The sequence below is a fragment of the Populus nigra genome, chromosome 13 (genome assembly GCF_951802175.1).
Source record: "Populus nigra chromosome 13, ddPopNigr1.1, whole genome shotgun sequence".
Lineage (NCBI taxonomy): Eukaryota > Viridiplantae > Streptophyta > Magnoliopsida > Malpighiales > Salicaceae > Populus > Populus nigra.
The window spans coordinates 15159748-15443872 of NC_084864.1; the positions used below are offsets into that span (position 1 = coordinate 15159748).

At 33.2% G+C, this 284125-nt stretch overlaps 29 protein-coding genes and 6 long non-coding RNA genes across 53 annotated transcripts; 26 read left to right on the plus strand and 9 right to left on the minus strand.

The window, feature by feature from the left end:
* The first annotated feature begins 462 nt into the window (after positions 1 to 462).
* LOC133670402 (proline-rich protein 1-like) lies at positions 463 to 2196 on the plus strand. Its single transcript, XM_062090886.1, has 2 exons — positions 463 to 961; positions 1613 to 2196. Exons 1-2 carry the CDS (start codon positions 502 to 504, stop codon positions 1960 to 1962), a joined length of 810 nt encoding a protein of 269 aa, XP_061946870.1. The 5' UTR covers positions 463 to 501; the 3' UTR covers positions 1963 to 2196.
* A 2151-nt stretch (positions 2197 to 4347) lies between these two features.
* On the plus strand, positions 4348 to 6543 carry LOC133670629 (probable polygalacturonase). The gene is made up of 5 exons (XM_062091169.1): positions 4348 to 4650; positions 5165 to 5285; positions 5408 to 5582; positions 5687 to 5757; positions 5858 to 6543. The coding sequence occupies exons 1-5, from the start codon at positions 4348 to 4350 to the stop codon at positions 6541 to 6543; spliced, it is 1356 nt and encodes a 451-aa protein (XP_061947153.1).
* Positions 6544 to 7154: 611 nt separating this feature from the next.
* LOC133670443 (probable serine/threonine-protein kinase At1g01540) lies at positions 7155 to 9566 on the minus strand. The gene is made up of 7 exons (XM_062090940.1): positions 8883 to 9566; positions 8644 to 8745; positions 8380 to 8502; positions 8126 to 8296; positions 7895 to 8018; positions 7590 to 7799; positions 7155 to 7516 (listed from the first exon to the last, which is right to left on the minus strand). Exons 1-7 carry the CDS (start codon positions 9470 to 9472, stop codon positions 7373 to 7375), a joined length of 1464 nt encoding a protein of 487 aa, XP_061946924.1. The 5' UTR covers positions 9473 to 9566; the 3' UTR covers positions 7155 to 7372.
* A 1510-nt stretch (positions 9567 to 11076) lies between these two features.
* Positions 11077 to 15534, minus strand: LOC133670622 (glutaminyl-peptide cyclotransferase). Its single transcript, XM_062091160.1, has 11 exons — positions 15227 to 15534; positions 14551 to 14607; positions 14200 to 14235; positions 13809 to 13873; positions 13505 to 13568; positions 12950 to 13067; positions 12556 to 12653; positions 12109 to 12179; positions 11979 to 12006; positions 11711 to 11765; positions 11077 to 11455 (listed from the first exon to the last, which is right to left on the minus strand). Exons 1-11 carry the CDS (start codon positions 15458 to 15460, stop codon positions 11349 to 11351), a joined length of 933 nt encoding a protein of 310 aa, XP_061947144.1. The 5' UTR covers positions 15461 to 15534; the 3' UTR covers positions 11077 to 11348.
* A 13910-nt stretch (positions 15535 to 29444) lies between these two features.
* On the plus strand, positions 29445 to 32547 carry LOC133671404 (heat shock protein 83). The gene is made up of 4 exons (XM_062092170.1): positions 29445 to 29837; positions 29927 to 30068; positions 30423 to 30703; positions 30832 to 32547. The coding sequence occupies exons 1-4, from the start codon at positions 29700 to 29702 to the stop codon at positions 32380 to 32382; spliced, it is 2112 nt and encodes a 703-aa protein (XP_061948154.1). The 5' UTR covers positions 29445 to 29699; the 3' UTR covers positions 32383 to 32547.
* A 2279-nt stretch (positions 32548 to 34826) lies between these two features.
* Positions 34827 to 36506, minus strand: LOC133670654 (small ribosomal subunit protein eS10z-like). Its single transcript, XM_062091210.1, has 5 exons — positions 36367 to 36506; positions 36229 to 36277; positions 35422 to 35704; positions 35192 to 35318; positions 34827 to 35079 (listed from the first exon to the last, which is right to left on the minus strand). The coding sequence occupies exons 1-5, from the start codon at positions 36367 to 36369 to the stop codon at positions 34999 to 35001; spliced, it is 543 nt and encodes a 180-aa protein (XP_061947194.1). The 5' UTR covers positions 36370 to 36506; the 3' UTR covers positions 34827 to 34998.
* Positions 36507 to 39712: 3206 nt separating this feature from the next.
* Positions 39713 to 43438, minus strand: LOC133670463 (protein REVEILLE 6-like). 2 transcript variants are annotated; one of them, XM_062090964.1, is made up of 8 exons: positions 43072 to 43438; positions 42867 to 42915; positions 42100 to 42223; positions 41821 to 41997; positions 41625 to 41729; positions 40996 to 41105; positions 40816 to 40875; positions 39713 to 40267 (listed from the first exon to the last, which is right to left on the minus strand). In XM_062090964.1, the coding sequence occupies exons 1-8, from the start codon at positions 43293 to 43295 to the stop codon at positions 40184 to 40186; spliced, it is 933 nt and encodes a 310-aa protein (XP_061946948.1). In that variant the 5' UTR covers positions 43296 to 43438; the 3' UTR covers positions 39713 to 40183. The 2 variants fall into 2 exon arrangements, with proteins under 2 accessions (XP_061946948.1, XP_061946947.1); XM_062090963.1 differs by having other exon boundaries at positions 42867 to 42924.
* An 11262-nt stretch (positions 43439 to 54700) lies between these two features.
* LOC133671056 (heavy metal-associated isoprenylated plant protein 39-like) lies at positions 54701 to 55590 on the plus strand. The gene is made up of 3 exons (XM_062091674.1): positions 54701 to 54857; positions 55021 to 55096; positions 55211 to 55590. Exons 1-3 carry the CDS (start codon positions 54852 to 54854, stop codon positions 55522 to 55524), a joined length of 396 nt encoding a protein of 131 aa, XP_061947658.1. The 5' UTR covers positions 54701 to 54851; the 3' UTR covers positions 55525 to 55590.
* A 4504-nt stretch (positions 55591 to 60094) lies between these two features.
* Positions 60095 to 61010, plus strand: LOC133671064 (heavy metal-associated isoprenylated plant protein 39-like). Its single transcript, XM_062091689.1, has 3 exons — positions 60095 to 60278; positions 60442 to 60517; positions 60631 to 61010. The coding sequence occupies exons 1-3, from the start codon at positions 60273 to 60275 to the stop codon at positions 60942 to 60944; spliced, it is 396 nt and encodes a 131-aa protein (XP_061947673.1). The 5' UTR covers positions 60095 to 60272; the 3' UTR covers positions 60945 to 61010.
* A 4501-nt stretch (positions 61011 to 65511) lies between these two features.
* LOC133671709 (heavy metal-associated isoprenylated plant protein 39-like) lies at positions 65512 to 66618 on the plus strand. Of its 2 annotated transcripts, none has more exons than XM_062092552.1 (3): positions 65512 to 65663; positions 65818 to 65893; positions 66096 to 66618. In XM_062092552.1, the coding sequence occupies exons 1-3, from the start codon at positions 65649 to 65651 to the stop codon at positions 66368 to 66370; spliced, it is 366 nt and encodes a 121-aa protein (XP_061948536.1). In that variant the 5' UTR covers positions 65512 to 65648; the 3' UTR covers positions 66371 to 66618. The 2 variants fall into 2 exon arrangements, with proteins under 2 accessions (XP_061948536.1, XP_061948537.1); XM_062092553.1 differs by having other exon boundaries at positions 65523 to 65654.
* A 1403-nt stretch (positions 66619 to 68021) lies between these two features.
* LOC133670716 (heavy metal-associated isoprenylated plant protein 39-like) lies at positions 68022 to 87536 on the plus strand. Of its 2 annotated transcripts, none has more exons than XM_062091293.1 (3): positions 68022 to 68209; positions 86882 to 86957; positions 87087 to 87536. In XM_062091293.1, exons 1-3 carry the CDS (start codon positions 68198 to 68200, stop codon positions 87380 to 87382), a joined length of 384 nt encoding a protein of 127 aa, XP_061947277.1. In that variant the 5' UTR covers positions 68022 to 68197; the 3' UTR covers positions 87383 to 87536. The 2 variants fall into 2 exon arrangements, with proteins under 2 accessions (XP_061947277.1, XP_061947278.1); XM_062091294.1 differs by lacking the exon at positions 68022 to 68209 and adding an exon at positions 86603 to 86753.
* Positions 72054 to 73758, plus strand: LOC133670715 (heavy metal-associated isoprenylated plant protein 39-like). 2 transcript variants are annotated; one of them, XM_062091292.1, is made up of 4 exons: positions 72054 to 72393; positions 72712 to 72787; positions 72857 to 73074; positions 73551 to 73758. In XM_062091292.1, exons 1-4 carry the CDS (start codon positions 72388 to 72390, stop codon positions 73599 to 73601), a joined length of 351 nt encoding a protein of 116 aa, XP_061947276.1. In that variant the 5' UTR covers positions 72054 to 72387; the 3' UTR covers positions 73602 to 73758. The 2 variants fall into 2 exon arrangements, with proteins under 2 accessions (XP_061947276.1, XP_061947275.1); XM_062091291.1 differs by lacking the exon at positions 73551 to 73758 and having other exon boundaries at positions 72061 to 72393; positions 72857 to 73329.
* On the plus strand, positions 78912 to 79889 carry LOC133670718 (uncharacterized). Its single transcript, XR_009834153.1, has 3 exons — positions 78912 to 79082; positions 79251 to 79326; positions 79719 to 79889. It is a non-coding gene; the product is annotated as an uncharacterized LOC133670718 (long non-coding RNA).
* Positions 87537 to 88490: 954 nt separating the features above from the next.
* On the plus strand, positions 88491 to 90059 carry LOC133670717 (uncharacterized). Its single transcript, XR_009834152.1, has 4 exons — positions 88491 to 88768; positions 89097 to 89172; positions 89306 to 89650; positions 89785 to 90059. It is a non-coding gene; the product is annotated as an uncharacterized LOC133670717 (long non-coding RNA).
* A 5683-nt stretch (positions 90060 to 95742) lies between these two features.
* On the plus strand, positions 95743 to 96632 carry LOC133671060 (heavy metal-associated isoprenylated plant protein 39-like). Its single transcript, XM_062091684.1, has 3 exons — positions 95743 to 95899; positions 96063 to 96138; positions 96253 to 96632. The coding sequence occupies exons 1-3, from the start codon at positions 95894 to 95896 to the stop codon at positions 96564 to 96566; spliced, it is 396 nt and encodes a 131-aa protein (XP_061947668.1). The 5' UTR covers positions 95743 to 95893; the 3' UTR covers positions 96567 to 96632.
* Positions 96633 to 101135: 4503 nt separating this feature from the next.
* Positions 101136 to 102052, plus strand: LOC133671063 (heavy metal-associated isoprenylated plant protein 39-like). The gene is made up of 3 exons (XM_062091688.1): positions 101136 to 101320; positions 101484 to 101559; positions 101673 to 102052. Exons 1-3 carry the CDS (start codon positions 101315 to 101317, stop codon positions 101984 to 101986), a joined length of 396 nt encoding a protein of 131 aa, XP_061947672.1. The 5' UTR covers positions 101136 to 101314; the 3' UTR covers positions 101987 to 102052.
* Positions 102053 to 106553: 4501 nt separating this feature from the next.
* Positions 106554 to 107660, plus strand: LOC133671710 (heavy metal-associated isoprenylated plant protein 39-like). Of its 2 annotated transcripts, none has more exons than XM_062092554.1 (3): positions 106554 to 106705; positions 106860 to 106935; positions 107138 to 107660. In XM_062092554.1, the coding sequence occupies exons 1-3, from the start codon at positions 106691 to 106693 to the stop codon at positions 107410 to 107412; spliced, it is 366 nt and encodes a 121-aa protein (XP_061948538.1). In that variant the 5' UTR covers positions 106554 to 106690; the 3' UTR covers positions 107413 to 107660. The 2 variants fall into 2 exon arrangements, with proteins under 2 accessions (XP_061948538.1, XP_061948539.1); XM_062092555.1 differs by having other exon boundaries at positions 106565 to 106696.
* A 1404-nt stretch (positions 107661 to 109064) lies between these two features.
* Positions 109065 to 128578, plus strand: LOC133670767 (heavy metal-associated isoprenylated plant protein 39-like). 2 transcript variants are annotated; one of them, XM_062091379.1, is made up of 3 exons: positions 109065 to 109251; positions 127924 to 127999; positions 128129 to 128578. In XM_062091379.1, the coding sequence occupies exons 1-3, from the start codon at positions 109240 to 109242 to the stop codon at positions 128422 to 128424; spliced, it is 384 nt and encodes a 127-aa protein (XP_061947363.1). In that variant the 5' UTR covers positions 109065 to 109239; the 3' UTR covers positions 128425 to 128578. The 2 variants fall into 2 exon arrangements, with proteins under 2 accessions (XP_061947363.1, XP_061947364.1); XM_062091380.1 differs by lacking the exon at positions 109065 to 109251 and adding an exon at positions 127645 to 127795.
* Positions 113096 to 114800, plus strand: LOC133670766 (heavy metal-associated isoprenylated plant protein 39-like). Of its 2 annotated transcripts, XM_062091378.1 has the most exons (4): positions 113096 to 113435; positions 113754 to 113829; positions 113899 to 114116; positions 114593 to 114800. In XM_062091378.1, the coding sequence occupies exons 1-4, from the start codon at positions 113430 to 113432 to the stop codon at positions 114641 to 114643; spliced, it is 351 nt and encodes a 116-aa protein (XP_061947362.1). In that variant the 5' UTR covers positions 113096 to 113429; the 3' UTR covers positions 114644 to 114800. The 2 variants fall into 2 exon arrangements, with proteins under 2 accessions (XP_061947362.1, XP_061947361.1); XM_062091377.1 differs by lacking the exon at positions 114593 to 114800 and having other exon boundaries at positions 113103 to 113435; positions 113899 to 114371.
* LOC133670768 (uncharacterized) lies at positions 119954 to 120943 on the plus strand. Its single transcript, XR_009834161.1, has 3 exons — positions 119954 to 120124; positions 120293 to 120368; positions 120761 to 120943. It is a non-coding gene; the product is annotated as an uncharacterized LOC133670768 (long non-coding RNA).
* Positions 128579 to 129532: 954 nt separating the features above from the next.
* Positions 129533 to 146506, plus strand: LOC133671123 (heavy metal-associated isoprenylated plant protein 39-like). 4 transcript variants are annotated; one of them, XR_009834207.1, is made up of 5 exons: positions 129533 to 129810; positions 130139 to 130214; positions 130348 to 130533; positions 130617 to 130692; positions 130827 to 131101. XR_009834207.1 is itself a non-coding variant. In XM_062091773.1 (5 exons), exons 3-5 carry the CDS (start codon positions 130415 to 130417, stop codon positions 146367 to 146369), a joined length of 441 nt encoding a protein of 146 aa, XP_061947757.1. In that variant the 5' UTR covers positions 129533 to 129810; positions 130139 to 130214; positions 130348 to 130414; the 3' UTR covers positions 146370 to 146504. The 4 variants fall into 4 exon arrangements, 2 of the variants coding, with proteins under 2 accessions (XP_061947757.1, XP_061947758.1); XM_062091773.1 differs by lacking the exon at positions 130827 to 131101 and adding an exon at positions 146080 to 146504 and having other exon boundaries at positions 130348 to 130489; XR_009834206.1 differs by having other exon boundaries at positions 130348 to 130692.
* LOC133670511 (heavy metal-associated isoprenylated plant protein 39-like) lies at positions 134106 to 135284 on the plus strand. Its single transcript, XM_062091016.1, has 3 exons — positions 134106 to 134320; positions 134659 to 134734; positions 134808 to 135284. Exons 1-3 carry the CDS (start codon positions 134315 to 134317, stop codon positions 135119 to 135121), a joined length of 396 nt encoding a protein of 131 aa, XP_061947000.1. The 5' UTR covers positions 134106 to 134314; the 3' UTR covers positions 135122 to 135284.
* Positions 143975 to 144978, plus strand: LOC133670427 (uncharacterized). Its single transcript, XR_009834083.1, has 3 exons — positions 143975 to 144120; positions 144356 to 144431; positions 144559 to 144978. It is a non-coding gene; the product is annotated as an uncharacterized LOC133670427 (long non-coding RNA).
* Positions 146507 to 149554: 3048 nt separating the features above from the next.
* On the plus strand, positions 149555 to 150697 carry LOC133671124 (uncharacterized). Its single transcript, XR_009834208.1, has 3 exons — positions 149555 to 149841; positions 150091 to 150166; positions 150294 to 150697. It is a non-coding gene; the product is annotated as an uncharacterized LOC133671124 (long non-coding RNA).
* A 4042-nt stretch (positions 150698 to 154739) lies between these two features.
* Positions 154740 to 158091, minus strand: LOC133671057 (DUF21 domain-containing protein At5g52790). 3 transcript variants are annotated; one of them, XM_062091676.1, is made up of 13 exons: positions 157485 to 158091; positions 157309 to 157385; positions 157142 to 157225; positions 156943 to 157056; positions 156768 to 156854; positions 156524 to 156663; positions 156352 to 156439; positions 156201 to 156274; positions 155957 to 156102; positions 155618 to 155874; positions 155339 to 155385; positions 155000 to 155237; positions 154740 to 154912 (listed from the first exon to the last, which is right to left on the minus strand). In XM_062091676.1, the coding sequence occupies exons 1-13, from the start codon at positions 157663 to 157665 to the stop codon at positions 154865 to 154867; spliced, it is 1581 nt and encodes a 526-aa protein (XP_061947660.1). In that variant the 5' UTR covers positions 157666 to 158091; the 3' UTR covers positions 154740 to 154864. The 3 variants fall into 3 exon arrangements, with proteins under 3 accessions (XP_061947660.1, XP_061947659.1, XP_061947661.1); XM_062091675.1 differs by having other exon boundaries at positions 155618 to 155880; positions 157485 to 158089; XM_062091677.1 differs by lacking the exon at positions 157142 to 157225 and having other exon boundaries at positions 155618 to 155880; positions 157485 to 158089.
* A 2980-nt stretch (positions 158092 to 161071) lies between these two features.
* LOC133670966 (uncharacterized) lies at positions 161072 to 166884 on the plus strand. Its single transcript, XM_062091570.1, has 14 exons — positions 161072 to 161233; positions 161371 to 161474; positions 161959 to 162128; positions 162200 to 162346; positions 162458 to 162509; positions 162789 to 162963; positions 163184 to 163266; positions 163452 to 163664; positions 164029 to 164145; positions 164356 to 164491; positions 164961 to 165068; positions 165325 to 165390; positions 165484 to 165734; positions 166289 to 166884. Exons 1-14 carry the CDS (start codon positions 161179 to 161181, stop codon positions 166370 to 166372), a joined length of 1761 nt encoding a protein of 586 aa, XP_061947554.1. The 5' UTR covers positions 161072 to 161178; the 3' UTR covers positions 166373 to 166884.
* Positions 166885 to 167779: 895 nt separating this feature from the next.
* Positions 167780 to 170579, minus strand: LOC133671606 (E3 ubiquitin-protein ligase SINA-like 7). The gene is made up of 2 exons (XM_062092404.1): positions 170050 to 170579; positions 167780 to 168638 (listed from the first exon to the last, which is right to left on the minus strand). The coding sequence occupies exons 1-2, from the start codon at positions 170566 to 170568 to the stop codon at positions 167937 to 167939; spliced, it is 1221 nt and encodes a 406-aa protein (XP_061948388.1). The 5' UTR covers positions 170569 to 170579; the 3' UTR covers positions 167780 to 167936.
* A 1893-nt stretch (positions 170580 to 172472) lies between these two features.
* Positions 172473 to 175855, minus strand: LOC133671047 (uncharacterized). The gene is made up of 8 exons (XM_062091667.1): positions 174581 to 175855; positions 174318 to 174475; positions 174054 to 174136; positions 173844 to 173964; positions 173660 to 173752; positions 173499 to 173579; positions 173182 to 173396; positions 172473 to 172964 (listed from the first exon to the last, which is right to left on the minus strand). The coding sequence occupies exons 1-8, from the start codon at positions 175755 to 175757 to the stop codon at positions 172796 to 172798; spliced, it is 2097 nt and encodes a 698-aa protein (XP_061947651.1). The 5' UTR covers positions 175758 to 175855; the 3' UTR covers positions 172473 to 172795.
* Positions 175856 to 188650: 12795 nt separating this feature from the next.
* On the minus strand, positions 188651 to 194054 carry LOC133670544 (uncharacterized protein At3g49140-like). 5 transcript variants are annotated; one of them, XM_062091051.1, is made up of 10 exons: positions 193844 to 194053; positions 192209 to 192431; positions 191373 to 191475; positions 191199 to 191266; positions 190656 to 190805; positions 190417 to 190545; positions 189859 to 190200; positions 189613 to 189765; positions 189130 to 189225; positions 188651 to 188972 (listed from the first exon to the last, which is right to left on the minus strand). In XM_062091051.1, the coding sequence occupies exons 1-10, from the start codon at positions 193960 to 193962 to the stop codon at positions 188874 to 188876; spliced, it is 1482 nt and encodes a 493-aa protein (XP_061947035.1). In that variant the 5' UTR covers positions 193963 to 194053; the 3' UTR covers positions 188651 to 188873. The 5 variants fall into 5 exon arrangements, with proteins under 5 accessions (XP_061947035.1, XP_061947036.1, XP_061947037.1 ...); XM_062091052.1 differs by having other exon boundaries at positions 191373 to 191488; positions 193844 to 194052; XM_062091053.1 differs by having other exon boundaries at positions 191373 to 191488; positions 192209 to 192449; positions 193844 to 194052.
* Positions 194055 to 194880: 826 nt separating this feature from the next.
* LOC133670412 (pentatricopeptide repeat-containing protein At4g21190) lies at positions 194881 to 197949 on the plus strand. 2 transcript variants are annotated; one of them, XM_062090899.1, is made up of 6 exons: positions 194881 to 195024; positions 195258 to 195348; positions 195451 to 195549; positions 195760 to 195903; positions 196008 to 196220; positions 197024 to 197949. In XM_062090899.1, exons 2-6 carry the CDS (start codon positions 195262 to 195264, stop codon positions 197576 to 197578), a joined length of 1098 nt encoding a protein of 365 aa, XP_061946883.1. In that variant the 5' UTR covers positions 194881 to 195024; positions 195258 to 195261; the 3' UTR covers positions 197579 to 197949. The 2 variants fall into 2 exon arrangements, with proteins under 2 accessions (XP_061946883.1, XP_061946882.1); XM_062090898.1 differs by having other exon boundaries at positions 195261 to 195348.
* A 607-nt stretch (positions 197950 to 198556) lies between these two features.
* Positions 198557 to 204328, minus strand: LOC133671219 (dnaJ protein ERDJ2A-like). 2 transcript variants are annotated; one of them, XM_062091903.1, is made up of 11 exons: positions 204198 to 204328; positions 203851 to 204067; positions 203668 to 203763; positions 203431 to 203551; positions 203201 to 203307; positions 202878 to 203095; positions 201924 to 202101; positions 201712 to 201831; positions 200739 to 200825; positions 199941 to 200048; positions 198557 to 199591 (listed from the first exon to the last, which is right to left on the minus strand). In XM_062091903.1, exons 2-11 carry the CDS (start codon positions 204034 to 204036, stop codon positions 198761 to 198763), a joined length of 2052 nt encoding a protein of 683 aa, XP_061947887.1. In that variant the 5' UTR covers positions 204037 to 204067; positions 204198 to 204328; the 3' UTR covers positions 198557 to 198760. The 2 variants fall into 2 exon arrangements, with proteins under 2 accessions (XP_061947887.1, XP_061947888.1); XM_062091904.1 differs by lacking the exon at positions 203668 to 203763.
* A 3607-nt stretch (positions 204329 to 207935) lies between these two features.
* LOC133671557 (uncharacterized) lies at positions 207936 to 213411 on the plus strand. Its single transcript, XM_062092332.1, has 9 exons — positions 207936 to 208456; positions 209191 to 209285; positions 209664 to 209743; positions 210393 to 210434; positions 210527 to 210654; positions 211015 to 211195; positions 211377 to 211555; positions 212524 to 212730; positions 212815 to 213411. The coding sequence occupies exons 1-9, from the start codon at positions 208020 to 208022 to the stop codon at positions 213104 to 213106; spliced, it is 1641 nt and encodes a 546-aa protein (XP_061948316.1). The 5' UTR covers positions 207936 to 208019; the 3' UTR covers positions 213107 to 213411.
* Positions 213412 to 224844: 11433 nt separating this feature from the next.
* LOC133671071 (probable WRKY transcription factor 27) lies at positions 224845 to 226681 on the plus strand. The gene is made up of 3 exons (XM_062091697.1): positions 224845 to 225607; positions 225720 to 225833; positions 225936 to 226681. Exons 1-3 carry the CDS (start codon positions 224997 to 224999, stop codon positions 226447 to 226449), a joined length of 1239 nt encoding a protein of 412 aa, XP_061947681.1. The 5' UTR covers positions 224845 to 224996; the 3' UTR covers positions 226450 to 226681.
* Positions 226682 to 232083: 5402 nt separating this feature from the next.
* Positions 232084 to 234882, plus strand: LOC133670753 (probable NADH dehydrogenase [ubiquinone] 1 alpha subcomplex subunit 5, mitochondrial). Its single transcript, XM_062091348.1, has 2 exons — positions 232084 to 232512; positions 234294 to 234882. Exons 1-2 carry the CDS (start codon positions 232200 to 232202, stop codon positions 234494 to 234496), a joined length of 516 nt encoding a protein of 171 aa, XP_061947332.1. The 5' UTR covers positions 232084 to 232199; the 3' UTR covers positions 234497 to 234882.
* A 44783-nt stretch (positions 234883 to 279665) lies between these two features.
* Positions 279666 to 280691, plus strand: LOC133670380 (uncharacterized). The gene is made up of 2 exons (XR_009834068.1): positions 279666 to 279764; positions 279868 to 280691. It is a non-coding gene; the product is annotated as an uncharacterized LOC133670380 (long non-coding RNA).
* Positions 280692 to 284125: the final 3434 nt, after the last annotated feature.

Sequence of the window (284125 nt, forward strand, 5' to 3'; positions counted from 1 at the left end):
GCAAGTGGGTATTATTACTTAAGTATTTGTTGTCATATCTTTGAAATTCTTCAACATCTAAAATGCGAGACAAGAAATTTGCCCAGATTTGGAAAAAACTGGGCATCTGCCAGCGAAGTTTGATCCAAATTATGGCCATCCCAACCTGGCATAAGTTCTCTGAATTTCTCTCTGTGTATTCCTCCATTATTTTTTTGATTTTTAACATTTGTTATTAAATTCAATGGCGTCATCGTATATATGATTAATCTTCTGTTATCCATCACCTTTTTAATCATGCACGTCGTGAAGGCATTGTCTATTAATTCAACAGCCAACCTTGCATATAATATTCCTTTCACCAATGTGCAGCCAAGTTTCTCTCCAATTTATAATTTTAAATCCTAAATTAATAAAATAATTTGAGCCCTTCTTGCTATAAATACTAGCCTAATCCATTAGCAATCAACAGTCATCGTCGTATTAACATAACATTTTCTTCTGCTTACACTTTCTGCTGCCATGGCTCTAACCCATTTCTTCTGTACAGCCTCTATCCTCCTGTTATCGTTGTTGGTCATTGCCTCTGCTGCTGATTATGGCTATGAACCAAAGCCTGATACTGTTAAACCTGAAACTAGCTATTTCCCAGCACCCAAACCCAAGCCAACTTATGATACCCCTAACTCTGGCCATGATCAACCAAAAGCTTCCTATCCAGGTCATGGATATGGCCCAAAATCAAACCTTCCCAAACCAAAGCCTGACTTTAAATACAACCCTAAACCAAACGTGGATCTACCGAAGGTGACCGTCCCAAAAATACCAAACCATGGCTACCATTATATCCCTATGCCACACCACCTCCCCAAACCAAAACTAAGCCATGGCAAACCAGGTTATGAGCCCGAAAGCTTGCTGCCAATTTGCGTTGAAGGTCTTATTCTTTGTAAATCAGGTTCTAACTATATTCCCGTCGAAGGTAGTAATTTCTATCCTTTAAACTCTATGCCATGACTAATTTACATTTGTGACATTTATTAATTAGAGATCACCATTTTCTTGCTCCATGCACTCGGGGAAGTCAATTTCCGGCCCCCCAGCTTTTACTTCTTGATCAATTTTTATTAAAATCTAAAAGTGTGGGCAAAATTAGATCAACTAACTATCAATCTCAATTTCCATCAATTTTATGCATCACGTGATGAGGAAACTGACCTTTTTACTAAATGCCCTTAAAAAAACTGGCAATAAATAATGCAAAAATTTGATGGAGACTGGTGATTAGTAGTTGTTAATTATCAATATATCTTATGTCGATAGCATAGTTTTTTTTTTTTGTTTAACGTGGGTGTTCGGGTCAGTTTACACACACCTTAACTAATCCTGTAATTTAACGTGGATAACATAGTCTTAATTATAAGAGAAGTTGCCAAAACATGATGTTGACTTTTGTTATAAATACAGGGCCCAAAATAAAGATTATATTTAATAAATAATCATGTATCTTTAATATAATCATGTTTATATTTTGAAGGGAAAACATTTTTTTTGTAATAGCTAATATGTTTACATCGAATAAATCCAAAGTTTGATGGAGTTTCTGCCTAAAAAATTCTTTTCTTTGCTACAGGAGCTAAGGTAAGGATAGCATGCACGGGGGTGGACCAGAATGGGAACGAGGCAACACATTTCTCCTGCTTGACTGATGCAGCTGACGCCCATGGTTACTACTTCAAAACCTTGTTTCCTTTCGGCGGTCTTGGCCATAATTTAAAGCTTAAAGAATGCAAGGCCTACCTTGAAAACTCTCCATTGGAGACCTGCAAAATCCCAACAGATGTCAACAACGGAATTAATGGAGCCCTCCTTTCTTCTTACCACGTTCTCAGCAACAAGAACATTAAACTATATTCCATGAGGACTTTCTTCTACACCTCTGAAACCACATCAACCTCAACAACTCCACCTGGGGGTTATTAATATTATTTTTTTTCATGGCTAAATTCTTTATCATTCATCTGTTTTCTATGTTTTTTCATTAGCTTTTGGCCGGGCAATTGATTTTCATTATTCTTGTTGGTATATTTTTTTAATTATCATGTTGGATTTTGTTTATGCCTTGAGATATTGGTAATGAATCATGTCCTGTTGTTTCTCTTGTATGCAGCATGCATAAAACATGGTAATAAATCAATACTCTTTTTCATATTGAAATTCAACTCATTCAAGTCTACATCATCTGAGTTATGAGTTAATCCAATAATTAGTTACGTCGGGTTTTAGAATAGTAATTCTATAATAAAATTCATATTTAAATAAAAAAAATATAAATTTTATTTTAGATTCGATTTAGGATTTGATCAAGAATACTTTTTTAAATATTATCTAACTAAATATTTTTCATAATTTTATTAAAAAGTTTTTTAGCATTGAAACAAAAGGATTTAATTCCTTTAATTCAATTTTTTTTTGTTAACCATGACAACTGAAAAATGTAAGAAATGAAAGTCTTAAAATCAAATGGAATAAACTTAAAACCAAAGGGCCAACCAAATGTAGATTTCAAATTATATTATATTAAAAAAGAAATAAGACTAAGCAAATAGACCCCCTACCATGCATGCAATCGTGCATGGGGAGTTGAAACGCCATGCATTCTTTTCGATTCAAAGCATCTGCTTGGCATGAAGTAAGAACAGCATTTCGAGGGAGAGGGGAATCAAGAAATACAGTACATTACGCGAGGAAGAGGGGATTCTAAAACGTTAACAGATTCAGAAAGCATAAAGGAAGCGAGTGACCACACAAGATCGGCGCGGTTTTCTTCTATAAAGCACTACTTCCTAGCCCGGGTTGCAGAGCTGAAATGGATCTCAATCTATTCAGGTATAGGTGGGACGGAGACACAAGCACCAGCTACATTCTACGGTAGGCTTTCGGGCAGCTAGGTGGCCTTTCAGATCGGCCTACGCTTTCCTCTGAGGAAGTGGCTAGAGATGCACGAGGGAGTGAAAGCCTCTCTGATTGAATGCGGGTCTTGTGTTATAGGAGCCGGAGCTGCCTAGTCCTTTAGGTCAGTCAGTTAGCCCACTACGCCTCCATCAGAGACTGGATTAGAGCCGGACTGGACCTCCACTTTCGGAAAGATTACCGCGTAATGGGGACTCGCTTTTGACCTAGAAGCTGACAGATGGTGATATCTCAACTATCCATAAATGCTCCTTTTCTTTTAAAACCATCATAAATTAAATTCATGTAGTTGATTTAAGTTTTTCTCTATGGTCTCGAAATAATAAATCTGGTATCGATATCTAATTAATACATGACTAACATGTGTCAGATAAATCTGGTATAAGACGCTAATACTATTGTTTTAAATTATTCTTGAAACAATTATAAACTTTGAATAATATATTTAATAATTAAACTTTTTTAATCTGAAAGTGAAAAATTAATTTATTTCAATACACCAGTCTTATTTTGGTACCTTAAACAAGTTTAACAGAACACGTTTAATTAATTTCAAGCACTTATCCAAGAAAATCATCTCGATTTATTTATTAATTAATTAATAGTCATTATATTCAAATCCCTCTTACATATAACCTTCCTGTTTGTGCAAGAAAATTGCAATTTCACATTCTCCTTTTGAGACATGAAGTTAGAGTTGTGCCAAAAATCCAGAAAATCCCATGTAATGTGTTTCTCTCTCTCTCTCTCTCTTAATTTTTTCGCTCATAAATTCGCATTTGTAATCTTTGATTTTAATTATTATTGCGATCTTCATCTTTGATTTTCTTCTTTAACAGCTATTTTTTTTAATTAGTTTCTTTAACATTTCTGTAAAAGTGAATCAAAATCTGAACTACTCATGTTTAGTTTCCTTACATGCCACCATGGACTTAAAATTACTGATATAATTGGTATTTTTAGAAACTGCAAAAAATATTTCCATGTTAATTTCTCAAAAAAATGATCCCACGGGGAGAATATTTCATTTATCATTGATATTAATTGTTAATGCAAAACTCTATAAATTCTCCCCATTGTTTCTTACAAAAAAATTGAATTAGTCTTCTCTTTCACTTATACAATATGGAGTTATGTCCTAAATCCAGATATTATTACAAGGTACGTAGTCTGTCTCTACACATTCTCTCTGAAAAAATATTTAATTTCTACATTTTATTTTCAAGAGAAACATTCAGTTGCTCTTCATCTATAACATGTAGCATAGGATCATACTTCACAGTGGTGAACTAATGTGACGATTAATGTCTTTATAGAACATTTTTTCCTTATTATTATCTGAATATTGAAATTAATGATAGAATCTTAATTGATGATTTAAAGGTATTGGAGACAATGATCTCAATATTTTTGATATTGGGATCACTTGTTTCAACACTAGCAGGCGCAAGCACAGAGTACCATGCAATAAACTGTAGAAAGCATAGCGCAGTCTTGACAGATTTTGGAGGAGTTGGTGATGGAAAAACATCAAACACAAAGGCTTTTAAAGCAGCAATTGCCGAGCTAAGTCAGTATGCATCAGACGGTGGAGCACAACTTATTGTACCGCCAGGAAAATGGTTAACTGGGAGCTTTAACCTCAGTAGCCATTTCACTCTTTTTCTTCATAAGGACGCTGTTCTTCTTGCTTCTCAGGTATGCCTCTTGATTACCTGTTAATCTAGAGTTTGAAGAAGTAATAGTGGAGGAGCACTTTAACGTTCTTTGCAAGCAGTTTTTGAGTTGTCATGGACGGTTTTGAAACGGTTTATGTTAGTAGGCGACATCAAATCATGATTTTGAACTTTTACTTAATTAAACTTTAAACCAGATCTAACATGTTTTTAATTGTAGAATTAAGACTATGATAATGTTAGAATAGATTCGTTACATGATTGGTAGTGATTCCTACTTAAGAAGTATTTCACACCTTAGACCCTTCAATCTAAGCCCATAAACTTGGATGGAGTTTGCCCTGAAACTGAGCCTAGGAAGACTTGTTGTAGGTTTATAATAGGCTCCTGATATGGGATACTGTCATCATCAAATGAGATTGGAAACTCTTGTTCTTGGCAATTGTTTAAACTATTTTTCATCTATATGTATATATTGATTTTTTTATCTATATATTCATCGTCATTGTTGTACATTTACATGATCATATTGACAGGATGAGGCAGAATGGCCTGCTTTCCCTCCATTGCCCTCCTATGGGGTAGGTAGAGATGAACATGCTGGAAGGTTTAGTAGTCTGATTTTTGGGACACATCTAACAGATGTCGTGGTCACTGGTAATCAAATCTCTAGACCCTTATGATTTTGGCCTAATTATGAAAAATTATGCATCATTTTGATTTTTTTTTTCTTTAGCCAATTTATGTCTAATTTGGTGCCTATGGGCTGTTCTTATTAGGTAACAATGGTACAATTGATGGCCAGGGTGCAGTTTGGTGGGACAAATTCCACCAGAAAAAATTGAAACTGACGCGACCATATCTGATTGAGTTTCTGTACTCTGATCAGGTTCAAATATCCAACCTTACATTGATTAACTCTCCATCATGGAATGTTCATCCTACATATTGCAGGTTTGACCTTTTTTGATGTGCTCAGCTTTGTGTAAAAGTTATGATTAAGCACATTATTTAGCAGATTGCACGTAATTGTGGTTCTGATGTTTTGGGAAATGCAGCAATGTGTTGATCCAGTGGTTGACAATTTTGGCACCAGTTGATTCTCCCAATACAGATGGGATTAACCCAGGTTTGAATCAATTTTCTTATTTTCAGCTTTTGCTCATGCTTGGTGTGTTCAGACTTGTCCATAATCGTTTCCCTCTATTTTTTTTATATATGTTTTTCAGATTCATCCTCGAATGTTCGTATCGAAGATTCCTTTGTAGTATCAGGGGATGACTGCATTGCAGTTAAGAGTGGATGGGATGAATATGGAATCAAATTTGGAAGGCCTACGCAACACCTAGTCATAAGGTTTACCTGCATTTCTCCTGACAGTGCTACCATTGCTCTTGGAAGTGAAATGTCCGGCGGAATCCAGGACGTTAGAGCTGAAGATATCACAGCCCTCAGTACCCAATCTGGAGTTCGAATCAAGACTGCTGTAGGAAGAGGAGCTTATGTGAAGGACATTTTTGTAAGAAGAATGACCCTGAAGACAATGAAGTATGCCTTCTGGATGACAGGCTCTTACGGGTCACACCCTGATACGGGATATGATCCAAAAGCATTACCTGAGATCAAAGGAATAAGTTACAAAGATATAGTGGCTGAGAACGTAACCTATTCGGCGAGACTAGAAGGAATTGAGAACGATCCTTTTACAGGAATTTGCATTTCTAATGTAAACATAAGTTTAACCCAGAAACCTAAGGAACTGCAATGGAACTGCACTGACATTCAGGGAGTTTCAGGCAAAGTAACTCCTCAGCCATGCGCTGCGTTGCTGGAGAAAAGTATTGAATGTCCTTTCCCTGAAGATAGACTGCCAATTGAGGATGTAAAACTCCAAACTTGTTCTGCTAGTAGTTAGAATTATACTCCCGGTAATTAATGAATAAAACAAGTTGATGATCCTAGACAGGACAGGTTATGTGAACGACATTTTTGTAAGAAGAATGACCCTGAAGACAATGAACTTTGTCTTTTCGATGATAGGCTCTTATGCGTCACATGCTGACGAGGGATATGATGCAAAAGCACTGCTCGAGATCACAAGAATAAACTACAAAGATGAAGTGGATGAAAACATAACGATTCAGGGAAAACTAGGACTTGGTGAGGAAAATCCTTCTATAGGAATTTGCATTTATAATATAACAATGAGCTTGGCTAAGAAACATAACAAACCAGCATGGAACTGCACTGACATATCGGCAGTTTCAAGCAATGCGACTCCCAAATCATGTAGTGCCATGGCAAAGAAAAGCATGGAGTGTCCTTTCCCAGAAGATAAACTTCCTATTGAGAAAGGCTCCAAACTTGTTCTGCCACTAGCTAGATCATAACCCCATTAAGCCATGATGGATCTCCAAGAGAAACGAATAAAATATGTTGATCTTCCTATATAAGCATGGACAAACTGTAGAATATGTTTATAGTCCTAAATAAGAAAAATGTGTGAATCAAGTAAAAAAAGACCAATTTTTGTGCAGTTTCATTGGCTCCCTATGTTTTATTGATCAAGAATGATGAACTGAATGGAGAAAATTATTGATTTAGCTAATGTTGAGAGTAACTACAGATGAACAGAAATTTCATAGCTTGATCTGTACGGCTACTGGTAAACTAAAACTTGAAAAGAAGATGTCTAAACCTCTCAGAAGTCAGATTATCCATGATCTGTTCGGAATAAAATCTTCTTATGTCGGCAAGATTTTCTGATAGAGATTAATGTTACTCTCTTTCTCATGTGTACTGAAATCACCTACACCAAATTGGGTAACAATATGACTCTCTTGCTGTTTATATCGACAAGATGAGCCATCTCTCCTAATTCGACGATCCTGCATCATACAAACAACATAATAAATCCAATATGTTCTGAAGTCTTCAGATGGAAATGTTCTTAGTTCTTACATCATCAAGCAGTAAGTCACGAGGCTCAAGCATGTGGATCACATCCCCCATTGTAGGCCTATGTTTTATATCACGATCAACACAGCGAAGAGCAAGCAAAAGTATTCGTTTTAGTTCCTTGGATGACGGAATTTCTGGCAATTTAGGATCCACAACAAACATGATTTGCTTATTCGCAACCATAGACTTCAACCAGTCAACCAAATATACCTGCATTCAATGACCAAGTTCTATGATCAATGAAACATTTCTTTATATACCGAAAGGAAAACTAGCTCAGGTGCTTGAAGATAAGAAATCTATACCTGAGGCTGATTGTGATCTACAGGAGCCCTGGCACATATGATCTCCATGATAAGTATTCCAAAGCTGTAAACGTCACTTTTTTCACTCAGAACTCCAGTATATTCGTGTTCATGAGCTAAATAACTGCAAACACATCCTCCTTGACATGGTCAGCGCAAATTACCAAGTTCACTTGCAGTAACCAGGGCAAAATTCCTATGTCATAAGCAAGCTGATCCAGAGAAACTCACCCAGATGTTTCCATTGCAAGAGTTGTTATGTCGATCCATTGAGGGCCGAAGAGTTTAGCAATCCCAAAATCAGATATCTTGGGATTCCACTGGTGATCAAGCAGTATGTTGCTAGATTGTAGGTTCTGATGAATAAACTTTGGCTCGATATCTTCGTGAAGGTAGGCTAATCTTCAGAAGCAAAAGAACATTACATTAATGGAAGAGCAAGCAGTTAAATTAACTGAAAAGAATCAGAAGATCACACAAGATACCCTTTAGCTATTCCTTGGATGATGTTCATCCGTATAGCCCATGTTAGAGGGCTGGGTTGTTCAGGACATCCATAAAGCCATTGATGCAGATTACCATTGTCAACGTACTCGCTCACAAGAATTCTAATAGAAGGAAAAACCAAGAAAAAGAATGAGATAAATGAAATTTTATTATTGATTCTGAAGAGAAATTAATTAGCCTTGGGATGAAAAATGAAAAATTCATCTTGCGTAAAACAGTAGAGTTTCTGAAAAGAAATTTACCTGTAACCTTCTTCCATACAGTATCCAAGCAATTTGACTAAATTCTTGTGCCTGATATGCCCTATCATTTCCGCTTCTGCTATGAAGTCCTCAGCTTGACAACTGAAGATTCATTAACTCATAAGCAATTAAACAAAATTCTGATATGCACCATTTCCTTCTCTTTGGTAATCTAGCATGCATAATTTGATGCAATCAATAAGTCATCTATCTTCTAATAAAGATTCAAAATTGAGCACCTGTTACTCAGTAGCCTCTTTACAGCCACTCGGGTAGTATCCAACAGCACGCCCCGATACGCAACACTATAATCTCCACTTCCAATCATATTCATGTCAGCAAATCCATCCGTAACAACCTCAATCTCTTTCAAAGCAATCCGGTTTCCCCTCCATGCATCAGGAACCACAGAAGAGTACCTAGCAGTAGGCTCCAAATCAGCTACACCAGTACCACTCCATCGAGTTGTGAGCCCAGTGCTCACATTAGAACATTGATCAGTTAAAATCACCTGATGATGATGGTCTAACTTTTCAATGTTCATTTCAACCTCCAAAATCCGATGCGACAGAAGCCTTTTATCCTTGGATGGAATAGTGTAAGAATTCAGAAAACCTTTCATCGAAATGGGGTTCAATAAGCGCCTTAAATGGGGATTGAAAGGTTTGGATTTTCGGCGACAAAGACAGATGAAGCAAGCAGCCATGATGACTAAAAACAGAACAGTGAAGACAACAATCAAAGCAAGAATTAGAACCCATAATCTTATGCCAAAAAATGAGGTGTGCTTTGATAACTTGGTATCAATTGATGATGTGTTGGAGGACATGATTTGAGAAAGAGGTGAAGCTAAGGAGTGAAGTCCATGGAAAACTGGGGAATTTCTTGTTTTCGATATTTTTGGGGATAAGAAGAGTTTGAGATTAGCCATATGACTTTGTATTTCAATCTTTGAACATATTCATCATCAACTAACCAGCGGAATAGCGGGAAAGGCTTTACTCTAAAATAAACTTTAGTTACTTTTTTTTTTTTTTTTTTGATTTACGTGGGGTGTCCGGGCCAGCTTACACGCACCACGACTATTCCTCACGGCCCGCTGGACATCCTGCAAGCCCAGGAGCAGGTAAGGCACCGCGGGGGTGACAGGCATACACATAGAGGATCAAACCCGGGACAGGGACGAAACAAGTCACACGAATTGACCACAGCAGTTAAACCCTCATGTGCTGGATACACACGAGAGTTCGAACCAGAACACTCAGGCAGGGCAAAGCCTGCCAAAGCCTCGTGTGTATAAACTTTAGTTACTTGAAAAAACAAGTGGTAATTCTTTTTCTAGTGTGAATGTATTTCTTGAATCAATTTTTGCCTGTGATACGGATGGAGGAATGATAAAGAATTTGTTACAAGATCGAAGACCATCAAAATAGATCGAATTTTAAAATATTTAATTTTATTTTTTAATGTTTTTGTTTATTAAAAGGCTATCACAACACACTATTATTAATCTCTAATATAATTTTTTGTGTGAACCATTTCATTAAAGTCTCACTATTAAATTTTGAATGATAACAACTGATATAGATAAAAGCAACACATTAATTCATAGATATCTTTTGCTCGACGAGGAACCTCAATATCCTTTTCTATACAAGTACATCATGTTCTATATCTCTTCTAATCAAGATTATTATGCAACAAGCAACAAAATAAAATAATCATCATTGAATTTTAATACCAATTGACATAGACAATAATGAAGAATAAAAAGTTTATTATAAGTTAAAACTCTAAAAAATCAAGAATATTTTAAGTATAGAAAAACTCAAAATTTGTAATTTTATTCCTTCGTATCTCCACTTGCCAAAAAAAAACTATAATAACTTTTTATATAGAAAAAAACTAAAACACTCTAATAATATTAAATATGAATAATAAAATAGAAAAAGATTATTTTATTCAAATAGAAAAAAAAAACTAGAAAAGTATTATAATATAGAATAGAAAAAAAAACTATAAAAAATATTTATTTTTCTAAAAAAAACTCTAGCATTTGTTAGATTAAGTTCTTCAACCCAGCTAGGCTTGATACATTGAACTAGAAAACCTGTGTTTCATTGCTTGACCTTATCCGGGTTTCAAGTTGAACAAGTTTTTAATATTTATCCTGTGAAACTCAGAATAGAGTTGAAAATGTCAAGATTAAATGGAGGCACTGAATGCTTTAGCCTCCTTTACTAATTCGACAAATTCCAATTTACAGTATTGTTTCGATTTCTTTATTATTATCACGGATATAACTTTTTTATAGGTGTTCTGAATGTTGTAGAATAGCTTCTTGCTGGGAGAGAGCCCATTGTGATAGCCTGACACAGATGAGATGGAGAGTAATCGACTTCAATCGCATTCTTCAACCAGAAAAACCCACTCTGCTGCAACTATTCTACCATTTGAAAATTAATAGCTTCTTGTACAGTTATATGCACCAGCGTGTAGCTCCTTAGGTAACTCATACTGTACAGTTCAAAAACTTTACATAAACAATCCCAGGAAGCAGAAGTGTTAACAAACAGTTTGTGTGTATTTCCTGTGTGCAGCCAAACTTCATATAGGCCCTAAAGTTCCTTTTCCTTTCCAGAATCATACCATAAGTTTAAAACTATGCTCTTTGAGCACATACAACTCAGTATCAGTGTGACATGTCATGGTATTGGGGGGATGCAAAGCTGCTCAATCACTCCTGCATCAAAATGTTTCTTTATCGGTTGCAACTTGATTTCGTAGAGCTTTGGCCACAATTTTCCAGTAACTGCAAACAAATTTTGAACATGGACAATTAAACTTATATCATAAAACAAGAAGTCAGCTAAGATGGTATGATTCCTTAGCAAGGTAATGTTTGGAGAATGTTCTTACAAAACAAAGAGAATTTGTCTCATAATGTCAACTCAGCATTTGCAAAGTATGGACCACAGAAACACGTCAATGGCATTTCAAGTGAAAAAAAAATCAAAGAAAAATCATAACAGAAACATGTCTCATAATGTACAAAGAGAAAGCTTACCAAAAAGGCGGTTGTCATTGGCATCCCATGCTATGCCATTTAAAACATCAATTCCCTGGAATGCAGTGAAAAATCCAAATACATGAATTAGGAAATGAAAATACTTCTATAAACCCACAATCTATATAAGAAAAATGAAAGAGGAAGAGAAAATGACGTGAAATCCAGTTCCTTTCAAATATGTCTTCCTCTTCCATGTAGCGAGGAAACAAATGAGAGTCATTACATCACAAACTGCTTTTACAAATTACTTATGACTAACGCTTACGTGATATCCAGCTTCTATCAAGCCTTTTCTGCAAAACAGAAAAGAAAACGAATGACTCTGAAAGGAATTGCTGAAACAAATATCAGACAATAATAAACTATGCACAAGGAAAGTGAAAGAAAAACAGAACCTTAAATTTGGAAGGAGAATCCATCCAAGCACGGAACCATCTCTCTTTGAGATTCTTGCAATGCAATCAGTCTGCCAGACAGAATAAAAGGTTTAGGCAACATTTGGATGGAGAGTCTTCGCTAGCTTGCTTAGTAAAGTCTTTAGCATTTGGATAAAATGCAAATGCCTGGGCCAGGTTAAGGGGATCTAAGAGAAGGGGAAAAGTTATCTGCTATCATGTAGCTCAATCACTAAACAGAAGCCCAAAAACAGGATGATTGGGATAAAAGATACATAAGGCAAAGGATATGCATTAAAGTCATAAATGGCCTCTCTTCAGCATAGTAGTTAGTCCCTCCATAAGGGACTACTATAACCATGCCCTCACTCAAATGCCAGAGTAATTATTACTGGGAAATTCTCCAATCAGTATTGAAATGCGCATAATGAATATCTAAGAACACACCTGCCAAACATTAGCCCAAACTTCATCATTCACGAACTCTAGTTCATTGAGATAGTGTACTTCATGTCCATTATATCTGACAATTTGTTTTCCAATGACTGCATCAGAAAAGACAAAAAATCAGCAATTATGCAGAGCTTAAAGGAAAAAAAAAATGAGTTCACACATTAAAATAGGAATTAGCACCGTAATACAGGAAAAATGCAAAGCTAAAATGAGTAAAGAAACAGATCACTATTATGAGCAACTACATGAATTGAAGGCTATATGAACATTGATAATGTTAGTGGGGAAACAATTGAAAATTGTTCTAAAGAAGGATAAAAGAAAACGAACAACAAAAGACCTCATAATTTTTCAGAATCTGACACTAACTGTTTTATGCAAGAAGAACCTTTCAGTGTTTGAGGGTCAAGCTGGTATAATGCTGAAGTCCCATCACTGCCGAACAAAACTTTTCCATTGGTAGCCAGTCCCCAACCATCTTCCATCTCATGAGTGAATTCCCTGATCTGCAATAAAAATAAACTAAAATTACAAAATATCTGAAACTAGAACCTCTAATTCACCCCAAAAGGAAGGAATATCTTTAGCAATCATGCATGGAAAATGCAGAATGATAGTTTTACTACAAGGTAAAATTTGGTCTGCAGAGGAGTTTTATGAGCAGTAACTAATCACAATTGTAAAAGCAAACACAATACAAGATGGTAGGCATTCTGACAACCATATCATCTTAATAAAACTTAATAACCCATTGGAATAGCAGATGTTTTGAGAATCAAATTCAGAGCAGGAGAATCCTATCGCACAAAGATGTGGTTTGGCGATACCCAAACGACATGATACAGATCTCAAAGATTCCTATATTTACATGTGTAAAAGGACCTAACAACCTTATTGAATAAATACATTTGTATATAGTAAAAGTAATTGTTTAGGCACAAACTTTGCTTAAATCCTTTCTGTCATATATGAAGCCGGTTTTTGTCAACCAAGTTACTTGGAACAGACTGCAAAAGAAAATAAAATAGGTATATTAGCTATTTAGCATATTTTTTAATTTGACTACATATATAAAAGCAACAACTGGACAAACCAGATTAACTAACTATGCAAATAAATTAAATAGGATGCTGAACTTGTAGTTGTCATTATGAATGCAAGTGAAAATGTCAAATTTCGACACATTTTAATTCCAAATATAAATATGCTGAATCAACAAGAGAAAGAATTGCAACTGAATCACACACCTTTGCTCAAGCAGGGTTAAACCTTCCCCGAAATAAGAATCATCCATCTCCTGAAGAACCTCAACCTGTACAGAGAAACACAACTTATGGTCTAAATTAAAATATCTGGCTTGTTACAAGATTACAATTTAAAAATTGGTCATTTGTTGAACTTAAAATCACTAAAACATCTACTGACCATTCACAAAAAGAACAAAAAAAACTCGAATTTTTCGTGTTGAATTCAATCAATCGGTCCATTAACAGCTCCAATAGCTAACTTAAAACTATCACTTCTATCCTAACTTCAGGCATATATATGTTCATCAGTTTCAGTTCATAAAGAAAAGCCATGGAACGTGATTGTAGAAACATCAAACACAAATGAGAACCCAAACACTAGAGCATGTACCTTCCCAGTCTTAAGAGCTACTCTGCGAACAGATGACTGAAATGAAAAGGTAAATAAAATGATCAGTGAATTGAATGTAATATAAGTGTAATTGACAAGAAAAGCAAAAGACACTGCAAAGTACACCGCCTACTTTTGAAAAAAAAATGCATCTCACTGAAACATCAATATTGTAGACACATGTTGAAACTCAGAATCATACAATTACCAAAGGTAAATTACATAAACAACGTATGAAATGACACAGCAAAACATAAATGAAGAAGGAAAGCAAGAAAAAAAGAGAAAATCTTGAATTCCATATAAAAGAATATTACACACACTTGCAGACACTGGAATAAACAAAATTACCTTCCCATAAAGGCCAGTTGACTCATATAGTGTACCATTTCCAGCATAAAGAAGACCCTGAAATCAAGATTATTGCAAGTCAATAAGCTATTAACAAATAATAGGCAATTCATACTCAGTGAAGAAAACTCTCAATAATTTGGAATAGCTATCTGAAAATGTGTGCTTAGGGGTCTCAATCAGATTGTTGAGGAAACAACAAAAAAAAAAATTATAATGAAGCAAACGAACAAGACTGAGCTACATGAATGGCATCAACTCTTTCATGCCAAGTAAACAAATATGACAATGCTGTAAGCTAAATGAGTTGACAGTCAACAAAAACTTCTGGTAGTGTCATCATCAACTGGAATCTGAACACGAGCTGGATCCTACAAAATACCTAATTTCAGTCTAACAATGAATTAAACGAATCCTTTTGACCTCACTCAAACTGAATAACTAGTCTCCCATTTTGCTAGGTTTAGCTCTAGCATAAAGTTAAATTAAACTAAAACAAAATGAAGAGTCAAGACATTTCCAATGATAAAATTTAATTAGATTTTATAGTGTTTTATTGAGCTAAATTAGAAACAGAAACGAAGGCTGCAAGACTTGCAAAAAGATCCAAACAATTATATTAAAGACAATAAAGCCAAATCAAGCAAAAACAAAGAAAACCCAGAAAAGGATTTACCTGAGTGAAGGCACTGGGATCATGAGGGAACTCATTGAAGACTTGAATTGCATAGAGTTTAGGAACAAAACCAACACCACTCCAAATGCTCGATGAAACGCCCAACAGATAAACAACACCGAAAATCATGACCAAGGAAACAAAGACAGAAACTTTCTTGTACCTAAAACGAGTGGAAGCTGAAGATGACATAGATACATTGTTGAGTTTCTTCTTACGAGATTTAGCTGCCATGGAAGGATGGATTCACTGGGACCGGACCAGTGATGGTTGGTGAGTCAAAGCTATAACTTTAACCGCTATTGACAGATGATCCTTGTCTCTGTTGATTGGAGGATGGATAAAGTACATTTTGGTACTTGTAGTTTATTAGATATTCCATTTCGAATCCTTTCACATACAAATTCTAAATATTTAACATTTATTATTAAACCCAGTCTAGTTTAACTGGTTAAAACTATAAATTTATGTAACCTTGTGAGCATTTTAGCAAATATTATGTCATGGATCATAATATTAAGTGTGTTAGTATTAACATAGGAAGTTCTAATTTATTTAGTCATAATTATTAATAAAAATTAGTAAAATATATGTTTTTTTTATTTTTTTATCCTTAAATATATATATATATATATATATATATTTATATTATATTTCCACCTAAATATATAAAAAATATTTATTTAAAGTTCGGTTTATATATTGAAAAAATTGAAAGCTTTCAACTATAGAATTATTGTATGGAAATTTTAATAAAGGGACCAAATTGGGATATTGAAACGATATCTGAATCATAGAGTAGTTTACCCTTTGGACTTGATCAAGGGCTTGATCATATTTAAAGCCCACTAGAAGCAGATTCGAAACATGGGCCAACCAAACATTTAAGCAAATAATGGGCTGAAAAGTGTTAGGCTCTGCAGTCTGCTTTTGAGGGGAAAGAAAATTTAAGTTTTCTATGAAAACTTTTTTTTTTTTTTCCTTGTGTCCATTATAAAGAGGAAGCGGAGTTTTTTTAATTATTTGCAAGATATCTAAACCTTAATTTTTCTATAATTTTAAAATAATAAACTTAGAATCATTAATTAATTAATATATGATTGTCACTTGTTAAGTAAACTTGTTATAATTTTAAAATAATAAACTTAGAATCATTAATTAATAATGCACATGGCAACATGCTAAAAATAATCTAATCATTTAGGTGAGGCATAAATGACTGATTATTAATATGCATGGCACAAAAACCATGGTTGACAATAATTTCAAGCCACCATGGCAAACTAATGATATTTTTCTATATAAAAAACACTTGATAACATTAACAAATACTTTTTTTTTCCTTAATAGATTACTATAGATGATAAGCATTAACGATACATTTCGTTCTCTTTGAGGAAGTTCAAGGGTTGAGTGTCATACACCCAGTCACAATGCAAGGAAGGCAAATTATTTTCCTAACCAGACAAGTCATGTCATACAATCCCATCCTTGAACATTAGTTAGTCTTGTTCATATATTTTCTATCGTACAATGCCTAAACAAGAAACTAGACCAGCTTTTGAATACAATTCTTATCATGTGAAAGAATATATACTTTATCATAAAGTGTTATATAGTCATCTTTTAAAATATTATATTGTTATGAAGATCAATTTAAACAATTATGATGGCCTCAAAGATCATAAAAAAACACATACAAAATATCAAAAACATCCCAGAACTAGTGACGATAAAAAATGACATCATGTGTAAGATTTTTTCTATAGGGTATGGTATTACAACCTTGATCTTGGCTCCATCCTAGATCTTTACAATCTCTATATAAAGCTCATCACTTATTCAACATTAGTATACTAGCTAAAAAAAACACAACTGAGGTATTTATCATTACATAAAAAGAGGATAAAAGTATAATGGTATATCTCCAAAGATTTAACAAGAAAATGCTAAGCATGGAGAATTAGTTTGAACCCGTCACCACTAAAACCCTAATTAGTGGAGTCTATAACTTCTTGTTATGGGAGAGTTTGTACACTCTGCATGATAGAACTCTTATCAACATGAACAATTAATGGAGAACTATATTTGAGTAAAGGAAATACATGCTTAGTTTTTAGCAAATAGGCGGTCTAGGTTTTATCTCCTAATTTTTTATGGTATCCTCCACTGACAAGAGACTAAAATCCTTGGAACTCAAGGATTCCTGAGAATTTGAATCTAGAAAAGAGACTAAAATCATATAATGCAGCCTCACATTTTAGATCAACAACCAAATTCTGCTATAACAATATCAACACAATTCTATCAATGCTGCTAATCGGATATCCCAATTGGCTGACCACATCATACACCACATTCTCTCTTTTCTTTCAACACTAGAGATGGTTCGTCTTAGTGTCTTGTCCAAAGCATGACATCAGGTTTTCACTTCTTTTCCCATGTTTGAGTTCTCTAATTCCTTTTTCGCAAAAATTTTTGACACTAGTATTGAATTTTCTATCTTTCTCAACAAATCTTTGCTTCTACAATGCCATCAATAAAGAAGCATACCAAAATTTCAGTTTTCTTTCGCTCAAGACAAAACCAGTAATGCAGCTTGCCCTAGACGGGATGCTTAAGGGGTGATAATATCTTTTATTTTGCGTAATCAGTCCCTACCATAGAATCTATGATAACTAGTTAGGGTTTCTAGTGACCATAATACTAGGTAACCACTTCTTAAACAAGACATTTTCCCACCAAAGAACAAGATGTCAAATTATGTTCTTTGCATTTAATTTCTTAAGGTCGGTGCTATGTCGGGTGCGACAACATATATGGGACAACAACCATGATATAACACATCAATCAATAGACACCATGGTTAGCCAATGGTATTTTTCTATATGAAAAGCACTAGATAACACTAAAAAACACCATTTTTTATAACTCGAGTTGGTTTAAATCCTGAGTTGACCTGTTAAGTGTAATAACAATGGTTAAGATTAAGGCCTAAAAAGAATTGATTTTTCTATTTCTGCATGTATCTTTTTTTTTTCTATCCTAACAATCCAATTCATGTAGGACTACTAATCCTAACAGGATTAGGATGTACTAGTTTATCACTTACATTTTTACTGTGGGTTAGACCCAAATTTTTTGGAAAGTAAAAAAATAATATCTAGACCTTCAAAAACTTTTTGATATTGTCATTAAATTCGGTACAACGACTCAAACTTGAAAAGACCTAATTTGACTTTTTTATTAGCCTAGATTTTAAATTAGGAATTATCTTGATATGACTTTGTCGACTAGGTAAGTCCAAAAAAAAATCAAAGGAAAAAAAAAAGAGACCAAGTTCACCATAGTCAACCCATCATATCCGTGACCCGAGTTATGGACTCCACTAGGCTGAATTAATTTTTATTTTATTATATGATAAAAAAATTATAAAAGATAAAAAAAATACCAAAACCAATTCACAAAATTAAATCAATACTAAATGATAAAATTCAATAAAAACTTATATTAAAGTGGAATTGAAAAGAAAAAGATAAAAAAGAGCCCAATAAAAAAACAAAAGGCCACTAAAATAAGCCATGGACCGGATACTAGAAAACCTAGGTGCATAGGCTAGAGGTACGCCTCCATGGGTTGTCCCTTTCTTTTTTGAGAGAAAAAAAAAAGATATTAGATAGGTCTTTTATAACAAAAACAAAAATATTGATTTGTTCAAAGTTCAAACTCGTGACATCATACCAATCAGCATCACACATTAACTAGGTTTACTATTTATATGAATAATTAAATTGATTCCATGTCTTTTAGTTGTATTTATAATTTATTAGGAAATTTTTGTATTTTTAAAGTTTTTAGGTTGGTCACCATTATTCATAGAATAATTATTTCATCCTTTGTTTTAATGAAATAATACATATGTTTCTGTTTATAACTTGGTTTGATATTAGCAACTGTTAATTAAAATGATGAGTTGTTATTAATTTTATTATTTTTATTGGCAATATAATAATTAAAAGAAACCCAAAGATTGTTTGACATTTGTTTTTCAAAAAGTTAATGGATTTTTTTGATGAATTAAGTAAATAAAAAAAAAGAACAGTAAAGAGAATAAGTTATGATTTCTAAAACTATAGAGGCTAAGTTATTATATTACTAAAAGAATAGGGACTAAATAAAATTATTTACTCTTATTTAAATACATGCTTAGTTTTTAGTTAACAGACATTCTAGGTTTTGTCTCCTAATTTTTTGTGGTATCCTCCACGGACAGGAGACTAAAATCCTTGGAACTTAAGGATTCTGAGAATTTGACTCCAGAAAAGAGACTAAAATCATATAAAGCAACCTCACGCTTTAGATCAACAACCAAATTTTCTGAAAACAATATTAACACAATTCCATGGATACTGCTAATCTGATATCCCAATTGCCCGACCACATCATACACCACATTCTCTCTTTTCTTTCAACACCAGAGGTAGTTCGTCTTAGTGTATTGTCCAAGGCATGGCATCGGATTTTCAATTCTTTTCCCATATTTGAGTTCTCCAGTTCCTCTTTTGCAAAAACTTCTGACGGTAGTTTTGAATTTATTATCTTTGTCTACAAATCTTTGCTTCTACAATGCCATCAATACAGAAGCATACCAAAATTTCAGTTTTCTTTCACCCAAGATCGTTGGAGACCTTATGTTTATTCTAAATATCTCCCGTTGCTGTGTGCACTTGATAAACTTATCAGTCGGTGTATAGAAATAGGTACACGGAAGGGTGTTAAGGAGCTTTCTATCTACTTTAGTATAACTGGATATTATAGACTCCCTGAAGCCGTGTTGTCTGTCAAAGAATTGGTTGTTTGTAGTTTAGGTGGTTGTATTTTCGACGGCGTCATAAATTGGCCTTCTCTGCGTGAGCTCTCTCTGAAAGAAGTTCAGATTTGTGACCAAAGTATTATCGACAATCTCTTCTTTACCTGCCCTTTGATCGAGAAATTTTCTCTAGTAGAATGTTTTGGGCTGAAGTACCTTCACCTTTCAGGATTAAGAAAACTCAAGAAGGTTAAGGTGAAAAGCGGATATCCGCATATGGAGAAGATCGAGATTGATGTGGTTAGTCTTCATACTTTCTCGTATTCTGCACACCATTATATGAAGACAGATATTGATCTGACCTCTTGCAAAAATCTAGAGGTATTTAAGTTTAAGGGTTACAACATTACAGAAGACATGATTCAATACCTTAATCGTAATTTCCCTGCCCTCAAAGTTTTGGTGTTGCACGGTGAACGCCTTCACTTTCAGAGGATTGAGATTTCTATCCCCCTGCTTGAGAAATTAAACCTCATTGTAGCTCAAATATCGGCAGTAGAAGCTATCATCAATACTCCGAGATTACGGTCATTCAAATGTGTCATGCACAAAATCCCGTCTTTGTTTTATTTGAACAGTTTACAAGAAGTCACTCTTGAATTATTTGTTGATCTCAACAATATTAAACATGGTGAAAGTTTTCTCGAAGATTTTAGGGAATATCTTAAAAATCTCAACCAAATCAAGCTTGTCACTCTGAGTATTTGCGTTTATTCTTCTTCTGAGATCCACAAAATAGTCAGCAGTACTGCCTCCAATCCTGTTTTGCTTGATATCAGTCACTTGAAGCTGGAAACCTTTACCAGGGAGAAAGAAAGCCACGCTCTTGTTGATGGCTTGTTTTGTATTTGCCGTCCAGAATCTTTATTACTTGTGTCTGGCTGTGCAAGAAACGATGAGTTCATTAAGAATCTTTGCGAGAAACTAGTGCAAATAGAGAATGCAGCTACCTGTGCAAATTGTTGGCAGCATCACTTAAAAGGCGTCAAGATCCAGCATTGTGGAAGAAAAGGATATAACAAGATCCTTACATGTGAAGCTTTCTTAGATTCATTGCAAACTCTGGAACCAAAGGAGAAGATTCGTTTTTTATTCGAATGGTGATTTAAATTTTTGCATTTATTTTATTTACTTGCTTGGACAAATTTTCTTAGAAATCAGCTGAACCTAGCCAGGGCTCTGCTGCAGCAGCCCTTCGAGCTTGTATTGAACAAGTTTTTTCCGGTTTGCGATGCCTATGTTTAATAATTTGATATTTTACCCTTTACCATCTGATATGTTACTGTTAGTTTACTAAATTGAGCTTACTAAATTTGACTAAGTCAACCTTAAAACTGGCGTAAAATAAAATAAGACCCAAGCTAAAGTTAACATCAACATTTACCAAGTTATTTTTTTAATCTAGTTTGAAATAAAACAAGATCTAAGGTAAAGTTCACATCAATATTTATTAAATTATCTTTGTCAGGCTGGTCCAATTTAATAACTTAGTATATAGCATGAAATAGAGTTCTAATTTAACAGAATACAATGAAGCAAAGGATTCATTCATAGAAGAATAAAAAAAATTGTTATATGCAGCAGAGCATAAAATATTTTATAATTAACTTTCACGAGGTTTGAATCATTATAATGAAGAAAAATAATTAGATATATTTATTTGAGATTATATACCAATCAATTATGGGAGTATGTTTAGTATTTTTTTTTTCCTGTTTTTCTCTAATAATCCTATTCGTGTACATAATAGAGACCTCCTTAAACTGAAGTAAGATTTGTTTTTTTGGATAACTACCTTATTAAAATAAATATTTTTAAATTAGACTCAACCCCCCCCCCCCCTCCTCTCACACGCACACGTGGATGATAAATAATATTTGAATAATTATTATTTATATAGATACTTGAAACCGATAAATAACATATAAATATATAATTCTTTTTTATCCCATAAATAATAAATTTAATTATTTTCTTTTAATAACACTCTATTGGTTATATATAGTTTGAAAGAAATCCAAACGATAGTTTGAGAATTTAAAAAAAAAAATAATGGATTTTTGATGAACAAACTAGACTTCATATTCAAAGACATTAAAGGGACTTCACAATCAATAGACTAAGTTCTGATTTGTGAAACTACAGGGACTACCTTGTTATGATGCTAAATAAACATGGACGTAAAAATTATTTACCCTTACTTAAATACATGCTTCGTGTTTAGGTTTTCTGGGGTTTGCCACAACTGTTTGTGTTAATTTATAAAGCCGCCTCACGTTTTAGATCAGCACCCACATTCTCCGATTTCAATATGAACACAAGTTCTGTGGATGCTGCTGATCGGATATCCCAATTGCCTGACCACATCAAACATCGAATTTTCTCTTTTCTTTCAACACCAGAGGTGGTTCGTCTTAGTGTCTTGTCCAAGCCATGGCATCAGGTTTTCACTTCTTTTCCCATATCTGAGTTCTCCTGTCCCTCTTTTTTCACAAAAAAATCTGACAGAAGTTACGAATTCTGTTACTTTGTCTACAAATCTTTGCTTCGACAATGCCGACTATACAGAAGCATACCAAGATTTCAGTTGTCTGTCAGTACCAGAGATCTTTGTAGACCTTTTCCTTATTGTAAATTCATCAATCGGTGTATAGAATTTAGTACACAGAAGGGTGTGAAGGAGCTTTCTATCGACTTTTGGATGCCTCTATATCACAGACTACCTGAAGCCATGTTGTCTGCCAAAGAATTGGTTGTTTGTAAGTTAGCTGGTTGTCTCCTCAAAGGCAACGTAAATTGGCCTTCTCTGCGTGTGCTCTCTCTGAAAAAAGTTGAAATTTGTGACCAAAGTATTATCGACAATCTCATCTTTACCTGCCCTTTCATCGAGAAATTGGCTCTAATAGAATGTAATGGGTTAAGTTACCTTCACCTTTCAGGTTTAAGAAAACTCAAGAAAGTTAAGGTGAAAAGCCAAATCTCTACGCCTCTGGAGAAGATTGAGATTGACGTGGTTAGTCTTCAGACTTTCTCGTGTTCTGCACACCATTATATGAAGACAGATATTGATCTGACCTCTTGCAAAAATCTAGAGGTATTTAAGTACAAGCATGGTATGATTACAGAAGACCTGATTCAAGGCCTTAATTGTAATTTCCCTGCCCTCAAAGTTTTGGTGTTGCACGGTTATCGCCATCACATTCAGAGGATTGAGATTTCTATCCCCCTGCTTGAGAAATTAAACCTCTCTTTACCTGACTTGTCGGCAGAGGAAGCTATCATCAATGCTCCAAGATTACGGTCATTCAAATGTTACATGGAAAACATCCCGCCTTTGTTTTCTTTGAATCAAACAAGTTTACAAGAAGTTGCTCTTAAATTATCTCTTGATCTCATGTATTTTCAACAGCGTGAAAGTTTTCGCGAAGATTTTATGGAAATTATTGAAAGTTTCAACCAAATCAAGCTTGTCACTCTGCGTTTTACCTACTATTCCTCGTCTGTAATCAACAAAATAGTCAGCAAAGTCTCCAATCCTGTTTTGCTTGATATCAGGCACTTGAAGCTGAAAACCTATATAGACGGCACGGAGAAAGTAAACGTCGCTCTTGTTGATGACTTGTTTTGTATTTGCCGTCCTGAATCTTTATTACTTGTGTCTGGCTGTGGAGGAAACGATGCGTTCATGAAGATTCTTTGCAAGAAACTAGTGCGCAGAGTGAAACATAAAAATTATTCTGCAGCTGCCCATGTCAAATGTTGGCAGCGTGACTTAAAAGGCGTCAAGATCGAGCATTTTGGAAGAAATGGATATAAGAAGGTTGTTACATGTCATGCTTTCTTAGATTCATTCCAAACTCTGGAACGGAAGCAGAAGATTCGTTTTGTATTCGAATGGTGATTTAAGTTGGAGTGTTAGTTTATATATATATTTCCTTGAACAAATTTTCTTAGAAAACAGTTGAACCTAGGCAGGATTCAGCTGCAGCAGACCTTCGAGTTTGTGTTGAACAAGTTTTTTTCCGGTTTGGGATTTTTATGTTTAATAATTTGATATTTTATTCTGTAGAGTGTGATATGTTACTGTTAATTTCTGAATGCGCATCTCCAGTACTTATAACATAAGTTCCTTGTAAGGCAAATTCCACAGTGCCTACAATGATCTTGTAATCATTTTTAGTCTTGTTATGATCAGCTGGAAGCCCCAAAAATGAGGCCATAACATTTCCAGGGCCATGCCATCTGATTACGCCGGTTGCCTCCAAAAACATAAGGCTAGACTAACCACCTTAAATGAGTTTCAATTAGATGTTAGGAATTCTTGTTTTTAGGGCCATTGCTTGGTGGACTTGTTAAATTTAGTTTCTTGTATCATGTTGTGTTCTGGAGGGTACCATAAATTGGCCTTCTCTGCATGATCTTTCTCTGAAAGAAGTTAAAATTTGTGAGCAAAGTTTATGTGGTCTATGATCAAGAGAATTTCTCTGATACATTGTCGGTTACGTTACCTCAAAACTTTCAGGTTTCACAGAACTCAAAGATATTATGGAGAAGATTGAGATTAAAGCTCTCAGTCTTCGAAGTTCAAACCCTCGTCTGTGTCGATGAAACAAGCTATATATTAGAGAAAATTTATCGTTGAAAGTGCAGGTAAAGATGAGATTGTCAATAATACTTCGGTAATCAAAATAAACTTCTTTTAGAGAAAACTCACTCAAAGAGGGCAAATTTATGGCAGTGTCGAGAGCACATCCAGCTAACCTTGAAACAACCAATTCCTTGGCAGGGAAGATAGCTTGGGGCAAACTATAATTAGTAGAATAAAAATCAAGAGGAAACTGCTTAACGCCAGCCCATGAATAAGCATAATGTGGAGAGATTGTGGTGTATAATGTGGTCAGGCAATTATGATATCCATTAAGCATCAATTGTTCTGATGACCACGTTAAAATCAGAGGAACTGGTTGAGCTAAAACGTTAGGCCTCTTTGAAAAAACCAAGGCTTATACTATTTTCCCTGCAGCTTGATAAAAAAGAGAATAACATCAAATGCAGAAAAAATACAGAACAGCATGAGACACCCCAGGTTTCGACAAAATGCCTGATACAAAAAAACACCGAAAATAGAGGCACAATGCCCTCCTCCTACTGCTTGACAATAGTGCTGTCTCAGCCTCGAGTGCAAAGTTGGCGTTCAAGTCCAACGAAGAGATAGCCGTTCAAGTAAGGACCCTTCCCCATGATGAACTAATTCAAAATTCAGAACCTGTGTTGCTTCTTAAAATTGATGTCCAAGGATGGGAATAACATGTATTGAAAGGGGCCATAAAATTACTGTCAAGACTGGAAGATGCAGCCCCCTACCTATTCAATGAGCAGGATGAACAGTTGCTGCGAGCGAGCAACTGTAATGCCAAAGAGAACAGGGATTTCTTCCATGATGTTGGCTATAGTCACTGTGTCCAGCATGGTACAGATGACCATTGCTCCAAGGGTTGGTGAGCACCAGACCGTGTCAAGGGTAACACTCACCTAACTGAATGGCTTAGTTTCCAGACTTCACATCCATCCCTTGCAAGGAAATGCAAGACATTTGTCTGCTAGGTGTTTATCAATTTCTTCTTTTCTTGAGAAATTTTCAGATACGAAGAGTTTGTATGCTAGACACTTGGCTGCTTTGATGTTTGTCATTTCTTCTGGCCTTGAGGATTTTTCAGATGTTAGTAAGTTGTTGTTGGAGACTGCAATTTTAGGCCTTGGCCTTGGCATCTGTGAAGGGATGTTATATTTGAGGACAGATTTTTTTTTTCTAAATTTAAAAATTAAATTGACCTATAAATTGTACTTTCTAAAAAAATAAAAATAAACTGAAAAAATAAATACTCTACAAGATACAAAGTGTAATTTATTAAAAAAAAAAACCTTGTTTTTCTATGATTATGATTTATTTTATATAAAAAAAGAAAAAATAACATAATTTTATTAAAAAATCTCAACAACTAGAGACTGAATCACATTTATTAGAAAATGATTTTTCTATTTTTATATGTAGATTATGTTTTTCTCCTAATAATCCTATTCATGCAGGACTACAAAATCATGATAGGATTAGGACGAATTTATTTGGAAGTTTTTGTATTTTAAAAGTTTTCGAGGTCGCGCGGTCACCATTATTCATAGAGTAATTATCCAATCCCTTGTTTTAATGAAATAATCCCTATATTTTTATTTCCGTTCATAGTGATGAGTTTTCATTAATTTAATTATTTTCCTTCCATAATACTTTATTGGATATATAATAATCATAGGAAACCCAATGGTAGCTTGGCATTTTTTTCAAAAAGTTGATGGATCTTTTTTGATGAATTAATTATGTAAATAAAAAAAGGTCAAGGGACTAAGTTGTGATTTCTCAAATTATAGGGGCTAAGTTATTACATTGCTAAACAAAATAGGGACTAAATAAATTATTCACTCTTATTTAAACACATGCTTAGTTTTTAGTTAATAGGCGGTTTAAGCTTTGTCTCTGAATTTGTTTTTGGTATCCTCTCCGGAAAAGAGACTAAAATCCTTGCAGCTCAAGGATTCCTAAGATTTGACTCCGAAAAGGAGATTAAAATTATATAAAAGACACTGTTTGAGTTATTTTTTAAAGCAGCCTCGCGTTTCAGATCAACAACCAAAATTCTCTGTTATCAATATGAACACAATTTCTATGGATGCTGCTGATCGGATATCCCAGTTGCCTGAACACATGATACACCACATTCTCTCTCTTTTATCAACACCAGAGGTGGTTCGTCTTAGCGTCTTGTCCAAGACATGGCATCAGGTTTTCAATTCTTTTCCCATATCTGAGTTCTCCAGTTCCTCTTTTTTAGTAGAAAATTCTGACAGGAGTTTGGAATTTGCTACCTTTGTCTACAATTCTTTGCTTCGACAATGCCGACAATACAGAAGCATACCAAAATTTCAGTTTTCTGTCACCGATCGTTATTTCAGGACTTGTTTTTTTACTTTCCAACACCCGTTGCAGCCTCAACTGGCTAAACATATCAATCGCTGTATACGACTGGGTACACAGAAGGGTGTTAAGGAGCTTTCTATCTACTTTTGTGTACCTGACTATTATAGACTACCCGAAGCCACCTTGTCTGTCAAAGAATTGGTTGTTTGTAGGTTAGTTGGTTGTATTCTCAGCGGCCCCATAAATTGGCCTTCTCTTCGTGAGCTCTCCCTGAAACAAGTTAAAATCTGTGACCAAAGGATTTTCGACAATCTCGTCTTTACCTGCCCTTTCATCGAGAAATTTGCTCTAGTAGAATGTGATGGGTTAAAGTACCTTCACCTTTCAGGTTTAAGAAAACTCAAGAAGGTTAAGGTGAAGAGACAATCTTTTCCGCTTATGGAGAAGATTGAGATTGATGTGGTTAGTCTTCATACTTTCTCTTATTCTCCATTCTACTTTGAGAAGACTCATATTGATCTGACCTCCTGCAAAAATCTAGAGGTATTTAAGTTTAAGGGTTGTACAGAAAGTTTTAGGAAATATCTAAAAAATCTCAACCAAATCAAGCGTGTCACTCTGTGTATTTTCTGTTATTCCTCTTCTGGGTTCGAAAAAATAGTCAGTAAGGTCTCCAATCCTGTACTTCATATCACTCACTTGAAGCTGAAAACCTATATCATAGAGAAACAAGGCCACTCTCTTGTTGATGTCTTGTTTTGTATTTGCCGTCCAGAATCTTTATTTCTTGTTTCTGGCCGTGGAACCAACGATGAGTTCATGAAGATTCTTTGCAAGAAACTAGTGCGGAGAGTGAAGCATAAACATTATTGTGGAGGTAACCATTTAAACGGTTGGCAGCATGACTTAAAAGGCGTCCAGATCGAGCGTTGTGGAAGAAATGGATATCGGAAGGTTGTTACATGCGATGCTTTCTTAGATTCATTGCAAACTCTTGAACCAAAGGAGACGATTCGTTTTGAATTCGAATGGAGTTTTAATTCTCTTCCTTAAAGATGGTGCAGTTCCAGTTTATTTAAATGCTTGAATAAATTTTCTAGGAAAACAGTTGAACCTAGCTAGCAGGGCTCAGCTGAGCAGCCCTACGAGTTTGTAATGCACAAGTTTTTTCTGGTTTGCGATGAATAATTTGATACTTACTATTTAACGTCTGAAATGTTACTGTTAATTTCTGATTTTATTAATATTTGCTAGTGCCATAAAAATAATGACCAAACTAGCAAGCAAAAGAAGAATACAGAAAAGAAAAGGAAAAAACGGAAAACAAAAATAGAGGACTGAGGTATATACCAGCAAGCATATGATGAACAAAACTTGACGCCTTACTGATTTGACAGAAGGAGGATCCCATATGAGCTTCTAAGCAAGTCCATTCCCGTGTAATAGTAGTTTCCTTCAAATTGTTTCAGCCAAAGTGTTAGTCAATGAAGAACCAGCTCAAAGACAGTATCCCGATCAGTAGAATCTCCCAAGAACAGATCTTGCACAGCACATCCTGAGTATTGAGTGGGAAAGAGTTATAAATTTATAATCAACCTTGATGGGCAGAATTAACACAAAAAGATGAAACATTTATTATTAGCTAACATCTCTGAAATGTTATTGCTGAACCAAACTCTCTACCTGTTTATCAGGGATGTGAGAAATCCTCGGCTAATCTTGCCCTATCTCCTGTCGACACCTTTTCCCAGCAAGAGACTTTCATTATTAGCCAAGGAACTAGTAATAAACTTTATAATTCAGAGATATATGACACGCACGAAATGAAAGCTTTCAAGAGAGGAGAGTCTCAAGGGAAAGAAAGCTGAGACGAAGATCTTGACATTCACTAAAAGGAAGCTCCGAGAAAAATAGAGTCTTCATAAATAACAACATCAGAATACAAGTGAGGGGACACTTGGGATAGAAACACTGCATGTCTCGGTCTTTCCTATTTTGAATGTACAAGTAATTTTTTCAAAATAAGTTTTTTTTTTATTTTAGCTTTATTTAAGTATAGGAATAATAATCATATACGGTCTATGTTTTTATTATTATTATTATATATTTTTAAAAAAATTTGAGTGGCATCTTTTTTTTCCAAAAATTAAAGTCAGCTCATTGAAAAATTCGAATTAGAAATATATTGAAATTCCCAAAACGTCCGGACTAAAATGCAACAGTCTCAAAACATCAAGTACCAAACATTCCAAAGCAAAAGAATAGGTCCCACTCTGTCATCAAATTCAACCATATATAAATAAAACAAATTAAAAAAAAAATCCTCCAGGTCTCCCTTAGCAAACCAGAACAGAACCTTCTCGACTTCCCTCGAAAACCATGCATCCTTCCCCTTTACGTCGTCGTTTCCCCGAACAATCTAGACAGACTCACGCTTCAAGAAGAACCTAGAACCCATCATCCACTATAAAAGAACCCTAAAGCAAGCTTCTTTCCCTCGTCAAGAACAAGCCCTAAACAATCTATCATCGAATTCTCTCTCGCTTTGTTGCTTCTGAGTCGTTTCTTGCTCTCTTAATCGTGTTTTCTTGCTTGCTTTTGCGTGGTTTCTTGTTTGCTTTGGCGTGGGAAAAATGGCAGACGTGCAAATGGGAGAAGCAGAGACATTTGCATTCCAAGCAGAGATCAACCAGCTCTTGAGCTTGATCATCAACACATTCTATTCCAACAAAGAAATCTTCCTTCGTGAAATCATCAGCAATGCTTCTGATGTACGTTCTCTTCTGTTCTTTCAGTCTTTGTTTTTCTGGAGTTCTTATGTTTTCATGGTGCTAATGGTGGTTTCTTGGGATTTGTGTAGGCGTTGGATAAGATTAGATTTGAGAGCTTGACGGATAAGAGCAAGCTTGATGCACAACCTGAGTTGTTCATCAGGCTTGTTCCTGATAAAACTAATAACACCTTGTCCATCATCGATAGTGGTATTGGCATGACCAAAGCAGGTACATTAAAGTTCTCTACAACCCATTTTTCTTCTTTAAAACATTATCATCTGGATCACTGAAAATGTTGTTTCCTGGTCTTGATTCCGTGTTTATCTCTCAAACCCAAGTTTTATCTTTGAAAATTACCATCCGGGGCAGTGCAATTTTTTTATTGATTTTGATTCTGGGTATTGGGATGTAAAGTTACGTGTTTTATGTTTTTAGTTCGGGATTCTCATGAGATAAATGCAGAAGTTTATTAAAATTGCGAGTGGAATAGTGAGAAAGTGGTTTATAGTGGGAGGATTAGAGATAGCTGATTGTGGTTGATGTGATTTGGGAATGCTTATTTTTTGAGTTTGTGAATTGTAGATTTGGTGAATAATTTGGGAACAATTGCGAGGTCGGGGACGAAGGAGTTTATGGAGGCATTGCAGGCAGGGGCTGATGTTAGTATGATTGGACAATTTGGTGTGGGGTTCTATTCTGCCTACCTTGTTGCTGAGAGGGTTGTGGTGACTACTAAGCATAATGATGATGAGCAATATGTTTGGGAGTCACAAGCTGGTGGATCTTTCACTGTTACAAGGGATGTTAACGGAGAGCAACTTGGTAGGGGTACTAAAATTACCCTCTACCTCAAGGAGGATCAGGTAAATAAAGCACCCTGTTTAATTTAACCAGACTTTTTGGTTTGTAGATTGATGTTGTCATTGGCTTGTTCGTGTTAGATTTGATTTTGTGTAATGACTTTTGGTTTTCGCAATAATTTTGTTTGTAGCTTGAGTACTTGGAGGAGAGGAGGATTAAGGATCTTGTGAAGAAGCATTCTGAGTTCATCAGTTATCCTATCTATCTGTGGACTGAGAAGACGACTGAGAAGGAGATTAGTGATGATGAGGATGATGAACCAAAGAAGGAAGAGGAGGGTGATATTGAGGAAGTAGATGAGGAGAAGGAGACTAAATCCAAGAAAAAGAAGATTAAGGAGGTTTCTCATGAGTGGCAGCTCATTAACAAGCAGAAACCGATCTGGTTGCGCAAGCCCGAGGAGATCACCAAGGAGGAGTATGCTTCTTTCTACAAAAGTTTGACCAATGATTGGGAAGATCATTTGGCTGTTAAGCACTTCTCTGTTGAGGGTCAGCTGGAGTTCAAGGCTATTCTCTTTGCGCCAAAGAGAGCTCCATTTGATTTGTTTGACACTAGAAAGAAGATGAACAATATCAAGCTTTACGTGAGGAGGGTCTTTATCATGGACAATTGTGAGGAGCTTATTCCTGAGTACCTTGGATTTATCAAGGGTGTTGTTGATTCTGATGATTTGCCACTCAACATCTCTCGTGAGATGCTTCAACAGAATAAAATCCTCAAGGTTATTAGGAAGAACCTAGTGAAGAAGTGCATTGAGATGTTCAATGAGATTGCAGAGAACAAGGAGGATTACCAGAAGTTTTATGATGCTTTCTCAAAGAACTTGAAATTGGGTATCCATGAGGACAGTCAGAACAGAGCCAAACTGGCTGATTTGCTCCGGTACCATTCAACTAAGAGTGGCGATGAGATGACAAGCTTGAAGGATTACGTCACCAGAATGAAAGAGGGCCAGAAGGACATTTACTACATTACAGGAGAAAGCAAGAAGGCAGTGGAAAACTCTCCATTCCTTGAGAAGCTCAAGAAGAGGGGCTACGAGGTGCTGTATATGGTTGATGCCATTGACGAGTATGCTGTTGGCCAGTTGAAGGAATATGATGGAAAGAAGCTGGTGTCTGCTACAAAGGAAGGTCTAAAACTTGACGATGAGACTGAGGAAGAGAAAAAGAAAAAGGAGGAGAAAAAGAAGTCCTTTGAGAACCTTTGCAAGACAATCAAGGACATTTTGGGAGACAAAGTGGAGAAGGTGGTAGTCTCTGACCGGATTGTGGACTCTCCATGCTGTTTGGTGACCGGAGAGTATGGCTGGACAGCTAACATGGAGAGGATCATGAAGGCTCAGGCATTGAGGGACAGCAGCATGAGCTCGTACATGTCAAGCAAGAAGACCATGGAGATCAACCCTGACAATGGTATCATGGAGGAATTGAGGAAGAGAGCCGAGGCTGACAAGAATGACAAGTCCGTCAAGGACCTCGTGTTACTGCTGTTTGAGACTGCTCTGCTAACCTCTGGCTTCAGCCTTGATGATCCAAACACATTTGCTGCTAGGATTCACAGGATGTTGAAACTGGGTCTTAGCATTGATGAGGACGAGGCTGCTGGTGATGATACTGACATGCCTGCCCTGGAGGAAGACGGTGCTGAGGAGAGCAAGATGGAGGAGGTGGACTAAGCTCCCAGCTTATGTTGATGATACTTGTGAATTGGTTTTGTTAGGCTTGTGTCTGTTGTGTATTTGAAAGAGAGATAATCCTTCGTGAGCGTCTGCAAATAGTTTCTGCCCTTTTGTACTGTGCTGTTACAGATCAATAGATTGTGATGTTATCAAATTATGCAACCTGATCTGTGCTGGGCTCTTGTTTTAAAAATTAATTTTGTTAGATTCACGTAACCAGAGGTTGATTCCCAACTTATTTTTGGCTGCACAGGGCTGAGTCCTAGCTACAAAGTTAAGAATTGAAAAATTAAAAAAGGTTTTTAAACAAAAATATTGACCCTGGTTACAAGCCTAGCCTGATTGGATTTGACAGCCATGATAAGTTCTACTCGACTGACATGCATCTGCTCTAGCTGGATGGCCTCAGTTTCCAGTTGGTTTCTATTGTCATCACTTTGAACCTTGCAAAGCAGGTAGCAATGCATGTTCACAGAGGTGGTGACAAGAATGAAACATGGAATGGCTCGTATTTGGAGGTGCCACTCCTGGAACCCGTTTGGCCTATTCCGAACCCTTGCCCCTGAAAGGGAGGTCATAGGTTATGCAGCGAACCAGATTAGGATCATGCCGTTAGTAATAGTCTAATGCTAGACCTGTGATGCAATATGCTGCAGGTCTATCAATTATAGATACATGGATGTTTAGGTAATGATATTATTTATGAATAAATTGATTGATCTAATAGAATCAAGTAATGTAATAATATGATATAAATTATAAACAATGTTCGAAGACAAAATTAAATAAGCTGTTAATATTATATTTAAAAAAAAAAATTAAAAACTTATTGTCATTCCACAATGAACAATGCCACCACTAAAAGACATTATTAAAACAGTTCAATCTCTACTATGAAAAAATTCATGATAATATTAAAAAAAACCAACAAAGATCACTAGAGGAACACCGTGAAAAAAAAAACCTATAAAAAAATGAGTGATTATACACCTATAATAAACCAATCAATTTTATTAAATTCAAAAATAAAATTTATCTATAAAAATAAATTTAATAAAAGACAATAAATAAAAAAATCCAAGAAAATCCAATTAAATAAAAAAATGAAAGGTTGAAAAAAAATAGAGTTTCAAGGATATAAAAAAAAATCACAAGACAGACACATACTGAGGAAGAGAGATGAAAGAATGAGAAGAAAAAAGGAATGCTCGCTTATGACAAACCAACAGATTATTTATCTATACACGCACTGTTTTTTTAGAGAGCATATTGAGACGCATCGGAAGCAACCCTAGAACGATAATTTGAGCCTCTTGAATCAACCAACCCTAGAATGATAATTTGAGCCTCTTGAATTAACCGCACATTTTTTTAATTTTTTTTAATTTTTTAAAATATTTAAATGACCTCACCCAAACTTATTAGTTACAACAACAAAAAACAGCTACAAAATAACAAAAATTTAAAGGGTTAAATTATTTGATATCAAGAACACTAAGGATTTTTAACCGTGCAACAAAATTTAAAATTACAAAAAGAACCCCATCGTTAGCCTTCTTCTTTTTTTAATCCAAGGGTAAATAGATTATTTTATTATATATTTTTTTTCTATAAAAATACAAAAATAACCCTCAATTTTTTGCCCCTAAACAATTTTAGAACACCAAAACTGTTCTAATACAAAGACTATTTTACCCCTAAATAATTGGCTATTTGTTAAGGCAAAAAAAGAATAAAACACGATTCCCGTCCTCAATCAATTCTATCCAGCTAAACAATCTAGGTGACCAGTGTTTTCACCTTCTCTTTTAGTTTTTTTTTTTTTTTTTTAATATTGCCACTGAGCTTCATGTAATTTAATGAAGAGAATTTTGAGTCGGGGGTGGCTGACGTGTTACTCATTAACATCACAGATTAGGAGGATCATACCAATCCTAAGACCTTGCTTTATATTGAACTGTACGACTGCAGTTTTAATGTAAAGGACTAAAATTAGAAACCTAATTTTAATTAGGGCTGATATTCAAAACATGGCCTCTATTTAGCGCGGGCTGAAGGTAGCCGATTTAAGCTTTGCCAGAACTTGCAGGAGCTTGGTTGTAGAAAAGATGTGGTGGTAAACTTCATGCAAACAACTAATCTAACGGACAGTTTATTAAACTATAAAATTTTAAGCTCATCTACAGATCGGCACCAGAGACTCAGGTAAAATTGAACAACAGCCTTTGTGTGCTGGGCACTGTGTTATGAGAACTAGAACATGCAGACCCTTTGAGCTGGTTTTTCAAGATGGCAATACCAGAGCAATCAAATGACAAATCTGTGACACATAACCCCCAAAGTTATACTGTGTCCCTAACACATAACTGACAAATCTCACTTGCAATTCATGCCCTCCGGATAAGAAAACAGCCACGGTAAATCAAGCAATCAAATGATAGTAAAACAGAAAAATCTGGGTTCCATTTCATCAAATTGCAAACTTTAAATAAGAGTACTTATAAATAGGAACTGTATTCTAGTCTCAAGGATCAACTTGCTAAGAGAGTTGAACAAGGGCACAACCGCTACATCTAGTAAAAACAGCAAAACTGTAAAAGACTAGCAACACCTTCAAGCAAATTCAGGAGTACTAGTTTGACCAGCACCATAACCTCCTCCTCCACGACCAAAGCCAGGCCTTCCACCAGAGCCCTGGAAGATCCAAACATGGAATAGAATTAGAAGTAAATACACAAGAACACATTGTGGCTGTTGTCCCTAATGAGCATTAACATTTAGGGTAATTGTATTAAACTGAAATTACCCTAAATGCAGGCTGGTAATCTGCTGGAGCTCCTCCCTTCTCACCACCTTCAACCCCTCGTGGGCCCCCACGATAACCATCACGGTCACCAAATCTTGGACGGTCTCCCTCAAAGCGAGGTGGGCCTCTAGAAATCCAAACAAACACCACATGCAAATTAGTATATTCTAAAAAATCAACGTTGATGAGAACACTCAAATCACGAAATTGTCAACATAAATTAAAATTACCGGGGACGGTCACCAGGTGGACCACCAAATGGGCGACCACCAGCAGGCTTTGCCTGTTTCTTCAAGGTAGCAGGAACAATTTCTGATGGAAGATTCAGATAAGTCCTCAAAAACTCAATTCCATCATTGGTAAGATACCAGTAGTAGTACATCCATGCAAATGTCTCGCGAACATATTCCTTGGATTTGAAGCTCTGCATGAGCTTAATAACCTGGAGATTGGGAACATCAATCTCCGGGTGCTTTGCAAGATTGTAATCTTTTTTTGCATAGCAAACTCCCTCTGCAGAATCAATATCAAAATAAGATAGAACTAAACCTCATTAGTCCCGTTTGGATAATTTGAAAAAATAACAAAACTTCACCATTCAGACTAACTGATCATATCCAAAATAAAAGCAAGAATAACCAAGATACTCAGCATAGTCTTAATTTTGTATTCCAACTACCAGGACAAAAACCCGTAAAAACCTACACCTAAAGAGGAACTAGCTGAAGAATGATAATACTGACTGCATCTCACTTGAATTATCAATGCAATAAGAACAAAAGCAGCTAAAGACTACTGCTTTGGACAAAAAGAGAATGTACCCTATAACTCAATGGCTGTTCTAATTGACATCCATGTTATTAGAAGAACTCAATGTTATTAAATCAGCTCTGTAAGATCACAAGCTGTGAACTAACATTAACCCCAATTCTTCAAAACCCACAACTAGAAGTGAATATTCCAAAAACCATAAAAAATACAAAAGATCTTCTTTCTAGATTAACTAAAAGTAGATCTATAGCAGAAAAAGACAAGACCTTGAAAGAGGTACTTGGAGATTTCTCTTCTGTTCTTCTCTGAAATAATCTGAAACAGAGATAGACAGCATAAAAAAGTCAGTATCTTTCTATATTTGTGTCTATTAGAAGTAGAGAGGAAGAGATAGAGGGGGTTACCATGGTTGCTAAAATGCAATCCCCGTTTTGTGCTTTGGTACAGAGATGAGAGGAGAGCTCTCTTCTTTCGATAGGGTGCTAAGGAAGACTTCAAAACCCTAAAGAAAACGATACCGTAATTATATATGGGTTTAGTTCTGGGCTGGGTAAACTGGTAGCCCGGATTTCATTTGAGATTAATTAACTTTTATGTGGGTCTATTATGGGCCTAGTTCAAGTCCAATTTTCTTTCCTTTCTTTTTATTGAAACCAAATTAATTTAAAAATAAAAAATAAAAAGTAGTTATGCGTAGGAGGCCACCGCGCTTTCAGGTCGGCAGATGTGATGCTTTCTGTTGTTCAAAAAAACAATTTCACCGTGTTGTATAAAATATCCTTGTATTTTTATTTATTTTTATGTTTTTTTTTGTTGGGTGGATAATTTGTAGTTGGTAAGGCTTTTTTTTCTCTTTCCTTTTAAATGATTTTTTTATATATTTTTTTTTAATTTAATTTTTAATTTTTTAATTTTTAAAAAATATTTTATTTGTTTTCAATTTCATTCCTTAATCTCAATTTATTATATATTATTTTTTTTAATTTTTTCTTTATTCTTTTTTTTTGCTATTTTATAAAAGTATTATTTATTTTTAATTTCATCATTCAATCCAAATCTATGATATATTATTTTTATCAATTTGATTCTTAATTTTTTATTTTTTGTTAAAATTATTTACTTTCAATTTCATCATCCAATAAAAAAATTATTTTAATTTTGTATCTCAATTTTGATCATTTTATTATTATTTTTTGGATCTTTTTTCTAAATTGATTTTTTTTTTAATTTCACCCTTCAATAAAATATAAATTTTATTTTCTATTACATTTCTGATCCTCAATATTTTAATTATTATTTTTTATTTTGAATTCTTTTGTATAATTGAATTATTTTTTTAATTTCATCCTTTAAAATTAATTAATTATGAATTGAGTTTCATGGTTTTTTTCAAATATGATGCTTTGGGTTTAATGATCTAAGTCGCAAATTTAAAAAGTTAACGTTGGTTAATATTTACAATAAAATAAGTTATTTTAATTTTATGACGTGAATTACAGGTTTGGTGGGATAACTCAAGTTAGCTCAATCTTAATCATTGAGGTTATAGGTTTGTTATGTTAACTCTAGTTGAGCATGGCTGATTTTGTTAGGTCATTTTTTTACCTCATTGTATCTTTTTGTATTTAATAGGCTAGGAATTTAGATATATCATTTGTTTTATTTTGAAATACATTTTTTTCTAGGTTATTGTGATGAATTTTTCTAAGAAAAAATGATTCTTCTAATCTTGTTGCTTTTTTATTATCTATTTAAAATAAAATCAATTTATTTAATATTGTTAAGTCTATGATTCAAATCATATTTTTTTTCTTTTTTAAAATGTTTTTGCAGCAATTAAATATTATTTTTTATATAAAAAAATAATTTAAACTCGACTCGTAGTGCAAGTCGACACCTAGTCTGATCCTAATTCCTATTGAATTTTCTCACCAAGTATATGGATTTCCATTCGGTCTTATCCCCCATCAATAAAAACAGTTTCTTATTCTAAAGGATAATTGTCGACAAACTTCAAACAAATTGTTGTCTTGCTTTGTATGTGTTCGTAAACCTTGGAAATTACTCTATACAATGTTGTGTTCTAATTCCTTTGCTCTTCATGTAATGTTTTAGATTGTAAGAGGGTAATGTAAAAACATTTTTTGATCCCACCTAGAACACATACAAAAATTTGTTTGAAAGAGAGGCAAAGCATATTCATTTACTGAAGATCACCGAACTTGTTCCATGACCTCCTCAAGGGTTGAAACTGGATAGAAGGTGGATTAAAACCAACTGGTGCAAACACCTATGATTTAAAGAAAATTACCCGGCGAGAAAGGAAGTAAGAACACAAATTATTTGTCCAGGGCTGTCTCGCAGAGCTGGTTTGGTTGGAATTTGTTCTTCGGCCAAACATGAAAAGGTTTCAACTTCAAATAGCTCTTCTAAAGGAGTCAATGCTCCATTGTTCTAAAAGATTTTATCTGTGTCAAACGCATCTCAATTCTTCATAATTCTACAGGACTATTCTTCTGAGGTTTCTTGGTCTAGAATTAGCTCTGTCCATTGTTTTGAAGAAGGATTTCAAAACCCAGATTAGCTTGTGGGGTAAGAATAGGTTATCAATTCCTTAATATTTCAAACAAGCTGTAAAAATTTAAGTTTTCATATTAAACTAGTTGTTTGACATAATATTACAAACTTGTAGATTAAGATATTGTGAATTTATGCAAGTTAAGTAGTCATGTATTTAAATCTCATCATTTTATTTTTTTCATAAAATTAAACATAAGATATACTTGAACAAGTTTAGAGAGCTTAAAAAACTCACTTAAATTGGTGAGAATAATATTATATCATTCTTAAAACTCATTCAATAGCTTATATTTTGGATATAGATGATTTAGGTGCAAACAGTAATAAGCTTCCATAAAACTAAAGGCTTACATACAGTCAACGAAAATGCATCATGGCTGGGCATGGACAGGGAATGTTCAACAATTTGGTCAATAATTACTGCAAGACATCATCTCATTCTTGTATCTCCAACCATCGTATTCGAAACTCACATATACTAGCAAGAAGATCTCTTTAGGAATAGATTATGTTGTAATATGTGACTCATGAGGAGATGCTAGAGTGAAGTTGAGATGGAACATATAGTCAACCAAATGCATCTGGACAGAGAATGTTCAACAATTTGGTCAATAATTACTGCAAGACATCATGAAGATTTTTTTTGGAACAGATTATGCTGTAATATGTGGTTTACAGACAGACACCGGAGTGAAGCGGAGGTGAACGAGGAGAGCGAAAAAGATATTCATGAAAAATACCAGATTTTACTACATAATGAAACCAGAGGTGAGCATGTTTCAGAAACAGAGGGGTAGTCAGGATAACACTAGTTCATTGAACATGCTTCTTAATCATGAAGACACTTTTTTTCATTGCAGACTTCGGAATAGGTCTAATTCTGATTATCATCTGTCATGATTCCAATTAAAAAATAATATAAAACATATATTAAAATCTCAATCTCATCTATTCATAAAGATTCTCAACCCTCTCTGGCTATCTCCCTCGCATGAACGGGAGAACATCAGGACACAAGTGGATCAGCTGCTACTCTCGCTGTCTTCGATCGGCTTCAAAGCTTCTTAGGAGTCCATCTTGAGGTGCCAGGCACAGCAGGAACACGAGAGTTCTATTTGAAATTAATAGGTTAAAAAGATATCTTTCGATTCTTCAAGTATTGGATACAACTTAATAAAAGGTCAAGCCTTGAGCCAGACAATACATAAATACCCTATTGTGCAAGAAACAGCAGAGTTTTTAAAGAAAGATGGGATTACAGGTGATATACATAATCATTTGCATTGCCCAGTTTACATGTTGAGAGTCAAAACTTTGAGTGATTAGACATCTATACATGCTAAGATCACTATATACACTCCTGAACTATTATACATCATTAGGGATTTCCTCTTTCCAATATACACGTAGGAGGAGGACAAAAGTAACAAAATCTGCAATCGATGGCCTCACAAACAGGAGAAGATGGCAACAAAAAACTATAGCAGATGCCTTTAATAGCTGGCATTAAGGCTTTCTAATCGCGCCATCTTTTTTCCTGCCATACCAACGAATAAGAGTCGGCAAAAGTTGTCTGAAAACCAAACATGAAGCCCATGCAACCACGCTGGATCATTGTCTTCTCTTGTTTCCCAACCAAATTTAAGCAACATCCATTGGTTGATCAACGTTCTTGTTTACACCCATGGCTTCCGAGTCCATCTCATTGGAAGAGAGCAACTTTCTCTGCATTAATAGAATAGAGCATGTCAAAATACAAGTAAAATTGAACTATATGGTTTTCATACAGCACTGCTTTTCGAGAACTGCATCATAGGAAAAAAGATAATGGTGACAAAACAGGACTTGGGCATTTGCAAAAGATCAGTTGGGCGTCCATCTCAACAACTAGCCAGCTATGGAAAAGGAAGGAAATTGAATGTATGGAGAGACCCACTAACTGAACTTGGCCTGCATACCTATGGTCAATTATTCATGCTAGCAATTTTCTTTCTTGGACATGCTTTATCTTGTATACTATTAGGTTTACAGTAGCTCCCAACAGAGCTGAAAACAGGAAAGGCCACAGAACTTAAAACAAGAAAGGCCACCTTGCTATGTGATTTAAAAAGAGATCATTGCCTTCATTCAACACAAGATATTGTTCATGTGGTAAAATGTTTCAGATTTAAGTGCATTACCCGACACAAATACATGATATAATAAAAACCTGAGCTGGTGAAAAAGCAGGCAGCAATCAATAAACATAATTGCTTTTCTGAAATGGCACTCACATGTTCCTCAAAACTGGGGCTGGTAAGATTGATTGCGAGGTTTCTCATCAGCAATAGCACCTGCAAAAAAAAACCAGAAAGAAAAATAAATGAACTTTCAAATTGTAAAATTGTTAGAGATGTAGTGCACAATAAACTTGTAACAATAGAAAAAAAAAATAGTAGGGTTCAGGAGCATACCGTTTCAACATCTATAGGGTCCATTTTCTTAAGATTATGCAAATGACCAGTAACATTTGGGTCGAAGACACTACCAATGAAGCCATATACCTGAGCAAAGTCAGGCAGCACTGCAAACAAAAGGGCAGTGTGAGTGCCATAAAGTCTGTGCAAATGAAACATGAAACTAATAACAACTAGCATAAAGAGATAAACTCATCAAGGCTCTGTTGTCAAAAAAAAAAAACAAAAAGTCCAGAGAGAAAATGGGAAATGAAAGGAGAACATACATGTAAAAAATGCAAAAACAGCCTGTCATATGCAAAAAGGTCTAAATTCAAGGTGACCACTTAAACATTCTCATTGAATGATAGACATGCATTGCTGATGAATTCAAGATACAGACATGTCTACAGTAGGATATCAACATGCATGCTTGAGCATGCACACACTTAAAGTTTAGAGGGCTGTCATATGTGACCACAATATCTATTTGGCTAAAGCATTTGACCTTTATCCACAAGAACTGCATTTTAGCCTAACTTCAGAAATGTGCATGAATGAAGTATTTATAGGTTCAAATATCAATACCAGCATTCAATCGGTAGTGCACAGATTACAATGTTGAAGAAATGAAATGAAACCCTCACCTCTCATTGATTGGCCATGATTCCCTTTCTCAGCTGTTTTCCCAACTGGTTTTGTTCTTGGAGTACTCTCACTGCTACTGCAACAATTATTAGCCACTAATGCTCCTGCAAAGCACAGGAACGTGCCATCAAATGTGACCGAAGAATTGAGTTTGACAGCATCGGTAGCAACGTGGATAAGTTTGATGTTACAAACCTGTTGTTTGGTTTGATACGCTGACAGTCGGCACATTGTTTGTCCAAGAAGATGCAGCAGCAGCACTTACAATGGGGTTCATAGGTATTGAAGACGAATTAGGCCTTAAAGCACATCCAGATTCAAGGGGAGCAGAGGATGATTGAAATGATCCTGATGGTTGTGAAAGCACCACAGCTGCCAGGTACAATGCATACGAGTCAGGCCAACATTATTTATGCTGTTTGTGCATTGATCTTGCAGGCACTAAGAATAAACACTTCAAAATGCGCTACTCACCATTTTTTGAAGCTTTTTGAGGATATGGATGAGCAGCCTTCCTTTTAGGCCGTGGTGGAGGCAAATGTTCGCTCGTTCCGCTCTTCTGAACCTTTAAAAAGTACTTCTGCGCATGACTTCGTATCTGCAAAGTTTCCATTTCATTGTTTCTCATACATATCACTACTATCAGTTTCCAATGTTCAAAAACACAAAGAACAGGACACAATTTCCTTCAACTTCAAAACAGACAGATTTACAAACCTCTAAATATTTCAAAAGCAGAATTCATTTAAACACATAAGATTCACGCTTTTCACACTAACCATAAAACTATAAAGCAGAACTCTTTAGCTACCAAAAAGAAACAAATCATCAATTTTCACCGCTCACAGATTTAAACGAATCTTCAGGAACCCCTTACAAAAATTGAGCCCTTGATCAAATTTCACTACTCCAAGACAACAAAATACTAACCTTTCAAAACCCCTAATACAAATCAAGCCCGTTATCCATTTTCATCACTCCAAGGCAACAAAAACTTATCTTCAAAAAGCCCTTTCTACACCATACTTAAAATCACACAAACTACTTGACATGGAATTAAAATTCGACAAAATATAACCCCCACTCAAACATTCAACTCCAAATTACCAACCAAAACAGTAAGGAAAAGGAAAAAACCCTCAAATTTTCATCGCTCGCGCTCACGCACAACAATATAACCTCCACCAAATTCCAAAATGCAATTAAATACATACATTTCATATAAGTTCATGGTCCAATACCTGAATAACAGTTTTTGAGCCAATAAAAGCTTCAATCTTTTTCCAATCTCTGTCAAACCTAAACACAAAACCGATCAAAACAAACACAAAAACCTCTTAGTTTACCTCAAAATCCAAACTTTCTCAAAAACATCACAACAAAACCCTAATTGAACACAATTAAACAAATGGGTAATCAATAAAATACTAATTAAGAAGCACTTACAGCTGAAGAGCTTCAAGGAACTTGTCATGTTCCGGCTCAGTCCAACTCTCTCTGGATTTGGTAATCGTGTACGGTTTTCGGATCTTCTTATTCGGATCCTCCGATGAAGAATCTGACGCCGTCGTCGTCGTTGTTGTAGGGAACGTTGAGAGTCCAGGTAATGCAGCCATTCCGGCTGGATCCAGGTAGAATCCGTCAGCCGGGTTCGGGTTTTTTGATACCATTTTTGTGGGAAGAAATGGGTTTTTGGTTTTGGTGGGTTTTTTCTGCTCGTTTTGAATTAAAGGGTTTTGTAGAGGGTGAGAGGTGGAGGAGAGAATTGGATGCTTTGTGGGATATCAGTGATTATGGATGCGTGGCTCTTGAGAATATGCCACGTTATATTTATAAACCGAACCCAACATGATATTCTCAAACCAACTTTTATGCGCCGCCTTAGTCTTATTAAACCTTTTAAAAATAATATTAATATAATTAAACCTGAATAACTCTGATAAACTCAAATTAAAATCTAGTTTGATTTTAAATAAAATTAAAATAATATTATTTAAATTAATTTATTTTAACTTATTAAACTCCAAATTGAATCGAGCAAATCAAATTTAATAATTTTGATACCAACAGACTATATAATTAATGACACTAAATTCTTTTCCGTTTTAATAATATCAGTATTTTGTATACAAAGATTAATCTCTTTTTTATTAAGTTTTTAGTGAATCTTTTATTACAATTGAATTAAAGTTGTCTGAAAGTTCTTATTTAATATCATTGAAATGATAGTTTAAGGATAATAATATGTTACGTACGTTGATGGAGCAACCTTTGAGTTTTAAAAGTTTATGACTTCAATGCGTTGTAGTAAGCATCATGATTTTGATAGGATATAATTAATTTCATATATATGTCCATAAAGTTTCTTTCAAGAGTGATGGCCATGGCATCTTAGAGTACTTTTATCCTCTAATTAATTAATTTCTTTCAAGAATTAAATTAATTTCTTTGTACAATGAAAGGAGAACATTAACACAAGAGAGGAAAATTATTCTAAATGATTTTGTCATTTTACATTTTGTTTTTTTTTCTGGACAATAAACTTTAATTAAATTTTAATTACTTCACACTAAGCATGATTAACATCTTGAATAGTGCTTTTATCTTGTGATTTTATTTTTTAAGAGATTTTTAACTAGCATTACCTCAACACAAAAATATTTTCACTAAAGTTTCCTTTAAAAAATGAAAAAAAAATGAAATTATTAATATTCAATTTAAAAACAAACTAAATTTAAGTAAACAAATAAAAATCTATTATATAAATATTTATAAAATTTATTTGTATCTAAACCTCATAATTAATCATAAATGATTCGATGCTAATTTTTTTTTTTTTGGGTTGGTGTTCTATTTTTTAAAATGATAAATAATTAAATTAATTAATTCTACAACAAAAATGAAAGAAAAAATTAGAAGTTCTATCATGTTTTGATGAAGAAATTGTTTTTGTTTTCGTTATTTGTAATTGTTTTATTATTCAATAAAAAAAATTACTATATTATTCAAAATTATTCCACTGCTATTGCTTATTTGCATTTAAAATGAGAAAAAAACAAAAAGTCAAGCAGCTTACCATGGTCTATAAACCACGGGATTATGACCCAAAGGGTGTGGCTGGGGTCGGTTCACATGACGTACAGAAAAAGATAGACATCACTTAGAACCATGACACGTGGCAGAACATGGGGACCAGAAGTGAGAACGGCGGGCTGACGCTTGTCCAACTGCTAAGTGGCCAGCAATAAGACCATGGAATGGTTAAGCCTGAGAGGAGAAGATATTTATGTGGCCCCCATCCGAAGTGCTCTACCTTGAGTTGCCTTTTCTTCGATATTTTTTTTTTCTGGTTCATGATATCGTCACAATACAGATATAAACCAGTTATGTGGCCTTTTTTAAAAAAAAAATTATATATATATAGGTTTTTTTTATGTGTTGCTGAAGAAAATTAAAAATTTTATGTATATATAAATCAAATAAGTTAAAAATTATAGGTGTTAATAGATAAATAAATAAAAATTTTTAAAAAATAAAAGATACATGAATATCATGATATTTCATCTCACAGAATGAGATATTTACCCGGTTATATTTTTTAAAAAATATTAAAATATTTTTTTTATTCAGTCTAACGATAATATTAATATATACACACATTAAATTAATTGAGTAAAATAGAAGAAAAAACAATATCATGCAAGGTTAAACATGATAAAAATATTATATGAAAATAAATAAAAATGTGAAAAAATAAATTTTACATGCACAAAATATGAAAAAAAAATATACATGAAAAAGAAAAATCTCTTCAAAAACTAAATACATAAAAAAATAAAAATATATATAATTTAAAAGAGGCTCGACAAGTAAAATAAAATAGAGAAGTGATATTAATTTAAATATAAAAAATAATTTCAAAAACAATATATAACAAAAAACATTATTCTAAACAAATAAAAAAAAAGCAAAAAGGTTAGATGTTGTAAGGTTGGCAAGCCATGTTAGTCTGTTTGGTCTATTTTGTTAAGGTCTGCGCACTTAGTGTTTTTTTTTTTGTTGTATTTAGGACAGATGACATGTTGTCCTTCTTAATTTAAAAGAAAAAAACAACATGCCGTCTGATTTTGCCCGAATTTTGGTCAGTGTGTGACTAGAAAATTAAAGTTAAGGTTTTTTGACCCAAAATACCTGAAAAATACCCTAGTAGCGTTGATAAACCAATTCATGGCTAAAAACAAATCTCAAAATAGAAATTAACCCAAGTTTTTTACTTAAATAGCACACTAGCCAGCGTTACACCACAAGTTGGAGTAAAAACAAATTAGCGCAAAGATAAAATATCGAGTCATTTATAACATGTTTTATAGCAAAAATAGATTTTAACCATGAATTGAATGATATTTTAATCAAATTCTAAGATGGAAAAACATTTAATTCACTTAAGTTGACATGCGAAACTCAACTTTAAAAAAATAAATTGGAAAACTCAATTTCAAATTAACTCAATATTGAATGATGAAATTAACAATAATAAAAAAGCAATATCTAATTAAAAAATCAAAGTGAACTCATGTCAACTAAGCAAACTCTCGATGAAAGTCATGCATATCATCGGATTCAATAATATTTTTATTTCAGATATTATTTTTTATTTAATTATACAAAAATAAAAAATATGATATAAAAAAATAGATAATAACCTAGATATTGTGGATAAACATGTTAAACCTCTTACCCGAATACTTGACTCAATTGGATTTAATGATTTTTATTTTATTTTTTTGTAAAACCAAATATAAAACAACAAAATTAAAAAAAAAACAGAAATAGCCCAATCGTGTGGGTATGGGCACTAAAAAAAACAACCTAACTCACATGTATGGGCCTGTTGTATTTTCTTATTTCTCAAAAAGACAAAAAACTTATCATCCACCCTATTTTTTTGTTTTTTTTTTAAAAAACAAACGACGTGTTGTCTGCTCTATATAAATTATGAAAAATAATTTTATCTATAAAATTAGAGTTTCAATTTTTCCGATTAAAAACTTATTTTGACCAAAATCACTCAGCAAACACCCTAAAAACCTTGATAAACTAGTCCATGATTATAAAAAACCTAAAAAACAATTCAAAAATTAAAATCAACTCGGAACTAAATTTATTTTCGTGGACAAATCTAACTCCTCATGTAAGGATAATGCAAAACAATATCTAAGTCAAACTTTTCTCATGAAACAGAATTCATTAACATAAAAAAATAATTATTTTTATGGTTGAAATTGCAAACAATGAATTTTTCTTTATGCTGGAATCTAGTATGTCTGTCTCTTTTTGAAAAAAAAATAAAAAATAAAAGTAAATTAAAAAGAAAAAGTTAACTAATAGCTAAAAAAAATAGCATAAGAGAACAGGATAATGGGATGATGTAGATTTCAAGAAGCCAAGTGGCCAACAATGAGAATTGGGCCTAGTAAAGAGAAGATATTTATATGAGACTCACTCCTGTGGCCCCCATGCAAAGTACCCTACGGTCCCTACCTGCCTCGAGTTGCCTTTTTCTTTGATATTTTATTTCGTTTCCTTGTTCATTATATTGTCATGTTGGTCACGAAATAAAATATAAAACATGGTAATAGCATCTTTTAGATTTCATCTATTCATGTTATGTATATTAATGTTATGTGTGTATTTTTGAACACCAAAATTTAAAGATAAATTAAAATAATTTTTAAAAAATTAAATTAAAAATATTAATTACAATTTAAAAAAATAAGATTTCAAATTAAAAAAAAATAAAAGAGGATATCAATTAAAAATAAAAAATAATCAAAATTTTTAAAAAATCAAACCCATATAATTGACTAATGTTAAAAAGCCCAGATATACATGGGCCTAGTAGCCCTAGTACCTTTTCAAAATAATTATTTTTTTAAATAAATTATTTGTTCTAAGATTGTTTTTTTTCAAAAAACAAATGATATGTAAGTCATTTGTTATGGCTAACGACTTGTTATCTTCTGCACTAGTTTTTGGTCACCTTTACCAATAAGAAAATTATAGTCAAAGTTTTGGGATTAAAAAATCAAAATCTTAATTTATTTTTATCTAAAAACATCTTAAAACACATCATTAAAACCTTAGCAAATTCATTTTCAACCCCAAAACTGTTTCTAATATTTGTGGAAAACAAAAATTAAAAAAATTTAAGAACTATGATATACTTTTTTTAGCATCGTTAAAAGCAGAAATCATTTTCATTAATTTATTTTTTAAAACAAGTCTATAAACACCACAATTAAAGTTATTGTTAGATGAAATTTGGCCATCCTTCCCCGTGTTTTCTAGCAGTTTTCACTCTCTTAACTCAAGATCTATAAATCTAACATAAATAAAATGAAGTTTATGAGCCAAACAAAAAAAATCTAAAAAAGGACTAACAAATGAAAAACATTAACTTGAAGGACCAAATCATAGCTTTGCATGCTTTGTGCCTTTTATTTTGTCATTGATGTCTTTTTAGTCATTTATCTTTAAATTACATTTTTTTTAATAAGCAAAATTTAAAATTTTCAAGAGTGATTGTTAATTTAATACTAGGAAATTTCCCGACATGCAAGGCAAGCTAGGTAAGAAATTTTAAAAAGATTTGAGTTCATAAAACCACGGGAAACATGATTCTAGAAGACTGAATTGAAAGAAAAAAAGATTAGCGACGGAAGTGGACAGCAATAAAAATCTCAGGGACGAATAAAAGAAAACAAAATATCTCTGGAAAGGGCGATTCTGTCAAGATTTGAATGAATATTTATATATAAGAAACAAAAATTTATATATATATGCCTAACATGAATCCTGTTTTCTCTTGTTAATCAAGAAAAAGAATATATATATATATATATATATATATATATATATATATATATATATATATATATATATATATATATATTCTTTTTCTTGATTAACAAGAGAAAACAGGATTCATGTTAGGCTTGTGTTTGGATTTGAGTATCCACAAAAAAAAAATCTTTTGTGTAATGATAGATTTTTCAATGTTTAAATCACTAAATATATATAAGAAATAAGATAATAAATAATGTAAGATAAATTATGGTCTTGTAACCTCAAACAAAGTCTTTTAACATAAGAGAAAGTTAGAGGAAATATAGAAAAATACTGAGTAGAAATTTATGATCCAAAAAACTTGTTTTCATTAATCAAGATATTTATAGATTTTATTTATTTCAGCTCACTTCAAGATATTTATATATTTTAGTTGAAAAGTAATGTTACTATTTAATATTTATTGATAAAAAATATAGATATTAATCATTAGATAGTGTATAATATTATTATTAGTAGACAAATTGATAAGAATCAATGCGAGAAATACTCATTGGTCAAGGGAAAAAAAACGCTCGAGCCAGGTAGAAAATGATTTATGTTTGTAACGTTGATAAATCGGCTAAGAAAAGTGGTGCGGTTGGGCAAGGCAAAGCGAGACACTGCATTATAACCGCTCGAAACTCGAAAAATAAAAAAGAAGAAAAATACGGGATGCAGTCCGTGAGGCCGAACCTAGACAACTTAGGTGGTTCTATTTGGGCCAAGACACAAACGTTTGGGCATGTGGCCCAAAAGCCAACAAATTAATTAATTTTTTTTAATAAAAAAACTATGCACCGTCAATTGAGTGACTGGGTTTCTTGGAAAGAACGACGGCACTGACCCTTCGGCGTATCTTACCGAACTGCTGTTGCCTTCGAGAAGATCACATGATTGTCACACGTGAAAAATTTATATTACTTCTGAACTAACATTCCCCCTTGACTTCTAATCATGAAGTGTTACTGTTCGGAGATCCTTCCCTTTGACGGTGTCTCCCGTTTGTGTTTCGGACAAGCTTGCTCGAGGGCTCCCCTCCTTGTGCTTGCACGACAAGTCACTGTTAGTTTAGTGAACCCACCTCGTTTTTTTATTTTATCAAGTGGATATTTAGTGGGCTGTAGATTTTATCTTTTAAAATATTTTATTATTTGAAAATAAATTAAAATTATATATATTTTTTATTTTTAAAATTTATTTTTAACATCAGCATATTAATATTATCCAAAAACAATAAAAAATTTAATTCAAAGCAAAAAATCATTTAAAAAGTCATTTAAATTTTCATTGGAAAGCAGGTTGATTCCCAAACAAGCAATAAGGGAACAAAAGGAACAGCAAACACTGCTCTTGAGAACTTGTTTTAACTAATTAAAGTTCTTCTCTGCAAATATAGTTGAACTGTGTTTTTTTTTTAAATTTTAATTTCTTAACTTTAAATTAATATATTTTTATTGGTTTTAATGATTTTAATATGTTAATATCATAAATAAAAAAAATTATTCTGATATATTTTAGATATATATTTTTAAAAAACATCTTATACTAAATCCCCGAACACTACCACTGTGCATAGCAGCCATAGTTGAACAAAAGAGAGGCAAGGGCTTGCAATTTTGAATATTTCTTTCCCAGATGACCTGCAATAAAAACTTTTCTCTCCCGCTCTTGGATGCATGTATAACCGAATCATATAAAATTATTATACAGTGAAAATGTTTTTTTTTATAATAATATTCTTTAAACAAGCGAAGTGAAAATGCAAATATTTACTATTATTATTATTCTTTTGATTTCGTTTTGAAAATCCCTGTCCTTACTTTAGAGTAGATTCTTATTAAATTAGAACATAAAATAAAGGGATTCTTGACCAGACTGTTTACCTTAAAATATAACTGGGATTGACCATTTATTGAATTAATATCCAATTATTTACTACTAATTTTTTTTATCAAAATTTAAAAAATCCATTTATTTATTAACAAGAAAAATATATATTTACTAAGCAAGAACTAACGATGTCCTGTGTATCAGCCAAAGTCACAGCCTACAAGTTTGAATCATTAATTTTTAAATCATTGCTAAAGTAGGGCAGGCAGGGAAGTTTCTTTGCATTGATTGGATCCCTCCAAAAACGTTAAAATCACGGAAGGCGAAGACTTGAAGTCTTCTAGCTCGATCTTCCAATTACTTGAGCCCTCAAAACTCTTCTGGAAATTCAGACCATGAGCTTATTGACATGGACTAGAGAGTTTTTCCACGAAAGAGTAGAGGCAGCCTTTGTTTAACAGTCAACAAACAAAGGAATGTCTCATTTAATGTATCCATAAAAAGAGGGATGGGAGGGAAGCTTTTCTTTTTTTTCTGAAAAAGCTTTTCTTTGTTTTCTTTTTTTTTTCATTAGTTTTTTTATATTTTTATTGTTTTTTTATTTTTAATTAATTTATTTAATTATCACACTTTTATGACACGACCTTGCAGTCAAACCCACTTAAACTTGAGTCGTGCAAGTTTAATGTTATTATTAATATTATAAAAAATACTTTTGGCTCAGGCGTTGTAACCTAACTTAAGACTCTTGGGTATAGCTTTGCAGAAAGATCTAACGCTTTTAGATCTTAGCTTTTTTTGATATTTTTTATACAAAAAAAATTTAACCCGCAGTATCGTGCCGGTCATGTAACTAGTTTGCCTTGATATTCCGTGGATTCTAATAATAAATTTGTAATTTTTCCCTTAAAAAAACACAAAGGGTACAATAGTTTTTATACTTAATTCATTTGTTATTCTAGAATTGTTTAGGGGTATTTTCGTCTTCTTTATTTTCCAACCAATTCACATCGAGTTAGCTCTTATGCGATTTAACTTCTTACAACTTTTTTGCATAGTAAAATCACTATAATACCCTTAAAAGCAAAACAACACTTAACTTGAGTCAAGTTGTTAATTTTTTTGAAAACAAATCTTAATCTTCAAAACATGATGTCATTACTCTATTGCCTTAAAAATCAAAACTTTTAAAGCTTGAGGGCTTATTTGTAATCTCATATTAATTTTTTCATTATAATCATTTGGTCTTATGGGCAATTTGGTATTTTAATTAATATTAATGTTAATTAAATAAAAGCTATTTCGTTTTTTCTTCAACTTCATCATTTAATGTTGAATTGATTGGGAAATAAACTTCATGGGTGATTTTTTGTGCTTTGTATAGGGTTATCACGGTATAAAGCAAACTTTTATTTTAGATTTAATGCTCAAAATTGAGAGCATCTATTTTTTTATCATATAATTAAGTAAAAATTATTTAAAAAAACATAGTTATTAAATATAATTGAGTCCATAAACCGAGTTGCGGGGTGATCAAGGTCATTTAATATGCTGTCATCTCAATACTTAAAAAAACATTTTCATTTTGATTTTTTTTATAAGCTAAACCCTAATTTTATAGGTCATTTAGCCATTTAGGTTGCCTTCAAACCCATGAAATCATCTGATTTATGTCGGGCCGACTCTAATGCAGTTTAATTAGAAACTTGTGCTAGGCATGGAGCCTAATTGAGAGGTTTTAAGATTTACCTGCTTACCTGAGTTTAATGACATTGCCAAAAAAAACCCTTACACTCTTAATATTCTTTTTTACATTTAAAATAATTTGGTTTGGCCTGCGGCGGTGCACAATCCAATGAACGAGTTATAAACTAAATTAGAGAAGAAAGTTTTTTTTTATAAATTAATGTAGTAAGTTTAGTTAAGGTACTTAGTTTTCTAGCGCGTGCTACGTTGTATATTGAATAAAAAAAATGTTGAAGGTCCAAGGAGCTATTTAACATTGTTATTAAACTCGACCCAACGATCAATCTTGAATTCTTCCGGCCAGACTCATTGCCTAATTCAATGGACTTGATGAGTCTTCAATAGATGTTTTTTAAAACAAATATCTTCTTGAATATTTATTATTTTTTAAAATTAACTCTATTAGTTTTAGTTAAAGGTATTAAATCTGATATGGTTTGATACCCAATCTAAACATGAAGTCACGGGTCAAATAAGTTAATTAAAGTTGATTCGGATCAATCCAAAACAACATCATTTCAATATATTTTAAAAAAACTCAAAACAACATCGTTTTGAATTTCTTTAAGGAAAAACTACATGAACATCATATAGTTTAGTCGTTTTTTCTCACCTTACCTTAATTCTTTAAAAAATTATAAAAAACATCATGAACTTTAAATATTCATAACACTTTACATGGCACCAAAAAAATCAACAAAAAAGATTTATTTATTTACAAGATTATCATTATATTTTATTTAATGACTAAGGAACCTTGGTGCGTTAAAATAACAGAAATTGCCACTAAACTACCATCTTTATTAACATCTCCTAATTAAACCAACTCAGTCTCCTCCATTAACCCAAACATTTCCTAATTACAGTGTCTCCATCTCTCACATAAATCTCAAACCACCATCTTCAATAACACACCCTTAATCTTTATCCAAGCCCATTTAATTTTTTATTTTCATCAAAACATCACAACCTATCTATCATAACTAGCCTCTTTTCCCATTATTCATATCGCAATCACAAAAACTCTTATAGACTTTCATATACACTCAGGCCTTAAAAGAAAAGTAATAATCTCCCTCACTAACAATCCAAAACAGCCTCCATCAAAACAAAAATCCAAAATCTTCAACATCACTTATTTTCTCATAACAATAAAAACAACAACATAGCCCCGCATAAGACACCTCATTAATAGCTCCCATATTATTTTCATTGATCGTAATCTATATTTTCTTTTTCTAACTAAGAACTCATTTGAAATTTCCATATACAACCACCTCCTTTCAACTTACAACAGTCACCTTCGACCACCGTAGTCTACATCATCCCTTCTCATCTCTCTCATATGAACAGGAGCCTGACAACCTACACAATCCGCATTGCAACAAGTTGATCACATCCCACATTATCACCATCAAAATCACACAAACATCACTTCACTTAAACAAAATCAAAGGGATATTTCTTCAAACTCCTTAAACCCTCGATCCTCAAGCAGCCTCTTAAAATCATACCTCTATTTCTCCAACAATTCTTCCTTAATTTTGGCATCTTTAGTTTGCGTGGTGGTGGAGTGGCAGAGATTAAGGCCAAAGTAAACGGAATTGAAGGCGAAAACAAGATCAGAAGAGAAGGTTTTGACTTCAAAATGGAGGTCAGTGGAGAATCATCAAGGTGAAGAGGGATGTCGATGTTTTATGAGGCTGAGTTGTGTGGTTTACTTATGAGGATGATGCATAAGAGATCAACAACATATTTTTTTAAACCCTAATAAATTATTTTAAGGTAGATTGTTCTTTTCATCTAAATTAAAAAATTGTGTTGATTAAGGATGTAAGCTGTAATTTTTGAAATAATAGAGGTAAAATGAAAAAATAATTATGCTAAAGTCTGACTAGGGTATGTTTCCTTTGTTTCTTTTTTTAAAAAAGTCAAACTAAATTTCAACTAGGCTGAGAGTTGACTCGCTTAGTTGATCAGGTCAAATCAAGTCAACTTTCACCCGATTTAATTTGAAACCTTGTCTAAATCATGAGCTAATTTGCAGGTTTATCGAGTTAATCCATAGTCTGGGTTGGTTTAATAATACTAGTTTTGGTACATGAAAAAGGGTTTTGCAAGACTTCCATTATCATCACGATCCACAAAAATTCTACTCTCTTTCTTGTGGGGGTGTATTTGGGAGAACGATTGAATAACACTTCTAAATTTTTTTGATTTTTTTACTTTAAATTAATATTTATGGTGCTTTTGAATTGTTTTGATGCGTTATTGTTAAAAATAAATTTTAAAAAATAAAAAATATATTATTTTAATATTTCCTTATATTTATTTTTTTAAATAAAAAGTTCTTTAAACAACTTCTTCGAGCATGCTCCAGAGTTAATAAATAAATAAAACTAAATCCTAGGATATCTTGCATTTTAGCTGCTTCTCGTTAAGTAATATTAAAGAAATAAATTAAGTTGACTTCAAGAAAGCTCCCCTACTGAAAGCGAAGACGTTTCCAGCACTGGAAACACCGGGGAGCTTTCCCTCTCCACCCATACAGTGTGTTCATTGACCATAGACTTCTGGTCCTGACGTGTGAGGTAGCCGCCACAGTTTTCTCTCCTTCACTATAAAATCTCGGCCCATGCCTCTTCAACTCAACAAGTCTATAATCTTTGCCTCCTCCTGTCTGAGTTCTTGACCTCAGACTTTCTTTAGTTGCTGTCTTTCATCTTCAATCTTCTCTGATCAGATCCCTCAAAGCTATAAAAATGATGGTGAGAATCAATTCTCTGTCTATATTCTCTGTTAATTAGTGCCTAGCTATGAGATTAAGATGCATGTCGCTCATGAAAGAATGAGTCAAGCTTTCTTTTCTTGATTTTCTTCTAGTTTCTTGATTATATAAGAGAATTTACATGAACTTATAATTTGTTGCAGAAAGCTGTGTTGAAATTGGATTTACACGATGACAAAGACAAGAAAAAGGCTATGCGTATAGTTTCTGGTCTTCCAGGTATTGAATTTTTTTTTTATGATCATTAAATTATAAATCAATAATATTATTGAAGTGTCTATGATTATTATTATTTTTTTTGTAAATTAAGTGTTTTGGGATGGAAATTTGCAGGGGTGGATTCAATATCCATGGACATGAAGGACAGGAAATTGACGGTGACTGGGGACATCGATGCAGTTTGCATAGTGGGCAAGTTGAGAAAGATTTGCCACACAGACATAATCTCAGTAGGACCAGCAAAAGAGCCCGAAAAGAAGAAAGAAGAGCCCAAGAAGGCAGAGCCGAAGAAGCCAGAAGACGATAAGAAAGATAAAGATGCTGTGGCTGAGTTGGTGAAGGCTTATCAGGCCTATAATCCTTATTTGACCACGCATTATCACGTTCGAAGTGTCGAGGAGGATCCTAATGCTTGTGTCATTTCTTAATTTTTTTGATTATATGCTTAAACAAGTCACTTCTGAAAGCATAATACACAATTTCATTAGGCTTCATTTAGTATGTTTGTTTGTTTGTTTTTGAAATATATATATATTAAATCCCATATGAGATTAAGTCCAATGCATTATATTGAAAATTAATTAAAATCATTCATCCCATGTCATAATTATTAAGTCCTGTATGAGATTTATCCGAGAGAATATGAGTTAAAAGGATTAACTTAATTTTAGAAAAATATATCAAAACATTAACATTCTATTATTTTTTATTAAAACATCTTATACCAAATCCCCAAGCACTACCTAACAAAAAATAGTGGACTGTGCAATTTTGAATATTTCTTTCCCAGATGACCTGCAATAAAAACTTTTCTCTCCCGCTCGTGGATGCATGTATAACCGAATCATATAAAATTATTATACAGTGAAAATGTTTTTTTTTTATAATAATATTCTTTAAACAAGCGAAGTGGAAATGCAAATATTTACTACTACTATTATTATTCTTTTGATTTCGTTTTGAAAATCCCTGTCCTTACTTTGGAGTAGGTTCTTATTAAATTAGAACATAAAATAAAGGGATTCTTGACCATACTGTTTACCTTAAAATATAACTGGGATTGACCATTTATTGAATTAATATCCAATTATTTAATACTAATTTTTTTTATCAAAATTTAAAAAATCCATTTATTTATTAACAAGAAAAATATATATTTACTAAGCAAGAACTAACGATGTCCTGTGTATCAGCCAAAGTCACAGCCTACAAGTTTGAATCATTAATTTTTAAATCATTGCTAAAGTAGGGCAGGCAGGGAAGTTTCTTTGCATTGATTGGATCCCTCCAAAAACGTTAAAATCACGGAAGGCGAAGACTTGAAGTCTTCTAGCTCGATCTTCCAATTACTTGAGCCCTCAAAACTCTTCTGGAAATTCAGACCATGAGCTTATTGACATGGACTAGAGAGTTTTTCCACGAAAGAGTAGAGGCAGCCTTTGTTTAACAGTCAACAAACAAAGGAATGTCTCATTTAATGTATCCATAAAAAGAGGGATGGGAGGGAAGCTTTTCTTTTTTTCAATGATATTCTAATTAAAAAAAAAACTAAAACATGTGAGAAAAGTACAATTTATTTGCCTTGATATACCGTGGATTCTAATAATAAATTTATAATTTTGCCCTTAAAAAAACACAAAAGGTATAATAATCTTTATACTTAGTTCATTTGTTATTCTAGAATTGTTTAGGGGTATTTTGGTCTTCTCTATTTTCCAACCAATTCACCTCGAGTTAGCTCTTATATGATTTAACTTTTTACAACTTTTTTCATAGTTAAATCACTATAATATCCTTAAAAGCAAAAAAACACTTAACTTAAGTCAAGTTGTTAATTTTTTTAAAAACAAATCTTACTCTTTAAAACAGGATGTCATTATTCTATTGCCTTAAAAATCAAAACTTTTAAAGCTTGATTTAAAGGGCTTATTTGTAATCTCATATTGATTTTTTCATTATAATCATTTGATCTTAGGGGCGATTTGGTATTTTAATTAATATTAATATTAATTAAATAAAAGCTATTTCGTTTTTTTCTTCAACTTCATCATTTAATGTTGAATTGATTGGAAAATAAATTTCATGGGTGATTTTATTCTGCTTTGTATAGGGTTATCATGATATAAAACAAACTTTTATTTTAGGTTTAATGCTTGAAATTAAGAGCATCTACTTTTTTAACATATAATTAAGTAAAAATTATTTAAAAAAACATAGTTATTAAACACAATTGAGTTCATAAATCGAGTTGCGGGATAACCAATGTCATTTAATATGCTGTCATCTCAATACTTAAAAAAAAACATTTTCATTTTGATGTTTTTTTTATAAGCTAAGCCCTAATTTTATAGGTCATTTAGCCATTTAGGTTGCCTTCAAACCTATGAAATCATCTAATTTATATCGGGCCGACTCTAATGCAGTTTAATTAGAAACTTGCGCTGGGTTAGGAGCCCAGTTGAGAGATTTTAAGATTTACCAGCTTACCTGAGTTTAATGACATTGCCAAAAAACCCCATACACTTTTAATATTCTTTTTTACATTTAAAATAATTTGGTTTGGCTCGCAGTGATGCACAAGCCAATGAACTAGTTACAAACTAAATTAGATAAGAAAGTTCTTTATAAATTAATGAAGTAAGTTTAGTTAAGGTAATTAGTTTTCTAGCGCGTGCTACGTTGTAGATTGAATAAAAAAAATGTTGAAGGTCCAAGAAGCTATTTAACATTGTTATTAAACTCGACCCAACGGTCAATCTTGAATTCTTCCGGCCTGACTCATTGCCTAATTCAATGGACTTGATGAGTCTTCAATAGATGTTTCTTAAAACAAATATCATCTTGAATATTTATTATTTTTTAAAATTAACTCTATTAATTTTAGTTAAAGGTATTAAATCTGATATGGTTCGATACCCATTCTAAACATGAAGTCATAGGTCAAATAAGTTAATTAAAGTTGATCCGGATCAATCCAAAACAACATCATTTCAATATATTTTAAAAAAACTTAAAACAACATCGTTTTGAATTTCTTTAAGAAAAAACTACATGAGCATCATATAGTTTAGTCGTTTTTTGCTCACCTCTCCTTAATTCTTTAAAAAATTATAGAAAACATCATGAACTTTAAATATTCATAACACTTTACATGGCATCAAAAAAATCAACAAAAAAGATTTATTTATTTACAAGATTGTCATTATATTTTATTTAATGACTAAGGAACCTTGGTGCATTAAAATAACAGAAATTGCCACTGAACTACCATCTTTATTAACATCTCCCAATTAAACCAACTCAGTCTCCTCCATTAACCCAAATATCTCCTAATTACAGTGTCTCCATCTCTCACACAAATCTCAAACCACCATCTTCAATAACACACCCTTAATTTTTATCCAAGCCCATTCAATTTTTCATTTTCATCAAAACATCACAACCTATCTATCATAACTAGCCTTTTTTCCCATTATTCATATCGCAATCACAAAAACCCTTATAAACTTTCATATACACTCAGGCCTTAAAAGAAAAGTAATAGTCTCCCTCACTAACAATCCAAAACAGCCTCCATCAAAACAAAAATCCAAAATCTTCAACATCACTTATTTTCTCATAACAACAAAGACAACAACATAACCCCTCACAAGACACCTCATTAATAGCTCCCATATTATTTTCATTGATCGAAATCTAAATTTTCTTTTTCTAACTAAGAACTCATTTGAAATTTCCATACACAACCATCTCTTTTCAACTTACAACAGTCACCTTCGACCACCGTAGTCTACATCATCCCTTCTCATCTCTCTCATATGAACAGGAGCCTGACAACCTACACAATCCTCATTGCAACAAGTTGATCACATCCCATATTATCACCATCAAAATCCCACAAACATCACTTCACTTAAACAAAATCAAAGGGGTATTTCTTCAAACTCCTCAAACCCTCGATCCTCAAGCAGCCTCTTAAAATCATACCTCTATTTCTCCAACAATTCTTCCTTAATTTTGGCATCTTTAGTTTGCATGGTGGTGGAGTGGCAGAGATTAAGGCCAAAGTAAACGGAATTGAAGGCGAAAACAAGATCGGAAGAGAAGGTTTTGACTTTAAAATGGAGGTCAGTGGAGAATCATCAAGGTGAAGAGGGAGGTCGATGTTTTATAAAGTCGAGTTGTGTGGTTTATTTATGAGGATGATGTATAAGAGATGACCAACATATTTTTTTCAAACCCTAATAAATTATTTTAAGGTAGTTTGTTCTTTTCATCTAAATTGAAAAATTGTGTTGATTCATGATGTAAACTATGATTTTTTAAATAAGTGAAAAAAAATAACTAAACTAAAGCATGACTAGGGTAGTTTTCCTCTCTGTTTTTTTTTAAGAAAAATTCAAACTAAATTTCAACTAGGCTGGGAGTTGACTCTCTTGGTTGATTAGGTCACACCTAGTCAACTTCCAACCGATTTAATTTGAAACCCTACCTACATCATGAGCTAGTTTGATAAGTTTATCGAGTTGATCTACATTCTAGATTCGTCTATTAATACTAGTTTTGGTACATGAAAAAGGGTTTTGCGAGACTTTCATTATCATGACGATCCACAAAAATTCTACTCTCTTTCTTGTGAGGGTGTATTTGAGAGTACGGTTGAATAATGCTTCTAAATTATTTTGAATTGTTTTATTTTAAATTAATATTTTTAGTGCTTTTAAATTGTTTTGATGCACTTTGTTAAAAATAAATTTAAAAAATAAAAAATATTATTTTAATATTTTTTCAAATAAATTTGTTTTTAAAAACACCTTCTGCTCCGAAGTTAATAAATAAATAAAACTAAATCCTAGGATATCTTGCATTTTAGCTGCTTCTCGTTAAGTAATAATAAAGAAATAAATTAAGTTTGTTTCAGCAGTACTGGAAACACCGGGGAGCTTTCCCTTTCCGCCCATACAGTGTGTTCATTGACCATAGACTTCTGGTCCTGACGTGTGAGGTAGCCGCCACAGTTTTCTCTCCTTCACTATAAAATCTCGGCCCATGCCTCTTCAACTCAACAAGTCTATAATCTTTGCCTCCTCCTGTCTGAGTTCTTGACCTCAGACTTTCTTTAGTTGCTGTCTTTCATCTTCAATCTTCTCTGATCAGATCCCTCAAAGCTATAAAAATGATGGTGAGAATCAATTCTCTGTCTATATTCTCTGTTAATTAGTGCCTAGCTATGAGATTAAGATGCATGTCGCTCATGAAAGAATGAGTCAAGCTTTCTTTTCTTGCTTTTCTTCTAGTTTCTTGATTATATAAGAGAATTTACATGAACTTATAATTTGTTGCAGAAAGCTGTGTTGAAATTGGATTTACACGATGACAAAGACAAGAAAAAGGCTATGCGTATAGTTTCTGGTCTTCCAGGTATTGATTTTTTTTTTATGATCATTAAATTATAAATCAATAATATTATTGAAGTGTCTATGATTATTATTATTTTTTTTGTAAATTAAGTGTTTTGGGATGGAAATTTGCAGGGGTGGATTCAATATCCATGGACATGAAGGACAGGAAATTGACGGTGACTGGGGACATCGATGCAGTTTGCATAGTGGGCAAGTTGAGAAAGATTTGCCACACAGACATAATCTCAGTAGGACCAGCAAAAGAGCCCGAAAAGAAGAAAGAAGAGCCCAAGAAGGCAGAGCCGAAGAAGCCAGAAGACGATAAGAAAGATAAAGATGCTGTGGCTGAGTTGGTGAAGGCTTATCAGGCCTATAATCCTTATTTGACCACGCATTATCACGTTCGAAGTGTCGAGGAGGATCCTAATGCTTGTGTCATTTCTTAATTTTTTTGATTATATGCTTAAACAAGTCACTTCTGAAAGCATAATACACAATTTCATTAGGCTTCATTTAGTATGTTTGTTTGTTTGTTTTTGAAATATATATATATTAAATCCCATATGAGATTAAGTCCAATGCATTATATTGAAAATTAATTAAAATCATTCATCCCATGTCATAATTATTAAGTCCTGTATGAGATTTATCCGAGAGATTTGAGTAACTAAATTTTTAAAAAATATATTAAAATATTATCATTTTATTACTTTTTTATTAGAAATCAACGGATTTTCAACCAAATTAATTAAATTTTAAATCAATTAAGATTCTTCATAAAGTCACACCAGATGAATTTTTTTTTATTAATTATAAAACTCGATTGAAAATACATTCTAAATCAATCAATTTCCAAATTAATTTGATAAACCGGTTCGGTTTTCGTAACCATACAACTTTAAAAACTCCATCACAATAAAAAAGCTAGTGAATATTGTTACGACAAACCTTTCAACTTTAAAAACTCCAACAAACAACCAGTCGATCATAACTTCTATGACAGCCACAATATCCCCAGTGGTCTAAAGGCCCCCATCACAGAACAATAATATTGGCCTTTCCTAATCTCCAGAGGCTCCACCAAGTAAGAGAAAAAAACATGCTTCATCTGTCATCTCTCCGTGGCTACCTTCCAAGAATCTCCTCCACCACTACAGTCATGAACTGGGGATAGCAACCACCATCTCAGGCCTGTCAACCACGAATCTTGAGATGCCATACCACCCCTTGCATTTATAACTTACGGTTTCAGAAACTAATTCTTTTATCGATCAATTTCATGCTCTCTTTTAGTTTACTTTGTTTTTAGAAAAATTAAAAGAGAAGTAGATAAAATGAGAAAATTGATGAGGAAAACAAACTACTAAATTGAAGATCATAAACACAAGCTAAGGATTGTTTAATTATTTCTTACACTAAATGAATTAATAAATTAGTTTTAATAAACTCCAACGGTTTTTATTTTTATTTTTATAATAATCAATACAATGAATTCAAAGAAAAAAAATACTGGAAATAAGTCCAATTTCCTGTAATTTTTCTTTATCAATACGAATTAATTCCACTGCTTTGTGTTTTATAACTCAAATTCCGTTACGTATTTTATTTATGCATGCTTATCTTTAAAAGGGCAAGAAGAACAAGTGGGTGTTAGGAATATAGGAACGTTGACAGATCATCGAAGACCAGCTGCATATAATCGCCCCTTGTATTCAATCCAACAGTGAAATAACACAATTATTATTTTATGGAAACATGACGAAGAAACTATATCTTAAGACAAAAACGAGGTAGCTAGCCAAGACTTATTCCTCATCTTTCCGGTTGCGAGCGCCCGCCATTCTTACAAGAGGTTATTTGTTGTCTTCGAGATAAACTCATATGTCTTGTTAGAAGACATGTCAATCACAAAATGAGGAATGGAAACAAGAAACATAAGCTTAATTAGAAGACTATATAAATTAATTAAGCAGTTGAAGAATTAGGATTTTAAAATTGTGGAAAATATGTTCTCAATAATACAGTTTAAAATACCTTACCATTTAAGAAGTTATGTGACTCTTTATATCAAAGATTCAAAATCATCTTAAATCTGAATTTCTTCTGCCTGTAATAGTCTCCCTATTTAAAAACTTATTGCAGTGAAAATGAAATTTCATATTAAACAATAATATAAAATTATTTCTAAAATTTTATCAAATAATTTAAGTTTTTAGATTGAGATACACTATTAAAAAATTGATGAATAACAATAAAAACAATGGCAAAAAATATTTCATCCATAATTTTTTATGGAATTTTCTTGTTATTGATTTTTGATATAAATAGTAATGAAATATGTTTAGTTGATAATTTCTGATGAAATTGCTAATATAATAACAAAAATTTTAAAATAACAAAAATTTCAATAAAAAATTAACACATCAGCATTTCCCGACAAAATAGTCAATTTACATAATTAAATAAATTAAAACCTGATAGTTCATAAAATAAATAAAAAAACCCAACCGTTATCTCTCACCCCACTTTCTTCTTCTTTTTCTTCATGCAAAATAATAATAATAATAAAGCAGCCCCTCCCTTGTTTTGTTTAATTAAATTCAGCCACAATCCTTGTAAACCCAGCCACTCTAAGGCAGAATTTAGCACTATGATTGAAAAGTATTTTAAAAATTTTAAAAATTTTTATTTCTTTTTTTTATTTTAAATTAATATGTTTTTTTTTATTTTTAGATCATTTTGATGTATTGTTATAAAAAATAATTTATAAAAAATAAAAAAATTATTATTTTAATATGTTTTAGAATAAAAAATACTTTGAAAATCAACCATAACCATACTTCTAAACATCTTCCAGACCCTCACCACCAGTGACCTCAATCTATGTTCAATTTCTTGTGAAGCTTCATATTATATATTAAGTAAGACCATATTTGTTTTCTGAAAAGTGGTTTTTGGTTTTCCAAACTTTTCCATGTTTGTTTGTCATTAGAAAAGTTGGTTAATGAAAAACACTTTTCAATCAAAGAAAAAAATTTATTTTTTATATTAACTCCGGTCCTCATTTTTATAATTGTTATTTTTTTTTCCTTATCATTTTTTTATTGAAATTTTTTATCTATAAAATTTGATGCTCTTTCTTTTGATTTTTATTTATTTTATTTGAAATAATTTATGAAATGTTAATTATTATTATTTTAATTTTTTCATCTTTTATTTTTTTATTTTTTAGATTTGATCTCTATTATTTTGATTATTATTTATTTTATTTGAGATAATTTATGAAATTAATTTTTTTCAATTTCATTCTCTCTCAACTTTTTAATTTGTAAGATTTGTTCCTCATTATTTTAATAAACTTGAGAAAAATAAAACATTAATAAGTTATTTTCCAGTTTATTTTTCATGACATAACCAAATACTAGAAAGTGTTTTCCAACTTATTTTCCATTACTCTACCAAACATCGGAAAATATTTTCCCCGAATTCACTTTTCTTGAAATTCACTTTAAAAAAAAAAACTATTTTCCTGCAAACAAACGGGGCCTTAGACTAAATTCTAAACTAAATGATTCCCCAATCAATTTTATAAACCGGTTCGGTTTCGTAACCATACCGAGTAATCCATGACAATAAAAGGCTAGGGAATATTGTGACGACAAACCTTTCAACTTTAAAAACTCCGACAAACAACCAGTCAATAATAACTTCTATGATAGCTACAATATCCCCAGTGGTCTAAAGGCCCCATCACAGTACAATGATTTGGCCTTTCCTAATCTCCAGAGGCTCCACCAAGTCAGAGAAAAAAACATACCTTATCTGTCATCTCTCCATGGCTACCTTTCAAGAATCTCCTCCACCACTACAGTCATGAACTGGGGATAGCAACCACCCTCTCATGCCTGTCAACCACGAATCTTGAGATGCCATGCCACCCCTTGCATTTATAATTTAGAAAAATCAAAAGAGAAGTAAATAAAATGAGAAAATCTGATGAGGAAAATAAACTACTAAATTGAAGACCATAAACACAAGTTAAGGATTGTTTGATTATTTATATCAAGAATTCATCGAGAGAGAGTTAGCTTAATTTGACTAATTTTTTTCAAAAACAAAGCCATGAAATCAAGGACGGACTATTTTCTGGTTTTTGACTGAGTTAGAACGACCCAATTGTTTCTTTATTTTTTTTTTAAATTAGAACCGGTCCCATCTCAAGACAGTTGTTGAGTTTTAAATTATTATACTGTGCAAACCGAGTTTTATAATTAGAGTTTAATGAGTTAAGGAAGCAACCGATCTGAGTTGACTGGACCCCCCGTCTCCATCCCCGGAGCAAATGCTTTTATAAAGCTCGACATTTTATTTTCTTCTAGTCTAGTTTCTATCAAGCTTTCGGGAGCTTACAGAGATTTATAACTTAGTCCTAATAGTCTATCAAATTAACTGATATTTATGATTGATAAATTAATCTAAGTTGAATATATTTAAATTAAATAAATAATTGATAATAAATTAGATATTAATTATTTATTTTTAATTTTATTGTTTAGTTCGTTAAAGCAAAATTGAATTTATGTAGAAATAATAGTTAATTATTGGATTATAAATTTATTTTTAATAAAAATTTGAATTTTTAATTTATAGTTATATTATTAATAAATATTGTTATTATTATGATATAAAATTTTTATAAGTAATGGATGATTATTTTTTAATATATTAAGATTTTTTTAAGGGACTGTTTAAGTAAAATTATATTAAAATAGTTGATCATTTTATTAATTTTATACTTGATGTTAATGAAATAAAATTAAAAGTAAAAAAATATAATTTTCTTCATAATTGTAGCTTCTTATTCTTGTAAATAGCATAAAATAAAAATAAAAAGATAAGGAAGACACATTAAAAAAGTGCAATTATTGGAGACGAGTGGGTTTCCACCCTGTTTCCTTCGTTACTTGTTGAAAAAATAGATTATTACTGACCTATGGTTGACTCATATCTCTCTCCTTCACTATAAAATCTCACTCCCTCAGTACCACTTCAGTTCACTAAGCTTATAATCTCCCTTCCTCTTTCCTGGCCTCTTCTTTGCCGTCTTTGATCTTCAATTTTCTTTGTCCAGATCCCTCAAAGCCGCGACAATGAAGGTGAGATCAGTTAAGGCTACTGGACTTCTGTCTTTTGTGCACAATGCATGCGTGAAAGAATGAGTCAAGTTTTCATTTCTTCCTTCTTCTTTTTTCCCAGTTTCTGGATTATCTTGATATTGATTTATAAAAAATTTACATGCATGGACTTATTATGTTGCAGAAAGCTGTGCTGAGATTGGATCTGCATGAAGAGAAAGCTAAGAAGAAAGCCATGAAGACAGTCTCTAGGCTTCCAGGTAAAATTTATTTATTTTCCTTCTATGATCCACAGTATTGAACACGGTTCATTCTAGTAAATCGACCTGGGCGAGTTATAACTTGTAACCTGGTTTAATCTATCTAATCCATGATCCGAACCTTGCGACATGTTTGATAACTTTGCTATGTTCACTAACTTATAAATCTTGAAGTAATTGTTCTGTGATGCCAAACTTGCAGGGGTGCATTCAATATCCATGGAGATGAAGGACCAGAAGCTGACAGTGATAGGGGACATTGATCCAGTACACATAGTTGCCAAACTGAGAAAGCTGTGCTGCACAGAAATAGTTACAGTAGAACCGGCAAAAGAACCCGAAAAGCAAAAGGAGGAACCCAAGAAAGAAGAGCCGAAGAAGCAAGATCAAGATCTGCACATCATTGCTTATCATTACCATTATCCACATGTTGTAAGTGTTGAGGAGGATCCTAATGCAATTTGTGTCATTTCTTAATATTTTAATTCAGAAATAGTTACAGTAGAACCGGCAAAAGAACCCGAAAAGCAAAAGGAGGAACCCAAGAAAGAAGAGCCGAAGAAGCAAGATCAAGATCTGCACATCATTGCTTATCATTACCATTATCCACATGTTGTAAGTGTTGAGGAGGATCCTAATGCAATTTGTGTCATTTCTTAATATTTTAATTCTAAATGTAAAAGTTATTATTTCGGGAAATAAAAATTAAGTTTCAATTTCATAAAGTTTATTTTTATATATATGTGTGTGTGTTTGCAGGAATATACTCGAATCTCATCAATATTAAACTATGATTTCAATATTTAAATTCATATAGTTAAAGAAGAACAATTTTTTTAGCTATCCTATCAGTGCATTAGGACTTGTTATATATAAATTAAATTAAAAAATTATTTAAAAGGACAGAGAAAAGGTTTCCAACTTGATTTCATTATTTATAAGAAAAATATAAAATATTTAATGAATTAGATACAAAATCTTCAGACAAACTCCATGAGATTCCATGCACACAGTTATAAAAAACTCAGAATTGATCCAGTTAAGATACAGATCATATATTGGGAGGATCAAACTTCTTGAATTTACTATTTTTTTCAAAAACAAAAGTCATTGAGTCAGAAATTGAGTTTTAACTTTAGTTAACTGAACTGTGAGTCAATTATTTCTTTATTTTTTAAAAAAATTAAAATCAAATCTAGACCTAGATCTGTTCGGCTAAACCAAGTTTTTTAATAAGTTAAGAAAGCAACCGATCTGAGTTGACTGGATTCCTCCCGTATCCATCCCGAAAGCAAATCCACCTGTGGGATTGAACCAAGATGTAAACTTCTTCAAAGTTTTGAGGATACAATTTCCCTCGAAGCTAGCTCTTCCCTGGCATTGCCATGTGATCGACGACAAGTGGGTTAATATATAATAAAAGGAAGCTAAATCTTCGTTGACCGACCGCAGCCACAAACCCACATGCATGTACTGTGAATCTATTAATTAATTGTCGATACAGTGACAAGGTTCGATTATGAAAGTGATTTACATTTTTTGCATTGGCTGGAACTTTCCTAACGCCCGATTGAAAGCAAAGCAAGAAAAGAAAAGAACAGATCTGTTTCTACTTGACTGTAGGAAATGAAGATATCATGCATTCACACTGACCGGAGACTGGAGAGTTGTTTCTGAGAATGAGGAGCTGGAGCTCCTGTGTAATTGACTTGACTCCACCGTTGATAGCCTCCGCCCATGACTAAGTGGGTTTTGAATAATTTTTTAAATTAAAATAATATTATTTTAAACAAAAATTATTTTTTTTACTAAATCACCCTTTTATGGGCTGATTTCTTGTTGCAGGTTTATTTTATCATGTTAACTACAAGAACAGCTAAACAATCTTAGTATTTTTTATAACATAATAAAAAATACTGAAAAGTATTTTTTAATTTATTTCATATAATATTATCAAATATAAAATAATTCACTTTTTAAAAATTTATTTTTTAAAGAAATCACTTTGTAATAAACAATTATTTTCCGGTAAACAAATTAGAAACGAAATTAATTTCCACGCCAGAAACACCAACGTGCTTTCCTTTACTGGTCCTCCAATTTTAAGTTCATTGACCATAAACCACTGTCCTCAGCTTGACTCACTGTTCTCTCCTCACTCTCTCTATAAAACCCCACACGAAGAACTCTTCACCTCATCACCGAGTTTTTTTTTAGCTCCTCCTCTCGCCTACCTCTTCACCTCAAACTTTCTTTATTTACCGTTTGATCTCAACTTTTTCTTTGATCACATCTCTCTAAGCTATGGAAATTAAGGTGAGAATCATCTCTCTCTCTCTCTCTCTCTCTCTCTATATATATATATATATATATATATATGACTTGTATGCATGCATGGAAGAATCATGAGCCAAGTTTTCTTTTCTTTCCCTTTTTCTTTATGTTGATTTACTTATTTTGAGGAAAAAATTGCTTCTTTTTCATAATTCAGGGAGTTTTGGTAGCTCCAGTTTGATTTAGTTATTGTTTCTATGAGATTATTTGGTATTGATTTCAAGTGATTACTGTTTCTTGATCATCTTGATATTGATTCATAACAAAATTTACATGAACTTATTTTGTTGCAGAAAGCTGTGTTGAAAGTGGAGTTGCATGACGAGAAAGCCAAGAAAAAAGCCATGAAGATAGTCTCTGGTCTTTCAGGTATTGAATTTATTTATTGCTATATATATGGTCATTAATTATCTAATAAATCAAGATCGATCAACGTTGGAAGTATTTATGATATTTGTTTTTTTAAAAAACTAGTGGTTTAATTTGTGCTTCAAATTTGCAGGGGTGGATTCAGTATCCATCGACATGAAGGACAAGAAGATGACAGTGACAGGGGGCATTGATCCAGTATGCATAGTGGCCAAACTGAGAAAGCTGTGTCACACAGAAATAGTCACAGTAGGACCGGCAAAAGAGCCTGAGAAGAAAAAAGATGAGCCGCCGAAAGGAGATCAGAAGAAAGATCCTGAGCCTGTGGCTTACCTGGCCTATCATCCTCATATGCCCCCATATTGTTATGTTTCATGTGTAGAGGATAATCAAAATGCTTGTGTCATTTCTTAATTTGATGTTAAAAACAAATATAATATATAGAGATGAAATAAGTGGAAAAAAATAATATGGCTTCCTGGTGGATTTGGGAAATTTGGGTGGTTATTAGAACTTCGTTAGTGATTACACTACAGCTGTACAAAAAGTTGATGTTGTTGGGTTGTTTTACATTAATGAATTGTGGGTCTTATTTTGGTATTAATTAATGCATACCAATTTGATAGTGATTTTTTATTAATGGACACGTAAGGCATTATTTTGTTACTTTTCCAAGATAAAAAAAATTAAAAACAATAAATATAAAAACATATTTCATCAAGAAGATAGAGTTATATAAAATAAATATTTTTTTATATTTATTTGTTTTTATCTGGAGATAATAATTAAATTTTATGAAAATGAACATGGGAAATCATGCCAACTTTGAGTTTGGTATTTGTTGACACAGAATTTGAGAATAAAAGGCCGCCGTTACTTTGGTCACGGTTTTCGCCCATAAAAAGGCCAATTTGTTCAAGCAATGCATGTGGTGTTCTAAAAGAAAATGATTACAAGGAAAGTACAACGTTGTTCCCTTAAAAAAAACTCATCCTCCAAGGAAATATGAAAACTAAAGTGATGACTAATGTTGTTTTGGCATGTCTTCTTCGACCAATTTCAAAAACTATCCTGCTTTGTATGAAAAGGGCAAACCAAACCCTTTTCCACTCCATTAACTTTTGGTTCTCTCTACTATTTTGATGTTCTTCACTTTTTTTCTTAAGGAGTCTGCTTTCCTCTGTGAATCGTAAGAAAGTCACGTTTTCTTGAGAAAATGATTAAAGGGTTTGCTCCTTATGTGGTTTCAGGTTCGAGTCTTGTAGTTACTTATATGATGGCCACTAAAAACTTATATGGTCGTTAACTTCAGGGCCTATGGAATTAGTCAAGGTGCACACAAGCTGGCCCGGACACCCACGTAAATAAATAAAAAAAATCAAACAAAGTTGTATAAAAAATCACAGCAAGTATCTACGAATCAATGGTTTATTTGAAAACAAATCCGTGAAATTTTATATAAATAGTTATTGTTCTTTTATTATTTAGATTTTAATAAAATATAAGAGATTTTTCTCTATTTTTTTATGGTGTTTATAATTTTAATCTTAGAATCTGAAAATCTTAATTTTGTATTTTATATAAATAGTCATAAAATTTGTTTGTTAGTAAGATAGTGATAAAGCCCTTCTCCACCGAGGCAAGATGCCAAGTGATGTTTGTTTGTTAGTAAGATAGTGATAAAGCCCTTCTCCACCTAGACAAGATGCCACCTAATGTTTGTCTGGCATGACACCACGCAACACACACACACATTAATTATTTGGTCTACGCTCTTGTCGCGGGGTAGATATTCTTTTTCAACAAGAAAATTAAATATGTAAGCTTTTTTTGACAGGTTTTTTAACTTAAAAAATATTAAGTATAAATATAAAAAACTAATACATACATTTAATTAAATAAATTACAAATTATTTTTATGTTAACAAATAAAAAATATCATTAATGATAAATAAATATATATCTGAAAAAATTAAGAGACAAATATAGATCAAGATATTTAATATTGCAACGTGGTTTATTTAACCGATTATGTTTAATTATTTTATTTATTAAAATTAACTTTTTATTTAATTAAATAACAATAAAAATAGATATATATACAAAATTGATTGCATAAAATAAAAGGAAAAAACATATCACACAATGTTGCACTTACTAGAGATACTATCAAAAAAAAAATATTTTTTATTTATTTTTTAAAAATAAAGTTTAATAATATAAAACATGAAAAAAATTATAGATTAATTAGAAAAATTTATTCAAAAAATAAATACATACAGTATATTTAAAAAAAACACCATTTAAAAATTACAACCTATAAAAATAAAAAAAATCAAAGAGAAGGGGTATTGATTTAAATATAAATTAAAAAATTATTTAAAAAACAAAATTTTTTAAAAAGCATGAATTTTTTTAAGAACATCAAATTACCAAAAAATAAGAAAAAAAGACCAGGCCAACACCTGACCGTTTAAAAGGGCTGAACACGAGCTTGTTTTTTTTAAAAATATAATTAAAATGAATGATATGTTTTTTGAAAAAACAAGTGCATCATCTAATTTAATTCAAATCTCAACTATTATGGTAATGCAAAATTAGTACCGAATATATTTTTACTCAAAAATCTATTCAGTAAAAACAGTATGTAAATTTGGATGAACTAAGAAAATAAAATAGTATCAATAATAACTCTGAATTGATATTTAAAATTAGGAGTTTAAGGTTAGAACTTAAAAAAAAATGTATGCAAAAATGGCAGAGAAAGGGGAAAACGTTGATTCTTTGCAAGAAGCATATTCCTTTTAGTTGTTATGGTTGTGGTAAGGGATTTTAACCATTTAATTTCACGTGTTAATGGGTTTTTTCATGTAGGATTAAAATCTCTCCTGATTCTTGAATTTAGAGTTCATGAGACTTTTTGTATTTAGATGTTAATTGATTTGTGTATTATCTAAGATAAAATAAATAATAATAATAAAAAGAAATATAAAAACTAAAGGATAATGAAATAAAAAGAACTCAAATTTTATAAATCATTTAAAATAAAAAACAATAATTAAAATAACAGATATCAAATCTTAAAGAAAATCATATTAAATAGTTGATTTAATAATCTAAGGTGACACCTGTCAATATCAAAATGGAAAGAGAGAGGGAGAGAGAGAAAGATCTCACAAGTGCCAAACCGGATGTCATACCCGGTTTTATGAAGGAAATATCGGGAGGATTTCAACTACATTAAGAAAGCCGGTCATTAATTCCGCACGACGCCCCAGAAGCCGCTAGAGAGAAAACATTCTTTGTAAGAAAGAAATAGGCAGCACATCAATTTTAGCGAACGAAATAATTTTAAGAAAACATTCTCATTTTCCTTTCTTTTTTCACTAATACAGACATACTTGTTCCAATAATTGAGCTCTGAGATTTTAAGAAGGAAAGCATGTTCTTACCACTCCCGCTGCACACTTTTTGGAGTTATAAATTATAGATCTAAATCCTCCTTTTCTTCTCCAAAAAGAAAAGAAAAGAAAGAAAGAAAGAAAATACACCAATGTGCTTTCCTTTACTGGTCCTACGATTTTGCTTTTTTTTACCATAAACTACTTCTCTCAGGTTGACTCATTGCTCTCTCTTCACTCCCTTACTATAATTAAACCCCACCACAAAGAACCCTTCTGATCACCATGTTTTACTTTTTTTAGCTCTTCCCTTGCTTCTTCATCTCAAGCTTCTTTGTTTACTGTTTGATCTCAACGTTTTCTCTGATCATATCTCTCTAAGCTATAGAAATGAAGGTGAGAATCAGCTCTCTCTCTCTCTCTCTATATATATATATATTTTCTATTAGATATGACTTGTATGCTTGCATGAATGAATCATGCGTCAAGTTTTCTTTTCTTTTCCTTACTTTCTTTTTTCCTGTTGATTTACTTATTTTGATGAAGACCTTGCTTCTTTTACATAATTCATTGAGTTTTGATGGCTTCAGTTTGATTTAGTCATTGTTTTAATGGGATTCCTTGGTATTGATTTTAAGTGATTACTGTTTCTTGATTATCTTGATATTGATTTATAACAAAATTCACATGATTATCTTGATTATTTTGTTGCAGAAAGCTGTGTTGAAATTGGAGTTGCATGATGAGAAAGCCAAGAAAAAAGCCATGAAGACAGTCTCTGGTCTTTCAGGTATTGAATTTATTTATTTATTTATTGCTATATGGTCATTACCTAATAAATTGTGATGCAAATTTGCAGGGGTGGATTCAGTATCCATCGACATGAAGGACAAGAAGATGACAGTGATAGGGGGCATTGATCCAGTATGCGTAGTGGCCAAACTGAGAAAGCTGTGTCAAACAGAAATAGTCACAGTAGGACCGGCAAAAGAGCCTGAGAAGAAAAAAGATGAGCCCAAGAAAGAAGAGCCGAAGAAGCAAGGAGATCAGAAGAAGAAAGATCAAGATCAAGATCAGGTGGCTTACCAGGCCTATAATCCTCATATGCCCCCATATTATTATGTTAGAAGTGTAGAGGATACTCCAAATGCTTGTGTCATTTCTTAATCAGACGTTAAAAACAAATATAATATATAAAGATGAAATAAGTGGAAAAAAAAATAGCTCTGATAATTAGTTGGTGATTTTGAAAATTTTCGGTGTTATTAGAACAGAAGTTGATGGTGTTGGGTTGTTTTATATAAATAAATTATGGGTCTTATTTTGATATTATGCATATGGAAAACTGAGAACAAATCAGGTGTTTCGTTAAGGAAACAAAATTGAAGATATAAAATAAATTTATTTTTAAAATATTTTTTAAATAAAAGTTTTATTTTCAAAACAATAAACGCACGGAGATTATTTTTTTTCCATGTTGTACTTGTTTTTTCTACCATATCCAAGTACTGGTTATGAGTACTTAATTTTTGATTTTTCTTGTCTTTTTATAGCTGGAAATGGGAAATCATGTGAACTTTGTGTTTGGCGGACACAGGGTTTGAGAATACAATTACTTGGCCAGGGTTTTAGCACAGAACAGGTCATGTAGTGGTGTTCTAAGAGAAAACGATTGCAAGAAAAGTACAAAATTGTTTCCTTAAGAACTCATCCTCCATGGAAACATGAAAACTAATGTGATGGATTGATGCAATACGATGAACGTGGTGTTGTTGACTAATGTTGTTTTGGCATCTTGTGGGATAAATCTCAAAAACGATCCTGCAATTCTACTGTTTTGTATGAAAAGGGCAACGATTTTCCCTTTCCCACTCCTATGACTTTTGTTCTTCACTTTTTTCAGAGGAGAGTCGAGTCTCCATTCCTCTGGTGAATTATGGTGAGCAAGTCACATTCTTTTTTACAGTTCGTGCATGGGCTCTTTTGGTCGTTGAAAAATATCCCACACAGTGTGTGAAGATCACTTTCACCAATGAATAAAATATCGAACAAATCTGTGTAAAAAATATTGCCGTGGGAGGATAAGCATCTGGAGCTTGTTCTGTAGCAGTACTGATCATGACCTTCTCAACCTGGACAAGAATGCCGGCTAATGTTCGTTTAATTTGCAGAAAACTCCATGCATAGAGCGACAACGCCCTAAGAATTATATATATGTATAGACAAAGACACATCAGCATGTATGATGGACGTCAATTATATTTTGAATTAAATTAATTACACATCAATCTATAATTCCACACGTGAGAGGTTTTTTTTCTTCTTTATCCAATTATTATAACTTGATTTTTTCAGATATATAATAACAGATAGAAAGAACACTCACAAGGAAGAATCCTATTAAAAAATAAAAATAAGAAATATTGCTCTTCCCCGCTATCATACACTAAAATAAAGGACGAAAGACCTTCTAGAGATCAGAAACATAAAGCTAAAGAGAGAGCCAAAAAAACCTATCAATTTCAATATTGCTGTAGTCGGACTATATTGTCTTAGATTTCCGATAATATTTTTGATAGGATCCTGTTATCACCTTTTTTTTTCGAAATTTAATTAAAAAGTCAAGAAATAAATAAATCTTCATAGCGACCAAACCTATTCTTTAAGTTTACATCAACAAATACTAATCATGTCATCAACTAGCTAGGAAATTAAACAACGTTATCCACTTCAAACAATTGAAGTCCACTTTTGCTAAGATTACTGTTTTTTTAAGATTAATTCAACAAAACCATATATGTTTAAGCTTAGATGGTGTAGGCTAAACTTACTTCACCTGTGATCAGAGGAAGTCATAGGATCGAAATATGATGGAGATTTGTCAAAGTACGGACACCTTCAATGTTAATAGTATGTTTATAAGTGTGGTTCTTTATTTAAAAATATATCAAAATAATTTTTGTTTTATTTTTTACAAATTATGTTTGACATCAGCGCATTAAAATGATCTGAAAACATCAAAAAAATATTTATTTAAAATAAATAAAATAAAAAATATTTAAATTTTTTTAAAAATATTTTTAAAATTAAAAAACAAACAGCTACTAACTCTTGCAGAGGTTGGCTATTAAAAAACCATAGATTTTGTTGCACTTTTACGGCGGAGCGTGGCGTCGCGGCGATCCTCGATTGATTTCGGGGTCTTTGTTGTTGTGTAAATGAGTCGTCACCTAGTATTTCATTCACTAGGAATCCTAACTGGTCTTTCAGAGATTCTAAGGCAAGTGACTAGTTGCATAAATTAAGGGAAGGTATTAGCACCCCTAGTACGCCCTACATAAGGTAAGCTGCTTGGTGTCTGGTTTACTTTATAATTGCTATTGTGTTAGTGTTTTCTAATCCCATCTGTTTTCCTAAGTTTGATTCAAACTAAATTTATTAAGTTAGAAATCCAAGTTGATTCCATGTACTTCGAAAGCTCATTTTTCCCTTAGTATTTCAAGAGTTTGCGACTCATAAATCGCAAGGAGGAGGAACAAAAATTTAGAAATCTAGGGCACTTAAAAAAAAACCTATTTTTTTTGCCTTAGTGTTTTATACTCTCATAGCTCGTAAACCGTGGAGTAAAAAAATTAAAATGTTCTCGATTATAATCAAGTCTTCTTTCAAGGATGTGTGCGGATTCATTATTCCTTGAAAATTATTTTGGATATTTACCACTCAGGGTTTCTTTATCCAAATATTAACAATGAACAATAACAAATTATTCTCAATAATATTTTGGATATTCGTCCTTTAAGGATTTCTTTATCTAAACATTAGCGGTGAATAATAGATGAATTCCCCTCAAAATAAGATTTTTATATTTTTTAGAATATTGACCAATATCCTTTGGAGTTTTACAAACATGTTGCAAAATCCAGAAATGCAAGAAAATAATTTTTTTTTGTATTTAAGAAATCCATGCGAAAACACATTTTCAAAACTTCAAATATTTTTTGTATAAAAAAAAGAACATTCAAAATATGTTAGGGTATTGGCCGTATGCAGCACACAAGAAAACATTTTTTTTTTATTTTTTGTCAAAACACAAAGAGCACAATTAAACGTAAACACCAAAATGGAAAGTAGCAAGCCATCATTCATATTATAAGAACTACAATAAGCTTGAAACAATTCGTGACAAAAATCATTCAAGTTCAAATCAACTTAAAATTCTGTAACTAGAAAGGACTAAACCTGTATACATGAGGGAGCCAAAGTTCTGAAACTGAAATTTTGAAATCAAAATCCTACTGCATGTGTCCATGACTCATGACTCATGACCTATTTTCTTTTACCAATCCAGGAGAAATTGCCATACTAGTTTCATACAAACAGAAAGAGCTTGTGACGACATGTTTTTATAACACATATATATCGCGGACTAAAACCAAAGCAAACATGGCCGGCTATTTCAATCAAAAAGCATGGAGGAACACGAACAGAAAATGGAGTTGATGATGAAGAAACAACAGCCCCCTCCCACGGTTCCTTAATTATGAACCAGCGAAAGAAGGAAAAAAAAGAAAAAAAAGAAACCAACCAACTCTTAACATAATCACCCATCTAAAACTCAAAGCCACGACAGGAACAACAAAAGGCAAGCGTTCATTGTATAGTCTAAAATTGAAAACGAATATGCAAAGCAAAGACAAAAGAGGTTTTTAAAACATCAATACAACAGATTTAAAGGCAGCAAGAGAGGAGAAAGTTAAGACTTACCTGCAGGTCTCACTGTTTTTTTTTTCCTGCAGAAGATGAAATAAAACCAAGTGAACGTTGTTGTCAAGGTTTAGCAGCAAAGCTCCCTCTCCGTCTTGTCTTTTTTTTCTCCTCTTTCCTCACAATAACACCAAAATGCAAGAAAGAAACTCCCTCTATTTACTGCATTTTTTTACTCTGACTCTTGCGTTTTTCTTGTCTTTCTCTTTGCTGTTTTTTTCTGCTCCTTTCTCTCTGGTTTTTCTCCCTTCTTTTCTAGGTCATTAGAGGGGCTTATATATAGTCTAACATATCTCTATTTAGGAAATATTTAATGCATTAATTCTAGGATGCAAATCCCTACTGATTTGCAGTAAAAAAACGCAAAAAGAAAACTGCAATATTTTAATTTTGATTTTGTGCTCACGCCTGATTTCTTTCCAATTTTAGAGGATGGTGTGGCTCTTTTCTTTCCTTCAATAGGGCCAGCTGCTCCCTTTGAAATGAGGCAATAAAAACGTGGTATGGAGCTCTCCATTCAAGCGACAGAAACATAGAAACCAGAAAAGAAATTTCAGATAAAAAGGAAAGAAAGAAAACAGCTTGCTATGCAGGTAAACATGTTTTCTTCAATGTCTTCCTTCGGCAAAATTCCTTTCTATTGTTTTATCTTCAAATCATCCTCCTTATTTTAGCACCTTTTCCATTTGGTCCTTGGTCCAAAAAGATTCAAATTGGCCTGCAATTGGTCTTCAATCTTTAAGCATCTTGCAATTGTGTCCTTGCAAACTCGGGCAAAAAAAATCCTTCTCGCAGCAAGAATCTTTGCTTCCACACTAGATATTCAAACAGGGATATCTTGAGCTTCTGATATTGAAATCAAGCAATTCAAAAACCCAAATTCATCTACGTGTCCCGGACTACAACTTTGATGAAGGACTCAAAGTGAGATAAAATCGTTTTAGATAACTGGTGCAAATTCTGGGGGATTTAGCCAACCTTAAAGACCAGATAAAGAAGGAATGAATTTAGCATTTTGAAGTCTCTTGATCAATCTAAGAAAACCTGATGATTTTGACAGCAAAAGAGAAGGATAAAAAGAGCAAAAAACAACTCAAACAGGTTTTTTTGAAAAAATATTTTTTTCTTTACTTTTATCAATCTTCCAGCAAACATGAGTTTAGCTCCTACATTCAATTCAAAAAAGACATACACCGTCTGCAGCTTATGGACTCTAAAATTGAGTAATAACAGGTTTTTTCATACTATTTTCCAGCTAGTTTTACTCACCACTGTCTATAGATGATAAAAAGGGCCTTAATCAAAATTGGAAAAAGTGGTTTTAGACGTCATCAGTTGATACGTCATTTGCAAAGCAGTCCTGCAATTAATTAAAATATTAATTAAGTAGAATTTGGCCATTGTTGGGGATGGGATCGAGATGCTTCTAATAAAGCCAGTGTGAGTCTATAATGACAAGAATGTTTGGACTTCTTGACCAAACTAATATCTCCATCAACAATAAATATCGTTGCGTACTCCCGTATCCATCCCCAGAGCAAATGCTTTTATAAAACTCTGACATTTTGTTTTCTTCTAGTCTAGTTTTTATCGAGTTTTCGGGAGCATACACAGATTTATAACTTAGCCCTAATAGTCCATTAAATTAACTGATACTTATGATTATGATTGATAAATTAATCTGACTAAATTTAAATTAAATAAATTATTAATAATTAATTAGGTATTTATTATTTATTTTTAATTTTATTGTTTAGTTCATATTTTGACGTGAAATTAAATTTATTTAGAAATAATAGTTAATTATTGGATTATAAATTTATTTTTAATAAAAAATTGAATTTCAAATTTATCGTTATATTATTAATAAATATTGTTATTATTATCATATAAAAATTTTATAAGTAAAGAATGATTATTTTTTAATATATTAAGATTTTTTTAAGGGACTGTATAAGTAAAATTATATTAAAATAGTTGAACATTTTATTAATTTTATACTTTGTAATTCGAAGGATGTTAATGAAAATAAAATTAGAAGTAAAAAAATATAATTTTCTTCACAATTGTAGCTTTTTATTCTTGTAAATAGCATAAAGTAAAAAATAAAAAGGTAAGACTCATTAAAAAAGTGCAATTATTGGAGACTATTGTCCTACGGTTGACTCATATCTCTCTCCTTCACTGTAAAATCTCTCTCCCCCCCAGAACCTCTTCAGCTCACCAAGCTAATAATCTCCTTTCCATTTCCTGGCCTCTTCTTTGCCGTCTTTGATCTTCAATTTTCTTTGTCCAGATGCCTCAAAGCCGCGAAAATGAAGGTGAGATCAGTTAAGGCCTACTGGGCTTCTATCTTTTGTGCACATTGCATGCGTGAAAGAATGAGTACTCAAGTTTAATTCATTTCTTCCTTCTTCTTCTTTTCCAGTTTCTTGATTATCTTCATATTGATTTATAAAAAAAATTTACATGGACTTATTATTTTGCAGAAAGCTGTGCTGAAATTGGATCTGCATGAAGAGAAAGCTAAGAAGAAAGCCATGAAGACAGTATCTAGGCTTCCAGGTATTAAATTTATTTATTTTCCTTCTATGATCCACAGTATTGAACCCGATTCATTCAGTAAGAATTTGTTTGGTAACGTGGTAACAGTTGTTTTTTAAATAATTTTTTATACCAAAATATATATTAATAATTTTTTTATTTTTTAAAAATTATTTTTGATATCAACACATTTTATGATTTGAAAATACTAATAATATATTAATTTAAAATTAATAAAAAATAAAAAAAATTAAATTCTTTTAAAAATACTTTTAAAATATAAAAACAAAAACACCATCAACTTAAGGTGAGTTTTATCTCGTAACCTGGTTTAATTTAAAGCTAATCCATGATCCGAACCTTGCGACATGTTTGATAACTTTGCTATGTTCACTAACTTATAAATCTTTAAGTATTTGTTCTGTGATGCCAAACTTGCAGGGGTGCATTCAATATCCATGGAGATGAAGGACCAGAAGCTGACAGTGATAGGGGACATTGATCCAGTACACATAGTTGCCAAACTGAGAAAGCTGTGCTGCACAGAAATAGTTACAGTAGAACCGGCAAAAGAACCCGAAAAGCAAAAGGAGGAACCCAAGTTAAAGAATATACACTCGAATCTCATCAATATTAAACTATGATTTCAATATTTAAATTCACAAAGTTAAAGAAGAATAAATTTTCATTGCGACATGTAACCTGTAACCTGGTTTAATAAATTTTCAATATTAAACTATGATTTCAATATTTATAACTTGTAACCTGGTTTAATCTATCTAATCCATGATCCGAACCTTGCGACATGTTTGATAACTTTGCTATGTTCACTAACTTATAAATCTTTAAGTATTTGTTCTGTGATGCCAAACTTGCAGGGGTGCATTCAATATCCATGGAGATGAAGGACCAGAAGCTGACAGTGATAGAGGACATTGATCCAGTACACATAGTTGCCAAACTGAGAAAGCTGTGCTGCACAGAAATAGTTACAGTAGAACCGGCAAAAGAACCCGAAAAGCAAAAGGAGGAACCCAAGAAAGAAGAGCCGAAGAAGCAAGATCAAGATCTGCACATCACTGCTTATCATTACCATTATCCACATTTTGTAAGTGTTGAGGAGGATCCTAATGCAATTTGTGTCATTTCTTAATATTTTAATTCTAAATGTAAAAGTTATTATTTCGGGAAATAAAAATTAAGTTTCAATTTCATAAAGTTTATTTTTATATATATGTGTGTGTGTTTGCAGGAATATACTCGAATCTCATCAATATTAAACTATGATTTCAATATTTAAATTCATATAGTTAAAGAAGAACAATTTTTTTAGCTATCCTATCAGTGCATTAGGACTTGTTATATATAAATTAAATTAAAAAATTATTTAAAAGGACAGAGAAAAGGTTTCCAACTTGATTTCATTATTTATAAGAAAAATATAAAATATTTAATGAATTAGATACAAAATCTTCAGACCAATTCCCATGAGATTCCATGCACACAGTTATAAAAAACTCAGAATTGATCCAGTTAAGATACATACAGATTATATATTAGGAGGATCAACTTCTTGAATTAACTATTATTTTTGGAAAAAAAATCGTCAAAACAAGTCAATCATTTATTTATTTTTGGAAATTAAAATCAAATCTAGACCTAGATTTGTTGGGCTGAACCAAGTTTTTTAATAAGTTAAGAAAGCAATCGATCTGAGTTGACTGGATTCCTCCCGTATCCATCCCGAAAGCAAATCCGCACCTGTTGGATTGCTTTTACAAAGCTCGACACTATTGTATTTTCTTTTAGTCTAGTTTCTACCAAGCTTTCGGGTCTTGGTTTCTAATTTCGGTGAATTATTATCATACAGAGATTTATAACCTAGCCCTCATAGCCTAACAAATTAACCGATGCTCATGCTATTAGGAAATTGCCATTATTGTGGCAAATGCCCCACCCATCACTATGCTTAATGGTAGCTCCATTCATGCCACAATTGGTGGCACACTTTAAGGCATTATTGGCTCCTCCATGTTGACCATATTTGCCTATAAAGAGGCATGTCTTGTTGAGAGTAAATTGAGAGGGTTGAAGAGAGTGAGAAAACGTGAGTGTGAGTAGAGAAAAAGAGAGAGCTGCAATGGCAGCAGCCTTGCTGCCATTGCAGCAGCTGTAAGAGCAGCAGATGTAATTCTTCTCCTCCATGTATCTCTATATCTAATAAAATGGACCTCTCCCGTGGATGTAGGCGATTTGCCGAACCACGTTAAATATTGTGTCAGTGTGCTTACCCTCCATATGAGCAACTATCAGTACACCACCGGTCCGCGCATGGGGAGCCGGAAATCCCCAACAATTGGTATCAGAGCTGATGGTTTAAGTGGTGTTTGATTTTTGCTCAAAAATGAAAGTTCTCAAAATGGTGTTTTGACCATACCACTGTGTAGAGGAGGCCGAGACGAAGCCACTGGTGAAAACGGCGTCAAAATCGGACGTTGGACATACCGCACTCTCCATCACTCTCCGGCAAGGCGTCTGCCCACGCGCGCAGACGCGCCCCACGCGTCTTCTTCGCCCGGATGGGCTGACCCGACCCGAATACCAGTTGACCCGACCCATGTGCCTGACCCGGATATGGATGACGTCAGCATGACATAATTGTGATGTCAGCATGCATAGTAGGCATGCAGGGATGACATCAGCCTGATGTAAGTGTGATGCCAGCATGCATAGTCAGCATGCCACGTCATCGACCAGTCAGCAGACACGTCAGCAAAGTGGGACCCACCTGCCATATCATCAGTCGCGAGCCGAGCCAAGCCGAGCCGAGTGAGCTGAGCCGAATTGGAGCCGAGCCGAGGGACAGGATCCAGTGTAGCTGATCCTACATGCAACCGGAACTGAGATTGAATCTGAGCCGTTGATTAGGCCAGAATTGTTTTGATCAAATCTTAGCCGTCTGAAGTGCGATTTGGACGATTTCAGACTTGTTTCCAACTAATTTGATCGTTCCGGATGCAATTGTACGGTCTAATCGTTGAGATTTGAGACCGAAAGTGGTGGTGGTGAATTAACAAAAGAGATTGCCCGATCAGGAGGCATCTGAAGGTCATCATGGTGGTCGTTGAAGAGAAGAAGAAGAAGGTGCACATGTTTACCCAATTACATGTGCTGAACTGCTAAGTGGGGAGAATTTTAATTGCCTTGAGGGAAGGCAAAATTGGGACACTCTGGACACCCGATCAAGTGGACAATTAGCGGTGTAGAGTGAAAACTGATGAAGACCAATCTTGACGAATCTAAGAACTGGTAGTCTCGCAAGATGTTGAGAAATCATGTATTAAACCAGTATATTCCAAATCACTTGTAAAGGAAAGCCGCAACAAAGCTAGCAAATGGTTGTATATACGGAAAGACAGTACGATGGATAGATATGGCCTGAGAAGTTCTGTCTAGGAGATTGGGTTTTAAGCGGGACCAGTGTGACCCCTCCAATCTTTCTTAGGAACTTGCTTAGTGGAAGGATTATCCATACGGTACTATTTTTGTATATATAGCAGTTTGTAATGAAACGGTTGAAGACTAGCAGGATGACGGCATAAGGGAACAGTTGGGTTCCGAAGGTTCAAGGATCTGATGAAGTGGTGATTTCTCCAAAGAAGTTAGATTCGGTGACTGTGATTTCTTGAGGGGAGAATTGATGAAGACCCTGATAATGGAAGAGGAATACAATAAAGGGATAAAGATTGGCACCCTATTTTGACTTGGACAAGTGTTGTGACAGGATGAGCTGCTGTCAAACATAAGCAAGGAATAGGGAGAAATCTGGAGAACAGAAATTGTACGAGGGTACACGGAGATTGTGCTGGAGTACCTGTAGGATCCAACGAGGTACTGTAATGAGACAACAGGTGCAAGGAAAAGAAGTGTTCCCAGATGAAGCTCAGAGCAGAGACTATTAAAGTTTGTACAACAGGAAGTCTCTTATGCTCTTAATGAAGACAACAGACGAAGACCTTTCCAATGCATGCAAGGATGGAAAGAGAGTTGTTGTAGAGGCACCTAATTGAGGGGGTGCAAACGCCTGTGATAAAAGGCGACCGCCTATGATGAAAGGCGAAGACACCAAAGAGAGTTGGTGTAGGTGGAGCTGTCAAGCAGAAAGGCACAGAAGCTCCAAACATAGAAATCGAGGTGGAGGATTGCGAGGAGTATACCGCAACTTTCACTTTCTATGTAGTCAGTGGCAGTAATCTCTCCCATAGTGCACATGGTGGTAGAGAATTTTGGAGCCACTTTGAAGCATCTCAACTGAAGGAGGATGCGACCACCTATGAAAGGTGAAGACACCTTAGATGGAAGGTGTGTGTGTGGGCCGTGCTAGGAGCCCCGGATCAGACCGCCCCATGACAATGGGTGAAGACGCCTTAGAGAAGGTGTGAGGGCCATGATAGGAGCCCCATTTCAGACCGCAGTATGACGACGAGCGGAGACACCTAAGGAGAAGGTGTGTGGGCCACGATATGAGCCCAGTTCAGAACAACCCCAAAGCCGATGTGATGGCTAGATATGAGTGGACATGTGTATAGCCAATGAAGTGGCTATGATGAGTATGGAGACAAATGCAGGATTGACTTTCATGGATATTGCCCCCATGCTAAAGATCAATGAGCTAGAAGACATTTGCCTTGGACAATAAGTGTGTGACTTGTGGAGCATTAAGACGCGGCTGCTATGAAGAAGCAGAAGGGCATGCGTAGGTTCCGAGAACGAGTTGACTCTTGTCAAGGTGGTGAGCTCGGTAATGGCATTGTAATACTCAGAGTATGAAGATAGATATGGATCAACCTTTAATGGGCTGCCCCCATGGTTAAAGGTGGAGAGCTACCTGGACTCTTACGACTAAGAGCGAGAGACTCACGGAGAAGTAAGGCGTGGTTCCTAGGGTGGAACAGAGGGCAGGCGCAACTCCTGGATGAGTAGACTCTTGGAAGAGTGGTGAGCTTGTGATCATATTGAGATACTCAGATAATGACTGTCGCACTTGGAATATCCGTTTGAGGGGGTGTTGTAAGCCTTGGTGTAAGGCTTGAAAAATCATTCCGGACTGAGCATGGTTGATACGCTCGAAGGGGAATGTTGTGTTGAAGACGCTCTCAGAATGGTAAGCTTGGAAGACCTGCAGAATGCAAGCTTGTGCTGAAAAAGCAAAAGGACAATTGCCCACATAAATGGCAAAGGGGGTGATTGTTAGGAAATTGCCATTATTGTGGCAAATGCCCCACCCACCACTATGCTTAGTGGTAGCTCCATTCATGCCACAATTGGTGGCACACTTTAAGGCATTATTAGCCCCTCCATATTGACCATATTTGCCTATAAAGAGGCATGTCTTGTTGAGAGCAAATTGAGAGGGTTGAAGAGAGTGAGAAAACGTGAGTGTGAGTAGAGAAAAAGAGAGAGCTGCAATGGTAGCAGCCTTGCTGCCATTGCAGCAGCTGTAAGAGCAGCAGATGTAATTCTTCTCCTCCATATATCTCTATATCTAATAAAATGGACCTCTCCCGTAGATGTAGGCGATTTGCCGAACCACGTTAAATATTGTGTCAGTGTGCTTACCCTCCATATGAGCAACTATCAGTACACCACCAGTCCGCGCATGGGGAGCCGAAAATCCCCAACACATGCTTCATAAATTAATTATGTATTTGGTTTTTATATTTTGAATTTATATGTACAATTAAAACATATTCCTCTAGCCAGTTCTATATATGTTTCTTTTTAATTTGTTGTTTTTTTTTTCCTTTTAAAAAAAATAAAATGAAAAACATAGGGATATTTTTTTGATCAGAACAACAAAGCTACTGAACAATTATTGGTTTCTGATGGATTGTTTAATAAGGGGATAGTTAATTAATTAATTAATTTCAGTAAACTCTTAATTAATTACTACAGGTCGACATGTCAATCACGGAATGTGAAATGGAAACAGCAAATACGGACTGAATTAGAAGACGATACCACGCGAGGGCAAAACTAATTATAACCTCAGGAAAAAATCATAGAAAAAACTGAAAATGAAGCAAGAAAGGGTTACGGGACATAATTCCTGGAAGGGTGAAATAAGCATATTCTATAAATTATTGAACCAAGATGTAAACTTCTTCAAAGTTTTGAGGATACAATTTCCCTCGAAGCTAGCTCTTCCCTGGTATTGCCATGTGATCGACATGTGGGTTAATATATAGTAAAAGGAAGAGAAATCTTCGTTGACCGACCGCAGCCACAAACCCACATGCATCTATTAATTGTCGATACCGTGACAAGGTTCGATTAAGAAAGTGATTTACATTTTTTGCCATTGTCTGGAACCTTCCTAACTCCCGATTGAAAGCAAAGCAAGGAAACAACAGATCTGTTTCTACCCGACAATAAAGATAAGGAAATGAAGATGTCATGCATTCACACTGACCAGAGACTGGAGAGTTGTTTCTGAGAAAGAGGAGCTGGAGTTCCTTTGTCATAGACTAGCCTCCACGGTTAATTAACTCCACGGTTAATTAAGTTTGTTTTCATAAAAGAGTTTTCTTTTATATTTTAAACGGAAAACAATTTTTGAAAATTATTAAAAATTTAAAAATATAATGTTATTTGAAATTTGATTTTTAAACTTTTAATTAATATCTATATTGTTTCAAATCTTTTCTTCTTCAATTTCATCTCTTAAAATTTGATTTGATTTGATTTTTATATCAATTTTAACCCTCATTCTTTTTTTGATTGTTATTTATTTTATTTGAAATAATTTATGAAATTTTAATTTATTTTTAATTTTTTTATCTTTTAATTTTTTTATTTATTAGATTTTATCTCTATTATTTTAATTATTATTTATTTTATTTGAGATAATTTATGAAATTAGATAAAAAAATTTAATTTTATTTTTATTCAACTTTTTTAATTTGTAAGATTTGTTTTTCATTATTGTAAGAAACTTGAAAGAAATATTAGCAATTTATTTTTCATGAGATAGTCAAATACTAAAAAGTATTTTTTTCAATTTATTTTTTATGATACCATTAAATATTAGAAAATAACTCACTTTTCAAGAATTTATCTTTTTAAAAAATCACTTTGTAAAAAACAATTATTTTCCGGTAAACAAATTAGAAACGAAATTAATTTCCGCGCAAGAAACACCAATGTGCTTTCCTTTACTGGTCCTACAATTTTAAGTTCATTGACCATAAGCCACTGTCCTCAGCTTGACTCACTGTTCTCTCCTCACTCCCTCTATAAAACCCCACACAAAGAAGTACTCTTCACCTCGTCACCGAGTTTTTTTTAGCTCCTCCTCTCGCCTTACCTCTTCACCTCAAACTTTCTTTATTTACCGTTTGATCTCAACTTTTTCTTCGATCACATCTCTCTAAGCTATTGAAATGAAGGTGAGAATCATCTCTCTCTCTCTATATATATATAGAGATTATTTGGTATTGATTTCAAGTGATTCCTGTTTCTTGATCATCTTGATATTGATTCATAACAAAATTTACATGAACTTATTTTGTTTCAGAAAGCTGTGTTGAAAGTGGAGTTGCATGATGAGAAAGCCAAGAAAAAAGCCATGAAGACAGTCTCTGGTCTTTCAGGTATTGAATTTATTTATTGCTACATATATGGTCATTAGTTATCTAATAAATCAAGATCAACGTTGGAAGTATTTATGATTTTTTTTTGAAAAAAAAACTAGTGGTTTAAATTGTGATGCAAATTTGCAGGGGTGGATTCATTATCCATCGACATGAAGGAGAAGAAGATGACAGTGACAGGGGACATTGATCCAGTATGCATAGTGTCCAAACTGAGAAAGCTGTGTTGCACTGAAATAGTTACAGTCGGACCAGCAAAAGAGCCTGAGAAGAAAAAGGATGAGACGCCGAAGAAGCCAGCAGGAGATCAGAAGAAAAATCCAGATCCGGTGGCTTACCGCCTGGCCTATCATCCTCATGTGCCCCCATATTATTATGTTTCATGTGTAGAGGATAATCATAATGCTCGTGTCATTTATTGGTGATTTTGGGAAATTTGGGTGGTTATTAGAACTTCATTAGTGATTACACTACAGCTGTACAAAAGTTGTTGGTGTTGGGTTGTTTTATATTAATGAATTGTGGGTCTTATTTTGGTATTAATTAATGCATACCAATTTGATAGTGATTTTTTATTAATGGACATGTAAGGCATTATTTTGTTACTATTCCAAGATAAAAATAAATAAATATAAAAACATATTTCATCAAGAAGATAGAGTTATATAAAATAAATATCTCTAAAATATTTTTTTATATTTATTTTTTTAATTTTTTATCTCGAAATAATAATTAATTAATTTTTTTTTTGAAAAATATCCCTGATCAGTGTATGAATATCACTTTAACCAATAAATAAAAAATCAAACAAAGTTGTATAAAAAATCACCAGCAAGTACTGCTATAGGGATCAATGTTGCCGTGGGAGGGATAAGCATGGAAAGTGACTTGGTACGTGTTGCTGACGTAGACCAAATAAACATGGTCTATCTGAAAACAAATCCGTTAAGAAGCTTTAATGTTTTTTAGGAGATTCTCCAAATAGTTTTTTTTTTTATTGGAAAACCATTTTGTCTTTCTTTGAATAGTTGGATCTTTCAAAATTAAACCAATATAAAAAATTTGTGTATTTATATGTTAATTGATTTGTGTATTATCTAAGATAAAATAAGTCATAATAATAAACCAATTTTAGTGAACGAAATAATTTTAAGAAAACGTTCTCGTTTTCCTTTCTTAATTTTTTCACATGTATCTGTAAAATAATACGAACATTCTTGTTCCAATAATTGAGCTCTGAGATTTTCAGCAGGAAAACACGTTCTTACCACCCATTTTGGAGTTATAAATAATTATAAATCTAAATCCTCCTTTTCTTTTCCAAAAAGAAAAGAAAGAAAGAAAATACACTTTCAGATCGACTTTGGAAGCACCAATGTGCTTTCCTTTAATTCGGCACGACGCCCCACAAGCCTAATAATTGAGCTCTGAGATTTTAAGAAGGACAACACGTTCTTACCAACCCCGCTACACACTTTTTGGAGTTATAAATTAAAATCCTCCTTTTCTTCTTCAAAAAGAAAAGAAAGAAAAGTGAAATGATTCATAATCGACTCTGGAAACACCAATGTGCTTTCCTTTACCGGTCCTACGATTTTGCGTTTATTGACCATAAACTACTGCTCTCAGGTTGACTCATTGCTCTCTCTTCACTCCCTCACTATAATTAAACCCCACCACAAAGAACCCTTCTGATCACCATGTTTTACTCTTTTTAGCTCTTCCCTTACTTCTTCATCTCCAACTTCTTTGTTTACTGTTTGATCTCAACGTTTTCTCTGATCATATCTCTCTAAGCTATAGAAATGAAGGTGAGAATCAGCTCTCTCTGTCTCTCTCTCTCTCTATATATATATATATATTTTTTTTTTTTTTTCCTATTAGATATGGCTTGTATGCTTGCATGAATGAATCATGCGTCAAGTTTTCTTTTCTTTCTTTTTTCCTGTTGATTTACTTATTTTGATGAAACGCGTGCGTCTTTTACATAATTCATTGAGTTTTGTTGGCTTCAGTTTGATTTAGTCATTGTTTTAATGGGATTCCTTGGTATTGATTTTAAGTGATTACTGTTTCTTGATTATCTTGATATTGATTTATAACAAAATTCACATGATTATCTTGATTATTTTGTTGCAGAAAGCTGTGTTGAAAGTGGAGTTGCATGATGAGAAAGCCAAGAAAAAAGCCATGAAGATAGTCTCTGGTCTTTCAGGTATTGAATTTATTTATTGCTATATATATGGTCTTTAATTATCTAATAAATCAAGATCGATCAACGTTGGAAGTATTTATGATATTTGTTTTTTAAAAAAACTAGTGGTTTAATTTGTGCTTCAAATTTGCAGGGGTGGATTCAGTATCCATCGACATGAAGGACAAGAAGATGACAGTGATAGGGGGCATTGATCCAGTATGCATAGTGGCCAAACTGAGAAAGCTGTGTCACACAGAAAAAATTGCTTCTTTTTCATAATTCAGGGAGTTTTGGTAGCTCCAGTTTGATTTAGTTATTGTTTCTATGAGATTATTTGGTATTGATTTCAAGTGATTACTGTTTCTTGATCATCTTGATATTGATTCATAACAAAATTTACATGGACTTATATTGTTGCAGAAAGCTGTGTTGAAATTGGAGTTGCATGATGAGAAAGCCAAGAAAAAAGCCATGAAGATAGTCTCTGGTCTTTCAGGTATTGAATTTATTTATTGCTATATATATGGTCATTAATTATCTAATAAATCAAGATCGATCAACGTTGGAAGTATTTATGATATTTGTTTTTTTAAAAAAACTAGTGGTTTAATTAGTGATTCAAATTTGCAGGGGTGGATTCAGTATCCGTCGACATGAAGGACAAGAAGATGACAGTGTAGAGGATAATCAAAGTGCTTGTGTCATTTCTTAATTAATTTGATGTTAAAAACAAATATAATACATAGAGATGAAATAAGTGGAAAAAAATAATATGGCTTAGTGGTGGATTTGGGAAATTTGGGTGGTTATTAGAACTTCGTTAGTGATTACACTACAGCTGTACAAAAGTTGATGGTGTTGGGTTGTTTTATATTAATGAATTGTGGGTCTTATTTTGGTATTAATTAATGCATACCAATTTGATAGTGATTTTTTATTAATGGACATGTAAGGCATTATTTTGTTGCTATTCCAAGATAAAATTTTTTTTTAAAAAAAACATATTTCATTAAGAAGATAGAGTTATATAAAATAAATATCTCTAAAATAATTTTTTATATTTATTTTTTTAATTTTTTTATCCCGAAATAATAATTAATTAATTTTATGAAGCTGATATAAAAGCACGTTGTTTTTCTTTTGTAGTTGAACATGGGAAGTCATGTCATCTTTGAGTTTGGTATTTGTTGACACAGGATTTGAGAATACAATTACTACTTTGGTCACGGTTTTCGCCCACAAAAGGCCAATTTGTTCATGTGATGCAAATGATTGCAAGAAAAGTACAACGTTCAAAAAACTCATCCTCCAAGGAAATATGAAAACTAAAGTGGTGGATGGATGCAACATGATGAACATTGTGATGACTAATGTTGTGTGTGGCATGTGTTCTTGGACAAATTTCAAAAACTATCATGCAATTCTACTGTGTTTGTATGAAAAGGGCAAACCCTTTTCCACTCCAATGACTTTTGGTTTTCTCAACTATATATTAATGTTCTTCACTTTTTTCTCTCATGGAGTCTCCTTTCCTTTGTGAATTGTAAGAAAGTCACGTTTTCTTTTTAACACTTGTAGCATTTTTTTAAAAAAAAAATACCCCACAGTGTTTGAATATCACTTTAACATATGAATGAAAAATCAAACAAAATAACCATATAGCACGTAATTCAATAATAATAACTTGAAACTAAGAGATTTACTTTCCTTGTAATCTCAGGTTCGAGTCCTGTAGTTGCTAATATTGATGACTATTGTAGGCTTACTTGATTATTAATTTTAGAATCCGTAAAAATTAATCAAAATACATGCAGGTTAGCCCGGACATTTCAAGATAATAAAAAAATAAAAATCAAACAAAGTTATATAAAAAATCACCAGCAAGTGCTATAGGGATCAATGTTGCTGTGGAAGGGATAAGCATGTAAAGTGACTTGGAACGTGTTACTGACGTGGACCAAATAAACATGGTCTATCTGAAAACAAATCCGTTAAGAAGCTCGGATTATCAGACAAAAAGCCTGGCAAAAATCACGATTATGCCGTGGGAGGGATTAATTTTTTTTTAGGAGATTCTCCAAATAGTTTTTTTTAATGGAAAACCATTATGTCTTTCTTTGAATAGTTGGATCGTTCAAAATTAAACCAATATGATTTTGTTTTGCCTATTTTTTTTAATTTTTTTTCAGATTTTAACTAATTTTTCTTATTTAGCTTTAAAATCAAGACAAAAATAGAGTGAATGACATGTTTTTTGAAAAAAAGAAGTCAGACAATGCGAGCACCTGACCGTTTAAGAGGGCTTGCACATGGGCTTATTTTTTTTGAAAAATATAATTAGGGTGAATGACATGTTTTTTGAAAAAATCCATTTATTTATTAACAAGAAAAATATATATTTACTAAGCAAGAACTAACGATGTCCTGTGTATCAGCCAAAGTCACAGCCTACAAGTTTGAATCATTAATTTTTAAATCATTGCTAAAGTAGGGCAGGCAGGGAAGTTTCTTTGCATTGATTGGATCCCTCCAAAAACGTTAAAATCACGGAAGGCGAAGACTTGAAGTCTTCTAGCTCGATCTTCCAATTACTTGAGCCCTCAAAACTCTTCTGGAAATTCAGACCATGAGCTTATTGACATGGACTAGAGAGTTTTTCCACGAAAGAGTAGAGGCAGCCTTTGTTTAACAGTCAACAAACAAAGGAATGTCTCATTTAATGTATCCATAAAAAGAGGGATGGGAGGGAAGCTTTTCTTTTTTTTCTGAAAAAGCTTTTCTTTGTTTTCTTTTTTTTTTCATTAGTTTTTTTATATTTTTATTGTTTTTTTATTTTTAATTAATTTATTTAATTATCACACTTTTATGACACGACCTTGCAGTCAAACCCACTTAAACTTGAGTCGTGCAAGTTTAATGTTATTATTAATATTATAAAAAATACTTTTGGCTCAGGCGTTGTAACCTAACTTAAGACTCTTGGGTATAGCTTTGCAGAAAGATCTAACGCTTTTAGATCTTAGCTTTTTTTGATATTTTTTATACAAAAAAAATTTAACCCGCAGTATCGTGCCGGTCATGTAACTAGTTTGCCTTGATATTCCGTGGATTCTAATAATAAATTTGTAATTTTTCCCTTAAAAAAACACAAAGGGTACAATAGTTTTTATACTTAATTCATTTGTTATTCTAGAATTGTTTAGGGGTATTTTCGTCTTCTTTATTTTCCAACCAATTCACATCGAGTTAGCTCTTATGCGATTTAACTTCTTACAACTTTTTTGCATAGTAAAATCACTATAATACCCTTAAAAGCAAAACAACACTTAACTTGAGTCAAGTTGTTAATTTTTTTGAAAACAAATCTTAATCTTCAAAACATGATGTCATTACTCTATTGCCTTAAAAATCAAAACTTTTAAAGCTTGAGGGCTTATTTGTAATCTCATATTAATTTTTTCATTATAATCATTTGGTCTTATGGGCAATTTGGTATTTTAATTAATATTAATGTTAATTAAATAAAAGCTATTTCGTTTTTTCTTCAACTTCATCATTTAATGTTGAATTGATTGGGAAATAAACTTCATGGGTGATTTTTTGTGCTTTGTATAGGGTTATCACGGTATAAAGCAAACTTTTATTTTAGATTTAATGCTCAAAATTGAGAGCATCTATTTTTTTATCATATAATTAAGTAAAAATTATTTAAAAAAACATAGTTATTAAATATAATTGAGTCCATAAACCGAGTTGCGGGGTGATCAAGGTCATTTAATATGCTGTCATCTCAATACTTAAAAAAACATTTTCATTTTGATTTTTTTTATAAGCTAAACCCTAATTTTATAGGTCATTTAGCCATTTAGGTTGCCTTCAAACCCATGAAATCATCTGATTTATGTCGGGCCGACTCTAATGCAGTTTAATTAGAAACTTGTGCTAGGCATGGAGCCTAATTGAGAGGTTTTAAGATTTACCTGCTTACCTGAGTTTAATGACATTGCCAAAAAAAACCCTTACACTCTTAATATTCTTTTTTACATTTAAAATAATTTGGTTTGGCCTGCGGCGGTGCACAATCCAATGAACGAGTTATAAACTAAATTAGAGAAGAAAGTTTTTTTTTATAAATTAATGTAGTAAGTTTAGTTAAGGTACTTAGTTTTCTAGCGCGTGCTACGTTGTATATTGAATAAAAAAAATGTTGAAGGTCCAAGGAGCTATTTAACATTGTTATTAAACTCGACCCAACGATCAATCTTGAATTCTTCCGGCCAGACTCATTGCCTAATTCAATGGACTTGATGAGTCTTCAATAGATGTTTTTTAAAACAAATATCTTCTTGAATATTTATTATTTTTTAAAATTAACTCTATTAGTTTTAGTTAAAGGTATTAAATCTGATATGGTTTGATACCCAATCTAAACATGAAGTCACGGGTCAAATAAGTTAATTAAAGTTGATTCGGATCAATCCAAAACAACATCATTTCAATATATTTTAAAAAAACTCAAAACAACATCGTTTTGAATTTCTTTAAGGAAAAACTACATGAACATCATATAGTTTAGTCGTTTTTTCTCACCTTACCTTAATTCTTTAAAAAATTATAAAAAACATCATGAACTTTAAATATTCATAACACTTTACATGGCACCAAAAAAATCAACAAAAAAGATTTATTTATTTACAAGATTATCATTATATTTTATTTAATGACTAAGGAACCTTGGTGCGTTAAAATAACAGAAATTGCCACTAAACTACCATCTTTATTAACATCTCCTAATTAAACCAACTCAGTCTCCTCCATTAACCCAAACATTTCCTAATTACAGTGTCTCCATCTCTCACATAAATCTCAAACCACCATCTTCAATAACACACCCTTAATCTTTATCCAAGCCCATTTAATTTTTTATTTTCATCAAAACATCACAACCTATCTATCATAACTAGCCTCTTTTCCCATTATTCATATCGCAATCACAAAAACTCTTATAGACTTTCATATACACTCAGGCCTTAAAAGAAAAGTAATAATCTCCCTCACTAACAATCCAAAACAGCCTCCATCAAAACAAAAATCCAAAATCTTCAACATCACTTATTTTCTCATAACAATAAAAACAACAACATAGCCCCGCATAAGACACCTCATTAATAGCTCCCATATTATTTTCATTGATCGTAATCTATATTTTCTTTTTCTAACTAAGAACTCATTTGAAATTTCCATATACAACCACCTCCTTTCAACTTACAACAGTCACCTTCGACCACCGTAGTCTACATCATCCCTTCTCATCTCTCTCATATGAACAGGAGCCTGACAACCTACACAATCCGCATTGCAACAAGTTGATCACATCCCACATTATCACCATCAAAATCACACAAACATCACTTCACTTAAACAAAATCAAAGGGATATTTCTTCAAACTCCTTAAACCCTCGATCCTCAAGCAGCCTCTTAAAATCATACCTCTATTTCTCCAACAATTCTTCCTTAATTTTGGCATCTTTAGTTTGCGTGGTGGTGGAGTGGCAGAGATTAAGGCCAAAGTAAACGGAATTGAAGGCGAAAACAAGATCAGAAGAGAAGGTTTTGACTTCAAAATGGAGGTCAGTGGAGAATCATCAAGGTGAAGAGGGATGTCGATGTTTTATGAGGCTGAGTTGTGTGGTTTACTTATGAGGATGATGCATAAGAGATCAACAACATATTTTTTTAAACCCTAATAAATTATTTTAAGGTAGATTGTTCTTTTCATCTAAATTAAAAAATTGTGTTGATTAAGGATGTAAGCTGTAATTTTTGAAATAATAGAGGTAAAATGAAAAAATAATTATGCTAAAGTCTGACTAGGGTATGTTTCCTTTGTTTCTTTTTTTAAAAAAGTCAAACTAAATTTCAACTAGGCTGAGAGTTGACTCGCTTAGTTGATCAGGTCAAATCAAGTCAACTTTCACCCGATTTAATTTGAAACCTTGTCTAAATCATGAGCTAATTTGCAGGTTTATCGAGTTAATCCATAGTCTGGGTTGGTTTAATAATACTAGTTTTGGTACATGAAAAAGGGTTTTGCAAGACTTCCATTATCATCACGATCCACAAAAATTCTACTCTCTTTCTTGTGGGGGTGTATTTGGGAGAACGATTGAATAACACTTCTAAATTTTTTTGATTTTTTTACTTTAAATTAATATTTATGGTGCTTTTGAATTGTTTTGATGCGTTATTGTTAAAAATAAATTTTAAAAAATAAAAAATATATTATTTTAATATTTCCTTATATTTATTTTTTTAAATAAAAAGTTCTTTAAACAACTTCTTCGAGCATGCTCCAGAGTTAATAAATAAATAAAACTAAATCCTAGGATATCTTGCATTTTAGCTGCTTCTCGTTAAGTAATATTAAAGAAATAAATTAAGTTGACTTCAAGAAAGCTCCCCTACTGAAAGCGAAGACGTTTCCAGCACTGGAAACACCGGGGAGCTTTCCCTCTCCACCCATACAGTGTGTTCATTGACCATAGACTTCTGGTCCTGACGTGTGAGGTAGCCGCCACAGTTTTCTCTCCTTCACTATAAAATCTCGGCCCATGCCTCTTCAACTCAACAAGTCTATAATCTTTGCCTCCTCCTGTCTGAGTTCTTGACCTCAGACTTTCTTTAGTTGCTGTCTTTCATCTTCAATCTTCTCTGATCAGATCCCTCAAAGCTATAAAAATGATGGTGAGAATCAATTCTCTGTCTATATTCTCTGTTAATTAGTGCCTAGCTATGAGATTAAGATGCATGTCGCTCATGAAAGAATGAGTCAAGCTTTCTTTTCTTGATTTTCTTCTAGTTTCTTGATTATATAAGAGAATTTACATGAACTTATAATTTGTTGCAGAAAGCTGTGTTGAAATTGGATTTACACGATGACAAAGACAAGAAAAAGGCTATGCGTATAGTTTCTGGTCTTCCAGGTATTGAATTTTTTTTTTATGATCATTAAATTATAAATCAATAATATTATTGAAGTGTCTATGATTATTATTATTTTTTTTGTAAATTAAGTGTTTTGGGATGGAAATTTGCAGGGGTGGATTCAATATCCATGGACATGAAGGACAGGAAATTGACGGTGACTGGGGACATCGATGCAGTTTGCATAGTGGGCAAGTTGAGAAAGATTTGCCACACAGACATAATCTCAGTAGGACCAGCAAAAGAGCCCGAAAAGAAGAAAGAAGAGCCCAAGAAGGCAGAGCCGAAGAAGCCAGAAGACGATAAGAAAGATAAAGATGCTGTGGCTGAGTTGGTGAAGGCTTATCAGGCCTATAATCCTTATTTGACCACGCATTATCACGTTCGAAGTGTCGAGGAGGATCCTAATGCTTGTGTCATTTCTTAATTTTTTTGATTATATGCTTAAACAAGTCACTTCTGAAAGCATAATACACAATTTCATTAGGCTTCATTTAGTATGTTTGTTTGTTTGTTTTTGAAATATATATATATTAAATCCCATATGAGATTAAGTCCAATGCATTATATTGAAAATTAATTAAAATCATTCATCCCATGTCATAATTATTAAGTCCTGTATGAGATTTATCCGAGAGAATATGAGTTAAAAGGATTAACTTAATTTTAGAAAAATATATCAAAACATTAACATTCTATTATTTTTTATTAAAACATCTTATACCAAATCCCCAAGCACTACCTAACAAAAAATAGTGGACTGTGCAATTTTGAATATTTCTTTCCCAGATGACCTGCAATAAAAACTTTTCTCTCCCGCTCGTGGATGCATGTATAACCGAATCATATAAAATTATTATACAGTGAAAATGTTTTTTTTTTATAATAATATTCTTTAAACAAGCGAAGTGGAAATGCAAATATTTACTACTACTATTATTATTCTTTTGATTTCGTTTTGAAAATCCCTGTCCTTACTTTGGAGTAGGTTCTTATTAAATTAGAACATAAAATAAAGGGATTCTTGACCATACTGTTTACCTTAAAATATAACTGGGATTGACCATTTATTGAATTAATATCCAATTATTTAATACTAATTTTTTTTATCAAAATTTAAAAAATCCATTTATTTATTAACAAGAAAAATATATATTTACTAAGCAAGAACTAACGATGTCCTGTGTATCAGCCAAAGTCACAGCCTACAAGTTTGAATCATTAATTTTTAAATCATTGCTAAAGTAGGGCAGGCAGGGAAGTTTCTTTGCATTGATTGGATCCCTCCAAAAACGTTAAAATCACGGAAGGCGAAGACTTGAAGTCTTCTAGCTCGATCTTCCAATTACTTGAGCCCTCAAAACTCTTCTGGAAATTCAGACCATGAGCTTATTGACATGGACTAGAGAGTTTTTCCACGAAAGAGTAGAGGCAGCCTTTGTTTAACAGTCAACAAACAAAGGAATGTCTCATTTAATGTATCCATAAAAAGAGGGATGGGAGGGAAGCTTTTCTTTTTTTCAATGATATTCTAATTAAAAAAAAAACTAAAACATGTGAGAAAAGTACAATTTATTTGCCTTGATATACCGTGGATTCTAATAATAAATTTATAATTTTGCCCTTAAAAAAACACAAAAGGTATAATAATCTTTATACTTAGTTCATTTGTTATTCTAGAATTGTTTAGGGGTATTTTGGTCTTCTCTATTTTCCAACCAATTCACCTCGAGTTAGCTCTTATATGATTTAACTTTTTACAACTTTTTTCATAGTTAAATCACTATAATATCCTTAAAAGCAAAAAAACACTTAACTTAAGTCAAGTTGTTAATTTTTTTAAAAACAAATCTTACTCTTTAAAACAGGATGTCATTATTCTATTGCCTTAAAAATCAAAACTTTTAAAGCTTGATTTAAAGGGCTTATTTGTAATCTCATATTGATTTTTTCATTATAATCATTTGATCTTAGGGGCGATTTGGTATTTTAATTAATATTAATATTAATTAAATAAAAGCTATTTCGTTTTTTTCTTCAACTTCATCATTTAATGTTGAATTGATTGGAAAATAAATTTCATGGGTGATTTTATTCTGCTTTGTATAGGGTTATCATGATATAAAACAAACTTTTATTTTAGGTTTAATGCTTGAAATTAAGAGCATCTACTTTTTTAACATATAATTAAGTAAAAATTATTTAAAAAAACATAGTTATTAAACACAATTGAGTTCATAAATCGAGTTGCGGGATAACCAATGTCATTTAATATGCTGTCATCTCAATACTTAAAAAAAAACATTTTCATTTTGATGTTTTTTTTATAAGCTAAGCCCTAATTTTATAGGTCATTTAGCCATTTAGGTTGCCTTCAAACCTATGAAATCATCTAATTTATATCGGGCCGACTCTAATGCAGTTTAATTAGAAACTTGCGCTGGGTTAGGAGCCCAGTTGAGAGATTTTAAGATTTACCAGCTTACCTGAGTTTAATGACATTGCCAAAAAACCCCATACACTTTTAATATTCTTTTTTACATTTAAAATAATTTGGTTTGGCTCGCAGTGATGCACAAGCCAATGAACTAGTTACAAACTAAATTAGATAAGAAAGTTCTTTATAAATTAATGAAGTAAGTTTAGTTAAGGTAATTAGTTTTCTAGCGCGTGCTACGTTGTAGATTGAATAAAAAAAATGTTGAAGGTCCAAGAAGCTATTTAACATTGTTATTAAACTCGACCCAACGGTCAATCTTGAATTCTTCCGGCCTGACTCATTGCCTAATTCAATGGACTTGATGAGTCTTCAATAGATGTTTCTTAAAACAAATATCATCTTGAATATTTATTATTTTTTAAAATTAACTCTATTAATTTTAGTTAAAGGTATTAAATCTGATATGGTTCGATACCCATTCTAAACATGAAGTCATAGGTCAAATAAGTTAATTAAAGTTGATCCGGATCAATCCAAAACAACATCATTTCAATATATTTTAAAAAAACTTAAAACAACATCGTTTTGAATTTCTTTAAGAAAAAACTACATGAGCATCATATAGTTTAGTCGTTTTTTGCTCACCTCTCCTTAATTCTTTAAAAAATTATAGAAAACATCATGAACTTTAAATATTCATAACACTTTACATGGCATCAAAAAAATCAACAAAAAAGATTTATTTATTTACAAGATTGTCATTATATTTTATTTAATGACTAAGGAACCTTGGTGCATTAAAATAACAGAAATTGCCACTGAACTACCATCTTTATTAACATCTCCCAATTAAACCAACTCAGTCTCCTCCATTAACCCAAATATCTCCTAATTACAGTGTCTCCATCTCTCACACAAATCTCAAACCACCATCTTCAATAACACACCCTTAATTTTTATCCAAGCCCATTCAATTTTTCATTTTCATCAAAACATCACAACCTATCTATCATAACTAGCCTTTTTTCCCATTATTCATATCGCAATCACAAAAACCCTTATAAACTTTCATATACACTCAGGCCTTAAAAGAAAAGTAATAGTCTCCCTCACTAACAATCCAAAACAGCCTCCATCAAAACAAAAATCCAAAATCTTCAACATCACTTATTTTCTCATAACAACAAAGACAACAACATAACCCCTCACAAGACACCTCATTAATAGCTCCCATATTATTTTCATTGATCGAAATCTAAATTTTCTTTTTCTAACTAAGAACTCATTTGAAATTTCCATACACAACCATCTCTTTTCAACTTACAACAGTCACCTTCGACCACCGTAGTCTACATCATCCCTTCTCATCTCTCTCATATGAACAGGAGCCTGACAACCTACACAATCCTCATTGCAACAAGTTGATCACATCCCATATTATCACCATCAAAATCCCACAAACATCACTTCACTTAAACAAAATCAAAGGGGTATTTCTTCAAACTCCTCAAACCCTCGATCCTCAAGCAGCCTCTTAAAATCATACCTCTATTTCTCCAACAATTCTTCCTTAATTTTGGCATCTTTAGTTTGCATGGTGGTGGAGTGGCAGAGATTAAGGCCAAAGTAAACGGAATTGAAGGCGAAAACAAGATCGGAAGAGAAGGTTTTGACTTTAAAATGGAGGTCAGTGGAGAATCATCAAGGTGAAGAGGGAGGTCGATGTTTTATAAAGTCGAGTTGTGTGGTTTATTTATGAGGATGATGTATAAGAGATGACCAACATATTTTTTTCAAACCCTAATAAATTATTTTAAGGTAGTTTGTTCTTTTCATCTAAATTGAAAAATTGTGTTGATTCATGATGTAAACTATGATTTTTTAAATAAGTGAAAAAAAATAACTAAACTAAAGCATGACTAGGGTAGTTTTCCTCTCTGTTTTTTTTTAAGAAAAATTCAAACTAAATTTCAACTAGGCTGGGAGTTGACTCTCTTGGTTGATTAGGTCACACCTAGTCAACTTCCAACCGATTTAATTTGAAACCCTACCTACATCATGAGCTAGTTTGATAAGTTTATCGAGTTGATCTACATTCTAGATTCGTCTATTAATACTAGTTTTGGTACATGAAAAAGGGTTTTGCGAGACTTTCATTATCATGACGATCCACAAAAATTCTACTCTCTTTCTTGTGAGGGTGTATTTGAGAGTACGGTTGAATAATGCTTCTAAATTATTTTGAATTGTTTTATTTTAAATTAATATTTTTAGTGCTTTTAAATTGTTTTGATGCACTTTGTTAAAAATAAATTTAAAAAATAAAAAATATTATTTTAATATTTTTTCAAATAAATTTGTTTTTAAAAACACCTTCTGCTCCGAAGTTAATAAATAAATAAAACTAAATCCTAGGATATCTTGCATTTTAGCTGCTTCTCGTTAAGTAATAATAAAGAAATAAATTAAGTTTGTTTCAGCAGTACTGGAAACACCGGGGAGCTTTCCCTTTCCGCCCATACAGTGTGTTCATTGACCATAGACTTCTGGTCCTGACGTGTGAGGTAGCCGCCACAGTTTTCTCTCCTTCACTATAAAATCTCGGCCCATGCCTCTTCAACTCAACAAGTCTATAATCTTTGCCTCCTCCTGTCTGAGTTCTTGACCTCAGACTTTCTTTAGTTGCTGTCTTTCATCTTCAATCTTCTCTGATCAGATCCCTCAAAGCTATAAAAATGATGGTGAGAATCAATTCTCTGTCTATATTCTCTGTTAATTAGTGCCTAGCTATGAGATTAAGATGCATGTCGCTCATGAAAGAATGAGTCAAGCTTTCTTTTCTTGCTTTTCTTCTAGTTTCTTGATTATATAAGAGAATTTACATGAACTTATAATTTGTTGCAGAAAGCTGTGTTGAAATTGGATTTACACGATGACAAAGACAAGAAAAAGGCTATGCGTATAGTTTCTGGTCTTCCAGGTATTGATTTTTTTTTTATGATCATTAAATTATAAATCAATAATATTATTGAAGTGTCTATGATTATTATTATTTTTTTTGTAAATTAAGTGTTTTGGGATGGAAATTTGCAGGGGTGGATTCAATATCCATGGACATGAAGGACAGGAAATTGACGGTGACTGGGGACATCGATGCAGTTTGCATAGTGGGCAAGTTGAGAAAGATTTGCCACACAGACATAATCTCAGTAGGACCAGCAAAAGAGCCCGAAAAGAAGAAAGAAGAGCCCAAGAAGGCAGAGCCGAAGAAGCCAGAAGACGATAAGAAAGATAAAGATGCTGTGGCTGAGTTGGTGAAGGCTTATCAGGCCTATAATCCTTATTTGACCACGCATTATCACGTTCGAAGTGTCGAGGAGGATCCTAATGCTTGTGTCATTTCTTAATTTTTTTGATTATATGCTTAAACAAGTCACTTCTGAAAGCATAATACACAATTTCATTAGGCTTCATTTAGTATGTTTGTTTGTTTGTTTTTGAAATATATATATATTAAATCCCATATGAGATTAAGTCCAATGCATTATATTGAAAATTAATTAAAATCATTCATCCCATGTCATAATTATTAAGTCCTGTATGAGATTTATCCGAGAGATTTGAGTAACTAAATTTTTAAAAAATATATTAAAATATTATCATTTTATTACTTTTTTATTAGAAATCAACGGATTTTCAACCAAATTAATTAAATTTTAAATCAATTAAGATTCTTCATAAAGTCACACCAGATGAATTTTTTTTTATTAATTATAAAACTCGATTGAAAATACATTCTAAATCAATCAATTTCCAAATTAATTTGATAAACCGGTTCGGTTTTCGTAACCATACAACTTTAAAAACTCCATCACAATAAAAAAGCTAGTGAATATTGTTACGACAAACCTTTCAACTTTAAAAACTCCAACAAACAACCAGTCGATCATAACTTCTATGACAGCCACAATATCCCCAGTGGTCTAAAGGCCCCCATCACAGAACAATAATATTGGCCTTTCCTAATCTCCAGAGGCTCCACCAAGTAAGAGAAAAAAACATGCTTCATCTGTCATCTCTCCGTGGCTACCTTCCAAGAATCTCCTCCACCACTACAGTCATGAACTGGGGATAGCAACCACCATCTCAGGCCTGTCAACCACGAATCTTGAGATGCCATACCACCCCTTGCATTTATAACTTACGGTTTCAGAAACTAATTCTTTTATCGATCAATTTCATGCTCTCTTTTAGTTTACTTTGTTTTTAGAAAAATTAAAAGAGAAGTAGATAAAATGAGAAAATTGATGAGGAAAACAAACTACTAAATTGAAGATCATAAACACAAGCTAAGGATTGTTTAATTATTTCTTACACTAAATGAATTAATAAATTAGTTTTAATAAACTCCAACGGTTTTTATTTTTATTTTTATAATAATCAATACAATGAATTCAAAGAAAAAAAATACTGGAAATAAGTCCAATTTCCTGTAATTTTTCTTTATCAATACGAATTAATTCCACTGCTTTGTGTTTTATAACTCAAATTCCGTTACGTATTTTATTTATGCATGCTTATCTTTAAAAGGGCAAGAAGAACAAGTGGGTGTTAGGAATATAGGAACGTTGACAGATCATCGAAGACCAGCTGCATATAATCGCCCCTTGTATTCAATCCAACAGTGAAATAACACAATTATTATTTTATGGAAACATGACGAAGAAACTATATCTTAAGACAAAAACGAGGTAGCTAGCCAAGACTTATTCCTCATCTTTCCGGTTGCGAGCGCCCGCCATTCTTACAAGAGGTTATTTGTTGTCTTCGAGATAAACTCATATGTCTTGTTAGAAGACATGTCAATCACAAAATGAGGAATGGAAACAAGAAACATAAGCTTAATTAGAAGACTATATAAATTAATTAAGCAGTTGAAGAATTAGGATTTTAAAATTGTGGAAAATATGTTCTCAATAATACAGTTTAAAATACCTTACCATTTAAGAAGTTATGTGACTCTTTATATCAAAGATTCAAAATCATCTTAAATCTGAATTTCTTCTGCCTGTAATAGTCTCCCTATTTAAAAACTTATTGCAGTGAAAATGAAATTTCATATTAAACAATAATATAAAATTATTTCTAAAATTTTATCAAATAATTTAAGTTTTTAGATTGAGATACACTATTAAAAAATTGATGAATAACAATAAAAACAATGGCAAAAAATATTTCATCCATAATTTTTTATGGAATTTTCTTGTTATTGATTTTTGATATAAATAGTAATGAAATATGTTTAGTTGATAATTTCTGATGAAATTGCTAATATAATAACAAAAATTTTAAAATAACAAAAATTTCAATAAAAAATTAACACATCAGCATTTCCCGACAAAATAGTCAATTTACATAATTAAATAAATTAAAACCTGATAGTTCATAAAATAAATAAAAAAACCCAACCGTTATCTCTCACCCCACTTTCTTCTTCTTTTTCTTCATGCAAAATAATAATAATAATAAAGCAGCCCCTCCCTTGTTTTGTTTAATTAAATTCAGCCACAATCCTTGTAAACCCAGCCACTCTAAGGCAGAATTTAGCACTATGATTGAAAAGTATTTTAAAAATTTTAAAAATTTTTATTTCTTTTTTTTATTTTAAATTAATATGTTTTTTTTTATTTTTAGATCATTTTGATGTATTGTTATAAAAAATAATTTATAAAAAATAAAAAAATTATTATTTTAATATGTTTTAGAATAAAAAATACTTTGAAAATCAACCATAACCATACTTCTAAACATCTTCCAGACCCTCACCACCAGTGACCTCAATCTATGTTCAATTTCTTGTGAAGCTTCATATTATATATTAAGTAAGACCATATTTGTTTTCTGAAAAGTGGTTTTTGGTTTTCCAAACTTTTCCATGTTTGTTTGTCATTAGAAAAGTTGGTTAATGAAAAACACTTTTCAATCAAAGAAAAAAATTTATTTTTTATATTAACTCCGGTCCTCATTTTTATAATTGTTATTTTTTTTTCCTTATCATTTTTTTATTGAAATTTTTTATCTATAAAATTTGATGCTCTTTCTTTTGATTTTTATTTATTTTATTTGAAATAATTTATGAAATGTTAATTATTATTATTTTAATTTTTTCATCTTTTATTTTTTTATTTTTTAGATTTGATCTCTATTATTTTGATTATTATTTATTTTATTTGAGATAATTTATGAAATTAATTTTTTTCAATTTCATTCTCTCTCAACTTTTTAATTTGTAAGATTTGTTCCTCATTATTTTAATAAACTTGAGAAAAATAAAACATTAATAAGTTATTTTCCAGTTTATTTTTCATGACATAACCAAATACTAGAAAGTGTTTTCCAACTTATTTTCCATTACTCTACCAAACATCGGAAAATATTTTCCCCGAATTCACTTTTCTTGAAATTCACTTTAAAAAAAAAAACTATTTTCCTGCAAACAAACGGGGCCTTAGACTAAATTCTAAACTAAATGATTCCCCAATCAATTTTATAAACCGGTTCGGTTTCGTAACCATACCGAGTAATCCATGACAATAAAAGGCTAGGGAATATTGTGACGACAAACCTTTCAACTTTAAAAACTCCGACAAACAACCAGTCAATAATAACTTCTATGATAGCTACAATATCCCCAGTGGTCTAAAGGCCCCATCACAGTACAATGATTTGGCCTTTCCTAATCTCCAGAGGCTCCACCAAGTCAGAGAAAAAAACATACCTTATCTGTCATCTCTCCATGGCTACCTTTCAAGAATCTCCTCCACCACTACAGTCATGAACTGGGGATAGCAACCACCCTCTCATGCCTGTCAACCACGAATCTTGAGATGCCATGCCACCCCTTGCATTTATAATTTAGAAAAATCAAAAGAGAAGTAAATAAAATGAGAAAATCTGATGAGGAAAATAAACTACTAAATTGAAGACCATAAACACAAGTTAAGGATTGTTTGATTATTTATATCAAGAATTCATCGAGAGAGAGTTAGCTTAATTTGACTAATTTTTTTCAAAAACAAAGCCATGAAATCAAGGACGGACTATTTTCTGGTTTTTGACTGAGTTAGAACGACCCAATTGTTTCTTTATTTTTTTTTTAAATTAGAACCGGTCCCATCTCAAGACAGTTGTTGAGTTTTAAATTATTATACTGTGCAAACCGAGTTTTATAATTAGAGTTTAATGAGTTAAGGAAGCAACCGATCTGAGTTGACTGGACCCCCCGTCTCCATCCCCGGAGCAAATGCTTTTATAAAGCTCGACATTTTATTTTCTTCTAGTCTAGTTTCTATCAAGCTTTCGGGAGCTTACAGAGATTTATAACTTAGTCCTAATAGTCTATCAAATTAACTGATATTTATGATTGATAAATTAATCTAAGTTGAATATATTTAAATTAAATAAATAATTGATAATAAATTAGATATTAATTATTTATTTTTAATTTTATTGTTTAGTTCGTTAAAGCAAAATTGAATTTATGTAGAAATAATAGTTAATTATTGGATTATAAATTTATTTTTAATAAAAATTTGAATTTTTAATTTATAGTTATATTATTAATAAATATTGTTATTATTATGATATAAAATTTTTATAAGTAATGGATGATTATTTTTTAATATATTAAGATTTTTTTAAGGGACTGTTTAAGTAAAATTATATTAAAATAGTTGATCATTTTATTAATTTTATACTTGATGTTAATGAAATAAAATTAAAAGTAAAAAAATATAATTTTCTTCATAATTGTAGCTTCTTATTCTTGTAAATAGCATAAAATAAAAATAAAAAGATAAGGAAGACACATTAAAAAAGTGCAATTATTGGAGACGAGTGGGTTTCCACCCTGTTTCCTTCGTTACTTGTTGAAAAAATAGATTATTACTGACCTATGGTTGACTCATATCTCTCTCCTTCACTATAAAATCTCACTCCCTCAGTACCACTTCAGTTCACTAAGCTTATAATCTCCCTTCCTCTTTCCTGGCCTCTTCTTTGCCGTCTTTGATCTTCAATTTTCTTTGTCCAGATCCCTCAAAGCCGCGACAATGAAGGTGAGATCAGTTAAGGCTACTGGACTTCTGTCTTTTGTGCACAATGCATGCGTGAAAGAATGAGTCAAGTTTTCATTTCTTCCTTCTTCTTTTTTCCCAGTTTCTGGATTATCTTGATATTGATTTATAAAAAATTTACATGCATGGACTTATTATGTTGCAGAAAGCTGTGCTGAGATTGGATCTGCATGAAGAGAAAGCTAAGAAGAAAGCCATGAAGACAGTCTCTAGGCTTCCAGGTAAAATTTATTTATTTTCCTTCTATGATCCACAGTATTGAACACGGTTCATTCTAGTAAATCGACCTGGGCGAGTTATAACTTGTAACCTGGTTTAATCTATCTAATCCATGATCCGAACCTTGCGACATGTTTGATAACTTTGCTATGTTCACTAACTTATAAATCTTGAAGTAATTGTTCTGTGATGCCAAACTTGCAGGGGTGCATTCAATATCCATGGAGATGAAGGACCAGAAGCTGACAGTGATAGGGGACATTGATCCAGTACACATAGTTGCCAAACTGAGAAAGCTGTGCTGCACAGAAATAGTTACAGTAGAACCGGCAAAAGAACCCGAAAAGCAAAAGGAGGAACCCAAGAAAGAAGAGCCGAAGAAGCAAGATCAAGATCTGCACATCATTGCTTATCATTACCATTATCCACATGTTGTAAGTGTTGAGGAGGATCCTAATGCAATTTGTGTCATTTCTTAATATTTTAATTCAGAAATAGTTACAGTAGAACCGGCAAAAGAACCCGAAAAGCAAAAGGAGGAACCCAAGAAAGAAGAGCCGAAGAAGCAAGATCAAGATCTGCACATCATTGCTTATCATTACCATTATCCACATGTTGTAAGTGTTGAGGAGGATCCTAATGCAATTTGTGTCATTTCTTAATATTTTAATTCTAAATGTAAAAGTTATTATTTCGGGAAATAAAAATTAAGTTTCAATTTCATAAAGTTTATTTTTATATATATGTGTGTGTGTTTGCAGGAATATACTCGAATCTCATCAATATTAAACTATGATTTCAATATTTAAATTCATATAGTTAAAGAAGAACAATTTTTTTAGCTATCCTATCAGTGCATTAGGACTTGTTATATATAAATTAAATTAAAAAATTATTTAAAAGGACAGAGAAAAGGTTTCCAACTTGATTTCATTATTTATAAGAAAAATATAAAATATTTAATGAATTAGATACAAAATCTTCAGACAAACTCCATGAGATTCCATGCACACAGTTATAAAAAACTCAGAATTGATCCAGTTAAGATACAGATCATATATTGGGAGGATCAAACTTCTTGAATTTACTATTTTTTTCAAAAACAAAAGTCATTGAGTCAGAAATTGAGTTTTAACTTTAGTTAACTGAACTGTGAGTCAATTATTTCTTTATTTTTTAAAAAAATTAAAATCAAATCTAGACCTAGATCTGTTCGGCTAAACCAAGTTTTTTAATAAGTTAAGAAAGCAACCGATCTGAGTTGACTGGATTCCTCCCGTATCCATCCCGAAAGCAAATCCACCTGTGGGATTGAACCAAGATGTAAACTTCTTCAAAGTTTTGAGGATACAATTTCCCTCGAAGCTAGCTCTTCCCTGGCATTGCCATGTGATCGACGACAAGTGGGTTAATATATAATAAAAGGAAGCTAAATCTTCGTTGACCGACCGCAGCCACAAACCCACATGCATGTACTGTGAATCTATTAATTAATTGTCGATACAGTGACAAGGTTCGATTATGAAAGTGATTTACATTTTTTGCATTGGCTGGAACTTTCCTAACGCCCGATTGAAAGCAAAGCAAGAAAAGAAAAGAACAGATCTGTTTCTACTTGACTGTAGGAAATGAAGATATCATGCATTCACACTGACCGGAGACTGGAGAGTTGTTTCTGAGAATGAGGAGCTGGAGCTCCTGTGTAATTGACTTGACTCCACCGTTGATAGCCTCCGCCCATGACTAAGTGGGTTTTGAATAATTTTTTAAATTAAAATAATATTATTTTAAACAAAAATTATTTTTTTTACTAAATCACCCTTTTATGGGCTGATTTCTTGTTGCAGGTTTATTTTATCATGTTAACTACAAGAACAGCTAAACAATCTTAGTATTTTTTATAACATAATAAAAAATACTGAAAAGTATTTTTTAATTTATTTCATATAATATTATCAAATATAAAATAATTCACTTTTTAAAAATTTATTTTTTAAAGAAATCACTTTGTAATAAACAATTATTTTCCGGTAAACAAATTAGAAACGAAATTAATTTCCACGCCAGAAACACCAACGTGCTTTCCTTTACTGGTCCTCCAATTTTAAGTTCATTGACCATAAACCACTGTCCTCAGCTTGACTCACTGTTCTCTCCTCACTCTCTCTATAAAACCCCACACGAAGAACTCTTCACCTCATCACCGAGTTTTTTTTTAGCTCCTCCTCTCGCCTACCTCTTCACCTCAAACTTTCTTTATTTACCGTTTGATCTCAACTTTTTCTTTGATCACATCTCTCTAAGCTATGGAAATTAAGGTGAGAATCATCTCTCTCTCTCTCTCTCTCTCTCTCTATATATATATATATATATATATATATGACTTGTATGCATGCATGGAAGAATCATGAGCCAAGTTTTCTTTTCTTTCCCTTTTTCTTTATGTTGATTTACTTATTTTGAGGAAAAAATTGCTTCTTTTTCATAATTCAGGGAGTTTTGGTAGCTCCAGTTTGATTTAGTTATTGTTTCTATGAGATTATTTGGTATTGATTTCAAGTGATTACTGTTTCTTGATCATCTTGATATTGATTCATAACAAAATTTACATGAACTTATTTTGTTGCAGAAAGCTGTGTTGAAAGTGGAGTTGCATGACGAGAAAGCCAAGAAAAAAGCCATGAAGATAGTCTCTGGTCTTTCAGGTATTGAATTTATTTATTGCTATATATATGGTCATTAATTATCTAATAAATCAAGATCGATCAACGTTGGAAGTATTTATGATATTTGTTTTTTTAAAAAACTAGTGGTTTAATTTGTGCTTCAAATTTGCAGGGGTGGATTCAGTATCCATCGACATGAAGGACAAGAAGATGACAGTGACAGGGGGCATTGATCCAGTATGCATAGTGGCCAAACTGAGAAAGCTGTGTCACACAGAAATAGTCACAGTAGGACCGGCAAAAGAGCCTGAGAAGAAAAAAGATGAGCCGCCGAAAGGAGATCAGAAGAAAGATCCTGAGCCTGTGGCTTACCTGGCCTATCATCCTCATATGCCCCCATATTGTTATGTTTCATGTGTAGAGGATAATCAAAATGCTTGTGTCATTTCTTAATTTGATGTTAAAAACAAATATAATATATAGAGATGAAATAAGTGGAAAAAAATAATATGGCTTCCTGGTGGATTTGGGAAATTTGGGTGGTTATTAGAACTTCGTTAGTGATTACACTACAGCTGTACAAAAAGTTGATGTTGTTGGGTTGTTTTACATTAATGAATTGTGGGTCTTATTTTGGTATTAATTAATGCATACCAATTTGATAGTGATTTTTTATTAATGGACACGTAAGGCATTATTTTGTTACTTTTCCAAGATAAAAAAAATTAAAAACAATAAATATAAAAACATATTTCATCAAGAAGATAGAGTTATATAAAATAAATATTTTTTTATATTTATTTGTTTTTATCTGGAGATAATAATTAAATTTTATGAAAATGAACATGGGAAATCATGCCAACTTTGAGTTTGGTATTTGTTGACACAGAATTTGAGAATAAAAGGCCGCCGTTACTTTGGTCACGGTTTTCGCCCATAAAAAGGCCAATTTGTTCAAGCAATGCATGTGGTGTTCTAAAAGAAAATGATTACAAGGAAAGTACAACGTTGTTCCCTTAAAAAAAACTCATCCTCCAAGGAAATATGAAAACTAAAGTGATGACTAATGTTGTTTTGGCATGTCTTCTTCGACCAATTTCAAAAACTATCCTGCTTTGTATGAAAAGGGCAAACCAAACCCTTTTCCACTCCATTAACTTTTGGTTCTCTCTACTATTTTGATGTTCTTCACTTTTTTTCTTAAGGAGTCTGCTTTCCTCTGTGAATCGTAAGAAAGTCACGTTTTCTTGAGAAAATGATTAAAGGGTTTGCTCCTTATGTGGTTTCAGGTTCGAGTCTTGTAGTTACTTATATGATGGCCACTAAAAACTTATATGGTCGTTAACTTCAGGGCCTATGGAATTAGTCAAGGTGCACACAAGCTGGCCCGGACACCCACGTAAATAAATAAAAAAAATCAAACAAAGTTGTATAAAAAATCACAGCAAGTATCTACGAATCAATGGTTTATTTGAAAACAAATCCGTGAAATTTTATATAAATAGTTATTGTTCTTTTATTATTTAGATTTTAATAAAATATAAGAGATTTTTCTCTATTTTTTTATGGTGTTTATAATTTTAATCTTAGAATCTGAAAATCTTAATTTTGTATTTTATATAAATAGTCATAAAATTTGTTTGTTAGTAAGATAGTGATAAAGCCCTTCTCCACCGAGGCAAGATGCCAAGTGATGTTTGTTTGTTAGTAAGATAGTGATAAAGCCCTTCTCCACCTAGACAAGATGCCACCTAATGTTTGTCTGGCATGACACCACGCAACACACACACACATTAATTATTTGGTCTACGCTCTTGTCGCGGGGTAGATATTCTTTTTCAACAAGAAAATTAAATATGTAAGCTTTTTTTGACAGGTTTTTTAACTTAAAAAATATTAAGTATAAATATAAAAAACTAATACATACATTTAATTAAATAAATTACAAATTATTTTTATGTTAACAAATAAAAAATATCATTAATGATAAATAAATATATATCTGAAAAAATTAAGAGACAAATATAGATCAAGATATTTAATATTGCAACGTGGTTTATTTAACCGATTATGTTTAATTATTTTATTTATTAAAATTAACTTTTTATTTAATTAAATAACAATAAAAATAGATATATATACAAAATTGATTGCATAAAATAAAAGGAAAAAACATATCACACAATGTTGCACTTACTAGAGATACTATCAAAAAAAAAATATTTTTTATTTATTTTTTAAAAATAAAGTTTAATAATATAAAACATGAAAAAAATTATAGATTAATTAGAAAAATTTATTCAAAAAATAAATACATACAGTATATTTAAAAAAAACACCATTTAAAAATTACAACCTATAAAAATAAAAAAAATCAAAGAGAAGGGGTATTGATTTAAATATAAATTAAAAAATTATTTAAAAAACAAAATTTTTTAAAAAGCATGAATTTTTTTAAGAACATCAAATTACCAAAAAATAAGAAAAAAAGACCAGGCCAACACCTGACCGTTTAAAAGGGCTGAACACGAGCTTGTTTTTTTTAAAAATATAATTAAAATGAATGATATGTTTTTTGAAAAAACAAGTGCATCATCTAATTTAATTCAAATCTCAACTATTATGGTAATGCAAAATTAGTACCGAATATATTTTTACTCAAAAATCTATTCAGTAAAAACAGTATGTAAATTTGGATGAACTAAGAAAATAAAATAGTATCAATAATAACTCTGAATTGATATTTAAAATTAGGAGTTTAAGGTTAGAACTTAAAAAAAAATGTATGCAAAAATGGCAGAGAAAGGGGAAAACGTTGATTCTTTGCAAGAAGCATATTCCTTTTAGTTGTTATGGTTGTGGTAAGGGATTTTAACCATTTAATTTCACGTGTTAATGGGTTTTTTCATGTAGGATTAAAATCTCTCCTGATTCTTGAATTTAGAGTTCATGAGACTTTTTGTATTTAGATGTTAATTGATTTGTGTATTATCTAAGATAAAATAAATAATAATAATAAAAAGAAATATAAAAACTAAAGGATAATGAAATAAAAAGAACTCAAATTTTATAAATCATTTAAAATAAAAAACAATAATTAAAATAACAGATATCAAATCTTAAAGAAAATCATATTAAATAGTTGATTTAATAATCTAAGGTGACACCTGTCAATATCAAAATGGAAAGAGAGAGGGAGAGAGAGAAAGATCTCACAAGTGCCAAACCGGATGTCATACCCGGTTTTATGAAGGAAATATCGGGAGGATTTCAACTACATTAAGAAAGCCGGTCATTAATTCCGCACGACGCCCCAGAAGCCGCTAGAGAGAAAACATTCTTTGTAAGAAAGAAATAGGCAGCACATCAATTTTAGCGAACGAAATAATTTTAAGAAAACATTCTCATTTTCCTTTCTTTTTTCACTAATACAGACATACTTGTTCCAATAATTGAGCTCTGAGATTTTAAGAAGGAAAGCATGTTCTTACCACTCCCGCTGCACACTTTTTGGAGTTATAAATTATAGATCTAAATCCTCCTTTTCTTCTCCAAAAAGAAAAGAAAAGAAAGAAAGAAAGAAAATACACCAATGTGCTTTCCTTTACTGGTCCTACGATTTTGCTTTTTTTTACCATAAACTACTTCTCTCAGGTTGACTCATTGCTCTCTCTTCACTCCCTTACTATAATTAAACCCCACCACAAAGAACCCTTCTGATCACCATGTTTTACTTTTTTTAGCTCTTCCCTTGCTTCTTCATCTCAAGCTTCTTTGTTTACTGTTTGATCTCAACGTTTTCTCTGATCATATCTCTCTAAGCTATAGAAATGAAGGTGAGAATCAGCTCTCTCTCTCTCTCTCTATATATATATATATTTTCTATTAGATATGACTTGTATGCTTGCATGAATGAATCATGCGTCAAGTTTTCTTTTCTTTTCCTTACTTTCTTTTTTCCTGTTGATTTACTTATTTTGATGAAGACCTTGCTTCTTTTACATAATTCATTGAGTTTTGATGGCTTCAGTTTGATTTAGTCATTGTTTTAATGGGATTCCTTGGTATTGATTTTAAGTGATTACTGTTTCTTGATTATCTTGATATTGATTTATAACAAAATTCACATGATTATCTTGATTATTTTGTTGCAGAAAGCTGTGTTGAAATTGGAGTTGCATGATGAGAAAGCCAAGAAAAAAGCCATGAAGACAGTCTCTGGTCTTTCAGGTATTGAATTTATTTATTTATTTATTGCTATATGGTCATTACCTAATAAATTGTGATGCAAATTTGCAGGGGTGGATTCAGTATCCATCGACATGAAGGACAAGAAGATGACAGTGATAGGGGGCATTGATCCAGTATGCGTAGTGGCCAAACTGAGAAAGCTGTGTCAAACAGAAATAGTCACAGTAGGACCGGCAAAAGAGCCTGAGAAGAAAAAAGATGAGCCCAAGAAAGAAGAGCCGAAGAAGCAAGGAGATCAGAAGAAGAAAGATCAAGATCAAGATCAGGTGGCTTACCAGGCCTATAATCCTCATATGCCCCCATATTATTATGTTAGAAGTGTAGAGGATACTCCAAATGCTTGTGTCATTTCTTAATCAGACGTTAAAAACAAATATAATATATAAAGATGAAATAAGTGGAAAAAAAAATAGCTCTGATAATTAGTTGGTGATTTTGAAAATTTTCGGTGTTATTAGAACAGAAGTTGATGGTGTTGGGTTGTTTTATATAAATAAATTATGGGTCTTATTTTGATATTATGCATATGGAAAACTGAGAACAAATCAGGTGTTTCGTTAAGGAAACAAAATTGAAGATATAAAATAAATTTATTTTTAAAATATTTTTTAAATAAAAGTTTTATTTTCAAAACAATAAACGCACGGAGATTATTTTTTTTCCATGTTGTACTTGTTTTTTCTACCATATCCAAGTACTGGTTATGAGTACTTAATTTTTGATTTTTCTTGTCTTTTTATAGCTGGAAATGGGAAATCATGTGAACTTTGTGTTTGGCGGACACAGGGTTTGAGAATACAATTACTTGGCCAGGGTTTTAGCACAGAACAGGTCATGTAGTGGTGTTCTAAGAGAAAACGATTGCAAGAAAAGTACAAAATTGTTTCCTTAAGAACTCATCCTCCATGGAAACATGAAAACTAATGTGATGGATTGATGCAATACGATGAACGTGGTGTTGTTGACTAATGTTGTTTTGGCATCTTGTGGGATAAATCTCAAAAACGATCCTGCAATTCTACTGTTTTGTATGAAAAGGGCAACGATTTTCCCTTTCCCACTCCTATGACTTTTGTTCTTCACTTTTTTCAGAGGAGAGTCGAGTCTCCATTCCTCTGGTGAATTATGGTGAGCAAGTCACATTCTTTTTTACAGTTCGTGCATGGGCTCTTTTGGTCGTTGAAAAATATCCCACACAGTGTGTGAAGATCACTTTCACCAATGAATAAAATATCGAACAAATCTGTGTAAAAAATATTGCCGTGGGAGGATAAGCATCTGGAGCTTGTTCTGTAGCAGTACTGATCATGACCTTCTCAACCTGGACAAGAATGCCGGCTAATGTTCGTTTAATTTGCAGAAAACTCCATGCATAGAGCGACAACGCCCTAAGAATTATATATATGTATAGACAAAGACACATCAGCATGTATGATGGACGTCAATTATATTTTGAATTAAATTAATTACACATCAATCTATAATTCCACACGTGAGAGGTTTTTTTTCTTCTTTATCCAATTATTATAACTTGATTTTTTCAGATATATAATAACAGATAGAAAGAACACTCACAAGGAAGAATCCTATTAAAAAATAAAAATAAGAAATATTGCTCTTCCCCGCTATCATACACTAAAATAAAGGACGAAAGACCTTCTAGAGATCAGAAACATAAAGCTAAAGAGAGAGCCAAAAAAACCTATCAATTTCAATATTGCTGTAGTCGGACTATATTGTCTTAGATTTCCGATAATATTTTTGATAGGATCCTGTTATCACCTTTTTTTTTCGAAATTTAATTAAAAAGTCAAGAAATAAATAAATCTTCATAGCGACCAAACCTATTCTTTAAGTTTACATCAACAAATACTAATCATGTCATCAACTAGCTAGGAAATTAAACAACGTTATCCACTTCAAACAATTGAAGTCCACTTTTGCTAAGATTACTGTTTTTTTAAGATTAATTCAACAAAACCATATATGTTTAAGCTTAGATGGTGTAGGCTAAACTTACTTCACCTGTGATCAGAGGAAGTCATAGGATCGAAATATGATGGAGATTTGTCAAAGTACGGACACCTTCAATGTTAATAGTATGTTTATAAGTGTGGTTCTTTATTTAAAAATATATCAAAATAATTTTTGTTTTATTTTTTACAAATTATGTTTGACATCAGCGCATTAAAATGATCTGAAAACATCAAAAAAATATTTATTTAAAATAAATAAAATAAAAAATATTTAAATTTTTTTAAAAATATTTTTAAAATTAAAAAACAAACAGCTACTAACTCTTGCAGAGGTTGGCTATTAAAAAACCATAGATTTTGTTGCACTTTTACGGCGGAGCGTGGCGTCGCGGCGATCCTCGATTGATTTCGGGGTCTTTGTTGTTGTGTAAATGAGTCGTCACCTAGTATTTCATTCACTAGGAATCCTAACTGGTCTTTCAGAGATTCTAAGGCAAGTGACTAGTTGCATAAATTAAGGGAAGGTATTAGCACCCCTAGTACGCCCTACATAAGGTAAGCTGCTTGGTGTCTGGTTTACTTTATAATTGCTATTGTGTTAGTGTTTTCTAATCCCATCTGTTTTCCTAAGTTTGATTCAAACTAAATTTATTAAGTTAGAAATCCAAGTTGATTCCATGTACTTCGAAAGCTCATTTTTCCCTTAGTATTTCAAGAGTTTGCGACTCATAAATCGCAAGGAGGAGGAACAAAAATTTAGAAATCTAGGGCACTTAAAAAAAAACCTATTTTTTTTGCCTTAGTGTTTTATACTCTCATAGCTCGTAAACCGTGGAGTAAAAAAATTAAAATGTTCTCGATTATAATCAAGTCTTCTTTCAAGGATGTGTGCGGATTCATTATTCCTTGAAAATTATTTTGGATATTTACCACTCAGGGTTTCTTTATCCAAATATTAACAATGAACAATAACAAATTATTCTCAATAATATTTTGGATATTCGTCCTTTAAGGATTTCTTTATCTAAACATTAGCGGTGAATAATAGATGAATTCCCCTCAAAATAAGATTTTTATATTTTTTAGAATATTGACCAATATCCTTTGGAGTTTTACAAACATGTTGCAAAATCCAGAAATGCAAGAAAATAATTTTTTTTTGTATTTAAGAAATCCATGCGAAAACACATTTTCAAAACTTCAAATATTTTTTGTATAAAAAAAAGAACATTCAAAATATGTTAGGGTATTGGCCGTATGCAGCACACAAGAAAACATTTTTTTTTTATTTTTTGTCAAAACACAAAGAGCACAATTAAACGTAAACACCAAAATGGAAAGTAGCAAGCCATCATTCATATTATAAGAACTACAATAAGCTTGAAACAATTCGTGACAAAAATCATTCAAGTTCAAATCAACTTAAAATTCTGTAACTAGAAAGGACTAAACCTGTATACATGAGGGAGCCAAAGTTCTGAAACTGAAATTTTGAAATCAAAATCCTACTGCATGTGTCCATGACTCATGACTCATGACCTATTTTCTTTTACCAATCCAGGAGAAATTGCCATACTAGTTTCATACAAACAGAAAGAGCTTGTGACGACATGTTTTTATAACACATATATATCGCGGACTAAAACCAAAGCAAACATGGCCGGCTATTTCAATCAAAAAGCATGGAGGAACACGAACAGAAAATGGAGTTGATGATGAAGAAACAACAGCCCCCTCCCACGGTTCCTTAATTATGAACCAGCGAAAGAAGGAAAAAAAAGAAAAAAAAGAAACCAACCAACTCTTAACATAATCACCCATCTAAAACTCAAAGCCACGACAGGAACAACAAAAGGCAAGCGTTCATTGTATAGTCTAAAATTGAAAACGAATATGCAAAGCAAAGACAAAAGAGGTTTTTAAAACATCAATACAACAGATTTAAAGGCAGCAAGAGAGGAGAAAGTTAAGACTTACCTGCAGGTCTCACTGTTTTTTTTTTCCTGCAGAAGATGAAATAAAACCAAGTGAACGTTGTTGTCAAGGTTTAGCAGCAAAGCTCCCTCTCCGTCTTGTCTTTTTTTTCTCCTCTTTCCTCACAATAACACCAAAATGCAAGAAAGAAACTCCCTCTATTTACTGCATTTTTTTACTCTGACTCTTGCGTTTTTCTTGTCTTTCTCTTTGCTGTTTTTTTCTGCTCCTTTCTCTCTGGTTTTTCTCCCTTCTTTTCTAGGTCATTAGAGGGGCTTATATATAGTCTAACATATCTCTATTTAGGAAATATTTAATGCATTAATTCTAGGATGCAAATCCCTACTGATTTGCAGTAAAAAAACGCAAAAAGAAAACTGCAATATTTTAATTTTGATTTTGTGCTCACGCCTGATTTCTTTCCAATTTTAGAGGATGGTGTGGCTCTTTTCTTTCCTTCAATAGGGCCAGCTGCTCCCTTTGAAATGAGGCAATAAAAACGTGGTATGGAGCTCTCCATTCAAGCGACAGAAACATAGAAACCAGAAAAGAAATTTCAGATAAAAAGGAAAGAAAGAAAACAGCTTGCTATGCAGGTAAACATGTTTTCTTCAATGTCTTCCTTCGGCAAAATTCCTTTCTATTGTTTTATCTTCAAATCATCCTCCTTATTTTAGCACCTTTTCCATTTGGTCCTTGGTCCAAAAAGATTCAAATTGGCCTGCAATTGGTCTTCAATCTTTAAGCATCTTGCAATTGTGTCCTTGCAAACTCGGGCAAAAAAAATCCTTCTCGCAGCAAGAATCTTTGCTTCCACACTAGATATTCAAACAGGGATATCTTGAGCTTCTGATATTGAAATCAAGCAATTCAAAAACCCAAATTCATCTACGTGTCCCGGACTACAACTTTGATGAAGGACTCAAAGTGAGATAAAATCGTTTTAGATAACTGGTGCAAATTCTGGGGGATTTAGCCAACCTTAAAGACCAGATAAAGAAGGAATGAATTTAGCATTTTGAAGTCTCTTGATCAATCTAAGAAAACCTGATGATTTTGACAGCAAAAGAGAAGGATAAAAAGAGCAAAAAACAACTCAAACAGGTTTTTTTGAAAAAATATTTTTTTCTTTACTTTTATCAATCTTCCAGCAAACATGAGTTTAGCTCCTACATTCAATTCAAAAAAGACATACACCGTCTGCAGCTTATGGACTCTAAAATTGAGTAATAACAGGTTTTTTCATACTATTTTCCAGCTAGTTTTACTCACCACTGTCTATAGATGATAAAAAGGGCCTTAATCAAAATTGGAAAAAGTGGTTTTAGACGTCATCAGTTGATACGTCATTTGCAAAGCAGTCCTGCAATTAATTAAAATATTAATTAAGTAGAATTTGGCCATTGTTGGGGATGGGATCGAGATGCTTCTAATAAAGCCAGTGTGAGTCTATAATGACAAGAATGTTTGGACTTCTTGACCAAACTAATATCTCCATCAACAATAAATATCGTTGCGTACTCCCGTATCCATCCCCAGAGCAAATGCTTTTATAAAACTCTGACATTTTGTTTTCTTCTAGTCTAGTTTTTATCGAGTTTTCGGGAGCATACACAGATTTATAACTTAGCCCTAATAGTCCATTAAATTAACTGATACTTATGATTATGATTGATAAATTAATCTGACTAAATTTAAATTAAATAAATTATTAATAATTAATTAGGTATTTATTATTTATTTTTAATTTTATTGTTTAGTTCATATTTTGACGTGAAATTAAATTTATTTAGAAATAATAGTTAATTATTGGATTATAAATTTATTTTTAATAAAAAATTGAATTTCAAATTTATCGTTATATTATTAATAAATATTGTTATTATTATCATATAAAAATTTTATAAGTAAAGAATGATTATTTTTTAATATATTAAGATTTTTTTAAGGGACTGTATAAGTAAAATTATATTAAAATAGTTGAACATTTTATTAATTTTATACTTTGTAATTCGAAGGATGTTAATGAAAATAAAATTAGAAGTAAAAAAATATAATTTTCTTCACAATTGTAGCTTTTTATTCTTGTAAATAGCATAAAGTAAAAAATAAAAAGGTAAGACTCATTAAAAAAGTGCAATTATTGGAGACTATTGTCCTACGGTTGACTCATATCTCTCTCCTTCACTGTAAAATCTCTCTCCCCCCCAGAACCTCTTCAGCTCACCAAGCTAATAATCTCCTTTCCATTTCCTGGCCTCTTCTTTGCCGTCTTTGATCTTCAATTTTCTTTGTCCAGATGCCTCAAAGCCGCGAAAATGAAGGTGAGATCAGTTAAGGCCTACTGGGCTTCTATCTTTTGTGCACATTGCATGCGTGAAAGAATGAGTACTCAAGTTTAATTCATTTCTTCCTTCTTCTTCTTTTCCAGTTTCTTGATTATCTTCATATTGATTTATAAAAAAAATTTACATGGACTTATTATTTTGCAGAAAGCTGTGCTGAAATTGGATCTGCATGAAGAGAAAGCTAAGAAGAAAGCCATGAAGACAGTATCTAGGCTTCCAGGTATTAAATTTATTTATTTTCCTTCTATGATCCACAGTATTGAACCCGATTCATTCAGTAAGAATTTGTTTGGTAACGTGGTAACAGTTGTTTTTTAAATAATTTTTTATACCAAAATATATATTAATAATTTTTTTATTTTTTAAAAATTATTTTTGATATCAACACATTTTATGATTTGAAAATACTAATAATATATTAATTTAAAATTAATAAAAAATAAAAAAAATTAAATTCTTTTAAAAATACTTTTAAAATATAAAAACAAAAACACCATCAACTTAAGGTGAGTTTTATCTCGTAACCTGGTTTAATTTAAAGCTAATCCATGATCCGAACCTTGCGACATGTTTGATAACTTTGCTATGTTCACTAACTTATAAATCTTTAAGTATTTGTTCTGTGATGCCAAACTTGCAGGGGTGCATTCAATATCCATGGAGATGAAGGACCAGAAGCTGACAGTGATAGGGGACATTGATCCAGTACACATAGTTGCCAAACTGAGAAAGCTGTGCTGCACAGAAATAGTTACAGTAGAACCGGCAAAAGAACCCGAAAAGCAAAAGGAGGAACCCAAGTTAAAGAATATACACTCGAATCTCATCAATATTAAACTATGATTTCAATATTTAAATTCACAAAGTTAAAGAAGAATAAATTTTCATTGCGACATGTAACCTGTAACCTGGTTTAATAAATTTTCAATATTAAACTATGATTTCAATATTTATAACTTGTAACCTGGTTTAATCTATCTAATCCATGATCCGAACCTTGCGACATGTTTGATAACTTTGCTATGTTCACTAACTTATAAATCTTTAAGTATTTGTTCTGTGATGCCAAACTTGCAGGGGTGCATTCAATATCCATGGAGATGAAGGACCAGAAGCTGACAGTGATAGAGGACATTGATCCAGTACACATAGTTGCCAAACTGAGAAAGCTGTGCTGCACAGAAATAGTTACAGTAGAACCGGCAAAAGAACCCGAAAAGCAAAAGGAGGAACCCAAGAAAGAAGAGCCGAAGAAGCAAGATCAAGATCTGCACATCACTGCTTATCATTACCATTATCCACATTTTGTAAGTGTTGAGGAGGATCCTAATGCAATTTGTGTCATTTCTTAATATTTTAATTCTAAATGTAAAAGTTATTATTTCGGGAAATAAAAATTAAGTTTCAATTTCATAAAGTTTATTTTTATATATATGTGTGTGTGTTTGCAGGAATATACTCGAATCTCATCAATATTAAACTATGATTTCAATATTTAAATTCATATAGTTAAAGAAGAACAATTTTTTTAGCTATCCTATCAGTGCATTAGGACTTGTTATATATAAATTAAATTAAAAAATTATTTAAAAGGACAGAGAAAAGGTTTCCAACTTGATTTCATTATTTATAAGAAAAATATAAAATATTTAATGAATTAGATACAAAATCTTCAGACCAATTCCCATGAGATTCCATGCACACAGTTATAAAAAACTCAGAATTGATCCAGTTAAGATACATACAGATTATATATTAGGAGGATCAACTTCTTGAATTAACTATTATTTTTGGAAAAAAAATCGTCAAAACAAGTCAATCATTTATTTATTTTTGGAAATTAAAATCAAATCTAGACCTAGATTTGTTGGGCTGAACCAAGTTTTTTAATAAGTTAAGAAAGCAATCGATCTGAGTTGACTGGATTCCTCCCGTATCCATCCCGAAAGCAAATCCGCACCTGTTGGATTGCTTTTACAAAGCTCGACACTATTGTATTTTCTTTTAGTCTAGTTTCTACCAAGCTTTCGGGTCTTGGTTTCTAATTTCGGTGAATTATTATCATACAGAGATTTATAACCTAGCCCTCATAGCCTAACAAATTAACCGATGCTCATGCTATTAGGAAATTGCCATTATTGTGGCAAATGCCCCACCCATCACTATGCTTAATGGTAGCTCCATTCATGCCACAATTGGTGGCACACTTTAAGGCATTATTGGCTCCTCCATGTTGACCATATTTGCCTATAAAGAGGCATGTCTTGTTGAGAGTAAATTGAGAGGGTTGAAGAGAGTGAGAAAACGTGAGTGTGAGTAGAGAAAAAGAGAGAGCTGCAATGGCAGCAGCCTTGCTGCCATTGCAGCAGCTGTAAGAGCAGCAGATGTAATTCTTCTCCTCCATGTATCTCTATATCTAATAAAATGGACCTCTCCCGTGGATGTAGGCGATTTGCCGAACCACGTTAAATATTGTGTCAGTGTGCTTACCCTCCATATGAGCAACTATCAGTACACCACCGGTCCGCGCATGGGGAGCCGGAAATCCCCAACAATTGGTATCAGAGCTGATGGTTTAAGTGGTGTTTGATTTTTGCTCAAAAATGAAAGTTCTCAAAATGGTGTTTTGACCATACCACTGTGTAGAGGAGGCCGAGACGAAGCCACTGGTGAAAACGGCGTCAAAATCGGACGTTGGACATACCGCACTCTCCATCACTCTCCGGCAAGGCGTCTGCCCACGCGCGCAGACGCGCCCCACGCGTCTTCTTCGCCCGGATGGGCTGACCCGACCCGAATACCAGTTGACCCGACCCATGTGCCTGACCCGGATATGGATGACGTCAGCATGACATAATTGTGATGTCAGCATGCATAGTAGGCATGCAGGGATGACATCAGCCTGATGTAAGTGTGATGCCAGCATGCATAGTCAGCATGCCACGTCATCGACCAGTCAGCAGACACGTCAGCAAAGTGGGACCCACCTGCCATATCATCAGTCGCGAGCCGAGCCAAGCCGAGCCGAGTGAGCTGAGCCGAATTGGAGCCGAGCCGAGGGACAGGATCCAGTGTAGCTGATCCTACATGCAACCGGAACTGAGATTGAATCTGAGCCGTTGATTAGGCCAGAATTGTTTTGATCAAATCTTAGCCGTCTGAAGTGCGATTTGGACGATTTCAGACTTGTTTCCAACTAATTTGATCGTTCCGGATGCAATTGTACGGTCTAATCGTTGAGATTTGAGACCGAAAGTGGTGGTGGTGAATTAACAAAAGAGATTGCCCGATCAGGAGGCATCTGAAGGTCATCATGGTGGTCGTTGAAGAGAAGAAGAAGAAGGTGCACATGTTTACCCAATTACATGTGCTGAACTGCTAAGTGGGGAGAATTTTAATTGCCTTGAGGGAAGGCAAAATTGGGACACTCTGGACACCCGATCAAGTGGACAATTAGCGGTGTAGAGTGAAAACTGATGAAGACCAATCTTGACGAATCTAAGAACTGGTAGTCTCGCAAGATGTTGAGAAATCATGTATTAAACCAGTATATTCCAAATCACTTGTAAAGGAAAGCCGCAACAAAGCTAGCAAATGGTTGTATATACGGAAAGACAGTACGATGGATAGATATGGCCTGAGAAGTTCTGTCTAGGAGATTGGGTTTTAAGCGGGACCAGTGTGACCCCTCCAATCTTTCTTAGGAACTTGCTTAGTGGAAGGATTATCCATACGGTACTATTTTTGTATATATAGCAGTTTGTAATGAAACGGTTGAAGACTAGCAGGATGACGGCATAAGGGAACAGTTGGGTTCCGAAGGTTCAAGGATCTGATGAAGTGGTGATTTCTCCAAAGAAGTTAGATTCGGTGACTGTGATTTCTTGAGGGGAGAATTGATGAAGACCCTGATAATGGAAGAGGAATACAATAAAGGGATAAAGATTGGCACCCTATTTTGACTTGGACAAGTGTTGTGACAGGATGAGCTGCTGTCAAACATAAGCAAGGAATAGGGAGAAATCTGGAGAACAGAAATTGTACGAGGGTACACGGAGATTGTGCTGGAGTACCTGTAGGATCCAACGAGGTACTGTAATGAGACAACAGGTGCAAGGAAAAGAAGTGTTCCCAGATGAAGCTCAGAGCAGAGACTATTAAAGTTTGTACAACAGGAAGTCTCTTATGCTCTTAATGAAGACAACAGACGAAGACCTTTCCAATGCATGCAAGGATGGAAAGAGAGTTGTTGTAGAGGCACCTAATTGAGGGGGTGCAAACGCCTGTGATAAAAGGCGACCGCCTATGATGAAAGGCGAAGACACCAAAGAGAGTTGGTGTAGGTGGAGCTGTCAAGCAGAAAGGCACAGAAGCTCCAAACATAGAAATCGAGGTGGAGGATTGCGAGGAGTATACCGCAACTTTCACTTTCTATGTAGTCAGTGGCAGTAATCTCTCCCATAGTGCACATGGTGGTAGAGAATTTTGGAGCCACTTTGAAGCATCTCAACTGAAGGAGGATGCGACCACCTATGAAAGGTGAAGACACCTTAGATGGAAGGTGTGTGTGTGGGCCGTGCTAGGAGCCCCGGATCAGACCGCCCCATGACAATGGGTGAAGACGCCTTAGAGAAGGTGTGAGGGCCATGATAGGAGCCCCATTTCAGACCGCAGTATGACGACGAGCGGAGACACCTAAGGAGAAGGTGTGTGGGCCACGATATGAGCCCAGTTCAGAACAACCCCAAAGCCGATGTGATGGCTAGATATGAGTGGACATGTGTATAGCCAATGAAGTGGCTATGATGAGTATGGAGACAAATGCAGGATTGACTTTCATGGATATTGCCCCCATGCTAAAGATCAATGAGCTAGAAGACATTTGCCTTGGACAATAAGTGTGTGACTTGTGGAGCATTAAGACGCGGCTGCTATGAAGAAGCAGAAGGGCATGCGTAGGTTCCGAGAACGAGTTGACTCTTGTCAAGGTGGTGAGCTCGGTAATGGCATTGTAATACTCAGAGTATGAAGATAGATATGGATCAACCTTTAATGGGCTGCCCCCATGGTTAAAGGTGGAGAGCTACCTGGACTCTTACGACTAAGAGCGAGAGACTCACGGAGAAGTAAGGCGTGGTTCCTAGGGTGGAACAGAGGGCAGGCGCAACTCCTGGATGAGTAGACTCTTGGAAGAGTGGTGAGCTTGTGATCATATTGAGATACTCAGATAATGACTGTCGCACTTGGAATATCCGTTTGAGGGGGTGTTGTAAGCCTTGGTGTAAGGCTTGAAAAATCATTCCGGACTGAGCATGGTTGATACGCTCGAAGGGGAATGTTGTGTTGAAGACGCTCTCAGAATGGTAAGCTTGGAAGACCTGCAGAATGCAAGCTTGTGCTGAAAAAGCAAAAGGACAATTGCCCACATAAATGGCAAAGGGGGTGATTGTTAGGAAATTGCCATTATTGTGGCAAATGCCCCACCCACCACTATGCTTAGTGGTAGCTCCATTCATGCCACAATTGGTGGCACACTTTAAGGCATTATTAGCCCCTCCATATTGACCATATTTGCCTATAAAGAGGCATGTCTTGTTGAGAGCAAATTGAGAGGGTTGAAGAGAGTGAGAAAACGTGAGTGTGAGTAGAGAAAAAGAGAGAGCTGCAATGGTAGCAGCCTTGCTGCCATTGCAGCAGCTGTAAGAGCAGCAGATGTAATTCTTCTCCTCCATATATCTCTATATCTAATAAAATGGACCTCTCCCGTAGATGTAGGCGATTTGCCGAACCACGTTAAATATTGTGTCAGTGTGCTTACCCTCCATATGAGCAACTATCAGTACACCACCAGTCCGCGCATGGGGAGCCGAAAATCCCCAACACATGCTTCATAAATTAATTATGTATTTGGTTTTTATATTTTGAATTTATATGTACAATTAAAACATATTCCTCTAGCCAGTTCTATATATGTTTCTTTTTAATTTGTTGTTTTTTTTTTCCTTTTAAAAAAAATAAAATGAAAAACATAGGGATATTTTTTTGATCAGAACAACAAAGCTACTGAACAATTATTGGTTTCTGATGGATTGTTTAATAAGGGGATAGTTAATTAATTAATTAATTTCAGTAAACTCTTAATTAATTACTACAGGTCGACATGTCAATCACGGAATGTGAAATGGAAACAGCAAATACGGACTGAATTAGAAGACGATACCACGCGAGGGCAAAACTAATTATAACCTCAGGAAAAAATCATAGAAAAAACTGAAAATGAAGCAAGAAAGGGTTACGGGACATAATTCCTGGAAGGGTGAAATAAGCATATTCTATAAATTATTGAACCAAGATGTAAACTTCTTCAAAGTTTTGAGGATACAATTTCCCTCGAAGCTAGCTCTTCCCTGGTATTGCCATGTGATCGACATGTGGGTTAATATATAGTAAAAGGAAGAGAAATCTTCGTTGACCGACCGCAGCCACAAACCCACATGCATCTATTAATTGTCGATACCGTGACAAGGTTCGATTAAGAAAGTGATTTACATTTTTTGCCATTGTCTGGAACCTTCCTAACTCCCGATTGAAAGCAAAGCAAGGAAACAACAGATCTGTTTCTACCCGACAATAAAGATAAGGAAATGAAGATGTCATGCATTCACACTGACCAGAGACTGGAGAGTTGTTTCTGAGAAAGAGGAGCTGGAGTTCCTTTGTCATAGACTAGCCTCCACGGTTAATTAACTCCACGGTTAATTAAGTTTGTTTTCATAAAAGAGTTTTCTTTTATATTTTAAACGGAAAACAATTTTTGAAAATTATTAAAAATTTAAAAATATAATGTTATTTGAAATTTGATTTTTAAACTTTTAATTAATATCTATATTGTTTCAAATCTTTTCTTCTTCAATTTCATCTCTTAAAATTTGATTTGATTTGATTTTTATATCAATTTTAACCCTCATTCTTTTTTTGATTGTTATTTATTTTATTTGAAATAATTTATGAAATTTTAATTTATTTTTAATTTTTTTATCTTTTAATTTTTTTATTTATTAGATTTTATCTCTATTATTTTAATTATTATTTATTTTATTTGAGATAATTTATGAAATTAGATAAAAAAATTTAATTTTATTTTTATTCAACTTTTTTAATTTGTAAGATTTGTTTTTCATTATTGTAAGAAACTTGAAAGAAATATTAGCAATTTATTTTTCATGAGATAGTCAAATACTAAAAAGTATTTTTTTCAATTTATTTTTTATGATACCATTAAATATTAGAAAATAACTCACTTTTCAAGAATTTATCTTTTTAAAAAATCACTTTGTAAAAAACAATTATTTTCCGGTAAACAAATTAGAAACGAAATTAATTTCCGCGCAAGAAACACCAATGTGCTTTCCTTTACTGGTCCTACAATTTTAAGTTCATTGACCATAAGCCACTGTCCTCAGCTTGACTCACTGTTCTCTCCTCACTCCCTCTATAAAACCCCACACAAAGAAGTACTCTTCACCTCGTCACCGAGTTTTTTTTAGCTCCTCCTCTCGCCTTACCTCTTCACCTCAAACTTTCTTTATTTACCGTTTGATCTCAACTTTTTCTTCGATCACATCTCTCTAAGCTATTGAAATGAAGGTGAGAATCATCTCTCTCTCTCTATATATATATAGAGATTATTTGGTATTGATTTCAAGTGATTCCTGTTTCTTGATCATCTTGATATTGATTCATAACAAAATTTACATGAACTTATTTTGTTTCAGAAAGCTGTGTTGAAAGTGGAGTTGCATGATGAGAAAGCCAAGAAAAAAGCCATGAAGACAGTCTCTGGTCTTTCAGGTATTGAATTTATTTATTGCTACATATATGGTCATTAGTTATCTAATAAATCAAGATCAACGTTGGAAGTATTTATGATTTTTTTTTGAAAAAAAAACTAGTGGTTTAAATTGTGATGCAAATTTGCAGGGGTGGATTCATTATCCATCGACATGAAGGAGAAGAAGATGACAGTGACAGGGGACATTGATCCAGTATGCATAGTGTCCAAACTGAGAAAGCTGTGTTGCACTGAAATAGTTACAGTCGGACCAGCAAAAGAGCCTGAGAAGAAAAAGGATGAGACGCCGAAGAAGCCAGCAGGAGATCAGAAGAAAAATCCAGATCCGGTGGCTTACCGCCTGGCCTATCATCCTCATGTGCCCCCATATTATTATGTTTCATGTGTAGAGGATAATCATAATGCTCGTGTCATTTATTGGTGATTTTGGGAAATTTGGGTGGTTATTAGAACTTCATTAGTGATTACACTACAGCTGTACAAAAGTTGTTGGTGTTGGGTTGTTTTATATTAATGAATTGTGGGTCTTATTTTGGTATTAATTAATGCATACCAATTTGATAGTGATTTTTTATTAATGGACATGTAAGGCATTATTTTGTTACTATTCCAAGATAAAAATAAATAAATATAAAAACATATTTCATCAAGAAGATAGAGTTATATAAAATAAATATCTCTAAAATATTTTTTTATATTTATTTTTTTAATTTTTTATCTCGAAATAATAATTAATTAATTTTTTTTTTGAAAAATATCCCTGATCAGTGTATGAATATCACTTTAACCAATAAATAAAAAATCAAACAAAGTTGTATAAAAAATCACCAGCAAGTACTGCTATAGGGATCAATGTTGCCGTGGGAGGGATAAGCATGGAAAGTGACTTGGTACGTGTTGCTGACGTAGACCAAATAAACATGGTCTATCTGAAAACAAATCCGTTAAGAAGCTTTAATGTTTTTTAGGAGATTCTCCAAATAGTTTTTTTTTTTATTGGAAAACCATTTTGTCTTTCTTTGAATAGTTGGATCTTTCAAAATTAAACCAATATAAAAAATTTGTGTATTTATATGTTAATTGATTTGTGTATTATCTAAGATAAAATAAGTCATAATAATAAACCAATTTTAGTGAACGAAATAATTTTAAGAAAACGTTCTCGTTTTCCTTTCTTAATTTTTTCACATGTATCTGTAAAATAATACGAACATTCTTGTTCCAATAATTGAGCTCTGAGATTTTCAGCAGGAAAACACGTTCTTACCACCCATTTTGGAGTTATAAATAATTATAAATCTAAATCCTCCTTTTCTTTTCCAAAAAGAAAAGAAAGAAAGAAAATACACTTTCAGATCGACTTTGGAAGCACCAATGTGCTTTCCTTTAATTCGGCACGACGCCCCACAAGCCTAATAATTGAGCTCTGAGATTTTAAGAAGGACAACACGTTCTTACCAACCCCGCTACACACTTTTTGGAGTTATAAATTAAAATCCTCCTTTTCTTCTTCAAAAAGAAAAGAAAGAAAAGTGAAATGATTCATAATCGACTCTGGAAACACCAATGTGCTTTCCTTTACCGGTCCTACGATTTTGCGTTTATTGACCATAAACTACTGCTCTCAGGTTGACTCATTGCTCTCTCTTCACTCCCTCACTATAATTAAACCCCACCACAAAGAACCCTTCTGATCACCATGTTTTACTCTTTTTAGCTCTTCCCTTACTTCTTCATCTCCAACTTCTTTGTTTACTGTTTGATCTCAACGTTTTCTCTGATCATATCTCTCTAAGCTATAGAAATGAAGGTGAGAATCAGCTCTCTCTGTCTCTCTCTCTCTCTATATATATATATATATTTTTTTTTTTTTTTCCTATTAGATATGGCTTGTATGCTTGCATGAATGAATCATGCGTCAAGTTTTCTTTTCTTTCTTTTTTCCTGTTGATTTACTTATTTTGATGAAACGCGTGCGTCTTTTACATAATTCATTGAGTTTTGTTGGCTTCAGTTTGATTTAGTCATTGTTTTAATGGGATTCCTTGGTATTGATTTTAAGTGATTACTGTTTCTTGATTATCTTGATATTGATTTATAACAAAATTCACATGATTATCTTGATTATTTTGTTGCAGAAAGCTGTGTTGAAAGTGGAGTTGCATGATGAGAAAGCCAAGAAAAAAGCCATGAAGATAGTCTCTGGTCTTTCAGGTATTGAATTTATTTATTGCTATATATATGGTCTTTAATTATCTAATAAATCAAGATCGATCAACGTTGGAAGTATTTATGATATTTGTTTTTTAAAAAAACTAGTGGTTTAATTTGTGCTTCAAATTTGCAGGGGTGGATTCAGTATCCATCGACATGAAGGACAAGAAGATGACAGTGATAGGGGGCATTGATCCAGTATGCATAGTGGCCAAACTGAGAAAGCTGTGTCACACAGAAAAAATTGCTTCTTTTTCATAATTCAGGGAGTTTTGGTAGCTCCAGTTTGATTTAGTTATTGTTTCTATGAGATTATTTGGTATTGATTTCAAGTGATTACTGTTTCTTGATCATCTTGATATTGATTCATAACAAAATTTACATGGACTTATATTGTTGCAGAAAGCTGTGTTGAAATTGGAGTTGCATGATGAGAAAGCCAAGAAAAAAGCCATGAAGATAGTCTCTGGTCTTTCAGGTATTGAATTTATTTATTGCTATATATATGGTCATTAATTATCTAATAAATCAAGATCGATCAACGTTGGAAGTATTTATGATATTTGTTTTTTTAAAAAAACTAGTGGTTTAATTAGTGATTCAAATTTGCAGGGGTGGATTCAGTATCCGTCGACATGAAGGACAAGAAGATGACAGTGTAGAGGATAATCAAAGTGCTTGTGTCATTTCTTAATTAATTTGATGTTAAAAACAAATATAATACATAGAGATGAAATAAGTGGAAAAAAATAATATGGCTTAGTGGTGGATTTGGGAAATTTGGGTGGTTATTAGAACTTCGTTAGTGATTACACTACAGCTGTACAAAAGTTGATGGTGTTGGGTTGTTTTATATTAATGAATTGTGGGTCTTATTTTGGTATTAATTAATGCATACCAATTTGATAGTGATTTTTTATTAATGGACATGTAAGGCATTATTTTGTTGCTATTCCAAGATAAAATTTTTTTTTAAAAAAAACATATTTCATTAAGAAGATAGAGTTATATAAAATAAATATCTCTAAAATAATTTTTTATATTTATTTTTTTAATTTTTTTATCCCGAAATAATAATTAATTAATTTTATGAAGCTGATATAAAAGCACGTTGTTTTTCTTTTGTAGTTGAACATGGGAAGTCATGTCATCTTTGAGTTTGGTATTTGTTGACACAGGATTTGAGAATACAATTACTACTTTGGTCACGGTTTTCGCCCACAAAAGGCCAATTTGTTCATGTGATGCAAATGATTGCAAGAAAAGTACAACGTTCAAAAAACTCATCCTCCAAGGAAATATGAAAACTAAAGTGGTGGATGGATGCAACATGATGAACATTGTGATGACTAATGTTGTGTGTGGCATGTGTTCTTGGACAAATTTCAAAAACTATCATGCAATTCTACTGTGTTTGTATGAAAAGGGCAAACCCTTTTCCACTCCAATGACTTTTGGTTTTCTCAACTATATATTAATGTTCTTCACTTTTTTCTCTCATGGAGTCTCCTTTCCTTTGTGAATTGTAAGAAAGTCACGTTTTCTTTTTAACACTTGTAGCATTTTTTTAAAAAAAAAATACCCCACAGTGTTTGAATATCACTTTAACATATGAATGAAAAATCAAACAAAATAACCATATAGCACGTAATTCAATAATAATAACTTGAAACTAAGAGATTTACTTTCCTTGTAATCTCAGGTTCGAGTCCTGTAGTTGCTAATATTGATGACTATTGTAGGCTTACTTGATTATTAATTTTAGAATCCGTAAAAATTAATCAAAATACATGCAGGTTAGCCCGGACATTTCAAGATAATAAAAAAATAAAAATCAAACAAAGTTATATAAAAAATCACCAGCAAGTGCTATAGGGATCAATGTTGCTGTGGAAGGGATAAGCATGTAAAGTGACTTGGAACGTGTTACTGACGTGGACCAAATAAACATGGTCTATCTGAAAACAAATCCGTTAAGAAGCTCGGATTATCAGACAAAAAGCCTGGCAAAAATCACGATTATGCCGTGGGAGGGATTAATTTTTTTTTAGGAGATTCTCCAAATAGTTTTTTTTAATGGAAAACCATTATGTCTTTCTTTGAATAGTTGGATCGTTCAAAATTAAACCAATATGATTTTGTTTTGCCTATTTTTTTTAATTTTTTTTCAGATTTTAACTAATTTTTCTTATTTAGCTTTAAAATCAAGACAAAAATAGAGTGAATGACATGTTTTTTGAAAAAAAGAAGTCAGACAATGCGAGCACCTGACCGTTTAAGAGGGCTTGCACATGGGCTTATTTTTTTTGAAAAATATAATTAGGGTGAATGACATGTTTTTTGAAAAAAATAAGTCAGACAACGCGAGCACCTGATCGTTTAAGAGGGCTTGCACATGGGCTTATTTTTTTGAAAAATATAATTAGGGTGAATGACATGTTTTTTGAAAAAAATAAGCCAGACAACGCGTCGCTTAATTTAGTCCGAATCTCAACATTGTGGTGCTGAAAAATTAGGGTTGAATGTTTGTTTTAACTCAAAAATCCCTTTTCAACTCATTTTTTTACCCAAAACAATGATAGTTAAGAAGAAAAATTATTATATATGGGGATAAAAATACTATTAATAACTTAACTTAAATTTCAGATGAAATAAATTAATAAAAAAAATACGTGAAATGTTAATGATAAGTCACAAAAACTTCCTGAACGATTAAAATAATTATTTTAAACGAGTAATTTTTGTAAATTTAGGGTGAAGACATTTGGGAAAATATAAGGGATATCCAAATAAATTAACGTATGATTTTACATATAAATAATGCTAACTTCCGGTATAAGCTATGTGTATAATCACGTAGTTTTTTGAAAGGGAGGAAATATATCTGAGGAATTTTTTATTATTATGAATAGGGATGAAAATCCCCAATGAATTAATTTGAAAATCTTGAAAATCTAAATAAATAAAATAGTATGTAAATTTGGATTTTGGAATAAAATTATTTATTGTTTATTTCTACTCTATGAAGAATAAGTCTGAATTGATGTTGAAAATTAGTGGGTTAGGAAAAACAATGAGAGGTTAGAACTTAAAAAGAAAAAAGTATGCAAAAATAGAAGGGAAAGGGGAAAACGTTGGATTCTTAGCAAGAAGCATATTCCTTTTGGTTGTTATGGTTGTGGTAAGGGATTTTAACCATTTAATTTCATGTGTTAATGGGTTTTTTTCATGTAGGATTAAAACCTCCCCTGATTCTTGAATTTAGAGTTCATGAGACTTTTTGTATTTAGATGTTAATTGAATATTGGTGTATTATCTAAGATAAAATAAATAATAATAATAATAATAAAAAGAAATATAAAAACTAAAGGATAATGAAATAAGAAAAAACCCAAATCTTAAAGAAAATCATATTAAATGGTTGATTTAACAATCTAGGGAAAGAGAGAAACAAAAAAGATCTCACAAGTGCCAAACCGGATGTCATACCCCCACACGCGCTGCGATTTTATGAAGGAAATATCGGGAGGAAGCCGGTCATTAATTCCGCACGACGCCCCACAAGCCGCTAGAGAGAAAACATTCTTTGTAAGAAAGAAATAGGCAGCACATCAATTTTAGCGAACGAAATAATTTTAAGAAAACATTCTCATTTTCCTTTCTTTTTTCACAAGTATCTGTAAACTAAGACAGACATGCTTGTTTCAATAATTGAGCTCAGAGATTTTAAGAAGGAAAACACGTTCTTACCACTCCCGCTGAACACTTTTTTGAGTTATAAATTATAGATCTAAATCCTCCTTGTCTTTTCCAAAAAGAAAAGAAAGAAAGAAAATAGTCATGATCGACTTTGGAAACACCAATGTGCTTTCCTTTACTGGTCCTACGATTTTGCTTTTTTTGACCATAAACTACTTCTCTCAGGTTGACTCATTGCTCTCTCTTCACTCCCTCACTATAATTAAACCCCACCACAAAGAACCCTTCTGATCACCATGTTTTACTTTTTTTAGCTCTTCCCTTGCTTCTTCATCTCAAGCTTCTTTGTTTACTGTTTGATCTCAACGTTTTCTCTGTTCATATCTCTCTAAGCTATAGAAATGAAGGTGAGAATCAGCTCTCTCTCTCTCTCTCTCTCTCTCTATATATATATATATATATATATATATTTTCTATTAGATATGACTTGTATGCTTGCATGAATGAATCATGCGTCAAGTTTTCTTTTCTTTTCCTTACTTTCTTTTTTCCTGTTGATTTACTTATTTTGATGAAGAGCTTGCTTCTTTTACATAATTCATTGAGTTTTGATGGCTTCAGTTTGATTTAGTCATTGTTTTAATGGGATTCCTTGGTATTGATTTTAAGTGATTACTGTTTCTTGATTATCTTGATATTGATTTATAACAAAATTCACATGATTATCTTGATTATTTTGTTGCAGAAAGCTGTGTTGAAATTGGAGTTGCATGATGAGAAAGCCAAGAAAAAAGCCATGAAGACAGTCTCTGGTCTCTCAGGTATTGAATTATTTTATTTATTTAATTATTGCTATATGGTCATTACCTAATAAATTGTGATGCAAATTTGCAGGGGTGGATTCAGTATCCATCGACATGAAGGACAAGAAGATGACAGTGATAGGGGACATTGATCCAGTATGCGTAGTGGCCAAACTGAGAAAGCTGTGTCACACAGAAATAGTCACAGTAGGACCGGCAAAAGAGCCTGAGAAGAAAAAAGATGAGCCCAAGAAAGAAGAGCCGAAGAAGCAAGGAGATCAGAAGAAGAAAGATCAAGATCAAGATCAAGATCAGGTGGCTTACCAGGCCTATAATCCTCATATGCCCCCATATTATTATGTTAGAAGTGTAGAGGATACTCCAAATGCTTTTGTCATTTCTTAATCAGACGTTAAAAACAAATATAATATATAAAGATTAAATAAGTGGAAAAAAAAATAGCTCTGATAATTAGTTGGTGATTTTGAAAATTTTCGGTGTTATTAGAACAGAAGTTGATGGTGTTGGGTTGTTTTATATAAATAAATTATGGGTCTTATTTTGATAATATGCATATGGAAAACTGAGAACAAATCAGGTGTTTCGTTAAGGAAACAAAATTGAAGATATAAAATAAATTTATTTTTAAAATATTTTTTAAATAAAAGTTTTATTTTCAAAACAATAAACGCACGGAGATTATTTTTTTTCCATGTTGTACTTGTTTTTTCTACCATATCCAAGTACTGGTTATGAGTACTTAATTTTTGATTTTTCTTGTCTTTTTATAGCTGGAAATGGGAAATCATGTGAACTTTGTGTTTGGCGGACACAGGGTTTGAGAATACAATTACTTGGCCAGGGTTTTAGCACAGAACAGGTCATGTAGTGGTGTTCTAAGAGAAAACGATTGCAAGAAAAGTACAAAATTGTTTCCTTAAGAACTCATCCTCCATGGAAACATGAAAACTAATGTGATGGATTGATGCAATACGATGAACGTGGTGTTGTTGACTAATGTTGTTTTGGCATCTTGTTGGATAAATCTCAAAAACGATCCTGCAATTCTACTGTTTTGTATGAAAAGGGCAAAGATTTTCCCTTTCCCACTCCTATGACTTTTGTTCTTCACTTTTTTCAGAGGAGAGTCGAGTCTCCATTCCTCTGGTGAATTATGGTGAGCAAGTCACATTCTTTTTTACAGTTCGTGCATGGGCTCTTTTGGTCGTTGAAAAATATCCCACACAGTATAATAAAGCTAAAGAGAGATCAGAAACATAAAGCTAAAGAGAGAGCCAAAAAAATAAAGGACGAAAGACCTTTTAGAGATCAGAAACATAAAGATAAAGAGAGAGCTAAAAAAATAAAAAACGAAAGACCTTCTAGAGATCAGAAACATAAAGCTAAAGAGAGAGCCAAAAAAACCTATCAATTTCAATATTGCTGTAGTCGGACTATATTGTCTTAGATTTCCGATAATATTTTTGATAGGATCCTGTTTTCACCTTTTTTTTTTAGGCATGACTATCATATTGAACGAATGCATTAAGAGGATTAATTCTTTTAAATAGCACTCTCAAAATATAAATTTAAAAAGTCAAGAAATTAATAAACAAATCTTCATAGCTACTAAACCAATTCTTTAAGTTTACATCAACACATGCTAATCATGTCATCAACTAGCTTGGAAATTAAACAACGTTATCCATTCCAAACAATTTAAACTAAGATTACTGTTTTTTAAAGGTTAATTCAACAAAACCATACATGTTTAAGCTTTGATGGTGTAGGCTAAACTTACTTCACATCCCGTATGTGATCAGATGAAATCATAGTATCGTAATATGATAGAGATTCGTCGAGAGGTATAATTGAATGGTTTAAGATTGTAGTTGTGGTTATAGTTGTTTTTTAAAATGTTTTTGATTTAGAAATATATTAAAATAATATTTTTTTATTTTAAAAAAATTATTTTTAATTTTAGTACATTAAAATATGTTTTTTAAAAAATATTAATTTAAAATAAAAAATAGCAGAGGTTGGCTATTAAAATTACCATAGGCTTTTTTCATATTATTTTCCAGCTAGTTTTACACACCACCGATGATAAAAAAGGTCTTAATCAAAATTGGAAAAAGTGGTTTTATACGTCATCAGTTGATAAGTCATTCGCAAAGCAATCCTTCAATTAATTAAAATATTAATTAAGTAAAATTCGGCCATTGTTGGGGATGGGATCGAGATGCTTCTAATAAAGCCACTGTGAGTCTATGACAAAAACGTGTGGACTTTGAGACCGAACTAATATCTCCATGCTCATAAGAAAACCCAGAGCATCTTTATAAAAAAATTAATAAAAAAAAAGCTGTCCATGTGCCCATATCATGATCCCATAAGTTCATGTTTTGATTTGGTGACATAAGCAGATATTAAGATCCGAGCTATAAGATATGGTTCTATTCATGAGGTGAATTAATGTCGTGACGAGTCGATCATGCTTGAGGCCGGATCATTAAAAAAATATAATATTTTTTTTCAAAACTATATTATTGTAGAGCTTTTATTTTATTTTAAAAAAACCCAATTCATGACTTGTGTCTTTAGCCAGTAAATTTCCCAGGTTGAGTCTTTATATTCTGCTTAAGATATTATGAAATATGCTGTTCTGCACTGCAATTCTCAGCTGTCTTCTTCCAACAACTAAAGCTAGACGTAGATTGGCTTGCTGACGTTTGTTTCCATGTGTTCATCTGTCAAAGGAAACTCTTTAAGTTAGTGACTTCTAGCCCTAACACTTCAAGAAATCATATTAACAAGTACCAATTAATACAAATACTGAGCATTTTCTTATTTTATTCGACAAAAAGACAAAGAAAAACCGTACACTATTTGCTATTAACTCCATGGGAGTTGAAGAAAAACCAAATAGAGAAGAAGAAGAAAGGAAAGGAAAGCACATGCTCGGGTCGTGATCATATCCTTCCTCATCCCCATGAGTTCTTGCCCTCGTCTTCTTCTCTCCACAGCCCAATTCTTCTGGACTTGTTCAAACCCAGGAAAGGAACCCTTTTTGTTTGGATCCATACTTGTAGATAAAGCCCCATACGCAATCCCACAAACAGAAGACCCAAATGAGGAAAGGTGTCCAAAAACACGAACCATTTCAGCACATTCCACACTTGTTGCTCCATAACCAAACCGATCACATTCATTGCATGGGCAGAGCCATATTGAAGGCTTGGATGGCTGTAGCCCAGTTCAGATTTCTGTCAATGTTTTTTACTACTATTAAATAAGTCTAAGTTACACATTTCTGGAGTTTTGTATAATATTTTTTATTTTATTAATTTAATATGTATTTATTTTTATTATTATTTGATTAAATAAAAAAATTAATTTAATAAATAAATATAATAAACACAACCAGATAAATGTTTCATTAGAGATTAAATATTTTAATCTATATTTATTTCTTGATTTTTTTAATTTTATTTTTAATTATCAAATTTTTATTTATTTTTAATGTACACAATTTTTAATTTATTTCATTATATATATGCATAATTTTTTTGATTTTTACTTAAATTTTTTAGCTATAAAAAATATATTAAAAAAACCTGTGTATATAATTTATTTTTATTGAAAAAATAATATCTAACTTGCGGTGAAGTAGGGTATTTAACCAGTAAAAATCTAAAGTTGCTTTTTTCAAAAAAGAAAAAGAAATAAAGAAAACACCCTACGATTAGAAACGAAAGGCATTTGCGACACTTGAAACACCAAAGTGCTTTCCTTTACTGGTCCTACAATTTTGTGCTTACTGACCATAAACTAATGTCCTTAGATTAACTCGGTGCTCTCTCTTCACTTCCCCCACAAAGAGAGGAAAAATAGAATTGCTATAGAAGAAAGTCTGTATATTTTTACTCACACAATACTTCTCTGTACTGACAGAGAAGTTATATATAAACTCATACATTCTTGGTTGTTGCACGAAATAAGAAAGGAAAAGATTGCTATTCTATCTCCATAATTTCAGCAGCTAAATACTGAGAAGATCATCAATTGTAGCTGTCATTTTGCTGGAGTTTTCTTTATCTGTTGAACTACCATTTACGTAGGAATTTGTTACTCCTTGAAAGTCCTTATCACCAGCCATATTTCCTTTGATATGTCTGTGAGTATAATCATCCTTATTACTCCATAATTCTTCCTTGTCACTCCATGATTTGTGGGATACACTCACATGATTATTGCTAACAGGAGATTGTAAGTTGCTAATACAAAGAACCTTCACCTCGTCACCAAGTTTTTCCTTTTGTTTTCTTAGCTCCTCCTCCTCCTCCTCCTCCTCCCTTACCTCAAGCTTTCTTTATTTACTGTTTGATTTCAACTATTTCTTTGATCAGATCTCTCTAAGCTAGAGAAATGAAGGTGAGAATCAACTCTCTCTCTCTCTCTCTATTTTCTGTTAGATGACTCGCATGGAAGAATCATGAATCAAGTTTTCTTTTCTTTTCCCTTTTTTCTATGTTGATTTACTTATTTTGCTGAGGACACATGTTTAGTGACAAGCAATCCAAGTGCAACTCGTTCGCGTACGAAATGGTAATCCAACTCAATATGTTTACTCCGAGCATGAAACACAGGATTGATGGTCATGTATAGAGCATTGAGATTATCGCAGTAGAGAACTGGTGGATGTGATAGCGATATGCGAAGATCTGTGAGGATGTATGTGAGCCACGTCAGTTCAGCAGTAGTATTAGCCATAGCTCGATATTCAGCTTCAGTACTGGATCGCGAAATTGTGTGTTGTTTTTTTGCACACCATGAAATGATATTGGTGCCAAGAAAAGTGCAGTAACCAGTGGTAGATCTCCGTGTTGTAGGGCAGCCAGCCCAATCCGCATCAGAGAAGGCATGCAAGTCAAGTGTTGTATTGGATGAGAGACGTAGACCAGTAGCTATTGTTCCTTTGAGGTATCGAAGGATGCGCTGAACCAGTTTCAAGTGAGCAACTGTAGGATTGTGCATGAATTGTTAAACATAGTTGACACTGTAGGATAGATCAGGTCGCGTGAGGGTGAGGTATTGGAGAGCACCAACAATCCTACGAAACTGACTGGGATCAGCAATGGAGGAAGCATCGACATCTATTTTGAATTTGGCTTCCAAAGGCGTGCTCATGGGTTTGCAATGAAGCATACTGGATCGATCAAGGATAGTAAGCGCATAGTGTGACTGAGATAAATGTAGTCCATCTGTTGTGGTTGAAATTTCAATGCCTAAGAAATGATGCACCGGTCCTAAGTCTTTCATTGAGAATTCACAGCTTAGTATGTGAATAAAGGAGTTGACCAGTTCGGTTGATGACCCTGTAAGAAGCATATCATCAACGTAAAGAAGTAAGGCTAAAATTCTGTGTGCTGAGTGAAGGACAAAAAGAGAAGGATCAGCCAAACTATAGAAGAAACCGTAAGATATTAGAAAATCACTGAGTCTATCAAACCAGGCACGTGGTGCCTGTTTGAGCCCATATAAGGCACGCTGAAGTTTACATACATGCATAGGATTTTGTGGATCAGCCATACCTGGTGGTTGTGTCATATATAGATCTTCCATGATGTTGCCATGTAAAAATGCATTCTTGACGTCAAGTTGACGAATGGGCCAATGTTTAACAAGAGCAATAGTTAAAATTATTCGAATTGTACCTGGTTTTATGACAGGAGAGAACGTCTCTATGTAGTCAATACCATCAATCTGATGATAGCCTTTAGCAACTAACCGTGCTTTTAGGCGATCCAATGTTCCATCTGGTTTTAGTTTGGTCTTAAAGACCCATTTGGACCCAATCACATGCATATCTGGAGTGTGGGGAACTAACCGCCATGTATCATTTTGATGAAGTGCTGTAAGTTCATCATCCATTGCAGCTTTCCAACCGGGATGCAACAGTGCTGCTTTAATGTTGTTTGGTTCACGAGGTATTGTAGAAGATGATGTTATTGTCAAGGCATATTTAGGATTCGGCTTAACTACTTCATGCTGAGACCTGGTTAGCATAGGATGACGTGTTGTTGCTTCATGAGAGGGATAGGACGGATGAGTCACTGGTGCAGAGGGGGTTTCAAGATCAAAATGTAATGCAGGCAGTGGTGCAAGCGGATTGAGACCTGCAGTTTGTGTATCATTAATTGGAGGGAAGAGTGCAGGTTGTATTTCAGTGTTTAATACTGGTATTGGGGCCTGCAAGGGGAGAGTTGCTGGAAGCTGACAATTAAGATCAGTTACATCATTTTCGAATGCAGTTATTTCATGTGAGGAATTTGATGTAGACTACCAGAAATGTCGATCAACAGGTGGAAGAGGAATAAGATTCGTTGGTGCAGACTGTTGTGGAAGAACATCTGTTTCTGCATCTGTTTCTAGAAAAGTGTTAGAAAATGGTATCCAGGAATCAAGTATATTAAGCACACGTGAGGCAGCAAGTGAATTTAAAGAAGATTTAAACGGAAAAACAGTCTCATCAAAAACAACATGGCGAGAAATGAAAAATTTACGACTTGGTGGGTGAAAGCACTTGTATCCTTTATGTTTTTCACTATATCCTACAAACACACACAAGACTGTTTTCGGGTCAAATTTATGGTTTCTTGTATTCCATGTATATGGAAAACATTTAGAGCCAAACACCCGAAGTGATGTGTAATCAGGATGTGTTCCATGTAACATGAAATATGGAGTGTCAAAATGTAGAGATGATGATGGTAGCCGATTAATGAGAAACACTGCTGTGGTGAAGGCTTCCACCCATAATGAAAGAGGTGCACTGCTATGAAACAACATTGTCATACCTAATTCGCGTATAATTCTGTGCCTTCTCTCAACCATACCTGTTTGCTCTGGAGTATAGGGGCATGAGATCTGATGAAGAATACCTGTGGCCAGAAAGTGTGATGACAATCTAGAGTTAACAAACTCTCCTCCTCCATCGGAGTGAAAGATTTTTATTTTTTTATTGAACTGTCTTTCAGCATACTGTTCAAATGCTAGATAGGCAGTAAAAAAATCTGATTTGTGCTTCAAAGGTATAATCCAAGTATACTTGGAGAAATCATCAACTAAACATGCATAAAACTTAAACTTGCCAATAGATAAAACTGGTGCAGGTCCCCACAAATCGCAGTGAATCTTATCAAAAATGCCAAAACTAGAATGTTCAGAATGAGCAAAAGGAAGTTTACTAAGTTTTCCTAATTGACAACTATCACATAAATGTTCTTTCCGTGAGGGACCTATAACATCAATTAACCCTTTATTCTTTAACAAAGAAACAGCTGAAGCTTGAGGATGTCCTAAGCGTTGGTGCCAAATGTCTGCAGTGCCAGATTTGAATCGATAAGAGAAGTGTGCTTCTGGTACATTGGATAAAACATACAGGTCACCCTTCTTTTTCCCTGTTATTAGCCGATGTCCTGTCTTGCGTTCCTTTACACAAAAATCAACATTAGAAAATTCACAATTGACAAGAAATTGAGAGGTTAGTTGACTTATCGAAAGCAGATTCTTTTTAAGATTTGGAACTAAAAGAACATCATAAAGAGGCAATGTCCTATCTTTTTGTCTAATGCTCGAATCACCAATAGCTGTGATAGGAATAGAAGAACCATCTCCAATTATGACAGAATCAGATCCAGAGTATTTATGGATATTAGTCAACATACCTTGCATTCCTGTCATGTGATTTGAAGCTCCTGTGTCAGAAGTCCATTCTGTTTCAGTAATGGAATTATCTAAGGTGAGTGCAGCAAGAGCTTGTGGAATCACATCATTCTGAGTTGTTGTTTTTTGTATCCACCAGCAGATTTTGGCAATATGGCCTGGTTTCTCACAATATTGACATGTCTCATTACGATATAGGTCTCGTTCTGCTGCTGTCATGCGTCGTTCTCCTGGCGGTGGTGGTCGTCGTTGTTGTGTAGCTGATGTTGAATTGTCTGAATAGCTTTGTTGTTGGTTCCGAAATTGTTGTGCTTGGAATCCACGACCTGCAGAAGTAAATGTGTTGTTGCGATTCCTTGGCATATTACTTTGAAACTGTTTCTGTTGCTGTCCATAGAAAGCTAAATGTGGGGTGAGTTGAGAAAAAGATGCATCTGATTGGTTTGAAAACCAACTACGACGTTGATCCAGGCTTTGCAACTGTGAAATCAGTTCTGTGTAGGTTAGTCTTGGTGGTTTCAACATTGTTGTTGTAAAGGTTTCATACTGCGGTCCTAGACTTGTAAGAAGGCAGAAAACCTTTTCTTTATCTGGTAGGGGTTTTCCAATACCAGCAAGATTGTCACACAGACTTTTAAAAATACGTATGTGATCTCCAATGGTCCTGTTGTCATCCTTACGAAGATAGGTCAGTTGTTGTCGTAATGTAAACTCGCGCTCTTGAGAGTCTTGTGCATAAGCATCTTTCAGTGCTTCCCAGACTGCAAGTGCTGTGTCTAAGCCGATGACAAGTCCAAGTGCTTCTTCAGAGAGGGTTCCAATGATCCAACCCCTGAGAAGACGATCAGACTTTTTCCAAGCAATGAATTCTCTTGCCAACTGTAGTGTAGTGTTTCCTGTTTCTGTGGTGTTTGAATCTGGAATGGTATATTTTGTTGGGATTGACGTTTCTCTGGTGAGATGATCAACCAAGTCTTGGCTCTCTGCTAAACCTAAAACTTGTTCTCTCCACAGTGGGTAATTGGATTGTGTGAGTTTAAGTGTGACAAAATTTCCAACATTCAAAGACAGAGAGGTCATGGTGTTTAGAATAAGAAGTAGAACCGTTCCTGCTCTGATACCAAGAGGAAAAATAGAATTGCTATAGAAGAAAGTCTGTATATTTTTACTCACACAATACTTCTCTGTACTGACAGAGAAGTTATATATAAACTCATACATTCTTGGTTGTTGCACGAAACAAGGAAGGAAAAGATTGCTATTCTATCTCCATAATTTCAGCAGCTAAATACTGAGAAGATCATCAATTGTAGCTGTCATTTTGCTGGAGTTTTCTTTATCTGTTGAACTACCATTTACGTAGGAATTTGTTACTCCTTGAAAGTCCTTATCACCAGCCATATTTCCTTTGATATGTCTGTGAGTATAATCATCCTTATTACTCCATAATTCTTCCTTGTCACTCCATGATTTGTGGGATACACTCACATGATTATTGCTAACAGGAGATTGTAAGTTGCTAATACAAAGAACCTTCACCTCGTCACCAAGTTTTTCCTTTTGTTTTCTTAGCTCCTCCTCCTCCTCCTCCTCCTCCCTTACCTCAAGCTTTCTTTATTTACTGTTTGATTTCAACTATTTCTTTGATCAGATCTCTCTAAGCTAGAGAAATGAAGGTGAGAATCAACTCTCTCTCTCTCTCTCTCTATTTTCTGTTAGATGACTCGCATGGAAGAATCATGAATCGAGTTTTCTTTTCTTTTCCCTTTTTTCTATGTTGATTTACTTATTTTGCTGAAAAACTTGCTTCTTTTTCATGATTCAGTGAGTTTTGTTAGCTTCAGTTGATTTAGCCATTTCTTCTATGATATTAATTTATAACAAAGTTTACATGAGCTTATTTTGTTGCAGAAAGCTGGGTTGAAATTGGGTTTCCACGATGACAAAGCCAAGAAAAAAGCCATGAAGACAGCCTCTAGTCTTTCAGGTATATGATTTAATTGTTTATTTTTTGCTATATGGTCATTAACTTATAAATCCAAGATCATCAATGAAGCATTCATGATTTTTATTTTATTTTATTTAGTGGTTTAATTTGTGACGCAAATTTGCAGGGGACGTTGATCCCATAGTGGCCAAATCGAGAAAGCTGTGCGGCGCAGAAATGGTTACAGCACGACCAGCAAAAGAGTCTGGAAAGAGAAAAGCCGAGCCCAAGAAAGAACAGTAAAAGAAGCAAGAAGATCAGAAGATAGCACACCATGTAGCTGAGCTGGTCAAGGCTTACGAGGCCTATAATCCTCGTACGACCACCTAGACGGTGTCGCTGAGCTGATCAGAAGAGGAAAACCCAGATGCTTGTGTCATCTCTTAGTTTGTCAATCACATGTTAAAAAGAAATCTATTATAGAAAGATGAAATAAGTGAAAGAAAAATATAGTTTTGTTGGAGATTTTCGAACATTTGGGTGGTTATTACAACTTCATTAGCGATTAGACTACCGCTGTATAAAAGTTGAAGTGATTTTTCATTAATGGATATTTAAAGGTAGTGTTATGTTATTATCTTAGATAGAAACACAATCTTGTTAGATTAAAAAGATATAGACAAGGACATAAAAATAAATGTTTTTAAAATATTTTTGAAGTAATTTTTTTTTTTACTTTGAAGGCATAATGTATAGGGAGACATATTCTCTATATCTATAGTTTCTTCATTTTTAAAACTTGTTAAATATATTTAAGTAAAATTTGTTAGCATGCATGTTTAGTTGTATAATAACAAATGAGTTGATTTTTTTTAATTAAATTTTAATATGATTTGTATATTTTAAATTATTTTGATGTGATAATGTTAAAAATAATTTTTAAAAAATAAAAAAATATTATTAATATATATTTTAATATAAAAAATTATTTAAAAAATAATCAATGTGCTTTTCTTTACTGGCCCTACGATTTTGCGTTTATTGACCATAAACTACAGCTCTCAGGTTGACTCATTGCTCCCTCTTCACTCCCTCACTATAATTAAACCCCACCACAAAGAACCCTTCTGATCACCAAGTTCTACTCTTTTTAGCTCTTCCCTTGCTTCTTCATCTCAAACTTCTTTGTTTACTGTTTGATCTCAACGTTTTCTCTGATCATATCTCTCTAAGCTATAGAAATGAAGGTGAGAATCAGCTCTCTCTCTCTATATATATATATATTTTCTATTAGATATGACTTGTATGCTTGCATGAATGAATCACGCGTCAAGTTTTCTTTTCTTTTCCTTACTTTCTTTTTTCCTGTTGATTTACTTATTCTGATGAAAAGCTTGCTTCTTTTACATAATTCATTGAGTTTTGTTGGCTTCAGTTTGATTTAGTCATTGTTTTAATGGGATTCCTTGGTATTAATTTTAAGTGCTTACTGTTTCTTGATTAATTATCTTGATATTGATTTATAACAAAATCCACATGATTATCTTGATTTTGTTGTTGCAGAAAGCTGTGTTGAAATTGGAGTTGCATGATGAGAAAGCCAAGAAAAAAGCCATGAAGACAGTCTCTGGTCTCTCAGGTATTGAATTTACTTATTTATTTGTTGCTATATGGTCATTACCTAATAAATTGTGATGCAAATTTGCAGGGGTGGATTCAGTATCCATCGACATGAAGGACAAGAAGATGACAGTGATAGGGGGCATTGATCCAGTATGCATAGTGGCCAAACTGAGAAAGCTGTGTCACACAGAAATAGTCACAGTAGGACCGGCAAAAGAGCCTGAGAAGAAAAAAGATGAGCCGAAGAAGCAAGGAGATCAGAAGAAGAAAGATCAAGATCAGGTGGCTTGCCAGGCCTATAATCCTCATATGCCCCCATATTATTATGTTAGAAGTGTAGATCAGGATACTCCAAATGCTTGTGTCATTTCTTAATTTGTTAATTAGACGTTAAAAACAAATAAATATATATATATATATATATATATATATATATATATATATGAAATAAGTGGAAAAAATAGCTTTCACAATTAGTTGGTGATTTTGAAAATTTCCGGTGTTATTAGAACAGAAGTTGATGGTGTCATGGGTTGTTTTATATAAATAAATTATGGGTCTTATTTTGATATTAAGCATATGGAAAAATAAGAATAAATCAGGTGTTTCGTTAAGGAAACAAAATTGAAGATAAAAAATAAATTTTTTTTTAAATAAACTTTTTTATTTTCAAAACAATAATAAACGCATTGAGATATTTTCTTTTCCATGTTGTATTTGTTTTTTCTACCATATCCAAGTACTGGTTATGAGTGCTTTGTGATTTTTCTTGTCTTTTTATAGCTGGAAATGGGAAATCATGTCAACTTTGTGTTTGGCGGACACAGGGTTTGAGAACACAATTACTTGGCCAGGGTTTTAGCACAGAACAGATCATGTAATGGTGTTCTAAAAGAAAACGATTGCATGAAAACTAATGTGATGGATTGATGCAATACGATGAACGTTGTGTTGTTGACTAATGTTGTTTTGGCATATCTTGTTGGATAAATCTCAAAAACTATCCTGCAATTCTACTGTTTTGTATGAAAAGGGCAAAGAATCAAAGATTTTCCCTTTCCCACTCCTATGACTTTTGTTCTTCACTTTTTTCAGAGGAGAGTCGAGTCTCCTTTCCTCTGGTGAATTATGGTGAGCAAGTCACATTCTTTTTTACAGTACCTGCACGGGCTCTTTTGGTCGTTGAAAAATATCCCACACAGTGTGTGAAGATCACTTTCACCAATGAATAAAATATCGAACAAATCTGTGTAAAAAATATTGCCGTGGGAGGATAAGCATCTGGAGCTTGTTCTGTAGCAGTACTGATCATGACCTTCTCAACCTGGACAAGAATGCCGGCTAATGTTCGTTTAATTTGCAGAAAACTCCATGTATAGAGCGACAACGCCCTAAGAATTATATATATATATATATATATATAGACAAAGACACATCAGCATGTATGATGGACGTTAATTACATTTTGAATTAAATTAATTACACATCAATCTATAATTCCACACGTGAGAGGTTTTTTTTCTTGTTTATCCAATTATTATAACTTGATTTTTTCAGATATGTACTAACAGATAGAAAGAACACTCACAGGGAAGAATCCTATTAAAAAATAAAAATTAGAAATATTGTTCTTCCCTGCTATCCACACTAAAATAAAGGAAGTCTTTTGAAAAAAAACTTGCTAGTGGAGAAATACCTTCTACAGATCAGAAACATAAAGCCAAAGAGAGAGCCAAAAAAACCAATCAATTTCAATTTCGTATGTGATCATCAGAGGAAGTCACAGGATATCGTAATATGATAGAGATTTGCCAAAGTACGTCCACCTCCAAGGTTAACTCTTGTGATGGATCTTACAGAGGTAAAACCTTCACTAGATGATAAAATGGTCTTAATTAAAATTGGAGAAAAATGGTTTTATATATACGTCATCACTCGATACGTCATTTGCAAAGCAGTCCTTCAATTAATTAAAATATTAATTAAGTAGAATTTGGCCATTGTTGGGGATGGGATCGAGATGCTTCTAATAAAAGCCACTGTGAGTCTATGACCAGAACGTGTGGACTTTCAGACCGAACTACTAATATCTCCATGCTCATAAAAAACACCCAGAGCATCTGAAAAAAAAAAAAAAAAAGTTGTCCATGTGCCCATGTCATGATCCCATAAGTTCATGTTTTGATTTGGGGACATAAGCAGATATTAAGATCCGTGTTATAAGATATGGTTCTATTCATGAGGTGAATTAATGTCGTGATGAGTCGATCATGCTTGAGGCCGGATCATTAATTAAAAAAATATAATATTTTTTTTCAAAACTATATTATTGTAGAGATTTTATTTTTTAAAAAAAAACCCAATTCATGACTTGTGTCTTTAGACAGTAAATTCCCCAGGTTGAGTCTTGTATTATGCTTAAGATATTATGAAATTAATACGCTGTTCTGCACTGCAATTCTCAGCTGTCTTCTTCCAACAACTAAAGCTAGACGTAGATTGGCTTGCTGACGTTTGTTTCCATGTGTTCATCTGTCAAAGGAAACTCAAATAAGTTAATGTATATATACGAGTACTCACGTGACTTCTGGCCTTAACACTTTAAGAAATCATACTAACAAGTACCAATTAATACAAATATACTGCGCATTTTCTTATTTTATTCGACAAAAAGACAAAGAAAAACCGTACACTATTTGCTATTAACTCCATGGGAGTTGAAGAAAAGTCAAATAGAGAAGAAGAAGAAGAAAGGAAAGGAAAGGAAAGCACATGCTCGGGTCGTGATCATATCCTTCCTCATCCCCATGAGTTCTTGCCCTCGTCTTCTTCTTTCCACAACCCAATTCTTCTGGACTAGTTCAAACCCAGGAAAGGAACCCTTTTTGTTTGGATCCATACTTGTAGATAAAGCCCCATATGAGGACCCAAATGAGGAAAAGTGTAAAAAACACGAACCATTTCAGCACATTCCACACTTGTTGCTCCATAACCAAACCGATCACATTCATTGCACGGGCAGAGCCATATTGAAGGCTTGGATGGCTGTAGCCCAGTTCAGATTTCTGTCAATGTTTTTTACTACTATTAAATAAGTCTAAGTTACACATTTCTGGAGTTTTGTATAATATTTTTTATTTTATTAATTTAATATGTATTTATTTTTATTATTATTTGATTAAATAAAAAAATTAATTTAATAAATAAATATAATAAACACAATCAGATAAATGTTTCATTAGAGATTAAATATTTTAATCTATATTTATTTCTTGATTTTTTTAATTTTATTTTTAATTATCAAATTTTTATTTATTTTTAATGTACACAATTTTTAATTTATTTCATTATATATATGCATAATTTTTTTGATTTTTACTTAAATTTTTTAGCTATAAAAAATATATTAAAAAAACCTGTGTATATAATTTATTTTTATTGAAAAAATAATATCTAACTTGCGGTGAAGTAGGGTATTTAACCAGTAAAAATCTAAAGTTGCTTTTTTCAAAAAAGAAAAAGAAATAAAGAAAACACCCTACGATTAGAAACGAAAGGCATTTGCGACACTTGAAACACCAAAGTGCTTTCCTTTACTGGTCCTACAATTTTGTGCTTACTGACCATAAACTAATGTCCTTAGATTGACTCGGTGCTCTCTCTTCACTTCCCCCATAAAGAACCTTCACCTCGTCACCAAGTTTTTCCTTTTGTTTTCTTAGCTCCTCCTCCTCCTCCTCCTCCTCCTCCTCCTCCTCCTCCTCCTCCCTTACCTCAAGCTTTCTTTATTTACTGTTTGATTTCAACTATTTCTTTGATCAGATCTCTCTAAGCTAGAGAAATGAAGGTGAGAATCAACTCTCTCTCTCTCTCTCTCTCTCTCTCTCTCTCTATTTTCTGTTAGATGACTTGCATGGAAGAATCATGAATCAAGTTTTCTTTTCTTTTCCCTTTTTTCTATGTTGATTTACTTATTTTGCTGAAAAACTTGCTTCTTTTTCATGATTCAGTGAGTTTTGTTAGCTTCAGTTGATTTAGCCATTTCTTCTATGATATTAATTTATAACAAAGTTTACATGAGCTTATTTTGTTGCAGAAAGCTGGGTTGAAATTGGGTTTCCACGATGACAAAGCCAAGAAAAAAGCCATGAAGACAGCCTCTAGTCTTTCAGGTATATGATTTAATTGTTTATTTTTTGCTATATGGTCATTAACTTATAAATCCAAGATCATCAATGAAGCATTCATGATTTTTATTTTATTTTATTTAGTGGTTTAATTTGTGACGCAAATTTGCAGGGGACGTTGACCCCGTAGTGGCCAAATCGAGAAAGCTGTGCGGCGCAGAAATAGTTACAGCACGACCAGCAAAAGAGTCTGGAAAGAGAAAAGACGAGCCCAAGAAAGAACAGTAAAAGAAGCAAGAAGATCAGAAGATAGCAGACCATGTAGCTGAGCTGGTCAAGGCTTACGAGGCCTTTAATCCTCGTACGACCACCTAGACGGTGTCGCTGAGCTGATCAAAAGAGGAAAACCCAGATGCTTGTGTCATCTCTTAGTTTGTCAATTACATGTTAAAAAGAAATCTATTATAGATAGATGAAAAAAGTGAAAGCAAAATATAGTTTTGTTGGAGATTTTGGAACATTTGGGTTGATGGTGTTGGGTTGTTTTATATTAATAAATTATGGGTCTTGCTTTGATATTAATGCCTTCAGATTCGTTAGTGATTTTTCATTAATGGATATTTAAAGGTTGTGTTATGTTATTATCTTAGATAGAAACACAATCTTATTAGATTAAAAAGATACAGACAAGGACATAAAATAAATGTTTTTAAAATATTTTTAAAGTAATTTTTTTTTTCTTTGAAGGCATAATGTATAAGGAGACATATTCTCTATATCTATATTATCTTCATTTTTAAAACCTTGTTAAATTAAATAGTAGATTTTTAAATTATAAATTGAAAATAGATTTTTGGTGTTTGGAGAACATTGAAAATAAATTTATTTTGTATTGTATCGTAGTTTTATAACACAATTTATATGATTTAAAATATATGATTATTATAGAATATAACATGCTTTGTATTCAAATGTATTTTCTAGCAATATTATTTAAATTAAAGTGTTATATGCACTAATATATCAAATTAATTAATATATTGTATATTGATATATCCTAATATATTATTTTCTAATAACTTATATTTTAAAGTATTATATACATATATAATAAAGTATTGTATTATTTTAGTTTTTGATCTTTTACGGAAAGTGTTTTCGATCTTTTAGACTAGAAAACACGTTTTTTTATTTAAAATTTATATTTTCTTTTTACTAGAAGGTAAATTTCATGGACTAGTTTTGAAATTGAAATCATATATAATAAAATCAAGAAAATGATTTTGGTAAATTTAACCATTGAGGAGGTGCCCCAGTGGTAAGAGCTTGGGACTAAGGGGTTTGCTCCCTCTGTGATCTCAGGTACGAGTCATGTGGTTGCTCATATGATGATCACTGGAAGCTTATATGGTCGTTAACTTCAGGGCCCGTGGGATTAGTTGAGGTGTACACAAGCTGACCCGGACACCCATATTAATAAAAAAAAAATGATTCACATAAAACACCTTGTTGCCAAAAAAAAACAAGAATTGAAAGTGAGATATCATGACACTTTTTTTTTTTTAGTATACAATTACTTGGTCACGGTTTTCGCACAGAAATTGGTCGATTTGTTCATGTAATGGTGTTCTAAAACAAAAAACATGAAAACTAATGAGATGGATGCAACATCATTGATGAACACTCGGGTGTTCTTCACTAGTGTTGTTTTGACAAAAAAAAAAATTCGTGGACAAATTTCAAAAACTATCCAGCAGTTATACTGTTTTGTGTGAAAAGGGCAGGACTTTTCCCTTTCCCACTCCAATGACTCTCTCTCTCTCTCTCTCTCTCTCTACCAGCAATGTTCTTCGAGTTTCCTTTCCTTTGTGAATTGCAAGGAAGTCACTTTTTTTTTTTTTTGACAGCTGCATTACTTTTCTGCTTCCTTGAAAAATATCCCACACAGCGTGTGAAGATCACTTTAACCGATGAATAAAAAATCGAACAAGTTGTGTAAGAAATGACCACCAATTAAGTGCTCTTGGGATCAATGTTGCGGTGGGAGGATAAGCATGTCACCTAATGTTTGTTTTGCAGACAACTCCATCCGGAGAAACGACATTGCCCTTTAAATAAAATATATTTTTATAAAATTATCTATTTGTTTGTAAATATATTAATATAATATTTTTACTTTTAATATTAGCATATCAAATGATATGAAAATATTAATTTTTTTTATTTTAAATTATTTATTTTTTATATTTTCAAATGGTTTTGATGTATTGATATTCAAAATGGATTTTAAAAAATAAAAAAAATATTATTTTAATATATTTTTAAATAAAAAATATTTTAAAAAATAACAACTCTCTGGTTATAAAACCTGCTTTAAAAACACATAAACATGTGACTTTAAATTAAATTAAATGACATCAATCTATAATTTCAACAAGATTACTGTTTTCTTAGAGGTTAACTAAACATCTACTTTTAAGCTTGGATGGTGTCGGCTAAACTTACTTCACATCTTGTATGTGATGAGATGAAGTTATAGAGGATCGTAATATGATAGATAGAGATTTGCCAAAGTACGGACACCTCCGAGGTTAACTCTTGCAGAGGTTGGCTATTAAAAAATCATATGGTTTTTAATTTCCAGCTAGTTTTTTTATTTATTTACGTGGGTTGTTCGGGTCAGCTTGCGCGCGCCACGACTATTCTCACGGCTCACTGGATATCCTATAAGCCCAGGAGCAGGTAAGGCATCGCGGGAGTGACAGGCATGTACATAAAAAATCAAACCCGAGATGAAAACAAAATAAACCATACAATTAACCACAACAATTAGATCCTCGAGTGCATTTACAGCTAGTTTTACACAACGCCGTCACTGGATGATAAAAGGGTCTTCTAATCAAAATTGTAAAAAATGGTTTTACACGTCATCACTCGATACGTCATTTGCAAAGCAGTCCTTCAATTAATTAAAATATTAATTAAGTAGAATTTGGGCAGTGTTGGGGATGGGATCGAGATGCTTCTAATAAAAGCCACTGTGAGTCTATAATGACAAAATTGTGTGGACTTCTTGACCAAACTAATATCTCCATCAACAATAAATATCGTATACACGTGTCCATGTCATGATCACACAGGTTCAATGTTTTGGTGTGGTGTCACATGTGGCGATAAATTGTGCAATCATCATACAAAATATTGGGCGAATTAATATAGAGATAAAAAGTTTCAGTGAAATTTTATAGTTTGATTATATCATGTTATGTTTTAGAAGGGTGATATTTATTAAATGTAAAAATTTAAATGTGATTTAATAATTAGATAAAAAATTATAGTATTTTTGAATTTTTATTCTGATATAACACGTGATCAGATCTCCTCTTGAGACTAAACTTGTTTTATTGATTCATAAATACATCTGATAGCCCATCCATGTCAATTTTTTGGGGTAAATTTTCATTTGGTTATACCAGACCCACACTAACCGTTCAGAATCACAAACTAATGTGTAAACAATAATATTTTAATATATTAATTGGAGTTTATTTTTTAGATTACAATTTAGATAAATAAATGTATTTTGACTCATAAAATATATCTCAAAGAAAAATTTTATAAAATTATATTTTTGTATAAAACAGTTGATTGGTTAATACAATTATATCTAACCGGTCAACATGTTAAGGTAAAAAAAATAAAGTTTGACTATATTACATTTTTAAAATACGACATAATTAAACTATTTAATTAATACAAACATTGAGCAATTTCTTAATTTCTTCGACATGAAGATAAAAAACCATACACTATTTCTTGGGAGCACTTGCTCGTTATTCTCATATAGTTTATATGATGATGATTTGTTTATAGTATGATAATTAACCACTACTTCTCTCAAAGATGAAATTATATATCTCAAGCTCAAGCTGAGTTTGGAGGTCAGATCACAAATTAAACAAAATTAATCAGGGCATCAGAGGCATCATGCTGTTTAATTGCTGATGTTAAGAAGGAAGAAGAGCTGGAAAAAGAAGAGCCAATGAAGCAAGAAGAGTTGGTGGAAGAAGTAGTTGATGCGTCTTCGCTAGCTGCTGGTATAGGACCTTCAAAAGAGCCCAGGAAGAAGGAAGAAGAGCTTGTTAAGTTTTACAGGTCCTGTAATCCTCAAATGAGCACATATTATTATGCATGCTACAAGTATGGATGAAAATCTAAGAATAATATGTGCTCATTTGAAGGTCATCAAAATAATTCAAAAATCATAATTTTTTTTTTAAAAAAAGAAAAAGTTCAAAAATTTTAAAATCTCCTATTGAAGCGCCTCCCCAAAACACCACCTTGGACCTCAAAAGACAGGACAGGGTGTCTTGAACAATTTTTCTAACCATTTTTCTCTCTATTTTCAAGAAGTCTTCGATGCACGTGGCTAAATGTCTCTTGGACAAAGTCATTGTAGGTCTAAGGCCCAGGCCAGATTTGGTTTTGTTCAGGACCTAGAATTTCATTGATATTGCTTGTGGCCTTATTTCAATGGCCTAGGCCTAGTCTATTAAGAAAATGGATGGGAGTAGAAGAGCGTGCTGTAAAATATAAAGTTATAAACCACTCCTTCCACTTTGAGCTAATTGAAAAATCAAAGAAATGATAGAGAAGCACAAAATAATCCCATTACAGAGAGGCCTATTTTGTGCCCCTTTTCATAAACAAATCCCAGCTCCAATAGCCCATATGCAACAGACACTATAAACCATCAGGCCTTCTCAGCTTCTCGTATGATTTTCTTGAAACCTGCCAATAGAATACTGTTGTCAGCAACAGGAAAGAAGCAAGCAATATTCAGATGCAAAAACAATTACTGCATACATTTGAGCATACCTTATTGGAGGATGGTGAATAGTGAGGAGAGCCTGTAAGATGAGCTTGAGCTGGAGAATTTGGAACAGATTTTGCTGGCGGGGAAGCATAAAGTATTGGCCTAATAAATGGTGAGAAAGCATATGTTGGTATTGGTGAAAGCAGTATGGGAGATACTGGACTTTGATGATAGGGAGAAACCGGTGATGCCGTTCCTGATCCAGGTGATCTTCGCGGAGGAATCATATTGATTGTAATCCTTTTCAAGAACATAAAGGCAAAGTGGTTAGTGATTTTTAAGAGTAGCTGATAAAGTTTAAGTTGAGTGAATATATATCTAGAAAGGAAAGTAGACATTACTTGTTATGAACGTCTACATACTCATCAGTTTCATCCAATATTTCTTCCTGCAAAATTATACAAGTAAATGTAGAGATACTCAAGATGTTAACCAGAAACTGTAACATATGCAGCTAAAACTTTACTGTTATCCACCAAAGTTCTGCGGTCAAACTGATTATTTTCTGAAAGTTATTAGAATTTTACACTGATTTGAAGTTTCTGAATGTTGTATTCATATCTGAGTGTCCTGATGCGAATCCGAGTAAATGTCTAAGAAAAAGATAATTTATTCATCACCTGAATCAGTTCTTCCATAACATCTTCCAAGGTTATAACACCAATGACTTCCTCATCTGAAGCTGAAAGCAATTCCAATTCTTCATGTGAAAGATTTCCATGTTGGTGTTCTTGATTCTGCAATTTTGGGTGCAAATTGTCTCTTAGATTCCTGAAATCGATCTGTTTCGGACTCTCAATGTCAGTGCCACTGGAATACACGGATGGTGAGTTCACAGGAATGATGAATTGATCTTTCTGACCAAGTTGGTAGCTTCCTGAAACTACAACCATAAACTTAGAAAGATAGTTTTTTGCTTCAAGTTCATAGAAAATATGTGAAAGGCCATGTAATTCTACCCCTTTTCCCCAACATGGTAGGCTTGTAGTTTGCTTTTTGTGCAGTCTCGTTAGCATCATTCTTACTCTTAACAACAACAGCCATATGGCTATGACCTTTCTGAAATTGATTCATTATATCATAAAGAGGCAAAAGATCAGGAACCCTGCCACAGATTTTGAGGGACAGAGTTAAATTTTGTACAGATTGTGGCATACAAAACATATATAAAAGCTGCCAAAGTACAGCCAGGAAACTATATACCTTGGAATCCTCCTTATAGTTAGATCTCTTATCGGTGTTTCATCTTCAGGTCGGCACCTGATTAAATTTTTCACCTGTGCACATATTTTAGCCAACTGTTTAGCATGTTCCTTTAAACCCAAAATAGCAATTGCAGCTTCCATCTTCTTACCAAGATCAGACCGATAATATTTGTTGGATTCCCTGTGTAAATCGGTACACGGCTATGGCCTTTCCTTATTATCAACCCCATTGTTTTCCTAAGGAGAAAAATGAATCATGGATCGGATAATATGTAAATATCAGAAGTAAATTTTACGGCGATACAAGGCGTGCGTGCATACTCGTCAAGTTTACAATTAATATCCAACGAAAATGTTTCTGATATGGGTGTCATAGCATCTTTTGCAGTTTTCTGAGTGAGATCCAAGGCTCCAGTAATGATAGTGGTCTCATCATGCGTCAGCTCTCCACCTTTCCCTGCCTAACAGTTCAAGATTTCGATCACTTTGAGCCCCTGAAATGTCACCACCATAGTTTTTTTTTTTTTTTTGCCTTGTGAAGTTTGATTCTTTTAGATACACTGACCTCATTTCCATGCATGTCCACCAAAGTCTTCAACTCTGCGCGTCGCAGAAGGGCAGAATGCTTTTCTCCAAGGATCCAATCCAGGAGCTGTCACAAGGAATTTTGATCAGAAATCTTTAATAACATGTTCTACCAAAAAAAAGAAGAAAAAAGCTGAGAAACACCTAGCTCTTACCTTACTGATAGGATAAGCTAGAGGAAAGAGAACTATAACAATAAACCTAACGACGATAGACAGTTTCGCACCAATGCTCAGGCCATACCTAGAACAAACTGCTTGAGGGATAATCTGCAGAACAACATGACTTGTTATTGTAGGAAACTGTGGTTGATTCATGTATGCAAGTTCCTCATGATAAAACGTATGATTTTACCTCACCAAAGGTAAGTATGAGGGTTACTGATATTAGTATAGCACCCCAAGCAGGAAGAAGCGCGTCAAGGAAGATAGGCAGGGCCTTAATTCAATGCATAAATCAGAATTAATCACATCTAATTGAGATTTTGCAAGATTTGTTATATTTCAAGGCAATACATATACCTCCATAGCCAAAGCATTTCCTATGAGGAGAGTACATAGCAGTAAATGCTGATTTTTCACAATAGGCAGAATCTTCTCTGCCATGATCGATAAATAACATGTAATTAAAAAACTCTCAGTTAGATGTTTAAGTAGTGAAAGAAAATACAGCATGGTGAGAAAATATTGATATGAACCTGCATTCTTTCGTTCTTGGGGCTGACCAGCCTTGATCAGAACCTCAAGATCAACAACACTAAGAGACATAAGTCCTAATGTAAGACCAGACATTAGGCCAGCAAAAGACACTAGAGCCATGCATATGACTAGATATGTCCAAAACATGGGCTCACAACATGGCACATCATTTGCTGCCATTTTTCTCTATGATATCAAGTGATGACTGGAAAAGATATAGACAGAACGGTTGTTATATAAAACAATGGAAAGAGACTATCTATTCAGATGAAGAAAGAGTTGGTTCTGAAAAGGGATCGGGTAGGGCAAAACAAGACACCGACTTTCGTGTCATGAAGCTTGGAAAGGGCAAGATACCAACTGCCAAATATTAAATTATTATTAATCTGCCATGCATTACCTTACAGTCTTAACATTATGACCTGCTGATCCAAAAAGCAGTTAACTTAATCCCACAAATATATTTTAAATCTTGAGAAAGATGGAGTCTCCATTAGTGTAGAAATATTTTGATAGCAATTGAAGATATAGTTATTGATCAATACACACACACACACACACACACACACACACACACACAAGCTAGCTCATTGGACTCGTGCATTCTTTTCTTGTTGGAAAATAAAATTCTGAAACTTACTTGTTCCAAGATAATATCTACTTGTATTCTTCTTTCGTAGCGTAGTGTTCTTGAAATTCTTGTTCCTTTATCATCGTGATATTAATTAAACATAATTTTATTTTGCTAGGAAGTTTCGACGAAGTTTCCTAGTAGTGATTGACGAAATCCCACTTAGATTCGATGATTTCATGAAAATTTTGCTTTCAGTGCTGAACAAAAAAGCAGAACTAGACAACAGACTATACAAACACACGACTCTTACTCCTTATTGGCCTTTTCTTACTGTATTTTCATATTTTTGGCCGCCCATGAAGTGGTAAACAGTGGGTCTGATTAAAAATAATTAATTCATTACTCAACTTATGAGAACAAAATCTGCCCAGTCATAAACACCCTCATTTGATTTTGGTATTTCACATATAAACTAGTTCATTTATGAAAAATTATGTTTTTCCATGCCCTTTTCTAATGATTTGCTAACTGAATTTGCAAATGATCCAACTAGATTCATGGTCGTTAATTCTTAGTTAGATTGTTCACTTCTATGATTTTTTACTTTTCCTTCTCCTGAGTTACTGTTTTAATTTGAACTCCCTGGGTTTTTTATTTCCTAGTTATCCTCTAAATGACTAGTTTTCATCAATAATATTGTTTTAATTACCATAAAGAAAATATAATGATAAATGTAAAAAATAATTAAATCCTTAAAACATAAATTAACAGTTTAAGAAACCAATGATTTTCTAGATAGTATTTAGTAGAAATTAAAAACAAAGACAATAGGGTTATCTTTATTCTTATTATCTCCATTTTTTCTGTTTCGAGATAATAAACCAATAATATTTTTTAAAAAGAGAGAAATATATTCACATTTCTATATCAAAATCATTTAAAAACGTAAAAAAAAACATCAATTAACATGGAGTCGTTAATTTAGGTCAATGATATTGACATGCATCTCCTTCAAAGCAAAGGGAGTAACTTCTTCTGTACGTAGTGGAAGACAAGTACCCAACTTATTCGAATAAATAATACACTTGTGGTAGAAACATAATTACGAAAGGGATATATAATGCCAAACCAACTAAAGCATGATAACACATAGACAATGAACTTAATTAAGAAGGTAGCTGAGGATAAACATGATTTAATAAAGCAGGTGTAGATCGATGAATGAGATCAGCCTAGTTTTTATCATTGAATATTACCAGCTGCTAGCATATACATGCTTTAACTGGAATACTGGCATATACTTTAGCTAAGGTTAGGTAAGGATTCTTACTAATACCTAAATACCTGTTTCTAATTGCTGTATTAATATATTCATTAAGCAAACCAACTTGGTTTGCTTGCAAACTGCAGGACTGACAGTGCTTTTCACATCCTTCTTGCTCTTCACAACGACAGCCACATGTGGCTGTGACGTTTTCGGAACTGATTTGGTATACTGTACAGTGGGAAATCTTCGCTCTGCACCCTATTTCAATGGTGAAAATGTCATTCATGTCATTGAAGCATAGCTGAAACATGATGAAGAACGATTATCTATGAGCTGAAATTTCCATCTAGTCAAGGAGGACTAGGGTTTAGATGGCAAAAAACCTGTCAACTATCATAAAAGCATTCCATACTCAGGAATTTTCCTGATAGACATGCATTTCGTTGGGGTTTCATCCTCAGGGTTTATGGGTGTATTGTGCATACTAAAAATAAAATATTTAAATATTTGAATTACCTTCGGATAAGATGATTGCTATTAGAAAGTATTTCTTCACAATCTGTCCACAAAGTGACGGGTGTTCATATTAAAAAGTTAAAGATGAGTATAAATCACAGGGGGCTTGAATTTAGAGTCACTTGGGGAATGGTCCAAGGTTTTTTTTTTTAATAAAAAAAATTAAAAATAAATAAAATATATTTGTTAATTATACTTAATGAAATGAAAATTATTTCCACTTAAAAAAAATCCCAATTACGAAATAAAAAAGATATCGTTTATACTTAATTTTGTTAAAATTCCTCATTCATCTTCAGTCCGTTAAGGTATAAATAGCAGTTGCTTGCAAGTAATAAATATCAAAACAATATTCACAGAAGGTGATGCTTGAGGCATAAGGAATAAAAACTATGTTAATGATACAGCTTGAATAGTTTTATTTAATAATACCAATAAAGTAAATGGCTAGAATTTTTTTTAATAACAAAAGTTCACACAATTAACATATACTAGTATATTTAACCGCGCTCTGTGACGGATTAAAAATAATTTTTTTAAATATAAAAAATATATAAAAGGTATATAAAATATATTAAATGTCTTGGGTCTAGCGGTTAAATAAAAAAAAATATATTATTTATGCAGATTTTTTCAATGTATTTAGTAATTCAAAAAATATAACAAATAAAAAAGTTTATGTATATATGTAATCAAAAAAACTAAGAATTATGTGTATTTTTGGTGACAACAACATCCAATACTATCCAACCCAACCCAACCCAACCTCAAATGAAATTTTTTTTTATTATCACCCAACTTTCATACAATATAAAAAAAATATATCAATTTTTTTTTATCGTATGAAAAATATTAAATAAGATAAAACAAAAAAAATCTAAAAAGATAAAAAATAAAATTAAAATATCTAGGTTCGGCTAAAATTCAGAACCAATAACCTTGAGTTCTGGTGAGCAGCATGACCCAATGCTCTTGGATAATACTTCAAAATTATTTTAATATTTCTTTATAAAAAAAGATAACAACTCAATCGAAACATTTATTAATCTTTCTTATAAATTCTCTACTTGAAAAAAAGATAAATATCAAACTACTCAATTGAAAACATTTATTAAACTTTTTCTTAATGTATAGCGAAATTTAAATTAAAGTTGAGTGATCAATTTGGACATCCTTTAAACGCTAGGGAGAGGTTTTGTAATGTAGTAGAAAAGAAAATGTGTGGACTAATTTGCAAATTCAGTGACAAGATTTCCCGCTTCTTCTTCCACTGAACAGGAAGGAAAAAAAAACAGTAAGAGAAAAAACGGGATCGAAATCAAGCACGACAACAACAATGGAAGACGTAGATAGATTATTCGAATGTTTCAAATGCGGCATTTCTCCTCCTCGTAAGTTCCAAAGGAAAAAAGAAAAAAAGCCCAATTTTTTTAGTTAAATTTTTCAATTTTATTCGAATTTAATTTTTTAATTTGATTTCTTTTTTTAGATTTAGAAAAGAAGATTTACAGTTATAATGATGTTGCAGAATCTGCTGTGAGAGAGAGAAAGAGAAGTAAAGGAAAAATCAAGAATCGAGGGATTTCAATAAATGAAGCATCTCCTGGTTCAGCTGAGCAACCAAAGAAGAAAGTACATAATTTTTTAATTGCTTTTTGTTTTTTCTACTTTTTCAGAGATGGGTTTTGCTTTTTTTGATTGGAAACTCATGTTTTGATGTTTATTGTGAGAGATTGATAAAGTTATTGACTTTGTATTGTTATTGGTTTTTTTCTTTTCCTAGTTTTATAGTAATGGGTTTTGCTTTTTTTAGTCAGAAATTCATGTTTCGATGCTCGTTGTAATGTAGAGATTAATAGAGTTAATGAATTTGTATTATTATTGTTTTTTTTTTTTTTGTGATAGATCTTGCATTTAAATAAAATAAAAAAAAATATATGTTTTGATGCTGATTGTAATGCAGAGATTGGTAAAGTTATTTACTTTGGATTATTATTGGTATTTTTATTCTTACTCTTTTAGTGATAGGTTTATTTCTTATTGGAAATTTATGTTATGATGTTCATTGTAATGTAAAAATTGATGAAGATATTAACTTGGTGTTTTATCGATCTAGATTGCATCAAATGCAGTTGAAGGAAAGAATGTTAGTCAAGGAAAGCAGATCTCTCCGGTTGTGTTTTATGGGTCTCCACATGGAGTGCCACCAAAAAGACCCATTAGCTTATTGAGACTTTTGCGTGAAATTCGCATTGATCTCGCGGAACAACAAAAATCACATTTGAGGTTGTAGTTCATTTTTTTCTTTATTTCTTTTTCTTTATGGTGTGAAGTGATTGTGTTGCTTGTTTGGTTAGTAAGGAAGTATGGGCAACATTTCCTAGGCAGAATGAAGCGATGAATTTTGCAAAAGAGCATGCAGATGTACGCGTTTTTAGCTATCAAGATCACCATAATGGACAACGAAGGTTTCTTGTTTCTACATACAGAGAGTTTTGGAGAAGGTTCTCTCTCTTGTCTTTCCTTTTTGCAATGATGTTTAGAATCAATACAAATATTTCAGGTACTTTTTCTGATAGGTGTCTGGTTTTTTGCCCCATCGTTTTCAATTTCAGGTACAAAAACATGGATGCTAAATTTCGCCACCATTATGAAGTGATTCAGGAGGTAAGAAACTTCCCCTTGTTTTCCATTTCATAAAAGAAGACACTAGGATGATTGCACAGGAATCCCATTCATCATAAAATGTAAACAGTGATTGTTGAAAAATCGTGGTTGGCTTTACATTGATAAATTTCTATAAATTGCGCCTACAATTTCACGTTGTTTTCTATTTACTGTTTCATTTCAAGGCAATTGCATTGATGTAATTTGGTTGCCGCAAATGATGGTCATTTGTGTGCCATTATTGTAATTTATGCCAGTTCTATGCTATTGCTGTTTCAGGGTTTACCATGCCACCTTTATTTTGATCTGGAGTTCAGTAGGAGAGACAATGCAGAAAGAAATGGAGATGAAATGGTCGATCTCTTGATATCAGTCACCCTAGAAGCATTATTTGAAAAGTATTCTATTCAAGGGAACCAGGATTGGATAGTAGAGCTCGACTCTTCTACTGCAGGTATGGTGTTCTGGAGATGCATGATATTCATAACCTATCCTATATTACATAATGTCAAAGCATATTTATATGCTAAAGAACACTTAGTAAACCACTTTGTGAAATTTGTCTTGCATAATTAAGTGTCACTCAGTATATGAATTTCTCATCCATTTGCTATGCTTTGCTTTATTTGGTTCAAGAAGAAAAGTTATTATCACTTATAATTGTACTCATGCAGAAAAGTTCTCTCGCCATTTGATCATCCGCATCCCGAAGACTGCTTTTAAAGACAACACACATGCAGGTGCATTTGTTTCAGAGGTAAACCTTATGGAATGAGCACTTATTTCTGCTTACAGAAAATGAAGCTGAGAATGTGTTCTGTATTATATATATTTCATACTAGGTTGACTAATGCAGGAAATTTACTTTGGGTATTGGAGTTTAATTTTTCATATTTTCTTATAGAAATACCAATTGTTATCGCTGTGTTCACATATTATCAGATATGCTCTCGGATTCTTAGTACAAGAGGGAGAGATGAAGGATTTGAAAATATGTTTATAAGAAAACATTCATCCTCTGCTGAACCTCCAAGCCAACTTTTTATAGATGCTGCTGTATATTCTAGAAACCGCTGCTTTCGCTTAGCTCTTTCATCAAAAGCAGGGAAGAATTCTGTCCTGCTGCCTACTGAGCGCTTCAAGTGTAAGGACATGGTATGCCATTTGCCTTGAAAGTTAATACAGGAATTCTTCAGAAGCCCTGGAAACTATGCTCGGCACATTGTCCTTAGGTTTTGTTGGTAACTTGACTACCATACAAAGGGGGTGGTAAATTCTATATTTTACAATTGTTATTGCCTCTGTTTATCATTTATCTGAATCATGTTGTAATAATGCACATAAGTGCCATATTGATCACCTAGAAGTCTTCAATCAACTCTGATGGATTTTTCCCCTTCAAGAGAATGCTGACCAGCTATTTTTCTGTTATTAGCAACAAGTTAATTAGTGATTTTGTGATGATCCAAATTCCCCAGACATTCAGCGCACAATAATATGCTGGTTTGTTGATTAACAGTGTGAAGAAGACATGTTCATGTCATCCTTGATCTGCAGCATGGATGTTGATTGCAATAAACTTCTTGTCTGCAAAATGGACATGGAATGTATGAAGACCCTGCAATTTGATACGGAGGTAAGTTTGAACCCTGTGTTAGTTCTAATGATGGGCAGCCCCCTTCATTTTGTTATGTTTTGCAATACCCTCAAAGTGCTTTAACTGTCATGTACTCCAGTAGTTTCTGCTGCTTCTCTTAAGATTGAAGTTTAGTTATTGTTGGTACTTTCAGAAGCAGCATGCTTCTAATGTACTAATTTTGTTTATCAATAATTTTTTCTAATGTAGGTAAACAATGATTACAGAAGACACTGCACCCCAAAAGAATTTCCATTGAATGGTGTGCCAAGCGATACTGGAAACTCACCATTCCCAGCCTTGGACAAATTCATAGAATCTATTGCCTCAATCGGAAATATATCAGGTGGTACCATTTTCAAGATTTATTTTCTGCAGCCATTGATTTCCCATTTTGGATAGTAAGGGTAAAAAATATGAAAAGTCACCTGTTTTCTAATAATTTCATCACTTGAAACAGCAGGACCTGTTAAAACTGCTCTATTTGATTTTTCCTTTTTTTATGGTAGATATCCTTCTGTGGTTTCTTCTTGATTTCATCTCCTGCTGAATTTTCCTTTACAACTAAGTAACTTCAGCTTAATCTAAAGAAATTAATGGGAAGTTGGGACTCGGGCTCATTCCAGCAGCCCTTCAATTTTATTTTATTTTTTTTATCACTGGGATTCATCACATAACCTTCAGCTTTAGCATAAATTAATTTGTCATTCTTTTCCCTATTTTTGCTTCATAATTCTCTTATAAAATGTTTTAGGTATCGACTGCTTTTCTTTTTATTTTCTTTGTTTCTTTATTGACAATTTTCTGCTGTTTAGGAAAAATACGAAGCTGGTATTGGTTCTCGGAGTATGGACTGATGGTCTACAGCATGTCCAGAAATAGATACTGTGAACGAATTGGTAGAGAGCATAAAAGCAATCATGGTAACTCTTACTTTATATTATTTTATTTTTCTTTTAGCTGCAAGTAAAATATATTTGTGCTCTATGCATGAAATCTATACCCTTTATAAACTCTTAAGTTATGCGACTGCACATGGCAAAATTACTAAGATATTTTGAAGTTCATCAAACTTTTTCTGCTGCTTCAAAGACTTGGTTGCCATTGTTTTGGAATTTCAACTACTTCCTTTAAATAAAAGAAAGAGGCTTATATGCTTCAATGCCTTTTTTTATTCAGTTATGTATGTTGTTGACTTGAGAAGGGCGGATTATTATCAGAAATGCCATGATCCAGATTGCCAAGGTGCAGTACAGTTTTTTCTGTAGTTTTGATAATTGTTGTGCCCTTTTTATGCATGGGTAATCACTTTTTGAACTGTTATTATCGATGGTACAGGTTACCGATCCCCTTTACGTCCCATCCCTTGGAATGTGATCCCTGATCCTCCATATTCTTATGATTCAGTGCAAATGGTGGATCAAATAGGGTCAACAAATGATTATCTTAAACTTCAACACGTTAGCAACGAATGTGAAGATTTTCTGCTTTGTGATAACAAACATGACCCAGATAGCTGTTCTAAAGATTCTTGGTGGCTTGAAGCCATAAAAGTTGCAGATGATATTGAAAATAAGCAGAAGACATCGGTTAGTGTACTGCTCTAGTCACATTTCAGGAGTCTTACTGCTTAATCTTATCTCATAGCATTTCCCATGTCAAGAGTTGTTATATCATCATTCCCTCTCATCCCCTGCTCCCTTCGGCTTTTTCTCTCATTTGTTACTTTGTTGAAGCAGATTCTGATTTTCTTAGTCAAATGCCCAAAGCATTACTTTCCTGTTCCGTTGATTATTGTATCATGTCCAGATGGAACCAGAGTTATGTTGGGGATCAGGGATATGCCTCCAGAGAAGTAGGTTCTCTATGGCAGGCATGTCGCAGAGAAGTTCTCTCAAAATTGACGAAGTAGCTCCATTGTCTCTGATACTGACTTGGTGAATGGCAAAATTACACATTTTACTCATCAATAGCGATAACATCCAAACTGGAAATGTCTCGCCTGCTTAGAAACAAATATAGCTGCCAGAATTGAAGTTTCAAGTTTATTTCAACAGTCCGAGTTCTGCAAATTTGAATGAATGCAGTTTTTAAAAACATGATATTTATTGAACCTGATTATTCTTTTATATTCTGGAACCAGGATAGCATTGACGAGGAAGATGACAATTGGTGGACGGCTGTGGAAGAAACTGCATCCCAATCTGAACTTATTCACTTCAGTTAATAAATGGGTGTTGACAGATGGTTGATAAACGCCCCTCCAGCTCAAACTGATGGCTGATGTGAATAATGTCCAACAGGGAAAGCACTGCCAACTGCGCCCGCGCCCTGAGCTAGTTGTGTAGCATCTTATTATGAAGAAGTAGCACTGATGAATTCGGATGGGTCGCCTTGCTGTTCAAGTTCCAAGCAAACCATGTCCAGCTTATGCATCATTCATCTTAACATTGCTGTACATAGATAGTCATTCTTGCTTTTGCAAGTCTCTATATATATCTGATTAGGCGCAAGCAATCTGGATGTCTACGTTGTGTTAGAAGTTGCTGTAGTATCCCCTATTAGAAATCAGAGCTCTTAACAGATCTAAGAGGTTGTTTTTCAACTGATATCGTGTAAATATAACTATAATCAGCTTATTACACGATTTGCAGTGTACTGTATACGTTTATGGTTGCAGTAATTGTAGTTACCCCTTGTATAACGGTTAGGCAATAATGGAAGTTACTTGATATCCAAGAGTATAATGTACCATTTCTTTATTAATGTACCATCTCTTTATATTTTAAGTTAATGAAGATCAACTGGAGGAACCCAAGTAGAGCCACCAACTAAAACTGTTGTCCATGCATGACTGTGTCATGTCAGACCAGCTGCCCACTTTACCTCTAGAATCAATTTCTCAGCATGCAGCAGTCACTCAATCTCGTGAACTGCTCCCAACAGAGCACACCAGGAATGCTTGATGCTGCAATCTTTAATCCTAGGAAAGCACTTCTGTGGGTCAAATGGAACGATCAAAGCGAGGACATTATCATGGCTTCCATGACCTTGTGGGGTGGAAACTATAAGTTCCTTGAAAATTCTAAGCATTTGCTCATGGTTGTTTCATCTGCCTAATTCCATTGAAGACTGGATGGCAAGAGTTTCAGTACTTCGTAAGCACAGTCACCAGGTTTGTATTAAGCACAATCCATTGCATGTTTTATGTTTATAAAAATAAGGAAGAAAGTTTGGGGCTTGTACAAGTTGAAACTTCTTGCAACCTTACCAGAGCAATTTTACCAGAATTATGACGCCCCTCTGATACATCTTTCCTCTTGAAACAAAACCATAAATGCTGAAAAAACATTTACTAGCAAGAAGTTTATGTTCATCGCTTTTTTCTTCATACAAGTTACGCAACAAAAGTTCTATCATTTTATTTTACTTTCTGAACCAAGGACAAAAATAGAACAAACCACTTCACATGAAAAAACACTTGCACCAAAAAAAAAAGAAAAAAAAGAAGAGGAGACTAATAAACCAATAGGTAAAAACACACTTCTGACCGATACATTTCAAGATGTATCATTTATTTGGTGATAATATCATGAATAAGAACATGTCATTTAAGAGGAGACCAATAAACCAATGGGTAGAAAATGAATATCATTGTAGTAATATCATCATAATAAAAAGATTCAATCAGAAATTAAACGAGGATATAGAAACTACGAAACAGGCTAGTCACATTTGCTTTTACAATTTCGAAAGGGCCACTCACAAGTTGCAATTTGGTTCTTTTTTATTCACTTACATTGGATAGAGCTGCCCAGTGCAGAGCTTACAGAAGGATATGAGCCAAGACGCCATATGCAGACATCCAAGGTGATCCCCCCATGGGTACCAAGGAAATCATTTGGGACTAGAAGGAACCCCAGTGATGGAGGGTGATCGACTCTGGTTTGGATATTTCTAGTGGAAGATTGGAATCTGACATTGCTTCCCTCCGCTTTTGCTGTGAGTTCATAAAAGTATCCTTGCTTTGATGAAGAAGGCCCCATACAACTAACAGTGATCACATTTCCAAGACACTCCGATCTATTAGTCAGAATGAATAAAATACCTTCTTTCTCTTCTTGAAGAACACGGAATTTGTGATCAACCATAAAGAAAAGAGGGAAGCTGGTATTAAATTGGAAAGATGTCAAGTCACATAAATGTTTAGTCCTACAATGTAGGTACAAACGCTTAGATGAGCCCTGGTAGTTGCAAGCTGGCAGGGGGCATGTACATGGAGCATGGGTGCAACTCTTATCATGTTCGTATTTCTTACTGTAACAAATGCTTTCTTCACACCCATAACTCCTATTGGAGCATGATACTTTCAGTGATTCAAGAACTTTCTCAATGGCACGACAGCGGTTATAGCCAATAGGCATAGTGCAAGAAGGACACTTGTGTTGAAGTTTTCCGCAGCATGAAGAGCAAGCTGTATGTCCATTATCACACTAAATTTCCCAGCAAGAACCCAGAAAAGAAAAAATCAATACAAATGTTACTCACATGGCAAAATATCATATGTAATTATGTATCATATAATAGCTCACATAAAGAACTAACGGATTGAATTAATGCAAGTGAAATAGCACTAATTTTTACATCAACTACTGATACAGATCTCCACTGAGGAAAGGAATGTTATTTCTGTGGATCAACTTTTCAATGTTTTGTTTTCTCAAGAGGTCCATGTGTACACTTTTTTTTTTTAAGAATCCTTAAAGAGCAATTATGAAATTTTAAATCACACAAGTTGCTTATAACTGGAAGATCAAAAATGTTTTGAACTATGATGACAACCTCTCTGATCCCCATGACATTGACAACTTTCCTATAAACATAACCTGGAAGCATTTTTTGGCAGAGCAGAATGATTATGTTATTCCTAAAAGTTCAAACTTCATAATACTAGAAGAACACCGAGGCAATGGATCTTCAACCACCCATTTAAATCTCTCTTCACACTAAATCTGGAAAGTTAGCTCTGAAGATATTTGACATGTAGAATGAACTATGCAAACTTGGGCTCCCAGTGAACCTACAGGACCATCACATACAACAAACCATAGCATTTTTCCACTGTAACATAACAGCAAAAGAAATGCATCCCCTGGAACTACTATCACCATACCAGACATCCTTCTGTAAAATCATCCCAGCCTGCTCTAATACCTTTCAACAAACTCGCTTCACATAAAACATTCACTGCCTTTGATCACCAACCATCTCCAACAACATGCTTCGATCCTACAGCTCTCCTCCAAAATACTCTTGTGCTAAGTGCAACAACCATTTTCCAAGAAGTACCTGATTAAATTGTTAAATTTCTGGACCTCCACCATGCAAGGCAGTATGAACTTCATTCCAATCAAACAAATGACACTTAAATCCATTACATTAACTAGCCACCTTTAAAAAAATTACTGCTACTTTCATAGCCATTTCACCACACATACTGGAATTTTTTACAAGACCTGACAACAACTTCCTCTTCATAAACATCCAATGCCTGTCTTATTAGCTACCTAAAGATGTCAAATGGTAACAACATAGCTCTGATCTTTACACAAAACAACTGCATAATTAGAATAGAAAAATTCAATTTCAACAAACCTTTCTCACACACAAAATAATCCCAAGAACAAACAAACAACCTAAAACCAGATACAAAATCAAAGAAACTCAAAGTAATTGAACAGAATTTTACCCAAAAAATACCAAATATAAGCATCAAGATGGAAACTCAGCCCAAAATTCCAATAACCCATTACCATATTCAACACAAATATATAAATAAATACATCATTAAAACAGAAGAAATGGCATTCAGGTGGAAAAAAAACAAAAACAAGTAACAAATACCTGAAAAACAGGAATGGTCAAGGGTTCACAGCAGATGGGACAATCAAGAACTTCTGGGTCTGATAAAGTTGCATATATAGCCCCATTTCTGCTTGGCCCTGCAAGGGTATGTCCTAGAAAGACTGAAGCCTCAAACAATCTGTGTTGTGGTGGCTGTAGTCCCACAATTGTTATCTGATTATTTTCTTGCGGCCGCGGTGGTGGTTGTTGTTGTTGTTGTTGTTTTGGTGGTGGTGGTGGTGGTGGTGGTCTAACTATTTCTTCCACCTGCTCCTCCTCCTCCTCCTCCTCCTCATCTTCTTCTTCTTCACTTCCATCACTTGTGTCCACATCGTCCTCTTCCTCATCTTCTTCAGATTCTTCATCCTCGCGAACAATTTCTCCCATGGTAAAATCAGGAGGAGGAGAAGAAGGAGAAGAGGGTCTTTGTCTTTTTGGCCTTGGACAGCTTGACCCTTCTCCATCTTCAAGTGAGAATTTTGCCATCTCTCTCTGCAAAGTATTGATTTTTATTTGCATTTCATTACCAGACTGAAACCTTATCATCAGTAAACAACAACCTGTTCATTATGAAAGGACTGATTTGTCCTTAAAGTTTTTACAGAACTACAAACAAACCCAACCTGTAAATAATTAAAAATCACACCTCTAAGGCTTTGCCTTTTTTCCACTTGTAAGCTGCCCACAAGAATCTCTAAGTGAAGTTTTCTCCCTCCAATGTTTGGTTTGTATGTTTGTTGTAAAAATATTTTAATTTTATCTATTTATTTTTTTTTATCTCAATTTAAGCATTATTTTTAGTTTTTAGAGCTAAAATAATTTATGATATAATTGGTTGTGATTGATGAATTATTTACTTTAATGGGATCTCCATGTAACAAAAAAAAAGTGAAATCTATGACCAAGTTAATTTTTTTTTTTAAATAAATCCAATTCAAAAAGTTTATTTTTTCTTGCTTTGAGTTATTTTGATATATAAAGATTTGATATTTAAGTGTTTTGGTCTTCTTTTTAAGTGATGGTATCAGTTAATTGAGGTTTTCAATGAATTGTTACTGTAATTAGTGAAATATAATTTCATGAGGAGAATAACTATAGGAGTTTAGGAGCTGCTTAGTGTGCTTGACAATGGACATTAAGGCTTTTAATCATTTCATTGATTGGAATTCCTGCACATTTGTTTATGGCTTTTCATTCCTTCATGTGATTAGCTATTGATTTATAAGGTTGTGTTTGATTAGTTAAAAAATAATAATAATAATAATAATAACATGTTTGATTAAAGAGATGAAAATAAAAATATAAAATTAATTTTTATACTTTTAAAATATAAATTACAAAAAAATACACTCTTTTATTTTTACTATCTTCATCTCTTTTATATCAAGACATTAAACAAACGCGAAAAGCCTTCTTATGTAATGTTGAATTAATGTGCAGAACGAAAGATAAAAAGAGAAGGGGAATGTGCTTTGCTCAAGACATTAATTTTGAGATACGATACTGAAGTTGGATTAATGTTGTCTCTTGACTGATGCTTGAGCACTTATAAACGGGCTAACTTGGAAGTATGGCCTCTGTACCTGAGTCCACAGCAGGCGCTGATCCATGGTGACCTGACTGCCATTAACTCGTTTTCCACATCATTATACCTTGAAAATCACTGTTGTTTTGTTGGTTGACACAGTAACCTATTTAAATTTCTGTTCATGCTTTTTTTTTGTTTTTCCTTTGTGATTCTTTCAGCTGTATGGTAGATAGCGGCACCCAGAAACGGGTGATTGTTGGTTGATTTGGTGCCAAATCGCCTTTTGCATGGTGTCCAAATTATGCTACTTTTCCCAGTTGTAGGGAGATTTATCCAATGGCTTCCTTCATATTTAGAGCAGCTAAATTTTTTACGTGTGCAATTGTATACATGAGCTCCTCCATTTTTTCAATGCATAAATTGCTAGCTGCTCTTGAATTTTGTCATGAAGGGATTAGTGTTCTTCATATTTGCTTTGCTTTTTTCTTTGATTGCTTGTAATAAACAATTTGAGGCGTTGCATTCTGCACTCGTTAATTGAAAAAACCAAAGAACTGGAAGGCTTGTTTATTTGTCTGATCACCTTGGTCATTTCCCCTTTGGAATCAGGGAACTCTTGAATGATCTCTGTAGTTAGCTCTGATGAACTTCCTCTTGCAGAAAAGCATGTCCGGTGGTTAGATCATGTCTCCCTTTTCCTCAACCTAGAATTTCATTTCTTTCCGTTTGATTAACTTGTTTCATTCTGGTAACAGGATTAAGGCCTTCTTCGTTATCGCATCGTGGGTCAATTTGCTAGGTTACTAGATTGACGCAATAGATTAAGTATCTTAATAAATTCAAATTCATGTTGTTTTTGATGAGTTGCTAAAAAGTTGATTATGCATTCACAGTATAGAATATTACCTCTGCAGACCATTTCTTTTCGATCCTCAGTATCCACTAATTACAAAACTAATCCTCTATGTCACAGTCTCAGTACACAAAAGACAATAATCATTTCTCATACTATATTTTCTCAGGCACAACACGGTAAGGAAGTCAAGTTTTCATCAGCAGCCATACTTGACAAATCATGGAGCACTACTATAAATCCATGTTACTGAGCACTGCCTTTTAACTAAACACTCGTAACCAGTTTTCCGGCCAACAACTCCAGCTAAATTTAGGAATGAGTTTTTTTGGAAACCTGAAAGGACTTGTTTTCTATGCATAATATTAGGCTCTGAAATTCTTTGAGTAGATTTGAGGACGTATTTTCCCACGATATATATCAAGGAAGATGTGATGTCGAAAGAGAGGAATGTCTAGTGGGGTGAAAGGAAAATGATCTCCAAGTGCAAGACAATCAGCATACTTCATCACAAATATACCACAATCTACTCCGCTGCAGTTGCAACAAACAAATCACACATAAATACTCATTAATTAATGGAACTGCAAGCCATTTTGAATTTTCCCAAAAGAGATGGTATGAAAAGTCTAAGAAAAAAATTGAACAGAACTTGTCAAACATCTGGTCGCATTGGAGCAAAAGATCTGGCTCAACACTGTCACCATGTCAAACAAACTGAAGAAGACACTGAAAGTAATTAGTTACTTACTTTGTTTGGCGAGGAAGATCCACGGGCTCCAGAAATTGCCATTCTTGTGCATTATCATAACCCAACTTTGGCATTAGGTGCTCTATAATCCACCTTGAAATTACACCCTTTTTATCATGATGAGAATTTAATGAATCTAACCATAGCAATGCCCTACTCTCTATGTCGACACAGATGAGGATCCAATGATTTTCCAAGCACACTGGAATGAACAACTAAATGATGATGAAAATGATAGGTACGTTAGAGAATGAATTGAGCAAGTTACAAACAGGCATTGAAATCATTTGTCTAGCTCAAACATTAAGCTTAATTACCTTTGATGTGCCTGCTATCTCTTCAATGTTTAAGTAAGATAGCACTTTCGACTCGGTCCATTTCCCAGAAAGCAAGAAGCTCTGGTAAATTTTCACCATAACACAGTTTATAGCAAAAAAATATAGAGAAATAAAAAGGGCCTAGTTCTAATCTCCTTTACCATAATCCAAGTTGGCAACGAGTAGTTCTTCATGTACAAATTAGGAAACTCGATCCATCTCTTCCTCAGCAGCTCGAAATATGCATTAATAACCTTGTTATAAAGACATAAAACAATGGTTTCAGCATTTACATTAGATTTCAATGCAGAAAAGTTGAACAGAAAATAGAGGAACTATACATACTGAGTCATCAACGTAATATTGTTTAGCCTCCCAGATTGGGGTGTTAGATGGAGGAATTCTAAGCAAACTTGCCAATGATGTGTCGCAAACGCTCAATTTCTTATCTCTCCCGGCAGAATTCCTGTAAGTTTTTAAGTCACATCTGCATGATTAAGACTAATTGATGGGCCATGTAATTGTTAAGATCTAGAGTGATTTCTGTGCGCATACCCTGTAAGCCGACGGGACATCCATCTGTTAATTCTTCTCGATTCCCTCTCTGTAGGAGAAGAAACCAAATATTCTTGTACCTCCTATAAATGATCATCACATTCATTTGTTACGTTATCATTTGCTATTAACAAGGGTGATTGTGACGATGAGCAGAGGATAAATCTAAAGAAACTTGACGAATAGGCCTTTAATCTTCAACCGATGACTAACTGCAAAGAATGGAACAAATGTTGATTAAGCATTCACAGTACAGAATGTTACCTCTGCAGACCATTTCTTTTGGTTCCAGAATATCCCAAGTGTTTTAGAATTATCGTAAGCACTGTCATCTTCAGAATCTGAAGAGCACACTTCCTCTGGCTCAATTACTGAAGATACACTTGCATCTTCAATTGTGATGGGATAACTAATGCCAACCCCTTGAGCGATTAAGATTTTTCACAAAATCAGTATATAAAAATGAGCACAATTACTTGATGATTAAATATAGGAAAAGAAGAGAAAGAGTGCAAGAGATTATTTACCTCTACTAAACTCAGTTGGATCGATGGGTTCCCACAATGAAGCAAAGAACAGTGGGCGACAATGAATTGGGTAGAACATAGGAAATTTACAAATAGTTTTGAACAACCTGGATGCGTTCTGAAATGGACGGAACCCTGCACCACGCAATCGTTCTTTCCACTGATCAAATGTCTGGTGCCGCTCAACCCTGTCAATGCCCTTACATGCAACAACATTGCTAATCTGTCGTCTCCAGTGCCTCTCCAGTATCTCTTCTCTATCTGTCTCACCAGAAACGCAATTAAAATAATTAAAAACTCTAGAGTAGTATTGGAAAGACAGGGCAAAACGGTCAAAGAAATCAGGACTGTTGTGATCGGCTTCCTGCTCATTAATCAACATAAATTTTGGTTTCAGCTCCTTCAGTTTTGAAAGTACTCTCTCGATTGCTCCCTCAACGGCAAGCAATTTGTGGAGTTCAAATTCCCATCTCACTATAACTATCTCATCATCGCTTGTGCTTTCCAGTTTGAGTACACATTCTTCTATATCAGCAGGAATATTGGCTTCAAATTGTTTGAGCTGGAAATCGATGTTCAACTGTCGTGCCAGTTCAGTGAGTTTTCGTTGCCTTTCTTGGATATGGTTGTTGTCTTTACACGGATTCGGCCCGATATTAGTTAACCGGAATACTCTATTGGGCAGAAACTTTCTTAACAAAGAATCATATTCCCGGCTGCCTAGCATGATGGAAAAGTCAATGAAGTGGACTGGTTGCTCTCCACTGAAATAGGCAGCGGCAAGGTAATCGATGGTGGCAGGGATGAATTCAAAATAACGAAGAGAACGTTGGGTGTTCACAATTGAGGAGGGAAGCAACGGAAAAGGATTTCGAGGATACACTCCATGGACTCGCCTAGCCAGAGCTTCAGCAAAGTAGCTGACAACTTTTTTTGTCACTTCACTGGTTTCCTCGGCAGTCAGACCTTCCATTTCCTCATAAAGAACATCTGCTAGTTTGAGATTACCACCTGCAACTGCCTTAGCACAAGCCATCAATTTGTTGACCAGAGGAGAGCTCATTTCTGTAAGCACCAAATTAAGATCCGGTGGCCCTGTCATGTGGATGGATAAACAGAATACATGGTGATCTCTTTTCTTTCTTTGGTAGCTTATAACGAAGTATTCGTGATTCATCAGCCCCCCATTCCCTTCCTCCCTCTTTCCTCGTTTTTTTTTTTCTTTCTTTTTCTTTATTGACTATGAATTGCTTTGTTCCTGCAAGTCAATGGCGGGCAGGCAGGTACTCTCTGTCCACACACATTTGCCAACCAATATATTTGCTTGACTCCCACGCAAGACCATCTTCTTTCGGTCGAGTCTAGCAGGACCCGACCTTACAAGCTTCCTTTCTTCCAAGTTGTATGGCTCCTTCCTTGAAACACTCCATTAAATAAAGTCATAAATTGCTTCATTCTCCACCGCCAATTAATCATTTTAGTTTAAAATTCTTTTTCCATCATCAGATCATCATATGTATTGATATATTTAGCGAAATTTATTCATGCGCAGCACACAGCCCAAGGGTGGAGGCACGTTAAAGATTTGGGTGGCTATAGTCCAGGTTAAAAATATCATAATTTTTTATTGAGTTATCAAAAAAATTTGAAAATTTAGGTGAAGTTTTTGATGTTTTAGCTTAGGTTAAAATTTCAGAATTTTTAGAGAAATTTATAAATTTGATGAAAATTCACAATTTAACTAGTTTTATGTTATTTGACGTAATTTTCAATCCGACTATCAGATTGAGATGAAATTTTACGAAAGATCTTAAAATATATTGAATAAAATCTGGTTAAAATTTTAGGATGAATGGAGCTTGGTAGTGCTAACAAAAAAAAAAAGAACCGTAAAATAAAAGCAAAACGACTCATTAAGGGTAAAATGGTTATTTGCTATTAAAAAATAAAACAAATCAGCTCTTCCTTCCTTTTATATGTTGCCGACTGGGTAGAAGCATAATAGAAAAAGAAAGAAAAGAAAAGGCAAGAGAAAAAGTAAGGGAAAAATAATCCAAGAAAAAGAAAAGAAAAGTGAGAGAATAATATTGTAAACTTACAAAATCTAACTTATAAAACACCAATATAAGGAAGAATCAAGTGAAGGGAAGAACTGAGAGAGGAAAAAATTTAATTACTTTGTTTTTCAATTGACATGAAATTGTTATTTTATCCTAATTGAGGGGTTGTTACAATATCGATTCAGATTCGATTATAGATGAATTATATTCCACAAAATATCGAAGGATATAACTTCAATAATGGATTTATTTTTACTTTCACTTTAATTTTATATATTTTTAAATTTATTTTTTAATATTTTAGATAGTATAATTGAATTAAAACTTTACTGTTAATTTTAAAAATTTATATATATAAATTAATAATTAATCTTAAAAAAATTTCTATATCTATATTCTAGAACAGGCAAAATTACTGGCTCCGTTCCAGACGCCTATGCAGAAGACTCATCGAATTCTATAGAAATAGACGTTGGCAGCCTTGTCAGATTAAGAATACGAGAAAGGCTAGCAGTTCAGCAACAGGACCTTCTTTTCTTAGCTCGGATAGGGAAAAGGGATCCCACACCTCTAATCACACACACATATATTCATGCAGGCACAGACAGACATTTGCCATAGGATCACTGCAGAAGGAACCGAATATCAAGGAGTCAGATATCTAGAATGGCTTGGTAGTCGAGGTTTAGTTGCCACCATTGATGACATTAACCAAGTATATTAATATAATCAGGGGGTATGTTCAAGCTAACAACATAATAACCTAATGCATTAGCATTCATATTCTATTAGACTACTAGTTAGTTGTTTGACTCATGTTTTGCGGACCAGATATTTGTTTTTGTTTAAAAAAAAGCAAAATAACAAAAACAAAAAAAATAAAAATCAAACACCACTAGACTTGGTAAGCCAGGTCAGTGCCTGACTCATTTACGAAGGGCTTGCGTGCGAGCTCAAGAAATCTTGGCATTCACTGTTATAGCTCTGTAATTATGTTCTGTTTTTACCATTTCACTTCAATTCAGTACCAATGTCATTTACAAGCAATCTTGGCATTCATTCATGATCTAATAAACCATATTACATCATCTAATGTGATTTGGTATTAACAAGAAATCTATAATTAGAAAAAAAACATAAATAAAATGAAAGGAAGCAAATTAAGCATGCTCAGATTTCTTCCTTTGATGGAGGCTATTGCAGAACAATAAATTATGTTAACCTAAATAGATACTGTCAGAAAATATATCTCCACGTCAAGTGAAAAGAAATTCAACAATCATCTTTGAAGTGGAAAGTGAAGCTTTCGTGTCCTTTTCGTCCAATCCACAACTCTATTGCCCTTTTCCAAGTAGAAAGGGCCGGAAATCACCAACAAGGTATTGGATCCGAGTTCACTTCATATGAAGTTAGAATCCAATCGATACTATGAAGTCTGAAATCCCAAGTTTACTAGTCAGCAGTCAATAACAAGGCATCTAGTTAACAATCCAAGATGAACGGTTCCATCTTCGGTTTCATAACTCTTACGAAAGGGAAAAGTGATTGTTTAGAAGGTGTGACCCATACCCACTACATGCACTTGTGCAATCCTCTTTAGGCCATCTTTCTTGATTGATTCCAATATGTTCCTTCAGACAAGTTAGATTTTAGTTATGTTAATCTTGTCATCGCATAAATTTTGTCAGCATCATACTGTTCTTGCAATAAGATCCGAAGATGCCTGCTACAAGCACTTTAGATCACGTTTTGCTTTACCTATAAAAGTAACGGGAGCAATTATTTAGCCCGAACAAGCTATGACAATGATTCATAAGAAATATCCGACTGTGGTCCGATTCCTTTATCCCCAATCTCCCATCGTAGTATCAGCAGATGGCCACTAGTGGTGGCCCACCATATCTCCTATATATATTAAGAAGCTCTGGAATGTGTCTACTTCCAAGCTTTAACTCAACTCAAACAAATATGGACATTACTCATAGCATCAAGCAGTTTTTTCTTTCAATCGCCACTCTCTTGAACCTTGTCTGGGGCAGAGTTAGATGCCTTCTACCATCACATTCATCAAATAGATCACCTCCTTCTCCTGCCTTCGACCTCGAATCGCAATCACTGGAAGCACTTGCACAGCTACCCCCACAGACCCCTCTTACCACTAACCAAGTATCTCAAAACCCAGAAATCCAACCTCCGCGTTTTGATAACCAAGCCCCAGAAATGCTGCTACAGCCACTTCAACCATTACATCCATCACATGCACCACCTGCTTCTCCTGCCATTGACCTCGAATCCCAATTACAAGAATCACAGGCACAACCCTCTGTTACCATTTATAATCAAGGATTATCTGAAACCCAAGAAACACAGCCCTTACATTCCACACCCATCAACACAGAGATACTGTCGCAAACAGCACAATCACAGGCTCCTCAACCTCATTCTGCCATGGAAACAGAGCTGCAATTAGCACCTCCAACACAACAAACACCTCCCCGTGCCATCAATCCACGACAAATCAATATGGTAGTTGTCAGGCAGATATCTGTAGAATGGCCTAATGTAATCATGGGATTCTGTTTTCAGGCAGCGATTCAAATAGCTCTCCAATACGAAACAACTCAACATTCCAAACTCCCTGTTTTCTTCTACCTCCGTTCTTTTTCCATACTACTAACCTTTGCTTCCCTTTTTGTTTCACAGTTAATTAGCAACAGGTTCCCTGACACATCCAAAGTATTCGAGAAAGTTGCAATATTCCTTGCTGCCACTGCTTTTTTCACCACCATTGCAACACCAATGACCCTCGCCTTCAAGTGAAATGCAAATAAATCTGTTGTAAGACTTTAAGCTGATACGCTTTGTGTTGCCAAAATCTGCTTTGAAGGACAGTACGGTTGTCTCTTGCGACTCTTTCTTCTCAAGAGAAATGTAAGGTAGTTGATTTGTGTGTATGCTGAGAGATATAATAGTGATACAGTTCTTTATGTAAGATCCAGTTCTACTTCTTTTATTAAGGATTTGTGTTCTTGTAGCTTACTTCAAGAATTTTCTTGAATAACCTTAATCATTGTCCATTGATTAATTCTCTACAAGGAATACAATTGATTAATTTAGAACATGGGATCATATGTGCGTGGTGTGCCAAGTATTTGAATGAAATGTACGAGACTCACCAATCTTGATACTCAATGCTTAAGTTATTTTTCTTAATAAAATTACAAAATCAATCAATACAATAAAGTTTTGAGAATAACGAAAAAATTAAATTCAATATACCACAAGAAAATAAAATATATTATATAGTTTTTTTTTAATATTTGATTTTATCTTTATTAAGACCCATTATTAGCAATAATTTTCCTCCCTCCTATCAAACAGCCTTCACATTTCATCCTTTTTAACTATTTTTTTTTCCTTTAAAACTTCACCTCTAAATCTCACCTCCTTGACATTTCTCCTTCAAATTTCTCACCTCATACCATTCCAGAACAGCCTAATTGTCAAGGAATCAAGTGTTAAGAATATAAAAAATGACTAAGTATGAAATGTTAAGGATTCACTAGCTCCAAGAAAATCTAATTTCTGTCACCAAAATTCCAAATTGAATCTGTCCCTATCTGATTCAAGATTTTGAACACAACTAGTTTATTTGGATCTATCCCTATCCGATCATCACCATTGTTTACTTTGGACACGTCTTAATTGCCATCTCAACTTATCTATGAAAAATGACTTGAACTCTTGAAGGATCCCCCCTCCCATACGACTCCAACTTTCCTCGTAAGCGAGTAGTTGAAGAATGTTTTTTAAATTGTTTTTCCCATTTGTTATCTCCAAATTTTCATCCAACCTTTCACACGCGATAGCCAAGGGTATATGATGCATATCTTTGACTCGCGACATCGGATCGGGTTTCTTTTTTTTCTTCCGAACGTTTCTTTCATTTATTTTTCTCCCTTCACAACCCCCATGATCCTCTGCCCACATATCATTGTGTCCCACAAGAGAAAAATCGTGTATGCCCTGCCGATTCTTTATCTATTCACCAGTGCAACTTGTTACTCTCTCTCTCTGTCAAAAAAAAAGTTCCAGGGTTGAGTTTACCGTGTTCCAGTCAATTTAGGTATGCTTTAGGGAACTTGGAGGGCAGGAATGGTGATTAAGATCAAAGGGGCAAGCTAGTTCAGTTAGATCTCATTAAGACCAAAAGATTTTAACAATAAATAAAGGCAATCAAAACAAATTACTTAGTAAGATTAAGTTGAAGTACTTCGAAGTAGCAGTGCTTCTGTTTTTATTATTTTGGGATCTCTAGCAATGAAGAAACTAAATAAGTGAAAATATGGCTAATGTTACAAGTACAATGATTATCTTATTCTCATGTTCCAGAAAACAGATTTGGTGGGTTATCATAGGCATTTTCATCTTCAGAATCTGAAGAGCACACTTCCTCTGGCTCAATTACTGAAGATACACTTGCATCTTCAATTGTGATGGGATTACTAATGCCAACCCTTGAGCGACCAAGATTTTTCACAAAATCAGAAAATACAAATGAGCACAATTACTTGATGATTAAATCTAGGAAAATCAAAAAATACAAATGAGAAATGTAAGGAGTTTATTTTTTTTATTCATGTAGGTATTCCCAGTTTGCACATACCTCGACTAATCCCCACATACCCTGAAGTTAGATGAATTGATATGGGTTATCCTAGCTCAACCTAATTTTTATAAAAATATTAAAAAGAATATTATTTTTTAAAAAAATAAAAACAAAAAACAAAATTTAACCTTGTTTTTCCTGACTGACCGGGTTGTTGATGATTTTCAATTGTATTCCTATGTCTAGAGTTGATGATTTTGTTTTATTGAAGAAATTTAGACATTTCTTTACTAAACATCTGTGATAATCTTAGACAACAAGAGTTCTATCAAAGAATTTTAAGCGTTTGAGATCAAATATTTTTTAAAAAAATTATGATCTCAAATTCTGTTTTTGGAGCTGATAAGTTTTTTCATTAAGTATAAATTGACATCATTTTTTCCCAAAGGCATTAAACCTAAAACATCAACAAGGACACACAAAAAACAAAATAATTGATGGAAAAAAAATAATAAAAATCATTAAGCAAGCTCAATATTTAACGTGAGTACTAAACATCTCAAAACTTGATTCATTGATGGATTTTGTTTGAACTCCATAAAACAATCCAATATTTAAGTTTTAATATATTTAAATATATGTAATTCAAAAAGGTGTTATGGTACTTATAACATATAGATATGGATTATGTATGAATTAATATATTTAAATCTTAATCAATAAAATTTCGATATCTATTAAACATTAAACTCACCCACTAGATTCATATTGACACTTATGATAGAAAAATAAAAATATTGATATCAAATTGAAAAGGAAGAAAATATGAAGAAATTTTTTCAACTATATACTTTAAGTCATAATTTCTAGACATGGGTTTATTGTAGAAAATTCTTAAAATTAATAAAAACTTGTTTAAGTTACATATTGAATATTTTTTTGGTAAGATGTAAAGTAAAAAAAAAAACTCATATCTTATACTAGATCAACCCATATCAAAGTTCTTCAAATTGTTCAAAAATTTATGATAGTATAGAAGTTCATTTATATATTATTTGATCCCTTACAAATTTAAGTCATTTGTCTTAATAAAATTATAAAATCAAATAATTTCTGTACAAATTTGAGAATAAATAAAAAATTAAATTCAATATACATCAAGAAAACAAAATATATTATATAATTATTTGTTAATATTTAATCTAGAAATTGATTTTATCTTTATCAAGAATAATTTTCCTACCTCCTCTCAAACATCCTTGACATTTCATCCTTCAATTTTTTTTTACCTTTACCACTTCACCTTTAAATTTTACCTCCTTAAATTTTTTTCACCTCAAACCAAAGACAACCTAATTGTTAATTGTCAAGGGATCAAGTGTTAAAAATATAGAAAGGTGACCAAAGTATAAAATGTTAAGGATACACTCCAAGAAAATTTGTCACCAAAATTTGGGATTAAATTATATTCTGAAATAGTATATTTACCATTATAAATTAGTTTCATCCTCTCAAATCCATTAGTCAAGTGGGATTAAAAAAAAAAAGTCTTCCTTTTAAGAAGATTGACGAAAGAGCAGAAATGGTGGTTTATGTTAGAAGATTCCTTCTCTTCAAAAGCTCAAAGAAAGAGAATAAAAAATTCCCCATCATTGTCGATCATCGGGTATGCCCACTCCATTGAGTCCCACAAAAGAAAATCCATGGAAGCCCTACCATCGGTTCTACATCCGCGGTCCTAATTGTTGTCCACAAGAGCAACTGAAGATTTGTCACCATGTTGCGACAAACAAATTAATCACACATAAATACACAAAAGCCCCATCTTGACATCTTCTAGTGGTCGAGTCTAGCAGGACCCGACCTTACATGCTTCCTTTCTATATCTTACTTTTCATTCCAAGTTGTATTGCTCCTTCCTAGAAACAGTTCATTAATTAAAGTAAAAAATTGCTTCATTCTCCACCGCCAATTAATCATTTTAGTTTAAAATTCATTTTCCACCATCATATGTATTGATATATTTAGTGAAATTTATTTATGCTTAGCACACACGCCTATGCAGAAGACTCGTCGAATAGGAATAGACATGGACAGCAGCAGCAGCCTTCCCTGATTAATAATTCTAGAAATGCTAGCTATCCAACTACATGACCTTCTTGTCGTAGCTCGGATAGGAAAAAGGGATCCCACATCTATAATCAAAGACACACATATATTCATGTAGGCACACACAGACATTTGCCATAGGATCGTTGCTGAAGGAACCGAATATGAAGGAATCAGATACCTAGGAAATGTTCAGGCTAGCAACATCATTACCTGGCATTTGTCTTCTAGGAGACCGTTAATTGATGATGGAGACTCTTAAGGGTGTATGTCATGGTGGCCTAAAGGACTAATCAGAACAGAAATGTTTGGTAAAAGGAAATACATTTTGCTAGCCATACCTCTTTAACCTCAACATTTGGAGTCCTATTGCACAGTAATAGTTCTGTAATTATGTTCTGTTCTTATTATTTTACTTTAATTCAGTGGCAAAGTCATTTACAAGCAATCTTGGCTTTCATTTGTGATCTAATGAAGGATATTACTTAAATTTAATATAATATGGTAATAACAAGAAACCTATAATAAAAAAAATATATAGATAAAATTGTTGGAAGCAAATTAAGCACACTTGGATCTCTTCTTCCTTTGATGGACGCTATTCCAGAAAAATAAATTATGTTTACCTAAATGGATACTGTAAGAAAGTATATCTGAACATGAAGCGAGAAGAAATTCAACAATCATGCATCTTCGAAGTGGAAAGTGAAGATTTCGTGTATCCACAACTTGAATGCCTTTTTTCCAACTAGGTATTGGATCCGAGTTGACTTCTTCATAATCGATAATATGAAGAGGGTCCCAAGCTCGATGCCCTCTTTCTCCACTCTTTACTAGTCGGTAGGCCAGTCTAGTTAGCAATCTAAGATGAACGGTTCGGTCTTCGGTTTTATAACTCTAAGAAAGGGGAAAGTAATTGTTTAGAAGGTGTGAGTGTGACCATTGCCAACTACATACACATGTGCATTCCTCTTTAGGCCAATCTTCTTTCCTTATTTCTTCCTTCATTGATTCCATTCTGTTCCTTCAGACAAGTCAAGCTTTAGTAATGTTAATGTAATCGCAGCAATTTTGTCAGCATCATAGCTCTTGCAACAAGACCCGAGGATGCTTGAGACAAGCACTTTAGATCATATTTTGCTTTACGTATAAAAGAAATGGAAGCAATTATTTAGGCAGAACAAGCTAATGCTCATGAAATATCCGATTAGAAATTTCTCATTTACCCATGTCCACATGACAAATATCCGACTGTAGTCTGAATCCTTTAGCCCCACAATCCCCTGACTTGGTTTTTGTCTTTCCAATAAAGAAAATTATCAGCAGATTGCCACCAGTGGTAGCCCCACCGTATCTCTATATATCCACCTCTTGCATGTGCCTGCTTCAAAGCTTCAACTCCAACTCATACAAAAATGAAAACTACTCAAAGCATCAAGCAGTTTTTTCTTCCAGTCACCACTTTCTTGTTCCTTGTCTGGGGCAGAGTTAGATGCCTTCTACCATCACCTTCATCAAATAGATCACCTTCTTCTCCTGCCTTCGACCTCGAATTGCAATCACTGGAAGCACTTTCACAGCTACCCCCACAAACCCCTCCTGCCACTAACCAAATATCTCAAAACCCAGAAACCCAACCTCCGAATTTTGAAAACCACGCCCCAGAAATGCTGCGACCGCCTCTTCAACCATTACATCCATCACATGCACCACCTGCTTCTCCTGCCATTGACCTCGAATCCCACTTACAAGAATCACAGGCACAACCCTCTCTTAACATTCATAACCAAGGATTATCTCAAACCCAAGAAACACAGCCCTTACATTCCACGCCCATCAACACAGAGATATTGTCGCAAACAGCACAATCACAGGCTCCTCAACCTCGTTCTGCCATGGAAACAGAGCTACAATTAGCACCTCCAACACAACAAACACCTCCCCTTGCCATCAATCCACGACTAATCAATATGGTAGTTGTCAGGCAGATATCTGTAGAATGGCCTAATGTAATCATGGGATTCTGTTTTCAGGCAGCGATTCAAATAGCTCTCCAATACGAAACAACTCAACACTCCAAACTCCCTGTTTTCTTCTACCTGCGTTCTTTTTCCATACTACTCACCTTTGCTTCCCTTTTTGTTTCACAGTTAATTAGCAACAGGTTCCCTGACACATCCAAAGTATTGGAGAAAGTTGCAACATTCCTTGCCGCCGCTGCTTTTTTCACCACCATTGCAACACCATTGACCCTCGCCTTCAAGTGAAATGCAAATAAATCTGTTAAGACTTTAAGCTGATGCGCATTGTATTGCCAAAATCTGCTTTGAAGGACAGTACGGTTGTCTCTTGCGACTCTTACTTCTCAAGAGAAATGTAAGGCAGTTGATTTGTTTGTATGCTGAGAGATATAATAGTGATACAGTTCTTTATGTAAGATCCAGTTCTACTTCTTTTATTAAGGATTTGTGTTTTTGTAGCTTACTTCAAGAATTTTCTTGATTAGTCTTAATCATTGTCCATTGATTAATTTAGAACATGGGAACATATGTGCGTGGTGTGCTAAGTATTTGAGTGAATTGTACGGGACTCACCGATCTTGATATTCAATGCTAAAGAGTCTTTGGATGGAACTTGTTGCGGTACTTCTCTAGCTGATGATCAAGGAATGATTATCGTGCCTTCAGAACATTGAGTTGGTGAATTTGGATTTAACTATCATGCCATAAAAATTGTTTCTGTTAAAGGATTAATAAAATGTTTAGGTGTTATCTCTTTCACTCGCATGTGTGATCAAGTGCTTTCTAATTAGTTTGGTTAGTGGGTAAAACCTTGACTTAGTCCCACACATATCTTCATCGAGGAAAAATCCATTTGGGTCCCTTGTAGTTTTCTATATTTTCAATTGCATTCCTATCTGTAGAGTTGATGAATTTCGTCTTAATGAAGAAATTATAGACATTATTCATATTTGTGATTCTTTTAGACAATGGATAAAGATTTCTGAGCGCATGAGGACCAAATTTTAAAAAAGAATTCTTTAGGATCTCAAATGTATTAATATTTGATAATGTAAGAGTTTATTTATATATCATTTGATCAACTCGCATCAAGATCTTTTAAATTGTTCAAGATTTTATGATAGTATAAAGGTTCATTTCTCCCTTATAAAATGAAGTTATTTTTTTTTAATAAAATTACAAAATCAAATAATACAATAAAGTTTTGAGAATAACGGGAAAATTAAATTCAATATACAACAAGAAAATAAAATATATTATATAGTTGTTTTTTTATATATTTGATTTTATCTTTATCAAGACCCATTAATATTTAATAGCAATAATTCTCCTCCCTCCTATCAAGCATCCTTCGCATCTCATCCTTTAACTATTTTCTCCTTTAACACTTCACCTCTAAATCTGACCTCCTTAACATTTCTCCTTCAAATTTCTCACCTCATACCATTCCAAAACAGCCTAATTATCAAGGAATCAAGTGTCAAGAACATAAAAAATAACTCAAGTATGAAATGTTAAGGATTCACTAGCCCCAAGAAAAATCCAATTTTTGCCACCAAAATTCCAGATTGAATTATTTTCCAAAATAGTATCCGTTTCATCCTCTCAAACCTGATGGGTATATATATATATATATATATATAATAAGACTTGGATATGATTTGATTTCTCAAACAAAAAGAGCAGTTGATTTAATTTAGAAGATTCCTTGTCTTCGAAAGCTTAAAGAAAGATAAGAATCATAAATTCCTCACTGGGTATGTCCTTTCTTTCATGCCGACTTTTTTTTTGCAATTACTTTTTTCTTCCCCAAGCTTAAAGAAACACACCATCGGTTCTTGTCCTGCTTATCATGGATAGTCGTCGGATCTATCCCCCTCCCCCCGGTTCTTTTATTACATAGATGGTTTTGTCCGTTCACATTTGCTTTCTCTAGATTTCCAACCACCCTTTCACACGCCATAGGCAAGGGTACTTGACTTATCCACCATTTTTTAAGTTTTTACTCCTATATTCAATATATATATATATATATATATATATATATATATATATATATATATATTTACTCTCCTTTATTCAATATATATATATATGTAAACAACCATCTTCTTCCAAAACAATTGTAATTGTACTATAACATTGCATATAACATTGCATCAAGAAGAGCATATGCATGGAATGAATATACAAAGCAACAGAAACAAGCAAATTGGTATTTCCTCGTCAACCAAAAAAGATATGGAAAAGTCTTCACTACTCAAGCTGGCCTTTTAGTCCTCCTTTTCACCATTGCAGCTTGTTAGTTTCTCTCTCGAATCATACATTTGCTTCATACTTTCTTTACATTTCTCTTTTTTTTACGAAAAAAGTTAGTATATTTAGAAATTAATTGTGAAAATATTGTGGTTGTCAGGTTCACATTTGGCAGCTGCAAGGTTTCATGTATACAATTTGAGATGCCATAAGGCTTCAGACTGTGTAGGCGAAAAATGCCCTGTTTGTGCTGATTGCTATTGTTCGTCAGCCAAAAGGTGTCAATTTAAGGGTTTATCCTCTTCGGAGAACACCATGCTTGCACCTTGATGAGCTCAAGCAGCAAACTCAAGGCATTGAGGGCGGGGACACAGTGGTTATGTTCGATGAAATAAACTACACATTCGTTCAATGAAGTCCTTGTTGTTGAGATCAGGATTTCAAGAGAATGATGATAATAAAGATGTACAGTGTTTCTTGAAGACAAAATTTTTATCTTGAATGATCATATATTTCGAAGTAATCAAGAAAATATTATATGCGACCTTGAGATCCATGAGTTCACCACAAATTAATTACCAGTCAAAAAATATTGAGGGTGCTAATTTTTCTTATTTATATTAATAAGTCTCATTTCACCATCCAATTTAATTGGTCTAAGCATCCGTTTCATTAATGTTGCAAGGTTTGCTGTTGTTAATTGTTGCTGGTGCCGAAGCTTAAACCTTGGTTCAATGGTGTGAAATATATAACACAGAACAGTACCAATCTTTGAGCAAAGTTTGTCGTGCGCTAAAGTGTTCAAAGAAAGAGATAAAGTGATGCTATTTTTGCACAATGAGAGATTTTCAACAGTGACTTGTAGCGAACTTATTTCCAAGTTAAGTTGTAGAGTTTTAATTTAATTTCCTAGTTAAGTATTTTGGTTTATATTTTTTTTTTCAAATTTGATTTTCTCAAAGAGAGAGAGTTGAGCACATGTATTCACTAGCTTGTCAACATAGCAAAAGTGAGCTTGGAAAAAATGGATTTCTCATTAATCATTAGTGGCACTGAAAAAACGCATAAGAATACAAACTATAAGGAGTTCTCTTAAGCAGCTTGGAAAAATGGATTCTCAATGATCAGTACTAGCTTGTTTTTCTTGCCAGGCATGCTGCAATTGAAAAATACATACGAACACAAACTGCATGGAATTTTTTTACAATTCGACACAAGCCATCCAGAATTAAACTGGGTTATGGCATTTGAGCAGTGTTCTTTTTCTGCAGCCTACTTTGGATCCTTGGGAATAGTAAGTCATTCAGTTGTCTTTCAGCACTATATTCTGAGGTTGCCTGCAGAAACAATGGAGTTGAGAGAAAGAAGTATGTCATGGGTAAAGGAAGGCCAAATCTGAAGTGAACCAGAAACAATAGCATGACTAGAAAACTAAATGCAGCTGATCAACAGGTATTGGCATCAGCAGAAACAATTGCTTACAGAGGCACATACCCTTGAATGGAATGCAAACCGCAATGTTTGGATTTGTGTTCCAGAACAAACTCTCAAATCAAATCCAAGAGAATCTACATCAATAATCGTTGCCTCCTGCAATATAATAAGAAAACTGATTATTTATAAAATGAAAGTAAGCAACAGAAAAATGGATTATCGTTTGATGGCAACAGCAAAATCAACTAGTGTTTGATGCTTCAGGTAATCTAAGTCCAGCGACACAAACCAAATATCAAAATCTAAAATATTTTCAAGAGCTTCGGAGTTGTCCCAGGTTTTCTTTTGTTTTTTTTAAAGAAACGGAAAAAAGAGCATGAAAATTGCATGGTTATGTTTCACAATGGGTTGCCTAACTAAACATTCAGACAGGAGCAAGAAAGGCAATAGTTCAACAAACAATTATAAACTTCAAGTTGAAAGATAAAATTTTCACACGGTGTAGTTCAACATTTACTGATGAACTGAACTTATGTGTATTACCTCCACTTGGATACCCTTGCATCTCCAACAAAGAGATTTAAAGGCCTGCGTAATCTTTTCACCACCAGCTTTCAGACAAGATATGATTTTGGCTGCCGAAAGTGCAATCGCATCAGGTTGTGCTTTCCTAAAGTCTTCTACTTCAACTGTAGTCTTTACAGAACAAGAGAAGGAGAATTAGTTCCTTGTGACAACTTCTTTCTCATATGTTACCAATTTATGTCCACAAAAAAAATGAGAACATACTTGGTGTCCATGAGCTGAAATCAGCTGAATTTTAATCATCTCCAGCTTGTAAAATGAAGTTCCACTACTTGGAACCTCATCCTTTTCCAATTCCTCCCGCCACAATGAAATATCTTCAGATGATCCTGACTTATGTTCATGACCATTTATCACACCAGGTTCTTCTAGCTTGCCTTTCATGCTTTGCCCAAACTGATTTGTACCAGCATGATGAGACTGATTGCCAGACATATGTCTCTGGATGTCAGATTGCTCTTCCATGAAGGCAGGTCTAATAAGGCCCTGGATAGCTACACCAGCAGGAGGCTGCTCCATCCAGTCTATAGGATCATCTGAAGCAACCTACGACACCCAAATAAGAAATAACATAGAAATGTAAGAACTCAGCTAAGGCTGCAAATCATGGGAATTCCATAATTTCATGATGATGACTAAAAAAAATACACTTTGCAAGTAAGAAAGAAACTATTGATGATCTTTACACCGACACAAAACAAAAGGAATTTACATATTCTTCCTAAGCGTGTATCAGGTCAAAAATTCACAAGGGACAAGCACCTGGGCCAGCTTTTTGGCAAAATACATTGGATGAGAAGAGCTCATAGTCTCTAATTTTGCCCAGTCTCCAAGTGCCTCATCATCATCATCTTCCTCGTCATCATCGTCATCAAGAACAGCCACCAAATCCTACAAACAAGACAAAGAAATGTGTTCCGGAAAACAAAATTCAAACACTTCTACATTTAAAGCTAAAACCCAAGAGCAAGAATGGACTGAAAAGAAAAGAGAAACCAAACCTCATCATAGTCGTCGTCATCCTCATTGGCCCCATCTTCAACATCACTATCTTCCTCTTCTATTTCCTCAACCCCAAAATCAATTTCTGATGTACCCAATGACTCCATCTCACTGAGCATTTCCGTGGCATCAAAACCTATAATGGCTTGCTGCATTTTGCATAAACCTCGTAAACTCAAGAAGTTCGCAAGAAAATACGGGGCATTTGAATTCCCCCCTTCATTAAACATTGCAATGTGTCAACCCTTTTCTTTTCCCCTCTGATAAAAAATTTAGAATGCCAAAAGATATGTGAGAAAATGTCATTTTGTTTTCAAAATCCAAAGAGAAGGTTTTCTTCATAATCTGAACACCAACTTGGCACGTCAATGCAGTAAACGGACACAATATTGCTAATATCCACCACTTGTCAGTTACAAGGCCAAGCAATAAAAATAATATGCCACATTTTGTCACAAAAAAGTTTCCCTACATAATCTTAGCATAAACTTGAGATATTAAAGCAATTCACAGGATATCCGGCCAAAAAATACATTCCATACCACAAAGTTATTTTCTGTAGTAAGTGTTTGCAATATGTCTTCATCATTCTTCACTTGAAAGTATATATCTGCAACGTATTAGAAAAAATTAGCACTTCAATGTGCAACAACACTTCTGCACTTGGATTAAAGTTCACGTGCAAGACAATGTTGAATTTCACAGGCTTGACTTACTCCCATGTTCATCAGTCACATAAGGCAAGTCTGGCCAGATAATGTTCTCATGAATATCATCATTGATCACACCAGTCAACATTAATGTTGCTTTGCTTTTCGCCTGACATAACATACTACAGGCAACATTAGCTCTGCAAACTAGCATAAAATAACAATCAATATACATGAAGACTTGTGATATAGTGAAAGTCGTAACAGCTTGATTTTATGAGGACTGAATGCATTTCTCATCCGCTCTGGATTCGTAACAAATATATAATCCTTTGCAATAAAACCTATACATGCTTTCTTTTTCTTTTTCTTTTTTATTCCTTTCCAACCCAATCTCCTAGTCTGCTTTTTCTTTAAGCAGGTGGTACTGATCTTAGAAATTAGCTTTATATGAAGGATAATTGCTTGATGTAAGATGTAATATAAAAATTTTCAGAAGGCAATCAAGGGGGTAGCTTTCCCCAGTTAATCTCTTATAATTATTAGGCCAGTATCAAACTAACCTTCTTAGATGGGCGATATTGAAAAGTTCATTTCAGCATGGTCTAGTTATCAGCATCATCACCATTGCTTAAGCATCAATCATGAGACCATAAAATTTGCAGATTTTCAATTTTGAACTCAATATGCAACCATCATTTATATAGATCATAAATTCTCAACAAAGAGCTCTATCTTGATGGTTTGGATGTTGTTCATATGTGAAGGGTCATACACTCAAGTGATATTGTTATTTTCCGTAGTGCTGACATGGGGTTAGACTTGTGTCACCAAAAAAATGAACTAAAAGCAGCAGAAGTCATTCTACATCGAAGTGATGGCTAGAAAATGTAAACTGATACCTCAACAATAGTCCTACATGTTTCTTGAGGTGTAAGCATAGCATCACTACTTGTTTCTGATGTTGACTCTGCAATCCCCTCAGATGGATGGTATTGCAGTTTACCATTCTGCTTCGAAGAATCCAAGTTTGAATCTAAATTCTCAGCAGACGCTTGAATCTTACTCTTTAAATGACTGCTCCTTCTTAAGAAAGAAACGCCATTTAGTCTTCGAAATTTATTCCTGCATTGATATCAAAAACTACTTGTCCTTAATATCAGCTAGTGCTTATACAAGGTTTCAAAGAATTTGACGAAATAAAAACAAAAATATGAACCATATGCATGCAAAATTAAGAACAAAAATTGTCACTCTTATGATAGAAAATGGTAATGGAGGATTTAGGAGCTCTGATCTTTTGTCAAAATAAGGCTATTTGAGCTTCCAAGTAAATTGGAAGGAAGTTGATTGTTTTATATAATTTCTAACAATGAAAATGTTGTGTTCCTTTTAACATCCTTCACCTTTCAAGTTTAAATACTATTACTTGCGAAATCACCTCTTCATTGCACACTTTCTGATATGTAACCAAACCATAATGCTGAGCAAATTGTATTATGATGTGTAGATGGAGAATGCCAGCTCAAATCAACATTTGAGAAAAACAGGCTCCATGAGTTTGAGCACAGGATTGAGTGACACCAGGCCCAAATAAAATCTACTCATTTTTGGAGCTGATCTCCATGATATATGAAGACCCTCGAATTCACGCCTTGATCAAAACCAACCCATCAGATCATACCATCTCTACCTACTCTATAAACTGTCCATCAGCCACTTCATGACCAGCATTTACTCCTGAATTCCACCAAAAGGATGACAATTCACACCTTCTCCCGCCATCTTAGACATATATAACCCCCATCAACACACACAAAGTTCAAGTTTTTCAAGCCATTTTTAACATAGAATCATTTACTCCCATCTCCCAAAGTTTTTTTCTTTTTCATACCATTACCCCTTCATTATAGCTTGTACATGATGGTAACATAAGCATCAAAAAATCCCACCTTTGATTTCCTTTCTTTATGCAGAGCCACATCCATGCTATGCTTAACCAGTACAAGACCAGGTTCATCACTTACTTTTCTACCCCAAAACTCCCAATTTACTTCAAATTAAGAACCCAAGGAGGTGGAAAAGAAAAAGGTGCATTTCCACTGATCCTAAAAACCCACTTTTATTTTTCTTGACACGCAGTAAAATTTAGACTTTACACAGTATCCAGCACAATAAAACATAGAATCAATAACTAAAATACTTCAACACAGTACAATGGCAGGCCTTAGTGTAATTTATTCAGCAAAATCCCCACATTACAAGCTCTAACGAAACAGAAAGAACAAAAAGGAAATCTAAACCGATTGTCATATCAATAATCAGACATTACTATCAAAATCCTTGCTCCAATAGTAAAAATGAAACCAAAACAAAGAATGAAGCTATTACAGAATGCAAGTGATAATGATAGTACAACTGGATAACACACACTCTATAATGGAATCTCTGATCTATGACATGTTGCTAAGATATTCGCATTTTAAGCTCTTACTGGAAAACAAATGAAAGCTCGTGAAAATTTGATATTTAGTTACCAAAGAATGACAGAGCTGCTGCGGGGCAAGGAGGAGCAGAAGTTTGCAGCAGGAGTGGTGGAGGCGGGGAATCGGACGGCTGTGGTGGTTTCAATCATCATTGCCATGGCCATCATCATTTCTTTCTTCTGTTTGCTTACTGTTTTTTTTAAGGCTAGGGAGCTTAGCTCGGAAATATCCGTGTAAGGAAGAGGAAGCTGCTTTTGAGGATGACTGGATTAGGATTGTAGGTTGGGATTCTGTGCAAATGCTCATATACTTGCATCTCCTCCTATTGGACACGTGGTGCATCACCTTTGGTTTTGTACTGAGTTACTAAACGTGGCCTGTTCCAATGCTCGGCTTATATATTTCCCATATTAGTTTGAATTAATTAAAATTATATTGTTTGAAAAAGAAAAAAATATTCAAGTTATTTAAGTCATATTAAATTTATTTTTATTTTTATTTTTATTTTAATCTAATTTAATTCAAATTCAAAATTTAATCGATAATAATTTTATATATTTCAACAATTCTTATTATATTAATTAATTTCATTTATTATGGTTAACTTTCAAGTTAGTTTTGACTTCCTATAATTTTCGAGTTAGTTTCATTTATTATATATTTCAACAACTCTCTAGTAAATTCTTCAAATCACATTTTAAACAAATCATTTATAATTATTCTATTATATTCATAAAAAACTATATTTTTTACATTTTTATGATTTGAATCTTATATGATAAAGTAAACTCATTTATTAAGTTAATTTTTAAAAAACAATAAATTTACTTATCATTTAATCAATTATATAAACAATATAAATAATTCATATTAGGAGTTAGGACCATAAAATTAGGGCTAATAAATTACAGTTTATGTTATCAACATGGGAAATAATTTGTGTTGATCGTATCAAATGAAGGCTTTCGCATCAAATCAGCACAAAGAGGAAGCTCTAGAGCTGGTTGTAGGGAATCCTTTCTCTAGATGGAACGCACCGTTTTGTTGCGTGCAAATAAGAAAATAAGAAATATCTATCCATTTGTCTATCTATCCATCTTGTGTTTGGCTGCTAGAAAGAAATAAAAAGCGAGAAATAAGAGGGAAAAGAAAAGAAAATCAACATAACAAGTTTTCCAGTCTGACACTCACACTCTCTCCATTAGAGCTTCTCCTTCTTCAACTTCTGCCCGGTAACTTCCTCTCTCTCTGATTTTAATTCTTTTTGTTTGCTGAGAAAGTCTAAAATTTGAAAACAAACAAACACATTACATTTGTAACCGTGCTTACGGGTTTGTTTCATATAGTTAGTGTTAGAAATTTCAGAACTTTACTACATAAACCTTAACTAGAAAAAAAATGGTATCTGGGTCTGGAAGAACTAGTTGTGTTATGAGCTAATCAGTTCATTTTTTTGTGTTTAAAGCAGGATGCTTTGTTTAAGATATTCGTTGCCACTAATTCCAAATAGATTTCAGTCCTTTGATACTACCAGGAATACCAAAAGCTGTGTTGTGGTAAAGCTTTTTTTTTTCTTCTTTGAACTGAATTGTTTACGATGGGAAATGGTGTTTTTGTGTTATTTAGTAATTATTTGGATTTGTTGATGAATTTTATAGGTTTGTGCTGCTAAAGGTCCACGACCAAGATATCCGCGAGTTTGGAAAACAAAAAGGAGAATTGGGACTATCTCAAAATCAGCAAAGCTTGTTGATTGTGTAGGTTTTTTTTTCTTGTTTTTTGGTACTCCTTGTGTTTGATTTGGTACAAATTGTCTTTTTGTTGGACAAGGATTTGGAATTTCAGGCATTGTTTTCAAGGTTGAGAAACATGTTAGAATGTAGTTTTGAAGCACTAAGGAATTAGTGGAATGGGATTATGTTTTGCAATATTGAGATGCCAATTGATTTTGGGTTGTGGTTATGTAGATAAAGGGATTGTCTAATGTCAAGGAGGAAGTGTACGGGGCTCTTGATTCCTTTGTTGCTTGGGAATTGGAGTTCCCATTAATTGCAGTTAAGAAAGCATTAAGAGCTCTGGAGGAGCAACAAGAATGGAAGAGGATAATTCAGGTATTGGGGACCAATTTTTTTTCTTTTTGTTCACATTTCCTTCTGTGACTATCTATGGGAATGAGTGTCTTGGTTTATCGGCTAAAGAAAATATTGGATTGTAGGTCACCAAGTGGATGTTAAGCAAAGGGCAAGGAAGGACAATGGGAACTTATTTCACATTAATGAATGCTTTAGCTGAGGATGGAAGACTTGATGAGGTTGAAGAGCTTTGGACAAAATTATTTTCACAGTACTTGGAAGGCACGCCTCGAATGATGTTTGATAAAATGATTTCTATATATTACAAAAGGGACATGCATGACCAGATATTTGAGGTATTGTTGCATGCCATCTTCCTTTTTCCTGCAACTTTTAGTTTGTTTTTGTAGAATTAATGACTAGGTTTTATAGAGCAGAAAGTCTCTATGTGTCGTGTTCTGTTACAGTGAAGACATGGAAGTTGATTTTATGACACCCCACAGACATCGTATGTATTGTGTATAGTGAGATCTATCAATTAATCAGATCATAAATCTATTCATAACACCAGGATTCGGTGATGTACTCTCACTGAGCAGGAGCCCAAAGATTCTACAGGTTGACTAGGATCAAGTCTTATAATCCTGTCCTATCTCATTCTATCTAATCCAGTTATGTTATAGTAGTGATGCCACAGTTTTAGAGATAAACTGAACTATTGCAATACAAGCATTTTGACTTCTCATGGTTGAATTAAGTTGCTTGCCAGTGTCTGTGGGTATATTCTTGTATCCCATAGGTTTCAACCTGATGATTGGATGGTTTTGGTAACTACAAGGGAATGGTGTGTCAGTTAGCCACATTATGCCAGATTCTATGCTAATGACTAGTACAATCCTCTCTTGTGAGGCACATGATTAGCAGTAACTTTTCAGATTAATATTTGAATTAATCCCTCCATTTATGTTTTGTTCTCCTTATGGTTTCAATTAGAAAATTTCAATCAACATGATCTTTTAATGACCCTGAATATGATGCGGATGATGGATATCCTTGTCTTGCTTTTGGAAACAATGTTATATGGCAATAACCAGATAGTAGTTCATATTGGAATACCTGAATTACCTTGTTATATTAATTTGATCTCTCATTCTTGCAGATATTTGCTGATATGGAGGAGCTAGGTCTCCGCCCAAGTGTTTCAATTGTCAACATGGTGGGAAATGTCTTCCAGAGATTGGGTATGATGGACAAGTATGAAAAATTAAAGAAAAAATATCCACCACCGAAATGGATTTACCGATACATCAAAGGGAAGCGTGTCAGGGTTCGAGCAAAGAATGACAATGAAGTTGGTGATGTTAACAGTGTTGCAAGTGGGGATGAGGAGGGTTCCCATGATGATGAATTAGATGGCATTAATGATGTTGCAAGTGGGGAGGAGGAGGCTTCCCATGACAATAAATTGGATGGCATTAATGATGTTGCAAGTGAGGATGAGGAGGCTTTCCATGATGAGAGTGAAGTAGGCATTCGCATTGATGCGGGTGTGGATCTGGAGAGTGCCCATGATGCGAATGAAGTCGGTGTGGAAACCAATTTAAGTTCCAATGATTTTAGTGTTGAAGCTAACAGTTTTCTCTCTGAGTGTCAAAATCAGGATCGATTGCATTGGGAGCATAATCAGCCTTCGGGTGTAAGCAATTCCAGTTAGATTCATTTGAACAACTGACGGTCGCGATACTGAAAGAACAGACGGTAGTGCTGCTCAAAGACTTCAGGGCCATAATCCAAGAAACATGTCCAAGCCCATCAGATAACCCGTTCCTGGATGGTTGCAATTCAAGGTCCTGGCATGTGCCATTGCCAGGGTGTTTCTTGTATGGATCAATCAGAATGGCTAGTGTGCAGCTACTCTTCTGGAACCGAAGTTACTCCGGGAACGTGGAAGAGAGAAAGGGTAGTGATAGAGAAAGATGAAATGATTCTACGCATCAAAATACGGAAGGATCTTCAAAATCGAATGGATTCCCTGTATTCTAGTTGCATTACAGTTCGTGAAAATGCAAAGAATATTGATATTCACTTGCCCCTTTCTCTTTTTTTCTTTTCATTGTCTTATTGCCATCAAAGGGCACTCTGCAAGTCATTTGGTGACTAATACAACCACTTAACTCCTTTCAATAAGATCAACTAAAGGGGTAATTTTCAAGAATTTGTGCTTAAGAAGTGGGAATTTTTTTATATATCCCACCGATAGGTAAATCTTTGAATTTCAAAGACCAGTGTGTTTAATTAGTATTCCGAGATAAAAATGACAAATACATATAAAACATGTTTAATTAAAAAACACATCTCTAGGTTATTTTTAAAATGATTAATTTTATTTTCAAAACAAAAATTACATGAAAACATGTTCCCTTCAATAATCATTGTTTGTTTTTTTGTTTTTTTCCCAAGAGAGTAACTACCCTTCGATCCTAAGCATATTTTCTATCCATCCTGAGATAGTGACTAAAAGACAAGTAGTGTTCAAAATTTGCACGCCCAAGAGAGAGAGAGCACTGAAAATCCCAAAGTGGAGTTGAGCAACCAGCTAGAAATTACCACCTCTAATTGTCACATACAATGACGTCCTCGGCCCAGATATTGTTTTTCCATACAAGCACAAAAATATGATGACCGAAGAAACTAAAATGGAAGTAGAAACTTAAATGGGCTAAAATCAGTCTGTAACTCAGTGTGTGGTATCAAAAATATGGAAGCATTCTATCGCCAAGCTAGTAGGGAGACAGATACCATCACTACCGTAGTTGCTCAAGTTATTCCACGATATAATTTATAAGAGAAAAAAACAATGGTTAATTTTATTCATTGACAATCAAAACAACATATTTCATTCCTCATCTGAACCAGAACCTTCTGAGCTCGAGTCTTTTTTATGCGCTTTGCCATTGGCAGCAGGGCCCTTCTTCTTCGTATCCTTATTGTCTTCCTCATCTTCACTGTACTCACTCTCGTAATCATCATCATATTCTTCTTCATCCTCCTCTTCCTCTTCAATTCCATCCTCCGCATTGGGTCCCTCTTCAGTTACCAAACCGCCCCGAGACCCAGCCCTTGTTCGTTTCAGAATTTTAACCTTCAAGTTCGTCTTCATGTCACAGCCAATCCAAGAGTCGCACAAGCAGTAACATGTCAAATTGTAGTTCCCCTCTGCTGGGGCAGGGAACTTGCCCATCACTAACCTAGAGCCACTCCGCACCTTCTGAACTGCTTCTCTAACTGCTGCACTAGTCTCTTTAACACTAGCTCCTGAACCCTCCATTGTATCTTCAATTGCCTTGGAAGCAGCAATTATAGCTGAAGCTTCATCCATAAAATTTACCTTCTGGGAAAACCAAACATTATTTGAGACGGGGTCAGCAAGCAGAAACCAGAAATTTTCTTCCTTGTGAAATGGGAAGTTGGGTGCATGGGGAAGTGCACCCACTAGACCATTAGCACGTTTGAGTGTTATCCAAGCTTGTATGGTAACAATGTCACCCTCTTGTATGCCCTCTTCACCTTCAGTCTCACATCTAACCTCGACTGTTACAGAAGGCATCATTCCCAATACCATCTCAACATCTTTTACTTGATCAGAGGAAAATCCAGCTACTTGCTCAAGCAACTCTGCACGTTCTTGGAGAGTCATGTCACGGAAATCCTCAAATGTTCTCACCTTCTGCAATCAGAAAGCAAAACTCATGAACAAGAAGAAAACAGGAGACCAATAACTAAAGAAAATAAAAGATTATTGTCAATTTGAAGGGAGAAAATTCTTCATCTGGACCAGAGAGAAATGATATTCGTCTAGGAACCAAAAAATGATGTCAGTGTATCAAGCATATATTTGTTATTAAACCACACAGGCAGAAATAGATAGGTATGAAGGACTAATACTTCATAGGCTGTATACTAATTTAGTTTCTGAACTCATGGGCAGCAAGAAAATGAATTGTTCACATTCACAGCTCGCAAAAGGCTCATTGAATTATTGTATTCCAAATATGACATATAATTTTTCCACCTACCTTGCGTGCTATCTTCTTGATAACAGACTCGCTAAAATGAGGCAGCTGCAAAAAGGGTGCACCTTCAGTGGATCCACCTGTTGCCTTCCTCGCAGTGAGAGGAACAGCCTGTATCACAGTTAACCAATGAATCATGTCAATCATCAATTATCAGTAGAATAGAAGAAAGCATGTTGAATCATCCAGCACAGGTTACCATCATATGGCAGTGGTTAGCAAAGATGGGAACCAGAGAATACAAACTATTCATGATTCCTTGCAAATATGTATGCAGCAGAGCGAAAAAGCAATCAGGTTTTCAAATAGATGAGAGAAGACAGCCAAACAGGTTTCCCAAGTCAAGCGTAACTAGATTCCAAAACCTCACTACTTAAATCCTGAAATGAGCATAAAACAGAAGAAACACAATAGGGACAGCCAAATTGAAGATAGCAGGGACTAGTGCACTGACAATACAACTATCAAAATTTATGTATTACTGGAAACTGAAAAAATAATTATGCAACCATGTATGTTAAAATATTCAGAGAGGATGGAGAACAGTTGCATCAAAAGATGAATAGAGAATTTGAGGAAATCAACAATACATGATGAGAAATAGCAGGCTCTAGCACTGACAAGTTTTCATTTCTATGAATACCAGACATAAAAGAACTAAAATCACTGTTGTGGAAACCATTAAAGTCTAATAACTAGTGAAATGTAGATTATCGACTTTTTATCTGTGATATTTGTAAAAAGTTTCTCTAGGCTTCAATTATCTATAACCATAACCAGTAAATAGGGTAAAATCAACACCTGAATAATGCATTGAGAGAGCTCAACAACCCCAGTTGCAGGTCTCAGCCATCCAAGTCCCTGAGAAGTGCGTGGTATGACTGCCATCTGAATAGAGAGAAGAATTAGTATTTCAGAAGGTAAAGAATTAGACTTTAGTAATTTACTTATTGAATGGCTTACAGCATGAAAAGAAACACTTATCGGTGGAAAATGACAGCAGAATGACACATAAGCTACTGCATTTGAAAAGGTAACAAAGAGTGAAAGAGAACAAATGACTCCACTTCATCTCTTCTACTTTGGCCAATGTAACTTCACAAGGTAATAACACCTTTCTTAGCAACTTGTCATTTCAGTAGGAGACAAATAAACATTACCAAGTAATATAAGTGATGTTAATATAATCATCCTTCAAGGAGTCATCCTTAAAGGACACCAGACCAGCATCCTTGGATATAATCACAGAAACTGTGTTTCTGATATTTCTCATCTACTTTTCAAGTGCATTTCTCGTACAACTGTATCTAAGTAATTCAACAAAAAGGTAATCCCTCAGACACACACATACAGTCGACTATCTATTTATTACTCTATATGACATTGAGAAGTGTATTTATCTTCAACCGTGAAGCATGGAAGACAAATATCGTACTGGGAAACATTCATTACCTATAAAAAAACAAGTACAAAAGAAGGCAGACCCATTCAAGTTCCATTAGAGACAAACTTTCCAATGACAACTTCACAAATATGCCAAGATTGTGGTTCAAATGGTTTCCAAATTACAATGAAAGCTTTATTCTGCTATGTGTGGAACCACTCGGCAGTGTGCACTTAATACCACTTCTTGCCTTGTGCAAAGCAAAGGTTTTGAGCTACGTAAGACATGCAAATGGTTTATGTATCACATTTATTAATGACCCAACAGAATAATCCTCCTTTTTTCAGCTTCAAAATCAACTTGAAGAATGAACACAGAATGTAAGACCACCTTCATCAATTCTTCAAGAAGACGAGGTGCGAGTTCTAGAACGCGTCTGAAATCTCCCAACAAAGTTGGTGGCAAGTCTGCTGATTTGCGTGTTAACTGAGCCTGAATTAACAGCTCTGTCTGAACAGAAATGAAGATTAATAACTGTATTTACTTCATAAGAATTCAGTGCTAGGATTGCTCATTGTTGCACAATCTAACAATCAAGCTACCTTAACTAATGCAGGATGCTGCTTCCAAAACTTAGCCTGCTCTTGCTTGATGTTCTTGAGGTCCAGATTCAATTCACTCCTGACAGACATAAACAGCTTATGAAGAGGTTCATCATCAGTCCTGCGAACTGGAGATTCCATATATTCAGCAGCCTTAATGAAGACTTCCATTACTTTGCTGCATAGTCAAGTCATAACATGACATGATAAGCAACCATGATACCCAAAGATGTAGAGGTACAAAAGATCATATTAGGAAGGAAAAGGATGTGTCTGAAGATTTACAGATACAAGGGAATCAGAACTGGATTCTCCAAAATAAGGGAAATAAAAAAAAAATGCAATAATTATGTATTTTGGCATGGTTATAATGAAAATAGCAAAATATTCACTGAAATTTTACTCTGCAATAAAAGTATTTATTATGCCCTTCACGCCATCTTGAAGTCTGTGCCCAACATCTATTTCTACAGATAAGGGTAAAATGCATTGGATGCTCCAGAAAGAGGAGAAATTTCCCAAACATTTGACAAAAGCGACACTTGGACATCATAATCTAGCAGAGATTATGATTATTCTCTTATTTCTTGATAAAATAAATTTGAAAGTAACAACTGATTCTAGCACCTAGGATTCCAACTTCAGAGAAGGCATTAAAATTGGTAAGCTGGGCAACTTTGCAATACCAACTGTGCTCATATAGAATTGCTGGTGAATTGCCATACTAAGGCAATAACTTCTACTTTATACACTTTACAGGGAATTGAACCACCACTAAATTGGCACCATGTTGGTAAGAATCAGTCCATTTTACTCTAATAAGGTCATGGTTTGGAATACAATTTTCACAAGTAAAATTCAGAGGAAAAAAAAAGAGTATATGTGCTCTTGCTTACAGAAGAAAAGTTGCTCATACAATTCCAAATAATTACTTAGTCTGTATTTAATAATTACCTTGGGGCCAAAGACGGTTTCATGAAGTAATAGTATGCAGAGAGAGTTTGGTGCATGACATAATTTCCAGTATATTTGGCCGACCTTGAAAGATATATTACAGCTATAACCAATGGCAAGAGTATACATATCCCAACAATCCAAAGTAGAAGTATTCCGCCAGATGCCCCATCAATATCAAGCAAAAATTGAGGAAGAGCTATGCCCATTTGGAAACCCTGAAAGAATTTTTTATAAGCATTAGTTTCAAAAAATGAATTATTTCAAGAAAAACATTTGTAGGCAAATATGTGTTATTTCTTACAGACGCAGCAGAACATCACCTGTCTGCCATCAGGATGACCATATTTCTCATAATTCTCACGCGATATTGGATCAGTCAAAGCTTGATAAGCTTTCGTAATGAACTCTACAAAATACTTGTTGGCCTCTGGAAAGGTAAAAGAAATGAGAAGAATACAGTTAGTAAACCCCCGCTGCTCTTCAAAACCCGTCTTCCATGACAGTTCAAAGATAAAACAAATACAACCGAAAAATCTAAAACACCATCAACCTGGATCAGGATTTTTATCAGGATGGTACTGAATAGAAAGTCTCCTATAATTCTTCTTTATTTCCGAATCCAAAGCACCAGGCTCCAGTCCCAGAATAGCATACGGATCGAAAACTTGAATCTAATCAAAACAACCAAGAACAAAACCCCCATCAAATCCAACATACAAAACCCCAATATCACTAAAACCTCAACAAAAAACATATAACCAACACCTTCTCATTTCCAAACAATTACCTCACGACTCATATTCTTAATGTAATAAACCAAAAATATCATTACAGCCCAAAGCAATATCAACGTCAAGTTACTATAGGTCGAAAAGTTCGAAATCTGACAAAAAAACAAACAGCAATTACAGCACAATAACCCAAAAATGAACCAAAAAACACAACTTTACTAACTCACTGACTGACTCACCCTTTTAAATATAGATTTCCGATACTTGCCAGACCGCACACACTCAGAGCAGTTACAGTGAATACTCTTACTCTTCTTCGAGGCGGCTCGGCATAGCTTCATAACTGTGTATGGCACTAAAGGTATTGCCATTATCGTTAAGATAAAAATCGGAAACAATGCACTGTTCTCTTCCGATGCCGCCATGATTAATTAATTAATTCCCTTCTTGTGAACCCTAAATTTACAGATATTCAGTCATCAAAAATAATCAAATCAAAATTAATTAAAAAAATAAAGTTCTAATTACTCAAAATTGACTCAAATCTTAAAGGAATTGATGAGAAGGAGAGATTTTTTTCTGGTACCCGAAAATCGGAGAGAAGGAGAGATCGGCGATCGGATTTGTCCGTGCGATCGGGGAGGTGGGGATTTTTTGGGTTTGGGTTTTTATGATTTTTGTGAGATCCGAGAAGAGACGTAACGGAAAGGTTTTAGGACCGTGGTTTTACCATTTTATCCATCGAGAAATTTTAGTTTTGGGAGTAAGTTATAATTTAGTCCTTGTAGTTTAATGAAGTTGATTGATTGGTACTCGTAGTCTTAGGATTAAAATTGTCATAATTCAGTTCTTCTGGTAGTTTTATACTTTTTTATTTATTTAAAAAAATAATAATGAAAATAGTGTTAGGTGAAGGGGGGATTTTTTATATTAAAGAAAGTATTTTTTAAGAAAAAAATATTAAATTGAGGATGATCAAAATCAAATAAAGAATTGTTTTATTGTTTTTGAGAATAATTAAATAGTTTTGAGGAATATCTTGTGAAATTTTGCGGAAATTCACTCTTTCTATATTTTGCCTTTTTTCATGTTTTTTTCTATTTTTTCTCCAAATTCTCACATTCACAAAAATGCTCTTGCATTTTGAAATTAAATAGAATAATTCAAAAGTGAGCTCAATATTCGTTTTTGATAGCAAGGGTCAAATAGAAAAGTTTTCAAAAATTTAGGTTGGTATCGAGAAGTCCTTGAACTTGGGAACTGAAAATATATAAGTGAAAATGAAACTTATCCTTTGTAATTTACACCTGGTGAGTGGAGTGTTTTTGTTTTTGGTAATGAAGTTGATGTTTTTTAATTACATTATTGATTGATTTCCATGTATTATACAGATTTTATTCAAAAAGAAATATATGCAAATATAACACCAAAGTTTAATATAAATATAAATCTAATTATTATAATACCAACTCAGGCATTCTAGTGTGATTTAGAGAAAGTTTGGTATTACGTATCTTTTGCTTTATGTCTACATATGGATAAAAAATCATCTGGTGAGTTAAATAATTTTTATTTTATGTACTAGCTCCGTATATAATTATATTTCAGATTTAAATTTTATTAAAGTTAAAATAATATATTTTTTAGTTATAAAGAGCTGTTTTTTTATTTATTTTGCGTACAAAAATCTTTTTATAGTAGTATTAATCAAACATATATATTTTTTAAAATTATAACTGTAAAAGTTATTTTAATACCAAATTAACTCTTATATAAGTGATGAAATAACAAGTGATTGTTTGTTTGGGACAAGATATGTTTGTTCTATATTAATTTAATTTGAGGCAGTGGAAAGTATTTTATCCTCCAGATATTTCCCATTAAATAAAAAAAATATGTTGACTTATAATTATAATATAATATTTGAGTATTTGATGGTTAACACATAGTGCAAAAATAAATATTCATTCAACGTAAATATTAAAATATCAATGATGGAATCATTTAGGTGGTGGCTCAATGATAAAAACTTGAAACTAAGAAATTTGCTCTCTTTATAGTTTCAGATTTGAGTCTTGTGGTTGCTCATATGATGGTCACTGGAGGTTTACATGGTCGTTAACTTTAGGACCCGTAGAATTAGTCGAGATACGCGCAAGCTGACCCAAACACCTATATTAAACTAAAAAAAAAGTATCAAAGACGGATTGTAGTTTTAAAATCTCAAAATAAATTTGGTATCACATTTATTTGGGATCACAGGTACATGCTATCAATGCGAATAGATAAAAAATATACATATATTATTATTATTTTGACTCAAAAAATTTCAAAAATAAATAAATTAATAATTAAGTTTTGATCAGCTCAAGTACAAGTTAATTATAGGTCACAGAATCCATCAAGTTTGTACTAGATCAATCAAATTATTTTTTAGTTCAAACCAGTCTAAATTAACTAGGTTTTCAATGGACTCACCAAACCGATCTGAATTTTAAAACAAGGAGATAGATTTTAGTTTTCCGTACTATCATGGAATTACAATCCACATTCATTGGTTTGCGAACGTGGCAATCAATTAGTCAACATATTAACTATCATATTGATAAATTTGTCAATAAAATGGGTCAACTATTGACTTATCGCGACGTAATGGAATTCGAATCCTAATCTTAAAAGTTTCTCCATCGGTGTACGGTGAAGATTATTCTTAAGTTTGCACATGAATTGTATCTCAACGTGTTTTTATTGTGAGTTGGATGTTTTTTTAGAAAAAAATAAATATATGGGTTTTTTCAATATATTTTTTTATAAAATATTTTCAATCATAAATCAAATTATTTATACACATACTTAATTAAATAAATTAATATTTAATCAATCAACATCTAAAATTAAGATATTTAATCTCGTAACACGAGACGTGTACTTAGTTATATTTATTAACTTTGTTTCTTAAAATAATTTTTTTATTTAATCAATCAATTATTCGTGCTAATAAAAGTTTTAAAAAAGTTGTTACAAAAAATAAATTGAATAAAACTACAAAACTTAACTATTAAACAATTCGATATTGAATGACGGAAACTGAAAAAAATAATAAAATAATAAAAAAAATTTGAATTAAATCAGATTAACCTGCTAGCCCCGTGACCATAAACATAGGATTTATATAGCTTTATAGAAAGAAAAGTGAAAAAAAAAATGAAAATCAATTCCTAAAAAATTAAATGTTGAAGAAAAAAATAAAAAAAATTTAAAATTTAAAAAGAATATAAAAATAGAACAAAGTCATGAGACCATGACCAACCACATAGAAGGCAAATAATAAAACAATGAATAAAAATTCTCAATAAAAAAATAATCGCGATGAAAGTAAAAAATTAACTTTAAAAAATAAATAAAAAAAATCTGAGTTAACCCAATTTAACTCACTATTCTTGTGAATTTAGGTATAGAATTGAGATAACCCCACATAAAAAAAAGTGAGAGAACATGATTTCTTTAAACCAAGTCAAGATAGATAAACATGTCAAATTTATAAACCGCTTAAAATACTCCATAAAATTTGATAACATAATTTCCTTCTCAAAACTATTTTTTTTGCTATTTAATAAGAAAATAAATAATAAAAAAAATTAAGTCAAATCAAAATAAAAAAAATTACCCAGCTAAACCCATAAACAAGAGATGAATATGTAGAGAAATAAAATCCTTTATATGCTGTCCTCGATGGTGCAATTCAAAGGTTGATGAAATAGGTTTTTTACATAAATATTAAGAAAAAACTAAAAGAAGTGGATTTTTATTTTTATTTTTTATTTTTTTTAAATATTATCTTTTAAAATTGAATTGATTAGGAATTAAGGTTTTTTTTAAAATGTTTTTTTTCCTTGAAGATCATGTGATCGACTTTTTATATAAAATTTATTAAGTATTTTTTTATTATATAATAAAATAAAACTAAATTAGTAGATTAGTTGGACTATGACATGGATAATAATTTTTTTTTTTTAAAAAAAATACTTAACCAGTGTCTAAATATTTTTTGGTATGTTAAAAAATATTGGATTGGTTTACAACGTAACACTACGGGAGATTAATTTACTGATAAAATATATTAAATGTAAAATGTTTAATTGGAACATATTTCTGGCAAGAAGAAATACCCAATGATAAAAGAAAAGGTTAAGTTTGACCGCAATATAAAATATTAGTAATTATATGTTATCTTCTTAAAGAGACTAAAGTTTATTTTAACTAAAATCTAAAAAAAGTTGGATAAATTCATTTTTTTTTCCTTACTATAAAAAAAAACTTTTTTTTGAGATTCCCAATCTAATCTCAAAAACGTCGAAAGACAAAATCCCCAGTCAGCCAACGAACCACTTATGCATATCTTTCCACCATGCCTTCACCACCAGAACCACCACAGCACCGCCACAACCACCTCTCTAACTTCCTCAACTCAACCACCAAAACCCTCTTTTCTATTCTCTCTCCGCCCAACATCCTACCTTTAGCACCACCCCAACCCAAAATTTGCATATCTTTCCACCTCCCCAACGCCCCCCTCCCACTCACTCAATCAACTCTCTCTCTCTTGGAGTCAACTCAGCTTGACTCATTATCCCCTTCAAAATCATCATCAGCCTCTGTCAAGGACATATCTTCTGCTGAGTCTAATTCTGGGTTTCCATCAGCAGTCAGGATTGGAAGGCTTAATCCTAATGGAAATGGTGGTGGGCCTGCTTTTGTGGGGCAGGTCTTTAGCATGTGTGATCTTTCAGGGACTGGTCTCATGGCTGTTTCTACTCATTTTGATGTTCCCTTCATTTCCAAAAGGTCTCTCCTTTCTTCTTTTCACACTGTTTTTGGACTGCTATCTCCTTTTTAGCTTAGCTGATTGAATTCTTTTAACCTGGTTTGCATTTCTTTTTATCTTGGACTGGATAATTTGGATGAATTTGAACATGCCCACTTGAGAAGTTCCAGGCTTGAGTTGTTATAGTAATTTACCAAGCCGAGGAGTATAGTACTTGCATTAAAATTAGGTTGAATTGGACCTGGCTGGTGTAAATGACGAATTTTTCGTTATGTTTATGGTCTAGTAGAACTCTGTCCATGCTAGCTTAGGTTAGAATAGCTGGTCCGAAGCCTGGATAAAGGAGGCGGGTTGTTGTAGGTTGACTGCCATTGAAAAAACGTGACATTTCTATGGTATGGATCCTTTTCATATGAATGGTGCAAGAGGATTTGTATAGCTGATGCCTAACTACTTTGGGATTGAGGTTTGGTTGTTATTTTTTATAGTCTGGTAGTTTTCAGAAACATGGTTATCGAGAAACCAAATTGGATGTTGGATTCGAGGTTTTTAATGAAACGACCAAATTTTAACTTGGTTTGTCAATTTTTTTTGTTAGTAAATTGTAGAATGATAAATTGTTGATCAGATGATACGTGTGTTTGGTGTTAGCTTGGTGCTAGCTTTCGCTCTTTCTTTCTTGAAATAAGGTCAGTTTTGCAAGATTCGGTTTGTGCTTCTATACGATATTTGATTGCTATTCTTTGCTTTTCAGGACACCAGAGTGGCTTAAGAAGATATTTGCAACGGTTACCAAGGGCGAGAGGAATGGTCCTGTTTTCCGTTTCTTCATGGATTTAGGCGATGCTGGTATGGTTGAAATTTTCTTTATAACCTCATATCTTTTGGTGGTTTGGGAAGATTAAAAAATTTATTGCTGATTTTTTGGGAACAACCTTTTTTCCTGTGTGGAATTGAATAGAAATGAAAACCCAAGAATTCACCGTAACTATAGATTTTAATCTTTGTCAGAGCCATTAGTGCTTGTATGAGCATAAGCTGCATGCAGAAATAAGGGCTTGTTTAATTTAATTCACAAAAGTCTTCTTGCATTGTGATTCAAGATACTTTTCTGCATGTTATTGTCCTTTTTGTTTCGTGGTCTTTGTAAATACTATCATTCAGTATGCTGATATTATTTTTGCCAACGATAAGTAATTTGCATGCTGAATTGCTCTGTATTTCTAGTTGCATATGTTAAACGGCTGAATATTCCAAGTGGTGTGGTGGGCGCTTGTCGTCTTGACTTAGCATATGAACACTTCAAGGTATGCTACTCACTTAGTTAGATGGATAGTCTTTATGTTTTATTAGGTATTTAGCAAGTTGTAATATCACATTTGAAACAGTTTATATCTTTCCTTTCTTTTTTTATTCCTCTATAGATTCATGCAGTAATTCACACTATAGATTCATGCATGTTTTGTTTTTGAAGTTTATTGTAGTCCACAATTTCTTCACTTGCTCTGAGGTGTTTCGTGATGTTATTACTTGCTATCCTTTTGCTGCAAACTTATTAACTTGTGATGCTCTGATTCTATAAGATTTTAAGTGTTACAGAAGTTTATGGGTGCTGTTCAAGTGTAGATAGTCTAGCAACAGGTTAACTTGTGATGCTCTGCTTCTATAACATTTAAAGTGTTTCCTTTTCCCTGCTGTGATTTGATTGAACATGCATGCGGGTTTTAGTACTGCCTTTCACATGCAGCCAATCCAAATAGCTAGGATGTGGTTTCTACTGATTTATATAGTTCTTTCCAAAAGGTTTGATGCAATTATTAGTTTTGTATTGCAAAACTTGCGCACACTTATTTTGCTACACAAATCCAAATTCCTTGATCCTATTCGTATCTATAATTTCATCTCATTGTCTGGACTATTACTATAACATATTTTATTTTGCTTTGTATTATGCAGGAGAAACCTCACTTGTTTCAGTTTGTTCCAAATGAGAAACAGGTACCATATTATCAGATCATGTGGTATTCACAAATTAGTAGCTGTTGTGATATATTCATAATCCTGTTTTTATCTGATGTATCCTCTCACAGGTCAAGGCAGCCAACCAACTTCTGAAGTCCATTCCACATGGTGATGGGAGCAGGAGGGTTGATGGAGTTCCTGTTTTCAGTGCTCAAAACTTAGATATTGCAATAGCTACTACAGACGGGATTAAGTGGTGTGTATTGATTCCCTTGTACAATCAAAGAATTTTATATTGAAATCATGTATTACCTGAATTTGTTGGATCTTCTCTCCAAATGGAGATTGCATGGATGTGAATGTTGTGGTTAGTTTAATCTTTTTCATCTTTTATTTTGGGATGTCAAGCTTTATTAGTTGCCTCCTCTGCATGTATCTGCAATTCTTGTTTGTCTTAATGTTCAATATAAAACAATAGGAGAATCATAATCACAGGATGCTTATCTTAGTTTTTCACAAATGACTGTCTCATCATTGCATTCTCATTTGTGTAAACTCGCTGTTTATTTTTCATACATCTGAAGGGATATTCAAGCTTTCACTTTCTGTTAATCAGGTATACTCCATACTTCTTTGATAAAAACATGCTGGATAACATTCTTGAGGAGTCTGTTGATCAGCATTTTCATGCTTTAATTCAAACACGGCACATGCAACGCCGACGTGATGTGATTGATGATAATGTTGCTGCAGAAGTGATTGAAGAAATGGGGGACAGCCTATTGGAGCCACCAGAGGTACTAACTTTAGTCAAGCATCTGTGATGCTCTGTCTAGTCATAAAGCCAGTGAAACAACAGATTCACGTGGAGAATTGAAAAATATCTGCTTTATGTGTGATTTGGGTTTAACATATGTGAGTATATGTTGTTTTTTTTTTCCTTTTTCCTTTTCTTTTGACAGTTGTTTTGGTTGATAGGTTCAGGAAGTGCTAGATGAGATGGGGCATCCTGCAATACCTTTGAGTGTCATTTCGAAGGCTGCAGAAATTCAGCTTCTTTATGCTGTTGACAAAGTTCTTCTTGGTAATAGGTGGTTGAGAAAAGCCACTGGCATTCAGCCAAAATTTCCGTACTTGGTTGATTCATTTGAAAGAAGGTATTCCCATTCTTTTTATCCTTGTCTCATATGTGTTCTGCTTGCAGTGTATCATATCTTTATTTCCAACTCCTTGAACCCAAATCTTATCTTTTCATGACAAATGAATTTGATGGAAATGGATTTATTAACCTTTGTGCCCCAGCCCTTGATCAGAAAAAGCTGCCTGCCCTATGACCCACAACCTATCAATTACACCTTGCTCAACAGAATTGTAAATTTGCAATGCCTGTATATGAAGCTGATTAGGTAACCTTGGTATTTCTTCTGTTGTGTTCCTTTGTGTGCACATGTGGATTCTTGCAGATCTCCATAATTCTGCTTTCTGACAGGCTTGATCTTAGGATCAAATATCATGTAGAAGCAGATTTTGGGTTTTGGGCACATGTGAACGGGAACTTTTCATCTTTCACCATCTTTTAACTGGCATGATTTGTTGTGTAGTGAAGATGAAATGTTCATTGAAAGAGTTATGGCTAGTGGATAAAACTTATTCGTGGGTGTGGAGATCAGTATGATTGATTTTAAAAGTTCAGCGGTGAATAATAGCCCATCAAATCTCTTGACCTGACTTTGTACCTAGTGTTCAGAATAAATTTATGTTGAGTGAATTGGAATTTACTCTTTGAACATTGAAGGGTTTCTGAATGCGGATGCAATTCTTGAAGTTAAACAACACACTGAAAGAAGAAAGAAAGAAATGAGTCATTGGAATTATGTTCTCTATATGAAATGGGACAGACTAGTCTTTGTTTATTGCATGCTCCGAAGGAAGGTGTAAGGTGAACAGGCATGTTGTTGGTTTATGTGATCCAAAGTTTGGGAATTAATAATTACTTTTTTTTTTATCTGTTCTCTTTTATTCTCTGAAACTGAATTGGGGGTTCTTTTCTTGATTTGCTTTTCTGTGGAAATCCCAATGCTGAATTTAATATAGCCAGAGCAACAACATGTTCACTTTGCTGCAGGAGTGCATCTTCTTTACGAAGAGCGTTAGAATCAACCAGCTGTCTTGCCAACAGTAAAATAGATGATAGCACTTCAGAACATAAATTAAAAGACAATGTTCAAACAGATCATGAACAGAGAAAAGATCTGCGGTTGCCATTTGGAGATTGGTTTAGTCATCCATGGTTGAAAAAACACAGCAAATCGGAACGGGAATCAGACACAAGGTGCCACATATGATGATCCATGCGATGCTAACACATGCATTATTTATGGTCCTCTCACACTTGTCACGTTCTCCTCTTTTGCAGAAAGGAAGGCTTATCAAAGGATTGCTTAAAATGGAAGTCAGAGTCTAATCCTTTTCTTCCGAAGGTGACGATGGTTGGTGTCTCAACTGGAGATGCAGGACAATTGAGCAAATCCAGTTTGAAGAAGACTATGGAGGATCTGACAAAAGAGCTGGAGCAAACAGATGAGGCAAATGACAGTTTTATTAGCAATAGTAGTAGTGAGTTCAAAGCTAACGATAGGGATCCACTATTTGTTGCAAATGTGGGCGATTACTATTCAGGCATGGCAAAGACAGGCATCTCTCGATGAGTCCGTGGAGAAAACAACTGAAGTGCCGCCCAAAACAAAAAAAAAAAAGAAGGGGTTCTTTGGCATGAGTTTTTTTTTTTTGTTTTTTAACCAAAGTGAAAGATAGATGTAAATTGTAAAGTTGATAGTGCACTGTATAACAGGTCATATGTCGGCTAGCTTCTTACAGAGTCTATTATTACTGGTGCATCTTGTTTTGAAGTCCTAATGTTGTAAAAAGTTAATTGTGTAATTTGATACAGCATCTGACAGATGAGCTGATTTTGTCACGTGGCTTGAATTTCGAGACATCAAAGGTTTTTGTATTTGATTTGGTGTGTTTTTAGTTAAGATTGATTTTGTATTTATATATGTTTAGTTGAAATTGAGGTTGATTAAAAAATAATTTAATATGTTTTGTTAAAAGAATGTCATTTAAATTGAGGTTGTGTGTGTGTGTGTGTATTTTGAAGGTTTTTAATTTAAATATTATAGATTTAAGTACTGTTATTACATTATGAAATAAATAATATTTATATTAAATGTTTTTTATTGTTCCATTAAACTATCTATAATTTCATCACATATGAAATTCATTCGATAAGGACTATAGTTTTTTTGGTTTCTTAAGCGCGCAACAACATCAAGTAAAATATCATCAGGAATAAAATTGGAATTGTGATTAAATTTTATAAATGCTATGTCATTGAACGATCCGGTTTAATGCATTTAGCTTTGGATAGGATTCAGTCCTACCAAAACAGTGAAGAATAACTCCACTATTCACGTGAACACTGGAATCACTCTCCATGTGAATAGTGGAGTTTTACTATCCACTATTCACTTAAGTAAACAGTAAAGATTGAATTATTTTTCATTGTCCGTGGAATGCGGGGAAGTAACTCTCAGTTGCTTTCTGCAAACCAGTGATTTAAATAAATTTTGTATGGGCTACACTTGAACAGTAAAATATGTTTTAGTATTATCAAACATTTAATATGTACGGTTTACTTTAAAAGTAAAAGCTGACGTGTAAACAAATGGATTGTTGAGTTTCCCTTATTCCGTCATGTAATCTTAGTGTTAGTCAGAATTAGCATTGGATGAAAACGAAGTGACTGTCAGCCTCAGCCAAGTGTTTTGTCTGGCTTCAAGTTTGTGCCATTTGTGTTAGAAGCTGTAGAAGTTGAAGTGGCTGCAATGAGTTGAGAGAACAGGATTTCTGAGAAAGGTTCAAGCAAGATCTGAATTACTTGATCCATAGCAATCTTGCATTTGGTGAGCATATGGGATTGGACAAAGCTTATCTCATGGAGGAAGACGGGACAGAAATCTGAACATGAAATAGACCTGTGCTTAGCCCCCCCTCATTTGTGATTTGTGACCATGAGATAAGCTTATCCCAAGCTTATCAACTTGAGAACAAAAACAAGTTGATTAAATGAACCTAAACAAGCATTATCACGAAGATCTTTTACTTGTTATTCATCTGTGATTTGTGACCACCAGAAAGCTTCCATTCCATTTCTGGTAACAAGATTCATAATGGCAAATGACAAGGAGTAGACAGAGACCAAGCCTAAGAATGCTGTTCACTACTTAAGAATGGAAAGTGAGGAGAATTATTGGATTTGATAGAACAAAACAAGCAAAAAAAGTGGTGGTAGGGGCTGGAAGTCGCTTATGGATCGATGTCTTTGCCTTTGGGACAACAATGCTATCTCTTCACATATCACCATCGAAACAGCCAGACCCATGATCGAACACTGCTTTCACAAGCTTGCCAAACCCACCTCTCAAGACTCGTTAAAAAAACATGTAATGCATTTCTTGCACGATCCCACAACGACAGTAGCTATCATTTCATTAAATCCTTGCATGATCCCACAACAACAGTAACTATCCTTTCATCAAATCCTATCTTATCTTCCAGGCTCCATAAAGACATAAAATTTATGTCTAAACATCTCAGCTAACTGAAGAAGACAAGTAGGGAGGTTATTGGTCAGAAGAGTATGATCTTGTCTAGCGATGACATCATGTTGGCAAGCAAACTAAGATGTAGCAACTTTCCGAGTCAATTTGGACGGTTTGATGAGGGCTCCCTCAATTCAAATTGATGTACTTTCAGACAAGTTTAAAGTGAGTTAGTTTCCACAATTAAATGATGTAAACATGTTTGGTGAGTGCACATAAGTGTATGGGATGACACTAATCTATATTTTTTGAGTACCACAATCGCCTCGAAATGTTTTCAAAAAGGTGAAATTTCATTCTTATATTTCTACTTCTTCCAATTAGACACTTCTAAAAAGTTTATTTATATTCTTTGTTCCAATCTCTTTTACCTTTGTTTTTGTTTCTAAAAGACACCCTAGCTACTACCTCCATTCTTTTCGATCGCTTTAACTTATCATAAATACATTTATAGTTATTAAACTCAATTTAAATTAACTTAACACAAAACTCAAATCACATGATGGATGAATTTAACACCGAAGTATCTATATATTTAGCAAGAGAGGGAAGGTTTTATATATATATATATATATAGAAATCTTTTTTTTTCTAGGAAACAAAAACCAATGAAGCAAGCGAAAAGACACCAAAGAAACTATCAATCAAAGATCCTAATTCCTTTAATCAAGAATTTTGGACCTCACCTCCTTAACGAAAGTGCATGGAATTGTTTGCATCATAGGATCGAGGTAGTGGTGGTCCCAAAATTACATGTATGATTTGTGAACCTCAGCCTCCTTTAAAAGTACCTAACTTTGCTAACCCCTTTAATGTTTTGGCATCATCATCAAAAGAATTCTATGCTAAGTATTCTACTCAACGTACAGTAGTCTACTACTTCCTTCTTTCACAATCATAGTTGTCAATTACAATATTATTCTAGACGTCATTCAAACAAAAAAAATAAAAAAATAATAAGTTTTTTTTTGTGTTTGGAGTTAAGTTATTAAATTTACCCCAAAAAAAATCAAAATCACGAATCAAGAGGATTAAATAAAAAAATATCAATTTAATAAAAAAATTAATGAATATTTTGATACTTCAACTAAGTCAATCCAGGTTCTTTATTGGGTTGAATTAGATTAATTAATTTTTTTTTATTTTTTTTATATTCTTAATTATTGTAGGACTCGAATGGATTTCCAAGATTATTTTAAGTTTTATAGCTATAATTATAAATTTTTTCTTTTGGTTTCAAATTTAGAAGTGTTCACATTTTGGTAGACAAAAGTTTCTGCTTGGCTTCTCAAGTTGTTTTTCCTCCCCCTTAAAAAAAAGGAGGAGAAATTAAGAGTATATTTATGTACGAACTTCTCCCTTCTAGAAGCATATATTCTCCATTCCCTTTTCCTTCTAATGATATTCTCTTGTTTCTTATTCTTTTTCGAATAACAATGTTTTTTTTTTTAACCGTGAGTTGTTTTATAATCATTTGCTTTCTTTATTATTATTTATTTCTTTAATGTTATTTTGTGTTCACATTTAAAAGCAAGCCATGAAAAATGAATTTTTATAAATATATCAATTTGAGCAAATATTATAATATATGCTTAGTTATTCATTAACTTTTAAGGTTTAAACCTCAGACAAGTTATAGAAAGAATTCTCATGAATTTTTTAATCTTGACATGGATAATATGCCTTCGATATACCGAAGAGGGATTTAATATTTCTACATAAAGTTTGAAAATATTCTTGATTGTAAAAAAATATTTAGTTTAAATTATTAGGTGAGATTTCATGATATAATTTATATTATTCTCTAACACACCTTCTCAAATAAAAGCTATTTGGACTTGAAACTTACACAGACCCATATTAACTTATGCTTAATTTTTATCAGGGAATGATGAGATTCGAACTCGAGATCACTTGGTTATGAAAACTCTGATACCAAGTCAAAGAATTATCTCAATTCAATATCTTAAACTTTTAGATAAGATTCCAGAATATAATATATATTATTTTCTAATAATTTTATCATTTTATTTCCACATCGAGCTATATAAAATAGAATCCCATCGACTTTTTCACCATTTCATTTTCAATTTTTACCATTTCAAAAATAAAATCTACAGAAGTATGAGACAGATCAGCAAAAGATGAACATGTACTCTCTTCCATGAATACCCTAGTGTTCTAGCCACACCATATATCCCATTGACTTTTTGTTCATCCACATACGGGGACCCTTTGTTTTCTTCTCCCCGTCCATGAACAAAAACAAAAAAAAAACATTTAGAATAGATTTCAAGAACTTCCAAAGAAATACGATCATGCAAAATCAATTCTAAGCACCTTGAAAGGAGATAATTTGCCCCCGGCGGCCAACCAAGTCGAGGTGGGGTTTCACCGGCGAGCTTCTTGCCATTCAAGTCTAACCAAACCAAGCTGCTGCAATTTCCTATATTGTCGGTATCTCTCCACTTGAACTACTGTTCACTTGCTGCTCCAGATTCTTGAGGCTTTCAGGACAGTACGAAGAGATTAAATATAAAAAAAACAAAGATCTTGCTTTAGATTTGATGTTTTCGTGTGACTATAACGTGTCAAGACAGAGATTAAAGAGAGAAATCATATTTTTTAAAGAAAGAAAGGAAACGAGATTTATAAGAAGATTTTACAAATTTACATTTATTATATATACGATGATAAAAATATTTTTTTTATCTAGTTTAATTTTTTCAACTAACTATGGAGAAAAACTATAATTTTAAAAATTTTATATGAATAAAAAAAACAAATCAAAGTATATAAGTTTTTTTTATATAATTATCCCTACCTTTTATCTTCAAATAAATGAAAAATAATATGAGTTATTAGATGGAAGAGAAAAATTAAAGTTATGTGGCCCATGGTCATTGGCACCTACATTTTCCAAGGAAAAAAATAATCTCATACCCCCCTCCGTTGCAACCTAACTTAATTAATTGGGTGTTTATATCTCGTGGTTAAACCTATTTTTTTTAAAGTGTTTTATACCTTAAAAAATATTAAATTAATACTATTTTATTTATTTTTAAATACTGATATATTTTTTAAAAATATATCATTTTAATATATTTCTGATTAAAAATACTTTAAAAAACATTTTATATTACATTATCAAACATAAATAATAAAAAATGTACAAATACTTTGGCAAAATTAGATTTGATTTGGAAAAAATAAGGCAGCCCTAACTTGTGGACATATCATAGGACTCACTCCTTCCCTCAAGATTCGTTATGGACCATGCAATATCATTAATTTTGGCCTCTAGAAAGGGGTAATTCTTCTCTCAATACACATAATCCCGCTAGGGATTAGCCTAATTAATCATCCTTAATGATTTTCTTGAAAATATAATATTATTTTTCCTTTTTTTACCATGTGAATGGAAAACGAGTTCCAAATAGTTTTTTTTTTAATGTTTAATTTAATTATTTGATATTTTAATTTATTAAAAAATAATATAAACAATAACTTGAAACTTTTGAGTTAAGTTGATCTTTTAATTTAATATTATATAAAAGTTTTAATAACTAAATAATCATAAATTTAAATATCAAAATAATTTTAATAAAAATATATTAAAAATTAATATAAATTATATTTTAAAATCTCATTATTTATCTAAGAATATTCTATGAATAAAAAAATATTTTTCAACTTCAATCAAAACTTAAACCTTTTTTTTTTTTTTGGTTAACAAAACCATGTAAAATGCTGACCAATTTACTCTAACCCTACCTCACAAAATCACCCACCGTTAAAAAAGCAAAGATTCCCACGTAAGGAAAGCATCAATCAATAAAAATAACAACGAACCAAATCATATATTTTTTAACGGCTCAAGATTCTTCACCAAAAGACAGGTATATAAGCCAGGTCACATGAGAACATTTCTTTTTCCACACAAGTGTGTATTGCATGTCTCTTCGGTGGAGGATATGGAGCCCACACAATCAAGATGATCTCCATCCACGTAAATGTTGATCGTGCGGTCAATATTCGTTTCATCATTACAACCGTGGGATCCAGTATCTACCATTGTCCAGGATTGATTTTCGAAAAGAGAGACCACGCTTGTTTAGTGGGACATGTGGACCCAATACCTCTCTAGTGACGATGGGTTGGACGAAGGATCCTCGTAAAATTTGAAATTATGGTTTAAAATATATTTTTAAATTTATTAAAATAATATTTTATTTTTATATTTTTTTTTATCAGCACATTTAAATAATAAAAAATTAAAAAAATATTAATTTAAAACTTTAAAACAAATTTTAAGAATTTAAAAAAGTATGATACTATGAAACTCCCAAACAATATTTTAGTCAATCAAATTACTCATTTGAATTAACCTAATTTTTAATTTTTTTAAAAATTATCTTTTTAAATTTTTTATTGCACCTCGTAAAAATCACATCCCGGTAAAGAATTTTGTTTATTCAATCAATAATCTTATTTTTTCTTTATCATATTTTAAAATCAATATTATATGCTATTTAAAAATATAAAATTATAACATTAAATATATTAGTGATTTATACTAAGTAGTAAATTAATATTAATTAATATGGTTGTATATATTTATCATTTAATATATTTTTTTACATAGTGTTTAATTATATACTTATTATTTGTTAAATAATTTTATATCATATATTTTAAAAGAAAATATATCAATAAACTAACTTACATCATGTAATTCTTGGTACTTCATATAGAAATATTTTATAAAAATACTAAAGGACACTAATATACGGTGACATGTTCTCAATTAATCATCATCATCATTATTATATATTTAAAATTATAAATTAAAATTTAATCATAAAGAAAATCTAGAAATCAACTTAGATTAATTTTTACAAGGATTGCAATATAATGTAATTATTATTATTCAAAACTAAAGAGAATAGATTTTATTATTTATTTAGCAGAATTTATATAATTAAGTTTGTTTTATAGGATTTGTGATAATTATATATATTAACAAAATTAAAAAAAAATAGGCCGGTAATGGGTTAGGGGAACCCTTTACTCACACCCGCATCTGATTTGAGTTAAATTGAATTGATTTCTTACTTGACTTGTTTTGATTAGAATCAAAACAAGTAAAAAAATCTCATTCAACCGAGTTGAGTGGTGTTATGTACCTCTTTATTTATCGGTGGGATCAAATTGCTACAATCGAGAAGCTATGACGGTAACATTGTGATAATTAAAAAAAGAAGAAGCTAAAACCCACTAGTGTTTCACTTTGCACTTAGACTCATTAAAGTGTGGATTAGAATAGTAAAATGATCATTTTGTCATTCTCAAATAAAATTATTGAGGGCAAAATGATCTTTTTCATCGATCCTGTTATCATTAACATATTGATTAAGGATAAATTAGTCTTTTTATATTCTGAGTGCATAGTAAAATGACTTAAGGGGTGTTTGGAAGTGTGATAGCGGTTACAGTTCAAAGTGTTTTTCGCTTGAAAATGCATCAAAATAATATTTTTTTTAAAAAATAATTTTGATATCAGCATATCAAAACGATATGAAAACATATATAAAAAAATAATTTTAAGCAAAAAAATAAAAATAATTTTTTTAAAAATATGGTTTCAACCGCGTTCCCAAACACTGCCTTAAATACTCTTAAAAGCAAAAAATAAATAAATTCAAAACTAGGGTTTATGGGCTTTATGGTCCTTGAATACTTCAAATGCATAATAAAATGACGACATTGCCATTAAAAGAAAAAAACTAAATTCCAGGGGCTTTTTTGTATTTTCATCATGAGATTTTAGTTATAATTATTGCGATGAGGGGAAATTTAAGACTTTTAACAAATATAAATATAATTAAAAAATAAAAAGTTGTTGGTGCATACCACGTGCGGGGTTAATGAGTGCAAGACGCTTGTGCTTTCGAGGAAGCGTGCATGACACCTCCTGGTAGTCACACGTTGTCTTCTGCAACAACGTTGAAAATGACGCGTCGTTCTCTTCCCGACGATAAAACTTGTGCTTGGCGGAGCAACAATTGGGCTCCAATAGTTTTTTGTTTCCTCCTTCTTTTCTCTCATCACCTCAAATTTCATGTCATCTCTTTCAAAATCAAATGTGTCCATTAGTTTGTGTTTGTATCAATTTTGATTTTTATTCTTTTGATTACTATTTGCTTTGCTTTTATTGGTTTTGAAGTTGATTTGTTTTCAATTCCGCCCCTAAGAATCTTATTTCATTTATTTTTTGTATCCAACTTTGGTACTTATTCTTTTGATTGTTATTTTTTCATCATTTTCTTGATTTGTTTTTCAATTTTGTCTCTTAATATTTTATCTTATTTAATTCTTGCATCCATTTTGATTCCCATTCTTTTGATTGCTAGTTTTTTTTTGTCATTTTCTTTTTTTTTTCAATTTAGTCCCTCATTATTTTTTTTTCATTTAGTTTTATACCAGATTTGATCCCCATTGTTTCTATTGCTATTTATTTTGTTTTTTTAATTTTGATGATTATAAATTTTGCTTCATGATTTTTTTATATTTACCTTTTATGGGGTAATTCTAATTTTATGATTCGAATCACTGGTTTAGAAGATTATCCTGATTTAACATTCATTTTTTTAGGTTCTTTTTAAAATTTAGTTTTTTTTTTTATCAATTTTATCTTTCAATATTAAGTTATGGGGCCTTAAGCTTCATTATTGTTTTTGGTTTTCCTTATGTGAGGTTTTCCCGATCTCATATCCTAGATCAAGGTTTAGCCGAGTAAACTCAAGTTGACCCGAGTTTTTTCTTTTGATATTTTTTTAATTGATTTTATTTTCAATTTTATCATTTGAAATTAGGTTATTAGGCCTTGAGAGCTCTGTGATTTTTTTTTTCTTTCCTTTTAGTGGGGTTATCCAAATCTCATATCTAAGATCGTGGGATAGTAAAGTTAAATTAGGTTGACTCAATTGTTTTCTAGATGTTTTTTTCATTGATGTTTTTTTTTCTAGTTTCACCTTTCATTTTTTGATTTGCTTGAGAGTTGACCTCCATTGTTTTATTCAATTTTTTCTATATAAGTTTATCCTAGTCTCATGGTCGGGTCATAAATTTGGTATGCTGACTTGAAGTAGTTTTTTTATCCTTTATTAAAATTGATTTTATTTTCAATTTGTCCTTTAAGATTTCATTTACTGGTAACTATGAGGTAACATATTTTTATTTTTATTTTTTTGTGAGTTTATCACATTCTCATTCAATTTTTTGCTTTGTTATTAGATGAGATTGTTAAGTTCTTTTCATATTATCGACAAGTGTTTATTTGTTTTTAAATGGTCATTTGTGTTTTTTCTTGGGATTTTCTTTATTTTCTTTTGCTTTTTTTTTAATCATGTTATTAAATTAACAAAGATTATTGAACTCATTCGAATCAATGATCTGATTTCCAGACTCTTCCAACTATTTTAAAAATGTTACATTGCCTGGATTTTTTTTACATGTTAGAAATAATTTGATCTGATTCGTTGCATAGTGCAACCTACCTATCTAGTTAATTCTCTAGACACTTACAATATATCATATAGGATTTTCTTGGCACAAAGGTAATTCATCTATAATTTCTTCATTTGAAATGTTATTGAATAATATTTTTAAAACTACATCATTGGCCCATTCTTTGCCATGGGTTAGATTAAGATTTTTTAATATAAAAAATATTTAGGTATTGCTAACGTGTTTTCTAGTAGAAAAATTTTAAATCGTGTGGGAGTTGATTCGATATGACCCAATGAACTTGACGAGTTAAAAGATATTCCAGATAACCGTTAAAAATAAAGTTTGAATAAAGAAAATTTCAAGACAACGTCGTCTTTTTTTTTAAAAATAATTGAGATAAAAACATATTGAATTGATGTAGGTTGACCTCTCAAATCCATGACTCGACTCGTAGGATCAAGATAACCCTATAGAAAAAAAATCAAAATAAATTATAAAACTCAATTCCCAATCAACCCAATATTAAAGGATGAAATTGAAAAAAAAAATCAATTAAAAAAGATAAAAAAATAAACAACTTGAGTCAACCTGAGTTAATTTGCCAAACCTGTAACCCGTGTTATATAACTAGGATAACTCCATATAAAAAAATTAAAATAAATTATGAAGCTTAATTCCCAATTAACATAATGTTGAATGATAAAATTGAAAAAAATCAAATAAAAGACATAAGAAATTTCCCAATTTAACCTGTCAACTCGGTAACCCAAATAATAAGATCGGGATAACTTCATAGAAAACAAACCAAAAAATACCATGATGTCTAATTCTAAATCAACTAAATATTAAAGGATGAAACTGGAGGAAATAAATTCAACCAAAAAAAGAACAAAAGAACTGAATTTAACCATTCCAAACTCTCAACATGGGTTATGAGATCAAATTAAGCAAACCCATTAAAAGATAAAATTGAAAAAAAAAACTAAACCTTAAGAAAAAAGCAAAAAGCAAAAAGCAAAAAGCAAAAAAAAAAATAATCTGAGTTAATTAGTTAAACTCACGATTTAGATCATGAGACTGAAATAAATAAACCCTTTGAAACATAAAATTGATAAAAAAATAAATCTTAAAAAAAACAAGAAGAAAAAAAAAACAAAGCAATATTCAAGTGATATTACTTTGTGAGAAAATCTAACGATGAATTTCTCTTTTCAATTAATTAATTGATGTTAATTTGGTTCGTAAAATCTCCTTGAAACATCTTAAATAAAGTTGTGAAAGCTCTAGTTACTTTCTAGATTAGGCTAGTGCATGAAAATTAATTGTAGTTATTTATGGAAGGAAAGGCTCAACCTATATGCAAAAATTGACTAAAAATGTAATTTGAGTGGTAACTATATCTACAAACCTTCCTATTAACCTAAAAAGAAAATGCTAAATATAGGAATTATCAATATGCATGTCGTTATTTTTTTCCTTTCCTTTTACTTTTTCTCAATCCTATGAATTTAGGGTGTGCATAAATAAACTAGTATGGAACTTCAACCAACAAGGAATTGATAATAGGTTAAAATAGAAAATATTCCTAGCTAGCAAATTGCACAATGGTTTGATAATTTTTTTTTGTAGATGCAGGAGACTAAATATGAATAATCTACAACAAAACTCAATAAAAAAAAAACTTAAATTAAAAAATAAATAAACTCCTATTTTCATAGGTTTTGACAAGCTTCTAGAAAAGTGCATTTTTGATAAAAAAAAAAAAAGCATCGGTTTTTTTAAACTTTTTTATTATATTTATATCAAAATCATCATTTTCGTTGACGTGAAAAACAATTTCTAACCACATAGATTTTTGTTTTTTTTGGTTTCTCACCATCCTAATAATAGAGTTGGGTGTCCACACCTCATCCTAAAATCTAAATGATTCCTAGGGCATGTCCACTTTATTCTAGCTGCTAGGTGGCTATATAGCCCCCACTCTCATCGGAGATGGATTGTGCCCTAGTTGCTAGACATGACAGGCCATTGAAAACCCAATACCTTCCCCTTTATCCAATCAGAATTCAAGTACTCACCAGCATAGTCTCAAGCAAGTGGGCAATTCTATAAGCATAGGAACCCACCTCCTTCTCTTCCATTGCCATCTTGCTTTGCTCTGTCTGCCCCCCCCCCCCCCCCCCTTTGACATTTTCACAAAGTCAAAGAAAAAGCAAAAACTCCAACACCCACCTCTCTTTGTATAAATAATAATTAACATTTACCAAGTCAAGTGCTCCACCATCATCATTTCCTCTCTCTCCCTCGCAATCCCAAAAGTCAGCGCAGTCCTTTATGCCTTGCATTCGCTCTTTTATTGCCATTGGAATCAGCAAAAACATAGAGGAGGTGGGTTAGCATTTCTAGGTAGATTGAGTCTTCAATGGCAGAGGGTCAGGACTGGGATTTGTATGCAATAGTGAGGAGCTGCACCTCTGCTACTACAAACAGAAACGGTAGCAGCAACACCAGTGAGAATCTTGAGAACCCTTTTGAGTGCTTGGCTTCTTTGACTTTTGATGATGATGATGATCAAGAATTTAACCCTTTTTCTTTCCCAAATCTCGCTGTTCAGCCTACAAACAACGATGGTTTGCAAGAATTGCAAGATTCGTACAAGCCCTTTTTGCCTAGCTACACCGCCAGTGGACTTCAAGGTAATAATGATTATATTCCTAGCTCCTCCTCCATCTCTGATTTTGGGGTCATTTTTAGTGGCCAAAATCCACCACAACTTGCACATCAGCAACAGCAGCAGCTGCAGCAGCAGAATCATTATCACCACCACCATCACCAACAACAACAACAATCTCCACCACCACCATCCACAAGTGTTTCCATCAGCCCCAGGTTCAACAATAGCCAACAGCAACCACAGCATATTGTACAGCAACAACAAAATCAAAGGAGACAATTGCACCAGCTAGTGACTAGCACTTCTTCTATGTTTCCTTTAAGAACTACACAATCTCAGACCCCAAGATCAAGAAAGAAGTAAGCAGATTAATTCTTCATTTCTTGTTAAATGCCTAATTATTACTCATAAATGACAAAACCTTGCAGAATATTTATGCTTAGATTTTCCAACTTTTTTCTTGTTTGACAGAAAAAGTAACCAGAAGAAGCTAGTATTGCATGTAACAGCAGAGAATCTCTCTAATGATGTGTGGGCTTGGAGAAAATATGGTCAAAAACCCATCAAAGGCTCTCCATATCCAAGGTTAAAACTTTATTCCAATTCTCATTTTTTCCTTCTTTTCTTTAAAAATATCTTGATTCTTCTCACTAATCATGGCTAAAATTCGATTCTTTTCTTGCACAGGAACTACTACAGATGCAGCAGCTCAAAAGGGTGTGCAGCAAGAAAGCAAGTGGAGAGGAGCAACACAGATCCAAACATGTTTATTGTTAGCTACACAGGCGATCACACACACCCACGTCCGACTCACCGGAACTCACTTGCCGGTAGTACAAGAAACAAGGTTCAACAAGCAGTTCAAAAGCCTGAAGAAAAAGAATCCGAGCAACCCAATATTTCAGCAGACAAGGGCTTGTGTTCTTCTCCACTTTCAGCTACTAGTTTGTCTCCAAGAACCCCACTTTCAGCTCCCATTGACCATGCTGAGACTGCAGGAAATGATCAAGAAACCAAAATAGAGAATTTGGAAGGTGGGCATGGATTGATGGGAAGTGATGATGATTGTGATAATGACATTAATGATGATTGTGATGATGATCTTTTGATCCCAAATATGGCCTTGAATGAAGATTTCATTAAGGGGTTTCAAGAGCTTGTCGGTGCTAGTGAAGGCGGTGGTGGTGGTTCGAGTAAATAGTCCAGCTTTTTGGAGATATAATCTTTCCTCTTCTAGCTCTGCCACCACAGCGCCACCACAGCTGCCAGAGTCACTGGTGGTGGCTGCTGCTGATGTAGTTGCTGGAAGTTTTTTTTTTTTTTAAGAAATTGGTGTTGTACGAAAAAGGGTAGAAATTGGATTTGATGAAAACTTTTCTTTCCTCACCAAGATTGAAGTAGAAGGAGGTAGAAAGAATCTTTTCCCTCTTCAACTATGGTTCCTTTTTGTCTTTCTAACTTTTTTTTTTTGATAATATTTAAATGAACGTATTTATTTCTGTCTCAGCTACTGCTTAAAGAGAAAAAAAAAAAAATCTTATTATACTTTTTTATTTTAAATTTATAAAAATGTATTCTAAAACAGTTATAAAAATAGATTCATTTTATGTTTTTACTTTTTCAACTAAATATATTTCTATCTCTTTGTATTTATTTACGTGTTTTTATCTTTTTAACTAAATATATTTCTATCTCTTTGTATTTATTCATTATTCTAACCACATCCAAATTAAAAATACAAGTTGATTACAATATTTTGATATATTTAAATTAATGTATTTACAAAATATTAAATATATATCATGATAGTTAAATGTGTGAAATTGAGAAGTATCATAATAACCATTGTAAATGATTTAATTGTCAAATCATAGACCAATTTTTAAATCATAGTGGACCAAATTTTTCTTCCCATTTTCTTTAAAGTCAGTTAATATATACTTTCTATTTTGGAAGTTCTTAACAGGATGATCATCGAAAAAATGTGGATAACCAAGGAATCTGACAACAGTCTCTTGGATTGATAAAGTTTACAATAAACTAGAAATTAACCTTCGATCAGTGAATGAATGTTAAGATTATATTTAGAGCTTAATTCCATAGACTCAACAAAAATGTAAAATAATTTATATATGATGATGTCTATAAAAGCAAGGCTTCGATGACTTTTTCAAGGATTAATGATGCACCATCGAGGAGGATTTTATTTATTTATTTTTTCCAAAAATACATTCATTTGAAAGGTGAATATATGGTAAGAGCACCTCTAAATTTGAAGTCTAGTCTTACTTGTCCTATAATTTAAATAATTTATATGATAATATTTAGTTATTATCTCGGGATATAAAAGAAAAAAACAATAAAAATTAAGGGGACATATGATATGAGATGAATTGGAAACACGTTTATTGACGAGATAGAGATAAGATCAAAATTGAAATAAAAAATTGCAAAGAAGTTCAAATTTATCATATATAAAGCCTGACAAAAATAACGATAACTTAAGATTTGACTGTTGATCAGGTTCATATTTGACAAGATGATTTTATTGGTTGAGTTTCTATAAGGTTGGCTATTCCAATCATTGGATTGTTGGATCACCCAAAATTAGGTCAATAAGTTGCTATATTTTCTATTTTAATTACCTTTCTAGTTGATGTATTAACACATTTTATACTAAAATACACTTACTCAAAAGGCCCATGGATAGAGGGGCCAACATAAGGATGACCCATTATTAGAGCTCAATAGAAATCAAAACTCGTGAAGAAAGGGTCTAACAAGATACCAGACTCAATTTCATTGAGTTCAACCACGCGTTAGATCCAAGTATATGTTGATCTAGAAAGATGTCAAACCTATTTATTTGTGGGCCCGGTTATGTGTCAGACCCAAGCACTTGTGGGCCTGACAAGGTGTTAGACTCAACTCTTTTGGGCTTAGCTATGAGCTAAGCCTAGATGCCTTTGAGCCTAAAAGGATGTATTACTCGACACTTTTGGATCTAAGATCGCTCTAGATCCAAACATACCATATGAGAATATAGAATCATCATCTCTCAACACATTATCTACGTGAAAAATCCTTTAAAAGTTGGCGATATGTCACCAACCCTATAAAAAGAGATTTTTTTTACAGGAAATTAAGCCTTTGTCATCAACCCTCGAAGCTCTTGGTTCTGGAGAATAAGATATTGACATGAATGTGTGATTATTCATTATCCAAACGTTTAAAAACCCAAGTTCCCTAACATACTAGATTCTTGAGCATCATCAATTGATGTTGTTTGTGGGAATGTCATCCATGTGTGAATACCTAAGTCCCTTGCTCGAGGGGTTATTATGATGCTACTATCCCATATTAGCTAAGAAATGAGGGCCTTAGTCTTTTATAAGCACAAAAACACCTCTCTCCCTGAAAAGGTGCCTTTAAGAAAAAGACAAAATCCATTATATAGTTCTAGTAAGACATTATCTTTTGGAGGGCCTACCATATACCGGTGTGGGCACATATCATCACTAGTTAATTTTGGATTTTAATTATTTTTTTTCTTCTTAACTCGGGTTTCTTGTTTAGGTCGGTTTTAGGCTAATTTAAATAGTTTATGGTGCTGTTTTAAACATCATATTATTATTCAAACTTATTTTATTATAAAATATTAGAGATTTTCTCTATCTCTCTATGGTATTTAGGGTTGTAATTTTAGGGCTTGAGAACCCTAATTTTTATTCTTGCTATTCATTACATTAACATATCTTTTGTAATTTTTATTTTAAAAACATAGAAATTTACTCCAAAACCATCCCAAAAGCAAATTTATTTTATATCATTTTCTCTTCAATTAAATATTTTTTTTATCTCTTTTATATTATTTTTTCTATCCCAAGATATTAAAAAACACAATCCCTATATCATGTCATGTTAGATGGATGGTGAAACCATAAATTAAAAATGAAAATTCACCCTAGCAGAAAAACATGTCCTTGTTATTTCTCGCTTTTTGATTAATAATAATTACATTAGAGATAGCAATGATAATTATTCTGTACCAATAAAACAAGATAATTATTATTTTTTGTGACCATCGATCCATTTTAAAAGAGAAAGAACTGCTTACCAATCGAAAAGATGGTGATTGTCCATATGAAGCTCCCTTACATCAACTCTAAAATTACGGGAAATTTAGCTTTTATGATCATGCAATTATTTTAGCTTAGTGGAATGTACTGTTCAATCAAACAATAATAAACAATAAACAAGTATCCTATGTGCTGCTCGATGCAAATTGAATGTGCCGTCAAGAGATTCAAATAATTTGCTTAATCATAATTATTTATGTTTTGCCCTAATCCTTAAGGTATATATTGGCTCAAGTTTATTTGTTTCCTTATTTACGAAAGTAGATTATATAGCTTATTAGCTGGAGGAGTTAATTAGAGTCAATTTAAATGGATATTATTTTAAGATTTATTTTAAAATTAAAATAATATTTTTTTTAATTTTTTTTAAATTAAATTAAATCTTACTTGAATTTTGATTCAATCATCGAGTTGCAGTTTGATTTATTGGGTCACCCTACCCTGATTATATCAATTATCATTCGATTCAACATGTAATCTAATCTAGACTAGGTTTGAGGCCAACAAGTTATTCAATTGATCCTTTAATATTTTATAACACCAAAACACATTTATAAAGTTTTAAATCTTAACATATAAAAACTAATAAAACACGCACAAATCTCGTAATTAAAAATCTTTTGTTGTTTATAATTATGTAAATTCGAATAAAGCAAAGCTGAACCTTTTGTCAAGTTGGTGCATGCAAGTTGTTAGTGCCAGCCTTCCATGGATGTACCAAAGACTACACAGACCGTGACAGAACTCAGATTTTCAGCACCCTTTATCACAAGACAAGCACACAATCCCTTTTCGTGCCTGTTCACATTCTCTTTGATGAGGTTTACGGCCAAATCATTTTTATAATCCTGGAGCACATAAGAATAGGTCAAACACATCTTCTTCTTGATTTATTTATTTATTTTGCATTATATTTACTCGTTGAAGGAGAAATAAATCTAGTTAAGAATCTAAGTTCTTGGTAGATATATAATAATTATTAAATGGGCAACCTCGCTAGCTATAACATCATCCATGGGGTGGTTCAAGATTCTCATGATGATAAATAATGATGCAAGTTGTTCTTCCTAGCATGTATCAAGTGGGATTTTTTATTAGGCAAAAAGGGTTTGAAAATTAAGGTCTTTTTTAATATAGAAATGAGGAGAGGTGTCATGCTCCAAGCAGAAAAGATCAAGTCTTTCACACTTATACACATCTTGATTGCATTTATATTGAATTCAAATTAAGTTTGAAGTGATTCTATAAATAAAACTAATTAAACATAGATGTATGTTATACTTAACAGCAAAATTTCAGCCTAAAACCATATATATTTAGTATTATAGTAGCTTTTATGGTCATGCTTTGGAAAAAAATTGATTTATAAGAAAAAACTTATATAAAAAAATATAAATTGAAAAATTGTTTAGTTACATGTGGTGTTGAATAAAAAAGAAATTTGAAAAATGATATTCATCAAAAAATATTAATTCATTGATAATTCTAAGGACATGTAATTAAGCACTAGATGATATTGTGATAATCTCAAATGTAAATAAGATTTAAAAATATCAACCCAATCTCTCTTCTAAACATAAAAAAAAAAAGATTTTCATGCTTTTCATAAACCTAAAATTTTACCTTAATTTGAAATAAATTTCACAAATACCTTTTATAATTAAACAATTTATCTATTTTTACCATGTCATTATCAAACTAGAACAACCAAAGAAACTCTTACCCATGTAGAGAATCATGTGTCACTTGTTGCATGCACATGATTTGCTCAAAGAAAATCTAAACACGAGACTTGGTCAAAGAGGATTGTTTGCATCGAGTCTTTTTTTTTTCTTTTTTTTTTTGAGTTTAGCATGGAAATTTGAGGCCAACAACTTTAATCTTCTTCTTATTTTAAAATTGTTATACCTAATTCTTTTTTAATTAAACACAGATATATATATATATATATATATATAGACTTATTAATTCTCATGTCTTTTTAGCGCACGAAGTTCAATTCAAAGAAAGACTTGGTGGGTTTACATTTTGTGAATAATGTTAATTATAATGAAAGATGTTTGAAAAGTAATTGTTTGCTTAATTTAACAATGCAGCTCTCTCTTTTTATCTTTAATTTACTTTCAATTTTCTTATGCAACTACAATAAGAAAAAAAGGGTTTATATATTTAAATAAATATTTAAATTATTAAAAACCTTAAAAAGCAAGTGCATTTATTGTATCAAATAGAGTGTCCCTTTATATTTGATTGTCTCTACAAAGAACAATATGGTCCTTATTTTCTCATCCCTCTGACCTTTAGCCCAATATAAAGCCATCTTTCTCCTATTAGATCCTTCAATTTTCAAGACCCATATTTTTACTCCTTTGACCCCTGTGGTATTGACACAAAATTGCAACATTACCATCATCTCCCATCTGTAATTATTTGTGTTTGGTGTTGTAAATCATCACTCACCTAGACTGCATAGATGAAATCAAAAGGTTTTGTTGGGCCAGAATCTTACTAACGGGCCAGTCTTGATAAATAGCCCAAACAATTTCCCTCACAGGCCAGCATGGGCTCATAACCCTCAATCCATGGACCCTTCAGCCCGATCTAAACTCAAATCTTTCTCCCATTACATCTTAACCGTTCAGCTCCAGGACCCACAAATAATCCTCTAATAAACGGTCAAGACTCAGTCACTATCTCCATCACACTTACACAGAATAAAAACTCAATCAACGGTCCCGATTTCTCTCCAAAACCCAAAACGACCAAACAACACTGATTAAGCCAGAAGCAGTCGTGATCCAGTGCGACAGCGATGTTCCTGCGGGCAATCGGACGGCCATTGCTGGCCAGAGTGAAGCAAACGACGGGGATCGTTGGATTGGACGTGGTCCCGAATGCGAGAGCAGTTTTGATCAATCTATACACCAAAACCCTAAAAGAGATCAAAGAAGTGCCGGAAGATGAAGGATACCGTAAAGCAGTGGAGACTTTCACGAAACACAGACTTACAGTCTGTGAAGAAGAAGAAGAATGGGAGAAGATTGAAGAACGGATTGGATGTGGTCAGGTCGAAGAGCTTATCGAAGAAGCTCAGGATGAACTCAAGCTCATCGGAAAAATGATCGGTCCGTACATCTTCCAGATTTTATCATTATATATTTTGTCTTAATATTTTGTGTGAAAAATAGGGTGAAACACATTATTGGTCGAGTTTTGGTTCATATTTACCTTTATGATTTTGTTTCGATATCATAGTTTTTAAATCTGATCCATGACATGTTAGGAGTTATATGCTAACCCGTCAACTCGAGTTAATTTATTTTTTGTTTTATAAAAAATAAAAATAATGTCATTCTGATTATTTTTTTAAAATTAAGATATTTTGACCAGGTTTTCCTCTTGACCGAAATGCTATTCAACCCAAGTTTTTGATTGATTACAACAGGTAATTTCTATTCTTATTTTTGATAGAAATTTGATCTGGCCCTCCCAAGTCACGTCAGTTTTAAAACAGTGGTTGTTATTGTACTTTTAAACTATGTAGAAAACCTTAATTTCACCAAAATCTGAAGCTGTAAGGGTAAATATGACCAAACATTGTAGCAATAAGCGCAAATATGACCAAGAATTGTAAGTACAAGAGCGATAGTGATTAACCGAAATCATTGACCAAAAACATAAACCACATGGACCAATTGTGTATTTTACGTTTAAAAAATAAATATAGCTGTCTGAGCTTGTAGCAAGAGATTATTTAGGGTTAAATTTAATTTGTTTAGCTGATAAATGAGCTTGAAAAAGTATTGTAATTAGCTGAGTTGGAGCATCTTGATTTAGAATATTATCTTGTACAATAGAGGATTGAGTGTGCATTTTGGTCGTAATCATGTTGTGTTAACTAGCGTCGAGTTGAATATTGATTGATGGATTGTTTTTTCTGAGTTTCGTGTTTTTCCTATAATTGGAAGGATGCATTAAGAGAAATGGGATTTTAGTGTGAGATGAAATTTGATTCTATTGGGATTTTGTCAATGATGTTTTAGGAGATTGGAGTTGCTTGTTATTAATAGGTAAGTGTATTTTTAATGAAGCTTGGTAATTTGTGATCAACTAAACAAATTCATCACTCCGAACTAGTTGGTGTTGCTAATGGGTAATGTTACGAGCTTTGAGCAAAACTGGTTCCCACAGATATAGGCTTAAGCGTAAGCTGTCTAAATAAAGGCGTATTAGATACTGGGGCTTTGTGGGAGGCTTTTATGAGACTAAGTCGTGTTTTACCATTTAAAGCTTGCTCCTTTCTGCTCTGCCAGTCAACCAATTTCCGGGACTCATGGAGTGTGTATTGGAATGCTTGAGATTATAGTTGCTTAATCATTACTAATTTGTTAGTTTGATGCTTGTTGGCTAAGGTACTATTTCTGAAATGCGTGGAGTTTGGTTCAATGCTCCACACTTTTTGTAGTTTTAACTGTAGTGTCACAGTAAGTTTAATGTGAAATGAAACTTGATTCTGCAGGTATCTTGTCAATAATAATAAATTAAGAGAATAGGGTTGTGTGTTATTAACACGAAGTGCTTTTTCGTGAACATTGTTAATGTGTCACTCAAATTAGCCACGTTAAGTTCCTAACCAGTTGATAACTCTAATGGATATTTTCCTCAGTTTGTTCTGATTGCACATTTTTGTGAGCTTTTACGATTCGTTTTTCTACCACTTTAATGTAAATCATTCTAAGCCTACCGAGTTTACCAATTTGTATGCATGGAAGATTTTCTTGGAGTATCTTTCCGGCAAAAGAAAGCAAAAAAGAAAAAAGATAAAAAGAAGTATGCATATGGATTTTAAACTTTCATTTGCATTAGAATCCCTTTAACAACTGACATGATTTTGTTCCGTGAACAGAGTGGGATCCTTGGGGTGTTCCTGATGACCATGAATGTGAAATTATAGAGAATGATGCTCCCATTCCTAAGCATGTCCCAAGGCATATACCTGGTCCTCTCCCTGCAGAGTTTTACCAGACACTCGAGGCTGTGCTGACAAAACGTGTGGAACCAAAGGGTGCACCTGCTGTCACATCTGGGGAATCGCAGTCAAAGGCGTAACATGCCGCCGACAGTCATTTTGGGAAACACTGAACTTTAGTGTTGAATCTGTTTCTTTGCTGATAGTTTCTTGTTCGTGCTTGTTATCTTGTAATCCCTATTTTCCAGATTGAATAGGATTCGATTTATGAGACACGGGCTTGAACCAAAGGGTGTATTTTTTCCTTCTTGTTTTTGTTTTTATAACCCTCGCTCTTGCTTCATGGGGAAATAATACATCTAGTATCCGATTGATCAGAGTACGTGTGCTGGTGCGCTCATTAACCCTTTGTTTGAGGTCAGGAGGGCAAGTGCTCTCACGAGCTAAATTTAGTCTATGTAATAATTTCTCGTGTACGAGGCCATGTCGTACTATGTAGTTGTAATGATATACGGTTTGTGTGCTAGCTGGGATTTAAAAAGACAGTGCAATGGGACTGCTATGATATGAAATGTTTTTTATTTTTATGATAAAAAATATTTAAAAATATAATAATAGTCTAGTTTAAAGTGTTTTTTATATAAAAATATATTAAAATAATATATATTTTTAAAAAATTATTTTTAATATTAGCACGCAAAACAATTTAAAAATATATAATTTTTTTAAAAAAATCAAATTTTAAATAAACGTAATTTACACCATAAACATATCCGCTTTCTAGTAGGAACGTGTGATTTCGTGAAGGCATGGAGACAGGATGTAATTGTTAGTTATCATTAACTCCATTGTTATAAAACCTCCATGGTTTACTCATCGATATGGTTGTGTTTCAAATCGATTTATTTAAGTATGGTTGGAAATATAATCAATTTTCTTTTTTTTTTTACCATGCATGATCTCTTTTTGAATATGAATTTTTAGAATTAAAATAATCTGCATAACTCAAGTACTCTTTAAGTTTGTGTGTGTAGTGTTTGTTCATGGATATCAACTTTATGCTTCGAGATTGGTGTTATATATTTACCGGGAAAAAAAAATTAAAATAGATGAGAATGCTATTAATAATCTTTATTATGCAACCATGCAATTACATGTAAGAAAATAGATAAAAAAGATTATGCAAAACACTTGACTATAGATTAGATAATTTATTGATTGTTTTAATTATTTGATTTCTTTCCTTTGATTATGAAGTAATCAATGATATTTACTTTGATTTGATAATTAAAATAATTTTAATTATTTTAAAACATATAAGAAAATATATAAAATTCTTGATTACATCCTTTCGATTCAATAATTAAAATAACATGTTATGGTTTCATTTCCTTAATTTTTTTCTTTTATTAATTAGAAAATAATTAATAATATTTACTTTAATTATTTTCTTAACATATCAAAATTAATGTTATCTATATAAAAATTCAACTCGAAGACACACCCAAGAACGTCACGCAGCACCACGAAATGCCAAAGATACCAATACAGGATTGATGATATTTATCAGGTACTTAATATATATCCCCTCATCTTATGACATGCCAAAAGAGATTTCAATACATAGAACAACGAGCCCTAATGTCTTGTCCATATCTTGACAGAAAAAGGAACTGATCTTAAGCGAATTGAAGGTTTGATGGAAATGGTGTTTGATTTGCAGCTAGCTGAACATATTGCAGTAAATATTTAGAGAAAGAAGAGAGAACAACCAGGCTTGTACGCATGAATGTATCGTTAATTTATTGTCGAATGACACTCGGTGTTCCTTATTCATTTATTACAACAACTATTATTAGCAGACTGTTTGATTTTAGAATATTCATGGATTGCCCACGAGTGGTCGAGCTCCAAGAACTTCTTCACCAGGAGGAGGTAGGCCGCAGAGACAAAAGTAGTCCAAGCACTTGCAGTGAGGTCCCAATACCAGACAATCTTTTGAAGTTTGGCACTTCCTTTTTATAAGTGCTTCAGCTCCAAATTGTGTTCCTGGTTTTATCAAACAAAACCAAGATATAAAGAAACAAATGAGTTGAAGAAAGTGAACATCATCTCATATCATGCATATAATTCTCGCACGCACATTTATATGCTTCTCTTCAAATGAGTGTGAAGGTGCAAAGTTCCATGCCATGTTGTCCCCATTTTAAAAACATAATTTTGTCCCTAAAACTCTTTTCAGTGAAAAATTGTCGTTAAATCATAAAAAATGGCGGTGTTTAAGACAAATTTTTGTCAGGAAAAGGTATTTTTCTGACAAAGTTATGTCTTAGAAACATATTTTAGTGGCGAAAATAAGTTGGAAAAAGAAGCTTTGATGATGAAATTTCGTGGGGAAATATATGACCAAAGGCTAGCTTCGAAGATGGCCTTGCTGCTTCGTGATGAATTGTTATAGAATAAACTAGTTCCATGTTCCGCGCGATGTTGCGGGTCAATTATTTTTTGCATTTTAAAAATAGTTAAGATCTAAAAGTGTTAGGTTTTTTTGCAAAGTTATACCCAAGAGTTTCAGGTTTTGTTGCAACGCCTGACCCAAGAGTAATGTTTATAATATTAATAATAACATTAAACTTGGGTTAACCCTTAGCATAAAAGTGTTTGGATTGCAATACCAGACTCAATAGCATTGGACGTGGGTCTAGCTGCAAAGTCGTGTAATAAAAGTGTGATAATTTAATAGATTAGTTAAAAAAAAACCAACATGAAGAAACAAATTAATGAAAAAAAAAGAAAAAAAATGAATTAATTGGGTTAACCCTTCAAACCAGGTTAACCCGTCATACGTTGAATTTGCATCGTGAAAGTTTGATAATTAAAAAGAAAAAAACAAATTAATGGGTTAACCTAGAATTAACTGGGTTAACTCGTCAAACTAGGTTAACCTGTCAAACCCGGAATCTGTGTAATGAAAGTTTGATAACTAAATAGAAAAAAAATTTAACATTAACAAATTAAATTAAACAAAAAAAATTAATTAAAAAGAAAAAAAAGGCATTAGCCTTTTTACTGTGGACTGCACTGTGCAATTCACAATTAAAGGCATAAAAAAAACTAAAAACATCAGTCGAGAACTACTTAAAAAAAAATTTAATATTAAAAAACTAAATTAATTAAAATTAATTAAAAAGAAAAAATAAAATAAAAAAAAACCTCTAAGAAGAAAAAACTAAATAGAAAGAAATTTAACATTAACAAACTAAACTAAACGAAAAAAATAATTAAAAACAAAAAATAAAATAAATTTCAGGTTAACTCGTCCAACCAAGTTAACCCGTTAAACCCGGGATCCGTTTCATGAATGTTTGGTAACTAAATAAAAAAAAGTGAATATTAACAAACTGAACTAAACAAAAAAATTAATTAAAAAGAAATAAATCTGGGTTAACTCATCAAACAATGTTAACTTGTTAAACCCAGTATTTGTGTCATGAAAGTCTGATAACTAAATAAAAAAAATTTAACATTAACAAACTAAATTAAACAAAAATATGTATGAAAATAATAATAATAAAAAATTAACGGGTCAACCCGGAATTAACTGGGTTCACCCGTGAAACCACGTTAACCTGTGAAACTCAGGATATGTGTCATGAAAGTCTAATAACTAAATAGAAAGAAATTTAACATTAACAAACTAAATTAAACAAAAATATGTATGAAAATAATAATAAAAAAAAATTAACGGGTCAACCCAGAATTAACTGGGTTCACCCGTGAAACCAGGTTAACCTGTGAAACTCGGGATATGTGTCATGAAAGTCTAATAACTAAATAGAAAGAAATTTAACATTAACAAACTAAACTAAACGAAAAAAATTAATTAAAAAAAAACAAAGAAGAAGCAAAAAAAAATCCCAAAAAGCATAAAAAACAGCTAAAAAAACTTAGATAACTTGAAAAGAAAAAAAAGAACCGCCTAAGGATGGAATCAGTGTTTTACTGTGGACTGCACTGTGCAGTCCACAGTAAAACACTGATTTCTTTTAGCTATATATAATAATAAAAATACCGCGGGTCAATTATTTTTTGCATTTTAAAAATAGTCAAGATCTAAAAGTATTAGGTTTTTTTGCAAAGTTATATCCAAGAGTCTCAGGTTTGGTTGCAACGCTTGACCCAAGAGTATTGTTTATAATATTAATAATAACATTAAACTTGAGTTAACCCTTAGAATAAAAGTGTCTGGACTGCAATACCAGACCCCATAGCATTGGACGTAGGTCTGACTGCAAGATCGTGTCATAAAAGTATGATAATTAAATAGATTAGTTAAAAAAAAAACCAACATGAAAAAAAAAACTAATGAAAAAAAAGAAAAAAAATATGAATTAATTGGGTTAACCCGTCATACCTTGAATTCGCATCGTGAAAGTTTGATAATTAAAAACAAAAAAACAAATTAATGGGTTAACCCAGAAATAACTGGGTTAACTCGTCAAACTAGGTTAACCTGTCAAACCCGGAATCCACGTAATGAAAGTTTGATAACTAAATAGAAAAAAATTTAATATTACCAATTTAAATTAAACGAAAAAAATTAATTAAAAAGAAAAAAAAACAAAAGGCATCAGCCTTTTCACTGTGAACTGCACTGTGCAGTTCACAATCAAAGGCATAAAAAAAAAACTAAAGGCATCAGCTGAGAACTACTTAGAAAAAAATTTAATATTAATAAACTAAATTAATTAAATAAAATTAATTAAAAAGAAAAAATAAAGAAAAAAAACCTCTAAGAAGAAAAAAAACTAAATAGAAAGAAATTTAACATCAACAAACTAAACTAAACGAAAAAAATAATTAAAAAGAAAAAAAAAGCAAAAAATAAAATAAAATTCAAGTTAACTCGTCAAACCAAGTTAACCCGTTAAACCCGGGATCCGTGTCATGAATGTCTGGTAACTAAATAAAAAAAAGTGAATATTAACAAACTGAACTAAACAAAAAAAAATTAATTAAAAAGAAAAAAAATCCGGGTTAACTCGTCAAACTATGTTAACCTGTTAAACCTAATATTTGTGTCATGAAAGTCTGATAATTAAATAAAAAAATTAACATTAACAAACTAAATTAAACAAAAATATTTATGAAAATAATAAAAAAAATTGACGGGTCAACCCGAAATTAACTGGGTTCACCCGTGAAACCATGTTAACCCGTGAAACTTGGGATATGTGTCATGAAAGTCTAATAACTAAATAGAAAGAAATTTAACATTAACAAACTAAACTAAATGAAAAAAATTAATTAAAAAAACAAAGAAAGAAGCAAAAAAAAATCTCAAAAAGCATTAAAAAAACAGCTAAAAAAACTTAGACAACTTAAAAAAAAAAACCCTAAAGAATCAATGTTTTACTGTGGACTGCACAACCATTAAACCCGGGATCCGTATCATGAATGTCTGGTAACTAAATAAAAAAAGTGAATATTAACAAATTGAACTAAACAAAAAAAAATTAATTAAAAATAAAAAAAATCCGGGTTAACTCGTCAAACCATGTGAACCTGTTAAACCCAGTACTTGTGTCATGAAAGTCTGATAACTAAATAAAAAAAAAATTTAACATTAACAAACTAAATTAAACAAAAATATTTATGAAAATTATAAGAAAACAAATTGACGGGTCAACCCGGAATTAACTGGGTTTACCCGTGAAACTAGGTTAACCCGTGAAACTCGGGATATTTGTCATGAAAGTCTAATAACTAAATAGAAAGAAATTTAACATTAACAAACTAAACTAAACGAAAAAAATTAATTAAAAAAACAAAGAAAGAAGCAAAAAAAAATCCCAAAAAGTATTAAAAAAACAGTAAAAAAACTTAGACAACTTAAAAAAAAAAAACCGCCCAAATAATCAGTGTTTTATTGTGGACTGCACTGTGCAGTCCACAGTAAAACACTGATTCCTTTTAGCTATATATAAATTAAACACAAATATTTATGAAAATAATAAGAAAAAAAATTGACGGGTCAACTCGGGATTAACTGGGTTCACCAGTGAAACCAGGTTAACCCGTGAAACTCGGGATATTTGTCATGAAAGTCTAATAACTAAATAGAAAGAAATTTAACATTAACAAACTAAACTAAACGAAAAAAAATAATTAAAAAAACAAAGAAAGAAGCAAAAAAAAAATCCCAAAAAGTATTAAAAAAAACAGCTAAAAAAACTTAGACAACTTAAAAAAAAAAACCGCGTAAAGAATCAGTGTTTTACTGTGGACTGCACTGTGCAGTCCACAGTAAAACACTGATTCCTTTTAGCTATATATAAATTAAACAAAAATATTTATAAAAATAATAAGAAAAAAATTGACGGGTCAACCCGGAATTAACTGGGTTCACCTGTGAAACCAAGTTAACCCGTGAAACTCGGGATATGTGTTATGAAAGTCTAATAACTAAATAGAAAGAAATTTAACATTAACAAACTAAACTAAACGAAAAAAATTAATTAAAAAACAAAGAAAGAAGCAAAAAAATAATCCCAAAAAGTATTAAAAAAACTTAGACAACTTAAAAAAAAAAGCCTAAAGAATCAGTGTTTTACTGTGGACTGCACAGTGCAGTCCACAGTAAAACACTGATTCCTTTAAGCTATATATAAATTAAATAAAAATATTTATGAAAATAATAAGAAAAAAAATTGACGGGTCAACCTGGAATTAACTGGGTTCACCCATAAAACCAGGTTAACCCGAGAAACTCGGGATTTGTGTCATGAAAGTCTAAAGAATCAGTGTTTTACTGCGGACTGCACTGTGCAGTCCACAGTAAACCAGGTTAACCCGTTATACCTTGAATTCGCATCGTGAAAGTTTGATAATTAAAAAGAAAAAAACAAATTAATGGGTTAACCCAAAATTAATTGGGCTAACTCGTCAAACCAGGTTAACCTGTCAAACCAAGTTAACCCGTTAAACCCGGGATCCGTGTCATGAATGTCTGGTAACTAAATAAAAAAAAAGTGAATATTAACAAACTGAACTAAACAAAAAAAATTAATTAAAAAGAAAAAAATCCGGGTTAACTCGTCAAACCATGTTAACCTGTTAAACCCAGTATTTGTGTCATGAAAGTCTGATAACTAAATAAAATTTTTTTTAACATTAACAAACTAAATTAAACAAAAATATTTATGAAAATAATAATAATAAAAATTGAAGGGTCAACCCGGAATTAACTGGGTTCACCCGTGAAACCAGGTTAACCCATGAAACTCGGGATATGTGTCATGAAAGTCTAATAACTAAATAGAAAGAAATTTAACATCAACAAACTAAATTAAACGAAAAAAATTAATTAAAAAACAAAAAAAAGCAAAAAAAAAATCCCAAAAAGCATAAAAAAACAGGTAAAAAAACTTAGAAAACTAAAAAAAAAGAAGAAGAAGCCTAAAGAATCAATGTTTTACTGTGGAGTGCACTATGCAGTCCACAGTAAAACACTAATGCCTTTTAATATATGTTACAATAATAAATGAAAAAATTAATTAAAAAGAAAAACCAGTAAAAAATCTGGGTTAACCTGTCAAACCCGAAACCCGTGTCATGAAAGTTTGATAACTAATTAGAAAAAAAAATTAACATTAACAAAAAAAAATTAAACAAAAAAAATATTCATTAACAAAAAACAAAGAAAAAAATTGCTTAAAAAAACAAAGGAAAAGGAAAAAAAAAAAGACAGCTCAACATTTCACTGTGGACTGCACTCGAAAAAATAATTAATTAAAAATAAAACTAGAAAAAAAATCTGGGTTAACCCGTCAAACTCGAAACCCGTGTCATAAAAGTTTGATAACTAAATAGAAAAAAAAATTAATATTAACAAAAAATAATTAAACCAAAAAAATATTTATTAAAAATACAAAGAAAAAAACAGTTTAAAAAAAAAAGAAAACAGCTTAATAAAAAGTAAGAAAACAAAAAAAAAAAAAGAAAAAGCAAGTAGCTGCTCAGCGTTTTACTGTGGATTGCACAGTACAATTCACAGTAAAACACTAAGCAGTTTTACTTACAGTTGAATATATAATATAATATAATATAATAATATAATAATAATAATAATTTGTCATCTTTCCTCGCTAAAACAGTTACACTATGAACTTTCCGAGCAATTCTTTGCCTGAAAAAGTTTTCTCGATGAAAAACAATACTTTTGGTGACGAAAATTTCATCAGCAAAACAGCCTGTCGTAAATAATCATGCATTTGTAATATCAAAGAAAAAAGACTACTCGTTCTAAAAAAAGAAAGAAAAAGGAGTTACCAGCTGCGAAAACAAGGAGGTCGACCAAGAAAACAAACTTGATGGAAGACTTGTCCATGTCTTCTGGTTTGGTTAATTCTTAGAGAAACTGTGCTTGATACGTGAGTATGTTCTCCTTGTTTAATCTTGACGATGGGAGTCTGGGAAACCTCTTCAGGCTTGTTATATAGATATTGAACTCCCACATGGGAGAAGCCAGGAATTAACGTGATATCTACCTAATCCTGCTTAATATGGAAATATAATCGAAGGGTTATATACTTACCTAAAATAGCAGAATTTTATATTTAATTGAGCTTCCTAAAATGGGATTTCATATTAAGAAAAGTAATCCCACATGAGAGGATTAGAAATCGATACCTAGAATGTTTTATATTACACCATCCATGTACTCCGAACCTAAATTATTTCATTAAAATATTGGAAAATTAAGATATATGGAAAAACAAATGAATCCAATGTATCTAGATAATACTTAATAATTATGATTTTGTTTTTCCCAAAATGAGGATAGAAAAAAAATCCAAAATAATTAATTAAAAAAATAATATATAAATTATTATCTGCATGATATATATGAGATTCACGGGTCTCACTAGCACAATCATATCTATTTCATTCATAAAGTTCGAACTCGAGATTTAGTTTAAAGAAAATAAACACCGAACCACTTAAATCAGCCAGCATTGGTGCTTTTAGTGAGTTTTTGAATAGTAATTAGCACTATTTAAAACACTTTTTTGTTTTAATTATTTATATATTTTACTTAATTTAAATTTTGAACATTTATTATTTTATAAATTAAATCACCGATAATAGAAGAAGATGGTAAAAACAATATTATATTATAAAAATCCCTAAGAAGAACTATATATATTTGGATAGAACTTAAAAGAAAACATTTTAGATTATAATTTACTTAAACATTTTGCAAAATGGGGAGATATATATATATATATATATATATCAAGGATGCTGCGCAATTCTCCTGCTTTAATTTCCTCATGCTGGTACGTACAATATTGGTAGTTCATGAAGCAAGTGCAAGGCTCCTTCAAGTCAAGTCAAGTCAAGTCATGTATGCAAAACGGTAGATAAGTACTCAAAGAACCGATTATTAAAATAGATAAAGAGTCGGCACAAAACTATTTGTCTTTCATGAGACGACTCGCTTTTCCTTTATAATAGCACAGACGACTCGCTTTTCCTTCATTATAATTAGAGCACCAACATAGACCTAAAACTGGGAGGAGGAGGGTGACTCGCATGGGTTCTACAAGAAAAAACTATAAGCCTATCTATATGGTTACATAGGATAAAGCAAACAATATTATTTATATTGAATAATACTGGTAGCCACAGACATGCGGTGTTTTTCTTTTTTCTTTTTTCGCTCTTCTTCTTTCAACTTTCCCTTAATTATAAATTAATTAGAATGGATGAATTACAGTTAAGAAAAATAAATATTATGAAAGATTTGAAGTTCTGAGCTCTTTTGATAAGTACATATCCATCGAACCATCCTATGAAATAATTCCGTGAAGAGAAGAACATAACAATTGGTCACATTCATGTGGTTGCTTACTTGTGGCCATGGAATACCTGGGTGGAAAAGGCCGGAAGAAAAATGGGAGGTGACCCCCTAGCCTTCAAGTCAACGCGGGACCTCTCGCACCCAAAGCTAGCGATAATCACACCACTAGCAAGATCAAATGCATACATTTGTGATTACGTTTTCGATTCACATTAATTACAAGTAATATTTTAAATATTTAGATTAAGACATCAGTACTATATATGATATGTTTCTATGTGAATTAATGGAGTTTCTAGCTCACTAGCTAAGATGAGTTTTAGCGAGTGATGCAAATTAAGCCTGCACGGCTTAATGTTTTAAAAATGGGCAGGGATATGGGATTTCTAGCTATCAGAAATTAATAAATTATATATCGATAGAAATTCATTTTCTCATTCTTAACTCAAATGAACAATGATGTTTCAATGGTAATTAAAGTAACGAGTGGATTTGGAATTTGGCTCCTTTCATTTTCTAATAATTTGGCTTCTTTTTTTTAGGATTTTGGAGCTGGTGTGAATGGATTTTTTTTTTGGACAAAGTAACGAGTGGATTTGGATGTGGGGTCGAAGGAAGCTTGGTTTGGGGCTTTTTCTAGGAATTTGGAAGTGATGAGAGGCGGTTTGAAGAGTGACAAGCGACCACGGGGTCTCCAGTAAGGATTTAAAATAGTGCATTGCAAATATTGATTTTCTGACTAACATTTGTCTACTATTTGGAGCTAGAGAGAAAAGAAAAAAAATATTAAAAATAGAAGTTAAATGGTTTTTTTTATATATTTTATATTTTTTAAAAAATAAAAATTCATTTCAAACTATCCTAGCTAGATTAAATTTCAATTTATTAAACAAGCTTATGAGTTGAGGGGAATGGAGTTAATTTGACTTAATTAATCGTTGGAATAGAAGTAAATAGTCTTGCCTGCCAAAATCTATATCTTTATCTCTCTACCTCTTGTCTGTTTAGAGAACATGCAAGACATGGATGTTTTTGGTACGTGATTGACCATGAGGGCGTTGTCTTTAATTCTTGCTTGACAGCCTTACCTGAGTCAACCGATCTTCTCACCACGTCTGGCTCTCTTCTTGCTAACAAAGGCAATCCCATTTCAATTTTCTCTTCAAAAATGGAAGCTCAATCTCCAACCATATTATTTTGATTTTTTAAAAAAATAAAAAAATAATTTAAAAAACAACACTATACCAAGGTGGTGGTTCACTCAATTCTTCCAATACTCTAGTTTTCAAGAATGGGCTGTTCACATTAGGATTCATAAGTCTTTGCTTTGCTGAGGCAGATGGATGGCTATTGTGGGGCCAAAGAGGAGGGGAATTAGAGAGAAGATCACGGCCAGGTTGCAACACTTGATGAGACAGTACAGGTGACCGGGGCCCACAGGAAAACCCACTTCGAAATTTTAACAATATCGATCATATAGGACAATTTCTTATTGATCATGAACAAGTTCAGCATGTGACATGCATAACAACGTATAATGCTATTGCATCCTAATACCATGAAAAACACCCTTCTTTCTTCTTCTTTTCTTCTTTTCTTTTCTTTTTGATAAGCAAAATGAAGCCTATATATATATAAAAGGCGGAATCATCAACCTAGGGGGTCTATTGGAAACAAAAACAACAGAAACAAAAGAGACCAGGCGGGAGAAAACATATAATTAACCCAAAGGCAGGAAGTCCTCCATGGAACGTGCCATCATCCCCCAAATTAAAGACGACACTGGAAGCCATCGTTACAGAAAACTATAGTGAGTAGGGATCTGAAGTAGGTAGCCTAGCTAGAGAGCATACTTGAGTTGGCTCATGTCATCAATGGAAGTGCGAGGATGATGAAAAATGATGCGAAATCCAGGCTGATACCAACTTTCTCTAACATTCTCGACGCAAGAGGGAACTTGTCGTTAATCAGCTGTGAAAGAATAAGAGAAACAAAGGTAAGTGCGATACAGACAGCGCGTAAGTATAACTTAAGATAGGGTTTCGTGTGTTGATCAATTTGTTCATATTTGAGATCAATTTGCATAGCTGAACTAAGACAGAAGGCTATGAGTATCTTTGCCCATGGAAAACTAGTCTGGTTAACAGCGTTCTCTGTATTGGTTGGCTGAGAAGATGGTTGGAAATTTGGTGGTTGTGTTGTTTCTTGATTGACAGTAAGAGAGAGTACTGGTGGTTGTGTTTCTGGTAACTGCGATTCTTGATTGATATCAGGAGGAGAGACCAGCTGGGACAAAAAAGCTAATGCTGAAACATAAAGCCTTCGTATGATGCCCATGACCATTTTTGTATTTATGTGTTTAGAAGAGGATTGAAGAGGTTTTTATGTGCTTAGAAGAGATCAGACCAAAAGAAAATTAAATGTGGGTTATTTTTTTATATATATAGAGGCAGGGGTTTGTATGTGCCAATGCAAATGTTAGTATAGAGAGGTAAGGTTCTGTATGGGTTTGGAAAATTATGCCTGGCATTTATAGAGAGGTTGGCGATTTATGAAGGAAAATGTGAAGATTCGAGGAAGCAACGATGTATAAAAGATCATTATTGCTTCCTCGAATCTTCCCGCTTATCGCTAAATATATATTAAATTGGAGGCCATTTTTCATTCCGGTGGGGAGTACCGAGCCTTCTTTAATTACTAGCTAGTGCTATTTAAAAGTGTTTCAAATGTGAAAAAAATAAAGATATTGGTGTTTTCGTAGACAAGAAGATTTGTTTTCTCTTTTTTATTAATCCGAACTTTGAAATCAAATTTTTTTTAAAAAATTATTATTTTTAAATACACTTGATTAATGTAATAGTGCATCTTTATTTAAAAATGACCCTCAATTTATAGACAAAAACTTACGTTTTATTTATTTTTTTGTTGATACTTAAATTAAGATAATATTCACTTTTAATTTTGCGTTGGAAAATCTTAAAATGGAAAAGGAGATTAAAACAAATCTCAAATTATTTCTTTCTAGCAGTTGGGTGAAATAATTTTACTAGATTGTTCACGTTAAGCCGGGGCTTTCTTTCTCTTTTTTTTTATTTTGGCTCTCAAGATTTTAAGAACTAACGATTTTCATTATGAATCTTCAACACTCTGTTACACAAGATTTGTACTAAATTCAAGTGAAAAGGACTGTGATGTCTAAAACCCCATTTGTTATTAATTGCGTAATTGCATAACTAGAATGTGTTGTATAATTCAAATATAAATTTAGTAACGTGGAAATTCAAATATAAATTTGAGATTTATATTTTGTGGTGTTAGCAGGAAGTGCTTTTTCGTGAACATTGTTAATGTGTCACTCAAATTAGCCACGTTAAGTTCCTAACCAGTTGGTAACTCTAATGGATATTTTCCTCAGTTTGTTCTGATTGCACATTTTTGTGAGCTTTTACGATTCGTTTTTCTACCACTTTAATGTAAATCATTCTAAGCCTACCGAGTTTACCAATTTGTATGCATGGAAGATTTTCTTGGAGTAACTTTCCGGCAAAAGAAAGCAAAAAGAAAAAAGAGAAAAAGAAGTGTGCATATGGATTTTAAACTTTCATTTGCATTAGAATCCCTTTAACAACTGACATGATTTTGTTCCGTGAACAGAGTGGGATCCTTGGGGTGTTCCTGATGACCATGAATGTGAAATTATAGAGAATGATGCTCCCATTCCTAAGCATGTCCCCAGGCATATACCTGGTCCTCTCCCTGCAGAGTTTTACCAGACACTCGAGGCTGTGCTGACAAAACGTGTGGAAACAAAGGGTGCACCTGCTGTCACATCTGGTGAATCGCAGTCAAAGGCGTAACATGCCGCCGACAGTCATTTTGGGAAACACTGAACTTGAACCTGTTTCTTTGCTGATAGTTTCTTGTTCGTGTTTGTTATCTTGTAATCCCTATTTTCCAGATTGAATAGGATTCGATTTATGAGACACGGGCTTGAGCCATTCGGGGAACAATCGTGATCAATGGGTGTAACAAGTACATCTGGTATTCGATTGATCAGAGTACGTGTGCTGGTGCCCTCGTTAACCCTTTGTTTGAAAAGTCAGGAGGGCAAGTGCTCTCACGAGCTAAATTTAGTCTATGTAATAATTTCTCGTGTGTGAAGCCATGTACTATGTAGTTGTAATGATATACGGTTTGTGTGCTACCTGGGATTTAAAAAGACAGTGCAATGGGACTACTATCATATGAATCTTTTTTTTAATAAAAAATATTTAAAAATATGATAGTTGTTGCAAAATGCTTTTTATATAAAAATATATTAAGATAATATATATTTTTAAAAAAAATATATTTTTAATATTAACATATTAAAATGATTTAAAAATATATAATTTATTTTAAAAAAATCAAATTTTAAAAAAACATAGTTTACACGTGTATGGAAAGATATCCGATTTCTAGTCAGGATCCTTGATAGGAACCTGTGATTTCGTGAAGGCATGGAGACAGGATATAATTGTTAGTTATCATTGACTCCATTGTTATAAAACCTCCATGGTTTACTCATCGATGTGGTCGAGTTTCATGTCGATTTATTTAAGTATGGTTGGGAATATAATCAATTATTTTTTTACCATGCATGATCTCTTTTTGAATATGAATTTTTAGAATTAAAATAATCTGCATAACTCAAGTACTCTTTAAGTGTGTGTGTGTGTGTGTGTGTGTGTGTGTGTGTGGTGTTTGTTCATGGATATCGTTATATATTTACCGGGGAAAAAAATTAATAGAAGAGAATGCTATTAATAATCTTTATTATGCAACCATGCAACAAGATATGTAAGAAAATAGAATAAAAAAGATTATACAAAACACTTGATTATAGATTAGATAATTTATTGATTGTTTTAATTCTTTGATTTCTTCCCTTTGATTATGAAGTAATCAATAATATTTACTTTGATTTGATAATTAGAATTATTTTAATTATTTTAAAACATATAAGAAAACATATAAAATCCTTGATTATATCCTTTTGATTCAATAATTAAAATAACATCCTATGGTTTCGTTTCCTTAATTTTTCCTTTTATTAATTAGAAAATAATTAATAATATTTACTTTAATTATTTTCTTAACATATCAAAATTAATGTTATCTATATAAAAATTCAATTCGAAGACACACCCAAGAACGTCACGCAGCACCACGAAATGCCAAAGATACCAATACAGGATTGATGATATTTATCAGGTACTTAATATATATCCCCTCATCTTATGACATGCCAAAAGAGATTTCAATACATAGAATAACCAGCCCTAATGTCTTGTCCACATCTTGACAGAAAAAGGAATTGATCTTAAGCGAAGGTTTGATGGAAATGGTGTTTGATTTGCAGCTAGCTGAACGTATTGCAGTAAATATTTAGAGAAAGAAGAGAGAACAACCAGGCTTGTACGCATGAATGTATCGTTAATTTATTGTCGAATAACACTCGGTGTTCCTTATTCATTTATTACAACAACTATTATTAGCAGACTGATTGATTTAAGAATATTCATGGATTGCCCACGAGTGGCCGAGCTCCAAGAACTTCTTCATCGGGAGGAGGTAGGCCGCAGAGACAAAAGTAGTCCAAGCACTTGCAGTGAAGTCCCAATACCAGACAATCTTTTGAAGTTTGGCACTTCCTTTTTATAAGTGCTTCAGCTCCAAATTGTGTTCCTGGTTTTATCAAACAAAACCAAGATATAAGGAAACAAATGAGTTAACATCATCTCATAGCATGCATATAATTCTCGCACGCACGCACATTTATATGCTTCTCTTCAAATGAGTGTGAAGGTGCAAAGTTCCATGCCATGTTGTGCCCATTTTAAAAACATAATTTTGTCACTAAAACTCTTTTCAGTGAAAAACTGTCGTTAAATCATAAAAAATGGCGGTGTTTAAGACAAATTTTTGTGAAGGAAAAGGTATTTTTCTGACAAAGTTATATCCTTTAGTGGCGAAAGTAAGTTGGAAAAGGAAGCTTTGATGATGAAATTTCGTGGGGAAATTAATATATGACCAAAGGCTAGCGTCGAAGATGGCCTTGCTGCTTCGTGATGAATTGTTATAGAATAAAGTTGTCATCTTTCCTTACTAAAACTTTAATCTCGCTGGAAAAACCTTTTATGACAGTTACACTATGAACTTTTCCGAGCAATTCTTTGCCGGAAAAAGTTTTCACGATGAAAAGCAATACTTTTGGTGACGAAAATTTCATCAGCAAAACAGCCTGTCGTAAATAATCATGCATTTGTAATATCAAATAAAAAAGACTACTCGTTCTAAAAAAAAAGAAAGAAAAGGGAGTTACCAGCTGCGAAAACAAGGAGGACGACCAAGAAAACCAACTTATAAAATTCTTGATTATATCCTTTTGATTCAATAATTAAAATAACTTCCCATTGTTTCGTTTCCTTTGTTTTTTCCTTTTATTAATTGGAAAATAATCAATAATCTTCTTAACACTTCCAAATGAATGTTATTGATAACTTTTATCTATATAAAAATTCAAATATTCGAATCTACACAACCATGCAAAAAGACATATAGAAAAATAAAACAAAATAAATTATACAAAAAAGATCTATTTCTATTATCATTGCAGGGGAATTTCACCGTCTACGACTTGCTTCGATCAACCAATCAAAAAAAACATAGCATGGATAAAATGGCAATTCCATCCATTCCCTTGAAAATGACAGAGGTGCCTTCGCCACGAGAATTCAAAGTAGAAAAATTAAGAACCTTTCTGATGCATCATCGATCTTCCATGCAGCTTTAGACCAGCTCTTTCTTTTGTCAAACCTGTGGTGGTTTTTTTTCTCGCTTGATACATGCAAGACATGATGTTTTTGGTATATATGTGACTGACCATGTGGGCGTTGTCTTTCTTCCTTGACGCCAGACCTGAGCCAACTCTACCATTAAAGCTCAAGCATCTTTTATTTTACACTGAAAAATAAAAATAAAATTAAAAAAAAGAAATTAATTCTCTTATTCTTAATTCAAATAAATAACGATGTGATTTTTTTTTTTTGGAATAAGTTGATATATTAAAATGGCTAACCAGAAGGTAGTTAAAAACAAGATACACGAAAGAAAAGCATAAAAAAAAAAAAAAGAGAGTCACAAAAACAAAAAACAAATACATAAAAAAAAAAAGAAAGTCAACAAATATATAACCGAAGAAGAATATCAATATTAAAGAACCTGATACATCATGCTTATAAATAATGATGTGATTGATTGATTTAAAATAAAAATTTCATTGGTTAATCTATTTTAAATAAGTAAAGAAAGGGGGGAATCAGTTCTTTTTTTTTAAAAAAAAAAAAACAAAACTTTTCCCAAGTTCTCTCCAACCAAAAACACTAAAACAGCACCCAAACTGCCATTAACCGACACCAACTACGCTTCAGCCACCGATCCTCACCGGTACTGTTACCAGCTATTGTCAACTAGCATATATATCACACTCACATAAGCCCCGCCATCACCATCCTCACGAAAGCCCCTCTCTCGGATAATAAAAGGAAAAAAAAAACCAAACCGCTGCACAGCCCACAGCATCTCCAGACACCACAACAGCAGCTTTCTCTACTTACCGAAAAAACCAGTAAAACACTAAACCGTTACCTTTATTTTATTTTTTTAAAAAGATTTACTTACGTAAATTAAAGCAGATTTATATATATATATATATATATATATATATAAAAAAAAAAAAAACAATAATGTCCCTTCCACTCCATTCTTCACATTAAAATACAACAAGACAAAACTCGTCCTCTGTAAAGAAAAAAAACCAATAATCCCCAAACACATCAACACCTTAATTACTTCGGAAGATCTAGAAACATAGCTTATCATCTATTAAATGCTTTTTAGTTTTTTCTTCCTTGTTTATGAATGTTACCTTCCACATGTGGCTAGAAGGATCTATTGATTCTTATGTTTTGCTCATGCGCCTTTCATCTTTTAATGACTGTTTGAGATTGAGATTTAATTTGATTTTTTATTAAAAAAGTTGTTTTTATATTTTAAATTAATTTTTTTCTTGTATTTTTGGATTGTTTTGATGTAATAATAATAAAAAAAAATGTTATTTTAATTTATTTTCCAAACAAAAACAAAACAATTTAGAAAACAACTTCTAAAATCCTTGAAACATGCCTTAAGCAGCAGACACGCTATGCCAATTAGGTCGGTTCACTCAATTCTTCCAATGCTCCAGTGTTCACGTTAGGATTCATAAGTCTTTGCTTTGCTGTATCTGATGTGATTTTTCTACAAATTAAAAGTCGAGATTTGTGGCTTAACCTTCACATTAGGATCCATAACCTTTTTCTTTGCTGTACAAGGAGCTACCAAATTTTACTAATATGTTTAGATATTGTTAGTAAGATAGAAAATAGAAAAAGGAAAAGGTTTCTGTGGGTGCCAAAGAAGTGTACATTGGAACCAATTCCACTGATCTTGCTTACATTTATTTGTTCAGATTGGTGAGATCGATCGATGATTTCAACGAATGAAGAGGAAAATATCAATACGCTAGCTACCTGCAAGATTTATGATCTGTTTGGTCACGTTGTATTTATAAGCATAAATATATCTTGTGACTAGTTTTACGAGATGCTCTTCAGTGGTTTTTTTCTTTTAATTACAAATTCAATTTTCTAAATGCATCCTTTAAAAAATCCAGCTTAGGCTTGTGCATTCAATAGAAGACATGTTTTACAAGATTAAATATATTAATTCATATTTATTTCTTGATTTTTTTTAGTTTTTATTTTTAATCATCGTTTATGGATTTAAATTTAGCAAACACAACCACATAAATATCATGTTTTGCAAGATTAAATATATTAATCTACATTTGTTTATTGATTCTTTTTAGTTTTTATTTTTAATCATTGTTTATAGATTTTTTTCACTTATTACCATACATAATTCTTGATTTATTTGATTACATGTATGTATAAAAAATTTTATTTTCACTTAGAATTTTTTTAAATACAAAAATATATTAAAAAGTCTGTATAAGATTTTTTGTTTAGAAAAAAATATTTAACCCATGGTGCAAGTCTAATATCTAGTCTCTTACAAGCAAATTAAACGTGGTAAAGAATTATTCTTGACCTATAGATAAACGTGGAAAAATATTTTTATAATTTGAGAATTTGATAAATACTTCAATGTTTTTCCAGCTTAAACACAATCTAATATCAATGTAACAGATTACGTAGGTTAAAGCCATGCAACGATATTATTTATATTGAATAATGGTACCACGGACATGCGGTTTGTTTATTTATTTATTTATAATTTCGCTCTTCTCCTTTCAACTTCTCCTTGATTAGAAATTAATTAATTAGAATGGATGAATTACAATTAATTAGAAAAATAAATATTATGAAAGATTGGAAGTAATTCTGAGCTCTTTTGATATCATATATATCCATCGAACCCTCCTATGAAATTCTGTCAAGAGAATTAGAACATAACTAAGAGAAGAACATGACAATGAAGTCACCATCATGTGGTTGCTTACTTGTGGCCTTGGAATACCTTGGTGGAAAAGACCGAAAGAAAAATGGGAGGTGACCCCGTACGTAGTCGTTCTTGCGAGGAAAGTTGCGATCCAACGTGGGACCTGTCGCCCCCAAAGCGACAATCACACCACTAGCTAGAAAGACGAAATGCACATTTGTGGTTCACATTACAAGTAATATATTAAATATTTAGATTAAGGCATGATCAGTACGTACTATGATATGCATGTTTCTATATATGTGAATTAATGGAGTTTCTAGCTCACTAGCTAAGATGAGTTTTAGCGATCAGGGATGCAAAGCCTGCGCGCACTTATTTTTAGCTGAATGGGCACGGGGATGAGATTTCTAGCTATCAGAAATTAATAAATTATATATCGATAGAAATTCATTTTCTTATTCTTAACTCGAATGAATGAATAATGATGTTTCAATGGTAATTAAAGTAACGAGGGGATTTGGAATTTGGCTCTTTTCATTAATTTTCTAAGAATCTGGCCTCTTTTTTCTTAGGATTTTGGATTGCTGGTTTGAAAAGTAACGAGTGGATTTGGATAGGAAGCTTGGTTTGGGGCTGGCTTTTTCTAGGAATTTGTAAGTGCTGAGAGGCGGTTTGAAGAGTGACAAGCTAGCGACCACAGGGTCTTCAGTATGGATTTAAAGTAGTGCACTGCAAATATTGATCTTCTGACTAACTAACATTTGGAGAGAGAAAAGACATAAAAATATTTAAAATAGAAGTTAAATTATTTTTTTATATATTTTATATTAAAAAAAAAAGATTCGTTTCAAACTATCCTAAATTAAATTTCAATTTAAACAAGCTTATGATTTGAGGGGGATAGAGTTAATTTGACTTAATTAATTGTCGGAATAGAAGTAAATAGTCTTGCCTGCCACGTGGCAGAAGAGTGATCGTCTGATCAGAGACTTTCTTTGGGGGGGGGGGGGGGTGTTAAAGAAAAGTGGGGGGAGACCGGAGATTGCTAGGAAACACCAACAAGGAGAGAGTAAAATGGTAATTCCATCCATTCCCTTGAAAATGACAGAGATGATGCCCTTTGCCACGAGAATTCAAAGTAGGTTTTCGAAGAAAAATGAAAAATTAAGAACCTTTCTTGTGCATCAATATCTTCCGTGCAGCTTCAGACCACCTCTTTTTGTTTTTTCCTCGCTTGATACTTGATTCTTTGTTTCTCGCCTTCATATGCTTAACGATAAATTGATCAAAACAAAATACAAAAAGAAAAGAAAAAAACACCGGCAGGAATATCAATCTCTCTTTTTTTTTTTAGATAATTCGGGGTATTCAGGTTAGCTTACGTGCATTACAACTAATTTCTAGATTTACTGAATACTCTATAAATTCAATGAACATGTAAAACATCACGAGAATAAAAACCATATAAACTAAGACTCGAACCCATATATAAAGGTTCTGCCCTGGGCTAGAAGCCTCAATCTCTTAAAAACACACGTGGTATCATGAGAGAGCGAGCATTAGAAAGGCTACTGCTATAGAGTGCCCCTAGCATGAGTCCTTTTCCCTGTTTAATTTATTAGTTTGTCTTCTGCAAGCAAACAGCATATATCCTTTTAAGTTAGATTCTCAAGTTGAAAATTAAAGTGGGCGGGGGGCAACCTTAACGCTCTATTACACCAAAAGTACAAAATCTATATCTTTATCTCTCTACCTCTTGTCTGTTTAGAGAGAAGGGCATGGAAGTTTTTGGCATGTGGTTGCCCATGTAGGCGCTATCTTTCTTGCTTGACTCCAGACCTGATCAGCCAACTCTTCTCACCACGTCTGGCACTCTCCTTGCTAACAAAGACAATCCCATTTCAATTTTCTCTTAAAAAATGGAAGCTCAATATTCTCCAACCATATTATTTTGATTTTTTTTCCAAATAAAAAACAGTTTAAAACCATAACCCTAAAACATGCCTTAAGCAGCAGACACACTATACCAAGGTGGTGGTTCACTCAATTCTTCCAATACTCTAGTTTTCAAGAATATTGGGCTGTTCACATTAGGATTCATAAGTCTTTGCTCCGCTGAGTCAGATGTGTTTTTTCTACTGAAAGCCGAGGTTGTGTGGCCAAAGAGGAGGGGAATTAGAGAGATCAAGAATCGCGGCCATTGGGTTGCAATGTTTACTTAGGCTTCGCAAGGTTTCTTACTTCATGTGGTCTTCCTTAGGTTGTATATATAATTTTGAATGCTACTTGTAGGTTTACTTCCCCTGGAGTGGTTTTTTATATAATTCTCCAGAGCTGTGTCCCCCTTTTAATAAAAATAATAAATAAATAAATAAAAACAGAGAGAGGAATTTTAAGCAACAATAAAGGAGAGTTTAATGAAGGAAAACCCACTTTGAAATTTTAACAATATCATAGGACAATTTCTTATTGATCATGAACAAGTTCAGCAAGTGACATGCATAACAACGTATAATACTATTGCATCCTAATACCATGTAAAATGCCCTTCTATCTTCTTCTTCTTCTTCTTCTTCTTCTTCTTTGATCAGCAAAATGAAGCCTATATATAAAAGGCCGAATCAACAACCCAAGGGGGTCTATTGGAAACAAAAACAACAGAAACAAAAGAGACCAGGCGGGAGAAAACATATAACCCTAAGGCAGGAAGTCCTCCATGGAACGTGCCATCATCCCCCAAAAGACGACACTGGAAGCCATATATAGTTACAGGTTACTATAATGAGTAGGGATCTGAAGTAGTTAGCCTAGCTAGAGAGCATACTTGCGTTGTCTCATGTCATCAATGGAAGTGCGAGGAAGGTGAAAAATGATGCGAAACTCAGGCTGATACCAGCTCTCTCTAACATTCTCGACGCAAGAGGGAACTTGTCGTGAATCAGCTGTGAAAGAATAAGAGTAACAAAGGTAAGTGCGATACAGACAGCGCGTAAGTATAACTTAAGATAGGGTTTCGTGTGTTGCTCAATTTGTTCATATGTAAGATCAATTTGCATAGCTGCACAAAGACAGAAGGTTATGAGTATCTTTGCCCATGGAATACTCTGGTTAACATCACTCTCTGTATTGGTTGGCTGGTGGTTGGTTGTAAGGGAATGTTGTTGTTGCAGTGGCAGCGTTTGGAGGTTGCTGGAAGCAAGAGAGAGTTCTGGTGGTGGTGTTTCTGGTAACTGCGACTCCAGATCAGTACTAGCCTGAGAAGAAGGTTGTGAATTTGGCGGTTGTGGTGTTTCTTGATTGACAGTAGGAGAGAGTACCGGTGGTTGTGTTTCTGCAGGTAAATGCAACTCTAGATTGATAGCCTGATAAGAAGGGACCAGCCGGGATAAAAATGCTATTGCTGAAAGATAGAGCCTTCGTATGATGCCAATGACCATCTTTGTATGTATGGGCTGAGAAGAGGCCAGACCAAAAGCAAATGTGAGTTTGTATGTGCCAATGCAGATGTTATGGTATGGAGAGGTAACGTTTCGTATGGGTTTGGAAAATCATGATAGCTGGCCTTTATAGAGAGGTTGGCTTGTGCTTTGCAAAGAAAGCCTCCCATCATCGAAACTTCGTGTGGTACGCTTAATTAGAATTCCTGGTGCATTAATTTCATGTGCGTTTGGTAATTCGTGTCTTTCCATAAGATTTTTTTATTTTTAATATTTTTTTATTTTTTATTTTTAATATCAACAAATTAAAACCATAAAAATCTTCTAAAAACACCTTATATATATATATATATATATATATATATATATATATATATATATATATATATATATATATATATAATTAACCACCATTAATAGGCTGAAATAGTATTATAAGAAGCTACGTACCAAATTTTACTAATATGTTGATTAGATGTTAGTAAATTAAAAATAAAAAAAATAGAAAAAGGAAAAGGTTTCCGTGGGTTCAAAAGAAGTGTACATTGGGACCAATTCTACCGATCTTACTTCCTTTTATTTGTTCAGATTGGTGAGATCGCTCGATGATTTCAACGAAGAGGAAAATATCAATACGCTAGCTACCTGCGATATTTATATATGATCTGTTTGGTCACGTTGTATTTATAAGCATAAATATATCTTATGACTAGTTTTACTAGATGCTAGCTCCTTAGTGGATTTTTTAAAAAAAAATTACAAATACAATTTTCTAAATGCTCACTTTAAAAAATTCAGCCTAGGCCGGTGCATTCAATAGAAGATATATTTCTATAGAGAAAATAAAATTAAAGACGGCCAAATTAGAAGAATTATTTTAGAAGAACTAAAATTTCAATTGCATTACAATTTGGCGCTAGAAAAATCATTTCTTTGCAGGGCCCGGCCCTGCCAACCCCTTGTACCCGCCACTGTTTCTATCACAATCATTTAAAATATGTTATTTTTACGATAGCTTTTCATTTATTTACTAAAATTAAATTATTTATTTGTATTTTAAAGTTTGAAAACAACTGTTTAATCTATAAATTAGAATAAAAATATTGTGCAACTTTTTATTATTATATCATCCTACCAGAGAAGGTAAGAAAACGATGATTTTTATTCTGGAAATTAAGGAATTGAATGCAATTTCCTTAGGATAATCCAAGGGATCAAAGTGAAAAGTAAAAATAAAAATAACATTACTCTTATCTACAATGCTTCTTGTGAGTTTCTTTTTGGACACCAATATGTAGAAGTTCACTGGACCCAACTAACCTAGTACAGTGGAGTTGGCCCATCAAGAAGTAAAGCTCTCTATATATGCGCTTTGCGCTCCTAGCTTAACAACATCAAAGAGGAATCGAACCTCTTGTAGTTCAGTGATTGTATAATCCATTCATGAAGTTCGAACTAGAGATCTTGTTTAAGGTAAATAAATATCGAAGCACTTGAACCAACCACTATTGATGTTTTTTATGAGCATTTGAATGGTGACTGGCACTATTTAAAACACCCTTTTGTTTTAATTGCTTATATAATTTACTTGATTTGTTTTTTTGGACATTTATTATTTTATAAATTAAATCACCAACTATAGAAGAAGATGGTGAAAACAATATTATATTATAAAAATCACTAAGAAGAACTATATATTTGGATAGAACTTAAAAGAAAACATTTCATCATGTTTTTGTATTCTTATTATGTCGCAAGTACGTACATAAGCTTTAGTCTTCTTCGAGGCCACGAGAAAATAATAGAGTATTTTGGTGGGCTTGGCTTAAATTAATATGAGCTGATCGAACAAAAAGCTTTAGCCCAAAACCCTGAGATAAGAAAAGGAAAATTACATGATATCGATTTTATAATACTATACATTTTTCTCGGGAAATTTTATGGTGGTAGTGGAATATTATTGGTTATTTCACTAATTATATTTAGAAAAAAGAAAGACAAAAAATTTCACAGTGCCAGCATCATACTATTATTAATTATTCTTTGGAGTTCATTTATAAAAAAAACATCATAAAAAGTTTATACAGTTTCAGCAATTTAAAAAACATCATAAAAACTCATTTTTTGAAATTATAATAGCGATTCAAAATATTTTTTTAAAAAAATATATCAAAATAATATTTTTTATTTTTTAAAAATTATTTTTGAAATTATCACATCAAAATAATCTAAAATTATAAAAAAAATATTAAATTTTAGAAAAACCACATTTTCAAACATGTTTTAAAAATGGACATGGATGAGATTTCCAGGCAGTTAAGTGGAGAAAAAAAAAAAACAGGTAGAAAACAGCATGTCCTAGCAGAAGGCAGAGTTATTTATCTGCGGCAATAAAAGTGAGTGCACATTGGACTTTGTGTGGGTGTTTATTTTTTTAAAAAAAGTGATGGGTATCTTCAAACTAATTTCTGTACATCAGAACCAAGTTTCTCACAGTAGGGCCTTAAGTAGGCCATCCTCACCATGCCCTACATGTGGGATCCCTTTTCCTATCCGAGCTAAGAAAAAAGATCATGGAATGCAACTGCTAGCATTTCTGGTATTATTAATCAGACAAGGCTGCCCGTGTCTATTTCTGTAGAAGTCCACAAGTCTTCTTGATCATGAGTGTGTGGGCTACACATAAATTTCACTAAATAGATCAATGCATACGATGTAAAATGAATTCTAAACTAAAATGATTAATGGAGTGTTTCTAGCAAGGAGCCATGCAACTTGGAATTGCTGCTTCGAAACAGAATTCCATGATTATGTTGAGCCATTCTAGAGTGAACTGCTTAACAATGACCATATTGATTTGTTGAGGATTGATGGCAGGGGACGTTATTTGTTGTGTTGGAGGTGGTAATTGTAGCTCTACCTCCATAGTAGAATGAGGTTGAAGAGCCTGTGATTGTGCTGTTTGCAACAATATCTCTGTGTCGAATGCTGTGAAATGTAAGGGTTGTGTTTCTTGGGTTCGAGATAATTCTTGATTATAAATGGTAACAGAGGGCTGTGCCTGAGATTCTGGTAACTGAGATTCAAGGTCGATGACAGGAGAAGGCGGCAGTGCATGTGATGGATGTAACGCTTGAAGTGATGATTGCAACATTTCTGAGGCTATGTTATCAAAATGCAGAGGTTGGTTTCCTTGGTTTTGGGATGTTTGGGTAGCGGTAAGAGGGGCTTGTGGATATGGCTCCGACTCCCGGTCGAAGGCAAGATAACGAGGTGGGGTGCTTGATGAATGTGGGGGTAGTAGGTATCTTAGTCTTCCCCAACCCAGGATCAAGAAAGATGTAACAGAGAGAAAAAAAATTCCTGGATGCTTTTAGTAATGTCCATGTTTGTATGAGTTGATTTGAATCTTTTCAAGAGCTGCATTTATATATGCTTGAAGTGGTGTGGACAGCAAGTAAGGACAGAATACAGAGGGCCTACCTGCCATTGGCTCGCGGGAACAAAGCAATTCATTCGTCAATAAAGAAAGAAAAAAGAAAAGAAACAAGGAAATGGGGGGTTGATGAATCACAAAGAGTTATAAGCTAACGAAGAAAGTAAAAGAGATCATCATGTATTCTGTTTATCTATCCACAGAGCCACCGCATCTTAATTTGGTGCTTACAGACATGGACTCTCCTCTTGTCAATAAATTGATGGGTTGTGCTAAGGCAGTTTCCGATGGCAATCTCAAACCTGCAGACATAGGCGGAGGTATGGCAAAGGCTGGGGTGGGCTTTAGCCTAGGTTAAGATTTTATCAATATTTTTTTACTAGTTTTATGTAAAATAAATTTGTAATTTTCAATTAAATTATCAAAAAATTCTGAAAATTTGCGTGGAGCCTTCTAATATGATGCTTTAGCTTGTGTTAAAATTTCAGAATTTTTGGAGAAATTTAGAAATATGATCAAAAATCACAATTTGACCAGTTTTACGTTATTGAACATAATTTTCAATCCAACCATCAGATCGATCTGAAATTTTTCAAGGGATCTTAAAATATGTTGAATAAAATCTGGTTAAAATTTTAGAATAAACGGAGCTTAGTAGTGCTAACAAAAAAAAAAGACTGTCAAATAAAAGCAAAATGACTCATTAAGAGTAAAATAGTTATTTGTCATTAAAAAATAAAACAAATAAGCTCCTCCTTTCTTTTACATGTTGCCGACTGGGCAGAAGCATAATAGAAAAAAAAAAAAAAAAAAGGCGAGAGAGAAATAGAAAAAAGTAAGGGAAAAACATAAAAAAAAAATCTAAGAAAAAAATAAAAAAAGTGAAAGAATAACCTCGTAAACTTACAAAGTTCAACTTATAAAACACTAATATAGGGAAGAAACAAGTGAAGGAAGGAGGAAATGAAAGAGAGAAAAAATTTAATTACTTTGTTTTTCAGTTGACATAAGATTGTTATTTTATCCCGGTTGAGGGGTTGTTACAATATCGATTTAGATTCGATTATAGATAAATTATATTCCACAAAACATCAAAGGATGTAACTTTAATAGTGAGTTTATTTTTACTTCCGTTTTAATTTTATATATTTTCAAATTTATTTTTTAATATTTTGGATAGTGTATTTGAATTAAAACTTTACTACTAACTTTAAAAATTCATGTACATAAATTAATAATCAATTTTAAAAAATATTTATATATTTATTTAATAGCCAAGGATAAAAAAAATTCGTGGCTCTGTCCTTGCCTGCAGATTTTCTTTTTGAGGAAATGGAAGGTCTGCGTTCTGCCGAAACCAGTGAAGTAACAAAAAAAGTTGTCCGCTGCTTTGCTGAAGCTCTAGCTCGGCGAGTCCATGGATTGCATCCCAGTAATCCTATTCCATTACTTCCTTCTATAGAAATGCAAAACCCCCTTCACTTATTTGCTACCACCGCCACCAACTACGACATGCTTGAAACCTTAATTACTGGACGATCAAAACCATTCCACTTCATTGACTTCTCCATGGTCCTAAGCAGCAGGTACTGGAGGTGTTGGATTCGGAAATCATTTTTATTGCTCAAAATCACTCCGGTTGACCAGTATCAGACAAAATCTATCACGACACGATGGTCATCTGCAACAGTACATATGCCAGCAGCTTATCACTCCACTTTCTCAAGAGTATCTCATCGATTTCCAGTAAGAAGTGTTTGCCAATTCTGTAGCTGAGATAGTAGAGGCTGTGCTCAATCTCAAAACAAGAAGTAAGGATGAGACTATCATTGTAATGGGTGTTTGAACTCCACAAATTACTTGCTTATCAACCGGTTACTACCACAGTGTTTTTCGAGCATCAGAGCAATATGATACTGTCCCGGGAATAAAGCTGTTCTCAGAGATGCATTTGAAGCGGCAGATTAGTAATGTGGTTGCAAGTGAGGGCATTGATCGGTTTGAGAGACATCAAACGTTCTCTCACGGGCAAGAACGGCTATCTGAAGCTGGGTCCCGCTCAACTCAGTTATGGTCGAATTAGTTGAAAAACCGTCTCTTGTCCCAATTCATTACAGTCGAAAAAAATGGCTTTCCTATGTTACGCTTTCTCGATCGTCCTTCAGCAGTTGTCAGTTTGAGAACCTGTTAATCCAAGTCAGTTCAATGATGGCTGTCATTAATTGCCTCTCCATTTCATTCTCAACCTGTCATCCAAGTCAGTTCAATGATTTTCATCCATGTATATTAATATTCTAAAGAGTGTAGTTCCTTAAATGTTCTAGGAGGTGCGGAAGTACTTGCTTTCTCCTTTTATAGAAAAGGAAACAATAAGAAATATCAGGTGGATGTATCACTTCTTCTTCTTCTTCATTTTCAACTATTACTGCACCTCCGTTATTAATGGCTATTCCATTCTTCGATATTGGTGGCTGCCTCCTTCTATGACAGTGGCAACCACCCACTTCTAGAAATTATGGGCTGAAGCAAAGCATAACAGCAAATGTCTCAAGATTGAACAATAAAGGAACGAAAAATATCAACACAGAAAATAAAATGATCAAAAGAGTTTCACCAGTGGCTTGGAAAAAACAGAGTAGAGAAAACCCTGGAAAGCAGAAACCAATGTGTTGACAGCGGGTCATGAAGTGCCTCCAAACTCCAAAGACCTGAAAAAGCAGTCGAAGTCCTGAAAATCTTTGAAGAGCAACTACCAAATAAGCAGCAAGAACATACACTAAGGCATCGAACCAGAAGCCTAAACCAGGAGGAGGGCCGCAACTAATTGGCAGAACAATAATGCAATCCAATGCAAATCAACAAACAAACCGATAAGAGTGACCTAAGATTCCTTAACATGAACTAATAGCTAAACACAGCCAATTGGTTTATGCCAACCACAACCATAACACCCTCTCATCAGTCAACCCCCAAAAGTCACAACATTGCACCACAACCATAGGAAACCCAATAACCAAATTAAAAAAAAAAGCTTGAATACATATATATATATATATATATATATATATATATATATATATATATTAACCAAGAAAAAAATTAAAACCGAATGAAGCTGGGGCATTCCGAGATCCAACGCGGGACCTGTCACACCCAAAGCGATAATCACACGTACTAGCAAGACCAAATGCACATTTGTGATTACAGTTTCAATTCACATTACAAGTAATATTTTAAATATTTAGATTAAGGCATCAGTACTATGATATGTTTCTATGTGAATTAATGGAGTTTCTAGCTCACTAAGAGCGAGGGATGCAAATTAAGCCTGCACGGCTTAATGTTTTAGCTGAATGGAATAGAAGTTGTTGTGAATTGCGACTTCCATTTATATGCAAAGCATGAATGTGTTACATCTCATTCCAATTTAACAATTTTGACAAGTTACTGAAGATGCTAATCAGTAAATTAATGAAGTCATTCTGGATTCAAATTTACAATTGCTGATTCCAGCTTAGTTGATTGATAGACTCTACATTCTACACGTTGCCTTCAGATCCTATCCTTGTAGAAGCAAACTACAAAATCCCATCCTTGCTATTGCTTATGAATAATCATTGCAGATCTTTCGTATTTATTTTTTAGCTCAGATAAATCCTTCTTACAACGGACACTGTACTGCTTACCCAAGGCTGAGGATGGTAATGGCGGAGTCTTTGCTGTTGCTTGGAGTTGCTTATCCTGTCCAGATCAGTTTGGTCCAATAATATTCCCTCTTGAAGTATGTACGTAGAGAATATTGTGGCTGCTTGCTGAGATGTGATACCCCTCTTTGACTTTTGGCATGGCAATTAATGGCCATTGTTTTTGAATAAATAAGACCTTGAATATGATTTACGGGCTTCTCTAATTAGGATGTTTCAAGGAAATAAAAAGGGAAAGGAAATCTTACATGAATAAAACCTGGATTTGGATGGGTTTTTGGAGATGGTTTGATCAAAAGTAACGAGTGGATTTGGATGTAGCTAGGAACAAAGGGAGCTCGGGTTTTGGGTTTTTTCTAAGAATTTGGAAGGGTGCTGAGAGGCGGTATGAAGAGTGACAAGTGACCACGGGGTCTCCAGGGAGGGCTTAAAGTGTGGCATTCATGAAAGAAATAAAAATGTTAAAAATAGAAGGTAAATGGTTTTTTTTATATTTTATATTTTTTAAAAAATAAAAAAATCATTTCAAAACTACCCCCTATATATATATATATATATTTAAAAAAAAATCATTTCAAAATATGAAGAGGAATTAAAAACCTTTCTTCTTATGCATCATCTTCCATGCAGCTTCAAACCACCTCTCTCTCTCTCTCTCTCTCTCTCGGGTTCCCATATTTAACATTTGACTTTTTAACAATAAAATTACATATTTAATATTTGATTTTTTAGAATTTAAAAATAACTTTTGAAAGACATTTTTGTCTTTGTCTTATACTTTTTTGTAATAATTATATGGTCTTGTTCTTGTAATTTATCTTAATAGAATATTAATAAAATATAATGCTACGCGTGCTACGCACGCGCATTCCTCCACATCAGCACGTAAGAGCCCTCCGTGCTAGAGGCCGTGAGGAAAATTCCGGTGGGGCAAAAAAAAAAAAAAAACCAATCGCAGTCAAGATGAATTTGTGTCTCTAATACCATGAAAAATGACCCTTCTTTTCATATTTTTAATAAGAAAAATGAACCGTATAAAAGGCGGAATCAACAAACCAAGGGGACAATTGGAAACAAAAACAACAGATACAAAAGAGACCGAGCGGGAGAAAACATAACACAAAGGCAGGAAGTCCTCCATGGAACGTGCCATCATCCTCCAAGAGACGATACTGGAAGCCATAGTTACAGATCACTACATAGTGAGTAAGGGTCTGAAGTGGTAGCCTAGCTAGAGAGCATACTTGAGTTGGGTCATGTCATCAATGGAAGTGCGAGGATGATGAAAAATGATGCGAAACCCAGGATGATACCAACTTTCTCTAACATTCTCGACGCAAGAGGGAACTTGTCGTGAATCAGCTGTGAAAGAATAAGAGAAACAAAGGTAAGTGCGATACAGACAGCGCGTAAGTATAACTTAAGATAGGGTTTCGTGTGTTGATCAATTTGTTCATATGTAAGATCATTTTGCGTAGCTGTACTAAGACAGAAGGCTATGAGTATCTTTGCCCATGGAAAACGCTGGTTGACAGCACTCTCTGTATTGGTTGGCTGGTGGTTGGTTGTAAAGGAATGTTGTTGTTGCGGCGGCGGTGTTTGGAGGTTGATGGAAGCAAGAGAGAGTTCTGGTGGTAATGTTTCTGGTAACTGGGACTCCAAATCAGTAGCGTGAGAAGAAGGTTGTGAATTTGGTGGTTGTGGTGTTTCTTGATTGACAGTAAGAGAGAGTACTGGTGGTTGTGATTCTGCAGGTAAATGCAACTCTAGATTGATAGCCGGATCAGAAGGGACCAGCTGGGACAAAAATGCTTTTGCTGAAACATAGAGCCTTCGTATGACGGCCATGACCATTTTTGTATGTGCTGCGAAGAGGCTGGCCAGAACGTGGGTTTTTTTCTATAGAGAGTTAGGGCTTCAGTGCAAGAAAAGAACGGGGGGTATTTACAAAGAGATACCAAAACGAAGCGACTGTGTTTTTCTATAAGCAAAACATGGGTATTTATAGAGAAAGAAGTAATGTCTGTTTTTTCAAAATTATTTTTGAAAATATTTAAAATTGTTTTATTTATTTAAAATTAATATTTTTAAATTTAATACGCTGATATTACAAATAATTTAAAAATATATATTATTTTAATATATTTATAAGTAAAAATTATTTTAAAAAATAACTGTACAATAAAATGTGAGAAAACAGTGATCTCTACACCCTAATTAATTATATATAATGTAATCCACGATACATTTGGTTCCCGGAAACAGTGTATGTATAATGCGTCATCTTTTATGTCCTTTGGTTATTTACTTTTCACAAAAAAAAAAAAAGCATCTTTCACTTCACACATCACTATCTCATTATTCCCCCCTCTCTTTATTTCCCTCACCTGCCTGTCTCTCTCTTCCAAAGAACTCCCACAACATTACAATATCAGAGTTTTTTTTAACAATATTAAGTAATAGTAAATATTTTTATAATTCTCTTTATCAGAGTTTTTTTTATAATTTGAAAGTAATATTCGTTTAAGCTTTCATACATTACAGTACATTAAATATTATTTATTCTTCCATCATTTTGATTTTTTTAGTATCTGTAACTTATTCTATAATCATTTTAATTCTTATTTTTAATATATATTTTTTTTAATTTCTCAACAATATTATATAATAAGTGGGAGTTCACAAACTAATAACAGATTCAGGGACCAAAATAGTAAAAATGAAGAAAAAAGATTGCGCATAAATAATACATGTCCATGAAACTATTCATTTGATAGAGAATCTCACTTTCCTCTCTATCTCACTTCCCATGATATTATTAGCAAGGGCAGGGCTAGGAATTTTTTTTTTTATCCTGAGTTATTAAATAAATATTGAGTTATTAAATAAATATATAAATACTTTTTAAAATTAATTATTAACTCATGTACATGAATTTTTAAAGTTAAAAGTAAAGTTTTAATTCAAATACACTATCCAAAATATAAAAAAATAAATTTGAAAATACATAAAATTAAAGCGAAAGTAAAAATAAACTTACTATTAAAGTTACATCCTTCGATGTTTTGTGGAATGTAATTCATCTACAATCGAATCTGAATCGATATTGTAACAACCCCTCAACCGGGATAAAATAACAATCTCATATCAACTGGAAAACAAAGTAATTAAATTTTTTTCCTCTTTCAATTCCTCCCTCCTTCACTTGATTCTTTCCTAGATTAGTATTTTATAAGTTGGACTTTGTAAGTTTACAGGGTTATTCTCTCACTTTTCTTATTTTTTTTCTTGGATTTTTTTTTATGTTTTTTCCTTACTTTTTTCTATTTCTCTCTCGCCTTTTCTTTTCTTTCTTTCCTATTCTGCTCATGCCCAGTCAGCAACATATAAAAGGAAGGAGGAGCTGATTTGTTTTATTTTTTAATGGCAAATAACCATTTTACTCTTAATGAGTCATTCTGCTTTTATTTGACGGTTTTTTTTTTTTTGTTAGCACTACCAAGCTCCGTTCATCCTAAAATTTTAACAAGGTTTTATTCAATATATTTGAAGATCCCTCGTAAAATTTCAGCTCTATCTGATGGTCGGATTGAAAATTACGTTCAATAATGTAAAACTAGTCAAATTATGATTTTTCATCAAATTTTTAAATTTCTTTAAAAATTCTGAAATTTTAACCCAAGCTAAAGCATCATATTAGAAGACTCCATGTAAATTTTTAGAATTTTTTAATAACTAAATTAAGAATTATAATTTTATTTTACATAAAATTAATTAAAAAATATTGATAAAATCTTAACCTGGACTAAAACACACCCCATCCTTTGCCATGCCTCCGCCTATGACTATTAGTGTCCATGAAACTATTCATTTGAAGAGAATCTCACCTCCTCTCTATCTCACTTTCCATGATACTCTATTAGGGTCATGAAACTTTACACATCACTATCTTCTTTTATTACGTGTTGGAGGTGATAACGAACGCGCTCTGGGCTGCGCGTGCAGTGTCATATAGCGAGAACGGCCAATATTTGATTATTCTTGAGCTATAAATGTGGGAAAATATTTTTATAAGTCGAGTGTATGATAAATTCTTCAGTATAACAGTTTATTTAGGATAAAGCAAACAATATTATTTATATTGAATAATAATGGTAACCACAGACGTGCTGTGCGTTTCTTTTTTTCTTTTTTCGCTCTTCCTCTTTCAACTTTCCCTGACACCATTTTTCTCTTGTGGGACACGATGATATGTTTGGCAGAGGATCGCGTGTGAAAGGCTGGTTGGAAATTTGGATGAAGCAAGTGCGGGCTTTTTTTATACGGAGTTGGAGGTTTGCATGGGAAAATTTGGAAATGAAATTAGGGTTTGTGATTGTGACTGTTTTATAGGAGATTTTAGAATTAGGGTTTTATTTTTTATTTTATTTTTTTGCGTTGGATTCTAAATCTTTTGTGGGCTTTAGTCTTCTTAGAGGCCATGAGAGAATAATAGAGTATTCTGGTGGACTTGGCTTAGATTAATATGAGCTGATCGAGGTAAAAGCTTTAGCCCAAAACCCTTAGACAAGGAAAAAAAAATACATGATATCGATTTTATAATACTATAAATTATATTTTTCTCGGAAACTTTTATGGTGATAATGGAATAATATTGCTTATTTTATGAATTTAATTTAAAAAAAAAAGAGAGAGAAAAATTTACAGTGCTAGTATCATATTATTAATTATTCTTTGGAGTACATTTTAAAGAAAAAAGACATTATAAAGAGTAGAAAAAATATAAAATTTATAACCTATAATAAATAATAAAAATATCTTCATCTATGATATTTTTTTAGTTATATTTCTTTATTTTTTTGAAAATGAACTCGTAGAATAAAACACTAGTTTTTTATGATTGAATTTTATATATAATTAAGATAATTAGATTATATATAATCTTAACTTAAACCTCAATCACAAAAACAATTTACCCAAACTCAGCAACCTCATCCACAACTCACTTCTTCTTGGATTTCCTCAACCATGCCAGCTTCTTTTCCTCTATCATTTAACACAGCACTTTTTTGCCTCTCTCATTATATCCCTCACCTGCCTTTGTCTCTCTATTACAAAGAACTCCCGTAACATTTTTTAAAACAATATTAAGTAATAATAAATATTTTTATAATTCTTTTTATTAGATTTTTTTATATAATTTTATAGTAATATTCGTTTAAGCTTTCATATATTACAATATCATTAAATATTATTTATTCTTCCATCATTTTGATTTTTCATTATCTTTAACTTATTCTATAATCATTTTAATTCTTATTTTTAATATATATTCTTTTAATTTCTTAAAAATATTATATGATAAGTGAGGGTTGACAAACTTATAAAGAGTGTATAGTTCCTTAAATGTTCTAGGAGGTGCATGTGCGGAAGTACTTGCTTTCTCCTTTTACAGAAAAGGAAATTAACATGAAGAAATATCAGATGGATGTCTCGCAAGATGACCGGGTACGTTGGTGCACAGAAATCATGCTTTCAAAAGAATTACATGGTTATCATGAAGTCTCATATTCATGCAACTTCCAATCTTATAGCAATGGTGCTGGACACATTTCCAGTCTTATTTTGGAGTTACTGAGGAAGAGATCGGAGAAGTCTCCGACTCATTTTCAAGTTGGATACCTGTAAGGAGCTTAGAACTTGCCATTTTCTACTTTACTTATTCTTCAATGTTTTGAGCAATTTCACTCTCGCCAGAGTTTTTTGCTTTCTGGGAAATGGAGTGGGACAAATGCTCTCTCTCTCTTAAAAATTGAAGAGATAGTACGTAGGCGCATTAAGGGTATCCTACTCAGCCATATTAATCTTTATAGGTTTTGCTTCAAATTAGACTATTCAGTTTAAGACTTTCCTGTCATTTTCATTATTTAGTTGCTCATGCCAGTGTGTGTAGAAGGTTATTGGATCCTCATTTGTGTAGACATAGAGAAACAATGAAGTTGCTATATGCTATGCTTTGTATTCAATGAAGTTGCAACAATGATATATATATATCTTCCGTGCAGCTTCAGACTAAGTCTTTCATTTTTTCAAACAAGTGTGTGTGAGTGTTTGTTTTTTCCTCGCTTGATACTTGATTCTTTGTTTCTCGCCTTCATATGCTTAACGATAAATTGATCAAAACAAAATACAAAAAGAAAAGAAAAAAAACACCGACAGGAATATCAATCTCTTAAAAACACACGTGGCATCATGAGAGAGCGAGCATTAGAAAGGCTAGAGTGCCCCTAGCATGAGTCCTTTTCCCGGTTTAATTAATTAGTTTGTCTTCTGCAAGCAAACAGCATGTATCCTTTTTAGTTGGATTCTCAAGTTGAAAATTTAAGGGGGCGGGGGGCAAACTTAACACTCTATATATTACAACAAAAGTAATGGTTTTAAACTGTTTTTTATTTGGAAAAAAAATCAGAATAATATGGTTGGAGAATATTGAGCTTCCATTGTTGAAGAGAAAATTGAAAATTGAAAACAAGTAAATCCACATATTATTTTGATTTTTTAAAAAATAAAAAATAATTTAAAAAACAACACTATTCCAAGGTGGTGGTTCACTCAATTCTTCCAATATTCTAGTTTTCAAGAATGGGCTGTTCACATTGGGATTCATAAGTCTTTGCTTTGCTGAGTCAGATGGATGGTTATTGTGGGGCCAAAGAGGAGGGGAATTGGAGAGAAGATCACGGCCAGGTTGCAACACTTGATGAGACAGTAAAGGTAACCGGGGCCCACAGATGCAACTGCAGGATCAAAAAACACTTGCAGGTTTACTTAGGTTTCGCAACGTTTCTTACTTCATGTGGTCTTCCTTTGGTTGTATAATTTTGAAGGGTACTTGTAGGTTTACTTCCCCTGGAGTGGTTTTGTTATGTAATTCTTCGGAGCTGTGTCCCCCTTTTAATAATAATAATAATAATAATACTAAAACAGATCGAGAGAGGAATTTTAAGCAACAATAAAGGAGAGTTTAATAATGAAGGAAAACCCACTTCGAAATTTTAACAATATCGATCATATAGGACAATTTCTTATTGATCATGAACAAGTTCAGCATGTGACATGCATAACAACGTATGCTATTGCATCCTAATACCATGAAAAACACCCTTCTTTCTTCTTCTTTTCTCCTTTTCTTTTCTTTTTGTTAAGCAAAATGAAGCCTATATATAAAAGGCGGAATCAACAACCCAGGGGGTCTATTGGAAACAAAAACAACAGAAACAAAAGAGACCAGGCGGGAGAAAACATATATATAATTAACCCAAAGGCAGGAAGTCCTCCATGGAACGTGCCATCATCCCCCAAATTAATTAAAGACGACACTGGAAGCCATCGTTACAGATAACTTTAGTGAGTAGGGATCTGAAGTAGGTAGCCTAGCTAGAGAGCATACTTGAGTTGGGTCATGTCATCAATGGAAGTGCGAGGATGATGAAAAATGAAGCGAAACCCAGGATGATACCAACTTTCTCTAACATTCTCGACGCAAGAGGGAACTTGTCGTGAATCAGCTGTGAAAGAATAAGAGAAACAAAGGTAAGTGCGATACAGACAGCGCGTAAGTATAACTTAAGATAGGGTTTCGTGTGTTGATCAATTTGTTCATATGTAAGATCATTTTGCGTAGCTGTACTAAGACAGAAGGCTATGAGTATCTTTGCCCATGGAAAACTAGTCTGGTTAACAGCACTTACTGTATTGGTTGGCTGCTGGTTGGTTGTAAAGGAATGTTGTTGTTGTGGTTGTGGTGTTTGGAGGTTGGTGGTGAGAGAGAGTTCTGGTGGTAATGTTTCTGGTAACTGCGACTCCAGATCAGTAGCCTGAGAAGAAGGTTGTGAATTTGGTGGTTGTGGTACTGTCTCTTGATTGACAGTACTAAGAGAGACTGGTGGTTGTGTTTCCGCAGGTAAATGCAACTCTGCATTGATAGCCGGATCAGAAGAGACCAGCTGGGACAAAAAAGCTATTGCTGAAACATAGAGCCTTCGTATGATGCCCATGACCATTTTTGTATATATGTGTTTGAAGAGGTTTTTATGTGCTTAGAAGAGATCAGACCAAAAGAAAATGTGGGCTATGTTTTTTATTTATATGGAGGCAGGGGTTTGTATGTGACAATGCAAATGTTAGTATAGAGAGGTAAGGTTCTGTATGGGTTTGGAAAATGATGCCTGGCATTTATAGAGGTTGGCGATTTATGTACGAAAGTTACCCTTTAATTTTTTGATTGAAATTTCGATCAGTTGTGCTTTGCAAAGACTCCCATGATCACTAGTTACACTGTTTGCCTGTAGATCGACTTTGCCCAATAACCTCGAAACTTCGTGTGATACGCTTAGAGATTATTTGTAAAGTGAAGTGACCCATGACTATGTTTGTATACGCTTAGAGATGGTTTGAAAAATGAGAAAAAGTTTGGCAAATTTGGATGCCCAACATTCAAACTTGGGTTTTAAGGTGGCATTGATGTGCCGAGAGGATTTTGGAATTAAATTCCTGTGTGCATGTCATGTCTGGTAATTCGTGTCTTTCCATAAGCTGAAATGGTACAGGGAGCAAAAGAAGTGTAAGCTATTACATCAGCTTTGGAGTACGTGTAATAGTGGTAGTTCATGAAGCAAGTGGATCAGAGGTGCAATCTTATCATACATATACAAAATATTCTCCTTGCATACGTGGCTCCTTCAAGTCAAGTACTCATGTATGCAAAATGATAAAGAGTCGGCAGCGCTTCCACGACTATTAAAAAGCTCCAAGGTCTGTGACTCGCAGGGGTACGTACCCTTTGTTAAATTAATTGAGATGAAATAAAAAAAACAGGGTTAGATTTCTAAATAATCTGTACATTATAAATATTTAATTTTAATTTAAATACAAATAAAGTATATATAGGTCAAACTAAAAGTACTATTCTACCATTAATAAATAAGACTATATAAATATTATTTAACATCTCCTCTCAAACTCACGATGCGGAAGCTACAAGCATCGAAAGTTTGCCAATCAGAAAATGAAAACGAGAGATGGAATACGCCTTGGTAAATAAATCTGCAATCTGCAAGGAAGAAGGAACAAAAGGCAAAGCAATGGTGCCATGTTTGAGATGATGACGAATAAGATGACAATCGATCTCAATGTGCTAAGTGCGCTCATGAAAAATCGAGTTATGAGCAATATGAATAGAACTCTGGTTGTCACAATACATAGGAGTAGGATGAGAAGAAAATTCCCATATCAGCAAGTAACAAACGTAACCAAACAATCTCTTTGGTAGTAGATGTCATGTCACGATATTTTGCTTCGGTGGATGATTGAGAAACAATAGATTGTTTCTTGCTCTTCCAAGAAATAAGAGAATCACCTAAAAAGATACAGAACCCGGTAACAAACTTGCGATCTGTGGGATCACTACCATGATCAGCATCAGAGTATGCACGCAACTCCAAGGAAGAGGTGGATGAACGTAAAAGACTCTGAAAAACTGTACCCCGAAGATATCGCAAAATATGAAGAATAGCTGCCTAGTGAACAGTAGTAGGAGAAGCAACAAACTAACTAACAACATGAACAGCATATGCAATATCTGGACGAGTAACGGTGAGATATACCAAACTCCCAACAATAGTGCGGTATAAAGTAGGATCTATCAAAGGTAAACCATCAGAAGAAGAGTACCTTGCATTAACCTCAATAGGAGTATCCCCAATCTTGTTATCAGTAAGTCTAGCCCGCTCAAAAATATCTGCAACATATTTCGACTGAGAAAGAAGGTAACCTCTAGGTGAGTATGCTACCTCAATACCCAGGAAATATCGAAGATAACCCAAATCCTTCATTTCAAATTGTCTAGCCAACTCTGTCTTCAAAAATAAAATACCATCAATATCATCACCAATAATAATCATGTCATCAACATATAAAGACAGAATGGTACGACCTGCATCGGTGCACTTAATAAAAAGAGCAGAATCATGACTACTAGAAACAAAGCCAAGAGACGAGATCACAATAGAGAATTTCTCAAACCAGGCACGAGGTGCTTGTTTGAGACCATATAATGCTTTCTTAAGCTTACAAACATATCCAGAGTCGTGTGAAATACCAGGAGGGGGTGCCATATAAACTTCTTCTTGAAGATCTCCATTCAAGAATGCATTTTTAACATCAAGCTAAGAAATATGCCACTGACGAATCGAAGCTACGACAATAAGAGTACGAATAGTAGTCATTTTTGCAACCAGGGCAAATGTCTCCTCATAGTCCATACCATACTGTTGAGAGTATCCTTTTGCAACCAGCCTAGCTTTGTATCGCTCAATAAACCCATCAGATTTAGTCTTGATCTTATACACCCAACGACAACCAACAACACTCTTACTAGGAGGTAGAGGAACCAGATCCCAAGTATCTGTCTTATGCAAAGCAGAAAGTTCCTCATCCATAGCTTGCTGCCAAAGCGGATCAAGAATTGCCTCTTTATAGGAAGAGGGCTCAAAGAGATAATGAATAGAAGCTAAAAAGGAAGTAAATGATGAAGAATAACAAGAATAAGCAAAATCTGGTAGTTTTGTGGACTTACGAATGCTGATGGACTGACGTGGAGGTGGATCCACAATCTCAGATGAAGCTTGAGGGGCTGTAGATGAGAATTGAGCTTCAGATGTGTCAGAGAGTAAAGTACCAGTACCTGCAGAGTTATGAGTACAAATTGATCAAACATAGAGAGATGTATCATTACCAGAATCCTCAGAAAATAATATTTGTATCACAGTCAATTTATAATATGTTTTTTTTCTACAATAGCTTTTCATTTTTTTACAAGAATTAAATTCTTTATTTGTATTTCAAGACAACTGTCTATATATATATATAGTGTAAGTTTTCATCATTCCTCTTCTTTCTTTTACGCATAGTAGGGATATGCTAAGATTACCAATTGCTTTTTTATACTTCTTGAGTTGGCCAAAGTGAATTTTTTTAAAAAAATAAAAAAAATACATATAATAAGTTAATTATTTCTATGGCCTAAACATTATGTTTTCTCTACTTACTTACGAATCTAAAAGAATAAAATCAATAAACCGAGATAAAATAACTAGATAAATTCAAATCCTTATAATTCAAATTAACAAGACATATGGGAATAACTATATAAGTTTTAATCTCATGATTAAAGGAAATTCCATCCTCTTTTCTTGAGTTGATCCTCTGATTTGACTTCAATAGTATTTATAATATATACAGAGAAAACAAGCCTAGTTAGGCTACACAAATGAAAAAGAATTATGAACTCTGTCGCACCCGACATCGCGGCGGCCCACAAAATAATTCTAGAATTATTATGGAAAAAGAACATATTTCTGGCGTCTTGTTCTTTTAGGGAAAAAAGGTCTTGTTTGAGGAGTCGCCACCTAGTATTATGGTCACTAGGAACCCTAACTGGTCAACAGAGATTCTATGGCTCGGGATTGGTTACGTAAAAGGGAAGATATTATCACCCCTTAAACGTTCTGCCTAAGGCAGACTGCATTGTCGGTTTTGTCTTAAATTGCTAAATATTTATTAGTTTATGCTATGATGATTTGTTTATAATATTCCTGACTCTGGCGCCAGTGAATATTCGAGCTCGAATAATTCCAACTCTGGCGTTGGTAAAAATTCGTAGCTACGAAAAAAAATTAGATCAATATTTTTTATTCCTTACTCTAACGTCTAGTGAATAAACAAATAAAAATAAATTTATTTTTACGCATGCACATATTTTTATTTTTCTAGCTAAATAAAATAAAATACAACGAATAAAAAATAATATAAATTTAAACCAGTATTTCTTATTCCTGACTCTGGCGTCAGTGAATAAACCAGTAAATTTACATTATTTTTATTCATGCATACACATTTTTTATTTTTTTATTTTTTCTACCTTTTTTATTTTTTTCTGTTTTTTTATTTTTTCTATATTTTTTTGGGGCTGGGCCCAGCTCAGCCCATGGGGCTGGGCTGGACCCAGCAGGCCTAGCCGGGTCACATGCTTGACCCGGCTGGCCATTGTTTTTTGTTTTCACCAGCAGGCGTGTGTGAACAATTCACGCACGCTCGCTATAAGAGCATGTAATTAAAATGCCAGAAGAAGGGAAAGCGCAACTTACCTGGTGCTGGAAGTGGCGATCCGGATTTTTCAGTCTTTCTTGGTCATCTATCCTTGCCTCAAGATCCCTGCGTTCGTTCGTTCCCCTTCTGTCAACTGCTCGTTCCTCTCTTTTTTAGCCTTTTCCTCTGGTTTTGGAAGCTGGTGTTGGAGAAGAGGTGGTCAGTGGGTTTCTTGTTTCACTGTCCTCCTCTCTACGTCCCTTTTATAAAGCCAGAGGACGGCCTCTGTTTCTTTGAGAAGAAACAGGGGAACAATGGTCTGCTACCCTGGTGTCTCTCGGTTTTCCCCTGCTCAGGACGAAGAAGATGGCAATAAAGGCATGATGGGTTGCTGGTTGTGTTTGCCAAAGCCCTGGTTCTGTTTTTTCTTTCCCCGTCCTTTTCGTGTGTCCCTCTCCTGGTCTCTCTCTCTATCTACTCCCTATCTATTCCCCTGTTTATTTTTCTTCGCCCCTGTTCTCTGAGAAGAAACAAGGAAAACAGTTTCTATTCTGGTTCGTCCTTCCCCCCCAGTCTTTTTCTGTCCTCCTCCCCCCCTGCGAGGTTGCATTTACCCGGGTTTTTATAGGGCTGGGAGATCGATCGGCGCTGTAACAGCCGGCAGTAATGGCGTGGGGCGTTCCATTCAATGGAGAAACGTCCCTGCGTTTAATGGCGGAGCCGCTACAGGGGAAGAAGACGAGCGAACAGTCGCCTCCTAAAACGACTCCGTTTTTACAATTCCAAAGGCTGCTTTCAATTTGGTCCTCGGAATTTTGTAATTTTGCAATCAAGCTGCTGGTTAAAATGTAATTGGATCCTTGCATTTGCGCGACATTTTCAATGTAATCCTTGGATTCTAATTTTCCAATTTTGACCCCAAACTTTAATATTTCTTCAATTAAGTCCCTGAATAAGTTAATTTAATTAAATCCAAAGTCCAATTAAGTCTAAAACTTATCAATTCTCTAATTAAACCCCTGATTGGATTAATAAAATTAAATCCAAGCTTAATTAAGTCTCAAAACTTATCAATTCTCCAATTAAACCCTTGATTGGATGAATTAAATTAATTCCAAGCTTAATTAAGTCTCAAAACTTAATCAATTCTCCAATTAAACTCTTGATTGGATTAATTAAATTAAATCCAAAGTTTAATTAAACCCCAAAACTTCCAATCATATTGCCCTTAACCCAAATTTTAATTCATTCTTCATTTATTTCATTTTACTTGTTTTTTCATCATTATTATTTTGTTTTTTTCATTTTTTTATCCTTTTCGGTAAATAAAATAATAATAAAATAAAATGGTCAAAAATTGGGTTATGACAAACTCAGTCCTTATAGTTTACCAAACAAGTTATTTCCTCCTTAACCATCCTCAACTCAGTGGCTTCTTCTTTCCAGACCTCGTCAACTTCTCTTATATTATTCTCGTTTCTATTTTCCATCCCTCAGGAGGGAGGGGGAGAGGGAGAGGGAGAGATTTGTGATTGTGGCAGATTTGTTACTGTGATTGTGACAGATTTGTTACTGTGATCGTTTTGTAGGAGTTTTTAGAATTAGGGTTCTTTTGCGGCGGTTTCTAAATCTTTTGTGGGCTTTTGTCTTCTTAGAGGCCACCAGAAAATAATAGATTATTTCGGTGGGCTTGGCTTAAATTAATATGATCTAATCGAGCTAAAAACTTTAGCCCGACAAGAAAAAGAAAAATACATGATTTCAATTTTATAATACTATAAATTATATACATTTTTCTCGGGAAATTTTATGGTGATAGTGAAATGCTATTGGTTATTTTATGAATTAATTTTTTTAAAAAAAAAGAGACAAAAAAAATTTACAGTGATAGTATCATATTATTAATTATTCTTTTGAGTATATTTTAAAGAAAAAAAGATATCATAAAGAGTAGAAAAAATATAAAATTTATAACCTACAATAAATAATAAAAATATCTCCATTTTTTTTAAAAAAAATGAACTCATAAAATAAAAAAAACTAACCTTTTATGATTGAATTTTATATATAATTAGGATAATTAGATTATAAACCTCAATCACAAAAACAATTTACCCAAACTCAGCAACCTCATCCATAACTCACTTCTTCTTGGATTTCCTCAACCATGCATGCCAGCTTCTTTTTCTCTATCATTTTAACACAGCACTTTTTTGCCTCTCTCATTGTTTCCCTCACCTGCCTTTGTCTCTCTATTACAAAGAACTCCCATAACATTTTTTTAAAAAACAATATTAAGTAATAATAAATATTTTTATAATTCTTTTTATTATATTCTTTTATATAATTTTATAGTAATATTCGTTTAATCTTTCATATATTACAATATCATTAAATATTATTTATTCTTCCATCATTTTGATTTTTCATTATCTTTAACTTATTCTATAATCATTTTAATTCTTAGTTTTAATATATATTTTTTTAATTTCTCAACAATATTATATGATAAGTGAGGGTTGACAAACTTGTAACATGAAATGATGATGATTTTTACAAAAAATAAAAAATAAAAAATAAAAACATGAAATTACAATGTTTTTTACAAGAAATAACAATTTTTTTAAAAAAATTAATCCAATTAAATCTCATCAAAGTCGATCGAATCTATCAAATTTAACTAAATTAATTCTCAACCTAATTTGAAATCTAATCTAACTTGAGTTATGTGAATAAATTTTCCAGTAAACCCATAGAACTATCGGTTGAGGTTTGATATGCATGGTTTACAGAACAACCATGCCATTGATCCACCTTTAAGTTAGGTTGTTTGTTTTTTACCAAATAAATTAATACAGGATCTGTGATTGATTGATTGTGGTAATTATTATTTTTTTAAATATTTTTAATTTAAAATTTATTTTTATCATTGATATATTAAAATAATAAAAAAATATATAAATATAAGATTTTTTAAAAATACTTTTTACCTGTGATAACAGAATAATATTTAAAATTATAATAGTATTTAATTTTTATATTATTTTTTGTTTAGAAATATATTATAATAATATTTTTTAATTTATTTTTTTAAAAAAACTTAATTGTAAAAAATAAAAAATATTTAAAATAAAAATAAAAATAAAAATACAACAACCCATGACATATCTGCCAACTTGCTGGTTGACTTATTTTCCCAGCAACCAAATTTCCATCTGCATCTCTTTCCTCTTTTCACTGAGAATCTGAGAATTTGGTTTTCATTTCTCCAAGGTCAGTATCAACTGCTTCTCTCTTACAGTAACTTCTCTCTTACAGTAATTTTGACACAAATCTTAATTTCAAGAAACCCTTTATTTATCTTGTCTTTTTTCAGGGTTTGGCTTACTAAAATGAATCAGCCAGCTGTTTTAACTGAAATTGCAGACATCCTTGAAGAAACATGTCGTGCACATAATTTACCTATAGCTCTAACATGGGTTTCTTCATATCCCCTTATAAACAACAAAAGAACCTTAAACATTGTGAATAGTGCTTGTTATGTGAATGATTTAGGGATGCAAGGGTTTCTCAAGGCGTGTATAGGGCATCATCTCGAAGAAGGTCAAGGTGTTGCTGGAAAAGCACTTAAATCGACGCATCATTACTCTGTCTCCAATGTTTGTTGCTTGACGTAGCTGATTATCCGTTTGTGGATGATGCTAGGAGTTCTGGGCTTCGTTCTGCTTTAGCTATAATGTTAATGATAAGGGAGGGGTTTTATAGAAGTAATGTTGATTATGTGGTGGAGTTTTTTCTTCCTGCGAATCTGGAAGATTTGGAAGAGAAGACATTGATGGATGGGATTTCAGCTAGTTTGAGGAAAGGTTGTGAGAATTCCAAGACTGTTATAGCACCTGGGTATAGTGTCCAGCCATTGCATTTGTTTGGCAGTTTGAATTTGAATCAAATGAGTCTGGAGAGGAACCATGAGGATTCAAGTGAAGTTTCGTTTTCCGATTGGAATAACATTCAGCCTGTTGCTGTTTCTGGGAGCTCTTTGCGGCATTGTGAGCAGGTGTGCTTCTTTTAATTGTGGAATTGTTGTTTCGTATTCTTTCTTGTTGATGAATGGATTGTTCTGTTGATGAACAAATTGAGACTTTTATTTGGATCTTGGGGCTTACTTTTTCTTTGAATATATTTCTGCATACCAATTGATGTGCTGCGTGTATACATCTTCTGTGTTTACTAAACTTGTTGTGAGCAGTTGAAAATGTTTTGGTGCGTACAATTTAGTTTATCAGTTGAAAATGCCCGAAAACTCTTGGTGTCAGGTAATGTACCTGGGCCGAGCCCCTAGAAGCTCAACCTGGAGGAAATACCCAGCCTCCACGGAGCATATAAAAAGCCCAACCCTCATTCCAGTTCTCATGGGCTTAGTCTAGAGGAAGAGATTTTGGATTCTATTCTCTACATTTTAGGTGTTTAAAAATTCTGTCACCAACCTATTATATTTTTATCATGTTAATATTTGTCTAAAATGTATTTAACTTTGATTAATATATATATAAGAGATATTTATCTTTCATTAATACTATCTAGATAAAATTACATTGTAACCTCTTAAAGAACATGACTCGTGGTCTATAAATACTCTATAAATTTTTTATACTATATATTCACAATTTTTATTCTCTAAATTTTTATTTTTAAAAATAAATAATGACGTGATTGATTGATTTAAAATAGAAATTTCAATGGTAATTAAAAACATTGGTTAATCTATTCAAAAAGTGAAGTACAAGATTGCTTGTAATTGACTTCCCTACTGAATTGAGGTAAAATAGTAAAAACAGAACATAATTACAGGGCTATAACTGTGTCATAGACTCATAGGACTCCAAATGTTGAGGTTAAAGAGGTATAGCTAGCAAAACGTATTTCATTTTATCTGGACTGATTGGTCCTTGAGGCCACCATGACAAACACAGTTAAAAAGCTTTCATCACCAATTAATGGTCTCCTTGAAGACAAAATGCTAAGGCATGAGGTTATGATGTTGTTAGCTTGAACATGTCCTTAGTAAGTGCCATAAGTAGTCTCTTTGATAATGTCATCAGCGTTACTGGCAACCAAACCTTGACTAATCATCCATTCTATCCCAATGGTAGAGGCTAACAAGCCATTCGAGATATCTGATTCCTTCAGCAATGGTCCTATGGCGAAAGTCTGTTTGTGCTTACATGGATACGCGCGCGCGCGCGTGTCTTTGATAGGAGATGTGGGATCCCTTTTCCTATCCGAGCTAAGAAAAAAGATCATGGAATTCATCTGCTAGCATTTCTAGTATTATTAATCAGACAAGGTTGCCCGTGTCTATTTCTGTAGAAGTCCACAAGTCTTCTTCATGAGTGTGTGGGCTACACATAAATTTCACTAAATAGATAAATACATAGGATGTAAAATGAATTTTAAACTAAAATGATTAATGGAGTGTTTTCTAGCGAGGAGCCATGCAACTTGGAAAGAACGAAATGTAAGGATTAAGAAAGGAAGATGTAAGGTCGGGTCCTACTAGACTTGACCAATAGAAGGTGGGTCTTTTGTGGGTGTGGACATACTAGCAAAAATATTTGGTGGCGAATGGGTGTGGATGGCGAGTAAGGACAGCATACATAGGGCCTGCCTGCCATTGACTTGCATGAACAAAGCAATTCATAGTCAATTAAAGAAAGAAAACAGAAAAGAAAAGAAACAAGGAAATAGGTTGGATGTGGAATAGGGGCTGGTGGATCACAGATACTTAGTTTGGTGCTTACAAACCAAGTATTCTGTTTATCCTTCTACAGGGCCACGGTTCTTAATTTGGTGCTTACAGAAATGGACTCTCCTATAAGTCAAAAGATTGATAGATTGTGCTAAGGCAGTTGCAGATGGTGATCTCAAACTTGCAGATTTTCTTTTTGAGGAAATGGAAGTTCTGACTGCTAAGGAAACCAGAAAAGTAACAGAAACAGCTGTCAGCTGCTTTGCTGAAGCTCTGGCTCAGCGAGCCTATGGAGTACTTCCCCGAAATCCTGTTCAATTACTTCCCTCCTCAATCGTGAATACCAATGTTATCCTTTTCAATTTCTCGTCACCGACTTCCACTTTGGTGGCCTCATCAGTAGAAAGAAAGCAGTCCACTGCATTGTCTTTTACATCATGGAAGGCAGCTGGGAATATGAGATTCTGTTAAGAGAGTGTGCGCCCGTACCAGTATTCCATTTAACTAGTATTGGACCAAATCCGGGTAAAGACAGCTACCATCTTTTGTACAAATTCTGGTTGTGACAGTCATCATGTGCAGCTGAGGTTTGAAGCAATCTTGGGGCAGAGAAAGCAGGAAGATCTGCTTCAGCCAGCGAAGTAGTAGAACTCTAGTACTTCAGCTTCTCTGAGACCTCAATTTCTATACTGTTTGCTTGAGGAAAAGGACTGCACATCATTAATATCACTCTCAACATGCAGAAAGATCACTATCTTAAAACCCTGCTCTAGTCCAATGCAGATTTTTCCAGCACAAGACAACATTAGTCGTGCAATGGGTAGAACAATACTGCAAGCACTTCACTTGAGGCTCAGGATCAATGGAGATGTGATGGTGGTGAAAAATGCAAAGGCGGCAAGAGATATTGCAATTTTCTCCAATACTTTGGATACATCATGAAACCTATTTTTAATTACTTGTGAAACAAGAAGAGAACAAAAGGTGAGTAGTATGGCAAAAGAAAACAAGAAGAAGGGAACAGGGAGTTTGGAATGTTGAGGATTTTCGTATTGGAGAACTATTTGAATTGCTGCTTCGAAACAGAATTCCATGATTATGTTGAGCCATTCTAGAGTGAACTGCTTAAGAATGAACATATTGATTTGTTGTGGATTGATGGCAGGGGAAGGTATTTGTTGTGTTGGAGGTGGTTATTGTAGGTCTACCTCCATAGTAGAATGAGGTTGAGGAGCCTGTGATTGTGCTGTTCGCAACAATATCTCTGTGTCAACTGCTGTGAAATGTAAGGGTTGCGTTTCTTGGGTTCGAGATAATTCTTGATTATAAATGGTAACAGAGGGTTGTGCCTGTGATTCTGGTAACTGAGATTCAAGGTCGATGACAGGAGAAGGCGGCGGTGCATGTGATGGATGTAACGCTTGAAGTTATGATTGCAACATTTCTGAGGCTATGTTATCAAAATGCAGAGGTTGGTTTCCTTGGTTTTGGGATGTTTGGGTAGTGGTAAGAGGGGCTTGTGGATATGGCTCCGACTCCCGGTCAAAGGCAAGATAACGAGGTGGGGTGCTTGATGAATGTGGGGATAGTAGGCATCTTAGTCTTCCCCAACCCAGGATCAAGAAAGATGTAACAGAGAGAAAAAAAATTCCTGGATGCTTTTAGTAAAGTCCAATCTTTGTATGAGTTGATTTAAATCTTTTCAAGAGCTGCATTTATATATGCTTGAAGTGGCGGGGACAGCAAGGACAGCATACAGAGGGCCTACCTGCCATTGGCTCGCGGGAACAAAGCAATCCATTCGTCAATAAAGAAAGAAAAAAGAAAAGAAACAAGGAAATGGGGGGCTGATGAATCACAAAGAGTTATAAGCTAACAAAGAAAG

Coding starts and splice junctions, on each gene's coding strand:
- LOC133670402 (XM_062090886.1), top strand. CDS start 502: ATGGCTCTAACCCATTTCTTCTGTACAGCCTCTATCCTCCTGTTATCG. Junction 962..1,612: donor TAACTATATTCCCGTCGAAG/GTAGTAATTTCT, acceptor TCTTTGCTACAG/GAGCTAAGGTAAGGATAGCA.
- LOC133670629 (XM_062091169.1), top strand. CDS start 4,348: ATGATCTCAATATTTTTGATATTGGGATCACTTGTTTCAACACTAGCA. Junction 5,286..5,407: donor AACAGATGTCGTGGTCACTG/GTAATCAAATCT, acceptor TGTTCTTATTAG/GTAACAATGGTACAATTGAT. Junction 5,583..5,686: donor GTTCATCCTACATATTGCAG/GTTTGACCTTTT, acceptor TGGGAAATGCAG/CAATGTGTTGATCCAGTGGT.
- LOC133670443 (XM_062090940.1), bottom strand. CDS start 9,472: ATGTCCTCCAACACATCATCAATTGATACCAAGTTATCAAAGCACACC. Junction 8,297..8,379: donor ATCCAAGGAATAGCTAAAGG/GTATCTTGTGTG, acceptor TTGCTTCTGAAG/ATTAGCCTACCTTCACGAAG. Junction 7,800..7,894: donor TAGATCACAATCAGCCTCAG/GTATAGATTTCT, acceptor CATTGAATGCAG/GTATATTTGGTTGACTGGTT.
- LOC133670622 (XM_062091160.1), bottom strand. CDS start 15,460: ATGGCAGCTAAATCTCGTAAGAAGAAACTCAACAATGTATCTATGTCA. Junction 14,236..14,550: donor CAACTGGCCTTTATGGGAAG/GTAATTTTGTTT, acceptor TTTTCATTTCAG/TCATCTGTTCGCAGAGTAGC. Junction 12,180..12,555: donor TTTGGGCTAATGTTTGGCAG/GTGTGTTCTTAG, acceptor TCTGTCTGGCAG/ACTGATTGCATTGCAAGAAT.
- LOC133671404 (XM_062092170.1), top strand. CDS start 29,700: ATGGCAGACGTGCAAATGGGAGAAGCAGAGACATTTGCATTCCAAGCA. Junction 29,838..29,926: donor TCATCAGCAATGCTTCTGAT/GTACGTTCTCTT, acceptor GGATTTGTGTAG/GCGTTGGATAAGATTAGATT. Junction 30,704..30,831: donor TCTACCTCAAGGAGGATCAG/GTAAATAAAGCA, acceptor TTTTGTTTGTAG/CTTGAGTACTTGGAGGAGAG.
- LOC133670654 (XM_062091210.1), bottom strand. Junction 35,705..36,228: donor CTCCAAGTACCTCTTTCAAG/GTCTTGTCTTTT, acceptor TTGATTCTGCAG/AGGGAGTTTGCTATGCAAAA. Junction 35,319..35,421: donor CCACCTGGTGACCGTCCCCG/GTAATTTTAATT, acceptor TTGGATTTCTAG/AGGCCCACCTCGCTTTGAGG.
- LOC133670463 (XM_062090963.1), bottom strand. CDS start 43,295: ATGGTATCAAAAAACCCGAACCCGGCTGACGGATTCTACCTGGATCCA. Junction 42,925..43,071: donor TTCCTTGAAGCTCTTCAGCT/GTAAGTGCTTCT, acceptor TTTTGTGTTTAG/GTTTGACAGAGATTGGAAAA. Junction 40,268..40,815: donor GCCCCAGTTTTGAGGAACAT/GTGAGTGCCATT, acceptor CTATTAATGCAG/AGAAAGTTGCTCTCTTCCAA.
- LOC133671056 (XM_062091674.1), top strand. Junction 55,097..55,210: donor TATAGTTTCTGGTCTTCCAG/GTATTGAATTTT, acceptor GGAAATTTGCAG/GGGTGGATTCAATATCCATG.
- LOC133671064 (XM_062091689.1), top strand. Junction 60,518..60,630: donor TATAGTTTCTGGTCTTCCAG/GTATTGATTTTT, acceptor GGAAATTTGCAG/GGGTGGATTCAATATCCATG.
- LOC133671709 (XM_062092552.1), top strand. Junction 65,894..66,095: donor GACAGTCTCTAGGCTTCCAG/GTAAAATTTATT, acceptor CCAAACTTGCAG/GGGTGCATTCAATATCCATG.
- LOC133670716 (XM_062091293.1), top strand. Junction 86,958..87,086: donor GACAGTCTCTGGTCTTTCAG/GTATTGAATTTA, acceptor GCAAATTTGCAG/GGGTGGATTCATTATCCATC.
- LOC133670715 (XM_062091291.1), top strand. Junction 72,788..72,856: donor GACAGTCTCTGGTCTTTCAG/GTATTGAATTTA, acceptor GCAAATTTGCAG/GGGTGGATTCAGTATCCATC.
- LOC133671060 (XM_062091684.1), top strand. Junction 96,139..96,252: donor TATAGTTTCTGGTCTTCCAG/GTATTGAATTTT, acceptor GGAAATTTGCAG/GGGTGGATTCAATATCCATG.
- LOC133671063 (XM_062091688.1), top strand. Junction 101,560..101,672: donor TATAGTTTCTGGTCTTCCAG/GTATTGATTTTT, acceptor GGAAATTTGCAG/GGGTGGATTCAATATCCATG.
- LOC133671710 (XM_062092554.1), top strand. Junction 106,936..107,137: donor GACAGTCTCTAGGCTTCCAG/GTAAAATTTATT, acceptor CCAAACTTGCAG/GGGTGCATTCAATATCCATG.
- LOC133670767 (XM_062091379.1), top strand. Junction 128,000..128,128: donor GACAGTCTCTGGTCTTTCAG/GTATTGAATTTA, acceptor GCAAATTTGCAG/GGGTGGATTCATTATCCATC.
- LOC133670766 (XM_062091377.1), top strand. Junction 113,830..113,898: donor GACAGTCTCTGGTCTTTCAG/GTATTGAATTTA, acceptor GCAAATTTGCAG/GGGTGGATTCAGTATCCATC.
- LOC133671123 (XM_062091773.1), top strand. CDS start 130,415: ATGCATAGTGGCCAAACTGAGAAAGCTGTGTCACACAGAAAAAATTGC. Junction 130,490..130,616: donor TCATAATTCAGGGAGTTTTG/GTAGCTCCAGTT, acceptor ATATTGTTGCAG/AAAGCTGTGTTGAAATTGGA. Junction 130,693..146,079: donor GATAGTCTCTGGTCTTTCAG/GTATTGAATTTA, acceptor GCAAATTTGCAG/GGGTGGATTCAGTATCCATC.
- LOC133670511 (XM_062091016.1), top strand. Junction 134,735..134,807: donor GACAGTCTCTGGTCTCTCAG/GTATTGAATTAT, acceptor GCAAATTTGCAG/GGGTGGATTCAGTATCCATC.
- LOC133671057 (XM_062091675.1), bottom strand. CDS start 157,665: ATGGCAGCAAATGATGTGCCATGTTGTGAGCCCATGTTTTGGACATAT. Junction 157,226..157,308: donor GAAATGCTTTGGCTATGGAG/GTATATGTATTG, acceptor CATTGAATTAAG/GCCCTGCCTATCTTCCTTGA. Junction 156,664..156,767: donor TGGACATGCATGGAAATGAG/GTCAGTGTATCT, acceptor TTGAACTGTTAG/GCAGGGAAAGGTGGAGAGCT.
- LOC133670966 (XM_062091570.1), top strand. CDS start 161,179: ATGGAAGACGTAGATAGATTATTCGAATGTTTCAAATGCGGCATTTCT. Junction 164,146..164,355: donor CCCTGCAATTTGATACGGAG/GTAAGTTTGAAC, acceptor TTTCTAATGTAG/GTAAACAATGATTACAGAAG. Junction 165,735..166,288: donor AAAATAAGCAGAAGACATCG/GTTAGTGTACTG, acceptor TTCTGGAACCAG/GATAGCATTGACGAGGAAGA.
- LOC133671606 (XM_062092404.1), bottom strand. CDS start 170,568: ATGCAAATAAAAATCAATACTTTGCAGAGAGAGATGGCAAAATTCTCA. Junction 168,639..170,049: donor TGACCATTCCTGTTTTTCAG/GTATTTGTTACT, acceptor TGGGAAATTTAG/TGTGATAATGGACATACAGC.
- LOC133671047 (XM_062091667.1), bottom strand. CDS start 175,757: ATGAATCACGAATACTTCGTTATAAGCTACCAAAGAAAGAAAAGAGAT. Junction 174,476..174,580: donor TCCAACTGAGTTTAGTAGAG/GTAAATAATCTC, acceptor TAATCGCTCAAG/GGGTTGGCATTAGTTATCCC. Junction 173,753..173,843: donor AATATTACGTTGATGACTCA/GTATGTATAGTT, acceptor CTTTATAACAAG/GTTATTAATGCATATTTCGA.
- LOC133670544 (XM_062091051.1), bottom strand. CDS start 193,962: ATGATGATGGCCATGGCAATGATGATTGAAACCACCACAGCCGTCCGA. Junction 191,267..191,372: donor TGTGACTGATGAACATGGGA/GTAAGTCAAGCC, acceptor AATACGTTGCAG/ATATATACTTTCAAGTGAAG. Junction 190,201..190,416: donor TTGCCAAAAAGCTGGCCCAG/GTGCTTGTCCCT, acceptor TGGGTGTCGTAG/GTTGCTTCAGATGATCCTAT.
- LOC133670412 (XM_062090899.1), top strand. CDS start 195,262: ATGCTTTGTTTAAGATATTCGTTGCCACTAATTCCAAATAGATTTCAG. Junction 195,349..195,450: donor ATACCAAAAGCTGTGTTGTG/GTAAAGCTTTTT, acceptor TGAATTTTATAG/GTTTGTGCTGCTAAAGGTCC. Junction 195,550..195,759: donor CAGCAAAGCTTGTTGATTGT/GTAGGTTTTTTT, acceptor GTGGTTATGTAG/ATAAAGGGATTGTCTAATGT.
- LOC133671219 (XM_062091903.1), bottom strand. CDS start 204,036: ATGGCGGCATCGGAAGAGAACAGTGCATTGTTTCCGATTTTTATCTTA. Junction 203,764..203,850: donor GGAAATCTATATTTAAAAGG/GTGAGTCAGTCA, acceptor TTTTTTTGTCAG/ATTTCGAACTTTTCGACCTA. Junction 200,049..200,738: donor TCTCTCAATGCATTATTCAG/GTGTTGATTTTA, acceptor ACTGTGATACAG/GCTGTTCCTCTCACTGCGAG.
- LOC133671557 (XM_062092332.1), top strand. CDS start 208,020: ATGCCTTCACCACCAGAACCACCACAGCACCGCCACAACCACCTCTCT. Junction 210,655..211,014: donor ACTACAGACGGGATTAAGTG/GTGTGTATTGAT, acceptor TCTGTTAATCAG/GTATACTCCATACTTCTTTG. Junction 211,556..212,523: donor GTTGATTCATTTGAAAGAAG/GTATTCCCATTC, acceptor ACTTTGCTGCAG/GAGTGCATCTTCTTTACGAA.
- LOC133671071 (XM_062091697.1), top strand. CDS start 224,997: ATGGCAGAGGGTCAGGACTGGGATTTGTATGCAATAGTGAGGAGCTGC. Junction 225,608..225,719: donor ACCCCAAGATCAAGAAAGAA/GTAAGCAGATTA, acceptor CTTGTTTGACAG/AAAAAGTAACCAGAAGAAGC. Junction 225,834..225,935: donor AAAGGCTCTCCATATCCAAG/GTTAAAACTTTA, acceptor TTTCTTGCACAG/GAACTACTACAGATGCAGCA.
- LOC133670753 (XM_062091348.1), top strand. CDS start 232,200: ATGTTCCTGCGGGCAATCGGACGGCCATTGCTGGCCAGAGTGAAGCAA. Junction 232,513..234,293: donor GCTCATCGGAAAAATGATCG/GTCCGTACATCT, acceptor TTCCGTGAACAG/AGTGGGATCCTTGGGGTGTT.